Genomic DNA, 281,372 nt, shown 5'->3' with positions numbered 1-281,372 from the left:
TCCCACCTCCACTCCCCAAAATTGCCACTCTCTGAACTATTGAGAAATTCTACTTACTGGGCTTATTACTTGGCCTGACTTGGAGCTCAGTGAGGAAAGACTTAACATAAGAGCTTTTGTAAAAGAAAATTTATTGGCAATTGCTTGACAGAACAGATCTCTGAGGGGGAAAAAATTGGAGCAAGGAGATGCCTGACCAAAAAAGGAAACAAAAATGGGGCTGAGACTGTCCAGCGGGGGCACGTCTGAGACTCCACGGGCAGTGCTCCTTCAGCGCTCTCCAGCTGGCCATGGGGCTCCGCACAGGCAGGAAGGGAGAAACGTCAGTTACCAACTACAAAAATACTGAAGACGTGCCCGATCCGCAGAGAACCTCCGGCGAGGAGCGGAGACTGGACAGCGCGGAGCATTGCATCGTTTCTGTCTCCTCACTCCCTGGCCCCGAGGACGACTGAGAGTGGCCGCAGTGGCCGTACGCAACCCAAAACACTGACTGCAGAATTTTCTCTGGGCCACTGAAGAGAGAACAGGCTGGGCGGATGGAGGCAAGGTGAGCCGACCCTGACTGTGGCTGACCCCGTGTGATCCCTGACACCAGCTGGAGAAACACTCCTGAGCACTGTCAGGTGAGGTGCCAACCCACCAGGAAGAGAGAGACAAAGTGCATTGACCATGTGAAGAGGCGAAGGCTTTGGCGGCAAGATAAGGCCAGTCGCTGATGTGCAGGGTGACGTTTTTTTTTTTTTTGTTTTGTTTTTTTTTGCTTTTTGGGTCACACCTGGCTATGCACAGGGGTTACTCCTGGCTCTGCACTCAGGAATCACTCCTGGCGGTGCGCAGGGGACCATATGGGATGCTGGGATTTGAACCCGGGTCGGCCGTGTGCAAGGCAAATGCCCTACCCGCTGTGCTATCGCTCCAGCCCCAGGGTGACGTTTTAGTTTGCTTTTGGTTTTTTTTTTTCCTCCTTGGGTCACACCCAGCGATGCTCAGGGGTCACTCCTGGCTCTGCTCTCAGGAATTTTCCTGGCAGTGCTCAGGGGACCATATGGGATGCCGGGAATCAAACTCAGGTCGGTTGCATGCAAGGCAAACACCCTACCTGCTGTATTATCACTCCTGCCCCAACAACATTTTAGGTTTTTTTTTTTCTTTTTGGGTCACACCTGGCAATGCACAGGGGTTACTCCTGGCTCTGCACTCAGGAATTAAACCTGGAGGTGCTCAGGGGAGCATATGGGATGCTGGGAATCGAACCCGGGTCGGTCGCGTGCAAGGCAAACGCCCTACCCGCTGTGCTATCGCTCCAGCCCCAACATTTTAGTTTTTTAAAATGCCCAACTTTCAGTGAAACTGTATGAGACATGGAAAAAACAGGAATTAGGGTTCATGCAGAAGTGAGGGAAAAGCAAACAGCAGGAACTTCTTGAGGAACTATGGATTTTGAACATGTCAAAGAGATTAATCAGCTGTTATAAAAGAACTAAAGGAAACCGTGTCTTAAAGAAATAAAGGATGAAGGCATAATCTCATCAAATAGTGAATAAAAAAGTAAAACTGAATGCCAAGAGATAAAACATCTTTCAATAAAAGAGAGATTAGGTGTTGAAAATTACAGTAACTAAAATGAAAAATTCATATAAGACCTCATAGTAGGAGGAGGAATCCATGGAATTTAATTTAAGTCCATTGATACAATCCTCCCTGAGGAACAAAGGAAAATGAATGAGGAAAAAAGGAGGAGTTGCAGTGATTTATGGCTCATCATGACAAATCCAACAAATATATGTGGGATATCTCTGAAGGAGAATAAAGAAGAAATGGGCAAAAAGAGCATTGGAATAAACCATATAGCAGAAAGCACCCACTCATAATTTGGTTTTTAAATTATTCTTCACATTTCTTATTTTATTATTCTTGACAGTTGCTCAATAAATTCTATAAGCAGATTCACAACTATACCATTATAGTCAATCTTTATGTAGAAAACTCGGGGCTGATATGATTGTACAGCAGGTAGGGTGTTGGTCTTGAACACAGCTGACCTGGGTTCAATCCCCAGCACTACACAAGGCCACCCAAACCCTGTCAGGAGCCCTGAGCACCACTGGGTGTGGCCCAAGAATGAAAAAAAGAAAAAGAAAATGCAAAAGAATCATCATCAACAACAAAAACCTTCTGGAACCTAATAAGTATAGTTATCAGGGATGCAATTACTATAAGCTATACAATTACTATATGAAAGTCAATTCCTTTCTTGTATGCCAGCAATTAATAAGTAGATTAGAATTAAAAACACAATGCTGTTACAATTAGCACACCTTTCCCAAATAAAGCAAGGAAAAAATAGTTGGAATAAAATGAGTGCAAAATGTGTGAGGAAAACTATAAAGCTCTGGTGAACAAAACCAGCGAAATCACAGCATTCCACTTCGGGGCCGGAGCGATAGCACAGCGGGGAGGGTGTTTGCCTTGCACGTGGCCCACCAGGGTTTGATCCCCGGCATCCCATATGGTCCCCCAAGCACTGCCAGGAGTAATTTCTGAGTGCAAAGCCAGGAGTAACCCCTGAGCATTGCTGGGTGTGACCCAAAAAGCAAAAAAAAAAAAAACAGCATTCCACTTCATAATAGTCAAATTGCTACTTCTCCCCAAGTGTATAGAATCAATGAAACCCTAATCAACTCAACAGTAATGTGGCAATCTGATTTAAAATTGGGAAATAGATCTGAATCGAACTTTCTCCAAAGAATTGAAACAAATGATCCATAAGTATATGAAAAAGTGTCAATGTCATGAATCCTCAATAAAATGCAAGAAAAGGAAATAAAAATCATGTACTATTGGGGCTGGAGCGATAGCACAGTGGGTAGGGCATTTGCCTTGCATGCGGCCAACCCGGGTTCGATTCCCAGCATCCCATATGGTCCCCTGAGCACTGCCAGGAGTTATTCCTGAGTGCAGAGCCAGGAGTAACCCCTGTGCATCGCCGGGTATGACCCAAAAAGCAAAAAAAAAAGTCATGTACTACTTTATTCCCATTAGGACAATTAACTTTTTGTTTCGTTTTGTTTGGGGATCACACATGGCTGTACTCAGGGCTTACTCCTGTCTCCGTGTTCAGAGATCACTCTTGGTCATGCTCAGGGGACCTTGTGGGTGTTGTGGGTCAAACAGGGTTGGCCACGAACAGAGCAAGCATCCTGTCCCCTGTACTATCTCTCAGGTTCCAGCCTTTTTTTCTTCCTTTTGGGTTACACCCAGCGATGTTCAGGAGTTAATCCTGGCTCTGCACTCAGAAATAACTCCTGGCGGCACTAGGGGGACCATATGGGATGCCGGGGTTTGAACCTGGGTCAGCCATGTGCCAGGCAAACGCCCTACCCGCTGTGCTATTGCTCCAGCCTCCAGCCTCTTTTGATATGGGAAGCAATACCAAGAATTTGTGAGGATGTAAATGAATTAGGAAACTCATCCATTGCTGATTGGGAGTGTAAAGTGGAAGTCACTTTAAATAACTACTTACAGTTTCTTGAAATTTTATAGCTACATGTGATTTAGTAATTTCACTCAGGGAGGAAGGAAAGTATGCTCCCACAAAAACTTGGACATGAATATCATAGCAACATTATCCATTAAAGCCCCCCCAGTGGTCACTGTCAGGCCATTGTCAGACATGCAAGGACACACTGTCATTTTGAATTACATTTTTCTGATAATACATGGTAGCACTGTAGCACTGTCGTAGCACTGTCATCCCATTGCTCATCTATTTGCTCGAGCGAGCGGGCACCAGTAATGTCTCTAATATAAGCCTTGTTGTTACTGTTTTTGGCATATCGAATATGCCACAGGTAGCTTGCCAGGCTCTGCTATGTGGGCGGGATACTCTCGGTAGCTTGCTGGACTCTCCGAGAGGGGCGGAGGACTGATAACTGTGTCCAAACCATGTAGTACTAAAAAAAGAATAAAATACCATATGCTGTAACATGAAAGAAACTTAAATCATACAGCAACAAAGAAGGCAGACAAGAAACTCACATCCTGTATCATCCTACCTGGGTTCAGAAATCCCAAAGGTAAAAAAACCTGAAAGCACAAAATTCTCATTGTTGAAATCCCCCAAATTAATATCTAACGGGAAAGGGGAGAGACAAAGTGGAACAGAGTCCACTCAATCTGAGGTGGATGCTCTGGGCATGCCGGGAACCATGTCTGAGACATTGTCTGGGAGAGGCCAAGGGGATTTTGGTGGGCCAGGTGAAAGGACACTGAGAGTCCCACTGCATCTTGACCCTGACCATCACTTCTGTGCGTTCCCCACTGGCCGTGGACAAACACTCATCGTCTACGAGATCCCCACACCGGCCCTCTTCAAATTCCAATACACAGGGTCAGGGATAAGAGAATCTGGAGGTGTTCTTTCAAACTTCCAGGAGCTTGAGTTTTGGGGTTCTGGTGTGTGGGACTGTGTCTTTGGGGAGTATGGTCCTTGCTGTTTGGTTAAGATAAAAGGGACGGACTCAGTGAATTCCTCTGAAGATCAAATTAGCAGTTCTAGCGATTGTAGAGAGGGTAGTGGGGAATGTCCAGAAATGGGCCCGGAACTCATTTCCAAATAATGGAAATTATTCACCAAATGGTACACTTTAAAAGGTAGGTCTTACTGTCTGTAAATTATGTCTCTATAAAACTGTCGTTAAAAGTCAATGCTTTTCAGATGACCCAAGTTGTGGGGACGTTAGTGAAATGAGATCCACTTAAGAGTACCTGATGTGGGGCCAGAGCGACAGTGTGCAGAGTACAGCGACAGTGCCTTGCACACAGCTAGCCTGCGTTAGATCCCCAGCACCCCACGGGGTCCCCCGAGCCTGCCAGGAGTGATGCCTGAGTGCCGAGCCAGGTGTAAGCCTTGTGCACAGCTGCGTGTGGCCCAAAACCAAACCGAACAAGAATATGTGATGCTTTGCAGGGAAAGAAATGAAATCAGCCACAAGGCATGGCCTCCATGGGAGCTCCTTCCTGTCTTCCCTGGAGACATGAGGTGATGCTCTGGTGATTGCCTCTGATCTGTGGTCCGGTTAGCAGTTAACGGTAACCTCGAGTTCGCTCTCTCCCGGAGAAAGGGCACGGCATTCTCTGTCTCATTGTTGCTCTGAAAACTTTCCTAACTCAGGTTGAAGAGTGACACAAAATGATTTGGAAAGATTTCCACCACCTAATAAGTCACTAATAATTAACAATCTCTCTCTCTAACAACAGCAAGATGATCATAAGAAAATGGAATAGTAAAATACTCAGGCTTTTTGTCACTGAGTCGAAGCAACATGTCCTCGATAGTGGTGATGTTTATGTCGTTGAAGTACAACCACTGAATCCCCCTGCTGAAGCTCTGACAACCCCTCCCCTGTGCTGTCGCCTGGAGCCCCTCTTCGCTCTCCTAACACCCTCTCCCGAGTTCTGTACTCCAACACCACGAGCTCGCCCTGTTCTGTCTACACCAGAGACGTGAGAACATCCCGCGTTTGTCCTTCTCCCGCTGAGTCATTTTAACCTGAGCCTCTCTGGTTCCGCCCAAGTTGCAGTGACCTGTGGGATTTCATCTCTTCTTGACTGGGTTCTCGGGTCTGTCCGATCCTGGCTGAAGTACTGAACACCGCTCTGAGTCTTCTCTGCCTCGCAGTGCCTGACTTAATCTTGATCTTTCACAAAATACTTAAGTGCATGAATAGCCTCTAACTCAAAGAACCATTCGGGTTTTCAGTGCCCAGAGTGACCAAGACACAGCAGCTTCTCAATGGCGCCTTCCTCACGCGTGTGCTGGACACGGCACCTCCTCTACAACACCTTCTTCACGCGTGTGTGGTTTCCAGCCCGCTTCCGTGACCTCGTTCCCTGTGAGCTCTCCAGCAGAACTTCCTGTTGAGAATGTGATGCTGTCATAATTCTGCGAGCCACCACAGGGAGTGATGGCGGACAGGACACAGCACATTTAACATCTGGGGTTAAATGTCGCCCAGTGGAGCGCCTGGCCTCGGAGGAGGCGCTGACTGATCAGAAACTCTTTGATCTCTCTCTGATCAGAAACTCATGGTCGTTCGAGCAGTGAGGAAGTGGGGGTGGGGAGGGAAGCCGGGCAGGAAGGGGTTCGCCACACTCAGCAGCACGTGTGCAACTGGGCTCTGAGATTAGTTAGCAACTCAAGCACAGACAAGACCTCGGCCCACTGAGACAAAAACAACCACCACTGTGAGAGAAAAGGATCAAATGTCTCCCACAGTTTCTTGGCTGGAGTGATAGCCTTTGCCTTGCAAGCAGTCGACCCAGGTTTGATTCCTCCGCCCCTCTCGGAGAGCCTGGCAAGATACCGAGAGTATCTCGCCCACAGAGCAGAGCCTGGCAAGCTACCTGTGGTGTATTCTATATGCCAAGAACAGTAATAACAAGTCTCAAAATGAAGACATTACTAAAAAAAATCAAAATGAAGACATTACTGGTGCCCACTCGAGCAAACGGATGAGCAGTGGGATGACAGTGACAGTGACAGTCTTCCAGTTTCCATTCCTAACCACGGGGAAGCAATCAAAGGTGCCTGTCATGGAAAGAACTAGAAAAACAGAGCTCTGAAGAAAGAGCTGGAGGGGGCCTGAACCATCTACAGCGGGTAAAGTGTTTGTACTGCACACAGATGAACCGGGTTCGATCCCCGGCATCCCATATGGTTCTCCAAGCACTACCAGGATTGACTCTTGAGCTCAGAGCCAGGAGCAACCCCTGAGCATCACTGTGATGACTCCAGAACCAAAACAAAGCCAAAAACAGAGGGAAAGGCTATTAATCAAAAGGCAGGGGGCAAAGTGAGTAAACTTGAAGTTGTGTAAAGTATTTTTAGGCTTCTTTGGGACTTGTATATATGAATACATATGTATACATATATATATAGGATGCTAATTTAATTTTCATTTGCATGTACAATATGTCCTAATGTAGATGGAATGAATTATACTTCTAAGCTAGGATTTTTAGGATATCAATATTTACACATCAAAAGAAATGGTTTTTTTGAGGGGGGGCTGGAGCAATAGCACAGCAGGTATGGCATTTGCCTTGCACGCGGCAGACCCAGATTCGATTCCCAGAATCTCATATGGTCCCCTGAGCACCGCCAGGAGTAATTCCTGAGTGCAGAGCCAGGAGTAACCCCTGTGCATCGCTGGGTGTGACCCAAAAAGAAAGAAAAAAAAGGTTTTTTTAGATTGTTTTTCAGTTGCTTAGACTTTAAAATTCCTAAATGAGATAAAAATGTACTTCTAAGGAGTAAAAATAAAGTAGAATAAAATAAACAGAAATCCTAGGAGAGAAATAGAAATGAGCGGAGAAAGAACCAAACACAAGTCTAGGCTGTAAAAGACAGTATCCGGAGGTTTGGGGAGAGACTCGGGAGAGCAGTGGAGGCGGCAGCGGAGAGGAAGGGGCTGTGGAACAGTGCCCAGGCATCACGCAGCGTGACACAGGAGGAGTGGGAAACCCAAGGTGTCCCTGGACACAAAGCAGAAAAACAGGGCACATCCTCACACTATGACCCATGGGAGCGAGATTGCTGAGAGCCAAGTAAAAAGGTAGATCTAGAAAGCACTAGGCCCATAAAGCTAAATAAATAAATAAATAAATAAATGGATAAATAAATAAGGGGCTGGAGCAATAGCACGACGGGTAGGGCATTTGCCTTGCACGCAGCCAACCCAGGTTTGATTCCCAGCATCCCATATGGTCCCCTGAGCACCATCAGAAGTAATTCCTGAGTGCATGATCCAGGAGTAACCCCTGTGCATCGCCAGGTGTGACCCATAAAGCAAAAAATATTAAAAATAAAAATAGAAAGAACTAGAGGGAAGGGAACACCTTCCACCTGGGAGGCACCAGTTGCATCAGCAAATGAATTCAGACCAGACATTTCCAGACCAAAGACTCAGATGACCAGGGAACAGTCACCCAGAACCTCCAGAGGAACCCAGGCCGGGGTTCCTAGGCAACAGGATATGAGAAAGAGAAAGTTCGCCTCAGAAAATAAAACATGAGGGGCCAGAGCGATAGGACAGCAGGGAGGGCATTTGCCTTGCACGTGGCTGACCTGGGTTCGATCCCCGACATCCCATATAGTCCCCCGAGCACCACCAGGAGTAACTCCTGAGTGCAGAGCCAGGAGTAAGCCCTGAACACAGCACTGCAGGGCGTGACCCACCCCCCCCCAAAAAAAACCAAAAATGTAAAATTAAGAGGATGAGAACGGATAAAAGACAAACATTTGGAGAATGTCAAAGATTCCGCTCTGCCCTTTCAAAATGATTTGAAATTCCTTGCGACTCATGGAGTTGTTTAAGGTAAACATCATAAAAAACATATCCCTTGATAATCGAAATTTAAATATTTGCCCAGCAAGCCTGTAAAGACAATTGCCCCCACTCCCTCCCCTCCACCCACAGTTTCACTTGTCGTGGTTTCAGGTTGGCGGGGGAACCTCCAGCCAGGCTGGAAACTTCCCTGCACCACCAGGTGTCCAGGGAGATCCAGACCCCTTCTCGCCTCTTGTGTCCCAGTATATCGTCACCCTTGTTCTATTTCGGTGTTGGTTCTTCCTCTGCTTACTGCGGAAACGAAGCTTTGCTGGAGTCTGGAGATGGTAAAAGAGCAAAGCCCCGGTCTTGCCCACCGAAGGCTGTGGGTTCGACCCCAGCCACATGCGTCAAGGCAGCCGCACAACCCCAACAAAGTAGGACTGTGCTCCTGCCCAGGATGTTTGTCACATCATACACCACCATCCTTCCTCTTCTTGCACCTGGGGCACAGTTACCCGCCCTCAGCCCCAGAGGCCATCCCTGTTGAACACGGGGCTTGGACATCCTTGACCAGCCAACAGGAAGTCCGAGGGGCTGGACCACCATGCCCAGGAAGCGACCCCTAAGGTGGATCTTGGGTCTTCAGCCAAGCATCACAGTTGTCAGCTAAGTTACCCCCTTGCGAGAGTAAAGATATTGGTAGGGTTTCCTGAGTCGTTCCCCCACCCCCCGAATGTTCTGGAACCTACAGGCAGGTTGCTTCCTCACACTGGGGTCAGATAATGGAGTCTGGACCATGCCAGGAAGCATCACTGGTACCAGCGGGCACGGCAATTCCCTGCCAATAGGGTGGGGGGTAGGGGGTCTGGCCCCCACTGACTTTTTGCGGGTCCCCTGCCGCCAGCCTGTGCTCTGGGCTGGGGTCCGAGCTCAGTGCCCGCTGGAGCCACCGGAGCTGGACGTGCTTCGTTTCTGCCCTGCAGGCACCGGCACTAGCTCAGGGCAGGGACAAACAGGGCAGGGCCCGCCCGCAACACTGCCTCCGTTGGGCTTAAACTTTAACCAAGCGATTGCATCATGCTGGTTTCAGTGAATTGTTCCCTGCGTTTCTCTAAATCCTTGATTGAAGGGACCAGCCTGTCACTCTCCTCCAGGAAGTGTCACAGGTTCAGTGGCTACCCCGGCACTTGTCGCTTTGTTTGCCGTTTGGTCTCTGTGCTCAGAGGACGTGTGACCCCCGAGAGTGTGGGTCCCTCCCTGTGTTTGCAGTGCTTGTCTCTGACAACGATGCCCGATGCTCTTACGGCCGTCTGAACAAGTGCCCTGCCACAGTCCTTTCATCCGGGACGGCCTTGGCCGATTCTCATCAGAATCACATGTGGGTGCCTGCCAGGCCACCCTAGGTAGGAACTGGCGTCTGGCGCGTCTGCTCTGCTCCGCACAGTGAAACAGGCTCAGTCTCTGCTCCAAGGCCCACGGGGGAGCAGGCCACCTGCCTGGGACATGAGCCCCCCAGCCCTGGCATCAGCCTTGCACAGGGGCACTTGTTGGGAGTTCTGGGGTGCGTTGTGTGGAGCCTGGGCAGGAAGGAGGCTTGCAGCAGGGTCTGAGCTGCCTTCCCTGGAGCTTTCGTTGCCACTGAAAAGGCTCACTGCAAGGGCTGGAGGGATAGCACAGCGGGGAGGGCGTTTGCCTTGCATGCGGCCGACCCGGGTTCGATTCCCAGCATCCCATATGGTCCCCTGAGCACCACCAGGGGTGATTCCTGAGTGCAGAGCCAGGAGTAACCTCTGTGCATTGCCGGGTGTGACCCAAAAAGAAAAAAAAAGGCTCCCTGCAGACCTGAATCCCCCCGGGAACAGCAGGGACCTGCTTCCAACAGGGGCACACACGCTAGCCTGGGCGAGGCCCGGGATCCCCACACCACCGGGTACGGCACCCATAAAAGAAAACCAGCCGAGAGTGGACCAGGAGCAATTGAGTTTGACCAAGACCCTGTGTCACGGCTGCCCGAGCAGGAGCGAGCTGACTTCGTCACTCGGGCCCAGGCCGTGTGGGCAAGTGGCTTACCACCAACGGCCTCAAGTGGCACCCGGAACTCAGGCGCCTCTAGGGCGAGCCGTGTAGTGCCAGCAGCATGGCTGAGCCTTGAGCCGGGACGCGCTCGCCCAGCCTTGCCGCTGCCTCCCGGGGCGCACTGAAGACAGCCCCAGCTCTGCAGCTGCAGGAGAAGCGGCTGACTGCAGGGCGTCCGCCCTCACAGGCCAGAGAAGAGAGCACAGGGCTGGGAGACTGCGGCTGGGAAGGCTGGGAGGGCACTGGCCTTGCACATAGCCAGCTCAGTCCCACGCACCCCAAAAATCCCTGGCACCCCGCGATTCAGCAGGAGTCATCCCTGAGCACAGAGATAGGAGTAATCCCCAAACACTGCCAGTAGTGTCCTGAAACTAAAATACATAACAAGAAAAGGGCGCTCTAGCACATTCTCTCTCTGCCTCTACTCCAGCCCGCAGGGGGCTGTGTTTTTAAGAGCAGAAGCTTCTAGAAGGACAGGAATCTGGGGTTTTGAGGACAGTTCCGCCCGAGTTGTAGACCGGATGTTTGAAGAGCTCAGAGAGGGCAGATAAGTGAGACTCTGCCCAAGATTCTAGCCCAGACACAGGAATCCGGGTGGAGAAACCAGTGCTGGGGAAGAGAAAGGAAGTTCTGAAGTGCCCCTTCCCAAATCCAGCCGCTCAGGAATCCGTCGCGCTGTGCGGAAGTCAACGGAGCTCCCGAAATGCAGCAAATGTTTCCGGCTCAGTCCCTGGCACCCAGAACAGCTGCTTTTGTTCCCCATCAACGGTTCATCTTTCTCAGACTGCAACAGCAAGAAACGGACACACCGGGGCCGGAGTGATAGTACAGCGGGGAGGGCATTTGCCTTGCATGCGGCCAACCCTGGTTCGATCCCCAGCATCCGGTATGGCCCCCCAGACCGCCAGGAGTCATTCCTGAGTGCAGAGCCAGGAGTAACCCCTGAGCATTGCTGGGTGTGACCCAAAATAGAAAAAAAGAAATGGACTCACGCTTGAGAATGTGGCATTTCTAAACAGACACGACACCAGGCTCCTGTGGGTGCTGAAAAGTTCCTCTCACGTGGCCCTGCATCTCAGGCCCCCACATCACAGTCCCCGGCATCAGAGAGGACGGAGGCCAGAGCCCGCCCCTCCAGTCCTCACTGCGCCAAGTACCGGGAGCCTGAGAGAAGCAAAGACGCTGGGGTGCTCGCACAGGCTGAGCGACTCGACTTTCACATCCAGATGACAAACCTGATGATCTTGTCTGTGAAACAAACAGGGCCGGAGCTGCAGCACAACGGGCAAGGTGCTTGCCTTGCACGCCACCGACCCCGCTCAGTCCCAGCACTGCAGAGCCCGTCACGTGGCCGGGACTAAGTCCTGAGCACTGCTGGCAGTGGCCCAGAATGAAAGAAACTGAAGCCTCCCGGAGAACGGGGCCAGGATCTGCAGACACGCGTGAAGAGCGGTTTCAAAGCTCTGCCTCTCGCTGGCCCCTGCACAGCTCAGTCTCGGAGTCAGGCGTGGACGTCGGGCTTCGGGGATGCAGTGGGACACCGCGGGTGCGAGCCTGTGCTCAGGGTCCTCTCACTTCGCCCGCGTGGGCCTGGCAGCTGGCAGTTGGGGGAGACCCAACGCCTCTGACAAGTGTTCATTTCCCTTAGGAAAGTACCACGGAACCAGAACGTGGTTCACCCCGACAATGGATCCATCTTTCTCCTTCTTTGGCGAGGAGACAGTCCCACCTGTGGTGCTCCGGGACTGCTCCTCGCTCAGTGCTCAGTGGCTGCTTCTGGGAGTGGTGCTGGGGAAGGAAACGGGTTGTGTTCAGCTGAGTCCCTCCACCCACCAGGGGATGGGGTGGTCTTGAGGGTGTGCGGGGGGCAGGTGCAGAGAGGCCCCTGAACTGTGAGTGTGAGTCTCTGGTCCCAGAATTGCACAGAGGAGGCTCCAATCCTGTGCGAGGACAGAAGGCAGAGCAGGGAACTAGATTACTCCTCAGAAAGCTCTGCAGGAGACGGGAGAGGTCGTGCAGAGGGCAGGGCTCTGCCCTACATACAGCCACCCCTGCTTCAGGCCCAGCCAGGAGTGATCCCTGAGCACAGAGCCAGGGTACAAAACAACAACAATGTACAAATTTAGAAAGCTCCTAAACTCTAAGAATGTACTCATGGGTTTTATTTCCAGGAACAATAGCACAGCGGGTAGGGTATTTGCCTTGCACATGGCCAACCCAGGTTCGATTCCTCCATCCCTCTCAGAGAGCCCGGCAAGCTACCAAGAGTATCCTGCCCGCACAGCAGAGCCTGGCAAGCTCCCCGTGGCATATTCGATATGCCAAAAACAGTAACAACAAGTCTCACAGTGGAGACGTCACTCGTTCCTGCTCAAGCAAATCGATGAGCAACGGGCTGACAGTGCTACAGTGCTAATAAAATGGCCTAGGAAGCCAGCCAGAACAAACGCTATAAGGTTGAATGAGTATCAAGTTCTAGAAATCTGACGTGTTTTCATTTCCAGTTTAAAAAGAGCTGTTTCGAGGGCCAGAGCAATAGCACAGCGCGTAGGGCATTTGCCTTGCACGCGGCTGACCCGGTTCAATCCCCGGCATCCCATATGGTCCCCCAGGCACTGCCAGGAGTAATTCCTGAGTGTAAAGCCAGGCATAACCCCTGAGCATCGCCGGGTGTGACACAAAAAACAAAAAAATAAAATAAAATAAAAAGAGTTAGCTGTTTCAAAGGGCCCATTTCCCAGCCTGATGTGTGTAACAATGATGGTTTATCCTGTAACTTGCTTTGGTTGAAAATGTGATCTTAGGGACAGAATCAATAGTATGGTGGGTACGATGCTGCCTTCATGTGGCTAACCCTGATTCCATCCCCAGAATACCACTGGGGTCCCGTGTCATGAGGCTCTAGGGTGCCCAAGACTGAACAGGTCCCCACAGTTCCAGTGCTGAACGCTGGCTCTGAAAGCCACACCTTGGACTTCAGCTTATTTCCCTGCAGAAGACCCCCACCCCCACCACCCAGCATGCCAGGGGGTGGGACAACACCCACAGCAAGGCAGGTGGGGGGCGCACCCAGGTCAAGCATCAACAACTCTTTAACTGACCCTGGGACAGACTTTTCTCTTTTCTCTTCGGGTCTTGTTGGGGCCACTCTCAGTGGTGCTCAGGCCTTACTTCCAGTTCAGCTCTCAGGGATCACTCCTGGGGGGGGGCATATGGGATGCCAGGGAGTGAACCTGAGTTGGTCACATGCAAGGCCAGCACCCTACCAACTATACAATCACTCTGGCCTGGGTCAGATTTTTTTTTTGCGGGGGTGGGGAGGGAGGAGTCATCTTGTAATATGTCTGTCTGCAGTCCTAAAGCAGGAAAGACTTTGGTGAAATTCAGCGTATGCTATTGAACTATCTGACACCAGCACTTACAAATTAATCAGAAGGAAGGTAGGTTCCTTGAAACGTGGTATCTTTGCGTGTAAGGCGGGCGGGAGTATGTTCTTTCCATGCGGATCACGTTACCACCAACCTGTTTTCGGGAAGCCGGTGGGAGGAGGTGGCGGAGCCGCACTCTGACACGCTCCACTGGCTTTGAAAACTCCGTGTTGAAACCCTGTAAACCGCCTGCCAGGCAGAGGTGCCCGAACCTATCTAACTGACTGCCCTCTTTCAAAAGAAAACAAAACGCGTGGAACCCCCCTGGAAGTCTACCTTCTCGGGGCAATCAAATAGAAAGTAACCCCCCAGTTACACCCACAGCTGCTACCTGGCCCCGGTCACTCCAGCGGCCCCTGGCATGCGGGGGTTGAGGAGGGGTAACTGGGGGTGCTGGGGGAGGCGTCTCCCAGTCTGGGAAGCTCCATGCGCCAGTGTTCCGATGCTTAGACGGTTTCTGCGCCCCGCACCTTGAGTCTGATCATTCTCACTTTCGGATGGAAGGAGCTGCGGCATCTCCACGCTATGGTCCAGTCCTGAAAGAAGGGAAATGAAGGGCCACCACGGCCCCGTTCAGAGGGGTCTGGGAGACAGACTGGGGCCAACCCCCCTCTGAATGCAGGCTCCTGTGCAGGGCCAGGCTGGTTCCTGCCTCGTCACGGGTCATAGTCAAGAGCCCGGGTCTCCGAGCACTGAGGCGTAGGGCTGCAGACGCTCTCAAATCCTGCAACCGTTTCTTTGGGGGCAGGGAGAGACCAGAACCTGTGGAATGATGCCCTCACACTCCATAAATACTCCAGTCTCTATGAATTTTGAAAAAAATACAGCCAAGTTTACTGATTTACCAACATAGCAGTTAGAATTTGATTTCTCAGCAACTTTATAAATGTACCCTTTAAAAGTTTGAAAGTTTGAGTTCTTATTGTTTGGGGAAAAAAGCAAGTCAATAGATTTGGTTCTTCTGAAAAAAAAAAGTTGTCTTCCTAGTGTTCTTAACAATCACTGTCACTGTCACTGTCATCCCGTTGCTCACCAATTTGTTCAAGCAGGCACCAGTAACGTCTCTCATTGTGAGACTTAATTTGTTACTGTTTTGGGCACATCCAATACGCCACGGGTAGCTTGCCAGGCTCTGCCGTGTGGTCATGATACTTTCCGTACCTTGCCAGCCTCTCCGAGAGGGCCAGAGGAATTGAACATGGGCCGGCCACGTGAAAGGCGAATGCCGAGACACCAAGAAAAAATTGGGAAAGGACAAATTAGGTTTTGAGTTGGTGTTTGAGACTTGAGGTTCGAGCCCTCCCAGCCCTTTGTCCTTCTGCACTCATCAGTGGGATCTACATTCCTGCAGAGTTAGGTAAAGGGAGGGGGGAGAGAGAGCGTTTAACGCACTCAGTGGAAACTCTCATTTTGTCATCCTGAGTTGCTCATGCAAAATATTATTGACTGTAATCAGCTCTACCCGCTAAAAGAAAATTTAATAGGACACTATTTGACCAGATACGATGGCAAAGTAGTTGAAATGCAGATCTTCCTGGAAAACCCAACAGCGAGCAGCAGTAGGTACACAAATTAAACTTTTATACATTTCACATGTCACGTGAGAGACACCATACGATGAAAGAGCACACCAAAATATTTTGAGTACTTTTTTTCTGGGCTTAGAGTTAATGCCCTGCTTCTCAAGTTTTAGCAGAAGGAAACATTCTTATGTGATAACAACGTCACGGTGGATTTTTCTGGCCCCAAGAAAAGTCAAAACACTTGTGAAATGAAATCTCAATCGCAGCCCGAGCTTCTGATTTATCTGCATTTGGCAGCTCAGGGCTAGCAATGAAATGAGTTAGCTATTTCTGAAAAGATTCCACTGCCCTTTAAGTTTCAGAAACTCAATTTCCTTCTGTTTGTGGGCGTGTGGGAGTACGCCTATGTGTGTGTGGGTGTGCACACGCAGACGTGTGCTCCCGTGTTCATTGTGCTCGTACACACTATTACTTTCCAAGCTGCTTTTGTTCCAGGACTGACCTTGGGTTTCCCACACAGCTCCGCTTACGCTGCTTGACACATTAGAGAAAGGCACTAGTCATTTTCAAGTGGCTGTAAAGGTTCCACGTGATCTGGGTGCAACTGTCCTACCCAGACAGTTGGAAAATTCAGACAAACTATAACAAGTGTGTTTCTAAGTGAGTTTAAAGGCACGGGGAATGTTTCAAGGTGTTGTCCTCTGAGCTCAGATAGGGGAGAAGAGGGGGAAAACTGCAAACTCCAACATCCGGGACACTTTGTGTCCAAAACTGTCTGCGCTGAATGAAAGCAGACGAGGGAGGAAGCAGAGCACAGCTCCTGGTTACGTCTAGGACAAAAATAAAACTTGGTCTTCTGGCCTCTCCAGGAGGAAGGGCCCCGGAAAGAATCAAGAAAGAGCAGAGCCCGGGCTGGAGAGATAGCGCAGCGGGTAGGGCGTTTGCCTTGCACTCGGCCAACCCGGGTTCGAATCCCAGCATCCCATATGGTCCCCTGAGCACCGCCAGGAGTAATTCCTGAGTGCAGAGCCAGGAGTAACCCCTGTGCATTGCTGGGTGTGACCCAAAAAGCAAAAAAAAAAAAAAAAGAACAGAGCCTAAAAAGGAAAAAAAAAGGGGGGGCGGGCTGGAGTGATAGCACAGCAGGTAGGGCGTTTGCCTTGCATGAGGCCAACCCGGGTTCGATTCCCAGCATCCTATATGGTCCCCTGAGCACTGTCAGGAGTAATTCCTGAGTGCAGAGCCAGGAGTAACCCCTGTGCATCGCCGGGTGTGAACCAAAAAGCAAATAAAACAAAAGAACAGAAAGAACAAAGGTTTGGGGGTTTGCTTCCCTCTTCCCCTCCCCCCACCACACTGGTTGTTTTATTTTGTTGTTGTTGTTTTTAATTTTTGGTGATTGAATCCCTCAGCCAGGCAAGGAGTCTGCCAACAGCCACCTCCCCGGCCAACTTCTTGGTTCTTCTTCTCAGTGCTAAGCCCTTAGAAAAGGTTAGCCAAGACACCAGCTCTGAAGCTGGTCGTCCATCTGTACGTGATGTCCGTTGCTGAAATCAGGAGTTCTGTTCATAGCTCAGAGGAAGAGTCCGTGTAGCCTAGAGGAAGGGACCATCGTGCAGCGCCTCGGGTGGTCACTAAAAAGGGGACCTGCAGCAGCCACAACGACCCGGGCACAGGCCAGAACTGCCAATGCTCCTCTTCACTCACATGACCAGAACCAGAGCCGACCTCCCAGTTCCCCTAATGGAACTCTCAGATCACCGTGCCTCCTGACCGGAGAACTAGGGACCGTCAATTTCACATTATTTCTTTCAAATAAACATAATCTGACGCTAATCAAACATACCCAGTGGAGGAATCTTCTCAGTTTTGAGAGGACAGTTTGATTTGTAAGTTCTTGGGCTTTCAGTGTGAGCCTTTTGTTTTTGTTTTTGGTTTGTTTTTTGTTTTTTTTTGCTTTTTGGGTCACACCCGGCAATGCTCAGGGCTGACTCCTGGCTCTGCACTCAGGAATCACTCCTGGCGGTGCTCAGGGGACCCTATGGGATGCTGGGGATTGAACCCGGGTCAGCCGCATGCAAGGCAAATGCCATGCCCGCTGTGCTATCACTCCAGCCCCCAGTGTGAGCCTTTTAAAACTCTGCCTGGGGGCTCAGGAGGTGGCCCAGTGGGCAGGGTCTTGCGCTTTACTCCACATGCCTCATCCCCGGCACCGCCAGGTGAGGCTCTGGGGGCCACAGCGGCCCAGGGCCCTCGCAGCACTATTCTGTCAGCCCCAGAACCCGGCTGGAGGTTGGATGATTCTCGTCAGGGGTGGACTCCGGCCAGCCCAAATGCACAGTGAATGTGGGAGCTGCCCCTAGGCCCCACCCCCGCCCCAGTGTTACACTCAATGATATATTTAGCATATTTTGTATTAATCTACAAAATAAGAAACAAAAGAAGTAAAACATAAAAAACTGACCTGTAATGTAGTTGGAGCAATAGTCCAGCGGGTAGGGCATTTGCCTTGCACGCTGCTGACCCAGTTCAATCCCCGGCATCCCATGTGTTCCCCCAAGCACCGCCAGGAGTAATTCCTGAGTGCAGAGCCAGGAGGAACCCCTGAGCATCACCGGGTGTGAGCCAAAAAGCAGAAACAACAACAACAACAAAACTGAAGTCACCTGTAATATAGCTGGAGAGATAGTCCAGTGGTAGGGTGTTTGCCTTGCAAGCTGCCAACCCGGGTTCGATCCTCAACACCCCCCATATGTCCCCCAGCATCACCAGGAGTAATTCCTTAGTGCAGAGCCAGGAGTAAGACCGAGCATCGCCAAACAAACAAGTAAACGTACCTGTAGTCATCAAAACTATCAGTGCTTTTAAAACAAAGGGCAAGAGAACATGCCAAAGAAACGGAAAGGATCTGACTGTTAAGTAGGGTCCCAAATAATGGAAAATCATTAACATTTACATAATGCACTGTAGCACTGTAGCACTGTCATCCCGTTGTTCATCGATTTGCTTGAGCAGGCACCAGTAACGTCTCCATTGTGAGACTTATTGTTACTGTTTTTGGCATATCAAATATGCCACGGGGAGCTTGCCAGGCTCTGCTGTGTGGGCGGGATAGTCTCAGTAGCTTGCTGGGCTCTCTGAGAGCAATGGAGGAATCAAACCCGGGTCAGATGCATGCAAGGCAAACACCCTACCCACTGTACTATCACTCTAGTTCATTTACATAAAGGTGAGACTAAAATTTAGATTGCATTTTGGATGAACATATCGTAGTAGCGTCAACTTTCTTGGATTTGATAATGGTGTTCAGAGAATGTCTTTGTTCCTGACGCATATATGTTAAAGTGTTTAGGATGAAAGGTCATAATGTCAGCAGCCTGTTCTTTGAGATCCTAGTAATGGGCCAAGGGAGGTAGCCCAGGCTCTGAGGCTGTGGCAGGAGTCAGGATGAACCCTGGCGTCCCATGGGCCCCCAAGAGTGTCTGAGTGTGGGCCGGGGGCTCCCAGGTCCCCTAGAATGGCCCAGACTGTCCTGTCCGCAGACCCTGAGCTGTGCCTTCCTCTTGAGCCCTTGATGGGATCTATCTGGGGGGGGGGGCTGGGTCTACTGGGAGTGGCCCCCTGCACCCTGCCCCCAGAAGTAAAGCCGAAGCGAGGCTGACAGGCTGTGGAAAAGGAGAAAGAGAAGGAGTGAAAGAAATGGCTTTCCACTGCTGTGGCCACACTGGCTGGCCTTGGAGCTCCATGTGGTGCTAGGGACTGACCCCGGGGCTCCCACATGCCACGTTGCTTCCAGCACTTTGGGTTCAACAAATGGTTTTTAAATGCTAATAACAAAATGCAGTATTCCAGTAATAACAACACAGGCCTTATTCCCTGTGTTGTTCTTGCAACTTTGAAACTTTCTCAACATAAAAGTTTGAATATGGGCCAAAACGATAGTATAGCGGGTAGGGCGTTTGCCTTGTATACGGCCGATTCCCAGCATCCCATACGGTCCCCCAAGCACCATCAGGAGTGATTCCTGAGTGCAGAGCCAGGGGAAACCCCTGAGCATCGCCAGGTGTGACCCAAAAAGACAAAAAAGGAAAAAAATAGAAGTTTTAATGCGTGTAAAGAATTGAATCAACAATGCAGATGAAAGATTTTTCAATAACATGCCTAAGAACCGAGGAGACAGTGCAGGTGAGGGCCTTCCTCTGCGCACTCTAACCCTGGTTTGACCTCTGGCACCTTGTGTACCAGTTTCCTGAGTACTGCTAGGAATGACCCCGAGCACAGAGTTGTGAAAAAGCTCTGAATATAGTGGGGTGTGGCCTCCAAATCTCCAACCCCCCAAAATAATGTGTGCATACAAAAAAAAATATCAAGGAAACTCAGAAATTCTTGAACTGAATTAAATTTTAAAAGTAAAATAAAAATGTGTACTCTCAACCTACAGTTTATAGGAACGTTTATAGCTGATGTTTAAAACAGAAAAGTTACTGCACCAGTAACATCTCCATTCGTCCTAGCTCTGAGATTTTAGCAGCCTCTCTTTACTCGTTTCTCCCAGCAGTGCCACATTGGAGGCTCTTTCAGGGTAAGGGGAATGAGACTCATCATTGTTACTGTATTTGGCATATTGAATACGCCACGAAGAGCTTGCCCACTCTGCCTGCTGTCTGCCGTCTACATTTGAGACCTGGGTGATAGTACAAGGAGGTAAGGTGCTTGCCTTACACACGGCCGACCCGGGTTCTATCCCCAATACCACAATAGAATTCCCCAATCCCCTCCAGGAGTGATCCCTGAGCACCACCAGGTGTGACCCTCCCCCCACACACATACACAAAGAAAAGTTTGAAATTAAGTTATCTAAGAGTCTAACCTTGAAAAAAAAGAGAGAAACAAACTAAAGTCAAAATTAAACACAAACAAAAAATGATTAGAGTCAAAATTAAAACAGAAAATAGAAGCAAGGTAGGAGGTAAATCAATAAGACCAGAAGTTGGCTCTATAAAAAGAGAAATAAGATGTCTGGCCCTTCAGCTAGGCCACCCAAGAAACAAAGCAAATACAACACCAACAGAAAGAGTTACTGCAAAGAATCAGCAAGTGGTATTTTCAAAAACAATCTAAAGGTATAAGGGACTCTTAGAGCAAGCGTATGCCAACATATTCAGCAACTTAGGTGAAATAAATGGGTTCCTGGAAATATGCGACGGACAGAAGTTCAAGAGATAATTAAAAACAAGAAACAGGCCAATTTCAAACCACTCTGTGGGCATTTAAAGAAGAGCCAGGTCAACGAGACTGAAGTGGAGCTTGGAAAGGAGTCGAAGAGGGAGGAGGTGAGAGCAAGCAGAAACTCAGCCAAATCATGTTCAGTCCTGAGCGGCGACTGAACGTTTCCACTGGCTTCATCGGGTGAAATGTGGTTCTTACGAGATCTGGAGCAGAGAGACAACCCAATGGCAGTTTATTCCGGAGTGTGCAGAATCACCTCCTCCTCTCAGGAGCAGAAGCAGAGGAGAGGTGAAGTGGTCCAAGTGCAAAGCTGCCTCAGTGGTCTCTCTGCCGGCCAATGAGCAGGAGCAGAGAGAGCCCCCTCAAGCATACGGAGAGACCCTGGGACGCTGTGTGTCCTCTCCGCTCCATACTAACTGGGTTTCAAATGAGCACTGTTTACATGAAACCTTCTCTTGCACGGGAAGCCGGGATTCTCAGAGACTCCCAGAAATAAGACAGACCAGGGGTGATTCCTGGGTTCATCTAGTCCCTCACGCCATTTCGTCAGTAAAGACGCGTACAGCACCCGGTCCAGACAAGGTCAGACCCGAACACCTGAAGAATCTGTCGCCAGTACTCGTCAATACACTGGCTCGGCTCTTCACACGCTACCTGCCTATATGTAAGGTTCTGTCCCAGTGGAAAACCAGCAGGATCGTTCTGTTGTACAAGAAGGGAGACATCCACGACATCGGCAACTATCACCCACCCTGCCTGCTGTTTGCCGTCTACAAGTTGTTCATTTGTGTCATCCTGAATAGAATAGGCAGAACACTAGATGAAGGACGACCATGCAAGCAAGCCGGGTTCCAAAGAGGATTCAGCACCATCGACCATATCCACATGGTGACCAAGTTCATTGAAGTTTCGTGAGAGTTCAAGTTCTGTCTAACATTCATTGACTTAAAGAAGGCCTTTGATTCTGTTGAGACTGAAGCAGTCATCAAAGTCCTAGCCAAACAGGGTGTTCAAACTCAGTACAACAAGATCCTCCACTAACTGTATTATGGATTCACCACCAGGATCTCACCAGTCTACAAGTGATCATTGACATAAAGAGAGGGGTTGGGCAGGGTGACACCACTTCACCGAAACTCTGATTCAGTGCCACCCTCGAGAATGTCATGCGACGACTGGAATGGGAAGGAATGGGAGTGAAGATAGACGGTCGGCAACTACACCACCTCTGCTTTGCTGATGACATCATTTTAATAACACCAAACATTAGCCAAGCGGCACAAATGCTGGCCGACTTCGATCATGAGTGTGGAAAGGTAGGACTGCAGCTGAATCTAACCAAAACAATGTTCATAAAAAACGAACTAGTCCCTGACATTCCATTTGCTCTCAATGGAAAGAACATCTCTGAATGCAGCAGCTATGTGTACCTGGATCGAGAACTCAATATGAGGAATGACTTGGCGCCAGAACTGTGCAGGAGGAAGAGAGCAGCGTGGAAAGCCTTCAAGAGCGTCAAAGAAGTGGTTAAGAGGACAAAGAACTTCCAGCTCCGGGCACATCTTTTCAACTCCACCATTCTTCCTGCACTAACTTACGCCTCAGAGACCTGGGCCCTACACAAACGGGATGAGAACACTATTCGGGTTTCCCAAAGAGGAATCGAAAGAGCTATGCTGGGAGTATCACGTCTCACTCAAGTGAGAGAAGGAATCCAGAGTTCCGACTTCCATCGACGGTCAAGAATCAGGGACGCTGTCTCGTTTGCCAAAGTGTCAAAAATCAGAAAGGCTGGATATGTAATGCGATTCAGAGATGACCACTGAACTAGAGCTGCTACCAGCTGGATTCCACGGGACGTCAAAAGACCGTGTGGCCGCCCACCAACAAGATGGTCAGACTTCTTCGTCAAAATCCTGAATGAATGGTTGAGGCTCTTCCTGTTCCTGGAGCGAGCAGATACCCCTGGGCTATACAAGCTCATGACAGGGACAAGTGGAGATGTTACTGGTGCCCACTCAAGCAAATCGAAGATCAATGGGATGACAAGTGATATAAGTGATCTAGTCCCTTGTCAGGACCCTGCTTTGGGGGTGATAGGAAGTAAGGACAACTGAGACTTAAGTCTAGAAAACAGATGCCGGGGAGTGAATATGAGTTGGAGCCAGTTAACTCCCTAGTTACAAAAGCATAGCATTAACGGTCTTCCTGTGTCTATACAAAAAGAACATTGCTCTGAAGTGACTATGCAAGGGACTTAAAGAGAAGAGAAAAGCAATATTTACAAGTTAACAGAGTCTGATTAGGAGATGAAGGTGATTGACCAGTTGGGGAAGCACAAAGGAAGAGGTTACAAATAAACACAGAGGAATGGGAGCACTGCAATGGGAGTAACCCAATAAACCTAAGCTCCCTGTGGCGAGGCAGAAAGGACAAACCAATGTTATGCTACAAGGGCCTTGCTACGGGGAAGATTCTGGTGGCTCGGGTCTGTAGGGCTCTGTCATGCCTTTCTCCCCCTACTGCCTCCGTCCTAATGCCCTGACCTCTCCTGGCCTCCTTCCAACTCCCTCGTCTTCCAAATAATGACAGAGTTTGGAGTTTCTGACACTCCAAACCCAGACAGCCTTGGCACTGGCAAACAGGTGACTTCAAAGCTGAAAAGGCACGGAAAGCCGTGAATGCAGACGTTACAGGGGGTGAGTGACGCCTTGGTGGATTGTCGTATCGTTTAAACAGTCATTTAATAATCTGGCCTCCGCCTCCGCCCTTCTCCAACAGAAATATGCAACTAATCCCCATTTGGAGGATTAGCTTAGAGGCATCCACCCCAGCCCGTGCCCCCACCCCGTGCCCGCCACCACCACGGGTCCTAGTTCCATTGTTCCGTGGAACACACCTCCAATGCTCTGAAGGGAATGTTTCCTAGTAATGAGGGTCTGTGGTTTCACGTGACTAGCAGGAAGACAGAGCCTTTGTTATGTTGGCGCTCTCCCTGCTTCTGACAAAAGTTCACTGTATTCACAGTATCACAGTCATCCCACTGCTCATCGATTTGCTCCAGCGGGCACCAGGAACGTCTCCATTGTGAGACTTGTTACTGTTTTTGGCATATTGAATATGCCACGGGGAGCTTGCCAGGCTCTGCCGTGCAGGCAGGATACTCTCGGTAGCTTGCTGAGGGATGGAGGAATTGAACCCGTGTCAGCCGTGTGCAAGGCAAACGCCCTACCCGCTGTGCTATCGCTCCAGCCCCTGACAAAAGTTAGGCACATAAAATGTTTGGCTCTGCTTCCTGGTGGTGGAGACATGAACAGCACATTCTACCCCGCATGCATAGCAGCTTGGGCTCTCAGAAACGATGGCCAAATGATCGCTTTATGGATTCTCACCTGCTAAGTAAAATTTGAGTCAGACCATTCTTTCTGCCTCACTCAGAGACTAGAATCTTTAAAAGTAATAATAATACGGGCCAGGGTGATAGTAGGGTGGGGAGGACGTTTGCCTTGCACACAGCTGACCTGGGTTCTATCCCCGGCATCCCATCGGGTCCCCCCAGCACTAGTGGGAGTGATTTCTGAGTGCAGAACCGGGAGTAACCCCTGAACATCACAAGGTGTGTCCCAAAAAGGCCAAATAACAACAACAACAACAACAAAAATGATCACTGTATCACTGTCATCACTGTCATCGATTTGCTCAGGCGGGCACCAGTAACATCTCCATTCGTCCTAGCTCTGAGATTTTAGTAGCCTGTCGGAGAGCCCGGCAAGCTACGGAGAGTATCCCGCCTGCACGGCAGAGCCTGGCAAGCTCCCCGTGGCATATTTGATATGCCAAAAACAGTAACAACAAGTCTCACAATGGAGACGTTACTGGTGCCCGCTCGATGAACAACAGGACGACAGTGCTACGGTGCTACATTAATAGTAATTAATTTATTACATGCACCTCCCCGTGATGCAGTATTTTTGCTTTAACCAGAGCAGACAGGTCTATAAGCTGGACTCATTTGTGTGCGTGCAGCTTAATGGGGACGTTGCCGTGCCATTTGGTTAGATGCTGCCTGTGGCCACAATGGCTGTCTTGTCCTGTGTACCCCAAGCCCAGATATTTACCCCAAACCCAAACCCAAATATTTACCATCTCAGGAAGCATGAGGGGAGCACTGCTTTCAACCAGGAGTTGCTTCTCAATGACTAAGGGAAAAAGCAACAAATATTTCATACCAACTCAAGTAATGACTTTCGACTATTTCTAGAGTTTTCTGCTCCTTCCTATAGATCAGAAATTCCTTCTGCCATCTTTCCCTCAAGAACATGTTTTGGCATTTCTCATAGCACAGATCCTCTAGGGGAAATTTCTCTCTTCTGTGATATCTCTAAAGATGGTTTTCTCCACTTTCACTTTGTTGGGGCCGGGAGAGAAGGTTGGGGGCCACACCCAGCCATGCTCAGGGGTTACTCCTGCCTCTGCACTCAGGAATTACTCCTGGGGGTTCTTGGGGGACCATATGGATTTGGGGCCACACCTGGCAGTACTCAGGGATTACTCGTGGCTCTGCACTCAGGGATCACTCCCAGCGGTCTCAGGGGACCATATGGGATGCTTGGGATCAAACAAGGCAAATGCCCTACCCGCTGCATATCACTCCAGCCCCTCCACATTGGCTTTTGAAGAGTGTTTGATCTGGAAGTGGGGTTCTTGGTTAACGGATCCCCCCTTCTCACTGCAGTCCACTACCTTTGGGCTGTATTCATTCTCCGAAGGAGTCACCTTCACTCGCATGTTATCTCCCCAGATATTATCCTGGATGTAATCATGTATTTTTCCTGCTCCACCCCAGCTACTTTTAATTTTTCGTCATCCTCTCTGATTCTCAATTTGATAAGACCAAATAAAGTTCTCTCACTCTCTCTTTACATCCTGTTTGGTGTAACCCACGCTTCCTGAATCTCAGGAAGATGAATATTTATCATTAAGTTTAGATAATTAAGTTTAAATAATGGTGGTCATTATTTCTTTGAATGTTTTTTCTGCCATTTCTGATCTCCTTTTCTCTTTATAGAGCATTCTAATTACTTCCACTTTAGACTCCCCAAAATTACTACATTAATCACTAAGGCTAGGGCCAGAGAGATAGTACGAGGGGGCAAGGCGCTTGCACAGTTGACTCTAGTTTATTCCCCTGCACTTCCTATGGTCCCCCAATCCTCACCAGGAGTGATCACAGAGCAAGTAATAATCCCTGAGCACTTCTGAGTGAACACCCTCCCCCACAAATTAAAATCACTGTATCACTGTCTCACTGTCATCCTCGACTTGCTCGAGCAGGTGCCAGTAACGTCTCCATTCGTGCCTGTCATGTTCAGGGTCAGGGGAATGAGGCCCATTATTGTTACTGTTTTTGGCATATTGAATATACCATGGGTAGCTTGCCAGGCTCTGCCGTTTGAGATTCTTCATCGTTTTCTTCCAGGAGCTTTGTTTTATAGTCTCTGGATCTTGGCCGTTGATCAGATTACATGGCGCCAGGGGCAGTTTGTGGGTGTGACTGCCAAGCTACTGGAAAATGGGGGACCTGGGTGGAGGAAGCCCAGTCCCAATTTGAACAGACTTGGAGATCTCAGCCATGGGTCCCGCATACCTGGGTTCCTCTGTCAGTTCCTTCATTGGTGACGCTCGTCGAGTGTGTGGAGAGTGGCCATGGGCATGGCTATGGCTGGGTTCTGAATAAATAAATAAATAATAAAGAACAAATTGCTAAATCTCTGTTATTTTTGTTTTTTTTTAATATTTCCCCCATTCTTCAGATTTGGTCATTTTTAAAATTATTTTTAATTTTTAACCTTGGGTCACATTTGACAATATTCAGGGGCTACTCCTGGCTCTAGATTCAGGAATTACTCCTGGCAGTGCTCAGGGGACCATATGGAGTACTGGGGATTGAACCAGGGTCAGCTGCATGCAAGGTCAGTGCCCTACCTGCTGTGCTGTCTCTCTGGCCCTGATTTGATCATTTCTGTTAGCCTATTTTCAGAGTCTCTTTCTTTGCAGTCTTCTGCAAAGTAGCAAAATTTTCATTTAGTGTATTACAACTTTCAGTTCAAATATTTCCATTTGGTTCTCTCTTAAAAGTCCCTCTTTTCTGCTAAGAACATTTTTAATGTTTTCTCATTACCATCATCTTTTTAAGCATTTTACATTAGCTGCTCAGAATCCTTACTTGCAATGTCTGTCAATATGCTACATCAATATCTCTATCACTTTGAAGTCTGTTTTCACTGACTTTTTTTCTTAGTCACATTTTTCTGTGATGTCTACTTATTGTGTGCTGAACGTTATCATTGCTGTGTTTTAAAGATTTTGAATTCTGGGCTAGAGCGACAGTACAGCGAGAAGGGCTATGTCTGTAAGGCCCTAGAGAGCCTTTCTTGTTTCTTTCCTAATTCTTTTTTTTTATTTAGTCTTGTTTTGGAGCCCCGCGTAGGGTTCCCAGGGACTGACTGCTTCTGGATCCATACATGGGAGTCATTTCTGATGGTGCTAAGGGGACCATGAAGAGCAGGGCACAGAGCCAAGGCTGCCCCTGAGTGCCCACTGAGCTACCTCTTCAGTCTCAAAAAGCATTACTTGAGGCCAGAGTAATAGATTATCAGGGAGAGCATTTGCCTTGCGTGTAACTGCCCCGCACCCCATAGGGTCCTCCGAGCCCAGCAGGAGTAATCCCTGAGAGAAAATCCAGAAATAAGCCCTGAACACCTACCCTGTGGCCCCAAAATAAGTAAAAATATATTTCTCGTCATCTAATCTTGAGTTTAGATTTTTTTTAATTGAATCACCGTGAGATGCTTACAAAGCTTTCATGTTTGAGATTCAGTCATACAATGATCGAACACCCATCCCTCCACCAGTGCATATTTCCCACCACCAGTGTCCCCAGTATCCCCCCAGCCCCTCATCCCAGTCCTCACCCTGCTTCTATGGCAGACAATTTCCCCAATACTCTCTACTTTGGGGCATTACATTTGGCTCGAATTGTCCCACCACCATTCAAACCTGCCTGCCAGGGGCAGACACTACATAATTTATTTTCCATTGCTCTTTCTGAATATCACGAGAGGTCGCAGGGCCACTTTAACGACCATGTGCTTCTGGAATTCTAAGACTGTAAGTGGTTGGGCTCCAGAGACATCTCTGTAGGGCACTAACCCACTTTGGGGTTCAACTGGAGGTCTCTGGACCAGGGCTGTTGGGCGCTACGATGGTGCCCAGAGGCGCATTGTGGGCCTGTCAGTCAGGGTGCTGGGTGGGCGGGGATCGGGGGAGGGACAGCCCGACTCCTCTGCCACCACGCGTCCTGGAGACTTAGTCCTGGAACTGCACGGGTTTGTTTGGGGGGAGGTGTTAAACCCCAATGGTGCTCAGGGCTTACTCCTATCTCTGTGCTCAGGAGACTCTATGGGGGCAAGGAATAACCCAGGGCAGCTGCTCTCGAGGTAGGCGCCCTACACACTGGACTATCTCTATGGCCAGTAATAAGACTTGAAAGTCAGCCCATTTCTCCGCGCCCACACCCCCAGAATGACTGACGAAGAGGAGGGAGCTGCTTGGGACACCAGCAGCCCACCAGCAACCTGCAGTATGTGACTTGAGAGTTTCCGCCAGGTCCCCCTTGCGGGGGCCCGGCGTTTCTCTTTTTTTTTTTCTTCAATCTCTCTCTCTCTCCCCCAACTTCTCCTGGGCACAGCACAGCATCTACCCCACTTCTCTGAGCACAAAATGGAGAGACGCACCCAAATGCGCGGCGCGGCTGGCGGGGGGATCGAGGGCGGGGAAGTACCGGTCTCCGCCCACATCGGACACTTAAAGAGAGTGCAGCCACGTGGGCTTTCCCATTTCTCCGCGCCCGCACCCCCAGAATGACTGACAAAGAGGAGGGAGCTGCTTGGGACACCAGCAGCCCACCAGCAACCTGCAGTATGTGACTTGAGAGTTTCCGCCAGGTCCCCCGTGCGGAAATCTCTGTCTCTCTCCTTCAACTTTTTCCCTGGACTTTAGACAGAAACCCAAAACCGCGCGGCCGCGGCTGTAATGGTCCCTTCTTAATGGGTCGGACTTTTGTGGGTGATCCTAACAAGAATAGTAAGTATTTTGTTGAAATATTGAAGGCAATCAAAATGGTAGCCATCTCTCTAGACTGAACTAAGCTATATCCCCACGCCGGCTGAGAAGAAATATCCTTCTTTCTCGGGAAGAAATGTGGTGTGGTGTCAAACATAGTGTGATGTCCATTAAGCAAACAGACCTGGTGGCGTGGGAATGGGAAATAAGGGGAAAAATTAGGTACATGGACCAGCGGGACGCTGGTGGTATCTCAAGCCGGAGCCGATATCAGCGCAAGACCTTTGGTTCCAGAAACTGCTTGCAGACACTCTACTAGACTATCAACTAAGCCAGAGCCCCACGCCGGCTGATGACGGGAAATAACCATCCTCTTCGGTTTTTTTCCCTTTGTCAGACAGCGTGGCGATTACTAAACAGGCATGAACTCGGTGGCGCGGGGCAAGGGGGAAAAAGAAAAGTTATGTAACAAACAGCGGGACTTAATATCTCTATATTCTTAGCAATGGAGAACTATCAAATGCCTCCTTGGCAATAGGACTGTCTTTTTCTTTTTGGGGGGAAACCCCAGCAACGGTAGTGAGTTGTGTGTTGAAACATGGAATGTAATCGAGATAAACGTAAATGAAGTGAAACTTATCACGTACAAGGTGGGGACTGGGGAGGTGGGAGGGGGCGGCAGGTATACTGGGGGGGTTGGTGATGGAAGATGGGCACTGGTGAAGGGAAGGGTGTTTGAATATTGTATAACTGACATAATCCTGAGAACTTTGTAACCCTCCACTTGGTGATTCAATAAAAAAAAAAAAAAAGACTTGAAAGCCAAAACGATTCCTTAGTCTCCGGGCAGCAGAGTGGATGTCATGTTAGCAAGCATGAAAACAGCATTCATCTTCCGGTATGTCTCCATAGTATTTTGAAAGGCATTTTATTTATTTATTTTTTAGTAGTGGGACCCACCGATGGGTTTAAAATGTTTAGTTAGGGAGCTGGTACAGAGATAGTACAGTAGATAGGGCTGTGGAAGACCCAGATTTGATCCATATATGGTCCCCCGAGCCCCACCAGAGTGATCCCTAGGCACCGAGGCAGGAGTCAATCCCCAACACTGCTGGGTGTGGCCCCAAAATAAACAAACAAAAATAGTAATTGCGTGTTGAAAACAGGCCTTGCATTCCCATTTATATAGCACAGGCAGAGTACAACTGACACCATTCTTTAAAGCCCTCAGATTTTCAGAAGGGTAAATAAGGTTTTTTTTTAATTTTTTATTTTTTAATTAGTGAATCACCGTGAGGGTACAGTTAGAGATTTATACATTTTTGTGCTCATGTTTCCCTCATACAAAGTTTGAGAGCCCATCCCTTCACCAGTGCCCATTCTCCACCACCAACAAACCCAGCATCCCTCCCACCACCCAATCCCATCTCCCCCCACCCCACCCTGCCTCCGTGGCAGGGCACTCACTTTTGTTCTCTCTCTCCAATTGGGTGTTGTGGTTTGCAATAGGGGTGTTGAGTGGCCATTGTGTTCAGTCTCTAGTCTACTTTCAGCACACATCTCCCTTCCCCCGCGTGGCCTCCAACCACATTTTACTTGGTGTTTCCTTCTCTGTCTGAGCTGCCCTCTCCCAGAAGGGTAAATAAGTTTTAACTTCAAGTCACAACCTGCATTAATTCTAGCAAGTGAGTCCGCCTGTCCCTTGACACTTTGAAGTCAGTTGGGGGCCCCTTCTCTTGAGCTGAGGTCCGAGATGTCCCCTTCCCCTGGGAGGCTGTTTAGTCTGTGCAGGAGTCTCTGGCTCACCCCCTCCCCTTCGCCCGTTCTCTGTGCTGAGTCTTTTGGGGAACCTGCAACTTCTCCAGCAGCCCCTTTGGGTTCTGAGCGTCGCTTCTCTCCTTCGCCCCTCTGAGCCATACTCTGCTCTTCAAACATCCCTTCCACAGCGCCTGCCTCTCTCAGCCTTGAAGGACTCAGTCAGAATTTTTGCTCTGGATTATCCTATCTCTTAAGGAATGTGGGGGCTGCTCTGAGCGTCTTTCCAGACCACCCAAATTTCTCCATAGCAGCAATAAGGCCATTTCTCTTTCTTAACATTCGTGGCATTCCTCGCTTCCTTCTGGTTCCTGCTTTCTCGGGGCTTTGGGGCAGACTTCCTCACTGAACAGAGTCATTTCTGGCTTTCACAGTGGAATGTGCGACTCTCCTTTTCCCCGAGCACTCCAAGTCCAGGCAGAATTATTCATCAGCCTAATTTCAGTATAACTCAATATCCCAAAGAAGAGGAGGACCTGTGGAAGGGGAAATCCGAGAACAGAGATTAAAAATCGGAGCAATGGGGCCAGAGTGATAGCACAGCGAGTAGGGCGTTTGCCTTGCACGTGGCCGACCCAGGTTCAATTCCCAGCATCCCATAGGGTCCCCTGAGCACAGCCAGGGGTAATTCCTGAGTGCAGAGCTAGGAGTGACCGCTGTGCATCACCGGGTGTGACCCAAAAAGAAAAAAATGGAGCAATCCATAGACACACATTATTGATTTAGCTTGTCATCGTACATGGGTGCAGTTTCTGCCCCGCCCCACCGCCCAAAGCAATGGCAGTGTTGACTTCAAAAATCATGGATCACAGACCACTGTAAGATCAGCTAGCAAATAAATACCTGGAATATTGTGAGAATCCCCAAAACTCAGTCACAGAAACACCGAGTGGGCACACACTGTCTAAAAAGATGGTGCTGCCACACTCGCCTGCCATAACCCTTCAGCTGGAGTGACAGAGAGGTATCTCTGAGGCACGGGAAAGCACAGGACAAATGCCAAGACCACCTGGACGGGGTTTGAATGCGCCTCGCGCTCGTCTCTATCCAGCGGCCAGAGGGAGAGGCTGGGTGGTTGCAGTGCCAACGATGGCGTTAAGGCGTGTCTCTCACCCACGGCTGCCCGCTCGCCGCCCTGCAATGGAGTCCCTCCGTGCCATGCCCAGGGTAAGCCTCCCACGCCTTCCCATGCCACAATGCAGCTACTCTGAGTGTCGCTGCCGAGGGTACGGGCTTCTTGTCGTTCCCTCAGTTCCTTTGACTCCCTCAACCCTCCACCCAAAGAGACTATTTTGTTTGGGGCCTTTCGTTGTTTTGTGCAACAAAAGTGCCCAGTGCCTGTTTCTGACCTGGTGCTCAGGAGAGACCCCCCAGAGGTGTTGGGAGTGGGAACAGGGTCTGCAGCATGCCAGCAAGCGCCCTGCCCCCCGCACCATCTCTCAGGCCCTGAAGGGGATTTTGATCACTTCTTTTATGGCGCAAGGACAACTAGAGTCCAGTCCTGAAGAAAAAGCTTGTTCAGCCACTCCTGGGACCTGTGTTTGCTGGTCCGCGTTCACTTAATTAATCATTGACAGTCATTATGAGCTGCTGTCTCTGAAGGTCATTTCTAAAGCTATACCATAACCACACATTTGAACACACATTGAAACGGGCCAGGCAGATAGGACAGGGGACAGGGCATTTGCCTTGCAATTGGCCAACCTCGGCTGGATTCCCAGCACCCCAAACGTCCCCCTCCTCCACCCGAGTCTGCCAGTAGTGATCCCTGAGTGCAGAACCAGGAGTAAGCCCTGAGCACAACTTGGTGTGGCCCAAAAGCAGAAAGGAAAACAGAACAACAACAACAATAAAAGTGACACGGGCGAAGAAGGTAGTATCATGGTGGCATATGTGCCCTGGGTTCAATCCCCTGCACTGAAAATAATGTGATTGTTGACCGCCTTGGAGTTCCTTCAGACCTGAGCCTAATAGTGCCAAGACAACACATTAAACGTGACCATAGAAGACCATGTGTATCTTTTTTTGAAAACCTGGATTCAAGCCGTAAGCCTTGCCAGTCCCCTGGATCCAGATGAGAGGTGATGGGAGGAAGCAAGAAGCAGAGGGCCGGGGGAGAAACTTCTAGAGAAAGGGAGCACCTGCTGAAATCGAGGTGATCGATCACACTTTATCTTAAAAATCGAGGTGATCGCACTTTTTATCTTGCTAGGAGTAGCCTTTGTAAAGTCATGTTCTGTTTTATGAAGGGCACAAAAATGGTTTTCCTCTTTAAGAATATTAATATTATAAGCAGTTCAATATGATACCAATAAAATGTTAGAAAGTAATGTGATTTTAAATGTTTCTATTTTTTAAAAAAAGAAGATCAGTTTCAGGCTGCTGGTAGAGAAATATGAAGGTCTGGTTTCAAGTTTCTCTTATTTCATTGCTTGATTGGATGAGCACTTTAGCTGAAAAGGGCATCTCGCAGAGACGGCTAAACCCAGCTGAAAGAAAGATATCATTAGCGCTGCTTATGAAATTACATATTCATTTGTGAGTCTCATTCAGCAATTACACGTAAGTTTTTTGCTGAAATTCAGCTGGCAAATTTTAATGCATTCTAACAGCCATTAGTTGTTGCAGACTGATCAAAGGATATTCAACTTTTTATGGGTTTAATAAATGGCCTGGAAGCCTGAAAATTTAATTTGGAACATTTTAAGCCAATTAGAAATCTCTGTTTCCTTTTCTAGTGGCAAAATAAGAAGAAAGTTTAAAGTAACACACATCAATTATAGGCTTTTTTTTTAAGCACAGTAGAAATAGTTCCTAATATCTGATTGTAAAAGTCTATCTAAAGTTACTTTTTTCCCCTTTTGCTTCTTGGGTCACACCTGGAAATGCACAGGGGTTACTCCTGGCTCATGCACTCAGGAATTACCCCTGGCGGTGCTCAGGGGACCATATGGGATGCTGGGAACCGAACCCGGGTCAGCTGAGTGCAAGGCAAATGCCCTACCCGCTGTGCTATTGCTCCAGCCCTAAAGTTACTTTTCTATTTGCTTGTTTAGTTTTGGTTTTTTGGTGGGGGAGCCACCCCAGCAGTGCTCAGGGGTTACTCTTGGCTTTGCACTCAGAATTCACTCCTGGCAATGTTCAGGGAACTCTCTGGGATGCCGGGGATCTAATCCCAGTTGGCTGCATGCAAGGCAAGCACCTTGCCCACTGTACTATCTCTCCAGACCCCTAAAGTTACTTTTCTAAAAGCACATATTAACATATTTAAAGTTAGAATATCTGTTACATGTGAAACATCAAACAATTAATTTTTTGTTTGAAATTTTTTAAGATAGTTATTTTTTTAAGATAGTTATCTCTGAAAACCTGTCAAGTCATAAAACTTACAGTTAATTTGAAATTCTGTCTTTTTATGTAAGAAAGCTATATAAATCAGAGCTGACGTGAGCATATTACTTGTCTTGCACACAGCCAACCTGGGTTCAATCTCTGGCATCCATGTGCTGGTCCCCTGAGCATGGCCAGCAGCGATTCCCGAGTGCAGAGCTGGGAGTAAGCCCTTCTAACCTCTGGGTGGGGCACAAAACCAAAAATAAAAATGATCCAGAAACTATGGTACATCTACACAATGGAATTCACAGCTGTTAGGAAAAATTAGGTCACAAAATTTGCCTATAAATGGATGGGCTTGGAGAGTATTATATTGAGTCAGAAGAAGATGGATATAGAATGACTGCGTTTATTTGTGGGATATAAAACAGTATAAAACTAATATCTAAGAGCAGGGAAAATGGGTCAGAAGAACTGCTCAATGATTGGGGGGTGGAGGGTAGTTAAGAGAGAGAAGTGTCCGTTGTGACATTAGTTGGAAATGATCACTCTAGACAAGAACTGAGAATTGAAGGTAGGTAAAGGGATATACATGATAACCTTTCAGTATCTGTACTACAAACCATAATGCCTAAAATAAGAGAGAGAGAGAGAGAGAGAAAGAGGAGTGGTGCCTGCCATAGAGGCAGGCTGGGGTATGGGGTGTCTGGGGGGTGGGAGGGAAAGTGGGGACACTGGTGCTGGGAAATGACACTGGTGGAAGGATGGGTGTTGGAACGTTGTATGGCTGAAATTCGATCATGATCAGCTTTGTAACGCTCTCTCTCATGGTGATTCAATAAAATAAAAAGTCAATGTTAAGAAAATGAAAGAAAACTATTTAAATATAACACTGGCTGAAAGAAAACTATTTAAATATAACACTGGTTGAGAGATAAGTCAGGAATTACAGTACTTCCCTTCCCTGTGGCCCAGTTTCATCTCTAGTTCTACATACACTCCCCCTAGCACCCGCAGGAGTGAGCACAGAGCCAGGAGTAAGTCCTGGAATCAGAACTGTGCGACCCAACCTCCCTCCCACCCCAAAAGAAAATGATGCTGGGGCCAGAGCTAGAGTGCAGTGGGAGGGGCATCTGCCTTGCACGCAGCTGACCCGGGTTCGATCCCCAACATCCCCTATGGTCCCCCGAGCACCGCTAGGAGAAATTCCTGAGTGCGGGGCCAGGAGTAACCCCTGAGCATCTCCAAGTGTGACCCGAAAAGAAAAGAAAATGATATCACTCATCTGAAAGCTCAGGAACTCAGTTTGAAGACTTTCCAATGGGAGCAAGTGCACATATATATGGTTCGAAAGATTTTTATAATCGTGCTTCATTATATTAAACCTTATTGCATGGAGAGATAGCTTGGTGGTTGGGAGCCTGCTTTACATACAAGAGGCTCAACCCTAGCATTTCACAGCCCTCCAGACATGCACTGCCGGGAGGGAAACCCCCCCTCCAGCATAGAGCTGAAAGCAGTCCCCAAGCACTGCCAGGACAGGTCCCAAAGCAAATAAAAAGTAATTGAAGATTATCCCCGTTTAAATGTGTCCTGCACTGCACCTTTGCTGCAATGCAACGGATATTCAGCAAATAGCACACATTTATGACAGGCCAGCCCACAGGGCAGATGTTAAGTGTGGCATAATATTCTTTCAGACACGCCCCAAGAGCCAGAATGCGGCCTCATCAGGCATGAAGCATGACGGGTATTCTCTGGGAAGGTGCGACCTTTCTCTGTGGGTGACTCACCTTGGGCTCCATCCTCTCTGCCCCTTGGTGGAGCTGAGCTGTGAATTCCGCTAAAACGCGAGTCCTTGCTTTACGACGTTCTTATCAAGAACTGCCTGGCAAAGTTCACCCGGGAATGCCCGTACTTGGTCCTGCAGGATCTCTCCCGCAGTAGCCCCAGGCCCTGCGGAATGAACCCAGGGTCAGTTCATAATTCAACTGACTCATTTGGTTCCGCTGCAGCGGGCTGGCGGGTCACCGAGTGCAGGGGCACACAGCTCCGTGGCTATTTCTAGCGCGGATCCTTACCCTGGCCCCCGCGGCCGACCTTGGCCCCGGGCCTCTCGGGGGAACACGGCATCAGAACCTGCCGGGTTTCTGCTTTCTGCTCTCCAGCCGGAGAGGCAGTCCCTGCCCTGGTGATCCAGGCCTCCTGGGGCGGGGAGGGGCCAGGAAGACAGGGAGAAGAGGGGCTTCGAAGGAAAACCAGGCCCAGGGGCTCCCCGAGACAGTGCCCGTGGGACAGCAGTGCCAGGGGGCAGAGCTGGATGCCCACATGCAATGCATGTGCCCTGGCCTGGGGCCAGGACCACTCCCCACAGAGCCCTCTGCCCTGTCTCTTTATTTGAACCCTTGAACCCAGGATTCAAGGAAAGAATCCTGAGGGCCAACAGAACTCCTGCTTTGGTGCTCTGGAGCGTCTGATGCCTGGCCTCTCTCCAGTGATGGGGTGGGGGTGGGGTGGCTGGCACAGAGCACCCATCTGCATCTTTGACTGGGACAGGGTATATATGTGTGTGTGTGTGAGAGAGAGAGAGAGAGAGAGAGAGAGAGAGAGAGAGAGAGAGAGAGAGAGAGAGAGAGAGAGAGAGAGTTGTCTCTGATTCTCCACCTGACACCACGCTCAGGTTTCCATGAGTCAGTGGGGTGGGGTGGAGAATGGGGAGCTGAACCCTCTGCCCCCGCCCCACCCCCTCCCTGCTGTATCGCTGTACGATCCATCCGTAGGACGGGACCTGAAGAGGCAGAAACCCTTTGGCAAGGACGCTCTCTGCAGAGGCGTGTATCCCGGTGCACTCAGCTCTGATCCGGAGGCCACACGTGAAGCCCCACCTCACCCTCTCTCCCTGTGTCCCGCACGGCCCTCCCTTGCCTCCTGGAACCTGAGAAAGGACGTTCCAGGAGGTTCCTCTCGAAGATGAAGGGGGTCCCAGCAGGGGGCATGGCTGACCACACCGGGCCTGTGACACTCGGAGCTGGAGGAACTCGGGGAGACAGTGTGGGCAGAGAACTGGAACCAAACAAACACTCCCAGTGCATGGGGCTGTCTGGGTCCTGACGCTCTCCTCGCAGCTAGTCTGAGCAGACACTCCAGTCCCCTAAGTCACGCTCCAGGGCCCATGTCTTTGGGGACCGACTCCCTGCTCCGTGTAGCTGAACACACATTGCCCACATGTCTGTTATGAACCAAATATGTGTCAAGTGTTCAGAACAGTGCCTGGCACATCAGAGGTATGTTACTTATTCCATTTGCAGAGGTGCTGGTGGTGGTGGGCCCGCCTGACAGTGCTCGGGGCCGACCCCTGGCTCTCTGCTGAGGAGTGACCCCTGCTGGTGCTCAGGGGATCAGATGTGGTGCCGAGGATTCATAGGGTCGTGGCCCCCACCCTACACCTCCATGCAAGGCCAGTGCCTTTCCTCCTGGACTCTCTCTCTGCACCACCCCTTTTTTGTGTCTATTCCTTGAATAAGGGAGTAACTCCAGAATGAGGTGTGTGTGTGGAGGTGCAGCTCAGTCCTACCAGATTTGTGGACTGGTAGAGGGACCATTCCTGGTGGGCACCTTTGAAAACAGATCATTCTTTCTCTCCAAGAACACAGAGAATTTTCTAAAATAAACATGGTGAATTAGTACAGCTAAAGAAAATGACTTATGAGGGTCTGGAGCAATAGTACAGCAGGTAGGGCCTTGCATGCCGCAGACCCAGGTTCGATTCCCAGCATCCCATATGATCCCCTGAGCACCGCCAGGAGTAATTCCTGAGTGCTGAGCCAGGAGTAACCCCTGTACATCGCTCGGTGTGACCCAAAGAGCAAAAAACAAAACAAAACAAAACAAAATGACTTATGAGAAACACACAAACAAATTTTGGAACCAAGCAGCTCACCGCAGAGATCTCTCCAGACTGTGATTATTAAAACTTTAGAATTTCAGAAGCACGGCCTCAGCACTCTCCGTAGCAAGCAACACAAAACAAATTCTCTAGCATTGTCTTTTCAGCAGGTCTGAGTGGTGGTGGGAAAATTCTAAGTAATAATGGTGGGACTGGTGTTGAAATATTGAATGTAATCAAAGTAGGGAGAGAATATTGTGGAAATTGCCTGCCACACAGGCAAGGGAAGGGTTGGGATTGGGCAGGGGGGATACTGGGGATTTTGGTGGTGAAAAATGTGCACTGGTGAAGGGATGGATGCTTGACCAGTGCATGACCAAAACTCAAACATGAAACCTTTGTAACTATATCTCACAGTGATTCAATTTAAAAAAATGGACATATAAGACCTAAAAACCTTATAAACATCTAGACACTGACCCACCCCCCCACACTGCTACCATGTAAGCTCATCAGAGTCCGGCTTTACACATTCATGACTAAATCTCAAGAGATCAGCTTGCCTTAAAAATTCATGGATATAGGGGCTAGAGTGATAGCACAGCGGGTAGGGCATTTCCCTTGCATGCGGCCAACCCAGGTTCAATTCCCAGCATCCCATATGGTCCACCGAGCACCACCAGGAGTGGTTCCTGAATGCAGAGCCAGGAGTAACTCCTAAGCATCGCCGGGTGTGAACCAAAAAGCAAAAAAATAATAATAATAATTCATGGATATACTGATTTATGGGCTGAAGCAGTTGCGCAGCAGGTAGGGCGTTTGCCTTGCATGAAGCCAACCCAAGTTCAGTTCCTCCGCCCCTCTCAGAGAGCCCGGCAAGCTACCGAGAGTATCCCGCCCGCATGGCAGAGCCTGGCAAGCTACCCGTGGCGTATTCGATATGCCAAAAACAGTAACAACACATCTCACGATGGAGACGTTACTGGTGCCCGGTTGAGCAAATGGATGAGCAATGGGACGACAGTGATAGAGTGATACTGGTTTCGGCTGAGAACTCTGGGGCCCCTCAGGATGGGGTGGGCCAAGTCCCTGCTCTGTGGAGCCCCCACAGCCACACTCAAACCCCCACAGCTGCCGTCATGCCAAGGGCCAGCCTCCACTGGCTCATGACTGAGCTTCACTGAGATGCCAAATGGCAAAAATGTCAGGTTTGTTCGTTTATTTTGGCTGAGAACTCCAGGGTCTTCTCAGGGCAGGGGTAGACAGCCTCCCCAACCCCCCCAAACTTCCAGAAGCCCCGGAAGCCCCATCCACATCCCACAACTGCCACCATGTAAGCTCACTGACCAGTTAAATATTCTGAAAGTTTTGGAGCGCGTGGCTGCATTCATGGCCTGGTGACGTCTCCAAACCCCCAGCTCTAGTGTCCCAGTGAGAGCATACCAAGTTCGATGGGGAAGTACCCTAGTACCAAACTAAGCTCAGCTAACAAAGACATGAACACAGGAGGCTCAACTAGCAACAACAGCGAAGTAGCTTTTGACAATTCCATTAGCCATGTAGAGGAAACAAGCTCTATTAGATAAACTCTATTGAGCCTCTTACGGGGACCGGCTGGAGAGCTGGTTAGGAAGGTGACAATGGTGGTGGGATTGGTGTTGGAATATTGAATGCCTGCAACAAATCCTCACGAACAAGCTTGTAAACCATTGTATCTAAATAAAGTGATTTTAAAATAGGGGAAAATGTATTAAAGCTATATAAAAAAGATTCTCACCCAGCATAAAACCAGACATTGTTTAAGCAACTTTTTAATTTAAATACATTTTTAGGTTCTGGAGAGATAGCGGGGTTCGGGGGCTTGCTCTCCATGCAGCAAGCCCCGTTCAATCCAGCACCATATGGGGCACCCTGAGCACTGCAAGGAGTCACCCTTAAGCAGAGAGTCTAGAATAAGCTCTGAGCACCAAGTGTGACTCCAAAGCATAATTAAGTAAATAAATAGACTCATTGCATAATAATATAGACCTGTATTTATTAAAAAGGAAACATGTGGGGGCTGGAGTGATAGCACAGTGGGTAGGGCATTTGCCTTGCACACGGCCAACCCGGGTTTGATTCCCAACATACCATATGGTCCCCTGAGCACCGCCAGGAGTGGTTCCTGAGTGCAGAGCCAGGAGTAACCCCTGAGCATCGCCAGGTGTGACCCAAAAAATTTTAAAAAATAAAAAATAAATAAATAAAACATGTAGGCAACAGGCAATTTTAAGTAGAGGAAATACATGTATCAAGTTAAACAATTTTTAAATTATATATATATATATAAACATGTATGTGACCTCATATATAAGTAGAAAGGTGTGCACTGCTTTTTTTGCTTTAGTGGTATACTGACTTCATGAATTAAAGATTTTTTTGCAATGAATATATATGCTTTTGAAGAAAAACCTTATTTAAACACACACATACAATTTTCAAAGAGAGTCAGAGAGATAGTACAGTGGGTAGAGCACTTGCTTTGCATGTGGCTGGCCCAGGTTCAATTCCCGGCATCCCATATAGTCCCCCGAGCCCTCCAGGATTAAACCCTGAGCTCAGAACCCGGAGTAACCCCTGAGCACCTCCAAGTGTGGCAAATAAATAAATAAATAAAAATTCCAAAGAGAAAAAGTGAGGCAAAGGGATCGATTTCTGGATTTCTGGCAGAGGAATTTTGAAGTGGAATCACTTCACTTTAGGAAAGACAGGGGTTTTTCCTTCTGTCCCCCCATCCATCGTGCCACGCCTCCCCCCACCCACACCATCAGAGCTCCAGGTGTCACCTTGGGGACACACGTCACAGCGGTGACCTCAGACCCACCCCCACCACACCCTCCAGTTCAGCTGGGACATTATTCCATCACTTCTGCATTCAGCACCCAGCCTGAGGCTGGGCTTGTGAGAGTAACACCCTATGAAAAGAAAGAAAGGGAAAAAGACACATGCAAGAGAAAAAAGCCATTCACTCGGCTGAGAACACTACAGGCACGAAGAAAGAGAGCGGCTGGCTCCCACCGGCAAGCGGGCACCGCCGGAGAGGCGGCCACGCCCAGTCACAGCCTCCACGGGCAGCCCTGCTGGCCGAGCCAACCCTGATTAATAGCTAACTGTTCCATATTGGAGGCGCCTTTCCCGCCGAGTTCCACCAGGGTGGAATTTTCCATCAGACTTGCTACAACGTTTCACGTCAAGTCAGTTCTCCGCTGAGCTGAGAGGTCCTGCTGGGCTCAGCGTATGAAGGGGGGACCGTGCTGGGAAACGCAGACCCCCTTCCCGACCAAGGGGCCATCCCAGTTTAATCAGTCACTAAGACACAGGGTCAGGGCACTGATGTGATCTCTGACACCCAGAACCCAAGGTAAGCAGGGCAGGGGGCTAGGAGAAGGCTCTTGGCTAAAGCGCCGCCCTTGCCAGCATGAGGTCCTGGGGTCACTCCTCAGGGCAGCCACATATGCCAGGCACCGTTGCAGCAGCTTTGCAGTGGAGATCCCTGTGCCCCCCACACCCCCAAGACACACCAGCCCGCTGCGTGCAAGTGCCCCACCCACGTGAGCACCCAGCTGGCACACCACCATCAGCTGAGTCCCCAGGGGAGCGTGGACTGTGGGCACCACCCCTTGGTCCCATGACTCTGTGACCAAATGTGTGAGCACCACATCCGGGCGACTGTGAGGGTCGCTGCAGGAACAGAAGCAGCAGGGAGGGGGAAGGAGGGAGCAAAAGAAGAGGATTCTTGGCCCTGGCCCAGTTATTTCAAACCCATCCGCAGAGAGAGCTCACCCTCAAGCCCCTCCCCGGGAACCTTCCCAGGAGCGAGAGTTACCCTTCTAGACCCTTCCACTCAACTGTGGTGATGATATCGGCAGCATCTTCCGCCTGTAGTGTCACACCAGTGGGGCTCAGGGCGCAGGGCTCAGGGCCGCGTTTACGCCGTGTAAGTCACCGTGTTCTGCCTAAGTGCATTGGACTTGACTCCCGCCACTGTCACTATCACTGTCACTATCACCGCGTTGCTCATCTGTTTGCTCGAGCGGGCAACAGTAACGTCTCCATTGTGAGACTTGTTGTTACTGTTTTTGGCACATCGGATACACCACAGGTAGCTTGCCAGGCTCTGCCGTGCAGGCGGGATATTCTCGGTAGCTTGCCGGGCTCTCCGAGAGGGGCGGAGGAATTGAACCCGGGTCGGCTGCGTGCAAGGCAAATGCCCTACCCGCTGTGCTATTGCTCCAGCCCTCCCGCCGCCACGGGTCCGGTAAATTCAAGATTTGTTTTCCTCGTGAAGGTTCCGAGTATGCCAAGGAGTTTGGTTTTTCGTTTTGGTTTTGCTTTGTTCTCAGGGGGAGGGCCACATGTAGGTGCTCAGGGCTTACTCCTGGCTCTCACTCCTGGCAGGTCTTGGGGATCAAACCCACATCAGCCGTGTGCAAAGCAAATCTCCTGCAGCTGTACAATTACTCCGGCCCCTGTGCCATGAGATTTGAGGGGAATAAAATCTTAGCTTCCTAAGCTTGAAGTTGAAAAGTTAAAACAGAGAGACAGAGGCAAAACTCACCCAATTCCATTTTAAACTGCTGACATCCTCAAGAAAAAACTCAAACCAGGGTAGAGGGAAAATTAAAATATGAGCTAGAGAGATCAGAGCTGGAAGAACAAGCAAACAAGCTGTCAGTGGGCAAGTCGGCCACGGGCAGGGGTGTGGACTGAGACCCCCAAACTTACAGCAACTACACTTGGTTGAGGGAAGACAATCCTCACAAAGTAAAATCCAAAGCATGGCATCTCTAGAACTCAGCTTCCAAACTCAGACCCCCCACCAGGGGACAGCCCCCACCAGGAGACAGGGACCCACCAGGAGACAGGGACCCACCAGGAGACAGGGACCCACCAGGAGACAGCCCCCACCAGGAGACAGCCCCCCACCAGGAGATAGGGACCCACCAGGAGACAGGGACCCACAAGGAGACAGCCCCCCACCAGGAGACAGGGACCCACAAGGAGACAGGGACCCACAAGGAGACAGGGACCCACCAGGGGACAGCCCCCACCAGGAAACAGGGACCCACCAGGAGACAGGGACCCACCAGGAGACAGCCCCCCACCAGGAGACAGGGACCCACCAGGAGACAGGGACCCACCAGGAGACAGCCCCCACCAGGAGACAGCCCCCCACCAGGAGACAGGGACCCACCAGGAGACAGCCCCCACCAGGAGACAGGGACCCACCAGGAGGCAGGGACCCACCAGGAGACAGGGACCCACAAGGAGACAGGGACCCACCAGGAGACAGGGACCCACAAGGAGACAGGGACCCACCAGGAGACAGGGACCCACCAGGAGACAGGGACCCACAAGGAGACAGGGACCCACCAGGAGACAGGGACCCACCAGGAGGCAAGGACCCACCAGGAGACAGCAAGTCCCCCCTGGAGCAGGCGAGCACGCCCAGGCCGTGTCCTCTGACTCTCCAGGCAAGTGGAGGGCCGTGACCCCTCTGGCCAGGTCCCGCTGTGACCTTCTTGCCTCCCAAAGGTGGGTTGAGACTCTGAGACCAGCTGAGCCAACACTCAGCCAACATGCTCTTCTGGCGGCACCCCAAGCCAGGGCACCCCATCGAAGCCCCTGAGTGCGTGCGGGACTCCCTTTCCCCGCCATCCCCATGGGCACCCCAGAAACCAGCCTCCCCCTTAAGTGCTCTGCTCCTGCTGGTCGGGGACTGAGGCTCACAGCAACAGCCGCATCCCACCTGCAACTTGACAAATGAGTTTATCCAGCGTTTAGGACGTTTGCTTTACACGTGGCCAGCCGGGTTCGATTCCTGGCACCCATATGGTCCCCCCAGCCTGCCAGGAGGGATTCCTGAATGCAGAGCCAGGAGGAACCCCTGACCACTGCCGGGTCTAACATTTTAGTTTCTCCCGGAAAGCCAGGCGGGCGCTGACAACTGCCAGCTGCTCTCTGCTCTGTCCCACTGCCACCGGGGCACTCGGCAGCGTCATGGACTTCTAGTACCCTCTTGGAGGAACTGAGTGTGGCAACTGGCCTCGGGACAGAAACTCTTGGCAGCCTTCCTGGGCCTCTGGGAAGGAACAATGGCCTCTGCAGGCCAGCCCAGCTTCCCAGGAAGACAAAAGGCAGGTTTCAAAGGCGCCGGCCACCTCCCTACGACTACACTACAGCGTCAGCTGCTCTGAGCCCTGCTGAGGTCCCCAGCGCGGCTTGGTGGGAAGCAGCTCATTAGTCTGTATGTTAGAGAAAAGCACAATCGACCGATATGTGTCTGATGGGCAAGGCAGATGCCCTTGGGGACTGTCCCTCGGGTGTAGAGGACACTGCAGCGGAGCTCAGCGGGAAGGGCGGGCGATTGGGTCCCACTTTAAGTTGACAAGGGAAAGTGGGAATTTTCGGCCACACTGCAGGGTAACAGACACTGGGTGGGGAGGAAAGTATGAGAGGTGGCAGGTGCTGATTGAGGGCTGACCTCAACTGTCCTAACAGGATCCTTCAGAAAGAATCTCCCCCCCCCCACCCATTGGGGTTGGGGGTGGAGGGTGGGGGTGAGGGTGTGGTTTGGGCTACATCTCCTGGTCCTCTGAGCACCACCAGGGGTCACTCCTGAGCTCGGAGCCAGGAAGAAGCCTGCAGGTGTGCCTCCCAACCCCCCAGAAAAACACTAGCAGAATTCTTAGCCGCCCCACCCCTTGTGCCTCTCCCACTAGACAGATTAGATATTTTCTGCTAAATTCTCACTAAAATACCCTCTGGTCTTCAAAAGCTAAAAGCAAGACCAAAAACAGGACCAGAGAGAGCCCGGACTGAGGCACTTGCCTTGCATGCAGCCAGCCTGGGTTCAATCCCCAACACTGCCATATGGACCCCCCAACCCCACCAGAGTCATCCCTGAGCACAGAGCCAGGAGCAAGTCCTGGGAACTGCTGGGTGTGGCCTCTAAATCAAAGAACAAACAACGAGACAGGATAAATTCTGGCATGCCCAAGAACCACTTTCAACCTTACCTGGAGCCTTCACATAGGCTCTGGGAGAAACGGGGGAAATGCCTGTCTCAGCTCTCCACTGGACGTGCAATGAGGAAGAATATACTTGTAAAATAATTATAAAATGTATTAATCAGCTTTCTGATCCAGATCCAGACAATTCACTATTGTTCATTTTACTTCCTCCATAATTAAGGGTTTTTATTTATTTTTTTATTAGTGAATCACCATGAGGTACAGTTACAGACTTACAAACTTTCATGCTTGTGTTTCAGTCATACAATGGTCGAGTATCCATCCCTCCACCCAGTGCCCGTTCTCCACCGCCAATGGTCCCAGTGTGCTTCCTTCCACCCCCCACCCCCCACCCCCCCCACCCCACACCACTTCTGTGGCAGGCCGTACCCTTTTGCTTTCTCTCTCATTTTGGGTGTTGTGGTTTGCAATAGAGTATTGAATGGCCATCCTGTTCTGTCTATAGCCTACTTTCAGCTCGAACCTCCCATCCCGAGCGGGCCCTCCAAACACCCTTTACTTGGTGGTCCCTTCTCTATCTGAATGGCCTTTTCCCCAGAGTGTGAGGCCAGCTTCCAAGCTGTGGAGCAATCCTCCTGGTACTTATCTCTACTACTCTTGGGTGTTAGTCTCCCTTTCTGTTACTTTATCATAATTTAGGTTTTAAGGTTTAAGAATTCTAACATATAGTTAAGATTAATGGCAACAATAAGAAAAATTTATCTGTATGTTAAAAAAAAACAAAAGTAAGATACTTTTCTTTAACACATTTTATCTTTTGTTTATATTTTTGTTTTGGGCCACACCCAGCAGTACTTGGCGCTCACTCCTGGCTCCGGGCTCAGGAATCACTCCTGGTGGGCTCAGGGGCCCTTATGGGGTGTCAGAAATAAAACCAAGTTGGCTTCTTGCAAAGCAAGAGCCCTGCCTGCTCTAAAATCTCTCTGAGCCTGCTTAACTTGTGTGTGTGTGCAGATACATTCTCCCAAGGAAAGGAAATTCATTCTGACCAAGAAAAAAGAAAGCAATTTGAGACTGCAGAGAATACAGTGAGTAAGGTGCTTGTCTTAGTTGCAGCTGACTCAGGTTTGATCCCCAGCACTCTCTTTGGTCCCCAAGACCACCAGGAGTAACCCCTGAGCCTGGAGCCAGGAATAAGACCTGAACACCCTGAGGGTGGGTCCTAAAAGGAATTTCATTCTAAAGACATAGGACAAAATCTGAATGCAAAAAATGGAAGACATAGATGGTTTGTGGAAGTGGAATCTCAGAAAAGAAATTCTGCGTATGATCAAGTTGATTAAAATGTAAATTACTGGTTGCAATGATAGTACAGAGGGGAGGGCACTCACCTAGCATGAGGCAGGTTCAATTCCTGGCATCCCCCGTGGTAAGCACCGCCGGGAGTGATTCCTGAGTACAGGGCCAGGAGAAACCCCTGAGCATTGCTGGGTGTGTCCAAAAACCAAAAACAAATAAAAAAAATAATAAGCTGTCAATTAATTTTTATATCAAAAGTGAGAGATGAGAGCACAACAGGCTAAGCACATGCCTTACATGTAGGAGGCCCTGCGAACCCCTTCGCAACACAGTTCCTGAGCATTGCCAGGAGCAACCCCATGTACCACACTGACACACAATGACAACAGCGAACAAGCAACAACAATAAAGGTGCAAAATTAGAATTGCCTTTTTCCCTACTCAAAAGACAAAGGGTTTTTTTTGGGGGGGGCGGGGCAGCTTTTGATCTGTTCTTGCTATCAGATTGCAAAAGCTTTTTACTTTTTCTCCTTTTCTCTTTTACTTAATTTTTAAACAGGCTTCCTGGAAAGCAAGGGCATTTTGCTTCAGGTTATCTTCCTCATCAGATCATTGATGAATGAAGCGAACTTTGTCTTCTCACTATGAAGAACCAAGTTTTGCTCAGATTTAGGTAAAGCTTCTATACGTGCCTTTGAAATATCTGTCTCTTCAGGTCAAAGGATAAGTTGGGACTGCTTTAGGGGAGGAGGTGAGAGCTGGCAAGGCTTTAGACAAACTTTCCTAAACAAATTCTAAATGAAGTCTTTTCCAATTTGAACAATCTTGAGATATACCAGAAAGTCCACCTGTATCTCAAGGGACCTGTTACCCCAGCTTGGGAGGGGGGGAAGAGAGAGAGAGAGAGAGAGAGAATACTAGAACACTAACAGGAGCACCCAGAGGTGAACCTGCAGATGTAAGAGAGTTAAATTATCACCAAGCGGGCAGGGGGCAGGGGGTGGAGCAAGGACAGCAATGCTGAGAACTGCAGTACAGGTCAAACTCACACACACCGTCCAGAAAGATTCATTCACGAGGGAGGAGATGGATGAAAGACCTTCGTATCAGACCTGGATCTATTTTCCTTCAGAAGAGGCTTCAAAGAAGATGACCTCACTGGTGAAGAATACAGAGGCAGAAATAAGTAGAAACAAACAAAGGCAGGGGGTGAGGGGGGGGGCACGCTACATCAAACCGAAAAGCTTTGTACTTCGAAGAAATGAAAGTCTAAAATCAAGACACCCTACTGAATGGGAGAAGCATTTTCACATCATCACAGGAACAAAGGGCTAATTTCTGAGACCTAGAAAGTGTTTCCAAAGTTCAATAATAATGAACAACAACATCAAAGAATGGTGAGAGGAGGCGGAAGATATGTCATCACAGAAGACATACGGGTGATCAACTGGCACATGGAGAAGCGATGAACACCACTGATTATCAGAGAAATGAAACGCAGGGGCCAGAGCAAGAGTACAGCACGGAGCCTTACATGCTAGTTGAGCCAGGTTTCATCCCCGGCATCCCATATGGTTCCCAGAGCACCGCCAGAAGTAATTCCTGAACAGATCCTGAAGTAACCCCTGAGCATTGTTAGATGTAACCCCCCCAAAAAAGCAACTTAAAAGTATAAAGAGGGGCTGGAGCGATAGCACAACGGGTAGGGCGTTTGCCTTGCAAGCGGCCGATCTGGGTTCAAATCCCAGCATCCCATATGGTCCCCTGAGCACCGCCAGGAGTAATTCCTGAGTGTAAAACCAGGAATAACCCCTGTGCATCGCCAGGTGTGACCCAAAAAGAAAAAAAAAAAGTATAAAGATACAGGGCTGGAGCAATAGCACAGTCGATAAGGCTTTGCCTTGCATGTGGCTGACCCTGGTTCGATTCCCAGCATCCCATATGGTCCCCTGTGCACCAGCAGGGGTGATTCCTGAGTGCAGAGCCAGGAGTAACCCCTGTGCATCGCTGGGTGTGACAAAAAAGCAAAATAAAATAAAATAAAATAAAAGCTAAAAGTATAAAGGTATAACACATCGGTATGTTGGTCTCTATCAAAAAGTTCGAAACATAATGGTGGTAGGAAGGTGTATGGTGGTGGGATTGGTGTTGAAATATTGAATGTATTCAATTATTGTGAAAAAAATCAATTATTGTGAACAACTTTATTAAAATAAAATTTAAAAATTAAAAAAATGTCTGCAACAGCCAGTGTTGGCAGAAATGTGGGTGGCTGTAGGATAACATTGGGTTTGTCCTCTCAGCCTTGCCACAGGGAACTTAGTTTACCTTAAAGCAAGGGCTTTCTATATGGACACAGGAAGACAGTTAATATTATGCTTTGTAACTTGGGAGTTGATTGACTCCAATAAAATTTACTCCTGGGCATCTGCTTTCTCGACTCAGTTGCCCTTAGTTCCTAGTACCCCAAAAGCAGGGTCCCAACAAGGGACGGAATGGACCCAGGGCAAGCTGTGAGCTGCCCTGGCATCGAAATGGACCAGGCCAAAGCACCACAATACTCAACTATAAGTTGAGAGCATGGTCATAGACAAACGCTGTCATGATCCAAAAGTAACGACGAGACTAGGACCCTGCTGGGGTTAGGAAGACTAACCTGGCCTGAGGACTGTGGTCTGGAATATATATTAAGATGCCCTCAGGAAGAACCAAACTTTAAGTCTGATATATCTCTTATGTGCTCATACAGAATGACATTGCTAGAAATATCAGAAGTAAGTTTACTACAACTAATTAAGTGGATTACTAGCTGAGGAAAGAAGAAAGCGACACACCCTGGATGAGATCCCACCCTTAAGAGGACCTCCTAGTAATCTGGAGTAATCTCCTTAGATGAGATCTTGTTAATCTCCTGGAGGAGTGGTCTTACCCCTCTTTGTTGATTTGTTAATGTTCAACCCACCTTTGTGTCACAACCCTATGTGATTGCTATATAAACTAAGACTATAAGAGAAGCAGGAGAGAAGGCACAGAAGCAGAGCACAAAGCAAAAGAGAATCAGGGAGTCATCGGAGCCAGAAGCAGGGGAAAGAAAGGGCACAAAGCGAGTGAGAGTCAGAAGCAAGAGTCAGTCAGAAAGAAGTGAGAGCGAGTAGGGCTCCAGAGATTGAAGCAGAAGGGCTCCGGAGGGAGAGATCCAGAAGAGAGATCGGTAGAGAGATCCGGAAGACTAGAGGAAAGATGACAGAGACAGAGAGAGGTCAGAAAGACCAGAGGAGAGACTACAGAGACAGAGACAGAGATAGACAGACAGAAGAGAGCACAGCGGCACACACAGAAGCAGAGCACAAGGAAGAGCCATCCCGATCTGGTCCATACACAGCGGCTCGAGAGCACTGAACTCGAGCAGAGAGAGAGAGAGAGAGAGAGAACAGAGACAGAGAGAGAGAGAAAGAGAGAGCGCCGCCCCGAGAGCCCACGAACACATCACATCACCCCTTCTGCATGCATGTGCTTATATTCTTTACAGGTGACCAGAGCCTCATTCACTTTCGGAGGTTCAACTTTTGTGGAAAACAGTGTGGAAACTTCTCAAAAACAACTTGCTTGGGGCTGGAGCGATAGCACAGCGGGTAGGGCGTTTGCCTTGCACGCGGCCGACCAGGGTTCAAATCCCAGCATCCCATATGGTCCCCTGAGCACTGCCAGGAGTGATTCCTGGGTGCAGAGCCAGGAGTAACCCCTGTGCATCGCCAGGTGTGACCCAAAAACAAAACAAACAAAAAAAAAACTTGCTTTGTGTGCGGCTGATTCGGGTTCAATCCCTTGCCCCCTATAGGGTCTCTAGGGCTCTGCCAGGAGTGATTCCTGAGCACAGAGCCAGTAGTAAGCCCTGAGTACAGGTGGATGTGGCCACCAAAATAAAGCAAAAGGCCTGAAGAGGTAGCACAGAGGTGAAGGTGCTTGTATGCAGTGGACCTTGGCCAGGAAACCCCTTGGTTTCTTGAGCACTGCAAGGAGAGATCCCCAAGCACAGAGCTGGGAGTTCCCATGCCCTATCCACCAACCCAACGGGCCCAGTGCTGCCACAAGGCCCCCAGATAATCTTTTACTAAAAGTAAACTTTAAAAAATTGAAAGATGGAACTTACATGTGAAACAGTGATCTCATTCCTGAGACTATCCCAAGAGCACAAGGATATTTGTTCATAAGGACATATGCACACTTATGTGTCATGCTGCACTATTTACAATACCCACGACCTGGAAAGAACCTAGGTGCCCAACAATAAATGATGGATACAGAAACTGTGGCCTATACACACAATGGAATATTAGCTAGAAAAAAGAAGATAAAATCTTGGGCTGGAGCAATAGCACAGTGGGTAGGGCGTTTGCCTTGCACGCAACCAACCCGGGTTCGATTCCCAGCATCCCATATGGTCCCCTGAGCACCGCCGGGGGTGATTCCTGAAGGCAGAGACAGAAGTAACCCCTGTGCATCGCCAGCTGTGACCCAAAAAAGCAAAAAAAGATAAAAAAAAAAAAAGGATAAAATCTTGCAACTAACTTCAACTTGAATGGAAATGAAATGAGTCAGAAGGAGAAAGAAAGTACTGCAAATACTGAATGATCTCACCTGTGGAGTATAAAGAAAGCTGAGCAGGCAGATCAATAGTTCAGCAGGTAGGATGTTCGCCTTCCTGGGCTTGATTCCCAGCATCTCATATGGCCCCCAAGCCCACCAGGCTCCTGAGTGTAGAGCTAGGAGTAAGCCCTGAGCATCACCCCCGCCCCCAAACCCCCACCCCCACCTCCCGAAAGAAAAAAAGTTGGTCTGGGGTAGAGAACTAGTCCAGTGGGTAAGGTGCTTGCCTTGTACATAGCCAACAAGGTTGGATGCCAGCTGGTCAAACTGAGTCCTGCCAGGAGTGACCCCTGAACACTGGAGGGTGAGGCCCAAAACCAAAACAAACAAACAAAATCTATTTATTTTGACGTTGGGTCCGAGTGCACGGCAAGCTCCCTACCCAGTGAACTAGGGTGCTGGCCCCCAAATCTATTTATTTTGGTTCTGGGAGCCACAACCCACAGTGCTCAGGGATGACTCTTAGCCTTGTCTGTGCTCGGGGGACTATGGGCGTAGGTGATGACTGGAGTCAGCCCCAAGGAAGTCCAGTGCCTTCACTCCGTCACCTGCTCCCGCCCATGACACCTCAGCTTTAAACCCCGAGCCCTGGGGACTCTCCTGCTCATGGCAAGCAGAATGGCCCTGGTGCATTGTATTCTCTTAAGAGATTTTAATTTTCTTTCTTTCTTTCTTTCTTTCTTTCTTTCTTTCTTTCTTTCTTTCTTTCTTTCTTTCTTTCTTTCTTTCTTTCTTTCTTTCTTTTTTGCTTTTTGGGTCACACTCAGCGATGCACAGGGTGTCACTCCTGGCTCTGCACTCAGGAATTACCCCTGGTGATGCTCAGGGGATCATATGGGATGCTGGGAATTGAACCTGGGTCGGCTGCGTGCAAGGCAAATGCCCTACCCGCTGTGCTATCTCTCCAGCCCAGAGATTTTAATTTTCTTGCCATCAGTATCGTGAAGCTACGGATCTCAGACTGGAAAGCCAGAAAGAAAATAACAGCACTGTGAAACACAGCCTGGGCACCGGGAGATAGGACAACAGGGAGCGCGTTTTTCTTGCACGTGGCCAACCCAGGTTGGTTCCCCAGCATCCCATATGGTCCCCCAAGCACTGCCAGGAGTAATTCCTGAGTGCAGAGCCAGGAGTGACCCCCTGTGCATTGCTGGGTGTGACCCAAAAAGCAGAAAACAAAAACACAGCCTGGAAGATTGGGGACTCGAAGCCAGAACCTGTGAGTGTCCCAAGAGGCTGAACGAGAGCTGTCAGGGACAGCAGCGGAAACAGCACCCGCAGACCCCCATGGCGGGGCCCACCCCTCCTCTTTGTGTCACGCCCCTCCTTTGAACTCAAGGCCAGATGGGAAGGGGAGCAGGTTTCTAGAAGGGAAGGAGCAGTCCCCAGTAGAGGAGCTCGTGCCCTGCCCACCCGAGCCTCCTACCCAGCCCCGCTGTGGCTTCAGCGTTACTGATGAGTGTGCCATTTTCTGCTCCCCTAAAGAAGCCGTCATTTCTGCCCTGCAAGGGACACTGAGCAGATCCACCACCAGACCACCGCCATTCCCGGAGGCAGGCTGCCTGAGTGGGTCGGGACCCCCTCTGCTCTCTCTTCGCCCTCCCTCTGCCTCCCGGAACCTGCCCTTTGCGCGGTCTGAGGGGCCGCCTTTCTGCCTGGTAGCTAGGACACCGCCCAACTCATGACTGAAGGAAGCCGGCGAGTTCTAGCACATTCAGTCATGGACTCTCAGTGTCGCCAGCACCCCAGGGGCTGGGCTTCCCCTAGGCTGAAGGTCGAGGAAGACTTGGAACAGAACAGACCCCCCCTTCCTGGCTCCCGGGACAGCAGAGGCACCCCCGAGAGGCTGCACACCCCGGTGACCTCATCCCCGAAGTCATCTGTCCCGCCATACCGGTGTGATTCCCTTTATCGAACAAGGGAACTCATTGATTAGGCTGGTTCTGGAACATTCCTGGCCCTGCGCCCTCTGCGGGAGCCAGGGCTGGGCCAGGGCAAAGTGTCGGCAGCTGGGAAGGCTCGGCTGTAGCGGGGACTATGGGTGAGTGCTCCACTGAGCACTGACCGTGCAGAGTACTCTGCAGGCGCCATAGGAACACTGTCCCCTTTCATCTTGCCCCAGAGGATATCGGCATCGTCCCGTGTCTTGGAAGGAACCTGAGCTTTCACCCAGCAGGACTGGGCCAGAGGGCAGTGGCACTACAAGGAGAGCTGGAACCCAAACCCGAGTCTTATAACGACAGAAGCAAGGAGAAGGGAAGGAGACACGAGATGCCCAAGAGAGAGAAAGGAATGCCAGGCCGAGGGAGATGGCACAGGGGAAGGTGCTGGCCCTCACGGGGCCAAGGCATCGGGTTCAATCCTCGTTACCCATGTGATTCCCCAAGCATGGACTGGAGTGATCCCTGAGCACCATCTGGTGAAAAAAGATAGAGAGGAAAGAAAGAAGGGAAAGAAAGAGAGGAAGGAAGGAAGGAAGGAAGGAAGGAAGGAAGGAAGGAAGGAAGGAAGGAAGGAAGGAAGGAAGGAAGGAAGGAAGAAGGAAGGAGGAAGGAAGGAAGGAAGGAAGGAAGAAGGAAGGAGGAAGGAAGGAAGGAAGGAAGGAAGGAAGAAGGAAGGAGGAAGGAAGGAAGGAAGGAAGGAAGGAAGGAAGGAAGGAAGGAAGGAAGGAAGGAAGGAAGGAAGGAAGGAAGGAAGGGAAGGGAGTAGGGAAGGGAGTAGGGAAGGAGGGAAGGAGGGAGGGAAGAAGGAAGGAAGGAAGGAAGGAAGGAAGGAAGGAAGGAAGGAAGGAAGGAAGGAAGGAAGGAAGGAAGGAAGGAGGGAGGGAGGGAGGGAGGGAGAGAGGAGGGAGGGAGGGAGGGAGGGAGGAAGGAAGGAATGAAGGGAGGAAGGAAGGAAGGAAGGAAGGAAGGAAGGAAGGAAGGAAGGAAGGAAGGAAGGAAGGAAGGAAGGAAGGAAGGGAGGGAGGGAGGGAGGGAGGGAGGGAGGAAGGGAGGGAGGGAGGAAGGGAGGAAGGGAAGGGAGGGAGGCAAGGAGGGAGGGAGGAAGAGAAGGCAGGGAGGGAGGGGGAAGACAGGGAGGGAGGGGGAAGGCAGGGAAGGCAGGCTTCAGGGAAAGTGTTTCCCTGGGAACTGCATTTGAGGACAAGAACTGGTGAAGGGACTGTGGGCGGGAGGCGTTTAGCGCAGCTCTGAGAGAGGGAAGTGGCCCAGACGGGTGAAAGGAAGGTGGAAACACAAGCACAGGCACGGCAGAAGCTTCCCAAGACGCAGGTGAGCGATCATCACCCTGCTGATCCTTCAGGGCTGGAGCAAACACATGTGTGCGGGAGTCGCCACATTCAGTCCCAAGTTCCGCACGGTCCTCTGAGCCCTGCAATGAGCAGCCCCAAGGGACCCCTGGATGTGATCCCAAAGCCAAAAGAGCAAAAGCAGAAAAGCCACCAGGAGCCGTTAGGGGTCACCAGGCTCCCAAGGCACGACGGGCCATGCCTAACCCACCTGCAAGGGCCAAGTGCATTGCTAGAACAAACTGCTACCTCCTCGCTGAGTGCTGCAGGGGAGGGCGCGACTGCCCTGGGCGGCAGGTGAGACCCAAACACACAAGGTCAGTGCCCAAGGCCTCTAGTGGGGCCACCCCACCGCGTAGCTGCTGACATGCTCGCCTTGGGGACCTCTTCCATCGTTACGAATCCCACATCAGCCCCTGACCTGAGTACGTGTTTGTCCTTAGAAATCGGCCCTTCCTTACCCAGGCAGGCTGGGCGGGGAGGGGAGGGGAGGGCGTGAGGAGGAGAGGGTCACACCAAGCGAGGCTGAAGGGCGGCTCCTGGGTCTGCACTCAGGGATCACTCCTGGCGTTTTGGTGGGGGGGGGAGGGGGGGCAGTGTCTGCCGCCCAGGGCTCTCCCATCCCTCCCTGGAGTGCTCCCTCCAGCTCTCCTAAGGCTGCAATTGGCTTCAGTATTAGAGGCCAGTGAGATAAGGCAAAGTCAGGGCCAGGAGAAAAAGGCTGAGCGCCCCCCCCTCGACCCCCCCGCAGGCAGGCTGGGGAGTTCAGGGCGGACACTGCCTTGTACTTCATCTGAGGGGGTAAATTCGCAAGAAGCGCATTGGCTAGGCGTCACGATCACAGTTTGTGACTGGAAAACAGATTTCTTTTTCTTTCTTCCAGGTCCACTTCCTCCTCTGCCATGCTGGGAAGATGTAGGAGTCGCAGAGGTCAAGAAAAATCTAGGACAAAAACAAACAAGCAAAAGCGGCGTTCTTGAAGCTAAACGAAGCCCTGATTAACCAAGGACTCGGGGAACTGGCCAGCTGATCTTTTCACTACAAATAAAGCGTCTCCAGCCTGGCCTTGCATGGAGCCCTGGGGAACTGCAACGCACAATGTCAAATCAAAAATCTTTACACCTCACTGGAAGCCATCACAAATTTTAGAGAAGTGAAAGTAACCAAAATTGTCTTCCTCTTCTTTTTCTGCCATGAAGCCAAACAAACAAACAAACAAAAATGTCCACCGTTTGTACTGTGTAGAGCTGAGCCAGAGAGAGGATTAAACTCTAATAAGCTGCCTTGAGAACAGCAGGAGGGGGCAGGGAAGGCCGAGATGGAAGTGGAGTCCTTTTGGGGTACGAGTTCCCCCCCTCATCTGGGTGCCTCACCACTATTTTTCTACCTGTGAATCCCCTTCCCCATCAAAGTACCCAGACAGGGGTCCAGGAGGTCAGGGAGGTTGCCCCCACCCCTACCCCCAGCCCTTCCTGCCCCAACCTCCCTGGATTCAGTTGCCGCTAAGTCTTTTTAGATGCTAATTTTATGATTCACTGAAACGTTTTCCAAAGAAAGGGGCTTTAAAAAAGAATGCTGTGAGTTTTTAAGCCCTGGCAAGCTGACTCGGGTCTCAGGAGGTACAAAAGCATGCTGCAGAACTGGTTTGGCGTGGAACTGAAACCTCCAGGAGAAAGTGTTCGCAATAAAGGAAGGTGTTTCTTGCAGAGAAGAACTTCCCCGGGGCCCATTTCCCACCAGGCTCAGGAAGATTTCTGCCCCCCTCTCCCCCGCCCACGAAGTCAGACCCCGGGCAGCAGGAAAGACTCAGCCACAAACCCCCTCGTGTTTAAACCTTCCAGTTCCAATCAAAGCGACCGCATGATATGGCTACGGTGAGATTAGTATATTCACGTTGGTCTCGGAAGTGCTGTCTGCAGCCTTGTCGGAGATTCAGAATGTCTTATGTCGTTCAGACTTTCCCGTCGGATTTGCTTTCCTTTGCGAGAGGTACATATTTTCTAAGTAGTTGCTGGCGAAGCACACTGAAGCCCTTTTGAAGCCGCCGGAAGTCTGTACGTGGAGTATAGTGGACGGGCAGTGCAGGAGGGAAGCCCTTTTCAGAGCCAAGGCGAGGGCTGGGATGTATGCCGCCAAAGCCCCACTGCCCACGGCAAGTGAGAGTCAACTGGCTCCATCTCACACATCCTGAAATACTAAATTATTTCAGATGTAGCACTGTCGACCCTTCCTTTGATTTGCTCGAGCGGGCACCAGTAACGTCTCCATTGTGAGACTTGTTACTGTTTTTAGTATATCGAATATGGGTAGCTTGCCAGGCTCTGCTGTGCGGGCGGGATGGGATACTCTCGGTAGCTTGCCGGGCTCTCCGAGAGGGACTGAGGAATCGAACCTGGGCCAGCCACGTGCAAGGCCTACCCGCTTTGCAATATACCATGTGTTCACCACTTCCCAATTTATTAAAGAAAACAATGACAGCCCTCACCCAAATTTTATTTACTCCTGCCCTGCCAGAAGCAACACCTATAATCTAAAAGGTGCCTGGGTTTCTGGGGACATCTTTGATGATCCCTGAATAAGGGTCTCACATCCCTAGTGGCTTGAGCCACAGCACAGACCTGAGCTTGTCGGCCCGCCCTTAGAGGAAACCCCTGTGAGGGAATCCTAGTGTCCAGCCTGGCCTCCCGCTGGCTTCCTGGAGCTGACCTTCCGGGAGCAGAAGCCCTAGAGCCAAGCCTTATAAGGCAATCCCCAACCTCCTAGCCAATCTCGGTCCATATCGCTTCTGACTTTGTGTAAACTTGCCCTTCTCCCCAAACCCTGTTCACACCGCTGGGAAGTAAGCTGTGCCCTCTTTCACACCCACGGATTGTTAAATGAATCAAGACCTTAGTTGTTTTTGTTTGTTTGTTTGTTTGTATCTATGCAATTATTATTATTATTATACACAACTTGGGCATCATTTGGTACATTCTAAAGCTTTATATGCATGTGACAATGCAGAGCTATCAAAGAGCGCGGGCTCCTGGACAATTGTTAACAGGCAAGGGAAACGGGGAAGCTCCTAAGAGTGCTGAGTTACCCCAAACAGTGCATTAGTATTGTGCAGGCAGATCCAGCTTGCTGAAGACATCAAAGAAAAAGAACAACAGGCTGCAGGGTAAATCTGCGTACAGTCCAGTAGGGACCTGGATTTGGCTCTTGAAGGCACAGAGCCAAGTGCCTGGGACATCTGGTCAACCCTATGAGTAGCACAGGGAGTGAGAGGGAGGGGCGGGAACAGGCAGCTCCTTTAGAGCTTAGAACACTCTGCCCAAAGAACAGTCAGCCCCGCTAGTCCCAGGCACTAGGGAACAGGTAGACAATTCCAGGCTTGCTCCCAAGCCCTGGAACCCCCGAGGTGTGGAATATCAGGGGAAGGCCCCCCCTTGCCCAGTCTCACGCGGTGACTGACTGTATATATCTGAAATTCACGTTTCCACCCAACAGTGTGAGTGCATCTATGTTGACACCCTGATTCTAGCTCCTTCTGCCAACACTACTTAGATCTCTATCTGGGGCCAGAGCACTAGAACAGCAGGTAGCACTTTTGCCTTGCACATGACTGACCCAGGTTCAGTCCCCAGCATCCCATACGGTCTCCCCCCAAGCACCAGCAGGAGTAGTTCCTGAGTGCAGAGACAAGAGTCACCCCTGAGCATTGCAAGCCACAGAATTCTCTAATGAATATAATTTATTTCGTCTAATGTACACTTCACTGGTTGCCATAAAAGCACAGTTTCTTGGCTGGAGAGATAGTATAGGAATAAGTAAGCACTTGCCTTGTGAGTGACAGACCTGTGTTGGATCCCCAGAATTACATATGGTCCCAAGAGCCTGCCAGAAGTGATCTGTGAGCACAGAGCCCAGAGTAAGCCCTGAGCACGCTGGTGTCTCCCCAAACCTGAGAAAAAGTGTTTGTTAGATCCTTCTCATCATCGACAAGGGTATGTCTTGGGCACATACCTGGAAAAGGAATACTGGATATCATTATAAATAACTTTTCAACTTTGGTATTTTGAGATTGTTCTGCCCAGTGATTACTTATTATCTCATTGACATAAACTGCCTCATTATCTCTCCAGTAGTTGGTTATCATCAGATTTTGAATTTCTACCAATTTGAAGGGAGTGAAATCTATTTCAATGTGGTGTTACTGTTCATTTTCCTAGTAAATTTTTCTATGCTAATAGAAAAATAAATTTTTCATTTTGTTTTCTCCTTCGGTCAATTGTCTTTTCTACTTAAATTAATTCTTCATGTATTTGGAAACTAACCTTGATATATCAGCTATAATACTTTGGGTAAAATATGTTGCACATACCTTCTCAATTAATGGCTTATCTTTTCATTCTTTAGATTTGCCTGTTTGGGACATTTCCTAAATTTACTATCAGTGAAATTATCAATCTTATTTTTGCTATTTATACTTCATTGTGGCTTATAAGAAATTGTTCTCTAATCTGAGGTTATAGGCATTTTTTTCCCTAAAATCTGGAAGTTGCTGTCTTTCTATTAGAATTTCAGTTCACTGTGGAATTGATTTCTATTTATAACACAAACATTCATCCTTTTTTTTTTTGTAGGAATACCCCAATGTCTAGACACCAGCTTTTCCACTGGTCTTCCATGCTCTTGTGGTAGTGATCAACTTGCAAGGTATATTTTTATGCTCTCTACCCTAAATAAGATATCTATTTTTCTCTATTTTTATCAATACCACTTTGAATATTAAAGAGGTTATAATAAATGTACCCAGGAGAGTAATCTTATAAGTTATGACTCTTTAGTTATTTGTTTGTTTGGGGGCTACACCTGTTGGTGCTTAGGGATTACTCTTGACTCTGGGCTCAGGGGACTATATGGGGTGCCAGGAATAGAACCCGGGTTGGTTGTGTGCAAGGCAAGCATCCCACCCTCTGTAAATGTCTCCTGCCCAAAATTTATGATTCTTTTATCCTAGGTATTCTGGATCTTTTGCTTTTTTACAGACATTTTTAAAAATCAGCTTATCAAGATCTAAGAAAACTTAAAAAATTTGATTAGAATTGAATAGAATATATAGATTACATTTGGAGAGAATGAATGTCTTTCTGAAATTGCGTCTTTCTCAGTATTTGCCTGGTATACATATTTGCATGCTTTTACTCTCAACTTTTCATTTTCTAATGGTAGATTTGTCGATAATCAATCTGAAGATTTATTATTATTATTATTACCAAATTTGAGTTATTTTTTAACTAAGATATACTGTTTTAGGAAACATTTACTTTAAATATCTAACTTCTAATCACAAAAATTATAATTCAATATGACATTTTATTGAATTGCAATCTTTTGCTAAACAGCATTGTAAAAAGCTAAGGCACGCCCAGGGCGTGAGCAATCACAGGCTCTCCGGGCAGCTGTCTCATGGCCCGCGTTCGGTGCTCTGGAACCGCTGTGTGTGGACTGGATCGGGACAGCCGTTGGCCAAGGACAGGCGAAGGAAGAAGGAGGACCAAGCTGGTTGCCGATCAGTTACCGTTTATTCAATCTTCCATCTTTCTCATCTCCTGCACTCCCAGCTCCATCCTCTCTGGATCTACCACAGCTCTGGATTCTCCCTCTTCACTAGTCTTTCCCCCTACTTGTCTCTCTTCACCTTGCCCTCTAGGCTACACACAGCCAGATAGCAAAATCAACATAAGAAAGCCCTTCCTGAGGGCTGCCAGGTTCAAAGGGCAATACTACCTAAGGGCATTCCAAAGCCCTTGATGACTCTTAAGGTGTTTTTCTCCTTTCCTTAGTCCAAACGCTTATCTACATCTTAATACTAGTTATGTTTTTATGGACATAGCAAGAGATACATTGAGGCTTGCAAGGCAGCTCTCCTGGCAACATCTTGCCACAGACTCAGACTACAGCACTCAGGCCAGATTAATCATTCCTAACCCTAGCAGGGTCCAAATCTAGTTATCACTGTTTGGATCGTGACAACATTTGTCCATGATCAAGCTCTTAACTTATAGTTAAGCGTTAGGCACTTTGGCCAGGCCCATCTCGATGCCAGGGTAGCACACAACTCACCGCTTGCCCTGGGTCCATCCCGTCCCTCGTCGGGACCCTGCTTTTGGGGGTGCTAGGAAGTAAGGGCAGCTGAGGGTTAGGTCAAGAGAACAGATGCCCAGGAGGAAAATATGGTGTAGAATCAAATGACTCCCAGGTTACAAAAGCATAGCATTTGCTAAGTCTTCCTGTGTCCATACAAAAAGGACATTGCTCTGAATAAACTATGCAAAGGACTCAAGGAGAAGAGAAAAACAATATTTACAAGTCAACAGAACACTAAGAAAGAAGCTACAAATAAACAAAGAGCAATGGGAGCACTGTAATGGGAGTGGCCCAATAAACCTAAACTACCTGAGGCTATGTTATCCTACACAGCATGACTTTTTGTTGCATAATATGTGTTTTGGTAAAAATTTAATACATTTTATGCGCATATAAGTTAATTTTATACACACTTTGGTGCTTTAAATATACATTATATATTCTTTAAAAAAATGTTTACAGTCACTGTTCAGTCACTTAGAATGATGCATAATGTATCTCCAACTATGATTGTGGGTTTATCCAATTCTTTAATTTTAATTTTTTTTAATTGAATCACTGTGAGATACACAGTTGCAAAGCTGTTCATGATTGAGTTTCAGGCATACAATGTTCCAACACACATTCCTTCACCACTGAAAATATTTTTCAAGAGGCAAGTTTGCCCTATCAGCATTCATTATTATTGTTGATGTATTTTGAATTATTTTCAATTTTCTGTTCCTTCTTTTACCTTTCCTATCTATGCTTTTACTTTTTCTCCTTCTTTGCTTTCTTTAGGATTGATTGAAAGTGCTAAAAAAAAAATAAAGAAGAAAGTGCTGATTTGCTCGACCTCGCTGAGGATCCACGGGATTCTAATGTGTACATTTCATTCAGAGCTCCTCAAATATTGGTGGCATCGGAATCATTTGGAACCTATTAAGGCAGATTAATTGGTCTTCAAGGCAGGATTTTTTTGTTTGTTTGTTTAGATGCGTGATAAAGAGTCCAAGAACTTGCATTACTAAACAAGTTTTAGGAGTTGATGATAGTACAACTGGAACCATACCATGAGATAGAGTACTCTGACATTATTGCCTTCATGTTTGATTCCTCACATTTCATAATCAAGTATCATGTATCACTGTCATCATTGTCATCCCATTGCTCATCGATTTGCTCCAGCGGGCACCAGTAAGGTCTCCATTGTGAGACTTGTTACTGTTTCTGGCATATAGAATTAAGAAATGTGTTTTCTATTTTTTCTAGTATAAGTTTCTTAAAGTGTTTTAACTTTAAATGGTGGCGAAACTGGTGTTGAAATATTTAATGCCTCAAACAACTGTGTTATGAACAACTTCGGGTAAATCACAGAATTCAAATTTAAAAAAAAATTTTAAATAGGGGCTGGAGCAATAGCACAGCGCATAGGGCATTTGCCTTGTACTCGGCCAACCCAGGTTCAATTCCCAGCATCCCATATGGGCCCTCGAGCACCGCCAGGAGTAATTCCTGAGTGCAAAACCAGGGTAACTCCTGTGCATTACCGGGTAGACCCCAAAATGAATATGTACATAAATAAGTAATTTTAAGTTAAAAATAAAATGTTTTAACTTTAATTTTCCCTCTCCCATTTTTAATTTGACCTTGTTACTTAGCCCTCAAGTCAGACACTATTGTTTCTAGATGGAGACCTGTGACTGTGTTTACATGGGTTACTAATTTCTGCTCTCATTTGTCCTTCCTGCATCTGTGAGTTTTCTTCTGGATCATTTTCCTTCTATATGAATTTTACCCGATAGTTCCTTTAGTGAAGTGAAGTTGGTCACAGATGCTCAAGATTTTTGTTTTGTTTTAAGTTTTCTATTTGTTCGTTTTTGTTTGTGATTTTGGAGGGAGGTCTGAAAAGAATAATTCTTTTTCTTTTAATTTTTGGGTCTCACCCAGTGGTGTGTGGGGGCTACTCCTGGCTCTGTGCTTGCTTGGGAGTCACTCCCGGTGGTGCTCAGGGTTCCATGACGTGCTGGAGATAAAACCTGGGCCTCCCACATGCAAAACATGTGTCAGTCCATTGAGTCCTGTCCAGGCACTGAAACTGTCTTTCATCCACGTTCTTGCACAATGATTTAGGTAGAAGAAAAGTTCCCCAAAATACGTAGCTTCTGACCCTTTTCAGAGGAACAGGCTCTCTCGGCAGCCCTCCCTGGAAATTTTCCTTCTTTAAGGAGACCAATAGAAAGTGGCCCGCATTGGACTCAAGGCGTCCAGTGCTCCCTGGAACACCCCTACTTCACCAAGGGTCACTACTGAAGGGTCTGACACTGTTTCTCCATCCTTCAACTTTCCCCTGAAGCTGAATAAAGTTCTTTTTTTCCCCCTTTCAGTGATCTCTGGGTCACTGGGAGTGAACATATTTGATTTGTTCAGCATAGGGTCATTGGTATTTTGAAACGAGAGATTCAGAACTTTTAGAAACCGTCTCGTGTTTAGACAACCTGACAGAGAATGGCCTGGCCCTGTCGTCTTCATTCTCTCCTTCCAGAAGCCGGAGGAGAAGCGTGTTTGGTAGAAAGCGTCTGTGTTTCTCCTCCCCACGCTTCCTCCGTGTTCTCCTTTTGTCTGTGTTGTGTTCTGGGAAATTTCTTTTAATTCCATATTTAGTTCTTAGATATGTCAAATCCTCTGTTTCATTTATCACTTATTATTTAATAATTATTAATATTATTTATAATATTGATCATACGTTTAACTTTTTTTTTTTTTTTTTGCTTTTTGGGTCACACCTGGCAATGCACAGGGGTTACTCCTGGCTCTGCACTCAGGAATCACTCCTGGCGGTGCTCAGGGGACCATATGGGATGCTGGGAATCGAACCCAGGTCGGCTGTGTGCAAGGCAAACGCCCTACCCGCTGTGCTATCGCTCCAGCCCCCATACTTTTAACTTTTTACAATTTTATTTAGTACTCTTAAAAGTTTGTCTAGGGGGGCCGGAGCAATAGCATAGCGGGTAGGGCGTTTGCCTTGCACGCGGCTGACCCGGGTTCGATCCCCGGCATCCCATATGGTCCCCCAAGCACTGCCAGGAGTAATTCCTGAGTGCAAAGCCAGGAGTAACCCCTGAGCATCGCTGGGTGTGACCCAAAAAGCAAAAAAAAAAAAAATAAAATAAAAAGTTTGTCTAGGGGCTGGAGAGATAGTACAGTGGGTCATGCATTGGCCTTGCACATAACTGACCCAGGTTCCATCCCTGGCATACAGCATGGTCCCCTGAGCCTGCCCGGAGTGATCCTTTTTGTTGTTGTTGGTGGTGGTGGTGTGGGGAGGGCGGGACACTGCTCCTGGCTCTGCACACAGGAATTACTACTGCAGGTGGTGCTCAGGGGATTGAACCCCGGGTGGGCCTCCTGCAAGGCAAACACCCTACCCACTGTGCTGTCATTCCAGCCCCAGGAGTGATCCTTGAGCACAGAGCCAGGAGTAAACCCTGAGCACTACTGGCTATGACCCCCTCTTCCCACTGCCCTCCCCACTCCCCCCCCCACACACATGATTCTGTCAAGCAGGCCAGAGTGATAGTACAGCAGGTAGGGTGCTTGCCTTGCAGGATGTGTCCATCCCCAGCCTCCGTACGGTGCCCTCGAACCCCATCAGGAGTGATCCCTAAGCACGGAGCCAGGAGTGAGCCCTGAACTATGCTGGCAGTGACTCAAACCCCCATCCCCAGAATAAAAAAATATATATAAGGAATTAAATAAAATGAAGTTCTAAAAAAACGGCAGAGAGTCTCTTGCCCGCACGCCTGGCTGTCTTCCCCGGGGCCCCTCGGAGGGGATGGGCTCCAGCTTCCCTCCCAACCCCAAGCAGAGCTCCCGGCGGCCGAAGACCACCGGAACCTAGCTACAGCCATGCTCGAGGCCCCTCTCCACACGTTCAGACAGGCCTCACGCATGAAGGTACCAGCAGAGGAACCCAGGTGTGTGTAGTTCCATCATCAGCCAACATCCAGAGACTTAAAAGCAAGTTCCCAGAAGAGAGCAATGCAGAGAGTCTCTTGCCCGCACGCCTAGCTCTCTTCCCTGGGGCCCCTCAGAGGGGATGGGCTCCAGCTTCCTTCCCCACCCCAAGCAGAGCTCCCGGCGGCCAAAGACCACTGGAACCTAGCTACAGCCATGCTGGAGGCTCCTCTCTACACGTTCGGACAGGCCTCATGCATGAAGGTACCGGCAGAGGAACCCAGGTGTGTGTAATCCCAACAACGGCCAACATCCAGAGACTTAAAAGCAAGCCCTCAGAAGCGATATCTTTAGCCTGGGATAAACTGGCAGTCTTCTGAGAGTTTCCCGCCCACATGGGACAGCCTTGCAAGCTTCCCATGGTGTATTCATATGCAAAATCCAGTAACAAGCTGGATCTCATTCCCCTGACCCTGAAGAGCCCCCAGTGCAACATCCTTGGGAGGGTCGAGTCTAGATAGACAGAATTCTAAGATCTCAGGGAAAGGACGAAATGAGATGTTACTGGGCCTGCCTGAGAAATCGGTGTTTAACGGGCTATCGTGATTGTGATCGTGAAAAAAACACTGGAGAGAGCCAGAGCCATAGTACGGTGGGTAAGGCACTAGCTTTGCACAAAGCCAAGCTGGACTCGATCCCCAGCATCCCTTGTGGTCCCTGAGCCTGCCAGGAGGGATTCTTGAGTGCAGAGCCAGGAGTAGCCCTGAGCACCACTGACGGTGGCTCCAAAAACAAGCAAACAACAACAACAACATTTTTTTAAATACTGGCTAAATAGTATAAGAATTAAGGCGCTTGTCTTACATGTGGCCAGTCCTGGCCGAAATCCCCAGCACCACACAAGGTCCATCTGGGCACCTCCAGGAGTGGTCCCCAAGCTCAGAGCTAATAGGAAGCCCTGAGCACTGCTGGGTTTGGCCCCAACACAAACAAGTCTAAGACTATTCTTTGCTCCCAGTTAGCAGAGATTTAGGAGAAATAAGGGCAAGGACCAGGGTTTTGTGTATTGGGGATTTTTTTTTTCTCAATATGCTGTGTTTAAACTCCATTGAACCACACTTAACAATTTCTGTACTTATTGTACGAATGCCATTGTCTTTCTTGTTCCTTTGTCTGTTTGGGGGGCCACACCCAGCAATATTCAGGTATTACTCCTGGCTCTGCACTCAGGAATTCTTCCTGGGGACCATATGGGATGCCAGGGATAGAACCCAGGTCAGCTGCATGTAAGGCAAGCACCCTCCCCATAGTACTAGTTCTCCAGCCCCTCTTGTTCCCTTCTTGTGAACATTTAAAAACTTTGGCTGGAGTGATAGCACGGCAGGTAGGGCATTTGCCTTGCATGCGGCTAACCCAGGTTCGACTCCCAGCATCCCATATGGTCCCCTGAGTGCAGAGCCAGGAGTAACCCCTGTGGTCACACATTGCCAGGTGTGACCCAAAAAACAAAAACAAAAAAAAAATTTAATGATTAAATTTAACAGAGCATTTGTTTGGACATAATTTGTTTTATAGTCAACATTTAATAAATCCACTGTTTTAAGTTCTTAGGAGTTTTGCTGACTAGCTCATGGCAATTTTCTATTTTAACTTTGGAGCTTATGTTTGGCTAGAGTTTATCTATAGGAACCCTGTAAGTTTAGACTTGGATAAAATCTATTCAGAAACGTTGGCATTACTTCTGTCAATTGTTACCAGTTAAGGATCATAAAATTAATTCTCAAATTATCCATTGTAGATGCAAACTCAAATTCCAATCAAGCAGAGATCTAAAGATAAAAATCCCTAGAGGGGCCAGAGCAGGAAGGGCGTTTGCCCTGCACGTGGCCACCCTGGGTTCAACCCCAACATCCCATCTGGTCCCTTGACATCACTGAGTGATTTCTGAGTGCAGAGCCAGGAGTGACCTTGAGCAAACATCTGACCACTAAGGCAAGCAACCTAGGCCTGAAAGAACCACCGCAATTCCATTTCGGAAAGCCGGTCTCCATTTTGTGCCTCAAGGTCATGAGTTTACAACCAAGACAAACATGCCGGGCTCCAACGGCCTGGACTTAGACGCCCAGACACCTGACCACAGATGACAAGGATGATTCAAGTCAATGGAACAAGGTAGGTTAACGTCTGTTTCAGCTTCTGCCCTTCCGCTTGCTTGCTCAAGGTTGTGAGAACGCACCTGGCAGGGGCGCCCAGGCACGTAGGCAGGAGGGCTCAGGGCTTAAAGACCTCTCCTAGGCTCTCAGGCTTGAGAACTCTCAGCGCTGAGTCTCTGGTGCTCAGGTCCCGAGCCTGGGGAGTGGTCCCAGCTTGCAAACCCCCAGCCCTGGGTCCCTTACATGAAGATATTCTGGTGTGTGGATTAAACCTTGAAGTATCTGTCCTGTCTCTGTCTCGAATTGTGGCCACTTAACATTTGGAGGTCCCACCGAGATCTCTGGCCCCCTAACATTTAGGGCTTCCATCAAGATCTCTGCCCCCCCCTAACATTTGGGGGTTCCATGGAGATTCTTGGTCCTTGTCACTCCTGGACTGATTCTTCTTGGTGCCTCTGTAACTTGGTCTCTGTTACTCACTTCAGGTCTCTGAACTCTTTGTCTGTCTCTGAGTTCTGACTTGTGTCACCTGGTTTGAGAGAGGGCACGAGGGCCAGAGAGTGTGGGGGTCCCATGGCTCCAGCTCCGGGATCTGAGTGGGCTCTCACCCACTCTTCCCTGGGCCCCATAAAGGCACATGGAGATCTGCCCCTGTGGACTCCGGAAACGCCTTACTCCAATGTCAAGGTGACCTTAAGATCCCGAGAGGAGTCCGGCCCGCGAGCATCTGAGTCTGCCCATCCATATTTTTGTCCTCCACTGTCTGTCACTTCTGTTTTCCACACCTTAGTGAGCACACCCAATTGATTGGTGTTTGTGGCTCGGTCTGAAACAGGGCCGAGCCCAGGTTAACAGGTTAATCGGCCTGAAACAGGGCCGAGCCCCGGTTAGTAGGTTAATCGGCCTGAAACAGGGCCGAGCCTCGTCGGTGATGCCTGACGCAGCTGTGATTACTGAAAGGCAGGTTGCCAGGAGACACCCTTCGCAGCCATCGGATGTCCAGGCTTTCGGCGGTCGGAAGCAAACTTCTTGTGTTTTCTCTCTGTTTGGCTACCTTTCACTCTTCTCGGTGCTCTTTTCATGTTTCTTCAAGAAACTGGTCAGTTGTTCCCTTCCAGAGCTATGGGCGATTCATCTGCCCAGGAACCCACTGTTTGGGAAGAAATGATGCGCCATTGATCAGTGTGGGATCAATGCCACCCACACTGGCGTGCCACCGTTGACCGTTGCACTCTGCATGTGAGTTCGAGTGGTTCATTTTTTTGGTGTGGATTGGCCGAGCCAGGGAAGTGTGGATCTAATTTGTGTTATCACTGAATCAGAGAGAGAGAACAAAAGGGAATACCCTGCCATAGAGGCAGTGTGGGGTGGGGGGAAAAGGGCTGGGGAGGGTGGGAGGGACGCTGGGTTTACTGGTGGTGGAGAATGGGCACTGGTGAAGGGATGGGTTCTCGAACTTTGTATGGGGGAAACATGAGCACAAAAATGTATAAATCTGTCATTGTACCCTCACGGTGATTCACTAATTAAAAATAAATAAATTAAAAAAAATAATTTGTGTTATCAAGTGAGACAGGTGGTTTTTGGTGAATGGCGGGGCAAGGCCAGGCACCCCGATCAGATCCCTTATACTGTCATCTGGATTGATAGTGTTGAGTCACGGCCCTCCAGGTTGAAGCCTTTCTACCCCACGGGGTCACCTCAGCAGCCACCAGTGCTGTTAGGATCCCTGTCATTACCTGCATCAGGGATCTTGCAGCACAAGAGTCAGCTGCCCTTCCTAGCCGAGGCCAGTGAGGGCTGAGACGGATCACAGCCCTAAGCTGGTTACAGTTCTGAAGTTAGGAACTTGATGTCTAAAGGGTTAAAAGTTCTGGATGCATTTTGAATAAAGAATATCCAGAAAGCAAAATATGTATTTGTGGTAAAAAGGAATTTAAGGTTTAAAACATTCTGGGAGAAGAATTTTGTCTCAAGGGAAAATTGGTCTTTAATGAAAGAAAAAAGGAGATAAAACAGAAAACCAGAAGGAACATTTGACCTTCAAACTAAGGTAAACATAGATAATCTAAAACTTTGTTTCCTTTCTCTATGTTATGTTATAGAGATTGTTTACATATATAAGATTGTTTAAAGATATAAGCTTAAACTGCTTATGTGACTATTTGAGCTGTGTACCGAAGATAGAAAACATTGAGATTAAAGTCATTTTAAAAATGCAAAATGCAGTCCATTGGAAGTGATAGAGTGGGCAAAGATCGAAGAAAAATTTAGGTAAATTAAATGTATGAATCTTTGTACTTTAACCCTCCTATATCTGTGTTTTCCTAGAATTCAGAATTCTAAAGACAAAACTTTCACTTTTTTGGGGGGGGTTACATCCAGTGATGCACAAGGGTCACTCCTGGCTCTGCACTCAGGAATTACCCCTGACGGTGCTCAGGGGACCATATGGGATGCTGGGAATCAAACCCGGATCGACTGCATACAAGGCAAACGCCCTGCCTGCTGTGCTATCACTCCAGCCCGTTTTCTGATTAGTTTCTAATTGAAGTGAACTTTTGCCAAGAGTAATATGTTATAGGATCTTTAATCGTGAGCATTGTAAACCTTTTGAATATCTATGGAACTGATGTAACACTTTCGAAAGAGTGCTTCAGAGTATAGCTTTGTCCTGCCACATGAGCTAATGATTAGCAACTTGTTTCCAAATTTCTTGGGAGATCAATCTCTTGGGTTTTTTGTTTGTTTTGTTTTGCTTTGCTTTTTGGGTCACACCCGGAGATGCTCAGGGGTTACTCCTGGCTCTGCACTCAGGCATTACTCTTGGTGGTGCTCAGGGGACCATATGGGATGTTGGGGATCAAATGTGGGTCGGCCAGGTGCAAGGCAAAAGCCTTACCTACTGTACTCTCTCTCCAGCCCAGATCAATCTGTATTAAGTCCAGCAAAATAAGGAGTTTAAGCCTGTGAGAAGTGACTATCAGGGAGGACTATCACTGTCACTGTCACTGTCATTCTGTTGCTCATGGATTTGCTTCAGGAAGGACTATCACTGTCACTGTCACTGTCATCCAGTTGCTCATGGATTTGCTCCAGCGGGCACCAGTAATGTCTCCACTGTGAGACTTATTACTGTCTTTGACATATTCAATACGCCACAGGTAGCTTGCCAGGCTCTGCCGTGCGGGCGAGATACTCTAGGTAGCTTGCCGGGCTCTCCAAGAGGGATGGAGGAATTGAACCCAGGCCGGCCGCATGCAAGGCAAATGCCCTGCCCTGCTGTGCTATGGTTCCAGCCCTAAGAAAGGACTATAGAAGTATTTAAGTAAGAAAGATAATGGATAGAGATATCATCAGTGGGAAAAGGAAGGGAGTCCTGTTAAAATGAAGTTGGTTTTGAAATGAAATAAAGGAAAGTTATAAGACAGAATAAATGTAAAGAAATATGGAGAAAGTTTGAGAATGTGTAGAAGGTTTGAGGTTGTGTTTTAAGGAATCAAACTGCATTGTTATAAGAAACTCTTTAAATTATATCTGCAGAATTGTTCTACTACTTTTTTTTTCTTTTTGGATCACACCCGGCAATGCACAGGGGTTACTCCTGGCTCTGCACACAGGAATCACCCCTGGCAGTGCTTGGGGGACCATATGGGATGCTGGGAATCGAACCCGGGTCGGTCGCGTGCAAGGCAAACACCCTACCCTCTGTGCTATTGCTCCAGCCCCAATTGTACTAGTACCTTTATGGCAAGATCTATGGAAAAGATATTAGAGGGATGGCCTGGACTCCTCTTACAATGCTCTTAGATCATTAGAAATCAAGGTTTTCAACGTGGAACTAAATGAATTAGACATGATGTTGTTAAACTGTATAGTCTATCACTGTAGACTTTAATGCTTCTTTTGACTGGGACCCACAACAAATGGGTATATAGCATCTCATTGTGAGCAAAGTGAAATATTTGCTTTTGCTCTTCTTTGTGCCTTCAGTACATTTTCGATGCTTCATGACACTGTGTTGCTTAAATCTGCATAAATCCAGGTGGAAAATCTTTCCTCTCTGTCATAGGATCTACCCATCATGCAGGTAGGAAATTCAGCCATGGGACCCCAACGCCTTCTCCCAGGGAAACAGAGTCACGGGGTTGGTCTAAATGACAGCAGCAGGTGTTTAACAGGTGCTACTGCCAGTGCCCTGCCAACCTCAGGGGGACCCTTGAGGCAGGCCGGCTCAAGGAAGGACCAGAGATCGTCCCTGCGATGGAAAGCGAAGATCTGCAGATCTGCAGTGACTGACCCAGGGTGGGCCGTTCTCAGACCAGCCACCGTGCAGCAGGGAGGCAGCTGAGCGGGTGTGGTCCCCAAACGAAACCAAACCAACAAATTCTTGGAAACTACTCCTCGTCCCCACCCTCCCAGATCAGGACACGGATAAAGACAAATGTCCTTGTTCCTCACGTGGCTGAGTGCAGCTTTCTCTCTCTTTCATCCAATCTTTTTTTTTTTTTTTTTTGGTTTTTGGGTCACACCCGGCAATACACAGGGGTTACTCCTGGCTCTGCACTCAGGAGTTACCCCTGGCGGTGCTCAAGGGACCATATGGGATGCTGGGAATCGAACCTGGGTCAGCCGCGTGCAAGGCAAACGCCCTACCCGCTGTGCTATTGCTCCAGCCCCCTCTTTCGTCCAATCTTTTTCAAAGAACTTAATCCGTCCAGTCTTGGGACTATGTGGGATTCCCGCTTGAATCTCATGGATTTCCTAGCCCTTCTCCCCACATCAAGGCATTACCCGCCGTGTCCCGGTGCTGTGAGAGCACCAGGTTCCCAGACTCACCTCACCTTCCTTCAGTTTTCCCCTTGACTCAGTTCCCAGCTCCCTTTCCATGGGGGAGCCCCACTAATACCTCTGGCCCCAATCTTCTCACCACAGATAAGCATGGCACAAATGTTTGTCACGGTCAACTGAACGTTTCCCTTTTTTCAGTGATGAAGTGTCCGTTAATCAAACAAGTGTTTTCACACTGTGGCTTGATCGGTCTCGTGGCAGGAGCTGAGACTCAGGCCGGGAGCAGGCGGAGGTTCTCACACCAGTTGGAGCACTGAGCATGGCGCCAGGGTCGACAGCAGGAGAGTCCCAGCATCTTGCAGGAAGGCACTTGGGACCATCAGGGCCACTTGCCCTGGCGCCAGAACCCACATGAAGTCCTCAGAATCATTCTGGAAGTTCAGCACTAGGCTAATTCCTGCAGCCTTTGGAAGAAGCCAAAGCTGGTCTTTTTTGCGGGGGAAGGAGTTGCGATGCTCAGGGGCTGCCCCTGGCTCTGCACTTAGGAATCAGGGCTTGGAGGACCACATGGGATGCGGGGGTTGAATGCAGATTGGCCGCACGCAGGGCAAGCACCTTAACGGCTGCCCTCTCTCTCCAGCCCCATGTCAAAGCTCTTCTTAAAACAGAAAGAATGTGGGACTAGGGAGATAGTACATTGGGTTAGAGTCTGATTCCAGACACCCCATGTGGTCTCCTGAGCCTGCCAGGAGTGATCCCTGAGCACAGAGCCAGGAGCAAGCCCAAACTACCCTCCCCCTAAAAAAATGATGCATTTTACCTCTTAGAAGGACAAACATTCAAAATACAGTGAAGATCATAATGAAGATTTGAGGAAATAAAAATGCTTTTATTGCTTCTCTAATATAAAAGTAGTAAATTCTTCCTAGATAACAAGACTTTAAGAATGTGTGTGACCTTTGAGTTAATGATTCTACTTCTGGAAGTGTATTCTAAAAGAATAGGATGTGCATAAATATGTAATTGCAAAAATATTCAGTGAATGATCTGTAATTTTTTTTTTGATGGGGGGTCGTGGCATACCTAGAAGTGCCCAGGGCTTACTCCTGGCTCTGCTCGCAGATCTGCCCTAGAGAGCTCAGGGGAGGATACAGGGCTCCAAGCATCCAACTCAGGTCGGCTGCCTGCAAGGCAAGTGCCCTACCTGCTGTATTATTGCTCCAGCCCACTGCAATTTGGGGTTTTGGTGGGGACCACACCCCATGATGCTCAGGGGTTATTCCTTGCTCTGCAACCAGGAATTACATCCCCCAGCAGTACTTGGGAGATGTCGGAGGTTGAATCCAGGTTGGCCCCGTGCAAAGCCAGCAGCAAAGATTATGGAATGACATTGGGTCATCCCTGCTCCTCCCGCAGGGAGCTTGGGTTTATTAAGTTACTCCCACAACAGTGCCCCTGAGGCACACCCAATTCCATCAGGCACTAATAATCCTATATTGCTTTTTCTCTTTCCTTTATGTCATCTGCATGATTTAGCAATGTCCTTTCTATTTATATACAGGAAGACAGTTGATGCTACGCTTTGTAACGTGGGAGTTAATTGACTCCAAAATAATATTTACTCCTGGGCATCCATATTTACTTGACTTAAGCCTCAGTTACCCTTAGTTCCTAGCAGTCCAGAAGCAGGGTCCACTGAACACTTCCAGGAGCGGTCCCTGAGCACTACCCTGCCCGCTGTACTTTTGCTCCAGCCCCACCTGTAATTTTTTTTTTCTTTAAAGGAAATGATCTCATGTTGAACAATTGAGGACTGGTCAAATAAATTGATATATACAATACAAAACATTTCCAGACTTAGACATCTATTGTAAAGACTGCTAATGAGGAAGGAAGTTATTGCCAACATAATTCAGTGAAAGGCACCGTCATGGACAATGCACACAGGTTCTGTTCTTTGTAAAGTGATTTCACGAAGTAATAGTTCCCAAATATTACCAAACAGGGGCTGGAGCCTTAGGACACTGCGCCAACCCCGGTTGGATTCCCAGCACCACAGACGGTCCGTTGAACACTGCCGGGAGTGATCCCCGAGTGCAGAGCCAGGAGTAAGATCAGAGCACTGAGGGACACCCCCCAAGAAACAACGGCAAAAATATTATCAAACAACATTGATGAATCCCACAGGCATTATTCTGAGCTAGAGAAGGCAGCTGTGAGAGAGTGTTGAAAGAAGTCAAGAGGTGTTGAACTTGACACAGAAGGAGGAGGTAGGGTGGGGCAATGGTTATCAGCAGGGAAGGAACAGAAGAGAAATGTCGAAGGTGCTGGGAAGGTGTGCTGCACTGAGTCGGGATGTAGTCACGCAGCTACCCACGAACGGAAATGCTTATTGAACTGCGCACTTAAGATGGGGGTCCTTTCTGCAATTTATTGTCTGAATACTAAACCTTGGTAACAGAACCTACTGGTTTTGATCTTGGGTTGACCCGATCTGCCCACCTTAAAGTAACTCAGGTCAACCCGCCCTGGTTTATGATCATTTTAGGTGATTTATCACCTTTAGGATTGCGCAAGAAACATGGTTTTGTTGGGAGGTTTTTCTCTTGATAATAAATTACTTAAGAGGTAGCCAGGAGCAAGAAGGTACCTGGCCTGGCGCACCGATGAGTAAAGCATGCTGGATTCACTCCAGCACCCCACCCAGGTGGGCCCCGGCACAGAGAAGGGGGTGACTCAGTCCTCCAGGGCCTCAGTTCTCCTCCCCTCCGCCCCCCACCTTCAGCACTTGTTTCCAGGAAAGACTTGGCTGATTCAACCCTATTGATTCTGAGAGCACTTACTGATCGGAGTCCCAAGGGGGGGCTGAAGCCAAGAGCAGAATCTCCTTGTAGATTGCTGTGGAGAGTGAATTGCTGCTAGTTTGTGGTTTTGTTTGTGTTTTTGTTTTCCCCTCCAGGGAATCCTTGGCCAACTAGACCTTCAGGTTCAAATCGAGGCCCCAGGGGTGTGGACCCTGCCCCCCACCCTCCCCTCCTCCCCCCGCCCCCGCCCTGCTCTCAGCGCTGCTCCTTACCTTGTTTCTGCACGAGATCCCAGCGGTTCTTGGCCCAACTTAAAATCAAGCCATCACTCTGCACTCAGTGTGGTTGCTAGCAGCAGTTGAACTGAGGACAAAGTTTGGGGTAGACTTGCATGACCTCAAGAGACTTCGGGAGGATGTGGGTCTACCACATCCTGGAAAAAGACAAGTAGTGGGATGGGGAGGGAGTTTTCATAAAGAAGGGGCAGGGGCAGAAGGGTGCAAGGAAAGTGGGGCTGGAGCCCAGGACTGTGAGTGAGGCACCTTCACCCCAGAGTTTGCTAGGGGAGAAGCTCCTGTTCTTGCTAGGAGAGAGCCCCGAGCACTGCCAGGAAGAGTCCCCAAACAAACCCAAGCCACAGCTTTGCAGGGGGGAGAAGCTCCCGCAGCAGGGGGAGATGGAAACAGGAGGTGTGGACCGGAGCTTTATCTTGTTCCTGAGCGGGAATTAAATCAATCTTTGGGAGCAGCCCAGTGATAAGCTGGGAGTGCGGTTTGGAAAGACGTCTCTGTGCAGCATGAATAAGGAAGGGAGTCTGTTGATAAGGAGTCTAGGTGGGTGGCTGCTTCCCGGGAGAGGAAAGACTTGTGGTGGGTGAGGGGGAAGCCACAAAATCAGACATGGAATATGAATCATCGGCTGTGCAAGATTTCAATGAAGAAGCAAAGATGGGGTGAACTATAAGCCCCAGGAGACGTGATTCACCCTCCTGTCCTCTCCCAGGCCCTCAATCCCCTAGACGTCAATCACACACTGGCTATGTGACAGACCCTGGGCAAAGGGCTGGCGATTACAAGGGTAGATAAGAAAGGATGTCAGCCCAGGGCGAGAGATGATCGAGGGATGGATGAAACAGAGGTGGACAAGCAGAGCTGGTGCTCAAACCCAGGATCCACCCAGAGGAGCCCGGAGGAGGATCTAGACTCCCTTCTGGCAGTCACCATTAACACGGATTCCTCTCCCAAACTGGCCTCACACGGCCATGCCCTCCAAGGCCCTCCAAGGCAAAAGAAAGTGGATTGTCTGCAGAGAGGAGATGGGAGGGGGCCCCAAGAAGATTGTCTCCATTTCCTGAGTCCAAGATGTGGGGACTAACTCCAACAGAGTCCAGCTCACCCACAGGTGGGGTAGATCCCTGCAGAACTTCTCACCTTCTTTCCCCCGACGCTCTGCAGCTCCTGTGACGAATCCTGATCGCTTTGCATATGCAACCTCATTTTGTCGATAAAGAGACCCTTTCGGCAGTGTTCCTTGTTCTTCATACCCATGCACTACTTCTCGTCAACAGAACTCAACTCTGCTGGGTCATTAGAAGGCTAAGTGAGAAATACACAGTAATGTGTTGTGAAGTGGCAGCGAGCAGCATTCAGACCCCGGTAATGACCTGGGATGTTTTCTTTCTAGGGTAATTTCCACTTTATAACTGGAGGCTCTCCAACACCGTTAACAGAAACCAGGTCAAGGAACGCATTTCCCCCAGGTGGAGCTTCTGAGATAAAGGCACCTGGGGAGGGAGCTGAGTTCTCAGATGCCACCTTCTGGCCTTGGTTGACCTTGGGTGAAAGTAGACAACTTGCATATTGCGATTTTCCCAGCTGAAGGATGTAAGAGTCCATCCGAGGAAGGGGCAGTGGGAGAGGATGATGAAAGCAAGAGAATACCAAAGACATGTGGGAGTTCAAGCACGGGTGCGTTTAGTGGTTGAGAACGCCGCCCAGGCCAGCTGACGGTGACAGACGAGGGAAGGAACAAGGCCGCAGGTTGGTTGATAATCAATAACCGTTTATTTCAGTCTCGCTGTGTTAGTATAAAGGAATCATGAAAGGCTGGGGGTAGCAATTACACATGGGTGCGGTTGAACACTATCATAAACAATGAACAGAAGTGAAGCCCTTCCTTTAGGGAAAGTTTTATAGAAGATTAACTCAAGGACAAAATCTCATCTGGGGGATCAGCAATCTAGATTACTAGAAGATCTGTTCAAGGATGGGATTCCATTTAAGGGCATATTGAGTTCTCCTTTCCTCAGCTAGTAATCCATTTAAACAATTATGTTAAATACTAATATTTCTAGTCATTTGTGCAGACAAAGTAAGAGATATATTAAGCTTAGAAGGTGGCTCTTCCTGGGGACATCTCACCATGTATCCCATATTACAGTCCTCAGGCCAGGTTAATCTTTCCTAACCCCAGCAGGGTCGTTATTCAGTTACTTCTTTTTGTGGCATGACAGAGTTTGTTCCATGACTGTGCTCTTTACTTTTTATGCTTCTATGATGCTTAGCCTGGTCCTTTTCGATGCCAGGGTAGCTTACAGCTTGCTCTGGGTCCATCCAAATTCCTCATCGAGACCCTCCTTTTGGGAGTGTTAGGAAGTAAGGCCAACTGAGACTTAAGTAAATATGATGGATGCCCAGGAGTAAGTATCATTCAGAGTCAATTAATTCCCAAGTTACAAAAGCATAGCATTAACTGTCTTCTTGTGTCTCTACAAAAAGGACATTGCTAAACCATGCAAAGACAAAGCACTGTAGCACTGTCATCCCGTTGTTCATTGATTTGCTCGAGCGGGCACCAGTAATGTCTCCATTGTGAGAGTTGTTACTGTTTTTGACATATCGAATACGCCACGGGGAGCTTGCCAGGCTTGGTCATGCAGATTATTTATTTATTTATAAATAGATTTAATTAATACATTGATATTTTAATATTGGGATACTAAAAATTATTCAGCGGTGGCTGAATGACCATTAGACTTTACACAGCACAGCGTCCTTAAGGAGATTTGTAGGCTGTGGTCTAAGAACTTTAAAATAAGTGAATGGATCAAGTGGAAATCAAAAGGACTAATGATTCCTAAGTAGCTTTTGCGGCACACAAAGACAAAAAAAAAAGAGAGAGAGAGAGAGAGAGCGAAAAGCAATATAGAATTGGGAGTGCCTGATGGAACTGGGGGTGCCTCTGGAGCACTGTGATGGGTGCAACTCAATAAACCTCAGCTCCCTGGGGGAGCAGCAAGGACAAACCAATGTTATCCAACAAAACGGCATCTGTGAGGAAGCTAGCCCCCGTTTCTCTTTTCTAATTGTGGGATATGAAACTGACTTCACAAGCAAACACCTAATCCATCAGGCCGGTTGCCAGAGGCGCCAGAAAACATTGAGATTCGGAGTCAGAAAACCTGGGGAGCCTCATAACATGAGCCTCTGCTCCAGATGCTAACGCTGATGTTCTCAGTCCAGTATAATGACATCGTAACAGATGTGTGTGCCTTAGCCTCGGGGGTCCTCTGCTCTGCCCTAACCCACCACATTCGTAGTGCCACTTGGGCCCCTTCACATTTTCAAGTAAGAACTGGGGCTTGTGGAGCCAGTGTATATTCTGATGCTATGGTCACCTGTGGCTGAGCAGGTCCTGTGCTATTGGCCCAGCAGCCTGTGTGAGTGCCAGAGTTCATGAAACATGGGGTACACCCCTGTGATTGTCCTAGCAGAGAATAAAGGGGCACTGAGACAGCACAGCAGTCTGAATGTGCATGCCCCTCCCAGTGGCACAGCGGGGATTCCATCTGGAAGCAGAACCACACAAAAAAGCCCATCACAGTTCCTGGTATCTGGAAGCTCACATCTGTCTGGCCTCCAGCAACAACAACTCAAGAAATATTAAAAGACCAAAAACAATTACACTCTGATGGGACAAAACGAGCACCAGAACCTGAGTCAGATGTAACCCAGTTTGGAATTATCAGGGAGAAAAAAACTTGAAATAACTGTGATTAGGGGCTGGATTAGTATGGCAGGTAAGGTGCTTGCCTTGTATGCAGCCAACATGGTTCAAGTCCCGGCACCCCACATGATCCCCCAAGCATTGCCAGAAATTATCTCTGAGCATAAGGCCAAGCATAAGCCGTGAGTACTGTCAGATCTGGTCCCAAGACCAAATAATTATAGTGATAATCACTTGTATCACTTGTCATCCCATTGATCTTTGATTTGCTCAAGCAGGCGCCAGTAACATCTCCATTTGTCCCTGTCGCGTGCTAGTGTAGCCCAATGATATCTGCTCACTCCAGGAACAGGAAGAGCCTCAAACCATTCAGGATTTTGACAAAGAAGTCTGACCATCTCATTGGTGGGTGGCCACTCGGTCCTTTGACGTCCCATGGAATCCAGTCGGTAACAGCTCTAGTCCAGCGGTCGTCTCTAAATCACATTATATGTCCGGCCCATCTGATTTTCGATGCCTTGGCAAACGAGACAGTGTCCCTGATTCTTGACCATCAACGGAGGTTGGAACTCCGGATTCCTTCTCTCACTTGAGTGAGATGTGATACTCCTAGCATAGCTCTTTCGGTTTCTTTTTGGGATACCCGAATAACGTTCTCATCCTGTTTGCATAGTGCCCAGGTCTCTGAGGCGTACGTTAGTGCAGGAAGAATGGTGGAATCGAAAAGATAGTGAAAATAAATTAATCAAATTTAAAAATTATTATGATAGGCTGGAAATGTGTGAGGTTCTAGGTCTGCTCCCTGTGTCACCCCAAAAACTGCTGGGAGTTTTCTTGTGGCTCTCAAGTAAGGCCCATGTCACCCCAAGTAACAACAATGAGCTATAACAATTGAAAAAATAAAATAAATAAAATAGTAACTCTGATCAATAAATCAAGATCTCTAAGGGCAAAGTTGATATCCAAGAACAGATGGGTAGTACGCAAAGGTAGAAACTCAAATAATGAATCAGAAGGCAATGCAAGAAATGAAAAACATGATAACAAATAAAAAATACCTTTCATGGGATCATCAGCAGACTGGACAGGACCCAGAAAAGAACCAGTGAGTTAGATCCACAAAGATGCAGATTCTTCTTTATGTCTTTTTTTTTTTTTTGAGGAAGGAAGGGGTACTACATTCAGCAGTGCTCAGGGATACTCTTTGTTCAGTGCTCAAGGATTACTCCTGGTCGTGCTCAGGCACCAAATGTGGTGAGTGGGCTAACTGGGGTCAGCCACATGCAAGCACCTTACTCCTACATTAACTTTGCAGAACTCTGCAGCCCTGAACTGTGGGTTTTGGTGCAAACCATCTGGGAAGACTCTCACGCCCCCAGGGTTGGACACTTGGAAACCACAAACATCAACATCAAGACCCAGGATGAGGTAGGCAATTCCTCAGGCCAGTGAAGATTGAGTTCTCCTGGTAAACAACATGAAGGCAGACATATTTTGTCTACAACATTCAAAGGGAGTTCACTCTTTACTGTCTTACCTCACTGACAAGAAAGATGAGCCAAAGATAAAGGTGAAACTCGCTGTCTGAAATACTTGAGGTGGATGCGAAAAGCAACATCCACCCCTCTGCCAGGAACGTCTTTGGTTTTACGACCAGCCACTTTAAAAAAAATTTTTTTATTTATTTAATTTTAAATGAATCACTGTGAGGTACAGTGACAGGCTTACAAACTTTTGTGCTTATGTTTTAGTAATACAATGACCGAGTACCCATCCCTCCACCAGTGCCATTCTCCACCACCAATGGTCCCAGTATCCCTCCCACCACCCCCACCCCCCACCTCTGTGGCACGCGCATTCCCTTTTACTCTCTCTCTCCCTTTGGGTGTTGTGGTTTGCAATGCAGGCACTAAGAGGCTATCATGTTCCGTCTATAGTCTACTTTCGGCATGCATCTCCCATCTTGAGCGGGCCCTCCAAGCATCTTTTACTTGGTGGTCCCTTCTCTATCCCAGCTGCCTTTTCCCCCAACATAGGACAGCCACTTTGGCAGGCATTATTGTGGCAAATGCTGTCTGACCTATTGTTTGAACAAGCTAGAAGAAAAGTAATTAACCATATGGGTTAATAAAGGGACCGAGGAAACAAACAAAAAGAACAGGCAAGGGGGGGCTGGAGTGATAGCACAGTGGGTAGGGGATTTGCCTTGCACACGACCAACCCAGGTTCGATTCCCAGCATCCCATATGGTCCCCTGGGTACCGCAAGGAGTAATTCCTGAGTGCAGAGCCAGGAGTAACTCCCGTGCATCACCGGGTGACCCCCCCCCCCAAAAAAAAAAAAAGACCAGACAAGGGGCCAGAGAGATAGTACGAGATAGTCCAGGGCTAAGTAAGATTCCTCCCTGGCCCTGCAGTCGCTTGAACACAGAGCAGGGGATGAGTCCTCACCCCTACATCCAAACAGCAGGCAAAATTAATGGACAAGGCGGAATTGTGGTTTACTCTAGAGTGTTAAGTATTACCTGGGAGGAGCGGGTGGAAACTGGAGAGACGGCAATGTTCGAGATTCTAATCAGAAGCAAATGGCATGTGTCTGCACGCGGGAAAGTTTACCTCACTGGCTTCTCAGGATCTTGCAGTGTGGAGGGTACCCTGTCAGGGGAAGGAAGTCACAGCCATCTCACTCATCCGTAGCATACAGAAATGTAACCAGAGAGCCCAGTACTCAGTCAGACCAACCCTGGGCCTTGGACTATAAAACGGAGATCACCAATAGGAGTACAAGTAGGGGAATGATGACATGAACTTGAGGTGACACGGGGACAGTGGGGGGGGGGGAGGACATGGCATTTGGGTGGCAGTTTGGGTGCAGCAGCTTTCCATCAAAACCATACCCAGTTACCAAAACTACAGCAATCTCAGTAAGTTCTATTATAAATGAATGTAATATTTAAAAAGGCCTTGGCATTTGTTACACCTCAGTAATAAAGATAAGGAAGAAAGGAGAAAAGAAAAGAATGAAGAAGAACATAAGGATGGGAAAGACAGGGATAAGAGAGAAGTGGGGAGAGACAATACAAAGATTAAGGTGCTTGTCCATTAAGGACATATGCGACAGCGCATATGGTCGTGGGCACCGCTAGATGTGGCCCCGAGCACAGAGACAGGACTGGCACCTCCGAAGTGAACGCCCCTCCCCAGAAAGGGGAGGAAGTGAACATTCTCACGGGGCGGGGGTCGTGGGTACCCTCAGAAGCACTGGCTGACAGGGGCCAAGCGACAGGACAGGGGGTGGGGCGCTTGCCTTGCAGACGGCCAACCAAGTTCACTCCCCAGCACCCCGTCATTCCTGACTGCAGAGCCAGGAGTAACGCGTAAGAATCTCCAGCGCAGCTCCCAAACAAACAAACAAACAAAAAATTGGAAGAAGCATGCGCGGGCGAGCCTGTTATCTGCTCCCTGGGCACACACTGGCAGGGCTGCTTCCATCTGCTGCACACGGGAAACTCAGCAGGGTGCGCCCCGAGCTGCCAGCCCCCAGGTGCGCAGGACGCCGACGCCTTTCGTCCCCTCCTCCGGGAGATGCCTCCCTGCGGACTCGGCCCTGGGTCCTGGAAAGGGTGCGGGCCTGGGCGGGCTGGACCCCAGGCCTCACGGAGGGCCCGCGGGCAGCGGGGAGGGACGCGGTCACTCATTTGACGGGTAAGGGCTCGGCGCCGCCTCTCTTCACTTTTGTCCCAGCGGGACCTAGCGTGCCCCCCGGGAAACTCGGGGTCCGCAGCGCTGGGGCCCGGCCGAGCCTCGCGCGCAGACTGGCAGGTGGGGCGCGCGCTCGGGCATCTCCGGGCGCCCCAGCCAAGCAGGTGCGTGGCCCCGCCCCGCCCCGCCCCGGACCCGCGCTGGCCCCGCCCTCGCCCCGCCCCACAGGTGGTGCCGGCCCCGCCCCCGCACCTGCGCGCGCAACCCCGCCCCGTGGCGCGGCTGGCGGCGGGCGCGCCGGCCGCCCGGCTTTTATATGGCGCTATTTTGGTCGCGCGTCCTGATTGGCCGGCCGCGGCTGACGACGCGCGCGCACGCCGCGAGGAGGCGGAGCCTCGGGAGAGGCGCTTCCGGCGGGGCCGCGCGCCCGGGGTGGGGTCCCGAGCAGGCGCAGCCGGGAGCCGCGGGGGTGCGGGGGCTGCTCCTGGGCCGGGCTGCTGGAGGGCCGCGCCGGCCGTGGGCGCCCTGCTCCGCTGTCGCCGGGCCTCCTTCCTCTCGCGGGCTGTCACCCCCCTGCTCTGAAGCCCGGGGAGAGAAACACTCCTTAGAGCCCCCCAGGGGTGCCCCATCGGCGGCCGGCCCCGGCGGTCGCATCCCGCAGCCTGGCCGCATTCCACCTGCCGAGCCTCTGGAGCATCTCCAGTCTCCAGGGTCTCCCGTTTCTTCGGGTGGCAGGCTGGTTTTGAGCTGCTTTGGTGAAAACTACCAATGAGGAGCAACTGTGATTGACCCCCCCCCAAAAAAAAAAAACTTATATGTAAAATTAGGTAAATAAATAGAATGGGAGTCAGGGGAGACAGTGAAGTGAGTAAGGCGCTTTCTTGCGTGAGGCCGACTGGCACCATGTATGGTTCACGAGCACCGCCAGGAATAGCCCCCGAGCATGGCAGGGTGTGGCCCAAAAAGCCAAAAATTAAAAATAGAGCTGGGTGTGGGTGGGGAGGGGGGTAGCTCAAAGGGCTGAGGGTGTGCCTTGCCCAGAACGATGCAGGCTTGGACCATAGCGCCAAGGCAGGAGTCAGTAAACCCTCAGCCCTATCAATAACCCGCCCCTCCCAAAAAAGATGAGCAAAACAGACTATGAATGCGCCATCACTCCCTGCAATAGGGGTTCTGTTGGTGAGTTTGCTGGCTCCTTTAAATCACAAGCATCTCCTCTGGTCACAAAGGCCATTGAGCTCTCAGGTTTCCTATAGCCTTGATGATCACTGGAGTTAGATATGGAAAGAGCATAACTCAGTAGTTATTGAACCATGAACAACATCAATAAAAGTTATCAGTCCCTAAGGACTTTCAATGGCATTATAAATGCTTGAGGGGTGTTTCATTTAATCTGTACAACATTCCTGTGACTCAGAGACCATTCACGTACCCATTCTACAGAAAAGGAAACTTACGGCCTAGAGAAAAGGAATAACAACTGAAAGTGCATGCTGATGTCTGTGCCCCAGACTTCTGCACATAGGGAGTCCACAGCGAGCGTTCATGAAAATATTCTGGACTCTGGTGTGGGACGGATGCTGACAGTGTCCTCACTAAGACCCACTGACTTGGTTAGAAACCAGGAAGCAGCCTGGGAGTCTGGGTGACTTCAGCATTTTCCTACATTTGCCCTCCCAGAGTGCCAGAGCTTCCTTTTACCCCTCACAGTCCACCACCACCCAGGGGACTGCTGCATTCCAAGCCCACCATTCCCCCTTCCTCACTGAGCTGGGGGTTTCCAAATTGCCCGGTGCCTTTTCCTTACCTGTCACCTGCCTTGCAGAAAGGAGTCAATGAAGGGCCAGAGCAATAGTGCCGAGGGTAGGGGACTTGCCATGCATGTAGCTATACAGCTGACCTAAGTTCAATCCCTGGCATTCCGTTTGGTATGGTTCCTGGAGCACTGCCAGGAGTGATCCCTGAGTGTAGAACCAGGAGTAAGCCCTAAGTAGGGCCAGGTGTGACCCAACAAAACAAAACCAAAAGAAGGGAAAGAAAGAGAAAAAGAAAGAAAGAAGGAGGGAAGGAAAGAGAGAAAGAGAAAAAGAAAGAGAAAGGGAAGGGCGGAGAAAGAAAGAAAGAAAGAAAGAAAGAAAGAAAGAAAGAAAGAAAGAAAGAAAGAAAGAAAGAAAGAAAGAAAGAAAGAAAGAAAGAAAGAAAGAAAGGGAGGAAGGAAGGAAGGGAGGAAGGAAGGAAGGAAAAAAGGAAAAAAGAAAAAGAAAAGGAAGGAAGAGAAAAAGAAAAGGAAGGAAGAGAGAGAAAGGGAAGAGGATGGAGAAAGATGAAGGAAAAAAGAAAAAAGGAAGGAAGAGAAAAAGAAAAGGAAGGAAGAGAGAGAAAGGGAAGAGGATGGAGAAAGATGAAGGAAGAAAGAAAAGAAAGAAAGGGAAGGATGGAGAAAGATAAAAGAGAAGGAAAGAAAGGAAGGAAGGGAGAAAGGAAGGAAGAAAGAGAAAGAAAGAAAGAAAGAAAGAAAGAAAGAAAGAAAGAAAGAAAGAAAGAAAGAAAGAAAGAAAGAAAGAAAGAAAGAAAGAAAGAAAGAGAAAAAGAGAGAGAGAGAGAGAGAGGAAGATGAATACTGACGAAGTGAAGCTCAGGTCTATGTTCCTTATGCATAGATATTCCAAAATGTTATTTCTCTTCTTTGTCCCCTCCCCTGAATAATAAAACCTCTCTGTGATGACTTGTTGTTCTTTTTGTAGCACTACATGGGTTAAACTAAATTTCATGACAAATTGAATCTTATTTCCACTGGCTTCTGTTCTCGGGTAGTAGTTTACACTGAGGCCATGTATTACCAGCCATAATTTTAGACATCCTCATTCAGACTTCAGCAGCATCATTTTCAAACACCATCTGGTTCTACTTGTGTCTGCCATTCATTTAACAGTCACTGAAAATCTATTCGGTATAGAACATGTTATTCTCTAATAGGGCTTTTTGTGTACATGGGCAAAAGAGCCTGGGTGAACATTAGGTATTATGGAAATAGAGCTCTTACGGTTTTAATAATCTATCTTCTTTTCTTATTGGTCCCAAGCTCCAACTCTCACCATTTTTCTTTGATGAAGAGAGAGATATCTATCTGTATAGATATCTGAGAGATATCTATACAGAGATAGATGGAAACGGAGACAGAGACTGAGGAGAAAGACAAAAAAAAACTAAGAAGAGAAACGGGCCACTAACAAAAGACAAAGACAAAAGTGTTTCTTTAAAAATATGATTCAGGGGACTAGAGAAGTAGTATAGTGGGTAGGGCACTTGCCTTGTATGCAGCTGACTCGGGTTTGGTCCCCTGCTCCCCATATGGTTCCTGAGCCCCACCAAGAGTGATCCCTTAGCACAGGGTCAGGAGTAATCCCTGAGCTGGGTTGTGACCCCAAAACCAATAAGTAAATATATACATATATAATTCAGAAGTTGCTTTCCTTTCTAAACTATTCATTTTGCTAATTAAATCTGCATAATCAAGATATTGTTTCCATCACTGCTGGTCAGAAGAACATTTTGTCATCTTACAATATAAAATGCTAAAATGTACTGTGCTTGTGTGTTGCTCTGAGGTGGTAGCAGATATTAATATAAAGACGCCAATTTTGCAAATCATTACATATCCCAATATGTTCTAAGTCAACTGAGTTTCTAGAAACTTACCATGAAATTTAAACGGTGCTACTATTTTCAGAATTCAAAACGTGACTTAGAGAATGCACGTGACACTGAAATGTGCTTGACACTGGAACGCCTCTTTGGGTTATTCAATAGAATAGAAATTCAATTCAATTTTTAATTCAATAAAAATTAGGCAAGCCAAACCTCATTGATCCTATATATTCAGACTTGGAAATCCTTAAAAGAACTTGTATCTTAGGGATGAGAAATTAATATGTGATTATATTTGTATGATGAGTGTACATAGAACATAGGACATACAAGACCAGTCCTTGCAAATAACTGACAAATGATTATTTGCAGGAATAGTCATCTGAGCCCTGTAATGTAATAAATGCCGGGTTCCAGGCTCAACCTAACTCCTCCTCTGAATTCCTTTCAAGGCTAGCAAGAGAGATTGAGGATGTGACTGGCTCAGATTACCTTGTTGCTCCTATAAAGGGCTGCTTTGCCTCTTGCCTACCTCTCTCCTGTTGCCCCAGAAAGACATCTTCTGTTGACAAAACTTGAGGACCCACAGTAGCAGGTAATAAAAGTGCACTCTACCATTGCTGAGTTTCCGGTTCTAGGAATAATCTAATTGCAAATGACTCTTTGAAGCATTCACCCATCCATCAATCCGTCCATCCATCCATCCATTCATCCACCCACCCACCCATCCATCCACCCATCCACCCACCCATCACCCACCCATCCATCCACCCACCCACTCATCTATCCATCCATCCATCCATCCATCCATCCATCCATCCATCCACCCACCCATCCACCCATCCATCCATCCATCCATCCACCCATCCATCCATCCATCCATCCATCCATCCATCCATCCATCCATCCACCCACCCATCCATCCACTCATCCATCCATTCATCCATCCATGCATCCCTTTCCAGCAATGCACTCCTGATCTCTACTTTTTGATTCCCCCCGCCCCCATCTCAGGAGCTCAGATCTAGGGTCCCCACTGTGACTGGCTTACAGCATGTGTTGGGGGCAATGTGGGATGAGTAAGCAAAGGACCAGCTGAGAGGGCATGACTACAATGGGGGAATCCAGAACATGCGCAAAGCTGAGAGCCAGAGAAGGAGGTGTAGGGGAACGGAAAAACCAAGCACAAAGGCCCTGGGATGGGAGCATGGGGGGCTGCAGCAATCAGAATGCAAAGGCTGCCCAGCCACACCTGCAGGTGGGCTGGAGCCTACGGGAAGCTGGAGAACATCTGGAGAGCAGCTTTCTGCAGCCTGGGCTCAGGGACATGGAGGAGACACAGTTGCTTCTGCCATGCAGTGGTGTTGCCCAGGTAAGGTGTTCCTGGTTCTGTTATGAGGTGGTGTTGCCCAGGTAAGTTGTTCCTGTTTCTGTTATGAGGTGGTGTTGCCCAGGTAAGGTGTTCCTGTTTCTGTTATGAGGTGGTGTTGCCCACGTAAGTTGTTTCTGTTTCTGTTATGAGGTGGTGCCCAGGTAAGCTGTTTCTGTTTCTGTTATGTGGTGCTGTTTCCCAGGAAAGGTTTTCTGCTTCTGCCCTGTGGTGATTTTGCCCAGGTAAGGTATTCTCGCTCTTCCTTACAATTCAAACATGCCGCACACTTCTGGGTTTTTAGGGAAATCATTTCAGCAGACATTATTATCCTCCGATAATAAGCAAACAGCTCCAGTGGCCCGGGCAATAGATATTTAATACATGCAGGAGCATTATGTTGCATTGAATTTTGCCTTTTGCTTAAAAAGCGCAGGTCTGAAATTTCCTTACTGCTTGGCTGCCTTGGTGAGACTCTCTATGAGCGGTGCTCACTTGGGAGCTTACAGGGCCACATCGATACCCACACCAGTGAGTGTCAGAAGATGCTCCTGTCCCTGAAGAGGGGAACAATCCAGCAGTCATCCCACCAGTCAGACCAAAGCCCGGCGTTCTTGCCAAAGAAACTGGCAGAGTGCCAGCAGAACTGATGCCTAGAGCTGGCTTCTGGGTGTAGCTGAGCCTGCAGGTGGACTGAGAGACGGTCTACAGAGTCTGAAATGATGGGTGACTGGACGGACAATAAATTGATAGTATATGAATTGATGGATGAATGGGTAGATGACAGGTAGGAGATAGGGTGAGGGGAGAGGCTGCTGATTCCATAAGAATGACAGTGTCGGGCTGGAGCAATTGACTGTACAGTGGCAGGGCGCTGGTCTTGCATGCAGCAGACCTAGGTTTGGTCCCCAAAACTCCATAGGATCCCCCCCAATCCCCTCCAGGAGTGATCCCTGTGCTCAGAACCAGAAGTAAGCCCTGAGCACTGCCCCGTGTGTCTCCAAAACAAAACAAAAAACAAAGAGAGTGACAATGTCCCACGGCCTCTGTGACTCACATCCATCTGAAGGAAATGCAGAAATATTCCAGCCATTCACTACACCACGCACAGGGGTGAGGTGGGGGGTGCTCTGGGTTATTCCCCTGGGTTAGGGCACGAGCCACCCAGGTGGACCTGGACAGGATGGTTTATGACAGTAGTTGTTACAACAGAAATCCGAAAAATGCCTGGAATTCTAGATAAGCCCTCGTCTGACTAAAGACAGGAACCACTAGAACATTCACACGTTTCTTGGCCATGAGCCCCTTCCCCATACTCGGGTGGTGGACGTTGATGGATGAAGCTGTGGGGTGACGGCTGCAGGACTCCCCGCTGAAGGACAGGACAGGCAGAGGGGAGGGAGGGAGAGGGAGGAGGGAGAGGGAGAGAGGGTTGACAGAGTCTGAAAGGATGGATGACTGGACAGGCCATAAATCAATAGCATATGAATTGATGGATGACTGGGTAGGTGAGAGGTAGGAGATAGTGTGAGGGAAGAGGGTGAGGATGGAATCGTATGGGATGGATGGAAACAGATACACGAGAGAAATAAAGGTAGACTGAGCAGGCCAGGCACAGGCGCTGATCATACTGCAAATGATGGATTGTGAAAATGGGCAGGCCTTGGAAAAGGCTGATGTCTGGCCATTGTAGGTGGGTCTGGGCATCCACCAGTGTGCAAAGTTCCCGTGGGGAGCCGGAGCATTTTTCTAGACCTGGTCACATATGATTCACTTTCCAGAAGTGCATCTTCCAGAGGAATTGCTGTATGAAATTACCTTTTTGTTTGTTTGTTTGATTGGTTGGTTGGTTGGTTGGGGGCCACACCCATAAGTTCTCAGGGCTTACTCCTGAGATCACTCCAGGATCACGCCTGACTGGAGCTCAAACCCAGGTCAGTCATGTCCAAGGCAAGTGTCCTGCATGCTGTACTATCGCTCCACCCCCTCTATGAAATTACTTTCTAATAAGGTGTTCAGGAAAAAAAAAATTCTGGTAATAAGGTACACAATCTAATTTGAAAACACTTGCACTATGAAACAACCCCAAATCACAGATTTCTCTTTAAATGTGTATCTAAACTTTCAAGTCTGATAGTAACGGGGTGGCTTAGGGTTTTAGCAAGAATGAAAGATATTTCTAAAGTTTGTCAGTGAGTTGAGCAAACTTTGGTACATCTATACAATGGAATACTATGCAGCTGTTAGAAAAAAGGAGGTCAAGAATTTTGTAGTCAAGTGGATGGGCATGAAAAGTTTCATGCTGAGTGAAATGAGTCAGAAAGAGAGAGACAGACATAGAAAGATTGCACTCATCTATGGTATATAGAATAACAGAGTGGGAGACTAACACTCAAGAACTGTAGAAATAAGTACCAGGAGGTTGACTCCATGGCTTCGAGGCTGGCCTCACGTTCCGGGGAAAGGTCAACTCAGAGAAGCGATCACCAACTACATTGTAGTCGAAGGCCATGTGGGGGAAGGGAGTTGCGGGCTGAATGAGGGCTAGAGACTGAGCACAGCGGCCACTCAACACCTTTATTGCAAACCACAACAGCTAATTAGAGAGAGAAAACAGAAGGGAATGCCTTGCCACAGTGGCAGGGTGGGGTGGGGGGGAGATGGGATTGGGGAGGGTGGGAGGGACACTGGGTTTACGGGTGGTGGAGAATGGGCACTGGTGAAGGGATGGGTTCCAAACTTTGTATGAGGGAAGTATAAGCACAAAAGTGTATAAATCTGTAACTGTACCCTCACGGTGATTCTCTAATTAAAAATAAATAAATTAAAAAAAAAAAATAAAGTTTGTCAGTGAAAGGTTTCAGAAAGATCTCTGTAGATAAAGTTTCTCGGTGAAAAATGAAAGTCAGAATTTCAGACATCTTTTAAAGTGGATCTATATTGCCTATACCTTTGCTCCACAAACCTAAATGATATAATTCATAATAATCACATTCTAAAAATCAAGCCAGGCCTTCCTTCTTTCTTCATTATGCTTTAAAACCTGTGGGTCATTGGCCCACACAGAGAACATGTAGTAGCCTGCAGGAGCCAGAGACTGGTTTCAGAGAGAGACAGTGAGCAAATTAGTAAGTGCTGTGAGGACGATGGGAGTCAGATGTCTCGCTGCTGGAAAGAGAAGTTACAAATATGAACAGGGAGACGCCAGAAAGAACATTGGAACTGATGGTCTCCAGTGTGTGTGTGTGTGTGTGTGTGTGTGTGTGTGTGTGTGTGTGTGTGTGTGTGTGTGTGCACTTAGCCACTCAGGGTGGAAAGCAGTGAGCCCCCTATAATAACCAGCACACTTAGCACCCAAATCTTGGCTGCAAATGCCCTTTCTTCATGGAAACAACTAGAACTTTAGCAAGGGGAGGAGGAGATGAACATAAGGAGCTCTAGGGTGCCAAGTCAAAGGATACCCCCTGCACATGGGCTCCCGCTAGCCGAACGTGGAGCTGTGCATGCATCAAAATACACAAGGGTGGGAAGATTATAGGTTCATTGAATGGAATAGGAATCACAAGTCCATCAGTGCTGGGGGGAGAGAGAGCGAAATCATCACAGTGTGTTGGTCAGTAAGTGTAGCTTCAATCACAGTGCTGGAAAAATTACCTTTTGGTCAGTGTCATGAAAAGAATTCATTTGAGCCAGGAGCGTTGAGCCACAGCTGCAGGAGGGGGTCCCGGTGCCGAGCATTCACGATGCATGACTTCCCCGAGAGCGAACTGCAGAGTTCAGAGAGTCCGCCCAGCTGTGTGACCGCACGGGGGACAGCGAGAACCCGCACCACCAGTGTGGGGCAGTGATGAGGGGCCCGGGGAACCCCGAGGGATGAGATGAATGTGACAGGGATGGACTTTGAGTACTTTCTGCCTGTGCTGCAGACGGTGACCAAGAACAAGGACCCGGACCATTCTGAAGGCCTGGCCTGAGGCCTGGTCTTTGCTGCTTTGGCAGGGGGGAGGGAAGGGGCACGCCCAGCGGTGCTCAGGGCTTTCTCCTGGCTCTGCACTCAGGAAAGACTCCTGTGGTGTTCAGGGGATTACACGGATGGCAGAGATCAAACCTGGGTTGACGGCGCACGAGGCAAGCGCCCTACCCACTGTGCTCCCTCTCCAGCCCCACCTTCTGGCATTTGACCTGGAAGGAAACAGCACTGTCGTGCTTCCTTCTGGTGTGCTCTTGGCACACTGGTGACTGAGGAAGATGACTGAGGAAGAAGCAGAGATGCTGTGGCCGGACAGGAGGGCAGTCGTGGTTGAAGCAACCGTGAGGGTCTGTCCGCATGCTGAGCGGCCGAGGACAGTCCCAGGACCCCAGACGCAGAGCCCCAAGGGCCCCTCGGCGCACCCCCAGATCCACCCCCAGCCTGCTTTTCCCTGGGGATGTCAACCTTCAGCACTCATCAGTAACCTTGCTTCCTTTGCTCCGGAATAAATACATAGGACGAGAAGTTTCGATGAAGAAGGACTGAGAAAATGTGTCCCAGAGTAGGTGGAAGACCCTGGCATATCCCCCCCCCCGCCATAGGACTCAACATAAGAGCTGTCAGCAGGGACACACAGACTGTGCAGAGGTCCAATGTCACCTCCTCTCTGGAGCCGGGTCTCACCCCACTTTGGGGTGTGTTCTGGCGCCACCACGATGGCCCGTGACCCATCCCTCTTCACCATCCGGTCAGGCTTAGAGATGGGACCCACTCAGGAACCCGAGAAGGCTGCTTCGGGGACGGGCACAGCCGGGAGCACTCCTCCCCCAGCCCGGAGAGAGGACCAGTGTCCCCAGTGTCATCCCATGGCCTGTGACCTGGAATGAGGAAGTCCCGGGGGAGGGGCTCTGCCTATAAACTTTGGTCAGCGGTCACTGTGGGAGCGTCCGGGTGCAGGGGTAACTCTCGGAGGTGGGGCTCCCCCGGAGGGCAGGGTGGGGCGAGGCAAGCAGGCCAGAGGTGACAGGGCTGTCACTGTTGGACCAACGGGACAGGGCGCCGGGGAGGAGAGTGGTCCTGGGTGCCCTGCCTCTGGGACAGGGAAGCATCTCTGCAAGCCGGCTCTGTCCTTCTGGGCAGAGAACAGGCTTGGCACGCAGAGCACTGTGGCTTCGCGCCCGGCCAGCTGAGAACAGACGGGGCACGTCCTGGGACCTCAGCCCATTGGTGGCCCTGAGGGAGAGACGGGGAAGAGAGGTGCCCAGGAAGAGATTCAGGGTGGCACACCCCACGCCCTGTCCCCAGCCTGCCTTGGCAGCTGGAGCCACCCTGCCCTGGCTGTCGGGCTGGGGGGGGGGGGGCTCCCGGAGAGGCTGATGCTCAGAGCCCAGGCCCGGCAGCCCCCTCGCGCTCTGCTGCCACCCGGGAGGCTATGAGGGGTCGCCCAGCGGTGACACTCCAGCAGCTGCTCAGAGTGCTCAGGAACTGGCGGGGCTCAGGAGGCAGCTTGTGGGCTGTTCACCCCGAACCCCCAACCTCGGATGGATGGCGGCGGGAGTGGGGGAACTCCTTCCCCACGGAGAGGGGCCCAGAGCTCAGCGGGCCCCGCCTGCTCCTTTGGCTTCGGCTAGTCACAGCAGCAGCCGGGGCCGTTGCTGGGCCCCGCGTGCCTGCAGGCCTGAGCTGAGAACTTTCTAGGGCCTCTCGTTTCACCCGCAGCCCTTCCACCAGGGCAGAAGCCAAGTCTGCCCCTCATCAAAGGCTCACAGCCCACCCCGTGCGCCTGAGCTCTCAGCCCCCGCGGGCACCGGGCTGCTTGTGCCTGTCCCTGATGGGGGAGGGCAGTATTCTGTAGGATCGGGGTCCCCTAGGTTGCCCACATAGTCGAGGCTGTTTCTGGGGTGTCCCCAGGCTCCTCCCATGCACGGTTAGACCCATCTCAACCCTCACACCCTGGGAAGCTGCCCTGACTATATTGGGGTCTGGGGCACCCCAATATTCACCCCCTCCTGGCACCCCACACTCAGAGCAGCAGCCTGAGAGAAACGGGGATTCTCAGACCCACTCCCAGTGCATGTTTGAGCAGGAGGCAGGTGGCTTCGGGTTCTGCTGGCTCTTCCGGTGCGACTGAGCCTTCTTATCAACGGTGTCCGGAAGGTTCGGGGTCCTGGCGGGGAGGACCCCTTTGTCTTTGACAGAGGTTAGGAGTGGAATGTTGATTCCCTGCATCCTGGAGATTATCTGAATCCTCCTAAAGGAAATGCCCTCCCGCCCTCCCCTCCCTCTGCCCCCTCTACCACCTCCCCCCCACCACCTCCCCCCAACCCCTCGTGTTGTCTCAAGAGCTCCAGGGACCACCTTCCCTGCCCTGGGTGCACTAGTCCAGGGACTGACCTTCAGACCCAGCGGTGGGGGCAGGGGCTGGGTAGGGGGTGCCTGGACTTAAGGGTGCTTGGGTTTTTCCCTGGAATTCCTCTGGAATTCTCCCCGAGGCTGCCCCTCTGACCCCAGTCTCAGGGTCCCAGCTGCACAGCCATGGAGCGCAGGCCCTGGGGGTCCAGAGAAGAGCCGGGAGGAACCCAGGGCTCGCTCTGCCCCCACCTCACCCCTCCAACACCTCCCGGCCTCCATGTTTACTCTGCGGCCTGCAGGAAGGGCGAGGCCCCAGCAGGCTGCTATGATTCAGCCTGCTGAAGTGAGGCCTCCAGCAGGTGGGCGGGGGGTTGTGGTCCCGGGAACCAGGTGCAGCTGCACCTCTGAAGTGTTTGCTGGTAGAAGAGAGTGGAGATGTCAAGCCGTGTGCATGTGCAGTCTGTCTGTCTGAGGGCCCGTCTGTCTGTGTGCATGCATGCATGCTTGTATATATGTCTGGCTGTGGGGATGTATGTGTGCCCATGTTCTCCATGTGCATATGTACGTTGTGTGTGCAGGGAGCCTGCTCCCCAGTCCCTAGAGCAGTGGTCGCACAAGAACCGCATGCCAGAACGTTCTGTCTGTAAACCTCAGAGGTAGCCCCACCCTGGCCCCCAGGAACCACACCCTCTAGCAGGACAACTGGTGCGGGAGCCCAACCTGGAACCCCCGAAGGTTGCCCCCACACTTTCAGGGTGCTCTGGTCTCCCACACATGCATGGGCCATGGCGGGGAGAGGATGGGGGTGGTGGGGAGGATCTGCCTCTGGTGGCGACGTCCTTCTGTCCCTACTGAGAAGTGACACGTTTGGTGTGTCGGACCAGAAGTCCCTGAGGTCCAGACTCAGTGGCACCTGTGAGGTGCGCCCAAAAGCAAGTGACAGCTTTTTGGTGCCTCTGCACCCAGCAGGGCACGGGCAGGAGCCGTGCCCACTCACGGGCCCGCTGGGAGTGAAGGGCCCATTCATGCCAACAGCCTGCAGCCGTGGCCGGAGCCTAGGAAGCTCGCAAGGACCACGGCCCATCATTCACAGGGAACCCAGACGGTCCCTGTGGGCCGCAGGGACCGGGAAGGGAGGACCCTGTAGCCCTCCAAGCCCCGAGGAGAGACAGAGGGTCACCTAGGAACTTCCCAAATGATCCAAAAGAAAGAGCAGCCCTCACCACTTCTTAGAAGCAAACATTCCTTTTGGGTACAAACCTGGAAATAATTCATCCTTTAATCATGATCTGCCTTCAGAATTAACTCCAGGGTCCCCTAAAATGCAGAGCGGCCACCTTCGAATCTCCCCTGGGAGCAGCCCACGGTTAATTCTGTGTAAAACAGTTTTGCCTGAAGAAAACCCAGCTCCCCGGTACCTTTAGCCCCAGTCACCATGAGTGGTTTCAGTGCCTGCCTAGAATCTATGCATATTTGTGTAATTTGAAAATTCAACTGGGTATTGATACTTCTACAGCCACTCATTTCGCTACTTGCATGTTTTTTGTTTGGGCTTGGGGGCTGAAGCACTCGGGGCTTGCTCCTGACTCTGTGCTCTGTGCTCACTGGTAGCTGGCCTCAGGGGACCGTATAAGGTGCCAGGGATTGAACCTAGGTCAGCCACATGCAAGGCAGGCATCTGCCTGCTGCACTATCTCTCCAGACCTCGACATGTACTGAATTAAGCTTCTACTATAGGCCACATTCTATATAGATGCCACGACAGCGAACGGTGTCCAACTTAGGGAAACTATGACCCGTCCCCAGAATGCATATATGGATTGGCTACGATTGAGAGAAGAAATAGAGCAGGTTCCATAACATGCTGTCATCAGGATTTGCTCACTAGTTTGTTTGTTTGTTTGTTTGTCTTGATTTTTGGGTCACACCTGGCGAGGCACAGGGGTTACTTCTGGCTTTGCACTCAGGAATTACTCCTGGTGGTGCTCAGGGGACCATATGGGATGCTGGGAATTGAACCCGGGTCGGCTGCATGCAAGGCAAACGCCCTACCCACTGTGCTATCACTCCAGCCCCTGCTCACTAGTTTGAAATACCAAATTGAATCCGACTGTTGACATGTTCCCTGCAGAGCCACCCAGAGTCATGGCTTCTCCCCACCCAGGGGTGCTGAGGCGCTGGAGAGCTTCGCCGTCACATAGACCACTGCCTGGCCAGTCAGCCGACGCTCATGAGCAGAAAGAAGGGAAGACCCGCGTCTCCCTCAGCAAATGAGCTCTCAGGGAGGCAAGGAAACGCCCACAGCAGATTTAAGACCAGATTTGAAAAGCGCTGTTGATTGCGGTATTGGGACTTAATATAAACTTTATGTGTACTTATTGTACCAAGAACATGCCCCAGTCAACAGTAAGGGCACCCTAGTCCTCCAGGACAGGGAACTGTTGTCACTGAAAGCTGGTTGCTTGGCGACCAAACAGCAACGCATCACACCTTGCTCCCAGCCACAGACACACACAGCCTCACCCTCCCCAGCTCCTCCCACCCGCTTACAAACACTGGGTCCTTTTAATAGGAACTGTGGTCGGGATAACTGAGTTGGACGGTTCTGGTTGAAAACCCCAATCAGTAGGAAGTCCTGCCCGTTGCTAAGGACTTAATCACACGCGGCTCTGAGAAAGCCACCACAGAAAACAAGAGGCCCATTGAGCGGGTTCCCGCTCCCGTTTCCCCTTTACAGGAAGTCTCTTGGAAGTATCTTTTCTTCTTTTTGCAACTTGCCCACGTGTCACTGGGTGAAGGGAAATCACCCTTCTTCCCCGGGATTGAACCAAGGCTAAGAGTGAAACCACGCCTCTGAGTCCTGGTCTCCAGACCCCAAGGCCACTGGTAAAAGGTAAAGTCCATTTGGATGATTTATCTCCCGGCCCAACGCTAAGTCCAAAAGAGCAATAATACACCGCTCCTTCCAGCTTTGCGCTCTGCGAAGCCATGGGCCCCAGTGTTTGGGCAGAAGTTGCTAACCAACATTCTATAGAACAGTGTATTCCCCGATGTGAGTCACAGATAAATGACCCGATCCCGTGGGCCTCCCACTGGGTGTGCCTTCGGAGTAGGCTGACTCAGCGCTTAACCCTTCCAGGTATGGGGAAATGCCACCTCCTTCTCCCTGCACAGGCTCCGGGCTCCTGGCGCTGGCCAGCGGCTCTGTAGGAAGCTCCCTTCCCTCCCGGCCGGGTTCCTGGGGCTTCAGCCTGCCGTAACACTCTCAGGAGGAGACCTGGTCATGGGGAAACGGAGATTTCAGTCTTGTGCCAAGAAGACGGAAAACCAGCATTAAGTCTTTCATGTGGGGCAGTTGGGGGCAGTTTTACATCCAGGAAAAGCAGAATATTCCATGAGCTGAAGTGCTATCTCGTCTGATTGTCTTTTGGTCACAGCCTGCTGGCATTGTTGCCCGGGGACAGGGCCATGTTGGGGACGAACCCAGAGCCCCAGGGCATGTGCTGTACCCGAAAAGGCATGTCCCAGGCTGTGAGACAGGCATGGGAAGTGTATTTTCTTGTCAGCAACCCAAATCTAAAACCTCTACCCCGAACTGAAGCCTGGGTAGGAGGGAGGGGTCTGTCCGTGTGTCTGTCCAGAAAGCTTCTCTGACAAGGAAGGCAGTGGCTACGTGACGGCGTGGCCAAATGACCTTGGCAAATCGCTTTCGTGGCACAGGACAAACTGCTCCCATCTCTGTTATTTGGTGGCTCTCACTTCTTCCCATCTTCTTCTCTCTGCTGGAGATCGGTTTCAATCAGAGCCTAGTGATTTATGATAAGAGCGGGCAGAATATCTAACCGGACTCTGACACGTCCCTCTTACTGCCAGGGAGCACTGAGGTCTATTTCTGCAAGAGTCAACAGAATTGGCTGGGCTGGAGACATCCCCCCACAGGTTAGGAACGTGCCTTGCACCTGGTTGATGCATACACGGTCCCCAAGCACAGCTAGGAGTGAGCCCCGAGCACCCAGCCGGAAGGAAGGAAGCCCTGCGCACCACTAAGTGTGGGTCCCCAGAGAAGTCAAAAATGAAAACTGAACCTAGGGGCCAGAGCCATCGGCCAGTGGGTAAGGCGCTTGCCTTGCACGCAGCCAACTCAGGTTCAATCCCCGGTATCCCATATGGTGCCCTGAGCACAGCCAAGGAGAAATGTTTGAGCAGAGCCAGGAGTAACTTCTAAGCACCACTGGGTGTTAACTTTTTTGGGTGTGGCCTAAAAAAACAAATAACAAGAAAAGAAAATTAAAAATAAATTTAAAATAATTGAAAAAAGAATAGAATCTGAAGCTACAGGTTGACCCCGAGATTGGGAAAGTCATTAGCTTTGGGTTTTTTAGACTCAGAAAAACTGAAGCAAAGCTCTGAGATACCCCATGGGCCCTCTGCCACTCATGCATGCAAAGTCTCCCCCGAGTTCTGAACCTCAGGACCGCAGAGGGACACCCACAGACAGACCACCACCACCCTCATTGCAGGGGCTTGGGAACCAACCAGCCTTTGAAAGTAAGAGGTTTGAAAATGAATGAAGGGTGAGTGAATATAGGCCAGGCTGCACAAAGCCATTATTTTTCAAAATAAACTTTTCACAATGTTGCCGATTGTTAAGAAGCTCTCCTTATCTCTGAAAATTCATTTCCTCCTTTTACCCTTTGACGATCCATTCTGAGTATCTAATCTTCTCTCCGCTGCATCTCACTTCTGGAGTCCTTTTAAGCAACTCTAATCTCTCTTTGGAACCATCGGACACCTGCTATAGTCACGGGTTGCTGGATTTTCCTGCTGAACTAAGGCTTTTCCAGGCCTGCTGAGTTTCGGCGGAGTTAATTGTATGTGGGGTGAATGTGAAGAATGTGGGGCAAAGGCGCGATTGCGCCTCACATGAGCGGCCGGGGTTTCTGGGCTTGTGCGGGTGCAAAGAGGATTAGGAGACGAGCTGGTCACCTCCCACGGGGCACATGCATAGGAACAAGCATCACAGGGCACAAGCCACCGGACGCATGGCGCTGAATGCTCAGGACGGCCCGGGGAAGGGGCTGAGCCGCCGACAAGGCCTCGCGGTTCTGTTTGCCTGCCCACGCAACCGTCACCTCGCTCTCGGCCCTCTTACCTGGGAGAAAAAGGAAGTGGCCGGGTTTCCTAACCGTCAGCATGTGAGAAAACCACTTCCTCTGGCAGCCCGTCTGGTAACCCTCCCTCCCATCTGCCAACCCGAGCCTCCGTCCCTCTGGGGGGAGTCAGCCTCACTCTGTGCTTGGTCTTTCGGCAGCAGTTCCCAAAGGGAGAGCTAACGTGCCTCCCAGTCCCCTGGCTCGTCCCTGTGAGCTCCTTGATCTCTGACTGTCGACGTACTAAAGTGCCTGTTTTCCACGTCGGTCTGGAAGTCCCTCAGTCGGAATCCTGAGACCAGGTCGAGTCTCTCTCCTGGGCGGGGGGAGTCCGGGAGGCGGCCCGCCCAGCAGCCTGGGGACAGGGAGGAGAAGGAGAAATGGGCCCTTCGAGGCCACTGTTCCTTCTGTTCCCAGCAGAACGGACAGGGGGCTGCTTCTCCTCAGGTGAGACACCGTGTCGGGGACCTCTGTCTTTCCGAACCTGCCAGGCCAACTTGGGAGAGCGTTAGCAGGTCGAGCTTCTTGCCAAGCGTCTGCTTTCGCCATCCTCAGGAAGTGGTGCTCTGCATTAGGTAATCGTGTAGCGGCAGCCGAGCAAGAGCTGGAGGGGGCTGACACCCTCCGCTCCCCTCGTGACTATTACCTCGGGCCCCAGCAAGGACACCTTGGTCCTAAGTGGTCAGTCCTGGCACCATTCACACGCTCCGTGGCTCTGTGTTGGGGCACCGTCCAGGAGCCGGCATTGGGGTGGCGCCCACTGCAGCCACAGCCCGCAGCCTCAGGAGCCGGACAGACCACGAGGACTCGGTCAGAGCATGTGTTCAGGGGCTGGAGCGAGAGCACAGTGGGTAGGGCGTTTGCCTTGCATGCGGCCGACCCGGATTTGATTCCCAGCATCCCATAGGGTCCCCTGAGCACTGCCAGGAGGAATTCCTGAGTGCAGAGCCAGGAGTAACCCCTGTGCATCGCCGGGTGTGACCCAAAAAGCTGAAAGAAAGAAAGAAAGAAAGAAAGAAAGAAAGAAAGAAAGAAAGAAAGAAAGAAAGAAAGAAAGAAAGAAAGAAAGAGAGAGAGAGAGAGAGAGAGAGAAGAAAGAAAGAAAGAAAGAAAGAAAGAAAGAAAGAAAGAAAGAAAGAAAGAAAGAAAGAAAGAAAGAAAGAAAGAAAGAAAGAAAGAAAGAAAGAAAGAAAGAAAGAAAGAAAGAAAGAAAGAAAGAAAGAAAGAAAGAAAGAAAAAGAGCGTGCGTTCAGCTCTCATGACACGGAGTCCGGAAGAAACAGAGGCAGAGGTGGGGAGTCGGTCCCAGGTGAGGGTTGAAGAGAGGAGCACCAGGGACTCTCATGGGAGCACCGTCTGCAGAGGGATGGGATGGGCTCCCCCAAAGGGATGCTCACAGGAATGTACCCCAAGTCCACCTGGCAGAAACTTGCTGCCAATCTACCCGGAGCAGCGCATCCAAAGGTCACACTCCTGGTCATCCACCTCAGATTCACATTGGAGTGCTCTTTGCTCTGTGCTCCGTGCTCCATGGGACTTGTTTCAAAAGTTCGAGATGGGGGCCAGAGCAATAGCACAGCAGGCAGCCACTTGCCTTGCACCTGGCCGACCTGAGTGCAATCCCCAGCACCCCCTATGTTCCCCGAGCCCTGCCAGGAGTGAGCCCTGAGCACTGGAAACACACGGAAATGATTTGCTCAAAGCGGCTGCCCTATCCACTCCCAGCCAGGAAGATAGCACAGGTGAAAAAGAACAGGCCAGCTTATCTAAGGTTTGATCTAAATTATTTGCACCTCAATGGCCCCTGATCCACCAACAGGGCCAGAACTCACCAGCCCCACCAGCCAAACCTCTTCTAGGAGCAGCCTGGGTGTAAAAATACGGGTGGGGAAGGTGACCTTTGAAAGGCATGTGCCTTTGGCCCTTTGCCCTTCCCTCCTCCTGCCCTAAGACCAGTGCTTGAGGCCGAGCAGGAGCCTGCACCCTGGAGCCCTGGGCCCCGGGCAGGCACAAGGTCAGAAGGCCCGAGGGTGGCATACCAGCCGGGGCCTTCCGTCCACAGATAATCTTGCCGTGTGAGCAAACGTGACCAGAAGAGGGGTGTCCCGTAGGGGTGCAGTTAGGCGAGACAGGCTGATAATGGACTCTACACGGGACAGATGTTTCCAGATTCAATGATTAATAGAATGTGCAGGACGACCACAGGACACTTGGAACACTTTGGAACCCAAGTCCATTTCGTGCACTTCACGGGAAAGATGATCGCTACTTTATGTATCGTCTGGGGATCGGGGAGGGAGTTGGTCCCACCCGGCTGTAGCTCAGGGTTGACTCCTGACTCTGAGCACAGGGTCCACTCCTGGGGCGGGGGTGGGGGGGGGTGGAAGAACCACATGCAGCGTTGAGGATCAAACTGGGGTCGGGGCCGTGCAAGGCAAGTGCCTTCTCCCCTGTACCATCTCTCTGGCCAGAGAGGGCCATGGAGAGAGAATGTGTTGTTACTCTGGGAACACCGGGTGCAGGGCGGGGCTATTCATGTTGGGAGAGGGATGCCCCGGTGAGTGACAGCATCCATGAGACCCTTGTCTTCAATGTACCCTCTGCAGATTGAAAATGACTCTGCCTCACACGACTATTACTTTCTGAGTCTAAATGCAGGTTCGTGGCTTACCACCTGGCTGAATGCCCACCACTCCCCGTACATGGCAGCTCACGTGTGAGGTCAGAAACTCAGGGCCGGAGCAGTAGTACAGCAGGTAGGGCGTTTGCCTTGCGTGCAGCTGACCCCAGTTCAATCCCCGCATCCCATATGGTTCCCAAGGCACCACCAGGAGTAATTCCTAAGTGCAGAGCTAGGAGTAACTCTTGAGCATTGCTGGGTGTGACTCAAAATAAAGCGAAAAGAAACTCATAACCTTTTAAAACTCAAACTCAAACATGGGAACAATTCCAGAAAATATTCTAGAAAAGGCTGGGAAATTCGAAGGACTGAAGAGACAGTACAGTGGGTAGGGCACTTGCCCACATGACACAGGTTCCATCCCGAGCCCCATGTGGTCCTCCAGCCTGCCAGGAGTGCTCCCTGAGAGCAGAGTGAGGAGTAAGCCCTGAGCACCACTGGGTGTGGCCCCAAAGTCCAAAAATAGGAGGGGGAAAGGGGGAAAAAAGGACAAAACTGGAAAATTCTGCACGTCATCAGCACTCAATGACTGGTCTTTTCAAAAAGTTTCTCCCACAACTCAGCCATGTTTGCTCAGAGAATTCAAAGAGATGAAACCTGAGCCCAGTTTACGTTAGGAAGCTTATATAAGAACAAAAGAAAAAATTGTGATGAAATTGTATCATGATTGTTTTGGGTTTGGGGGCTGTACCTGGTGGTGCTTAAAAGTGCCTCCTGGCTCAGTGCTCTGGGGGTCCTCCTAGGGAGTCTGGGGGACCATTCGGTGCCGGGGATTGGACTCAGGACTCCAGCACGTGAAGCCTGTGCTCCATGACACACATACACGGTCCATCATGGTAGAAAGCACCAGGCAAATTTAGGTTCATCCCAAGTGTAGGTTCAGGGGCAGGAGTGATAGCACAGTGGGTAGGGCGCTTGCCTTGCACGCAGCCAACCTGGGTTTGATCCCCAGCATCTCATATGGTCCCCCCAGCACTGCCAGGAGTAATTCCTGAGTACAGAGCCAGGAGTAACCCCTGAGCATCCGGGTGTGACCCAAAAAGCAAAAAAAAGAAAACAAAGTAACAAACAAAATGAAAACCTAAGTGTAGGTTCATTTTAACTGTTCATTCTGTTAGAATGTCCAACTCTTGGTGTTCTAATGTATGTGTGTGTGTGTGTGTGTGTGCATGTGGTGTGTATGTGTGCGCACGTACACGAAGGGCCACTGCTAAAGTCTGGAGTTGAGGGTTTGTGTTCACTCCCAAAACACCGCATGGATGAAGAATGGGGTGTGAGCATGTCCCAGGACAGCTGCTGGTTCTGTGGCTGGAAGGAAGGAGAATGAGAATAATTCAAACGATGAAATAGCTGAGAAGGCTCCAACGGCCCCTCGTGTACCCAACCCTCTCCTTTTACTATTTTGTAAAATTCCCTGTGGTGCTTCCTTGAAAGGAGAGAACACCTTTGACTCTGGCCATTTCTTCCCTTCGGATTCTCTGCTTTGGACAATGCCTCACGCTTAGCTGGCATTCCCAAAGGGGCTTCTGAATGCAGGCAGGGCGTGGATGTCTGCATCCATAAATAGTTGACGCCGGCAAGAACCGTCCAGGTTCGTGCTGCCAACACAGTGACCTGAGCTTTGTTGAGTGGGGTGCTTATTCTCAGGACCTACTATTTCCTGGTCCTCTTCAAGACAGAGCAAGTGTTTCAAGCCTGTTGGGAAATTATTTAACACTTGTAAGTCACCGGACTTCTTTCAGTTTATAGAATTAGCCATCCTACAGGCAGGAGAGAGTGAAGCTGACCCAGGCAGTTGGCTCAAAGGGCTGGAATTTTATGTGCCCAGACCCGGGGTTGGTCCCTGAGCACTGCCTGGAACCAGCTCCATGCACCAAGCTGGGAGTCAGCCCCCACACCACCAGGTATGGCCCCAAACCACCCAAATTTGTTAATGACAGAATGGGAACAGAAAAGGACAAGAATTACATACATTAGGACATAACTTTATAAATTTTTTTTTTAATTTTGCCGCTGGTAGTAAGGAATGTAAAGCTGAAATTTCTCCTCTTGGTTCTTCGAGAGGACTCGGAGTCAGACGTGGTAGTGGTGACTCCACATACTGCACAAAGATCTCTAGATAGGGGGCTGGAGTGATAGTACAGTGGGCAGGGCTTTTGCCTGGCACGCAGCCGATCAGGGTTCAAGCCCCTGCATCCCATATGGTTCCCCGAGCACCTCCAGGAGTGATGTCTGAATGCATAACCAGGAGTCAGTCCTGAGCATAGCTAGGTGCAACCCAAAACAGCAAAAGCAAATATATATATATATATATATATATATATATATATATATATATATATATCTTTCTGTCTTGCAAAAGTGAATTCAACATTGAATGATAGCTCCAACAGGAAAACAAGAAAACAAACCTTGGTTGTCGGGTCTCCTTGGGAGTGTTTTGCTTTGCACGGTGCCACCCAGCCCTCTGTAAAGGCTGAATGCTACACCCTCACAGGTTGGCACCAGGAGCCTTCACAAGTGGTTGTTTTATTATTTGGGGGGTTATTTTGTTTGGCTTTGTTTTTTATTTTTGTGGCCACATCCAGTGAAGCTCAGGGGTTGATCCTGGCCTTGCACTCAGGGATCAGAGGACTATAAGGTATGCTGGAGATCAAACCCAAACCCAGGTCAGCCCTAAGCACCCTCTCCACTGTACTGCATCTCTCTGGCCTGCGTCTTCATGCTTGGGAAGAACATGTGTTAGGCTTCTGCTCTGTTACCTGTCTTTAGGTTCAACTGATTTAGGAATGTTCAAGTCCTCTGTTTCCATATAATAGATTGGGACAAGAAGTGTAACTGCTAAATTAGGGTGTTTAGCTCTCTGGATACTATAGTCAGTATTGAAACTAGGGTGTTGAAATAGCCTCCTGTTATTGCTTATTTCTCCCTCTAATTCTCTGCTGCTGAGTGGGGCTGGAGAGAGCACAGGGGCGAAGGCATTCACCCTGTACGTGGGCAACCCACCTTTGATCCCTGGTACCCCATACAGTCCCCGATCCCTGCCAGGCGTGACCCCTGAGTGCAGAGCCAGAGATAAGCCCTGAGCACTGTCAGTCTGCCCCGCCCCTGCCCCACGCAAACAGAATCGTCTGCTTGGCTCCTGCATTTGGTCCTTCTGGTACCCGGTGCACCAACAGTGGTTATGTCTTCCTGGCTGTTTTCTCTGCGCATTCTGTTCACAGCATCTGTGACAATCAGTGTCTGAAAGTGCCTTTGGTCTGATCCAGATATAGCCATATCCCTCTCCCGTGGCAGTTTATGTGGCATTTCCTCCATATAAATGGAGGAAACGTTGGCTTCCCACCTATGCTTGTCTTTATAGCTTAAAGAGTAGCTTATAGATTGCATCAAGTGGGGGGTTGTTTTTTAAGACTCTCAGGCACACTCTATTCTTAGATTGGAAAGCTTCGTTCATCTCCGTTTAAAGGAATTCCTAATAGGAAAGGACCTTCCCTTGCCACTGTCCACTGCATCCTGGTCTGTCCTCCTTTCTCCCTCCTTTCCTCTCCCGACGCCTTCCTCTGTGTTGGTGCTCTGCATGGAGACAGCCTGGGTACCCTCTCTGGTGTTTTTGTGTGTTTCTTCTGCAGGTCACCATAGGAATTATACACAATGCCTTATTGTTACAGCGGGTGCTTAAACCGATGACACAACTTTGATCACATACAAAACCCGACTCTTTTGTATCTCTCACCCCAAATTCATTAGAAACTGAAAGTTATATGGTTTTATACTTTTATTCACTACGATAATCTTGCTGTTAGTTTCCTATGCCTTTGTCTTTCCATTCAATACCAAGATGTGGGGCTGGGGGCAATAGTACAGTCACTACGAAGCTTTCCTTGCAGCAGTCAACCCTGGTTCTACCCAGGGAACCATATATGGGCCCCCAAGCCTGCCGAGAGTGGATCCCTCAGCACGGCAGCATGCGGCCCCCAAACCAAAATAAATAAATAAATTCAATACCAGAATTAAGAGCGACTGGACACCACCATTATAGTATTACAGGATCTTCTATTTGTCTACATGCTTTCTTTTCCAGAGACGTTGACAATTTTTCATTTCCAGTTGTTTTGAAGATGTTGGTTTTAAGAGACAAGCATTCATCAGCACTATCAAAGACTTGATTATTTCAATAACCTCAGAGTGGTTTTCTTTTTGTTCTCTTATTGTTGTTGCCTTTTAAAAATAATTATGACCTTTTCTTTCATCTTGAGACATTTTCAAGGTGACTTCAGTCCCTTGCTAGAGTTTGCTCAGAACTTTGGGGTACTCAAATCTAGTCTCAGGACTATTGAAGATAAACCCCAATCTCTGTGTCTTTAGCAGACCTAGTAATTAAAGGTCTCAAATAAGTTCCATTCTCCTCAGCCCTGTGCTCTCAATGACACCCCAGAACCCACTTAATTAGAAAAATCTCCCACCACCCACTTCCCGTGTGCACTGGGGTGTGCAAATGCAAACACAGCGGAACATTATGTGTCAGAAAGCGAAGCCCTAGGCCCAGACATTCTTCGAAGAGGGCCAGGCCACACACCCCTCATCCACAGGCAATTTGTGGGACATCCAGGGAAATACAGCACTGCCCTAAAGTCCCAGGCTGTGTCATGAGATATATCAAGATCATTTGAACAGTTTGAGTAATTCTTAGGCTCTTTCAGATCACACAGTCATAACTAAATGAGACTGGAAACACACCGAAATGATTTGCTCAAAGCAGCTGCCGCGTCCACTCTCAGCCTGGCTGTGATGTCGGGAGCTGTCCTTGAGATTGGGAGCAGGGTCTCTGTGCCACCCCAGGCTCCAGTCCCAGGCTGCCACCTGCCACAGAGGCAGTCCTAGGAGAGTTGTTGCTATTTTAGGGCCATACCTGGTGATGCTCAGAGCTTATGCCTAGTTCTGTGCTCAGGGATCACCCCTGTCGGTTGACCATAGCGGGTGGCAGGGGTCACACTCAGGTTGGTCACATGCAAGTCGAGAGCTTTGCCCACTGCCCTAACTCTCTGGCCCTTCTGGTTTTCGCTGCACATGAAGTGCTCCTCGGGATCTCAACATTCACCTTGTGACTTACAAGTGAAACGGGGCAGGCTTTGCACACACTTAGGAGGTTTCTGAATTCGGGATTCTGTGCATTTACGGCAGTTGGTGCAGGTTGCCTGCCTGGGCTGGATAAGGGCTGGGTGGGCCGAGTGCCTCAAAGCTCTGGAAAGAAGACACCCGTCCTTTGTATGGGGAAGGCCCAGGCTTAACCCCTGGCACGGCATATGGTCCCCAGAGCACCATGAAAGCATTCCTTGAGCACAGTGCTGGGAGTAGTCGCTGACACCAGCAGGTATGGTCCTCAAATAAACAACAACAAAAGATAACCTAGTTCGCTAGCCAGGTAATTGCACGCCCTGCATTGTCCAGTGGCCTCCTGTGAGTGAATGCAAACACAGTAAACAGCCAGGGAGCCCCCGTGGAAGCTTGCTCTTCTACCTCAGGTCACCTGGCTGCCCTTCAGGCCAGCCTCCTCCATACTCTCCCTACTTTTGGGCATTATGGCTTGCAACACAGACACTGAGAGGTCATCATGTTTGGTCCATTCTCTACTTTCAGCACACATCTCCCATCCTGACTGATTCCTCCAGCCATCATTTTCTTAATGATCCCTTCTCTATTCCATCTGCCGCTCCCCTCCGCTCATGAAGAAGGCTTCCGGATATGGGGTAATCCTCCTGGCCCTTGTATCTACCGTCCTTGGGTGTCAGCCTCATGTGATGTTATTCTATACTCCACAAATGAGTGCAGTCCTTCTATGTCTGTCCTTCTCTTTCTGACTCATTTCACTTAGCATGATACTCTCCATGTCTATCCATTTGTAAGCAAATTTCATGACTTCAACTCTCCTAACAGCTGCATAGTATTCCATTGTGTAGATGTACCAAAGTTTCTTTAACCATTCATCTGTGCTAAGACACTTGGGTTGTTTCCAGATTTTGGCTATTGTGAACAGTGTTGCAATGAACGTATAAGTACAGATGTCATTTCTATTGTGCTTTTTTACATCCTTGGGGTATATTCCCAGAAGTGGTATTGCGGGGTCATATGGAAGCTTAATTTCTAGTTTTTGAAGGACTGTCCATATTGTTTTCCAGAAAGGCTGGACCAGTCAGCATCCCACCAACAGTGAAAGAGCATCCATTTTTCCCCACATCCACGTCAGCCCTGGTTGTTTTTGTTCTTTTGAATGTGTGCCAGTCTCTGTGGTGTGAGATGATATCTCATTGTTGTTTTGATTTGCATCTCCCTGATGACTAGTGATGTGGAGCATTTTTTCATGTGCCTTTTGGCCATTTGTATTTCTTTTTTGAGGAAACTTCTGTTCATTTCTTCTCCCCATTTTTTGATGGGGATGGAGGTTTTTTCTTATACAATTCTACTAGTGTCTTGTATATCCTGGATATTAATCCCTGACATTTTTCAAAATAGACAAAACACTCCTGAAATTCATGTGGAACAATAAACCACCACGAATAGTTAAAGCAATCCTTGGGGAAAAGAAGATGGGTGGCATCACCTTCCCCAACTTCAAACTCGACTACAAAGCAATAGTAATTAAAACAGCGTGGTATTGGGCTAGAAACAGACCTGCAGACCAATGGAACAGAGTTGAATATCCTGTCACTTGTATCACTTGTGTCACTTGTCTTCCCATTGATCTTCAATTTGCTCGAGCGGGTACCAGTAATGTCTCCATTTGTCCCTGTTGAGTGCTAGTGTAGCCCAATGATATCTGCTCGCTCCAGGAACAGGAAGAGCCTCAAACCGTTCATTCAGGTTTTGATGAAGAAGTCAGATCATCCTGTCACAGACCCCCAAATATATGGCCACTTAATCTTTGACAAAGGAGCAAGAAATGTGAAGTGGAACAAGGAAATCTTCTTCAGCAAGTGGTGCTGGGAAAACTGGATAGCTACCTGCAAAAAAATAAACTCTGACAACAAAAGTCAGATCAAAGTGGATTAAAGACCTCAATATCAGACATGAATCTATACGGTACATAGAGGAAAATGTAGGCAGAACTCTCCAAGACATTGAAGCTAAAAGCATCTTTAAGGATGAAACAGCACTGACCATACAAGTGGAAGCAAATATAAACAAACGGGAGTACATCAAACTAAGAAGCTTCTGCACTTCAAAAGAAACAGTGACCAAAATACAGAGAGATCCCACAGAATGGGAAAGAATATTTACCCAATACCCACATGATTAGGGATTAATATCCAGGATATATAAGACACTAGTAGAATTGTATAAGTTGTTTTTTTTAAAATCAATAAGCTTTTACCTGGAGGGGGTAAGTGGGTTGGGGTGGAGGGGTGGAATGCCAGATAATTAATTGGTCACTTTAAATCTCTCCAGCTAAGGCTCCAGAGACTTGCACGGGGCCAACCTGGGTTCAATCCCCCCCTGTATCCTGGGTGGTCCCCTGAGCACTGCAGAAGTGATCCCTGAGGGCAGAGCCAGGAGTGAGCCCTGGACATCACTGGGTGTGACTCAAAAAGCCAAAACAAACAAATTAATCTCTTTGGAAACATATTTAGTCAAAACAGGGGACAGGATGGTGAGGAGTGGTCGAGCAGGAGAGCAAGGAAGCCCCCAGCCAGGCACCGCCTCTTAGCCACTGCACCTGCCCAGACAGACGGCGGAAAGCACAGGCTGGCCATGGCCAGAGACAGGGAAAGCTGAGGGCACAGGGAGCAGCTGGGGGACAGGCCCCGAGACGTGCTATAGAGCAACAGCAAGGGGGCCCGGCTACAGACTTCACACCAGCAGCGTGGACACTGGGCAGAAAGGGCACAGGGACAGGACCAGGCATTGTGCACTGGACACGGACAGATGGCAGGACCAGGATGCTGTAATCTGGAGCAGGGACAAGTCGGGTGACTTTGTACACAGGTGAAAAGGAGAGGCCTGGACAGCGGGCAGGGCACAGCGGGCAGGGCCCCAGGCCCATCTACTTACCCTGTGCTGTCAGCTGCGCCCTCTCAAGCATCTGAGCGTCGCGGTCACATGCCACACTCAAGAAGCCATGAGAGGGGCTGGAGCGATAGCACAGCGGGGAGGGCGTTTGCCTTGCACACGGCCGACCCGGGTTCAATTCCCAGCATCCCATATGGTCCCCTGAGCACCGCCAGGAGTAATTTCTGAGTGCAGAGCCAGGAGTAACCCCTGAGCAAAGTCAGATGTGACCCAAAAAGAAAAAAAAAAAAAAACAGAACCCATGGGTGGGGCTAGAGCAATAGCACAGTGGGTAGGCGTTTGCCTTGCATGTGGCCGACCTGGGTTCGATCCCCAGCATCCCATATGGTCCCCTGAGCACCTCTAGGAGTAATTCTTGATGCAAAGCTGGGAGTAAACCCTGTGCATCACTGGGTGTGACACCCCCCCCCCAAAAAAACAGCAACAACAAAAACCCATGAGCTGAGAAATAGACAAGGAAAAAACATCGAACATTCTTCCCGCCGAGTGAAAGGACCTCTTTATTTTCTGTCCCCATCACACTGTGTCCTATCTGCACTGTGCTGTGCTTATCTGGGTTTATCTCAGCCCTCTCCGGCGAGGCAGAAAGATGCACATCTAATCACAAAACCCCGAGCTCCGGGGCGCAGGCATGTCTGCCTCTGAGACCTGGATTCAGGACAAAATCACGCCTCTTAGCTCTTTCCTGAAAACCTGTGCCCCACGCTGGCCTCTCCCGGAAACAGCTTCCCCATGACTCTCTGGCAGTGGTGATGTTTCTTTGGTGGGATTATTTGCCTAGTTTCAAGTCTCCGGAGGGCAAATGCCTGGGATTGATCTTTTTTTTTTTTTTTTTAAAGTCTTTTCTCCCCTTTTCTTTCTTTTAGGATGGCTCGAATGAAAAACAACACTTAGGGCCTCAAAGACAGGAAAGAGTTAAGGCTCTACGTGCCAGCATGTAGCTAACTGGGTCTGACCCTGGCACTGCGTATGGTCCCCCAACACGGAATCCCACTGGGACCGATCCCTGGACAGAGATAATAGTTAGCCCTCAGTACCACCGAGTGTGGCCCCAAACCACCCCAAATTTAAAAAGGAAGCCCCGAAGGGAAGCAGGATTGCGGGTGCTTGTGGAAAACACAGACAAGGGCCCTCACTCTCGTCCCAGGACAGAGGAACACATTCTCTGATTTCTCACGAAATGAATTGATTTTAAAATTTCTTTCTTCTTTCTTTTCTGTTTTGTTTGGTTTGGGGGCCACACCTGGCCGTGCTCAGTCCTCCACTCCTGGTGGTGTCTGGGGGACCATATGGGATGCCAGGGATCGAACCCGGGTTGGCCATGTGCAAGACAAGTGCCCTCCCTGCTGTACTATCTCTCTGGCCCCGGATTTTTTAATTTCTTTTTTACTAAAATCAAAACTAAACGAGCCTGTGAAGGCTCTGCCAGGCTTGAGGCCCCTGGAAACGAATCTTCAAGAGCCGGTGACAACAGGACATAAATATTGACAGTCGGCTCCTGGGTCCTGTTCAACAAGCCTGCTCGCCAAGGAGAAGGCACATCCCTGAGGTCACCCCCGCACCCCAGATACCTACCCCAGGCTCGGGACCTGCCCCGGGCGTGGGGACAGCCTCGCTGCCTGGCCGCCGCCCCTCGTTCCAGCCTGAATACACTGCTCTGGAGAGATGCTCAGCTCCTCCGTGCCCCGTCTTCCAGGCCCTCCCCCCAACATACATGCACACGTATGCACACACGCAGCCAAGAGAGAGAACACAGCTCAGGACAGGCAGAGGCCTGTGGCACCGCCGCCTGGACTGGGCCTTCCCGGAACACTGTCCCCTGGGCAATTCCCACGCTGGGACGGTCCCCAGGGCCTGCTGGCACAGCTCCTCCCGCCCCCTGGACAAGCTCACCCGTCCGTGTGGGGAACCCGCGGGGCCGCCAATTTCGTGAATATTTATTAGAGGAAGTGGCGAGGCACATTCACGCTCTGAGCAGCTGCTGCCACCACCAGAACAGCGAGGCCGTAATTACGGTGTCTGTGTGTGCGCGGGCTCCAATAAACGCCACGGGAACCCGGGCCAAGGGGGAGACACGGGGGAGAGAATGGATGGCTCCGGGCCTCGCGCAGCTGGACGGGCCGGGCCGGGTGAGCGGCAGCCCAGGCCTGGCCGGGAGCCCCGGGAAGGACGCTGGCCCGTGGCAACTGTGTCCCCCCCGTGAGAGGCTGAAGCCCTGGTCCCCGGCGCCCGAGCAGGCCCTTATTTGGCAGTGAGGTCATGGCAGAGACAATGCCCTGTGGCGAGCCGGGGTGAGTGTCCCGTGACTGGCTCCCCGGGGAGGAAGCGGCCCAGACGGAGCGGCTGCAGAGCGAGGCGCTGACAGGCCCGGCCGCCAGGATGGGGCCACCAGCCAAGGGCCGCCTGCGGCTGCAGGGGCAGGCGGCGCCCACTCGCCAGCCTCTGAGGGAGCTCCTGGGTGCAAGACGGGACGTGCGTGAGGGCAGCCCCTGGCACAGCAACCGGAGCAAGACTCAGAGCAGCAGGACGAGCAGAAGGGAAATAGAGGCAGCTGGCGGCCAAGGTGGCCCCAAGAAGGGGAGTTGAAGTGAAGAGGTGAGGGCGGGGCAGGAGGCAGAGAGCAGCCCCCAGAGTGGAGGGCAAACTGATGCAACAGCCAGAGTCAGACGGGTCCCAGGCAGGGGTGACTGCAAAGTAAGGAAGGGGCATCTGTGGGGACGGACAGGGGTGTCTGGGGGACGGGCAGGGGTGTCTGGGGGATGGGCAGGGGTGTCTGGGGGACGGGCAGGGGTGTCTGGGGGATGGCAGGGGTGTCAGTGGGGGACGGGCAGAGGTGCCTGTGGGGGATAGGCAGGGGTGTATGGGGGACGGGCAGGGGTGTCTGTGGGGATGGGCAGGGGTGTCCGTGGGACAAGTAGGGATGTCTGTGGGCCCCGAAGACTGCTTGGAAAGAATGAGCTGTCCTGGGCGCAGAGCAGACGGGGACACTGGGAAGGGGCTCCTGCAGCCGCTGTGTGGGGTGAGGAAAGGCCAAGGAGGCTGGGCTGGGCCTGGGCAGCCAGATGTGGGAGCCCCGAGAACCGGGGGGTGGCGGGGTGCTCCCGAGCAGAACCCGCCGCCCAGGCCCCAATGGCTCGCGGGCTCGGAGGGGGAGCCCAGGTGTGTGGCCGGAGGCGCGGGCAGAGGGGATGGTTCTGTCAGCCAGACATTGGCCGTGGCGGCCACGCAGCAGCAGACGCTTGAGTGGGCGCCCTCCTGAGAGCCGGCTGGGGCCAGAGGCTCAGGCGGAGGCAGGGATCCCGGGCCTGGGCACGGCCGTCCCCTCAGATCCCCCCCCCCCCCGTGGCAGGGCGGGTGGGCACTGGTCTTAGCGGCGAGGGCCCTCCCTGCCGCCCAGCCGGCCACGCCCGCTTTCTCACAGGCCTTTGCTGACGGCGTGCGGCAGCTGCCCCTGCGCACCGCCTCCGAGGGGCTGTCTCAGGGGCCGCCTCCCACGCCGCCAGCCAGGGCTGTGGGGCTCCGTCCAGGGCTGCTCTGCAGCGCAAGCCTCTGTCCCCTCGGCCTCTGCCGGGCTCCCTGGGCCCATCCACCTGACCCCTCTGTCCCGGGCCCCCAGCTCTGCTCTGGGTTCGCTTCGTCCCTTCCCCGGCTGGAGTTCCCCATCCCGAGTGAGCAAGAGTGTTCGGGTTCGGTCTCCTTCGCCTTGTCTCCCATAGTTCGGCTCGGCCCCGCCAGCCCCTCCAAGCCGTCACCAGGGGCAAGATGTCATCCTCCCTTCCCGCCAGCGTGCGCTCTGTGGGAAGTGCTCCCACGCCGCCCTGCTCCACGTGCCTGTCCTCGGACACTTGGATGATTTGCATATCTTGCCTCTGTCCATAGCGTCACAGAGAACATCAGCCCGCGTGGTTCCTTTTTTAAATTAGTGTTTGTATAGTCCGGGCCATATAGTCGATCCATCTTTCATGTTGTGTAGCTTTGTCTAGCCTTGGGGGTGCTCAGGGCTCACTGCTGGCCATTCAGGGCTCACTCCCAGGGGTGCCAGGGATCACACTCAGTGGCCACAGGCAGGACGAGCACCTCAGCCTCTGGACTCTCTCTCCGACCCCCTCCATCTTTGATACTGTGAGAAACCTTCTTGTTCTCTGGAGAGGCTGCACCACACACTCCCCGCGATCAGTGAGAAGCAGGGAGTGTGACGGGAAGAGATCAGATACCCAGGGGGAGCAGCCCCGTGGGCTCCTTCCAGAGAGAGCCAGAGAGACGCCTTCCGTTACTGGGGGATTTCATGGAGACCCGCGTGGGAACGGGAGGGAAAACGAAGCGTGCACCCGGCCACCACGGGACCGGCAGGCTAGTGGAGACAGAGAAGCAGCGAGACGCGAGGCGCGACCACCAACAGGGTAGAACAGAGAAGGGGCCACCAGACCACCCACAGGGAGCATCACATAGCAGCCGTGCGAGCCTCAGGTCAGTGGGAAGGGGTGGGTGGGGGCGAGAAGGAGCGAGGTTCCCTTTCACGGGGAAACCTTCTAAGAACTCGGTGCTGTGGGGAAAGTCACGGAGGGAACTTTCTGGAAGCCGAGAGCAGTCTCACGGGCACAATCAGCTTGTGCGCCATCCCGCTGGGAGTCAGACTCCGAGAGGGACTTCAGGGAGGAGAACAAAGGTCTTCAGGTGCCTCAGCCCAGTTTCTCCCTCCAGCTCCACACGCTTTCCTCAGAGGTACCCAGGTCACCCACCGGCAGGAGAGAGATGTGAACGGGCCAGTCTGAGCAATGGCGTGGCCACAGCCTGTGGGGCCTGTCCTGTCAGGGGACGGTGGCTCGAGAGGAGAGACGTGGTGGCTGAAGATGGGGCTCCCGGAGGGTAGAGTTAGGGCCTGGGGGCAGGGGGAGCTGACCCCCTCACCCTCTGGCCTGGGCAGAGAGAGAACAGGCCACCTCAGGTGTGGGCACCTCAACACTTGGTGGAGAGAAGCCTTCCTGGGGTTCTGGAAGCATCCGGGAACATGCCTGGGAGATGGATGGCTCGAAAGTGGGTGCAGACAGGCCAGGGAGGGACTCGAGGCCCTCAGACCAGTTCCCTCAGCTGCCAGCTCGGCTCCCAGGAGAGACAGGACTGAGCCCGTGTGAGCAGCTGCACCCGCAGGCCCAGCGGGTGTCCCATGAGAGGCCTCCATGTGGCCCCTGTCACCCACGGGGTGCCTGGCTCTCCTCCGCCACAGGCCTGCTCACCAGGGGCCAAAGGGTCCCCGAGGAGACGCCAGGTGAAAAGTCACAGAACAGGGCCCCAGCAGAAGACTGGGCGGGGGGGAAACCATCAGGATGGGCCCCAGGAGGAGACAAGGCAGAGGGGGCCACCTCGAAGGGCCTCGGACAGGCCTGCCGCAGAGTCCTGGGCTTACAGAGAGCCCAGAGCCCAGATTCAGGGTGTCCTCCATCCCCCGGCAAGCACAGCCCTACCTGGGCTGAGGCGACTCCAGCCACGTCGGTGAAAGCCGGTCTCGGGGAGTGAGCCCCACTCCCACGGCCAGGAACGGGGTTCTTCCAAGACTCCTGTTCAGGAAGGGGACGCCGCCTGCTTAGCTGTGACCGCAGGGGCCCAGGGGACACAGGGGTTTCCGGGTTATCTCTGTCCCTTGAGCACATGCCCCCAGGACAGGGAACAGCAGCCAGAAGTAGCCCCGACTCCGTGCAGAGGAGTCGGGGAGAGGAGGTGGGGGTCACCGGGCAGCCCTGGTCGTTCCCTGGTGCCACCAAAAGCAAAGGTGGCCTGAAGAGAAGATACAGCTGAGAGGGACAGAGCCAGCAGTGGGCATGTTTTGCCTGGCATGTAGAATGTTCTGGAAATATTTTTTAACTCCCTGCCAACATCCAGGGGCTGGGAAATTTCGTGTAAAAAAAAACCAAGGCTCTGAGCTTGTCTTGAAAGTGTGGGGCTCTGGCTGCCAGCTGGAGCCGGGGGCCTGGGGTCACTCGAGGCCCCCTGTGAGGAGGTGACAGGGAGATGCGGATTGGCCAAGAGATAGCGAGAGTCTTAGAAACGCACAGGCTGCCCAAGGCCAAGTTTTAACTAAGTGTGACCCTCAGGGGCTTCATCTGTCCTGACCAGGCGGGAGGGGCTCATAACTCTTTGCCCGAGGAAGTCTGTGACCCTCGGTCAGCTGAAAGCACTGGCCAAAACTTACAAAGGTGAGTTCACCCCGGGGGCCAAGAGATAGCTCAGTGGTTAGTGCAAGCTAGGCGGTCACCAGAGCTGGCTGTGTGACCCCCAAGCCCTGCAGGCTGTGGCCCGGGATGCCCCCAGTATTGGTGGGTGGGGTGTTCTTGGTTCCCCCACACCACAGGGCTAATCATCCTGCCCACCCCCCCCAACCATCAGCCTGATTGGCTGAGAATTGCCTGAGGGGCTCTCAGACCTCCCCAGCACCCCCTTTTATCCCCTTGGGAGGCTTCTCCTACCCCCACCCCCCAAACCAAGCAACCACAGGCCACTGTGGAATGTGTCCTGAGACTCAGTAAGGTCTACCAGGAGGCTCACGCATTCCTCACTTACTGCTGCCATCCGTTGCTTTTGCCTGTCATCCAAGAGCGTCCCTTTGTCTTTCTGCTTTTCTAAGGGGAAGGACCAGTTCTCCAGCATCCGGCCCGGTCTCCAGAATCCAGGTGCTTGGTGAGAGGTTGTTATCGTCCCAGAGAACCCCGGGCCCTGTGCTCCACGCCGCCCTGTGGGACAGGAACTGAGCTCCCACATCTGCGAGATTCCCTCCCAGGTGGTTCTCAGAGACCAGGCGCAGCTGTGGCCCCCGGGCTGCAGAGGAAGGTGAAGGCTGTTTCCGTGATGGAGCTGATGCTCATTGGGCCTTTATTTTTTCTTCAATTTTTTTGTGTTATTGGCTTTTTCTGTCTCTTTTTTTTACTTTTTAAAAAAAATTTATTCTAGGGGCTAGAGCAATAGTGCAGTGGGTAGGGAGTTTGCCTTGCATGAGCGAGGCCAACCCGGATTCGATTCCCAGCATCCCATATGGTTCCCCGAGCACCGCCAGGAGTAATTTGAGTGCAGAGCTAGGAGTGACCCCTGTGCGTTGCTGGGTGTGACCCTAAAAGCCCCCACCCCCACTCAAATTATTCTCTCCTCGGCTGCTTCTTTAAGTTAGATTTCTGGGACAGTTTGCCTTGCACGCAGCCGACCCTGGTTCGATTCCTCCGTCCTTCTCGGAGAGCCTGCTAACTACAGAGAGTATCCCGCCCGCACAGCAGAGCCTGGCAAGCTACCCGTGGCATATTCGATATGTCAAAAACAGTAACAAGTCTCACAATGGAGACGTTACTGGTGCCCGCTCGAGCAAATCGATGAACAACAGGACAACAGTGCAACAGAGCTACTTCTGGCACAGGACTTGGGGATCCCTCCAGGGGAGGCACTGGGTAGGACGCGGCACCAGCATGGGACCCTGCACACAAAGCGGGAGCTCCCATTCATTTTAAGATTTTGAAAGTGATGCGTGCCCAGGGCTGAGAGGAGTGGGCAGTTCGTGCATTTTGATTTTGTTTGTTTGTGCTTCGGCAGGGGAGAGGGAGCCGGAATCAGACCCAGAACTCCCCACAATCCTGAACTCCTTTCTCTTCCCGTCACCCGGGTTTCCATGAGGGGTTTGGACAGCTGGGGGTGCTGATGAAAAGACTTGCCAGGAAGAAGCGAAGCATTGCCCCGGTGAGCAGTGTAGCGGACAGGGAGAGAGGGAACACAAGGAACACGTGCAGACCCAGGTGCTAACTGGCAGAGCTCGTGCAGTCAGTCAGCAACCTTTATTGAGCACCTACTAGGCACCAGGCACTGTCTGAGCTGCTGAGGCCCTAGCGGGAGCCTCAGTTCTCACAGGGATGGTGGAAATGCCCAGTGCAAATGAGCGAGACGAGACTGAGCGCCAGATGCACAGAGGAACCGAGGGCAGTGCCTGTGGGCAGGCTGGGAAATGCTCTCCCTGGAGCAAACTGAAAGGTGTGCAAAGTCCAGGCCAGCCAAGTTGGCGCCTGAGTACTGCCCGAGGAGAGGAGGGCCAGAACGAGCCCCTCTAGGCTAGAAGGGGGCTGCTGGTTCTATATTCCCAGAACAAAAGCCCGGACTGCGCTGACCCAGGGGAAATGGGCGGGAACTGGAGCCAAAGAAGCAGTCAGAGCTCACCAGGGCTCAGGGTCTTATTCTGGGGTGCCAGGGGTTGGCTCCGCGGCAAAGCACCTGCCTCGCGTGCCTGAGGCTCTGAGTTCCATCCCCGGCTGCCTAGCTGCGGGCACTGTGGGCTCAGCCGCTGAGCTCTCTGGGCCCCCTCATGCCACAACCAAGGGGTGATCTCCGAGAATCCCCCACTGATAAAGCATGTGTGTGCGCCTGGTGCCCCTCCTGGCCTGCACGTGTGGGGACGCCACAGAGCACTCCAGCAAAACTCCAGCGAACAGCACGAGCACCATGACGAAAGAGCATAGGATGGGGTGTGGGGGGGGAGAGCGCGGCCCCCCAGTGAGCACGCATGCGTGCAAGCACCACGGCACGTGGCCCCCATAAACAGGAAACGTGTGTGTGCGCGCGTGCAACCCCCTCGGTCATTGCCACCACTGTAGTGAAGGGAAACAGTAAACCAAGGCATTTTGTTTTATTTTATTGGGTGAGGGGCTGGGACACCCCTTCCTCCCAGCTCTGAGCTCAGGGATCACATCTGGTGGACTCAGGGGACCGTAGCAGGTACCCGAGGTGGCACCCAGGTTGGCCGCGGGCCAGGGAAATGCCCTACTCTCTGCACTACCACTCTGGTCATTTGTTTCAGAGGCTGCTGAACTGAGTGTCACACTTGGACATATGCTGCAGCTGCTGGGGCCGCAGGACTACTCACAGGCTGAGATGGAGGCTCGGGGTGTGGAGGGAGAGACAGGAAGCAAGGCTGACTTCTCAGTTCCGGTGAAGGAGAAGCTGTTTGCCGAGGGGGTGCAGCCAACTGTTTGCTGGCAAGGATCTGGCGCTGCTCAGGCTGGGAGAGGCTGAGAAAGAGCATGTCCCATGTCCAGAGATAACAGCTCAGGAATGACCCCTGAGCTAAGCACCAGGGGGATGGAGCACGGAGCCGGGAGAGGAGCAAGCAGAAACCTGAAAACCAAAGTCCCCAGGCCACAGGCTGCTCAGAAAAGGGCTGGGGAGGCAGAAATGTCTGGCCCCTGGATATGGCTTGACAGACGTCAGTGGTGACGCTGGCCTAGAAGCTTGAGTGGAGGGGTGAGGGAGGGCAGTTTCAGCTCTGTGAAGGAGGCTAACAGGGTCAGCGCTGGCACTTTCCCCTTCCTCCAGCCTCTTCCAAGCCCAGACTTTGGAGCTGGGGTGCGGGTGGGTAAAGGTAGGGGTCTCGGAAAGACGCATAAAAGAGTCAGGGATAAGAAAAGTTATGATAAGAGAAGCTCTCCGAGCCGGAGTGATAGTACAGCAGGGAGGGCACTTGCCTTGCATGCAGCCGACCTGGGTTCAATACCCAGCATCCCCTGTGGGCCCCTGAGTCTGCAGGAGTGACCCCTGAGCATACAGTCAGGAGAAAGCCCCAAACAGAGCTGGGTGTGAGCCAAACATAATATAATAATAAATGATGATAATAGTAATAATGCTAAGAGTTCTGCCCTCTGGGAGTTCATTTGTCAACCAAGCTGTGCGGCCATTCTCCGTTCATAGTCTTCAACATGAAACCCTTGAAGCCCACACAGGCGAGTTTTATATCAGCCAAGGAAGCAATGAAAATAGTCCCTGGTGGCCAGGGGGCTGGGAGGAGCCAAGTGACAGAAGAGGCATGAGATAATGCCAAGTGGCTCTTTCCAGCTCCCCTCCTGATCATATCCTTACTGGTCATTTCTAGGTATGATACCAAGTGGCCACCTGTCTGGCTGTCCAAGCTCCTATGGCTGCAGAACCTGGGTCCTGCCTACTGCAAGGCAGGACACTCTCTCCCCAGGGTCAGAAAGAGCCACAGCAGCAGGAATCTGTATACTAGATTCACGGAATTCCACCAGATGGCACGAAACGCTTCAGTCTCCTGAACGATCATCCTGCCAATACACAGCCTCCCAAATATGCCACTTACCATTAGCCTACCAAAAGTAGGCCCTCGCAAGGTGCAAAGGGTGCTCGAAAGCCGGCTCAGCCGCCAGTCCTTGGGATAGAAAGGTTGGAAATCACCCTTCTGCCACAGTGTTGGAACTGCCCGTCACAGGGCTGGGACGCAGCCAGGTGCAATCTGCAGGGGTGAATGGGTAAAGAATGCGGCTCTAACGGCCATAAGTGGCTGCCATGAGTTCCCCAGGTCTCCAGAGTGCCCACTGCCCCGGTTATGGGTCTGGAGAATCACCCTCATCCCCGCTTTGCCAGGTGCTCCCTCTCGGCTCCCACTGGGTCCCTGTTCCCTGTCTTCTGCAGCTGGAGGTGGCCACGGTACTTGAGAACTTGTTTTAGGTGGAGATCAGCTGGCACGGGCCTGGAGGCAGGCTCCGCAGGTGATCTGATAGCGGCCTGTGTCAGGGAAGCGGATATTCCGGGCCACGGCTCAGTCCTGGGGCTGAGTGGAACGCACACACACATGTACGGGGAGAGGAGGAGAAAGCAGGGGAGAGGGTGACCTTCCCCCGGCGCGTCACCTTCCCTGCACAGCTCCACTCAGGAGACAGCCCGCCTGCCCTCCTCCGGCCGGCCGCAGCCCTGAGCCCGAGAGCCCTGTCAAGGTGAATGGTCAGATTAAGTGAGCGCAGGGGGCTCCAGACTCTGGAGAACGAGCCCGAAGGAAGGAAGGGTGAAGGCAGAGGGTAGGTCCTAGTGGCCCGGGTCCTGCCACACCTCAGCCCAGCTGATTTCAAGTTTTGCCGTAGGTCAGGCTCACGGAGGAAGACTCAGCCCAGAGATCATCGGAATCTGGTGGACCCAGGAGTTCCTGCTTCTCTGGGACTCACGGCTCCGTAGAGCTTAGTCCCCTGTGGGAGTTTGGGGAGCACAGCACGAGGTAGGGCTTGGGGGAGTCAAACTATATCCCCCCAGAAGACTCCTCTGGACAGACTCGGGAGAGGGCTGCAGAGATCGTGGAGGGGTTATGCCCGCGCCTGGCGCACAGCTGACTGGAGTTTGAGGCCTAAGAGCCAGAAGTAATCCCTGAACACAGCCAGGTGTGCCCCCAAAGCCTTCCCCCCACCCCTCAAAAAGACTAATGAGAAACATACAGTATGTTTTGGGGGCTGGGGGGCCCTGGATAGGAGTATACAAGCATACCAGGGGAGGCTGGCAAGCGCTGTAGACACACGGAATGCATCTCCGCTGACCTGATATTGATGACGGCAATAAAGTACAGCTCTGGGGCTGGAGCAATAGCACAGCGGGGAGGGCGTTTGCCTTGCATGCGGCCGACCCGGGTTCGATTCCCAGTATCCCATATGGTCCCCTGAGCAGCGCCAGGAGTAATTCCTGAGTGCAAAACCAGGAGTGACCCCTGTGCATCGCCGGGTGTGACCCAAAAAGGGGGGGAAAAAAAAGAAAGGAGAAAGTATGGCTCTAAGCAACCATACGTGGCTTCGTGACAGGAACATGCGGAATCCACCAGTCTCCATCCTGCAGACAAAAAGAGGGGGAGCACAATAGTTAAGACTCAGCCGCTACTTCGCGCTGGAACCAGAAACCGGGCTCAGCTCTGTCTGCCGCAGGAAACCTGTGGTCTCTTTCCATTTGACCACACGGCCACGGGAGTTCATCTCGGGGCAAAGTTCAGAAATGCTCCCAGAAATGCTCTCAGGCCACTGATATTTCAATCATCCAGTTTAGAAGCCGGTCCTTGCTGGGGTGAGATAAAAGGGGCAGATTAGAGGCACCTAGCAACAGAGCTGGGAACCAGAAATGGCTTGAGGGGCTGCAGGCAGCGATGGGGAGATAGGAGAGGCCTCCCGGGACAGTCACCAGGCAGCTGATGTCCCTGTCTCCCTTGGTTTCCTTCCTGCCGAGGTGCCTTCAGTAAGGAGGCAGGCAGCCCAGGGCTCGGGGACACTGGCAGAGGGACGCGGACGCTGGTGGTGGGGCCAGATTGAAACACTGTATGCCTAAAACTCAGCTATCCAGAACTTAGTAAACCATGGTGCTTGAATGGAAATATTTAAAAACTATAATAGCTTGAATAAAAATTCTAAGAATCAAGTCGGAGTGGCAGAAATCCCCCGGCAAATAGGCGTGCTCTGCATGCGGCCGGTGCTGGCTCTGGGCACACCCGGGAGTGACCCCGGAGCCACCGCTGCTGAGCCCCTCAAAGGAGATCAGGCGTTCACCAGCCGTAGAGCGGACCAAGTCACAGGGAAGTTTCCCTCCCGGCCGCACCTGGGAAAGGCGCCTGGCGGTGCAGACTGACAAAGCACCAGAAGGGGCCGGGTGGGGTGGCAGGGGGGTCCCCCAGGCGGCCCTGGCGCGCTCAGCACAGGACACACACTAGCAGGCAGAGGGAGCACCCTGCGACTCGAGTATCCACATGGCAAATGAAGAAACCGAGGCAGCACATTGGGTGCTTGGGCTGAAGACACCAGGCCTGGAGCTTCTTAGGCGCCGGGCCCTGCTGGAGGGAGCTCACGGCTGTTCGCCTCTAATGCGGCAGACCACCCTGGACACGGGCGCGAGCAGCCTCCATTTCCAGACTCCAGAGAAGCACAGAGGGAATAAAATCTCTGCTGGGTTCCGGGGCGTTCGGGCTAAGGCCCGAGAGAGGCGCTCCAAGCACACCCCATCGCCTTCCCAGCCCTCTCCCTCCTCTGCCCACTTCAGGGTCTGCATTTGGGGAGTTTCTGTTTCTCCACCGTTCCCAGCGGCTTCTCCACCGTTCCCAGCGGATGCTGAAGCGGCTCCTTCGAGAGACAACAGCTTGCGGGTGGGACGGGGGTCTCTGCTGGCCAGCTGCAAACGCTGGGGTTTTTGTTTGTTTTTAAATTCCTCTCGAGAGCCATTTACCCGGAGGAGGATGAAGACATCACCATTCTTCGCTTCTTTGTTTGTACTTTGAGACCACTCCGGGCTTTGCTCAGGAATCACTCCCGGGTGCGGGTCAAGCGCCCCGTCCCGGGTACCCCCTCCCCCACCCCAAGACAACATTTCTAGAACTTTGCCCTCTGGAGATGTTTGCTCTAGCCTGAAGCAAGTCAAGCCAAAGGCCTACGGACGTGTCCTCTAGTCCGGCCGCCGGGCGCTGGCCTGGCCTCCCACAGGTGTCCTTCCGTGCGCCGGAACGCTGTGGCCAGGTACGGCCTAGACGCGGCGCAAGGACAAGGGGAGTGACCTGACCCGGGGGCAGCGCGATGCCCCCGCGCGCCGTACCCCCCTGCCCACCGCCCCATCCAGGTGCAATGACAGTTCTTGCTTTCCTTCTGCCCTCGGCGGCCGGTCACCCTCCCCGCCACGTTGACCGCCCCCCTCCCCCACCCCACCCCCCGGCCTGCGCGGCGGAGCGCAAGCGGTCAAGCTCTTCTTCAAGGGCACCGGCGCGCAGGGGACAGTCTTTAAGAGGGCGGGGCCGCGGGGGGCGGAGGGCGCCCCCCGGGCGGGTGGAGGCGGGCGGCGGGGGCCCGCCGGGCGCGCTGCCTCCTCTAGCCGCGGGCGCACCCCACAGGTCCGCGGGGCGGGCGGGGCGCCGGGGACCCCGCCCCGCCCGGGAGTCTGGGCGCGCGGGCGGGCTGCGGGGTGGACACCGACGGGCGGGAGCGAGCGGTCCGCAGGCGCCACCAGGTGAGCCGAGCGCGGCCGGGGGGCGCTCCGCCGAGGGGGCCGGGGCGGCGGGGCGGGGGAGGCCCTCGGCCCTAAGCGCACCGTCCTCCCGAGCCGAGTTGCAGGTGACGCTCAACTAGCCTGCTGTCCTCCCTCCGTCCCCCCCACCCCGCCCGTGTCCCCGAGAGGCCAACGCCCGCCGGGCAGCTTTGAAACCCAGGATCTCAGAGGCCGGGCGGTTGCGGTCCCGGCCCTGGGGCAAACCGTTGCTCCCCCAAGTGAAACCGCCGCGGTTCCCTGGGAGCGCGGGGCCCCCGCCAGACCCCCGAGCCCGGGGGTTCCGCGCCCTGCTCCCGGGAGCGCCCCTTGCTCACGGGCACCTCTGCCGGTCACCCCTCCGCGCCCTCTTCGCGCGGAGCCCCCCCCCCACGCCCCCCTCCACCCTCCGTCGCGCCCTGGCCCCCGGGACCCCTCTCGGGGCGCTGGAGGCTGGAGTTCCGCTACCCGCGCGCGTCCCGGTTCCCGAGACCCCGCCCGTCGGGTGCTCGTCTCGGCTGCCTCCTCCGGGCCGGGCCCTCGGCCCCCCCCCCCCCCCCCGGCTCCCCAGGTTCCCGGGCCCCCACGCCCTCTCCGGTCGGACCCCAATCCAGGCCCTAGCTGCTGGGTCCCTCCCGCCCCTGCCCAGCCCCTCCGGGCGTTCCTCCTACCCCGCCCCTAGGGGCCGCCCCCGTACGCCGCCTCTGGGGGCCGCACCCCTACCCAGATCCTGGGACCCCCCATCCAGTCCCCTGCCCAGCTCCAGAGGGCCGTTCCCCTACCCAAACCCTTCGGCCACCTCTCTGCCCAGCCTCTGGGGGCCGCACCCCCGCCCAGTTCCTGGGGGCTCCCCCCTGCCCAGCCCCCGAGGGCCGCCCCCACCCCTGCCCAGCCTCCGCGGGTCGCCCCTCTACTCGGGTCCTGGGGACCAGCCCCTTGCCCAGCCCCGGGGGCCGCCCCCTGCCCAGCCCCTCGGGCCGCGGTCCCCCGCCCAGCCTCCCCTCCCCCCGGCCCGCCCGGCCCGCCGGAATCGCGGGTTGGGCGGTGACTCAGCCGGCGCCCGCCCGGCCGGTTCTTAAGCTGCGGCGCGCGGGGCGGGCTCGGAGTCTGGACGCGGCGGCGCGGGAGCGGGACCCAGAGCAGGAGCAGGAGCGGGAGCCCGAGCCGAGCCCACCGAGCCGAGCCCACCGAGCGGGAGCCCGAGCAGGAGCCCTCCGAGCCGAGCCCAGGCTGCGCGCTCAGGTCCGCTGTGCCCCCAGGTGCGAGCACTGCCCCGCGAGGAGACAGACGCGCGTCCGGGAAGGAGGAAGCCGCGCCGAGCCAAGATGCCGAAGCCGGTGAGTGGCGGCGGGTGCGGCCGGGGCGCGGCCTCGCCCGGGGGGCCCGCGAGAATCACGGCCGTGCCCCCCTTCCCTCCTCGGCACCCCCTTGGGAAGCGCCGCTTGCAAGTTTCCGTGAAAGTTGCCGGAGTCGCGGGCCGGCAGGTGGCTCCCACCCGCGCCCCACCCCGCGCCCGCGCTCCGCGGGACGCCCCGGCCCCGGCGGGCGTGTGCGGGGGCAGCCGGGCTGCGTGCTCCGGGGGGCCGGCGGGGAGCGGAGCTGCAGGTGGAGGCGCCCCCGACCCCGGGGGTCCGACTCCCCCCGCGGGGCTGCTGGGCCAGGCCCGGGTGTTGGCGCCCTGACCGACGTAGGGGAACAAAGCCGGTTCTTGGAAAGTCGGGTGGATGCGACCAGCTGGGGCACCCTGCGGGGCTGGGGGGGTGCCCCGAAATCTTTCTTGAGTTCTGAGTTGCGGCGGAGGGAAAAGAGAGCTGGAGGTATTGAGCCGTTGCCCCGGGAAGTTCCTAGTTTCCCAAGCCAGCCCTCAGCGCCCTCCCAGTGTTTTAGGTGCTTTTTCGATTCTGTCAAAGGAAGTTTTCACTAATAAAGTCCTATTGTTCCGTGGGCTTCAATTAAATGACTGGGTTAATATGCTAATAGATCCAGAAGCCATTATAGTTTTTGCCGGAGTTACATCACCGAGATGACTCATTCGTGATTCAGAAAAAATTCTTTCCTACACAAAATTCTTCTTTTTTATTTCAAACTTGCCAGTGACACATGCCATCCGGGCTTCACAATGCCTGCTGTACACACTGACCCACATACAGCCCAGTCCCGCCTGGGCCAGGCGTGGGCTAGGGGGGTGGGGGTGGGGGACGCGGGGACATGGGCGTGGCTTTGTTTCACTCATAGGGAAGTTTGGGGTTTAGACACTGTCACACCCATTTCCATTTTCCTTTCTCATTTCTCAAAAAAAGCTGTAATTTCTCGTATTTCATATCTAGTTTCTGTTTTTTTTCTTTTTGGGTCACACCTAGCGATGCACAGGGGTTACTCCTGGCTCTGCACTCAGGAATTACTCCTGGTGGTGCTCGGGGGACCATATGGGATGCTGGGAATCGAACCCGGGTTGGCCGTGTGTAAGGCAAACGCCATACCTACTGTACTATCGCTCCAGTCCCTCTGAGTGTGGTGAACTACACACCTCACATCCCACACGCCAGCCTGTTGACGCGCCCACCTCCTCAGGCCATCTCCCTATTCAATTCCAGAACATTCTTGTCTTCCCAGGCATGCCCCCTCGCACCCACTCTGTCTGTCTGTCCCCCGCCACTGTGTCCCCAGGGTCCACCCAGGAGCTGGTTTCTGGATCGAGTCACCTTCCCTTTCAAGACTGTCTGCCAGGAGATGCGTTGGCCTTCCTGGCTTCCGAGGCCTTTTATGGTGGGTCCGAAACAGCCCTGACCCAAACTGACGCCAGAAGGGCACCTCCTGCCCTGAGTCAGTTCCCGGGACAGCCTTCTGGCCTGCTGGCTGGCCTGATTTGACAGACCATCCAGAGGCTATAATTTTGGAGGGGTGTGAGGGCTCCTCATTAGAGGCCAGTCTGAAAGAAGGAAGTCCCTGCTGCCCCCGATGGGGGGTGCCCTCCGGGTTTTGTCCCCTGAACTCTGTAGCTGAGCCCCTCTTGCAGGGGCCCCTTTCAGTGGGGCACCTGGGGGCTGTGACACAGTGGCTGGCGTTGGTTTCTGTGGCGTTAGCTACAGTGTTGTTGCTGGCGGCCAGGCCGGGGCTGACACAGGCCGCCGGGCTCTCTGGGTTCTCGGCCCAGCCCGGGCTTTTGTTAGGTGGTTTCCCGGCGATCGGCTGTTGGTCGCCAGGGTTGAGCAGCAACGGGGCTTGGTGGGGCTCGGTGCGCCCGACTTCCGCCCACCAACTGCCTCTCATTGGTGGGTTCAAACGGGCTCAGGCAGTGACGTCTGGGCCTCCGAGGCGAAGTGCAGTTCATTTCTGCCAGCGCTTTCGGAGTCCCGATCGGGCGCTCGCTCTCTGCAGCCGGTGTCCGAGCAGACGGCTGTGCGGGCAGGGACAGCGCAGAGGGGCAGTGCACCTTGGCCCCTGGGAGTTGCGTGCGGGCCGCGCCCAGCTTGCTCGGGCCTCCCGGGGCGTGAGGTCTCGGACTGGAGCTGCCCACCCCCTGGGGGCCCGTGGGGCGCAGGCTTGCTTGAGGACCCTGATCGCCGCCTGGTGCCGTGCCTGGGATGAGAAGGACCCTCGGCCCGGGCCCGGAGCTGGCTGCTGTGCTGTTGTCGGCCTAGGCCGTCTCGCCGCTGCCCGGCCTGTGCTGGCGACCGGCCGACTCCCAAGGGAGGGGCTTGGGGGCCAGAAGGCACCAGCCCCTGTGCCCGCTGGCCGGCTGGTCCCAGAGGGCCCTCCCGAGGGTCTGGGCAGAGGGGTGATGAGGAGGCCGGTGCATCCCTCACTCTCGCGCTGGTTTCGGGAGACAGTAGCCGTGAGCTGCCTTGACGCCGCATCCCCGACGCACTCGTGGAACGTGACGTCAGTCACAGGAGAGTTGAGTTGCCCCCTTCGGGGGCCTCCGAAAGCTCCCTCACGCCGTGCCGGGGCCCGGACCCGATCCTGAGGGCACCTTGCCTCCGGAGCAAACTGGCTCTGTGCGGACTGTTTGAGCCTTGAGTGGGCATCTGTGTGGCCCCTGCCCCAGCCACCCAGCGCACACCGGCCCCTTCTGTAGCCACCCAGGTCCCTGTGGGCAGGTGGCGGGCGGGGAGCCGGGCTCCCGGGCGGCAGAGGGAGGTGCTGGCTGCACACGGCCGTTTGTCGGCTCGTGGCTGACCCGCTTGTTGGCCCACCCAGCCCTGCAGCGGCTTTGCCACCCAGCGAGGAGACAGACAGAACCGCTGGAGTATATATGATGGTGGGAGGGGGCCTGGGGGAGAATGTTAATCCAGGAGGCCAGCAGGGTGCCCAGGAGGTGGCGGCTGCATGGAGCACTGTGAGGGACTCGGTACTATGCTGGTGCGGGAGCAAGGGGGCGGTGTCGAGGGTGGAGTGGGGTGAGGGCCTGTGACAGGAGGGGAGCAGAGAACCCCGCTCCAGACCTCAGGCCCTGCTGGGCATGTTGTGTGTGACCGGGGGCTGGCGGGAAGGGGCCCCCAGCAGCTGCCCTGCACGAGGCAGCAGGAGGGCGGTGGTGGGTTGATTGGGCTCACCTGGTGACAGGTGCTGAGTTTGGACGAGATGGATGACGTACAGTGGACCCTTGAGCCACGTGGCCTTGGACCCCGGGGTCCACTGAAAGGTGGCTGGTTGTTGGTTCCACATTCGGGGATGCAGTCGTGACTCCCGGGCCGTGGCAGCTGCCACTTTGCTTGGGGCAGAGGTGGCGGCCGGGCCCGTGACCCCCAGCGTTGGTCAAGGTCCAGTGATATTCATGCACTGGCTGATGGGTGAGAGGTGCCGGGACAGAGGGCACTGTGGAAGGCTCACCGCCCACGTGGGCTTGCCCAGCTGCCTGGGCCTGGGGACCCGCCCCCGAGCTGGCAGCCTGCGAGCCTGCAGGTGTGGGTGGTTCACACACGTGGGGGTGGTTGCAAGGAGGCCGTGCTGCTTTCCTAAGTGCTGCCCTTCGCCCGTCTAACGCCAGACCACCAGAAACAGCAGGAATTTTCAACCCACGGAAGCTAATCTGAGTGCCTCCGTTTTCCCCACGTGAGCGGGGGTGAGGGCGCCGAGCCCCCGTTCTCCGACTCTGGCGTTTGGGAGTATCTGGGGAGTCGCCGGGCCTCCTGGCCCGTGTGCCTCGATGGGGCTCCCTTGCAGACCTCGGCTGGGCAGTGCCCAGAGGCCTCTCCAGTGCTGTCCGTCTTTAGTTTTCAGTGTGGGGCCACACCCAGTGCTCACTCCTGCGAGATGGGAGCCTGGCTCAGACTTCCTGCATGCAAAGCAGGTGCCAGCCGGGGCGGCGCCCCAGGCCCCTAGTCTTGAAGGAGACAAAAAAGGGTTAGATGGTTTCCTCCGTGGAGAGGCAGGGAAGGATCTCTTGATTTTTTTGTTTATTGGTGCTTCTTACTCCTCCCCCAGGACCCCAGTTCCTTTCTCGTCCTAAAAATAAAGAAATGGCTAACAGAATTTGAGTCATTTTGTTAATAATAGTTTGGGGAAGAAAACATTTTTCTTTTAATTTTTTTGGGGGGTGCTACACCCAGTGACGCTCAGGCTCTGTGTTCAGGGGTTACTCCTGGTGGTGCTCAGGGGACCATATGGGATGCTGGGGATGGAACCCAGGTCAGCCACATGCAAGGCAAATGCCCTACCCACTGTGCTATCTCTCTGGCCCCCAGGAAACATCTTCTAAATAACAGAATTTAGATACTATTTTTGATAATCTGGGCTTCTTGCTCACCCGCTTTCCTATAATAGTTCGGTGTTGAACAGCTGAGCGTGCATTTGCACTCAGTGAACGGATTTACACTTTACTCCAATTCACAATTAAACGCGGCTGATGTTTCACCGCTAATGAAATGTGGGGGGGTTTCTGAAGAACAGACGCTTGTATTTTCCATCTGACATCCTTACCTTCCATGTGTTTGCATAAAGAACTTCTTCCAGACTTCTGCAAGTGGTAGTTTTTTTTTGTTTTGTTTTGTTTTTGTTTTTGGGTCACACCCGGCAATCACAGGGGTTACTCCTGGCCCTGCACTCAGGAATTACCCTTGGCAGTGCTCAGGGGACCATATGGGATGCTGGGAATCGAACCCAGGTCGGCCACGTGCAAGGCAAAGGCCCTCCCTGCTGTGCTATTGCTCCAGCCTCGTTTTTCGTTTTGTTTTAAGGGGAAGTAGAACATTGTGCTGTATGTCATTTAGACACTTTTACTGGTAATAAAATGTCTTGTGTAGTCAATGTATCTACCTTTTCCAAATAAAGTTAAAATGCCTAAAAATCTTCAAATTACCAGTTTTATAATTAGCTCACTGCTCACCCAAGAACCTCAGTCTTGCTGTCTTTAAGATAGTTTTTTAAAATAAATCATTAAACGAAAAGAATGCCTCTTGAGTAAGCAGAGACAAAGTTTGTCAGTGAAATCCAAACAGGTTGTCTCCAGACGCTGTGAACTTTCTATATTTCTTGTGCCCTTTCCCCGGAAACATGCCTCATACTCTTTCCGCGCAGTTGTCACTGAGGCTGAGTTTTGGTTCCTGATTTGGTTTCCCAGGGGGGCTTCTTGGGGCTGCCTGGGAGAAGGGAGCACTGTCTCCCCCTGGGAAGGTGTGTCATGTGCCATGATGCGTCGTGATGTGGCACTGTGGGATGGGGGGTCTCCTGAGCAGGGCACTGAGGGATGAAGAGGATCCCGTATGTGATTGGGACCCGGAGGGCTTCTCACAGTCCTTATCAAAGTAGCATTAGTTCTCTTGTGAGGATCAGCAAGCAGTCACCCGAAAATTTTGAGGTTTTGCCTACCTTAAGTTTCAAATCACCTTCCACAGCCTGAGAAAAGATCAGAGTGTGTGTGTGTGTGTGTGTGTGTGTGTGTGTGTGTGTGTGTGTGTATTTGGGCGTGGGCAGGGCTCCCCCAGTGGTGCTCTGCTCTTGGGGTTTACTCCTGACGGTGCTCAGGTGACCGTGTCGTACCGTGGCTTCCCTGCTGTGCCACATGTATGTTCCTAAGTGTGTACTGAGATGTCAGTACTGTTCTTCCTTTGAGAGGGGGTGGGCGAAGGTTCCTCTGGCTGGCTTCTGCCTCCTGCCTTGCAGCCAACAGTGATTTTTGGATGACTTGAAAGGAGATACAAAGAATCTACAATGTTTCTCTCTGGCAAGTAGGAAACTTCCCAGCCCTGCCCGTCACTGCTGTCAGGCATTTGGTCTCAGCTGGGATGTCTTTTAGGCCTAAGTCGATAGTCTCTGGAAGCAACTCCACCCGCTGGTTCCGGTCTGAAGATGTTCTTCTGAACACCCAAGAAAGCGTTTTGCAGGCTGGTCTCGCCCCGTTGTGCGGGGTCCCCCGGCCGGGGAGCAGGCGAGGCCAGCGCGGAGGTCACGTTTTCTCCAAGGCTGCTGTTCTGTGGGCTTAGTTGGTCCCGAGAAAGGGGTGGGATCCTGTGTCCCGCTCCCTAAGCCATTGGCTAATGACAGCTTCCTGGCACGGGCTGAAAGAAAGCAATTTGTACCTGATACTTGAGTTGGTAAGAGAATGTTATATAAAGAAGCTGCTTTTCCTATTGTGAAAATTTAAACTTCGGGACCCAAGAACCCAGGAGGGATAAGGTGCTTGCAGCTGACCTGAGTTCAGTTCTTCCCACCACGTACGGTCCCTTGAGCACAATCAGAAAGGATCCTTAAGCACTGTCAGGAGTAAGCCCTGAGCACCACCAGGCCTGGGTCCAGAGACAACACCAGGAAAGAAAATTTAAACTTGAGCCTCGGATAGTTCACGAACTAGAATCCCATCTCCTTGGCTGTGTAACTTGATCCCTAACTTCTACCACTGTAAAATAGAGCCTGCCCCCCACCCCCCACACACACATAAACACACCCAGCCCTCTTCCTCATTGCACTTCGTGGCACTTATTGTTATTGTTGCTGTCTTCAGGCCATGCCCAGCGGCACTCAGGGATCACGCCTGGTGCGCCTTGGGGACCCTGTGGAGTATGTGGGAATCAAATCTGGGTCTGCCACGTACCACGGTAGATACCCTGCTGGCTTTTCGTGGCCACAGAGAGGCAGAGTGATATTTTGAAAAAGGAACTGTTATCTGCTTCTAGAACAAACTTTAAGTTCTTACTCTCTAGCAGATAAAGAGGGAGGAGTGATGCCCGGTCGGTAAACAGGCCTGCCCCTCGCTGGGCAGCCCAGAGACCGGGCACCTGCAAAGCTCGGGGACCCAAAGGAGGAGCCCAGGCCGTAGGGATAGCCCTGGCCCTGACCGGAAGCCCTGCACTGTCCACACACAGCTGAGTGTGCAGCTCAGAGCTGATTGGCCGAGGGCCCTCTCCGGATGGCCGCTTCCGCAGGGTCACCATGCCATAGCTGCCCCTGGTGCTGGCACTGCCAGCCCATGCCGGCCACTCACTAAGGAGGCTCCCACTCGAGTCGGCCTTTGCGCCCTGGGAACACAGCGGTGAGCATACACTTTCTAGAAGCTTCCCTCGTCATGAAGACAAGGGTCTAGCACGGTGTCTTGGTGCGGCAGCAACTGCTGAGCTCTCCTGCAGGCCCCGGAGAGAGGCCCGGCCGCCTCCCTGCCTCCTACCCACCTCCGCAGGGTGAGGGAAGCTGGGATGGGAGGGCGGGTTGGTTTCAGGGATTACCCTGCTGCTGTGAGATCCCATCAATCAAGTCCTCCTGCCTGGATCCCTTCACAGGTGCACGGAAGTGTGTCCTGTGATTACCTCCCTCGTGCACCCCTACGGGCAGACCCCGGCTCGCTCTGCCTGCACAGTTTCTAGAAAAACAAGTCACAGAAGCACATAGGCAACTGTGAGCCCCACGGAAACCCCGAGGGGACATAGAGTGAACATTCCATGGCGGCTGCCTCTCTCTGAAAATGCTTTTAGTTTGGTTGACCCTTGCAGGGCGCGTGTGTGCATGTGTGTGTGTACACGCATGCGCACACCACCGTACTCCCTCTCTGTTCCAGCCTCAAGGTCTCGGGCGCTTTATTGCTGTGGTTCCGAAGTCCCAGCCCTGCCCCCGGCTCCTGGGTCTGCTTACATCACCCACTGCTATGTGGGTGACATTCTTAAGTGGGGCTTAGACGGCAGCTCGGGTGGGGGAACCTGATCTTCATTAAGAAACTGGCCAGACAGGGCGGTTGGGAGGCTCAGGGTCCACGTGGGGCTGTTTGCGCGGATCAGAGGCCCGGAGCCGAGAGGCGTCGTCTTAGGCGATTTGGACACTGAACCCGTGAAAAGGGCCTTTGGAAGCCATGGGAAAAGACGGAATACTGGCTGCATTTTAACCAAGGAGGAATCTGATCGGCGCGTAGCGGCTGTGCGCACGCGCTAAGAAGGTCCGGCGACTCAGTGGACCCATTTACAGGGGGATGAAAGATCCCCCCAGCTCCAGAGCCAGGCCCACACCGCCAACGGCCATAAAGTTTAAGTGGGAGACGAGGCCTCCGAGTGTGGGGGGTGGGGGGCGGCGGTCCTGCTCACTGTCCCCCCTTCTCCGCTGTGCTGTTCCAGATTTCCAAGCTGCCAGGTAGAGTCCTGGAGCCAAGCTGGATTCCGGGGAGCGAGCGAGCTGCTTGCCGGTGTCCAGATCCCAGGGAGGGGAGGGAGCGGGCCCCGGGAGGCGTGTGGACGTGGACACCCGTGCAGGAAGGACCCCAGAGCCGAGGCTTTCTGCTGAGTGAATGACTCGCCCACGGGGCCCTTGCCCACCGCCTTCGTGCCCGCCGCCCCGAGGCAGAACTGCATTTCACTTGGAAGCACACAGAACTGTTTGTTCCCAGGCAGCTCGGCGGGGCCTCTGGATTCCCACGATTTGGGGGGTGGGGGGAGGGGAGCAGTGTGACCCAGCTGGAAATAGGTCACGGTCTCAATAGCCGCTTTCTCAAGACCCAAAATTCCAAGTAAGCATAATCAAGTGAAGTTTTCCGCAGCTGTTTTCGGAGCTGGGGGGTGGGGCTGGGGGTCTCCGGGGGCTCTGCAGGGAGAGGGGGCAGGAAGGTGGCGAGTTCACGGGCCATGGCAGCGGGGTCCCCTGGCCCTTACACCTATGGAACCGCCCTGATGGTGCTGGGTTTGCGAGCCATGTGGTCTCAGGAACACTGGTATAGAGAGAATCGGCAGCTTTATTTGCGTATCCAAACAAAATTTGGAAGGCTTCCTGACCTGAGTTGGACAACAAAAGCAGTGAGACCAGCAAACATCACCAAGAGCGTGATGGTAATCATGTTTCCACACGGTAATAAAGGTAAAAAGAAAGAGCAGAAAGACCAAGTAGAGTCTCAGTGTCCTTATTGTCAGCACCAGCAACGTTCTGGGCTGGATTCAGAGCCGGCGTGGTTGAGTCCCCGTAGAGGAAACGTCCTTTCGCCGGTTTGTGTTCTTACCCAGGGATGAAGAGGTCAAAGATGCTTGGAAATAGCCCAAGACCAGAGTCTGATTCGGGACTAACAGAGCCAGAGTGAAGTATGCAGCGGCAGAGTAGCGGAGGAATTCAGTTCTTTGTTCTTGGTGCTCCGTGGGACCCTCAGCTCCCAGCCCAGTGCTCAGGGCTGGCTCAGCCTCTCCCTCCCTGCGCACTAGACTAGAAGGCAGAGGCTCTTCATGGCCTTCGAAACTGCAAAGCCAGGGCTGCCTTCCGGGTAGGCAGTGAGTTTACGTTCCTGCCCTTGACTTTCCCATCTCCTGGGTTCAGAATCGAAGCCACTGTCACATGGGGCAGACACCTTGGCCCCTCTCTCGCCCTTTACGGGACCTGAAGTTTGTGGATATAATTAACCTCCGATTTTCAGTGAGCTAAATCTGAAGTAGGTGTGACACATCTGGTGGAGCGGAAATCACATGTCACTGGCAGGCCCTCACCCTCACCAGCTAGAGCGAACGTGACCTTGAGTGGCCATTCATTCCGCCGGCGGTGGGCGGGGAGAGGGAGCCAAGTGTTTCTGGAAAGACTCCTTCTTTAGATTTATTTTCATTTTGTTTTCTTGGGCCACACCGGCCATGTTCAAGGCTTACTCCCGATTCAGTGCTCAGGAATCACCCCTGGGGGTGCTTTAGAGGACCATATGGAGTGCTGGGGATCGAACCCAGTTGCCCACATTCAGGACAAACGCCCTACCTGCATCCAAACTCTCTGCAACCTCCCTTCCCCGGTTTTTCTTTAGCTGGGTGTGATACTTTCATTATTTCTTTCCCCTCTCCATTGTGAAGTAGTGTCTTAAGTGCTCTGCGTAATCCCCGGATGAGCAGACACACACTTGCCTTGCATGTGTGAGGCCCTGGGTTTGATTTGATTCCTTGCACCACAAAAAAACTCAAAAGAGAACAAATCAGTGACCACACCGTGAATACCGCTGTGGGAGCGTTGGGCCTCCTTCTAGAAGCACATCCGGAAGAGGAGCTTGCGAGCCAGAGAGGTAGCACCGGGGATAAGACACTCGCCTTGAATGTGAGTGATCCCTCTTTGATCCCTGGCACCCCACATGGTCCCCCAAGCACCTCCAGTGATCGCGGAGAACAGAGCCAGGAGGCAGCCTTAAGCATCACTGGTGTGGCCCCCAAACCAAAGCAACAGGTCATGACCAATGAACAGGTAGCAGGTCAGCCGTGTTCTTGGCACAGATGCACGCAGCATCCTCCCAGCGGCCATCCCTGCCTCAGTTTCCCCACGCAAGGCACTGCCTTGGCCAGCAGCTGAGGGGCCGGCTCAGCACAGCAGGGTGCCGGCCTCTCACCCACAGCCGCTGAGCCTGCTCTGGGCTTGGGCGTTCCCTGCTCCCTGCAGAAGGAGCAAAAACAGGACTGGTCAGGCGGCTCTCGCTGCCCCGCCTCCCTCCCACAGGAAGTGGGTCGGGGCAGGAAGTGGGCTGCCTTCAGCGGCAAAGGAGTCCTTTAGAAAGATTTCATGCCAGGTGACATTTTTGGGTTTTGGGGTTTGGGCCACACCCAGTGAGGCTCAGACGTTCCTCCCGGCTCCTGGCAGTGCTGGGACCACGTGTCTCCCGAGCGGGCCTGGGCTGCAGCCAGGGAGCCCTCCTTGTGCCCGGCCGCAGCGCTCTTGAGATTCGGGGGAGGATTTGTCTCCATCTGGGCTCTCCAAGTCTCTGTGTAAACTTACAGGTAATTTTCACGACGAGCTCAGAAATGTTGACTTTGTAATTCAGACCTTTAAGCTCCTGGGCTGCGAGTCCTGGATAGGCACCGCCTGGAAGAGCTCTGCAGGCTCGGGGTCTGAGGGGCAGGAAGGGGGGCTGCCGTGGGGGCCTTTCCTGGCCCCCCTTTCCCCAGCCCTGGAAAGAGGAAGCCTCGCCACAGTGGCCGTCCCCTCACCAAGCAGCCCCAGGACCCCAAGGTTACGCCAAGGTTATGCCAAGGTCACTGCCTTGTAGTTAGTCTCCTGCAGCTTCACTCTGGCGGCCTGGCCTCCCCCATGCGCCTCCTCCCGGCCTCATCCCTTCTTTTTCTCCACCCCACCCCCCAACCCACTTCCTGGTCTCCTCTGCTGTGGCCCCTGTGAGATATCCAGGTTTGTATGACATTTTGTGACACCACTAGCTCAGTGGAAGGGGGATGGAGTGGAAGGGGGATGGAGCGAGGCTGGGGGAAGGGGCAGAGGTCACTGTCTTCCTCTCTTCCTGCTGTCCGTGGAGCGACGCTGGCTTTCCCCCAGGGCCAGGAGGGGCATGCCACGGCCCTTCACGCCTCCCAGGACAGTTCCAGGGTGAAGAAGGCTGCGAGCAGGACTCTGACCTCAGTGGGGCCATCGGAGCGGTCACCCGTGGACTCTCGTCCACCTGGACCTCTGATGGCTTTATTGTTCCTCTTATGGGGCAATAAAAGATGACAAGGTTCCCCCTTGTGCCGCTGCCATGTATCTCTGCCGCCCACCTGGCCCCGCCGCCCCGTTGGCGCATGGAAATGGCGACCCAGCGGGTAACAGCCCTGTTATCATCCCCCACAGCCTGCGCCAGGGATGGGCGCCAGCGGGGCTTCGCTGTGGCTGTGGGAACACGGCCGAGCCCGACAGGCCAGCCTCCTAGCCCCCTCCGGGTCTTCTCCTTCATTTCTTTCTCTTTTTTTCCCTTTTTGGGTCCCACCCAGCGATGCTCAGGGGTTACCCTGGCTCTGTGCTCAGGAATCACTCCTGGCTGTGCTTGGAGGCCCCCATGGGATGCTGGGGATTAAACCCAGGTCGGCCGAGTGCCAGGCAGATGCCCTACCCACTGTGCTGTCACTCCGCCCCCCTTCTCCATCATTTGGAAAGCGCGACGTGATGGGCATCGCTGAAGCAGCGACGCTTGAGAGGAAGGGGGAGCAGGAACAGTGCCTTCGGCTGCAGATGGGCCCGGGGCTGCAGTATCAGCAGGATATGCTTATGCCAGTGGTTCTCCCTGCTGAAGGTCAGCAGACCCGCGAGCTCGAGCGTGTCTTCTGGACTTTCCTACTTGGAGCCCAGCCCTGCCCTGGGCACCGAGATGGCCCTGGGTGGAGGCAGAGTGACCGGGGCATTCGGAACCGCCCTTCCACTTGTCTCTCCTTCCACCCGCACCATCAGGTTTTGAGAACTGCATTCCTCCGGGAGCCCGGGTCTTGACTTCAGCCTCTGTTCTTAAGTGAGCGGCCGCAGGTGGTCGGGACGCTGCCTTAGGGGTCAGCGTGGCTAACTCTGCCTCCCGGGTTCTCGGCCACATTCACAGAACCTCCGAGTTCCGTGTGTGTAAACACGGTGGCCTGAGGAGCAGGCCCCATCAGCCAAGATCAACATTCCTTCTGTAGGACAGGTAGAAACAAAGTTACCTTTTAAGTAGCGCTTTAGAAGTCTGAAATGGAAGAATTCAATTAGAAACAGAACATTTCTTTGCCCATCCCCGCAGTCCCGCTATCCTGTGGCTACCCGGTGTAGCTTCACCTCCCGCGGGCTGTGTTGGGGCTCTAGGGTCAGCCCAGGTGAGCGCCGCAGGTTGCTTGTTCGCTGGCTCTCGTGGGAAATGGCCACGCGCGTCCACCTAGCTCGGTGCAGAGGGGTCGGACCCAGAGGGCTGAGTCAGGGCACCTTCCCCCAATGGCTTCAGCCGGCCAGCCCGTGCTGCGGGCAGTGTGGGTCGGTGGCCTCTCCCCGGGCTGGCCCAGCTGTGGTTTCAGCCTGCCTGTCTGGCCCGAGGCCTCGGCACTGCGAACAGGCTGTGTTGGTGATCCCGAGGCCCAGGGACTCAATCGCACAGACGCTGAGGCTCAGGTCCATGATGACTCCTAAAGTGGCCGTCACTGGAGGGGGGACCCTGTCCTGAGACGTGGCTGGGGCTGCCACGTGTCCCTGAGCCGCCTGCAGAACTCTGGGGAAGTGCCTGTTCGCCCAGGGAGCTCAGAGCGGAAGCTGGTGTGTCGGTTGTGGTCGCCGGGAGCTTACCGTGAGGGCGGGTCCTCGGTTGTGCCTCCGAGACAATGTGGGGAGGAGCGAACCAGCAGGGGCGCAGGGCTCTGCCCCGAGGCACCCACACGGGGCTGTGGGAGAGAGTCCAGGGGAGGAAGACGGGGTTCAAGTGTGCCCGTGTGGGCACCCTCTCCCCAGACCTCAGCAGGGTTTCAGTCCACGCAGGCAGCTCACTTCCGCACCCGGCATTCCATGACAGTCCCTCCTCTTCCATCTCTGTTTCCCTCATCAGTTTTGTTCAGTCAGTTTGCAGTGCCCATGTGACCACAGATGGCCGTGTCACACTGCCCTGCCTTCCAGCGGCTTCCTTATCGTGAGGGAGGCAGAGTGGGCAGCCAGTGTGAGTGGACAGACTCTCGGAAAGTCAAGATGACCGTGGGGTGGCCTGATCTGGCCACTGGGTCTGTCATCTGGCTTCTCAGGACGCCACGGTGATCCTGTTTCCAGGAAATGGCCAGAACAGGGACAGCGCTCGGGGACAGCGAGTGGCCCTGGTTGCCTGGGGGGTGGGGGGGGCGGGCGTGGAGGGGGGTGACGCCTAACGGCACAGGGGGACTGGGGGCGGGATGATGTCATGTTCTAAAATTAGATGCAAGAGGACATTTGTGCAACCCAAACCACGGAGCTGCACATGGCAAACGGGCGAGTCTTCATGGGGTGTCGATTGTGTTTCAGCAGAGCCGTCATTAACCCAGCACACAGGTGACTCACCCCGAAAAGCAAAATGCACCGTCTTCCCTACGGCTTTTCCATGAAGTGGACCAGAAATAGCTCGGGAAAAGGCTATTCTAACTCATTTATTGTCTCCCCGCCCTGCCCCACTTGTCGGGGAAAGTTGACTCTCGACTTCCTATCAGAGTGTTTCTAAGTATTCGGAAGGTCTTGTCCAAATATTTGAAAGCTGTTCGAAGTTGCTGAAGTGGCGCCTTCGGAGGAGGACTGGAATGTTGGAAAACAGCGCTGACATTTGGAATGATTAGGAAAGGTCAGGCTCGTGTCATCTTGGTGGGGCCGAGAGGCAGGTGGGCCCCGTGTGGCGCCGGCTGTCACCGCCGGCCCCTGCTGCCTGGGCGTCCGGGCTTCCACGGAATATTCCCGCCCCACGGGGGCCGCTCCGGGTTCTAGAGTACATGGGAAGGTGGCCGGGCACAGTGTGGGCCGCTGAGATAAGACGTGGCCGCTGGCGTCTCCCTCTGTCTCCGTTCAGTTTTATTAACTGAAAAGATGTGGTTGAGAGCTCCCGGGAGAGCCAGCATTTCAGGAGGGCAGAGCACTTTCCCCCAGAAAAGGCGCGTGGCGGTGGTTTTGTTTTTCACAAAGCCGGGGTAATAACTGGGACATCATCTGACCGTCAGCTCCAGTGCGCCTGTGGGTTAGACATAAAATAGAATATTTCCTTGTCAGACTATTGCAGTCTTGCCTCACATCTCTCAGACTTTGCTACAGGACACTTGGCTACAACTCTGCGCGAAGTAAATCGGGAAGGTCTGAAATCATGTTTCCCAAAGTGCATCCTGAAAAGGACTGTTCCTGGGGGATTAAAAACTCCCTGGGCAGAACAATTTGGAAATTGTAGGAAATGACACTATTCTGGGATTTCACAATTTGCAACATCATGGCAAAGACTTAAAAAAAAAAAAAAGGACTTTTTCTTAAAGAATGGGCTTGGGGTGGGGTGGTACACTCCTGAGAAGCTTAATTTACCTGACTGCAACCCCGGCTCCCATCACCTCTTGATCCCTCTCCCTTTCAAGGCCCGAGAATTCTGCAGGGCCCCCGGAGCCTCTGACTCAGAAGTGCCAGCACGCACTCGGTGGTTTCTAAATGATAGGATTTCGATCTGGAAGATGCCTAGATTGGTGCTAGCTCCTTCATTTTACAAACCACCCTGAAATGGGTTCTTGAGATGATGTGTGGGCTGAGGCAGGGGCGTGGCCAGGCCGCGGGGCGGTGAGGAGTGTCCTGTCCATGCCCTGGTCTCAGGCTGGCTGTGCCTGGTGCCCAGCCTGGAGGCTGGCACAGGCTGTCCAATGGTTTGTCGAGGGCTTAGCACCTTTGACTCGATAGGGACCTTGGCTGCATGGGCCGAGTTAAGCTGCCCTGCCTTTCCGGAGTGTGCATCCGGGAGCGAGCCTTCCCGCCAGAGATGATGGTGGCTGCCCTGCCCGCGCCCTTCCCCTCCCATCTGCATCTCCCCCGCTGGCTCAGCCCTTGCATGTCAGAGCTGGCAAGCATCTCCGGGCACTTGGTCCAGTGGGGCTCTGACCCAGTGGGAACACAGCCTTGTCTTGAGTGCAGGGTCCCCTGGCCCCCCAAGTGGAGCTGTCCTCAGAATTGCTCGAGTGGCCTTGAAAACTGCTGAGGGGCCGGAGAGATAGTACAGCGGTGGGTACTGCACTTGCTTCGCACGCGGCCGACCAGGGGCGATCCCCAAGCACAGAGCACAGAGCCAGACGTAAGCCCTGAGCACCACTGGGTGTGACCAAAAAAAACAAAAATAACAGTGCAGATTCCTGGGCTGGACCCAGACCCTTGGGAGTGTGACACTTTCTCTGGGAGACCGAGCATCGGTTCCTTTGCTGCACTCGAACTCACAGGCTGGCTTGTGTCTCAGCGCTCATGGAGCAGTATTTGGAGGGGACACATGAATTATTAAATCTTGACCCACTCTGTGTGTGCAGATGGAAGGGTACAGGAGACCAAAATTATTTCATCACCAGCCCATCCCCAACTAAGACTGCAAAGAAGATTCCAAGGGCCCCCGTGCTGCCCCGGGAGGGTTAGGCCCTTAGCAGCCCTTGCTTCCGTGCACGTGGTCCTGATAAGGGGTGTGTGATCAGGGCGAGCCGGGCCGCAGGGCCACCACACACCCTGGGTCCCACGGTTTGCGTTTGGAGGCACACTGATACCGGGGCCCGGCGCTCCCGAGGGACCACTCTGTGGTGCATTACAGACACTCCCACCTTACTTCTGGGCAAACAAGGTCTCTAGTGCACTAAGAACACTTGCTTCCTGTGGGCTCCTGCAACAAGGAAGAGGAAAGGCTTTAGATGCGCTTCAGTCAGTGGGAGCCGTCATCTCCCCACCCCCGGGAGCTGTGGGCCGGGACATGTGTGGGAAAAGTCCCTAGAAAAAGAGAACTAGAGGGGCTGGAGCAATAGCACAGCGGGGAGGGAGTTTGCCTTGCACTCGGCCGACCCAGGTTCGATTCCCAGCATCCCATCTGGTCCCCTGAGCACCGCCAGGGGTAAGTCCTGAGTGCAGAGCCAGGAGTAACCCCTGTGCATTGCCGGGTGTGACCAAAAAAGCATAAATAAATAAACTTTAAAAAAAAAAGAGAGAGAGAGAACTAGAGCGGAGAAGAATCCCGCAGGTCACTGATGGAGGCAGAAGCTGCCGTCGTCTTCTCTTTTTGAGTTTTGGGGAGTGTGTGTGTGTATGTGTCGCGTGTGCATGTAGACAAGCGAGCATGGGGACATGCTTTTCCATGGCCCAGGGACAGGGACACTGGATCTAGTGGGAGGCTCAGGAATGCCAAGCACTCACGTCCTTGAGGTGGCCTTGCAGAATGGAGGCTGCTGCTCGCCAGACCTGTGAGACACTGGGGCAAATCGGACACACACACACACACACACACACACACACACACACTCACTCACACTCTCTCTCTCTCTCTCTCTGCTTGGGGCAAATTGGACACACACACACACACACATAATATACCCTCTCTCTCTCTCTCTCTCTCTCTCTCTGCTTGGGGCAAATTGCAAATTGGACAGACACATGCACTCGCTCGAGCACACCCACACCCCCACACACACACACACATACCCCTCCCCCCCGTTTGGCCTTGGCATGGTGTTAGCACACCTGTCCTGCACCTCAAGCCTTCCTGCTCAGCCTGTGGCTGAAGACGGTCCGGCACGCACTGGTGGCAGTCTACACCCTTATGAAATGAGCTGGATTCTGTAATTTAGGGAGCTGTTAAAAGTAAGAAATTCTGGGGCAGTTTAGCCCGAGCCAGGGGCGTGAGCAGTGCAGGAAATACCCACTGCCAGTCTCGGTTTTATTGTCCTCATGGCCTCATCTTTGCCGGGCGGCACCCTGGCATCAAGATGGTCTTGGCCCGGGCACACCCAGCGAGAGTGCTGGGGGAGGGGGGCCAGACCCGAATGCTGGTCTGTGCTGGTGGGCGTCTGGGGCAGGCTTGGGGCCTCCAGCCCGGGCTACTGTGATGTGCTCGAGTTCCCATCCCGAAGGCCAAGACAGGACAGGAGAGCAGAGTCGGGCAGTGCTGGGTCCAGGAGACTGGAACGCATGACCCTCCCTGGTGTCCACGTGGCCGTCCGCAGGGTCCCCCTGAAGCCCCCTCTGAGCCTTTGCCACAGATGTGGGGTTCCCTCTGGGAGGAGGAGCTAACGCGTCGACTTTGCAAGCTCCTCATCCGATTCCTCTGACTTTCTCAGGAATTTGAAGTGGGTTTTCCCAGGCCCACAGAGACAAGGCCACCCAGGCCGGAGGTCCGTCTCAGCCCCTCGCGCCCTGGTCTGTGCTGTGTGCTTGTCTTACTCTGCACTTGGACGCCTCTGCCCGGGTCTCTGCTGTCTCACCCCCTCTGATGAGCACTCTCTGTGAGGTGTCGTCAGCCGTTTCTCCGGTTGAGCATCCTGGCAGTGGGACCCGCCTCCCCCCCCACTCACCACTGTGGTCTCAGGAGTCTCCTGCTCACTGGCCATCGGAAGGGTCCAAGCAGATGGTGTCTGGGAAAATCCAGAGTGACTCTTATGGGCAGAGAGTGGGGCTCACTGCGTGGTCGAGCGTGTGCTCCCATACCGAGTGCATATGAGTCTCGCCTGCTGGGTGTTTACACACGCAGGTGTACATGCATGCTGAGCCACACCATCCACGTGTGTGGCTGTGTGCCGAGCCTCTGGGCCGCATGCACGCTCTCACATGCATGTCTGTGCACATGGGGAGTGGCGTGGGCAGAGCTGTCCATGGAGAGCTCCGTCCTGCATTTCTGTGGAGACCTGCGAGCAACTCAACTCCTGTCTTGTTTTCCAGATCAATGTCCGGGTCACGTCCATGGACGCGGAGCTGGAGTTCGCCATCCAGCCCAACACCACCGGCAAACAGCTGTTCGACCAGGTCAGTTGCTGCCAGCCCCCTCTCCAGTGGCCACTTGCTCCCCGGTGGCAGTGGGTCCAGCTGCTGTGAGCAGGACCCGCCACCCTCAGCACTGAGCCCTCCCTACCCTGGGTCTCAGCCCCCCCCCCCCCCCACCCCGCTCACTCTGGTTGGCACCGGACACAGGGAAGGACAAGAGCCCGCATGCCGGAGGGGAGTCGGCAGCCCCGGACTGCCCAGGAGCTGCTGCGTGGGCCCCCCACCCAGGGCCCCCTGTGACACTTCAGCTTTGCCAGACCCTGGATGGCAGCTGTGCAGGGGTGCCCAGAGGCCGGGGTGCAGATGCTGCAGGTGACCCTGAAGCTGTCCCCATCCCTAGGTGCTGCTGGCGGCACCTGGAGGTGTCTCACACCCTGCACCTGAGATCCCATCTGCCTCCCCACTAAAGCGCACCTCACTCTGGGGACAGATTCCTAACGAGAAGGGGGTGGTTCCCAGGGGGACACTCGTGGGAGCGGGGACTGGGCCGGCCGGCCCCGAGCAGCCCAGGACTCGCTGCTCTGCCCGGCTGTGTGCAGACTCTCTGGGGTCCGCAGACTGAACACCGAGTCTGGGGTCTTTGGATTTTTTTTTGTTGTTGTTCTTGGTTTTTGGGTCATACCCGGCGATGCACAGGGGTCACTCCTGGCTCTGCACTCAGCAGTTACCCCTGGCAGAGTTCAGGGGATCATACGGGATGCTGGGAATCGAACCCGGGCTGGCCGCGTGCAAGGCAAACGCCTTACCCACTGTGCTATCGCTCCAGCCCCCCACGTGTGGGGTCTTGTTGGGTCTGTTGGGTCTGGGTGGCCTTCTGCTTCCCTCGCAGCTGTGGGCGTGACGGGACCCTCCTGAGGGGAGCAGAGTGAGGCGCAGCAGGGACCCCCATGGGCAGCTAGCTCCCAGCTCTGCGGGAGGGGGCGCCTGCGCTGGGTCCAGTGGGGCTTGAGAGCCCCCTGAAACGACCTGTATTTGGTATCCGTGTAGGTGGGCTGCTCAGGGCCGAGAGGCAGCCCCCGTGCCTGCCCACCTCCTCCCCTCACCCTCCCCTCCCCCAACCAGTGGGCAGGCAAAGCCGGCCCCCGGGAGCGGCCTTGGGGAGTGCGGGTGAGGGGTGCCAGGGCGTGCCTGCCCGCGTACCTCGGCCACGCCCCTCGGCCCTCTCCGTGCCATGGTGTGGAGGGCACCCCCTCCTTGCCTCGCCCACTAAGGATAAGGATTTACGGCTGGGTGGGGCTGGACTTGGGGCAGGAATCTAAAGGTTCCCCAGAGGTCAGCCTGCAGCGAGGGCAGAGCACGCGGGCAGGGGAGAGGCCCAGCGGGCAGCTCTTTGGGGTGCCCGAGGACCCCAGACTCTTTTTTGCTTTTTATCTGCCTGTTCTTTTTTTTGTTTTGACTTTTTTGGTCACACCCGGTGATGCACAGGGGTTACTCCTGGCTCTGCACTCAGGAATTATTCCTGGTGGTGCTCAGGGGACCATGTGGGATGCTGGGATTCGAACCCGGGTCGCCACGTGCAGGGCAAATGCCCTCCCGGCTGTGCTATTGCTCCAGCCCCCTGCCTGTTCATTTTTGGTTCAGCTTCACCCAGGAGTGACCCTGAGCACTGCACTGCCAGGGATGGGACGGGCGGCCTCGGGCGCCGCAGCCCTGTGCTGTTGGGTTAAATAACACGTGCACAGAGCCAGCGTCCAGCCTCCTGGGCGCCCCAGCACCGCCCCGACAGTGCCAGAGAGGCCCCCAGCCAGACCCCACTCACCCACAGCCCCAAGTTCTGCCTGTCCAGCCGCGGCCACCCCAGGGCGGTGAGGACACTCCTGCCCATTCCCAGTGGGCAGGGGCCAGCGGCAGACCCAGGCCCCAGAGCTGACCCAACTGCATCCCCCTGTCAGATCTGAGAGTGTCGGCGGCTGCGGGCCTGCACCGTCCCGCAGAGTGTGTGCGTGAGACCGGGCAGGAGCCTCCACTGCACGGACTGCCCCTCACTGTCACTCTCCTCCCACCACGCTGTCCCCACCCTGGCCTGCTGCCTTCATTCTCCCTGTCACGCTGTCCCCAGCCATCCCCCTCCTGTCACACCGTCCCCCATCCTGACTCGCCTCCCCCCACCCTGACACAGTGTCCCTCTGCATGTCCATGTCTTTGCTTGGCATAGAACTTTGCTCTTCTCTGTCAGAACCTTCTGGAAAGCTCCAGCTAGGTAAGCAGGCTTTAGCCTGGTCTCACGAGTAAGGCGAGATTCTCTCGTCTCCTTGTGAGCCACAGAAGCCTGGTGACAGCCGCCTCCCCCACCACCACTCCCAATAGGGGACGGGGAGGAGGAGCCCGCGTTAGGGGCGGGGTCTGGCCAGGCCTGGACTCTGGGCGCAGGAAACTGACTTCAGCCGCTTCGGATTGGTAGTGGAGCAAGTGTTCCAGACACCTGATTGGTCAGCTTGAGTGTGTCTGGACACCTGATTGGTCGGCTTGAGTGTATTCACCTGATTGGTTGGCTTGAGTGTGTCTGGGCACCTGATTGGTCGGCTCGAGTGTGTTTCGATACCTGATTGGTCAGCTTGTGTGTGTCCAAACCTTGGTCTTTTCACATTCGCTAGAAGTGTTTTGGGACAGTGGTCAACTACTTTCCACGTTTCATATGTCGTGGGATTTAAAATCCCACAGCAAAGCCCTCCAACCCCTGTTTGAGGGTGTTCAGGCTGCTTTTCTGCCTCCAACTTGGATTTTATTTTTAAATAACTTGCCCAGCAGTGCTCAGGGCTTACTCCCGGCTCTGTGCTCAGGAAATTACTCCAAGTGGTGCTCAGGGGAAGCCTGCCACTGGGGCCGAGGCCCTTTTTCAGATGAGAACTGCAGGTTTCTGCAGGCTGAGAGGCGGCTGGTCCCTCTGCCGACGGTGGGTAGTGCCCGCCCTCGTTGGCACCTTGGAACCCCTTCCATGGGCCCACCAGGCAGGCAGTGTGTGTGTGTGCTGGTGACACGCACGCGTGTGCGGCCACACACATAGCATGCACATCTCCCGCAGGTGGTGAAGACCATCGGCCTGCGTGAAGTGTGGTACTTCGGCCTCCACTATGTGGATAACAAAGGCTTCCCCACCTGGCTGAAGCTCGATAAAAAGGTACGTCGGGGTTAAGTGCGCTCGGGCTCTGGGACGGCAGACACTGCAACTGGAGCACCTCGCCTCCCTCCGTTTTGTTCCTTTTTATTTGTGTAAAAGTCTCTGCAGACTAAAAGGTCGCGGGTTTCCCGGCAGCGAGGGTGGTGGCTGGAAACTCGATCCTTGCCAAGCGGGGGGCTCCCGGGGCCCTGCTTTTCGAACTCTGGGCTTCCTCGCCCCGCCTGGGAGACTGCTAATCTTCTAACCCGTGAATCATGCACTGTTTTGTAAGCCTGTTGGGGCTTTGTGGGAGCCTGCGCTAGATTATCTCCCAATTTGAAAGCCAGGCTAATGCCACTAACAGTAACGAAGGGAAGCGGCCATCTGACTGTTTCCTCTCCCCCGCCCCCCCCAGCCCTGCTCTCGTCCGTGGGTCCCTGCCGGGGCAGGAGGGCAGCTGGTTGGGGTGGGGGGACGAATCGTGGGAAGCCGGTTCCATGGCACAAGGGCAGAAGGGCCGTGTGGGCAGATGCCAGGTGTGCCAGCCACAAGGGCAGGTTGTTCCCAAAGTCAAGTTCTCTGCCACTGAAAAAGGGGGTCGGGTCATCCCTAGAAAACCTGGGCCAGTAACCAGGGGCCGGTCACTGCCCGCTCAGAGCGTGGCTGTGGAACAGGCTGGCCGAGGCCTTTGCGTCCTCGGTGCCAGGAAGCCGGCCCCAGCGCAGAATCCTGGGCCCGGCCCGAGGAGTGCTCTGGCAGGCGGGGCCGGACCCGCCCGCGGTGCTGAGAGCCTGGCTCGTCCTCCCAGGTGTCCGCCCAGGAGATGAAGAAGGAGACCCCGCTCCAGTTCAAGTTCCGCGCCAAGTTCTACCCCGAGGACGTGGCGGAGGAGCTGATCCAGGACATCACACAGAAGCTCTTCTTCCTGCAAGTGAAGGAGGGCATCCTCAGTGACGAGATCTACTGCCCGCCCGAGACGGCCGTGCTGCTGGGCTCCTACGCCGTGCAGGCCAAGTTCGGGGACTACAGCAAGGACACACACAAGGCCGGCTACCTCAGCTCCGAGCGGCTCATCCCGCAGAGGTGGGTCGGGGGTGGCACACACACAGCCCATGCAGGCGTGCCCACCCTGTGGTCTGCCTGCCCGCCGGTGGTCTCAGCAGAGACTTTCCTGCGAGGGAGAAGCGAGCTCTTCCTCGGAGAGCCGCCCTTGTCTGTCTGGGTTCTGAGTCTGTCACCACTGGGTAGTGGGACCAAGGATCGTGTGATGTGACATGGTGGGACATGGTGGCACATCGCTGCCCCTGCTGTGGATTGACACCCCCCCCCCCCGCCTGTCTCTTGCAGAGTCATGGACCAGCACAAGCTCACCAGGGACCAGTGGGAGGACCGCATCCAGGTGTGGCACGCCGAGCACCGCGGGATGCTCAAGTGAGTGGGGATTCAGCTCCAGAAGTGCTCCCTCCGTCCTCCCTGTGGCCCGGAGGATGTGGCAGGCTTGCGTCAGAGCTTGCTCTCTGGGACCCCCTGAGCTTCACCAGGAGTGGCCCCAAAGCAAACGAACGTGATTGTGTTTCGGAGAGTGTGGGTGCTCCCCCGATTTATGCACAGGGGTTCCTGCCCCCCACCAGTGTGCCTCCCCGAGAGCAACAGCAGGAGTTCGTGCACTGGGTGTCGTGGCAGGGGTGGCCGGAGCGGGAGAGGGAGGGAACGGGTGCCCAGCACTGCGGGTGGACGGGATTCCGACCTGGGGCTCTCCTGGGTGGTCTCCACGGTCCTCACGCCGCTGCCCGCTCGCTGCCCTGCAGAGACAGCGCCATGCTGGAGTATCTGAAGATCGCCCAGGACCTGGAGATGTACGGGATCAACTACTTCGAGATCAAGAACAAGAAGGGCACAGACCTGTGGCTGGGCGTGGACGCCCTCGGGCTGAACATCTACGAGAAAGATGACAAGTGAGTCCCCTGCCCCCCCCCAGGTGGGGTGTGGGCTGGGGTCGCCGAGTGGCTCTGCACATGGGCAGCTCCCCACTCTGTCAGTGCCGCCTGCCCGCGGAGCTCTGTGGGCTCTTCCCTGGGGGTGTGGATGTCCTGCTTGAAGCCCCCCACCACAAACTGTAAGCCGCAGACGCCAGCTGCCCCCAGCGGCGGCGGCCCACCCTGTGTCTGCTTACCCACTCCAGGGTGCTCACAGTGCTCGCAGGGCCTGGAAGGTTCGCTTGGGCCTCCCTGGCTGTCTGTGCCAGGCAGAGCCGTGGACAGGAGCTGCCCTCCCCCATGCGCCCGCCCCCGCCCTGCTTCACAGCCATACCCCCAGCCCCCCACCAGAGCCCCCCATATTTGAGACGGTCACAGGAAGCGTCTCCTGGGACGACCAGAGTGGGGGGGTCCCCAGCTTTGGCCTGAGCAGCGGAGTCGTGCCGTGGGGGCCGCCATGCCCTTGGGCTTGCGCCCTGCATCCCTGGGGGTGGGCCCCTTGGCCCAGATGCGTCCCGGATGCGGGGGTGAATGCACAGGGCCCAGCGCCCGGCCCTGCCCAGCCCCCATTCAGTGGTGTGCGCACCCCTCTCTGGGGATTCGCCTTGTCTGTGTGCTGACCGCACACCCTGCGGCAGCACTCGCCACAGTCAGGCCTGCACGCCCTCACCCCTGCTCATGGCCCGTGCGCCCTCTCCCCTGCTCACGGCCGGGAGTGCTCACTCCTGTTGGCGACCTGTGAACTCATGTCTGGTTTCCTCCAGCCTGTGCCAGACCCCCGGGCCCCCAGAGCCCTGCTCAGGTCCCCCCAGTGCCCCTGCCCCCCAGGGCCGTGTGGCGGCTGCCAGGTGTGACCCCCAGGACTGGAGTGAGCAGTGGGCCTGGCCAGTGGCAAGCCCCGCTGAGCCCGAGGATGGGCTGCAGGTGCGGCCCCGTGGGAACCCGTGGACACCGCCTGAGCCTTTGAACTCGGTTCTGGAATGACCAGATCTTGTCGCCCCATTGGCCAGGGCTGTCCAGGCAGGTTTTTCAAGCTCCGGCAAGTAGCCAGAGGCGGGGCCTGGTGGGGGCAGCTCAGCGGGCGGCAGGCCCCTCCCCGCGTGCCGCCTCCTTCACCAGGACGCTCCAGGCTTTGTTCCCACCCCCTCCCCACCCCTCCCCACCCCCAAAGCTGGCAGTCCTGGGCCGCTGTCTCTGGGACTTGTCTCCAGACACTTCTCTGGGGTTGGGGGTTTGGGGCTCCACGGGGGTTGCCAGAGCTCACGCCTGTCTGCAGAGGGTCACTCTTGGGGGAGTGAACCCGGCTGGCGGCGTGCAAGGCAGCTCCCGCCTCTCCGTGTTAGCACTCCCCCACCCTAATTTATTTCTTATTTAATAAACTGTACTCGGGGCTTGCTCCGGGCTCCTCCCTGCGGGGATCGAGCCTGGGTGGGCTGCGTGCAAGGCCAGCGCCCACCCTCAGGTGCTGCCACTCCGGCCCGTCTTGGGCACCTTCAAGGCGGATCATTTTCCGGAGTGCGGCGCCCCGGGGCGTCAGCGCCGTGAGGCGTGTGGTGTGGACCCACACGGGCGTGCAGACCCTCTCTGTGGAGAGGCTGGGCAGTCCCCACAGTGCTCAGAGGCCTCAGCCCCCCCTCCCCCCCACATGTACCACTCAGCATCCTCGCTGCCAGCTGCTGGCCACCGGGGAGAGGGGCAGGAAACAGTGCCGTGGACCGCAGACCCCCCTAGTTCTTAGGGGGCCACGCTGGGCAGTGCTGGGAATGTTGAGTTTTCCACCCTGATTTCCTGGTCTCACTCCACGTCCCCACTCAGCGCCCTCCCTGCCACCCAGCCTGTCGCCCGTCGCACCACCCTGCTCAGCCCATTTTATGGGTGTCCCTGGGCACTGATTCCTGCTGTTTGTGGCCAGTCCTCGTGTCCTTTCAAGGGGCCCCGCGCTTCTGGGCCCTTTCTCCCCGCAGCCCCTCAGAATACTGCGTCCTTCCTGTTCCGGCCTGGTGCCTGCTCCCCCCCCAACACACACATACACACATACACACACACACACACACACACACACACACACATGCACACGCACGCACGCGGCCCTGTGGGTGGAGAGCCACACATAAAAGCATGACTGGGGGCTGAGCAGCATTGGAGGGTGCTATTTCGCACATGACCGACCCGGGTTCAATCCCCGGCATCCCTTGTGGTCCCCCAGCAGCTCCAAGAGTGATCCCTGAGTGCAGAGCCAGGAGGGACCCCTGAGCGGTGTCAGGTGTGGCTCAAAAGCCCTACCCACACCCCCCAAAAGGAGAAAGCTGTGTCCTGGGCCAGGAAGTGGTTCCGTCTCCAGACACATGCGGGGCCCTGAGTTCTGCCCCCAGCACCCCTGCCCCCACCCCTGCCCCACTCGCCTCTGTGCCACACGGCCAGGACGGTCCCTCCAGACGCCTCTGTTTGAAAACTCCTCAGAAGGGTTGGAAAGCACAGGACCCCCATCCCAAGCAAGAGGAAGGGCTGCCCCCTCTCCCTTCCTGCCCAGAGTGCGTCACTGCTTTCGGAGCTGAGTCATCACCTGGGGTGTGGCCTGAAGCATCCCGCTACTCGGGGCTTTCGGCTGGCAGAGGGCAGCGAGCAGAGGGCACGTGCCCGGGCTGCAGACCCCGCACCCACACCTGCTCTGCGGCTGGGCCCCGGGCCCCGTGGCTCCCGGCCTGGCCCCGCCTCGCGTGCCCGCAGCCCGGCCCGGAGCTCACCAGCCCCTTGGTTCCAGGCTGACCCCCAAGATCGGCTTCCCCTGGAGCGAGATCAGGAACATCTCCTTCAGCGACAAGAAGTTCGTCATCAAGCCTATCGACAAGAAGGCGCCGGTGAGTTGCCGGGCCGGGCCAGTGCGAGTGCGGAAGTGTGGTCCAGACCGCAGTTGGCTTTCTCTGCCCGTGACCGCGGGGCACGCTCAGCACCCCGGGCTGAGAGGGGCCACGGCCGCCCGGTGCTGTGGAAGGTGCCGGGGCCCCGGGTTCCTGCGTCACCTGTTTCCAAGTGTCCTTGTTCTTGCGAAGAGAAAAGAGTAACAGCCCCAAACTGTCCGCGTGCCACAGAAGGTGGCATTTTCTGAGCTCACGTGTGGCTGCGTTCATGTGACTGCTTTGGGCCCGTGTGCTAGGCCATGGATGGGCCCCAGGGCCGGCCCGCAACTCCCCCTGACCCCCTGCCTCTCCCCCCTCGGCCCTGCTTTTCTTTGCCGACATCACCTCCTTCCCACCCCAGCCCCCCAAGACTTGGCGCACCAGGCAGGGTGCCTGTGTGGGGAGCAGTCCTCGCAGAGACAGTGGGGTCGTCATCCCGGGGACCCCCTGGACGGGACTTGGACTGCCCAGAGCACAGGCTGCCATGGTGGATTGGCGGGTTCCGTGATCTGCTCTGCTGGCGCTGCCTGCCCCCGTCAGACATGCATGCAGCGGTGCAGCGGGCCGTGAGAGCCCCATTTTCTCAGTCTGACTTTCGAGGGGTGCGGGGAGCCCCCCGGTAGTGCTCTGAAGCTGCTCCCAGCTAAGTGCTCGGGAGGATGTGCAGGGCCCTCCACCAGCTGGAGGCCTGCTTTCTGGAGAAAATGGCTGCATGGGGTGCTGAGTGGCTGCTCCCCACGGGCCTGGGTCTGGTCTCCGAGTGTCCTGAATACCCCTGCAGAGGCCCCTGAGCAGGGCCAGGAGTGGGCCCTGAGCACCGGTGGGCGTGGCCTAAAGTAGCAGCTGACAGGAATCTGGGCCTTTGAGCCCTGCCGAGTTTTCCAAGCTTGGAGCCTGCAAGGGGCCCTGCGTCTCCTGGGACTCGGCTCTAGGCCCGACACTGGGAGCCTGCCGGCCCCGTCACCGCAGGGTCTCTCGTTCCCAGGGTCCCCTACCCACACCCGAGTCTCAGACGGTGAAAAGCCCCACGTGCCTGGCTCGCCCTGGTCCCTCACGGCCACTTCCCCAGACCCGGCCTTGGGCCCCGCAGAGCCGACCCACCTCCTCCGATGTGTCCTTGGGGCCGGGCGCCGCTCCCACCCCCTCGCCTACCTGAGGCTCCTGATTGCCCCTCGCCCCTTCTTGCCTGTCACTGTGTGTGTGTGTGTCTGTGTGTGTCTGTGTGTGTGTGTCTGTGTGTGTGTGTGTCTGTGTGTGTGTGTTTCTGTATGTTGCCAGGAAGCGGACCCAGTGAGTCTTGTCAGTCTCCAGCGATTGGGCCCATGCAGCCACCCAGAGCCGGGCCTGTCCCTTCCTTGTGTAAGGACAGAGAGGTGGGCAGAAGCAATGGGCAGACCAGCATTCCCAGCAGCGTCCCTGCCCCGGCCTGGCAGTGGCCGGCCCTCGCACCCTGAGCACTGCCCTTCTCCTTCCAAGGAGCCTGGGCAGAAGCTCACAAACCGCTGGCTCCTCCCCTGCCCTCTGGGGCCAGGTGGACACTGACACCCGCCCTGTGGCATGACCTGGTACGGGGATTGTGACATGTGTGACATACGTGGCCCGAGGTGGCATCTGAAGCGTGACCCCTGTGGAGAGGCACCCGTGGTGCTGTGTTCCCAGCATGCTGAGCACTGGCCAGGAGGAGCACATGGGGAGCAAGGCCGCAAGCACTTGGCTGAGAGAAAGCTTCCGGTGTGGGGAGGGAGAGGCAGGAATGAGGGCTGGGGGCGGCCGGCCAGCCCGCGGCCTTCCTGGGTGCTGGGCCACAGCGTTGGCACCTAGTCCTGGCACTGACGGGCCGGCCCTGCCAGTTCCCCAGGCTGGGTCAGCGCCCCAGAGGAGAGCAGGGGTCACAGGTCTCGGGGGAGGCCCGTGGCTGTCCACTGGGGGGCCTGACCCTCCCGCAGCTCAGGGGCCCTATGCACTCACCCAGGGGCCCGCAGGTGCCCCCCAGGGCCCCGACTGCTCTGGGACCCGCTGCCTCCGGCGTTGGGGGCCCTGTGCTGGATGAGCCCCCACCCCTGGCTCAGCGAGGCCCGCTCTGCCCGTAGGACTTTGTCTTCTACGCCCCCCGCCTGCGCATCAACAAGCGCATCCTGCAGCTGTGCATGGGCAACCACGAGCTGTACATGCGGCGCCGGAAGCCCGACACCATCGAGGTGCAGCAGATGAAGGCCCAGGCCCGCGAGGAGAAGCACCAGAAGCAGCTGGAGCGGTGAGCCTGGGGGGGGCCCGGGACCCGCCACCCACGGACAGGCCCCAGAGCCGCCCTGCCCGGGCAGAGATGGAGCCCCCGGGCACTGGCTGGTGCTGACAGACCCCTGGGCCAGGCCTCCCCGAGGCGAGGACACCAGGGAACCAGACGCAGCCCTCGTGATGCTTTCCTGGACGGTGTCGGGGTTCCCATGCTCTCCGAGCACGCTGGCCCTCCAGGGCCCCTGTCCTGGTGTGGAGCAGCCCGGATGGGAGTTCTGGGGTTCCTTTGGAGGGGGTGCTGCGTGGGGCGCTGCTCGGGAAACCGTGCTCCCGCTCAGACCCGGAACCCGGGAGAGGTCAATGGGCAGAGGAGTGTGTGGGCAGCGTGCAGCCGGGCTCCGCCCTCGCGGCTGGGCCTGGGCCTCGCAGAGGAGTCTGCGGGCCGGCAGGGGTCTGGGGGGCTCCGCTGCAGTGAGGACCCCACTGTGCCCACAGGCAGCAGCTGGAGACCGAGAAGAAGAGGCGCGAGATTGTGGAGAAGGAGAAGGAGCAGATGCTGCGGGAGAAGGAGGAGCTGATGCTGCGGCTCCAGGACTACGAGCAGAAAACCAAGAAGGCCGAGAAAGGTGGGCTCGGCGGCCGCGCCCCCCATAGCTGGGCCCGCTCCGCACGGGGCGCGAGGGGTCACGTCCCTAACTCTGGGCCCGCGCATGCGCACTGGGGAAGGGGCCCAAGACCCTGCGCGCTGGGCCCGCGCATGCGCCCACAGCCTAGAGCATGGCCCGGCACCCAGTGCGACAACGGGCAGGAGGGTGGCTCGGACCAGAGTACCCTTGGTGTCCTGAGTCCCGAGCTCAGCAGTGACACCACCCTGCCCCCCTCCCTGCAGCAGTGACACCACCCTGCCCCCCTCCCTGCGCTCCATGGGGGCGTACCCAGGCTCCCCCCAGCCCCTGGAGCGGCGCTATGCTGCGCAACCCTCCCGACCACGCCTTAGAAACTGGAATCGAGGGATGATGGGGTGACGACCCAGTAGAACCACCTTCAGTGGAATTTCTGGGGTCTGTGGAGCCCACCAGGCCGGGGAGGACAGCCGCCTCGGCTGGGCTCTCGACACTGTGTCCCTAGAGAGTGGCAGGAGGCGGGTGTCATGGGAACCACGCCCCCGCCTCAGGAGACCAGGGCATCCACAGGCCACTTCCCGGGTGAGCTCAGAATGTGGACGTAGTTCCTGCAGAATCAGAACCTCCCCGGTGCAGAGCTGGGAGGGGACTCGGTGCCCCAACGGCGCCCGCACCCGCTGGCACCTGGGGGGACCCCGGAGCTGTGGCTCATCCTGGTGTCCCCCCGCAGAGCTCTCGGACCAGATCGCGCGGGCGCTGCAGCTGGAGGAGGAGCGGCGGCGCGCCCAGGAGGAGGCCGAGCGCCTGGAGGCTGACCGCATGGCCGCGCTGCGCGCCAAGGAGGAGCTGGAGCGGCAGACGGTGGACCAGATCAAGAGCCAGGAGCAGCTGGTGGGAGCCTGCGGGGCATCTGTGGCCTGTGGGAGGGGCCGGGGTCCCAGAGGGGCTCCCCAGGCGGGCTGTGGGGGTCCTGGCAGTAAGGGGCTGGCTCTCCCGTGCACAGGCCGCCGAGCTAGCCGAGTACACAGCCAAGATCGCCCTCCTGGAGGAAGCACGGAGGCGCAAGGAGGACGAGGTGGAGGAGTGGCAGCACCGGGTAAGCAGCGGCTTCGGCCAGGGGCCTGGCGGTGGGGCACCCCGCTGGCCCTCGGCCCTTGCGCAATCCTGCCAAGGCCGGCTGTTCCCCCAGGCAGAAATCCCCGGAGGAATGGGCTTGCCCCAGGCTCAGTGAGCGCAGTCGGATTAGCAGGGGACAAAGAGCGTCCTGTTCCCGTCCGCCCACTCCGGGCGACCCCCTGGACTGTCCTTCCCCGCCAGCAGCCCCCGGCAGGAACCTTAACCCCGATTGTGTGCAGGCCCCCCAGGCAGCGTGTGGGCTGGCCCGGGGTGTCCAGGGAGGGGCCGTGGGGCCGGAGGGCAGGTCCACACTGTCTGGCCCCTGCACCGGGCAGCAGCTGTGCCATGTGACCGGGTGGGGCCCCGCTCCCTGGCCCAGCACCCACAGGCTGTGTCAGCAGTGGCCATTCCGGTGAGAGCTGCTCCCTGAGCACCTTCCCGGTCCCACATCCCCCGTCCCCTGCCTGACCCTCCCAGGGCCCCCGGGGCCTCTGCCCGCCCACCCCCAGGCGGCCTTTGGGAGCTTCCAGGCCTGGGTTTCGGCAGGGGGCACGGGTTCAGGCTAAGCCCAGCTCCAGTCCGGGTGGGCAGGTGGGGGGCAAGCAGAGCAGTTGCTGGGAGGATGGGGGGGCCAGGCCACATGTGGGTGCTGCGCTCCCAGGCCGCAGGGCCAGAGAGAGGACAGGGCAGGCACAGGGACAGCCTTGCCCGCTCTCCCCAGGGGCTGGGGGCCTTTCACAGACACACCCTGAGCAGACGCAGACGGCAGAGAGGATCAAAGCTCTCTAGGATATAGAGTGTGCACACACATGCACATACATACACATGAGCATACACGCATACACACACATGCATACGTGTGTGCACACATGCAAACATCTACGCATACACACACACACACACACACACACACACACACACACACCAGCTGCTATCATGTCGTGTGCAAAGCTGAAACAACTCCCAAGACTGCGCAGGGTCACTAGGGGCCAGCGTCGGGTCCCCGTGGCTGCTGAGCGAGGCCGGGAGAGTAGGCCGGTCTCGGGTCACGGGAAGCCATTCTCAGCCGCCCCCTGTGCTCCCGAAGGCCAAGGAGGCCCAGGATGACCTGGTGAAGACCAAGGAGGAGCTGCACCTGGTGATGACTGCACCGCCACCGCCGCCACCTGCCTCCTACGAGCCCGTCAACTTCCACGTGCAGGACAACCCGCAGGAGGACGACACGGAGTACACGGGCTACAGCGCCGAGCTGTCGAGCGAGGGCATCCTGGACCACCGCAACGAGGAGAAGCGGGTCACCGAGGCTGAGAAGAACGAGCGCGTGCAGCGGCAGCTGAAGGTCAGGCTCGGGCGCAGGGGTGTGTGCGCGCATGTGTGGGGTGCAAGGGGGTATGTGAGTGGGTACATGTGTGTGGGTTGTTGAGTGCGTTAGCGCATGCATATGAGTGGCATGAACGAGTGCATGTGTGTGGCATGTTGGATGAGTGGGTGCATATGTGTGGTATGTGTGTGCATGTGTGTACACATGTGTGCAGTGTGAGTGGGTGCGTGAGTGCATGCATGCGTGTGTGTGGTGCTTGGCATATGTGCAGCATGAGTATATGCATGTGGTTGAGTGCGTGCGTACATGTATGTGCCTTATGTGCATGTGTGTGCGCGCGCGTGTGTCCGACACTCTGCCCTCCTTCCTCACTGCTGTTGCTCCCTGTTGCAGACTCTGAGCAGCGAGCTGTCCCAGGCCAGAAACGAGAACATGAAGACCCACAACGACATCATCCACACCGAGAACATGCGGCAAGGCCGGGACAAGTACAAGACGCTGCGGCAGATCCGGCAGGGGAACACCAAGCAGCGCATCGACGAGTTCGAGGCCATGTGAGGCGGCGGGCGGCAGGCTGGAGCCCGGCTGCGTAGTTCCCCGACCTAGGCCCCCGTCACCTTCAGTTCCTTTAAGTAGTTATTTCAGGGGAAACATCCCGGGGCCGGGGGCCGAGAAGGCTCCCCAGTTTATCTTTCCCAATTGTATCGAGTGCCAAACAGGCCTGATCATTATTATTATTATTATTATTGTTATTGTTATTACTGAATCACTTCCTGTTTTGTGTTTGGAGCCCGACTGAACCCTGACTGACCCCGGGCAGAAAGAAGCTGCCGAGTTCGTGTCAGACTTGACGCTGGCACCGTGTGGTGGCTTCGGGTGATTAGAGAGCACCATATCGTGGCTTAGCCTCTGTGCCATACTTCGTTCGGTGTCTGCAGTGAGCTCAGATAAATTCATTTTGATTTCTAGGGAGGATCCACCTCTTTATATTTATGTTTGGGGGAGGGGTGAGACTTAGTTTGAAGATGGATGGAAGCACTCTTAGACCAGGTACGCACTGTTCCCAGACCCTTCCAGGGCCCGCACCGGCCTCACCTGCCCGCCCCCCCCACCGAGACCAGCTTGTTTTGCGCTTGGCGTCTCATTTCCGGGTGACGCCTAATCAGTGATCACCTGACCAGAAGAATATTTATACGGAGACATGAAATGTGTTTGTAACATTAGCTTAAAAAAGGGAAAATTTTGTTCTGTATATTTTGTTACCTTTTACAGAATAATAAAACTCGTGCGTATGGACACCCTGTCCGTGCAGTGACGCGCGCGTGCGGAGGGCACCCGGGTCCGTGCACGGAAAGGATCCGGGGCCCAGGGGAGCAGCAGCCACGGTCCCCTGGGGTCTCCCTTGCAGGCCCAGGGCTGCTGAACCTGTATGCGACCAGGCGAGCCGAGTCTCGGCCGCAGACGATCTGACCCGGCTTCACGTGGCACCGCGCCCTGTGGCCAGCCCGGCCCCTCGCCACGCGGCCGCGCTCCCACGAAAGCTTCTCTCCGGAGGCAGAGCGGGGAGCCCGAGCACAGGCAGGGCTGCCACGGGCGGGGGGGGGGGGGTCCCCGCATCCACCTGGCCTGGGTGTCTGGCCCGCGCCTCCGCTTCAGTGCAGGCTGAGGGTCATGTCAGTCCACAGGTTGGGGTTGGAAAGAACTTTGTGCCACTGAAGGTTGGGCTGGGAGCCGGCGTCCTCGCTGCCCGCGGCGTCCCCCTCTAGGATGGCAAGAGAGATCAGTCAGGTGGGGGGGCGCCCTTTGACCACCCCTTTTCTCCGCGTCTTAAAAAATGAAGATCAAGAAAAGTCTCAGACCCCCCCAGGACAGGCATGGGGTGAGGTGAGACCCCAGGATAGGTAACGGGGTGACCCCCAGGGGTGGGGAGAGACCCCACCAGGACAGGCACAGGGTTGGGAGAGACCCTCAGGACAGGTATTAGGTGAGTGAGGCCCCCAGGACAGGAATGGGGTGAGGTGAGAACTGTGGAACAGGCACGGGTGGGGAAAGACCCCCAGGACAGGTATGGGGTGGGGAGAGACCCCCTGAGAACAGGTACCAGTATCGCCCCCACCCCTGGAGTCCCCAGAGCTGCCTCTTCCTCCTAATTTCAGAACCAGGACGCAGCGTCTGGGCAGCCAATCCTTCCGGACACAGCGCGGACTGTCTCCGCTCAGCCCTGATTTCGGGGTGGGGGGGCCAGGCTGGGGGGGACCAGTGTGTCCGCAGGAGGGGGCTTCCGGAGAGGAGAGCACCCTGAAACCCAGCACCGAGGTGTCCTCTGCAGGCCTTCGGGGGGCTGCAGGTGTGGGGGAGGATAGGGGGGATTGCAGGGTTGGGGAAGCTCTGCAGGCGGGGCTGGGGCACGTTCTCCCCAGAGGCGACCCTGTCGCCAAGTGCAGCCTCTTCCTCGACTCTGAGGGAGAACCCGGGGCGCCGTGAGTGGGGGAAGTCGGCCTTTTCCTTTAAGGAGAGAATCCTGCAGGGAGTGAGGGCCCGGCGTGCCGATGTGTCCCAGCCCTCCCGCCCGCTGACTGCAGCTGGTTTCAAGTGTTGAACTGCTCAGGGGCGAGACTGGCCAGCTGCCGAGTTAGACCCACGGCACCCGGTTCCCCTGGGAGCGGAGGGTCCTATCCACGGGGCCCAGGGGGCCGCACAGCGCAGACTTACTGGAACCCAGCCTGGCGCGTCCCAGCAGGCGGTCACTCAGCCCGAAGGCCGCCTGGTCCCAGACGGTCAGCTCCAGGCTGGACTGCCGCAGCTGGGAGGGGGTCAGCCCGTTGAACACGAAGGAGTGCTTCCACTGGGGGCAGGCCTGCTTCCTCAGCACGGGGGACTTGAGCCTCAGACGCTGCTGGTCGGGCAGGGTGAGGCAGCTGCGGGCGGAAAGAGAGGCCCCTGACACGCGCCCGCGGCCCCCGCCCCGCTGGCAGCTGCGCCAAACTTCTCTTCGAGCTGGATTGCGTGTCCACCACTTAGACTCCCGGGATGCATGTCCCCTGCCAGGTCCCTCTGCTCTGCCCACCTGCCGCTGGAGCTCGGTGGGCCACTGAGCCAGCCCCGGTCTCACTCGTCCCGGCCGTTCGAGGCGCAGGGGTAGGGCGCCCGCTCAGCCCGGCTGCACTCCCCCCAAGGGTTCTAGCGGGGAGCCGGCACCTCAGGGTGGCACCAAATGTGTTTGCTGTCCTTTGCGAAGTGTGGACAGCCCAGGGAGGGAGCCGGGCCTGCAGCTGCCCGCCTCAGCTCCCGCGGGTGCAGGACCCAGAGATGCCGCCCTATGGACCCTTGCGGTTCACTCTGCCCCATGAAAACTGCCCGGGGGGGGGGGGGGCCCTAAGCATGATCTCCCGCACCCAGAGCACTGTGGAGTCTGAAGCCTGAGCAGTAGTGCAAGTGCGGAGCTAGTGACACTTCCCAGGGCCCTGCGGTCCGAGACTCCCGGCTTCCTCCAGCCTCTGCCCACCCTGGTCCCAGCGTTCTGTTGGGTTTTGTCTGAAACGCGGAAAGGAGCTCGAGACGGTTGGCGCCTCCCCTGCAGGGCCACACAAGGTCCCTGTCGGCAGCATGGACCTTAGCGGGCAGCAGCGGGCCGCGGGCCATACGTACCCCCTCACGAAGGAGTTTACGGTGCCGTCGGAGCGCAGGGGCAGGTTCCTGGCGCCGAGCACCACCAAGCAGAGCTGGCCGCTCCGGGCCGGGGCGTCGGGCTCTGCAAGGGAAACTGGACTGGCCCCTGTGCGCGCAGCAGCCCTCCCGGCCCCCCAGAGAGCATCCCGAGGGCACGGTCTTCCCCCGCCCCCGCCCCGCCACCCCCTGCAGGCCCAGCCAGCTTGGCGATGCTGGGGGACGGGGCTGCTAAGCACCACCGCAGGGCGGCACAGAGGTGCCCAGGGCCCAGGGTAGAGACGTGGCAGCCCAGTGGTAGCCAGTTTGGGGGGGGACTCAGGGCCCCAAACCCCATGCTGGGGGGCTCAGAGTCAGCCAAGGCCTCTGGGCAACCCCAAGCTAGGGCAGAACTTCCCCGTCCAGACCTGGAGGAGTAGCTCCTGTGGGCGGAGTCCTCCCCACGGTGCTCCCCACCCCAGCCTTTCCACGTGCCCCACATTATTTAGTGAGTTGAACCTGGGAAGCCCCCCAAGGACATGCCGGCCCCCCCGAGGCCAGCCCGGGGCGCCCATCCTTCAAGGCCGCTCCCCCGGGAGAGAAGGCCGGCCTTGGGGTCACTCCCTTCCCTTCTGAGAGGCCTGGGGGCGGGGGGGGGCTGCTTGGCCCCTGGTGAGAGCCACTCAGCACGTGGGGCCTGGGGAGGGAAGAGGCCAGAGACGTCCCCTCCTGGGCACCAGAGTCAGGAGGAGCGTCCCCCCACCACCCCCCTGCCCTGCCCGCCCGCCAGGGTTAGCCCCAAAGCAGAACCGAACCTGCCCCCCATCCCCGCCCCCACCGCTCCCAGCTCTGGGCCAGTGACGTGGTGACAAGAGTGCTCCTTCGGACTGAGCTCACCCACCTTCGTCAGCCCCGGGGGGTCTTCCAGGCCACGCCGGGAGGACCAGCTTGGCGCGGACAGTGAGTTCCCCATGGTTGGCAGGGCCAGGGCTGTCTCCACACGGCTCGGCCTAGATATGAGATGAGCACTGAGGCAGGAGCCACGGGCCCCAGCAGCCGCTGGGCTCTGCTCAGCCCTGTGGGCCTGGGGCAACTGGGGGGGACTCCTGGGCCCCACCACCCGGTGCCCACCCAGCAGAGGACGCAGGAAGCCGAGGGGCCCCCAGGCACCTTGCTGGGTGGCGTCAAGGAAGCCTGGACAGAGTCCGAGTGGGGAAGTCCCAGGACCCGGGCCCTCGCTGCCCACGCGCCCAGGCTCCAGCCTGACCTGCTCCTGTCCCCGGGACTGGGCACAGCCCTGCTCCCCGCGGCAGACACAGCCCGCCGCTGCCCCGCTGTCCTGTCGGAGTGAGGGTGAGTGTGAGGGCGAGGCTGAGGCCATGACGGGCTGCAGCCAACATTAAGTCTCAGCCGGGCCTCAGTTTCTCTTTCCCGGAGCAGGACTTGCCGTTTCTGGTAAACTCCCAGTTGAGTAATGTGCCAAGATAAGGAACTGGGCAGTTGGGTCCGGCCGGTCGTGAGGGGTCACTGCACCCTCCTGAGGCGCTGTTGCTAGCCACCGCCTAACTGCTGACCACTGCTGTAGTAGGGCCGATGCTAAAGACAGACCAGGGTATTAACTGCTTAACTCTGAGCCCTATAGAAACCACTTGTGACTTGGAGTCGGGGTCCTGGTCAAGACTCCAGTGCAGTGGATGAGACTCGGACCCTAGCTCGGGCTAGTACTAAAGCTCCTTTGCTTTTGCACTGTCGTGTGTGGACTGGCTCTCTCCACAGTTGGGGGTCCGAAACTCGGGCACAAGAGTGAGCAGCCAGGGCTGAGTGAGGCCTGAGCTCCAGCTGAGAGGATTCCAGAGTCACCCAGGGGGCCCCTCGGTGGGGGACACCGAGGTGGACACTCCGGCAGACCCCACCAGGAGAGCCCAGCTCTGAGCCTGCTCGGGGACGCCCTTTCCGGGGCCACCTGCAGGAGCACGACGGTTCCATCCAGCTCAACCCGCCCCGAGAGGCCCTGCCCGCCCCGTGTGGGGCCCACAGCACACGTCACCTTGGCCCTGAGCGGGTAGCAGCGGAAGGAGCAGGCGGCACTGTCCTCAAAGTCCCACGTGGCCAGGGGGAGGGTCACCTCTCCGAGGAACACCCTGCGGGCCAGCGAGCCCAGGTGCCACGCGGACACCTGCAGCTGCCTTGCGCTCAGCTGGGCCGGTGGCACCTGGTACTGCGGAGGGGGGGGGGAGGAGGCGTCAGCTGGGCCGGGCTGCAGGAGCTCACGGGGACCTGTCCCCCCTCGGACCTGGCTGTGGCCAGCACTGCGTCCGGCCACGCCTGGTCCAAGCTGCACACAAGAATTTGAGCTTCGATGGGGCTGGAGGAATAGCACAGCGGGTAGGGCGTTTGCCTTGCACGAGGCCGACCCAGGTTCAAATCCCAGCATCCCATATGGTCCCCTGAGCACCGCCAGGGGTGATTCCTGAGTGCGGAGCCAGGAGTGACCCCTGAGCATCGCCGGGTGTGACCCAAAAAAAAAAAAAGAATTTGAGCTTCGAAAGGTTCAAGATGCATAGTTTGGGGGTCCCCGTTTGCCGGGATCGGTAAGCAGGGGGTGGGCAAACAGCTCTCGAACCCCCACCCTTCCAAAGCCATGGGGGTCTCTGACCCCACCAGAGAGACGAGACCACTGTGTGCATGAGCCCCACCGGTCGGGCCGCTCTGAGGGACTTGGGGGTCCGGGACACAGCCGGGCCTCACAGAGCCTCTCGGCCGTGCTCACGGTGACCAGTTATGGACCCTTTTCCCCGCAGACGCTCCGCTCTTCAGCAGCCCCCTCAGGAGAGTGTGTGATCAGGTCTCACCGTGCCGGTGGGGAAACTGAGGCTGGACCAAGGTGGCTCTCAAGGCTGCCCCAGCCCTGCTTGCTCGGGTCCAAGGGAAGGCCGGGGGCTCCAAGCAGGCTGGGGGGCTCAGCGGGCTCCAAGCAGGCTGGGGGCTCAGCGGGCGGCCCTGGTGACATCCCCGAACACTGTCCCCAGGCACGCAGGGGCCCCGCGGCTCCCAGCGGGATGACACCTGCCACCGGGTCGCACGTTGTCGAGTGGCCTCAGCTGGTCCTTCGGGTGCTCGCACCTGAACCCACCCCATTTCCTCCCTCGTCTTTCGTTCTAAATCCATCTGTCTTGGCCACGTGCCCGGTCAGCTAAGCCCCCGTCAGCTGGTCCCTGGGGTGCCCCGGTACCCCCATGTCCAGGACCACTTTGCGACTTTCCTGGGGTCTGTCTGTGGGCGGGCAACTCTGCAAAGCCCGATGGGTCCTGCCCACTCAGGGCCAAGTCCTGGTGTCCACCACTCCAGGCCCTGCCTTGGGCTTCGGGGTTGGCACCGCCCGTGCGGAGCCCTCGGTGGACAGAGCCTCGCCCAGCCCACCCAGACCTCGCCTCCCACCCCCAGCACCGCCCCCCCCGATATTTTTCAAGTGGGGTGCAAGTATCCCAAGAGCGTGCTGCCCAGGAAATGTGAAGGGCTCTTTCTAGAACTTCAGCGTGGCCTTCTCTCAGAGCCGGCACAAGATGGTTCCGGAATCTCACCTGGTCCCTTCCCCAGGTGGACAGACTTCCCGTGCGCCTTCACACTCGAAATGGGGCCACGCCCAGCAGTGCTCAGGGGCTATTCTTGGCTCGGGAGTGACCCCTGACAGTGCTCTGGGAACTGAACGGGAGTTGGCCACGCGCAAGGAATCACCTGACCCACTGTCCTATCTCTAGCCCAGGGCTCAAACCTGGTCAGCTACAGGCCTACAAGCCCCTGACCTGGGTAAGATCACCCGTACCCCTTCCCACAGCCCAGAATTCTTTTTTTTTTTCTTTTTGAGTCACACCCAGCGATGCTCAGGGGTTGCTCCTGGCTCTGCACTCAGGAATCACTGCCGGCAGTGCTTGGGGGATCATATGGGATGCTGGGAACTGAACCTGGGTTGGCCATGTGCAAAGCAAACGCCCTCCTGCCCAGCCCAAAGTGCTCAATGATCCCTCTGGCTTCTCCATCTCCTCTCTCCGGCCTTCTGTGAGCGTCTGTGAAGGAGAAGGGATGGGCAGGGCTGGTGCCCCTCCCTTCAGTTCAGTCAACAATGTTGACCTCATGTAAGTCCCCTCAGCCCCCCCACAAAAACTCAAAATATGTCTGAGAAAAGCCACGGAGAAGAATCTCAGGTGATCCTTCCGAAATTCTGCGTGCGTTCTAAATGGGGCGGCTTATGCTTGAACATTCAAATGAAGAATTTCGCTCACATAGAGTCAGTTCTCATCTCTGTTGTATTCCATAAAACTTGAAATAAGTGCCTACCTCTGTTTAGGGGGAAAAATTTTTTTTTTCTTCGTTAAACTTCTGATAAGCTGCTTCAGAGGCCAGCTTGGTCTCTAAACTGTGTGTCTAAGGTTCCACAAGAGGAAAACGTGTGACTGTTCAGATAACAGACGTTAACGAGAGGGACCATTTCACAATATACACACTGCCCAGCCGGGTCCTGGGAGGAACACAGGGCTCTGTCAATGACACCGCCCCTGACAAAACGTGTCAGGCGTGTGGCTTCTCAAATTCTCTCGGCAAGCTGGAGCTGGAGCCACAGCGCAGTGGGGAGGGCCTTCACCTTGCAGTGGCCAACCCAGGTTTGATCCCCGGCCTCCCCTACGGCCCCCCACGCACCGCCAGAGGTAAGTTCTGATCCAGAGCCAGGAGTAAATCCTGAGCATCAGGTGTGCTCCCCACCCCCCAGATGATTCTTTTAGCAAAAACAGGCCAAAGCCTTCGAAGATCAGTGCCAGGGGCTTGTGCCTACAACGGCCCTGCCCTCGGCAGCCGAGCTGCTTCAGGAGACGGGCAGCCGCAGACTTTCAGGGCAGGACGGCCAAGTCCCGGACAGAGTTGTTTCCCGGTTGGAGAGACAGTGCAGCAGGTCACTTGGTACCGGGGCACCCCAGGGCCACTTGGTGTGCCACCGGCCCCATTCGCTCCCTGGCACCACGCGTGGAGTGCCCCACTCCCACCTGGAGTGGGCCCTGAGCAGAGTCGGGTGTAACCCCAGAACGGGACACTGCGTTTCTTCATCATATCCCAAAGGGGTAGGGGGGGGAGAGGGAAGGAGGGAGGGAGAGAGGGAGGGAGGGAGAGAGAGAGAGAGAAGGAAAGTGCCTGCCATAGAGGCAGGCTGGGGGTGGGGGGGCAGGAGGGACCTGGGGTCACTGGTGCGGGAACTGTGCACTGGAGGAGGGCTGGTGTTGGAACACTAGGACTGAACCCCGACCATGATCAGCTTTGTAACGCTGCATCTCATGGTCACTGTCATCCCGTTGCTCATCGATTTGTTCGAGCGGGCACCAGTCACGTCTCTCATTGAGAGACTTACTGTTACTGTTTTTGGCATGTCCAATATGCACGGGTAGCTTGCCAGGCTCTGCCGTGTGGGCTCCATACTCTCGGTAGCTTGCTGGGCTCTCCGAGAGGGAAGGAGGAATCGAACTCAGGTCAGCCGCGTGAAAGGCGAACGCCCAACCGCTGTGCTATCGCTCCAGCATCTCATGGTGATCAAAATAAATAAATAAAATTTAAAAAGAAATGAAAACCCTGCATTTCTTAGTCCTCTCGGAGTCTCAGTCTCCCAAAGGTGAGGAAGCACCCCCAGACCTCGCTCAGGGAGCAGGTAAAGCACCACGACAGGCGCAGAAACGACGCCTGCTGTGGGTTCCGAGCCAACAGGCTGGACCTCTCTGTGCATCTGCCCCGTGTGGCCTCCGCACCATGCTGACTTCTCCCTCCGGCACAGCCCCGGGCATCTGAGTACCTCTCCCTGGCCCGACACCCACCCGAATCCACCCATCCTGCTTCTTAGGGCCGAAGGGAGCAGAGGCCCAACAGCGTCCTCTAGAAAACACTTCTGTAAAGTGAACAACGCTTTTTCCTAAAATAACACGCTACCTGGCTTTGCCAGCTGCTGAGGCTGGGAGAACCGGGGGGGCTGGGGAGCGGGGGCGGGGGGCAGAGGCCGTTCTAGGCACAGCTCACTCGGCACCCCCACGCCAAGCCTGCGCTCAGCCCACCGAGGTCGGAGACAAGCTCCCGGGCGGCCCCGCGGGGGTCGGGAATCATTCACCCGGCTCTGCAAGGCCCCGGACTCTGCCCTCCCCCGGACACGCCCAGATGGACGGTCCACTCCCCGGGCACTCATTGGCCACACCGCGGGACTCGGGGGCACCTGTGCCTGATTCCACTGACTCAAGAGTCTGGGAGGAGCGGGCACTGGACTCTGGCCGGGGCCCGGTGGGGTGCCCGTACCTGCAGTGTCTCCTGGAAGGCGGGGTTCACCGTGTTCCTCTGGACCCGGGTCTTGCGCTTCCCCTGCGAGGACCTGTCAGGCAGCAAGTAGGTCTTCACGTACCTGGGGGGGAGGAGACAAGAGAGGGGGCGGGTGGCCGGAGGGGCCCGGACAGCACTTCCCGGGCTGGTGGGGACAGGGACGGCCTTGGCGGTCCTCTGGGATGCTCCTGGGGTGCCCGGCCCAGCTCTCCTGCCCCCCATCCTGGAAACTGCCTCCCAGGCCCCGCCCAGGCCACACGCTCAGATCTCCGTGGGCGGGTGGGGAGCCAGGGCCTGCGGGTGCTCCTCGCTGACCTTCAGTGCTCCCCAAGGCCCCCGGAGTGGGGAGCAGAGACCCTGCTCATAGCTGCTTCCCTGCCGGCGCCTCAAAGCCTTTCTCCGGAGCACTGAGGCCAGGGGTCACGGGCACTGGGCAGAAGCCCCCTCCACCACACCCCCTGCACCTCCTCCTGGTCTCGGCTGGCCCTCCACTAGGCCCCCCTTCCTCCCTCCCTCCTGGGTAGCTGTGACCCGCCGCCCAACAGCCACAGAGGAGCCCACGGTGTCCACGCGCCCAGGAGCCCTCGGCCTTGGGCTCTTTCTCCTTCCGGTCAAGCCTTCTGGAAACTGCTTGGCTCAGGGCCTCCAGTTCCTCACTGGTCACTGACCGCCCCAGGCCCCACAGCGACTGCATGGAATAAAGCAGGGACTCTGGGAGAAGCTTCCCGGAGCCCGAGCAGCGGGAGGCGCTTGCTTTGCACAGGGCCGACCTGGTCTGGTGGTCCTGGGCCCCCTCCAGGGTCCAGAGCTTCCGTGGCAGGACATGCCCTGTCATGCGGGCACTGGGCACCGAGCAGACCAGCATTCCCACTGTCCTTGCTGCTTCACCATTACGGGGGCGGGGAGGTACCAGAACCCCCCCAGGTGCTGCTGGGTAGGGTCTGCGGGGCCGGTGTGGGGCCTCATACAGGCCAGGCAGCTGCTCCATGTGTGTGTGTGTGTGTGTGTGTGTGTGTGTGTGTGTGTGTGTGTGTTTGGGGCACAGCTGGGACTGCTCAGGGGCTTGGGGCCTCATACAGGCCAGGCAGCTGCTCCATGTGTGTGTGTGTGTGTGTGTGTGTGTGTGTGTGTGTGTGTGTGTGTGTGTGTGTGTGTGTGTGTGTGTGTGTTTGGGGCACAGCTGGGACTGCTCAGGGGCTTGCTACTTTGGCTCTGCACTCAGGAATTAATCCCGGCAGACTCGGGGACCACATAGGAGTGAACCAGGTCGGCGGCATGCAAGGAAGCGCCCCGCCTCTATGTTACTGCTGTGCTCCCTGTTTTCTGTCTTTGCTCTTACTTGGGGCACACTGGAGTCTCTCCCAGCTGTGCTCAGGGGACCTAACCCAGGCCTGTGCTCCGGGCCCCGAGCTAGCCTCCAGCTCTGCATTTGGATCCTTTGGGGGATGTTCATCTCAGCTGTTCAGTGTCGGTTTCAAGTTTTCCGTACTGTCTTTCCTGTTCTTCAGGATCTACTTTCCCTAGAGAAATCTGTCTCTTCCTTCATTCCTGACCATTTATGCTCGCTCTCGCGCTCTCTTTCTCCCTTTATAGATCTCCATAATAGATCTTCATTTTCTCAATAGTTTCTTATATTATTGATTTCCGGTTTGGGGGGTGCTCCTAAGCAGTGCTCAGGAGGTCCAGGAGCCCTGCCAGCAGTTCTCAGACAGAGCACGGACTGGTGCTGCTCGGGCCCTGCAGTGCTGGAGGCCTCCGGGGCTGGTCCTGGCGATGCTCAGAGGAGCACGTGGTGCCAGGAATCGAACCTGGGCCAGGTGCGTGCTCAGCTCTGCACTGAGCCACTGTATGATCTCCTGGGCCCCAGACTCGTCACTTTCACTCTTTCCATTCTTAACTTGGGAGTAGACTGTGTTTCTGGACCACTCAGTAAGTGTGTGTGTAGGTCTGAGTCTGGGCTTTTGATTCCTCTCTGCAAAGCTGCTCGTGCAGCCTCACCCCTGCCTCACTGTTGCAGTCACCTCACCCCTGCCTTGCTGTTGGAATCACCTCACCCCTGCCTTGCTGTTGGAATCACCTCACCCCTGCCTTGCTGTTGGAATCGCCTCACCCCCTGCTCACGGTTGGAATCACTACTGCTTGGTCGTTCCTAAGACACTTTCAGTTCCTCATTGCTTACTGTGGCTTTGCTTACTCTTGGGCCTGCATTTCTCCACCGAGGTCTCAGAACCAATAGACCCATCATTGGTGTCAAAACTTAGAAACTTACGGATTGCACTTTTTCTTCTTCTCCTCCCCATAGGCAAGGTTCTTGCAGGCCTTGATGCAGACTTCCAAAGAATGAGTTTCAAAGCAGTAACGCAGGGCAAATTCAATCTCCCCAGTGACATTGGCGTTGTCAAAATTGCCCATCTCTGTACAGGTGCTGTTGATGCTGAGTAAACTCCCCTGAAGCCAAGAGCAAGACAGCAAAGTATTTCACAGGAAATTTAGCATGTTGGGTTTTGTTTTGCTTTGTTCTGGTGTGGCTTGTTGTGTTTGTGTGTTTGCAGTTCTGTTTTCAAGATGCCCAAGAAGCTCAAGTTCATGTCCTGCATGAAGCTCCCTCAGGCAGCACTGACGAAGGCTGCAGCTCTGCCAGCTCAGCTGCCACCTGCTCTGCCCGGAGGAAGCGGGGGCATCACCGAAGGTCCCGTGGACCTTGCAGTCAGGGTTCAGGGTGGCACTCTCCCCCGCCCACACCTGGGTGGCACTCTCTCCTGCCCACACCTGGGTGGCACTCTCCCCTGCCCACACCCGGGGGGCACTCTCCCCTGCCCACACCCGGGGGGCACTCTCCCCTGCCCACACCCGGGGTGGCACTCTCCCCCGCCCACACCCAGGTGGCACCCTCCCCCCGCCCACACCCAGGGTGGCACTCCCCCCCCGCCCACACCCGGGTGGCACTCTCCCCCGCCCACACCCGGGTGGCACTCCCCCCTGCCCACACCTGGGTGGCACTCCCCCCGTCCACACCCAGGGTGGCACCCTCCCCTGCCCACACCCGGGGTGGCACTCTCTCCTGCCCACACCCGGGGTGGCACTCTCCCCTGCCCACACCCGGGTGGCACTCCCCCCTGCCCACACCTGGGTGGCACTCCCCCCGTCCACACCCAGGGTGGCACCCTCCCCTGCCCACACCCGGGGTGGCACTCTCTCCTGCCCACACCCGGGGTGGCACTCTCCCCCGCCCACACCCGGGTGGCACTCCCCCCTGCTCACCCCGGGGTGGCACTCTCCCCCACCCACACACAGGGTGGCACTCCCCCCTGCCCACACTCGGGTGGCACTCTCCCCCACCCACACTCGGGTGGCACTCTCCCCTGCCCCACAGTGGCTTAGCGCCTGGGCCTGTATCGGAGAGACGTCTCCCGAAGGCAAGTAGCGTCCAGGCAGAAGGGTCAGGTGGGAATTGCTGCGGACTGGGCACCAGGACTGGGGCCCGAGGGTGGGTCTGGGAGGCTCGACACAGCGAATGATCAGCTGTCAGACTGAGATGGAGAAACGAACTCCCGGGTCCTGGGGTGGTGGTGAGAAAATGGACAAAGTCTCAGGGACTAACCCAGAAATGTGCAGGAAACACAATCTCGCCGGGAGCCAGAACCCGGAAGTGGGGAGAGGGCTGGGGGGCGCGAGCATCAGGCCTCAAAGACAGTGAACTATCCTGGGGGATCTGCCCAGAGCCGGTGGGAAAGGGGAAACCTGTGTCACGCAGAGACAGAGGCAGAGACAGAGACAGAGACAGAGACAGACAGGGAGGGAGACAGAGAGGACGGAGCGAGGGCGGGAGGGAGAGAGAGAAGAGAACAACCCCCACCGGCGGCCCAGGCTGAGTGAAGGTCATGGAGACCCACTTCAGCAGCCCCACAAGAACAGACACAGGCGCCCCCGCCCAGCGTGAGAGAGTCACCCCATTTTTCAACCCAAGGGTGTAAACACTCGAGAGACAGAGCAAGGAGAGAAGTTGAGTGCCGTAGGGGTGGGGGGTAGCGGGGGTGCTGATGCGCCTGCTAACTCCGGGCTGTTCCTCAGGGGGGCTGCACAAGGAGGGGGCCCGGCTCCCTTATGTCACACTTATTTCTCCGCAAGGGGGAAACTGAGGCTGACAATGGCCCAAGAGTGTCATGCCTGGTAGGGGCACCCGTGGCCGGAAGCGGGGTCCAGGAAGGAGAGGGGTGTCCTTCCGCACCCCTGCAGGGCTGAGAGGCCGAGGGCAGCGAGATAGGACGGCGGTGAGGAAGGGCCTGAGGGGGACATGGCCCTGTGCCCGCCTGTCCTCTGGGCGCCACTGCTGGGGGCCGGCAGTGCGGGGAGGCCGAGCAGCTGAGAAACACTTTCCGCAGAGGCGTCTCACGAGAGAAGAAACTGGCCTCCGAGAAGAGCCGGAACCTCGCATTGTGTGCCTTGGGGACGGGGCGCGCCTGAGGGGAAGTGAAGTCAGGGGGGAAACGCCTAACCCAGGTGACGTCATGCCCCGGTGGGCTCTGAAGAGACAGAGCACCAGACTGGAAAACACCCCAGTCAACACAAACCCTTAGACGGGACCCACGGACCTGAGGCCACCCGGTCTGGGGGTCGGGGAGGCGGGAAGGGGGGGGGGAGGGGCGCATGAGAAGGGCCCCCCCGGCACTGGGGCGGGGAGATACCGGGCAGGCGCTGGGTGTGGTACAGCCGTGTTGTGTGCCCAGAGCATAAACATTAACGCTAATGTAAACTGTGTCACCTCAATAATCCATTCATCAATGAGAAGCCTTCGCCCCGCCCGGCGTGACCGTGTGACGGAAGCAAGATACATTCTCCGAAGGAAGATGCGGCCCCGTCTCCCTCTCACCCGGACCCCTGTGCAGGTGGGGCCCCCCAGATTTCTGTGCCAGGCGTTGGCACATGGGGTGCAGTGGAACAGGCCAAGCCCCTCCCATGCTCCCCAGCGGCCACGGGTCCACTCTGTTAGGCCACGGTGGGAGCCGGTCCCGGGGACGTGGCAGCAGGCGTCCCGGAGCGTGTCTGGGCAGGGCGGCCCCAGCGTGGCCTGTGGTCACTCACGCCCCGCTCTGTAAGCAGACACGCAGAGGCCACGGCAGCCGGAGTCCACGCCGACATGGGGCCTTGAGTGGCCGCTGAGTCCTGCCGCTAGGACGTGGGCCCCCGGGAGAGGCGCCCCTTGGGGATAAGGCGGGAGCAGCCGCAGTCCTCCCAGGTGACCGGCTCCTCCCAGGGCACCTGCGTCGCGGCTGTTTCTACCCAGCGCGGGGCCGAGGAGAAAAGTCAGTCTCGGCCCACGCAAAGAGAGAGACTCCAGCGGGTGACGGCCCTGAGATCACTCAGGGGCCAACGGTGACTCACGACCTGGTATTCTGCGAGAGTGGCGAGCTGGGAGTCAGCCTCGATCCCAGCTCTACCACCCAAATCCTGCCCCTGGAAAGAGGGTGCCAGGGGGAGAGACGGGGGCCCGGGGAGAGAGGGGCCGCAGCGTCTCTGCCAGGCCAGAGCAGCCCCCTGGGCTCCAGCCTGCTGCCGCGTCGTCCCTAAGGCGGGTCTACTTTCACGGTCGCCGGAGGCAGAGGGGCCCCGGAACGTAAGAGTCGAGCCCCGAAGGAGCGTCCTCCGTACACAGCACACGGGGGACACAGCTCCTTCTGAGGCTGCCACGCAGTGTGGCTGCCCTGTCTAAAGGAAGGAACATTCTCTGTCTCTCTTCTCCTTGGTGCTGGGGCCACAGTCAGCAGAACCTAGGGGCTACTCAGACCCAGCACTGTGCTGAGGGAGTGCTCCCAGCAGTGCTCAGGAGATAGGTGGGGGCACTAAACACAGAGCCTGAGTGCCGGCCCTTTGAGCATGCGCACTCTCGCTCTCTCTATCTCTATCTCCCCCTCTCCCTCTCTCCCCTCTCTGTGCCTCTCTCTCTCTCTCTCTCTCTCTATCTATCTATCTATCTATCTATCTATCTATCTATCTATCTATCTCCCCCTCTCTCTCTCTTTCTCCCTCTCCTTCCTTCTCCCATTTTTCCTTTTCCTTTACATGCAAAGGGCCTTTTTCAGGTACATATTATGGTTCCCCTGAGCCCTGCCAGGAGTGACCCCTGAGCAGAGAGGAGAGTGCCCCGAGCACCACTAGATGTGGCCCAAAACTTAAACAAAATGACACATCACGGAGCGTTGCAGTGGAGTAACCCCGAGAGGTGGCAAGCCCCAGACCACCCCAGTTCAGTTTGAGTAAAATAGCCAGGATCCAAGGTGCTCCCCCGACCCCCTCTCACTCCCGGTCTCCCTGCCTAGTTACACCCGCATGGGTCTGGTGGCTTTATAATGTGTGTGTGCGCGCGTGTGTGTGTGCATGTGTTTATGTGTGTGTGCGCATGTGTGTATATGTATGTACATGTGTGTGCGCACATGCGTGTGCGTGTGTATATGTATGTACGTGTGTGTGTGCGCACATGCATTTATGTGTGTGTGCGTGTGCATGTGTGTGTGTGTGTGCGTGTGTGTGTGTGTGTCTCAGGCAATAGGTGAGTTCACTGGCCTGACTTGGAGAGTTGTGCTTCATGCATGTAGTCAGGACACTCACCTGCTTCGATAGCAACTTAAAAGAAAAGACTCCACCTGCTCGGGTAGGAGCAGTGTGAGTTCTCTCACTGCCCCCCAAATATCACTTGTCTCCCCCAACGTCATCCCACTGGGGGGACGTTTCTGGAACCCGATCGACCAGATGTGAGTGTGTTTTTGATGCAAACACATTCCCACGGGAAGACGGTCAGACCTGCCTTAGAAACACGCCAGGCCAGGAAAGCTCAGGAATATGCAGGAAACTGGGAGGTGGCGGGGGTGTTAGACGCCCCTGAGCGCGGTGTCCTGGCTGCAGCGGCTCCCAGCCTAGAAGGGGCCCAGGCCTCACCAAGGGCCCGTGTCCACCATGTGCTGCGTACTGGAAGCAGCCCGGCATGAGAGCTTGACTTCCGGGGTGATTCCCTACCCGCTCCCCAACCTCCTGCCTGTGTCTGTGTCGGTGCCAGGGCCTCCCCTCTGCCGGGCACACGCTCTATTGCTGAGTGCCACCCACCCCAGGCTGGGGTTCACGTGTGCCCCCAGCAGGGGAGATGTTTGCTCCAGGCAGATGCTGACATAAATGTATTCCTTTGGGGAATTTTTTTGGGGGGTGGGTTTGGGCCACACCCAGCGATGCTCAGGGGTCACTCCTGGCTCTGCACTAAGGAATCACTCCTGGCAGTGCTCAGGAGGTCATACAAGATGCCAGATATTCAACCCAGGTTGGCAGCATGCAAAGAAAGTGCCCTAACCACTACACTACCTCTCTGGCCCCTCCTTTGGGGATCTAATTTTTTAAAAACAGAAACACAGCAGAAGGGAGAGTAGGAAGTGTTAGTAGGAGTTTCAGCTTTGGTTTGGGGGCCGTACCCAGTGGTGCTCAGGGCTTACTCCTGGAGCTGAGGTAACCGGCACTCGGGGACCGTGCTCCTTGGGAAAGATAGTTTCAAGGCTGGGCTTGTTGCCTGCAAGGGAAACACCTCCAGAGGCCACTCTTTGCCGTGTGGCCAAGGGCCCGGCCCCTCCTCCCGTCAGTGCCAGCCGCACCCGTCAGTGCTGAGCTGGACGGTTGTTTCCATCGGGCCCCACCTCACAGTGCTCAGGGGCTGGCAGAGCCCAGCAGAGCCCAGCCTGGCATAGGCCCGTGTGCTTGGTCCCGCATCCTACAGGGCCAGGGCGCCCCCTGGACCCCCCACCATTGGAGATATCTCTGAGCTGTATCCGTGGGCTTTTTTAAAATCTTAAATTAGGGGTGGAGGGGTTGGGCCTCCCCCAGCTGTGCTCGGGGCTTGCTCCTGGCTCTGTGCTCAGGGATCACTCCTGGCACTCAGGGAAAAATACTGGGGATCGAACCGGGGTCTGCTACCGCAAGGCAAACACCCTGTCTGCTGTACTGGCACTCTGGCCCATTTATTGGTGTTTTTAGTGAAATTGTGATTATTAAAATATAGCACTGTCGCACTATCATCCCGTTGTTCATCGATTTGCTTGAGCAGGCACCAGTAACGTCTCCATTGTGAGACTTGTGACTGTTTTTTGGCATATTGAATACGCCACAGGGAGCTTGCCAGGCTCTGCCGTGCGGGCAGGATACTCTCGGTAGCTTGCTGGGCTCCCTGAGAGGGACGGAGAAGTTAAACCCCGGTTAGCTATGTGCAAGGTAAACTCCTATCACTCCAGCTATATTTATAAATATTTATGCAATTGGATAGTTCGACAGAAGCACTTACACAGACTTAGAAAAAAAGTAAGAACTCACTGGCGAGCAAGAGAATTTCCTGGTGATACTTAACACATTCGTAAGAGAGAGCACGCGGCAGGGAGTTTGCCGGGTGCTCAGGGGACCCCAGCCTGTCCCTCAGCACCACATGGTTCCCTGAGCAGCAGCAGGAGCGACCCCCAATTGCAGAGCTGGGAAAACCTAGACGTGGGCTAGCAGGAGACCGGGAGGGGTCCCCTGGGAGGTGCCTCCCACGGGCCAGCCCTTGGTCGGAATGTTCCGGAGCAGCCCTGGAGATGTGTTCTGCAGAGCTCTCGCCCTGCCAAGCTTCCAGAACATAAACCGCCCGACAGCCTGCCTATAAACCGTGCCTCCCCTGCCAGCGAGCCCCCATCTCCCACCCTCACAACAGCGTTCCCCAAACGCAAGAGAAGAGGATGGGGGCGGGGAAAGAAGGGGCGTCCTAGGAGAGGGGGCGGAGGGGGGATGACCCAAGCCCCCTGGTGATGGGGAGGCGGAGTTAGCAGTCCTTCCTGCTACCCCCCCCCCGTTGGTGCCTTCAGCCGCTCCCCAAGCCGAAGGTGTCTGGAAGGAGCAGCAACGTCGTCAGTTCACTGGAGGACTCTGAGGCCCAGGCTCTGGTGACCGTCTCAGTCACTTAATGACCTCAAAGCTCCGCCTGGGGCTGAGCTGCCCACAGAGCTCCTTTATCCAAGATGCCACCATCCTAGGTGCTCAAGTTCACGCTCAGTGAGGTGTTTCCGAAGAAACAGATGAAGGCACACACTGACCTCACCACAGTCATGCTCCGGAAGCATCACAGAGCATTGGCAGAGGCCAGACCCTTGACACGAGACATCCCACCAGGTCCATCAGCACGGTCTGTCTGAGGGTAAATGGATCAAAGAACCCAAAGGATACCCCCAGGTATGGGCACTAGGTTTTCGAGAAAGACACGAAACTCCACGTGGGAGCTGGAGAGACGGTACCGGGAGTCCGGTGCTTGCCTTGCGCGTGGCTGACCTGTGTTCAACCCCGACACCCAGTTGGTCCCCAAGTCCCACCAACGGGGGAAGTGAGAGTCCTTCTGTTACTGCTTTGGACGCCACGTCTGACTGTGCTCAGGGCTTATTGCTGGCTCTGTGCTTCGGAGTCACCCCTCATGGGGCCAAGAATCCAACCAGGGCCTGTGGTGAGCAGGTGAGCACCTCAACCCCTATACTATGTCTCTGGACCAATTTGAATTTCTGTTTGGGGGCCACACCCAGCAATGCTCAGGGGTTACTCCTCGGTCCTGCATTCAGGAATTATTCCTGACGGGCTCAGGGGACCATATGGAATGCCGGGATTGAACCCAGTTGGCCGCGTAGAAGGCAAACGCCCTACCTGCTGCACTATCACTTCAGTTCCCACATTTTAAATTTTTTAATGATGCTGGAATAACTGAATATCCATAGCACTGTAGCACTGTCATCCCATTGTTCATCGATTTGCTTGAGTGGGCACCAGTAACGTCTCCATTGTGAGACTTGTTGTTACTGCTTTTGGCATATCGAATATGCCATGGATAGCTTGCCAGGCTCTGCCATGCGGGCGAGATACTCTCAGTAGCTTGCTGGGCTCTCCGAGAGGGGCAGAGGAATTTGAACCCGGGTCAGCTGCGTACAAGGCAAATGTCCTACCCACTGTGCTATCACTCCAGTCCAGTCCATATCCATAGGCAAAAAAAAAAAAAAAATTAAATCTCAACCTCTACCTTGCCCCATTCTGAACAAACTATCGAGCTGGAGCTTAGTCTCATACATTGACACTAAACTTGCAAAACATCCGAGCAGCAAACATGGGGTGACTTGGGGGGAGCCAGGACACAGAAATAACTCGTAGGGAAAATTCTCTGACACTTCAGCGTGGGAAAATGCTCCTCCTAAGACATGGGTCTTCCGTGAGCGGTTACTCCGTACACACCTGACTTTGTTTAAAGGCATGTCCCGGGAGAAAGAAAAATCAATCCCAGGGGACGGAACATTTCCTGTGGCCCCGTCCTCAGCACCAGCAGGTGCTGAGGGACCAGCAGGGACCAGAGGGACCAGCAGACCCCGGCCGCCTCCCACCCTTGCCCCCCCACCCCCTGTCCACGCCCACAGACCCCACGGATCTGCGTCCCACGCCACTCACGTGTCTTGAGCCTCCTGAGAGCGAAGTGTCGGGCTCCGGGCTGCGGGGGAGATCGTCCAGCTGCAGAACAGGGCTGCTGAGGCGCCTGGGACCCTCAGGGTCGGGGGGCTTCAGGAGATCCGGTGCGCTGCCCTTCTGAGGAAGGAGCCACAGGGTTAGTTAGTAGCAGCGATGGCGGGGCACGTGGAGGGACAGCAGCGCCCAACACCTGACAGAGGCGCATGCCGACTTCTGGGTGCTCAGAGGGACAGTTGGTCCATGTGACTGTACCCGCACACCCCCGGGCCCCAGGCAGCCACAGTCAGGGCCGAGGCATCGCTGAACGGGGATATCTGGGTCACTCATAGGTGAGTAAAGGCCTTAGAGGAATTGGAGATCGCATGCAGGCGTTCCTCAGAACCCTGGCGCCTGGTCAAAAGAAATAGAACGCACACTCCAGGGAGAGATTTGGCTGTGGTGTGGACACGAGAAGAAAAAGCAGGGCCGGAGCCATGGACAGCAGGCAGGGCGCTCGCCTTGCACGAGGCCAGCCCGGGGTTAGTCCCTGGCACCTCACAGGGCCCTGAAGCACCTCCTGGAGAGAGCAATGAGCACAGAGCCGGGAGCGAGCCCTGAGCACAGAGCCGGGAGTGAGCCCTGAGCACAGAGATCAGAGTAAGCCCTGAGCACAGAGATCAGAGTGAGCCCTGAGCACAGAGCCGGGAGAGAGCCCTGAGCAGAGCCGGGAGAGAGCCCTGAGCACAGAGCCGGGAGTGAGCCCTGAGCACAGAGCCGGGAGAGAGCCCTGAGCACAGAGATCAGAGTGAGCCCTGAGCACAGAGATCAGAGTGAGCCCTGAGCACAGAGCCGGGAGAGAGCCCTGGGCACAGAGCCGGGAGTGAGCCCTGAGCACAGAGCTGGGAGCGAGCTCTGAGCACAGAGCCAGGAGCGAGCCCTGAGCACTGCAGGGTGTGGTCCAGAAAAGGGAGACCCCCCATTCTCCGTGACTCCCCCTTGCTCCTGTGGCTGGACCCTGCCCTGTGAGGGCAGCAGGGGCGCACGTGGCTGCAGGTACAAACAGATCAAATCCATTTCGAGTGCCAGCTGCTACGTGGCAGGGAGTCACGGGCCCTTGCGGGGGCGAGAGAGGACGGCGGGGGTCTCTGCAGCCCTGGGCCCAGAGCCACTGCACACCCCACGGGCAGCAGCAGGCAAGCCCAGTCTCCCAGGGACCTTGTGGAAAGAAGGAAGGATTCCTCCAGGTCGTCCCTGCCCGCCCCCTCCTCCCCATCCCTTCCTCCCCTCCCCGCCCTGCCCCTCCCCTTCCCTTTCTTCCCTCCCCTCCCCTTACTCCCTCCCCTCCCCTCCCCTTTCTTCCTTCCCCCTCCTCCCTTCTCTCCTCCTCCTTCCTCTTTCTCCCTTCCTCCTTCCCTCTTCCTCCTTCCTCCTCCTCTCTCCCTCCTCCCTGTCCCTCCTCTTCTCCCTCCTCCTGACTCTCCATTCCGGAGCACTCAGTAGCAGAGCCGCCACACACTCCTGACCACAGGACCGAGGGCTGCTGCTGCAGAGAGTGACAGGGACAGGGGAGGGGAGCCAAGAGGGCAGCCCCCAGCCCGAGGAGTTTCCAGGGCTCCAAGACAGGTGGGCCGGCGGGCGGGGTTGCAGACACAAGGGCTGAGAGGGCCAGAAAGGGACAGCAGGGCAGGTGGGGCTTTCAGGGCCCTCCCTGGCAGTGCTCAGGGGGCCAGGGGGTATGAGAGACTAAATCAAGGCCCGCCCACACACCGGGAGCCCAAGGCCTGGCCCACAGCAGGACCAGCTGCGCTTCCCCAGGGACTGAGGGTCTGACCCCGCGGCTCCCTCCTGCTCCTCCTCTGCTCTGCTCAGAGGTGACATGGGCAGGGAGCAGGTGCGAGCAGGCCCTGTGCGGCCAGGGGCGGGGAGGGGCCAAGCTGCCCGTCCCGCTGGGGTCTGAGCCAGGGGCCCCTCCCCACAGCACCCGCCCCATCCTTCCTGATTAGCCACCGCATCTTCGAGGGCCCTTGTCATCTACAGGAAGCTAATGACAGGTGCCACCAGAGCCGGGGGAGGCCCAGAAAGTCCCAGGGGGCCACAAGCGTCACCGGATGCAGTGGGGGGGGGGTGTCTCTCTGTGAGCCATTTCAGCATCCAGCTCTGGGGAAGCTCCCAGAGACCCGGCGACAGAGGGGCCCCAGCTCGGGGCCATCTTCGGCCTTAAGAGCTCCACCCACGTGTCTGGGCCTTTGCAGCCCCCTGCAAGGAGGATGTCCCCCCCCACGGAACCCCTGTAGGCCCGGCGCCCCTCCAGAGCCCCAGGGCAGGCATGCATGTTATCTCTGGCCTGACCTGCGAGGGCGTGGGTGCCCATGGCCAGGCAAGTGTCCTACTTCAAGGCTCTCTCCGCCCGCCCCATCATTATGTGGCATTATGGATCCTGCCAGGCTGGCCCGTGTCCCAGGACCAGGGGCGAAGCTGGTCCCTGGGGTAGCCACGCCTGGCGGTGGGCTGCCGTCACCCACACTCGTGCCCCAGACTTCAACACTGTCACAACCATGTCACCTAGTAGTGTTTTAAAGAAGAAGAAGAAGAAGAACCACCACATCTCAAGGTGGCTCGTCAGGAGCATGGCGGTGCCCAGACCGTGGCACGCCTGGGCACGAGATCTTAGCCACGGCCCTGGGAATCCCGGTGTCTAGGGTGGGGCCTCACCCCCGGCCCAGGCAGCAGGGTAGGGACAGTGCCACGACTCTACCACAGGTAGCAAAGGCCACAGGCCCACAGACGCCACCAGGGCCACGTGGCCTCAGCTTCCGGTGGCAGCAGCTACACCTCCCAGTGCCAAGGACACGCAGGGCTGCACCCTCCTCCCCGCCTCCCCTCCAGGGCCCGGGACGCTCTGTCTGGCCCGGCCACCCTGGGCCACGGCACATGGGGGCCTCTCTGCCCGTGCCGTCCTACCTGGGGACAGCCTTGGCACAGCCTCCACTGGGCTGCTGGGGTTCTCAGACCCTCCAGTGCTCAGAGGCTGTGTCTGGCTCTGTGGTCAGGAGTGATCCCTGGCGGTACTGGGGGGCCATCTGTGGTTCGGGCGCTTGGACCCGGGCTGGTGGCAAGCAGGGCAAGGGCCGCCCGCGACAGCGTCTGCCTGGCCCCTCCTGGGGCTCTCTGAAAGGCGGGAGCACCCACGACCTTCGAGCACTGAGCCCGGGAAGGGCTCGTGCGTGGGCCCCAGGGGTGACGAGATGCGTGTCTGTGCTGGGGCGCCCTCCTCTTCCCTCGCCCTCACTGGCCAGCGCGGGGGTGCCCAGTGCAGGGGGCCTAGGTGGTGCTCGGACACCTGGGGCTGTCTCGGCCCTCTGGGAGAGGTCAAGGGGACGGAGTGTTTCCAAAGTGGGGCCCCTGCCCACCCAGCACTAGGGCTGGGGGGTACAGGCGGGGCCACGTGGCCCTGGGGAGACAGCGGGGGCTCCCTTGGGCGTTCCCAGGCTCCCATCTGTGTTCCCCGTGCACGGGGGGCCGTGGGGCCCCTGCAGCCCTGCCCTCCAGTGAACCTCCCAGATGCTCATGCCCGGGACCCAGCTTGCAGCTACACACACGAGTGACTCGCAGACACACACAGACACGGCCATGGCCTGCAGCCCCCAGACCAGGCCTGTCCACGGCCACTCTCTGGTTCCACTCCAGGGCAGGCCCTTCTGGTGCCTCCACAGGTGACCCGGAACCAAATGTCGACCCACCTCCCTGGGCGGTGTGAGGCTAGACTATCCACTACCAAGCCAGCCCAGTGTGAACGCTGGCCATCCGGAAACAATCCTGGTGTTGGGCTGGAGCGATAGCACAGTGGGTAGGGCCTTTGCCTTGCACACGGCAGACCCAGGTTCAATCCCTGGCATCCCATACGGTCCCCCACGTACGCAAGCACGGCCAGGAGTAATTCCTGAGTGCAGAGCCAGGAGTAACCCCTGAGCATCGTTCAATGTGACCCAAAAAGCAAGAAAAAAACCAAAAAAACAGAAACAATTCTGAAGTGACTGCATGGCCATTTGGAGGCCTTGGGGTTTCGGGCAGGCCTTAGGGGGTTGCAGAAGAGCCGAGGGCCCCCAGATTGGTGGCCTCTGCCTTCCTGGCCCAGCGGAAGGGTTGCCTGAGGCAGTGGGCAGCAGGGGATGCTAGGAACGACGGCCTGAGTACGTGCGCCCAGTTCCAGCAGGGCGGCCTGCCCAGAGAGGACCGTCCACGGCCAAGTCTCAGGTAAGGGGACCAGCACCCGGGTTTCTGGGTCAAACTCAGCTGCTTCCTGCCGGCCTGCGGGGCCCCTCACACACACACCCCGTCTTCTTCCCACTCTGCCCACAGGCCCCTTACCCGCAGGCTGGCCCACCCGAGCCAACCATGCGATTCCTAGCATCTGTCTCGATCAGATTCCAGCAGGGGGCACAACACGCCCGCCCCCCCAGGCCCCCGGGGTTAATGGGCCCTGTGTCTGTTCCAAGAGCTTAGGGCCGAACCCAGCGGGCAGGGCCCCAGGGCCGAGACCATGCCAGCCTTGGCCTTAAGCAGGGCGAGCGCCTCGCCCGCTGCACTGTCCCGCCTGAGGCAGAGACGGGGTCCATGTAGGGGCGGCGGCATCAGGCAGACCTGGGTGTGCTCAGGGCTCCCTCCCCCGTGCTGAGGTGCTCAGAGGACAGTGCTCAGAGAGCAACGATCACGCAGGCCAGCTCTGTGCGCTGGTACCCTCTTCCCCTGGGCTGTGGGCCCCTGGCCTGGCCGGGGTCCCTGTTGGGAGCCCCCTGGGGCCGCCGCTAGAGCTCAGCGGCTGGGGACGGCCTTCCCGCCCGGCCTCCCTCCTAGCGCTGCCTCGACCTTCCCGAGGCCACGTGCCCCCGCGGGCTTTGGCCTGAGTCTGCAGCGACAGAGGGACGGGCGGGAGGGCGGGCGGCTGTGGTACCCTGGCGGCGGCGGCGATGGCTGTGTCCGACTGACTCCTGCGCTCCGACGGGCCCCACCCCTGCCCGGGGCCGGCGGCTCCAAGGTGCTTCTCAGAGGTCATGTCATTCTGGGACTTGGAGAGTTCTAGAAAGCAAACAGACACAGGGGTGACGCGGGCACGGCTTGCAGGCAGGCGCCTGCTGGGGGGCGGGGCCTCCCCAGGCCCAGGGGGGCTGGCACAGCAAGCCCAGGCAGAGAGGGGTGCACAAGGAGAGCCCCCGCAGCAGGCAGCAGGACGGGCAGCTCCGGGCGGGGTGCTCTGTGTCTAGTGCTCCGAGTTCTGGGCGTGCAGCAGCCCGAAGACCCCCACCCAAGTTCTTCGATTCCCGCCCACCATTTCTCTGGAGCCCTCGGAGGGAGGCGACCGCGGGTTTGGGGACCCCTCGGCTATGAGCTTCAGATCCTGCAGAGCCGGTCGCTCGTCTCAGGGCTTGGAGCCGAGGCGGGACAGTCAGGGGGGACGGGAGAAGGACGGACCCACCCCGCACAGACAGGACCCCTGCAGAGCTGGCCACCTTGGACCTGCTCCCTACTCTGGGGGTCTCCCTGCTGCCCCTGACCTCTCGTGGGCCAGCATGGCCCGAGAATGCCAACGGGTGGCCACAGACATCAGGGCAACCCTCCTAGGAGCCGTGTTTAGAAAAGGGAACAAGAAACAGGCAAAATCAAAGTTTGTCTGGGGGCTGTACACAGCCGCACACAGGGCTGACTCCTGGCTCTGTGCTCAGGGAGTCCTAGCAGGGCTCCAGGACCCTACGTGGCCCCAGGTCAACCACATCAAGGCAAGTGCCCTAACCCCTGAGCCACCTCTCTAGCCCCCCGTCTTCTCCCCCAGCTCTGCCTGAGCTGCTCCCTCACGGGCCCCGGGCCAAGCTCCAGCTCGGCTCCTCCCGGCTCCGCCTCTGAACTGCTGTGGGCTTCACCCCCCCTGGGAAGCAACCACCCCAGCTCCCTGTGTATGTGGCCCCTCCAGGTACCCCGTGTCTTCCGGCCTGCCCTGGAGATGCCCTCAGGGTACCCAGCTCTCCCGAGTGTGCTGCTCGGGGAGTCTCTGGGCTCACCTGTCTCCCGAGACCGTGACCGGGCGTTTGACGTGCCCCCGCCCCGGGCAGTGTTGAACCGACCCCTCTCTGGCCGGGCCTCAACTCTGTTCTCAAGTTCCCTGGCCAGACTGTGGGGCACCCCCACCCCAGCGCGGGGAAGCCTCTGGCACAGGGCAGGCAAGCCCCGGGGTGCACTGTCCCCTTCGGGGTCCCACTCTCACCCCCCACCAGCACCAGCCCCTGCTTGCATTCTTAAAGGGGCATGAAAAGCCCCCGGGGCTGGGCTCAGTGGCCTGATCTGAAATCTTGTGGTGCGGCCCAAGGAAGGGGCGAGAAGGACCCCCTGGGGCCCGGGGCCCTGCAGCCAGTGGTCAGTGTCCCGCCCTCCAGCTGCTCCCCACCCTCCCCGGTGATGCTTCTCTAGGGACCAGGTGGCAACAGTCACCGAGAGAAACAGGTGCCCGAGGAGCCCTGAGCCGGCCCGAGGGCCCATAGATCCCCCCCCAGACATCGTCTCAGTGGCCACAGGCTGCCCCAGGGAATCGCAGGCCACAGCCACCAAAGGGCTCTGGCGGGCTGTCCCTCCCTCCCAAAGGGCTCTGGCGGGCTGTCTCTCCCTTCCGTCCCTGCCAAGGCCTCACGTCAGGGGGCGGGTGCAGCCTGGGGGTCCGTCATGAGACTGGGCAGAGAAGGGGCTGTGCTCTCCGGGTCGCCCTGCCATCCTCCCACTGTCCCCCACGGTGTGTGTGTCGTGTATGTGTATATGATGTATTTGTATGTATGTGCCGTGTGTGTCATGTGTATGCATGTGTATCATGTGTGTCATGTGTGTTGTGTGTACGTGTGTGTACCCTACATGTATTGTGTGTGTCATGTGTGCATATGTGTCTGTGCCATGTTTGTGTGTGTGATGTATATGTGTCATGTGTGCGTGTATGTCTGTGCCATGTTTGTGTGTGATGTATATGTGTGTGTCGTGTATGTACATACGTCTGCTGTGTTTGTGTGTGATGTGTATGTGTGTGTCGTGTGTATGTATTGTGTGTGTCGTGTGTGCATGTGTGTGTTTGTGTCATTTGTGTGTGTGATGTATATCATGTATTTGTTGTGTATGTAATATGTCTGTGTCATGTTTGTGTGTGATATCTATATGTGATTTGTGTGTTGTGTATCTGTGTCATGTGTGTATATGTGTATGTGTTGTGTGTTTCGTGTGTTTGAGTGCGTGTATTATGTGTGTGTCACGTGTGTGCTGTGTCTGTTATGTGTGTGTTGTGTGTGTCATATTTGTGTGTGATGTGTATGTGGGTGTTACGTGTGTCGTGTGTGTAATATGTCTGTGTCATGCTTGTGTATGATGTGTATGTGTGTGTGTGATGTGTGTTGTATGTATATGTATCGTGTGTGTATGTCGTGTGTGTGCATGTACAGATGAGGCTTGCAGGGCTCCATGTACCCACACATGTGCAGGAGGGCAGGTGTCGTGTAAGCAAGACAAGTGTCCCACGGTTCCAGGGGTCAGGGATGGCGGGGCAGCACCGAGTGGGGTCAGGGCAGAGGTCCTGTCCTGAGGGGCCGAGAGGAAGAGCGAGCAGGAGGGAACTGGGCCCTGGGCTCCATGAGGGGCGCCCCTTCCCCACCCCACCCCCCGCGCACATGCCAGCCGCTCTCTCCCTCCTCTGGAGTCCTGAGAGCTCGGATTGCCCAACTCTGTCCAGGCAGGCTCGGCAGAACCCAAGCTGCACCCCAACTCTGAGGCCCCCCAGCCCAGGACATCCTCGAGCGGGAGGAACTGCCGGGCGGACGCAGAGCAGAATCCCCTTCCCGAGGGGTCAGTCAGCTCCGGGCAGTGGACAGGCAGCAGAGTTCAAGCAGGGCCAGCTCTGGATCAGTCTGTCCCCTGGACACAAGACGACTGCTGGCAGGAGAAAATGATCTTCCTGGCAAGGAAGAGCAGGCGAGGGGCTCCACGCCATGTCAGCACACGGCTGGCCCAGGTGTCTGGGGTTAGAGTCCTTGGCACCCAATCACTGTCCCAGGGGCGGGGCTGGGCGGGGCTGGGCGGGGCCGGGCAGGACTGGGCTGGGCCCAGCAGCGGGAGCTGGCGGTGCAGGGAAGAAGCCAGAGGTACTTACTTCGCATGTGAGTGGTAACGGACAGAAACAGGTTTTCCACCGACTTGTTGAATCCTTTAAACTGACCAAGCTCCCGTAACTAAAGCAGACAGGGAGAGAGAGAGTTATGTGGGACACCGTGCCCGTCGCAGTGCCTTCTGGGGCCTGGGGGGCGTGGGGGGCACTGTCTGGCCAAGGGGAAGTGGACCTCTTTACTTCGCTGTTCTCCTTTGGTTTCTGGCAGCACATAAAGGAGGGGCCTGGGGCACGGCCCCGGCCTGTCGACCAGATAACAACCACCTCTTAGAAATAATGACCGACACGTCGTTGGCTCGAAGATTGGACTCAAGTAAATTATTGCTTCTCTGACCTCCTTTCTCTCATGCCCTGCTGGTCCCCACAGTGAAAGGCTTCCCTCGGGTCAGACTGCCTAAGGCACAGGGGCTGTGGGCTTACCAGACACAAGGACCCCGGGGAGCTAAGTAGAAGAGAGAAGAGAAAGAGAAGCAGAAACAATGGAGAGAAAAACTCTTTTCTCTGCAAGTCTCGTCTATACATCCACCCAGTCAGCCTCCACATTCCCATCCATCCTTCCAAGTCGACCCTCCATACACCCATTTATCAGGGCCAGAGCCTAGTACAGTGAGAGTGCTCTTGCCTGTACACAATCCCCACCAGATGTTGCTCCCAAAGCCTTGCCAGAAGCGACCCTGGAGTGCAGGACCCACCCAACCAAGATCCAGTCAGCCCTGAGTACTGCTGGGTGTGGCCCCAGAATGAAAAAATAAAACCTGTTCATCCCTACAACCAATTATCCATCCATAGAGTCATCCATCTGTCATCTATAACCCATCCATCCATCATCCACCATCCATCACCCATCCACCCACCCATCCATCCATCATTCATCAGACCCATCCATCCATTAATCATCCATCATCCATCACCCATCCACCCATCCATCCATCATCCATCATTCATCAAACCCATCCGTCCATCCATCATCCATCACCCATCCACCCATCCACCCATCCATCCATCCATCCATCCATCCATCCATCCATCCATCATCCATCACCCACCTGTCCATCCATCATCCATCACCCATCCATTTATCCATCCACCCAACCATCATCCAGTCAGCTGTCAGCCCAACAATGCATCTATTTACCCATACATCCAACCATCATCCATCCACTCAAACATCCACCCTACCATTCATCCAGTTATTAACCCATCCATCTAACCATCCATCCATCACCCACAAACCATTCGTAGTCTTGACTATACACCTGAAACTCAATCATGAATAACTTTGGAATGCACAGCTACCCAATAAGAATTTTTTTTTCTTTTTGGGTCACACCCATCGATGCTCAGGGGTTACTACTAGCTCTGCACTCAGGAATTACTCCTGGTGGTGCTCGGGGGACCATATGGGATGCTGGGAATGGAACCCAGGTCAGCTGCGTGCAAGGCAAATGCACTCCCCACTGTGCTATCGCTCCAGCTCCGAACATTTTTAAAAATAAGTATGGTTTGAGTACTTTGGTGCTGGAATAACAGTGGAGAGTGTAAATCTCTGGAAGTAGAGCAAGCTTCTGAAGGTCATTCTGGGGCTTCCCTTTGAGATTGGCAAAAGAATGCATATATTTTCTCTCTTAGCAGCAGCTCTGAATACCCACCTATAGACAAACATAATTGCTCCCCATAACTCGCAGAACAGCAGGAACAGAAATAATCAAGACCACATATTTCCCTGGCTCCTTAGAGTTTCCAAGCACCAGCCAGACATTTCATTAACGTCTTACCACAGCCGTGGGAGGCCGCCCTGGTGATTCCCACAGTCACTCCCGCTCCCGGGGGAGCCCGGAATTCCCCAAGATTGCCTGGCTAACTCCTCGGGTCAGCAGTGCTCCCAGCTTGCGTCACATTAGCGCCCACACACACACACACACACACACACACACACACTTGCACACCTATGGTTCACAGAACTGAAAGTCAACCTGTTTCCCGTAAGTTAGCGTACTGCAGCCTGTTAGCCTGTTCAGATACACACATACTCTCGCACACACACACACACACACACACACACATACACACACACACTGAATCAGACCAACCCCCCTCACACACACGGGCCCTTCAGTGTACTCAGACCCCAACTCAATCACACACTCACATATACACACAGACAACCTACCCATACCCCACATACCACACACGTACACAGACTCACACCCACACGGCTTTGTAGACTCACACAGACTAGCTGGGACCCCTCTCCACATACCAGTCTATCCAAACCTTCACGCACAGCCTACCCAGACCCTCGACACACCCTTGCTCACACCCTTACACACATTCACACACTTGTTCTACACAGACACACTCACATTCACATAGAGCCTATCTAGGCTCTCACTCACATACAATCACATGTACATAGCCTATCTAGACAAAAACACACTCACATACACTCACACACATTGCCTATCCAGACCCTCCCTCATACACACACTCAGATATACACATGTACTATCCACACACCCACACACTCACATGCATGGCCTACCCAGACCCTCCCTCACACACACATAACTCGTACATACTCATACTCACACATTCACACACACTCACACTTATAACCTACCCATAGACCCACACACACACACTCTTGCACATACTCATACACACACACTGTCATACACACACTGTTATATACACACACTGTCATACACACACACACTAACACACACTCACACACACACTCGCACACACTCACATACACACACTTCCACACATACTAACACATACTCTCATGCACGCAAACACACACAGACTAACACACACTCTCATAGACACTCACATACACACTCACACACATACACTCATACACACTCTCACATGCATGGTGCCTATCAGGGAAACAGCCCGCAAGTGAAGGAGTGAAAATGGGGGTGTGGGCCAGTGAGGGGGTACTGTCCTTGGCCCCAAAGACCCTCAGACCTCAGACCCTCAGGCCTCCCCACCCCCTCCAGGCCTCCCTGGGGGTCGGGATACACATACCTGGCCAGGGCCGCTGCACTGGCTCTCACTGAGCGGGGGCGGCGTCGGGGGCACCACGGAGATGCTGCTGCTGAGAAGAGGCCCGGGGGCTGTGAGGGGGCTGTGAGGGGGGCTGTGAAGGGGCTGTGAGGGGGCTGTGGGGGGGCTGTGAAGGGGCTGTGAGGGGGGCTATGAGGGGGGCTGTGAAGGGGGCTGTGAGGGGGGCTGTGAGGGGGCTGTGGGGGGGCTGTGAGGGGGTCTGTGAAGGGGCTGTGAGGGGGCTGTGAGGGGGGCTGTGAGAGGGGCTGTGAGGGGGTCTGTGAGGGGGCTGTAAGGGGGGCTGTGAGGGGGGCTGTGAGGGGGCTGTGAGAGGGTCTGTGAGGGGGGCTGTGAGGGGTCTGTGAGAGGGTCTGTGAGGGGGGCTGTGAGGGGGGCTGTGAGAGGGTCTGTGAGGGGGTCTGTGAGGGGGGCTATGAGGGGGGCTATGAGGGGGGCTGTGAGGGGGCTGTGAGGGGGGCTGTGAGGGGGGCTGTGAGGGGTCTGTGAGGGGGCTGTGAGGGGGGCTGTGAGAGGGCTGTGAGGGGGGCTGTGAGGGGGGCTGTGAGGGGGCTGTGAGTGGGGCTGTGAGGGGGGCTGTGAGGGGGCTGTGAGGGGGGCTGGGGGACTGTGAGGGGGGCTGCCCTCTGCCTCCTGCTGCGAGGGCTGGGGCCCCAACATGCTTAGGGTTCGTGGATCTCCAGGCATCTCAGCCGATGCTGAGTCCATGGGGGTGTGAGTGAGGGTGTGCGGGGGGCATGTGCCAGGGAACAAACCCTGATTCCCCGCAGGCATGTGCCAACCTACGCCAGCTTCCGCCCTCTCCAACACCCTCGCTGTAGGGGGTCTCGGCTCAGGGGACCGCCGGCTCTCGCCTCACACCCTGATCAGTTCCTGCCTCACGCCTGTGGCCAGCTCCCACTTACACCGATAGCCGCTCCCGCCTCAGGCCCACGCCAGCTCCCGCCTCAAGCCCTGCCCCCAGCATGTTCTAGAAGAGCCGGGCCAGTGCTGAGCCTGATTTGAGGGGCTCACGCTCCACATGCGGGCACCCGTGCCGCTGTGGGCACACCCCTCTACCTCAGGGGGCCGGGGGGCTTGGTGGAAAGGCGGGACCAGTGACAAGGGAGACTGGGAAAGTCTCCCGGGCTTGAGAGACTTGGGCACCCGAAGGGGCTGGCAGAAATGATCTCGCGACCCCCTTGGCCGCTTCCCACGCAGCTGCCCTGGTTTCCAGGGGCCTGAGTGGATTCGGTCCCCCGGGCAGTGGTGGCTGTGGTTCTGGCCTTGTTTGGAACCGTGGGGAAGAGATGGGCCTCTCGAGGGCCATAACCCACGTGAAGTGCCTCCCGGGAGACCCCCGACCCAGGCCTGGGCCTGCCCCCAGGTGCTGCAGCCGCAGAGGATTCGTCGGAGAAACTGGTCACTGTGGAGACACTGAGCGTGGCCACAGGGACTGCGCTGGCCCCTCAAGGCTGCATCTCTGCGAGCACTGTATCATGAGGGAGAGAGATAGCGAGAGACAGAGAGAGAACAGACAAAGAGACAGAAACAGTGAGAGACAGAGAGATGCAGAGAGAGACAGAGAAATGAAGAGAGATGGAGAAATGAAGAGAGACGGTCTGAGAACCAGAGAAGGACAGAGACAGAGAGACAGAGGGGGACGAAGAGACTGCACAGAGCGAGGCTCAGAGAGGTCGGTCAGGGCGGCCGCAGCGCCTGCATTCCGAAGCTCTGACAGGGCCGTGGAGAGGTTTCAGGGCGCCCTTTGAGCCGCTCGGGGCAGGGCCGGGACTCGCCGTCCTCCCAGCCTCACCTCAGCCTCTGATAAGATTGCAGGAGCTTTGCGCCCGCGGTGTCGTGTCTGCCTGGAAGAAACCCGCAAAGGGCATCGATTAATCAGACTCCACCAAGGGCGCTGCCCGTGCGGGAAGCCACAGTGGAAATGAAGACTGGCGGGGCCCAGGGCCAGGGCAGGGGTCAAGCGCTTGCCTTGCCCGCAGCCCACCGGGGGGGGGGGGATCCCTGGCCCTGTAGAGGGTCCCCTGAGCACCGCCAGGAGTGAGCCCTGAGCACCGCCACTTCCGGTCCAAATAGCAGCGATGACAGTGACGGAATGAAGGCTCTCCTAGTGCCATTTCTCAGGGCTAACTGCACGCCGGCTGGCTGCCACAGACTGGCACGAAGCGTGTCAGCTGCTCTGAACAGCCCGAAGACCGTGGCCCTCTGGCTCAGGAGCCTGGAATCCGTTTCACATGGCTGTGGTCAGGCGCCAGACTCGCCTACACCGCCGGAGGCCGACACGCAGGACGGGGCAGCTGTGTGGTGGGGGGAATCCGGCGGCAGCCTCAGGCTTCCCGGCACCCCCTGATCAAAATGACTGTTTCCTTGTTGGGGAGATTAAGTTAATCTCCCCGAGAAACTGCAGCCCGCTGATCCCGTTCCCAGGGGGCACCAGCTTCCTGAGGGAGACCGTGTTTGCCCCACAGGATCTTTGCTTCAAGGCAGGGGATTGTTTGGAGCTTCAGGACCCAAAGGCACCCACTAGCCCCAGGCAGAGTGTTCCTGCAGGGGGATTCCTGAGCTGGGCTGTCAGCCCCCCCACCCCACAGCTGACTCCCCTGTCCCCAGGCCCTTCCAGAGACTTTCCAGCAGCATCTGGGAAGGGCAGGAGGGCACAAGGGTGAGGGAGAGCATGCGGTGGTGTCTGAGATCCAGGCACAAACCCTCCGACAGAGCACGCAGCCCTCAGGGGTCCTGAGCCCGGCCTGACCTGAGTGCCTAGGAGTCCCTGGAATTATCCTGCCCCATCCCGGGCATTTCTGGGGCTCTTAATGGTGTGCACCAGATTCTCCAAGGCGCCCAAAGTACCTGCCCCTGCGAGAAAATCCTTCCGTGAGGCGAGCAAACCCTTCTGTGAGGAGAGCTGAGCCCACTGTGAGGTGAACAAACTCTGATGTGAGGCGAGTTGACCCCACTGTGAGGTAAGCTGACTCCAACCGTGAGGCAAGTAGACCCTCCTATGAGGCCAAGCAGAACTTCCTCAGAGGTGAGCTGACCCCACTGTGAGGTAGCTGACCCCACTGTGAGGTAGCTGACCCCACTGTGAGGTAACTGACTCCACTCAGGTTGATGACCCCACTGTGAGGTGAAAAGACCTCAATGTGAGGTGAGCTGACTCCAACTGTGAGGTGCGTAGACCCTCCTGTGAGGCCAGTAGACAGTCCTTCTGAGGCAAGCAGACCCCACTGTGAGGTAGCTGACCCCACTGTGAGGTAGCTGACCCCCACTGTGAGGCAAGCAGACCCCACTGTGAGGTAGCTGACCCCACTGTGAGGTGGCAGACCCCACTGTGAGGTGGCAGACCCCACTGTGAGGTGGCACAGCCCCCTGTGAGGTAGCTGATCCCACTGTGAGGTGGCTGACCCCACTGTGAGGTGAGCTGACTCCAACTGCGAGGCGGTCACACCCTCCTGTGAGGCCTGCAGGGAGGCTGGAGGGAGCCAGCGGGCCGCTCCTGTCTGCCACTGTGATCTTCCAAGGGAGAGAAAACAGCGACTGGGAGCGACAGTTCGTCCAGACATTTCGCCCAGGGACAGTGACCTCTGAGCCCTCTCGTGGGTGGGTTCCGGTTTCCCAGGCAGGCCTCCCCCAAGGCCCCAGGATTGCTTCACAGCAGGGGGCGCCCCCAGAGGAGGCAACGAGGCTATCTCAGCGCCCAAAGTCCAGGCCCCATGTGGTCTCCCTCCCTCCAGGGGGCACCCCCACCCCCACTCTGCTTCTCACTGCGGGAGGGTCCCCGCCCTATCATCCCCTTCCCCCCCACATCCCCTCCCCCCAATTGCCTGAGTTTCCACCTCACACCTCAGTCCTAGTGACTCCCTGTACTTTTCTAAGTGCTCCCTGGAGTCCCCAGGAAGGAGGGGGCCGGCGAATGGCGCTCTGCTGCCCCCTGCTGGCCGGTGTGGGGCCTCTGGGGCAGTGCCCACCGCATCACTGAGCCCGTGTGTGCCCTCGGAACGCCAGGGAAGGGTGAGAACGACCGGGCTTTGGCAGGCATGGGGACAAGAACCAAGTGCTCAATTTGTTTATTTGTTTTTACTGTGTGTGGGGGTGTTTGTGGTGCTCAGGGGCTCCTCCTGGCCCTGTGCCCAAGGGTCGGCCCTGGTGGTGCTCAGGGGCCCGTGGGTAGTGCCAGGGGCTGGAATCAGCCTCAGCCACACGCAAGGCAAGCGCCTTAGCTCCTCTGTCCTCCTTCCGACCCGACGGCCACGTTTCACCAACCTCTGATACACACAAAACTGAAAACCACTCCAGACATTTGACCTCAAGCGTGCATCGACCTCTCTGATCCCCGTTCCTGGCCGGCTCCGAGCTGGGCCTCCGGGCACTCCTCAGCCCTGAGACCACAGGACCTGGGCGCTAAACATGGGGCTGAGAGACTGAGCGACAGCCGCGGCTCAGCAGCCGCCAGCACCCGGAGAGCGGGCACGGAAGCCAGCGTCAGTCCTGCTGGCGGGACGGGGGGCTCAGCCGGTGCTTCTTTTTTCTTTCTTTTTGGGTCACACCCAGCGATGCACAGGGGTTAATCCTGGCTCTGCACTCAGGAATTACTCCTGGCGGTTCTCAGGGACCATATGGGATGCTAGGAATCGAACCCGGGTCGGCCGCGTGCAAGGCAAACACCCTCCCCGCTGTGCTATCGCTCCGGCCCCTCGGCCGGTGCTTCTTGCCACCAGCATCTCTCTCCCGCTTCGCTGCCATGGAGAGGGGTGACTTTTCTCCCTAACTCAGCTGCTCACCGCCCTCCCTCAGGAACTCAGAGGCCTCCGTGCGAACAGGGCCACCCGGGGCTGGGCTGCGGCTCACAGCTTCCCTGGGGCTGGCCAGTGGGCAGCCCCGGCCTGTGTCCACCTGCAGGTTTGGGACGTGGGCAGCCCTGGCCCGTGTCCATGAGAAAATGTGGGCCTTTCCGGGGCCACCAGCCTAAAGACTCTGGAAACTCGTCCCCGATCAAATGAATTGCTGAGAGAAGTTTGTCTGTCACTTTGAGTCACCGTTTCCTCGCCCTGGCACTGCCCTGGGTGTCCGTCTGTCCTCTGGCCAGTCTCTCACTCCCTGGCCTCCCCTGCCACAGGTGGACAATCACTGTCATGGCCAGTGCCAGCTGCCCGCCGGTTTTCTTCTAAGCGCATTACTGTTTAGGTCTTATTTTTAGGTCTATTTCTGCTTGCTTTGGAGCCGGCCCCAGTAGTGCCCTGGGCTTACTCCTGGTTCTGTGCTCAGGGACACTCCTGGTGGGGCCTGGAGGTGCCCCATGTGGTGCCAGAGATCCAGCTGGGGTCAGCCACGTCCAAGGCAAGTGTCTCTCCCTTGGGCTGTCTGTTGACCCTGGAGGGCCCGGAGTCACCTGGTTTACATTTTCGCTCACGGACTGAGACCCTGAATTCAAACTTCTCCATGAGCACTTGGACTGAGTCTCTCAGCACCGTTAGGAAAACATCAGCTCTCCCCCGTGGACGCTGCCGGCCCCTCACCGACACGTGTCTGACCACTGCAGAGGTTCCTTTCTGGGCGGTGTCCCCTCTCCTTGGTCTGCGTGTCTGTCACCCGCCCCCAGCTTCTCCCCCACCCCGTTGCCGACAGCTGAGGCTGCTGCAATGGTGCCCTGAGTGCGAGATCAGAGATGTAGGCGCCTCAAAGCAGCCGAAGAGCCACCTGCACGCCCAGGGGCATCGCAGCGCTGCTCACAATCGCCAGAGCCTGGAGACCGCGCAGGCTCCCAAGCACAGACAAACGACAGAGAAGCTACGGTGCAGCCACACAGTGGAACACGCACAGCCACCGGGGGAAAGAAGCCATGAAATTCGCCAATAAATGGATGGACAGGGAGAGTCTCTGCTGAGTGACACGACGGAGGGGGTGCAGACACAGGAGGACGGCACCATTGGCAGGATGCAGACAACCAAAGCCACGCAGTATGTGAATGATCTCCGCAGGCAGCAGCCCCGAGGGCGGGAGACTGGTCCTCATCGGAATCTCACCGCCAGGGGGGAGGAGCGGTTAGGACAGAGAAGGGACCACTGCGACAGTGACGGCTGGAAATGAGCACTGGACAAGAACCGAGTGCTGGAGGAAGGGAAAGATATGCATGGTACCCCTTCAGTAACAGTACTGCAAACCAGAGAGAGAAAAAGAGAGAGAGGAAGAGGAGAGAGGGGGAGAAAGAGGGGGAGAGAGAGGAAAGAAAGAAAGAGAGAGAGGGAGGGAGAGGGAGGGAGAGAGAAGGAAAGAGAGGAGAGGGGGGAGAGAGAGGGAGAGAGAAAGGGAGAGAGAGGAAAGAGGGAGAGGAGAGAGAAGGAGAGAGAGGAAGAGAGAGGGAGTGAGAGAGGGAGAGAGAGGGAGGGGGAGAGAGGAAAGAAGGTGAGGGAGAGGGGGAGAGAGGAAAGAGAGGGAGGGAGAGGAGAGAGAGGGAAAGAGGGAGAGAGGAGAGATAAAAGGAAGGAGAGAGGGAGAGAGGGAGAGGGGGAGAGAGCGAGAGAGAGGGAGAGTAAGAGAGGGACAGAGAGGAGAGAGAGGAGAGGGAGATAGAGGAAGAGATGGAGGGAGAGAGGAAGAGAGAAGAGAGGGAGAGAGGGGGAGAGAGGGAGAGAGGGGGAGAGGGGGAGAGAGGGGGAGAGGGGGAGAGAGAGGGAGAGAGAGAGAGGGACAGAGAGGAGAGAGAGGAGAGGAGAGGGAGATAGAGGAAGAGAGGGAGGGAGGGGGGAGAGAGGAAGAGAGAAGAGAGAGAGAGGAGAGATAGAGGGAGAGAGGGGGAGAGAGAGAGGGAGGGAGAGGGAGAGAGAAAGGGAGGGAGGGAGAGAAAGGAGAGAGAGGGACAGAGGAGAGAAAGGAGAGGAGAGAGAGAGGGAGAGAGGAAGAGAGAAGAGAGAAGGAGAGAGAGGAGAGATGGAGAGAGAGAGGGAGAGAGGGGGAGAAAGAAAGAGGGAGGTAGAGGGAGAGAGAAGGGGGAGAGAGAAAGGGAGGGAGGGAGGGGGGAGAGACAGAGAGAAGAAAAGTGCCAGCCATAGAGGCAGGCTGCAGGGGCAGGACGGGAGGGAAACAGGGGACACCAGCAGGAAATGTGTCCTGGTGGAGAGACCGGTGTTGGAGCACTGTATAACTGAGTCGGAACACTGCATGACTGAGACGCAATCATAAACTTCGTAACAGTGTAGCTCCCAGTGATTCCACTCTTTAATTCTTCACTATTTCTTTAAAGACGTGTGGGGGCTCCAGATTTCTCCTTCTTTTCTGAGAAATAGCCCAATGCCCCCCCCCCCACGAGGGACGTGCAAAGGGTCAGCAGCGCGTGGAGAAACGGCCGGGCTGTGTCGTGCCGGAAGCGTGGTGCGGGCGAGTGTCGCGGCAGACCCACCCAGCCTGGCAGACAGACGCCCCGTGGGCACACGGGCCTGCAGGGGCCTCAAGCACAGGGCCAGGAGAAGCCTCTGGGCACTGCCCGGTGTGGCCAAATGCCTCCCCTGCCCCCACTAGGCTCCCCTGCCCCAGAGCCCCCTTCTGGCTGTCTATGCACAGAAGCCCAAATCCGCAGCTCCGGGGGGACTCTGGAGACCCCCACTAGCCAGGACATGGGAACAGCCCACATGTCCAGCCAGGAGCAGCGGGCCCGCGCGAGGGTCAGTGCCTGCGGTGGAGGATTCTCGTCCAAGCGGGGTCCTGTGGACCCCAGGACCTTAGGACAAGTGAAATCAGGCCGGAAAGGACAAATAGAAGAGTCCACTCATTAAGGGGCCAGGGAGTGTGGGTGCTGGGGGCCCGGAACGGGGGCGGGCAGGACCTGTGTTTGACGGACACTGGGCTTGGGCTCCGCCAGGCTCTGGAGGTGGGGCAGCGGGCGCGGACGGCGGGCATGCTTGGTCACTTTTTGTTGTTTCGGGGCGGCACCTGCTGTGCTCAAGGCTTACTCCAGGCTCTGTGCTCGGGAACGACTCCCCGCAGCCTGAGAGGGTTGAAGCCAGGTCGGCCATGTGCCAGGCAGCCCCACTGTCCCGTCTCTCCTACCCCGTGACTGGCATCAGACCATACACCGCCGCAGAGTCAAGAAACCAATACGGAGTTCCCATCAGAGGACGTCCCCTTTCGTGGAAACGGGTCGGGTTCTTTAAACGTTACTCCCTGAAAGATGGGCCCCTGGAAGCTGCTCTGAGCAGGAGCTGGGCCACAGCAGCTGAACTCCCCGTCTGACTCGGAAACTCTGCTACGCTCCTCTCTCCCCTGGGGTCCTGTCGGTCCACTGAAAGAGGAAGATAATGCTGGCCTTTATTGGGTGGGATTTTTTGGTTTGTTTGTTTGTTTGTTTGTTTGTTTGTTTGTTTGTTTGTTTTGGGGACACACCCAGCAATGCTCAGCGGTCTCCCTGCTCTGCACTCAGGAATTACTACTGGCAGTGCTCAGGGAACCCTATGGGATGCCAGGGATTGAACCCAGGTCAGCCACATGCAAGGCAAACGCCCTTTCCAAAGTGCTATGGCTCAGGAGCAGAGGACAGAAACTTTCTGTCACAAAGGACCAGGTGGAAAGGTTTAGGGACCACAAGTCTCAGACGGATGTTGCAACTGCTCAGCCACTATGTTGCAGAGGTAGAAAGGAGTGAGTTGCAATAGAAAGGAAGGAAGGGAGGAAGGAAGGGAAAGGAAGGGAGGAAGGAAGGGAAAGGAAGAGAGGGAGGAAGGGAGGGAGGAAGAAAGGAAGGGAGGGAGGGAGGGAGGGAGGGAGGGAGGGAGGGAGGGAGGGAGGGAGGGAGGGAGAAAGGGAAAGGAAGGGAGGAAGAAAGGAAGGAAGGGAGGAAGAAAGGAAGGAAGGAGAGAGGGAGGGAGGGAGGGAGGGAGGGAGGGAGGGATGAAGGAAGGAAGGAAGGAAGGAAGGAAGGAAGGAAGGAAGGAAGGAAGGAAGGAAGGAAGGAAGGAAGGAAGGAAGGAAGGGAGGGAGGGAGGGAGGGAGGGAGGGAGGGAGGGAGGGAGGGAGGGATGAAGGAAGGAAGGAAGGAAGGAAGGAAGGAAGGAAGGAAGGAAGGAAGGAAGGAAGGAAGGGAGGGAGGGAGGGAGGGAGGGAGGGAGGGAGGGAGGGAGAGAGGGAGAAGAGAGGGGAGGAGGGAGGGAGGGAGGGATGGGGAGGGAGGGAGGGAGGGAGGGAGGGAGGGAGGGAGGGAGGGAGGGAGAAGAGAGGGGAGGAGGGAGGGAGGGAGGAATGGGGAGGGAGGGAGGGAGGAGGGAGGGAGGGAGGGATGGGGAGGGAGGGAAGGAGAAGAGAGGGGAGGAGGGAGGGAGGGAGCCAGCAGTGGCCCGGGGGCGAGCCCTCTGTGTAAGCAGGAGGCCCCGTGTATCCCTGGTGCTGCTCTCCTGGACATGGTCCCCGCATTGTGCTGTCTGGGATGTTCTGGGAGTGGCCTCCAGGGCACCAGGCGTGTCGGGCGCATCTCGGGAAGAGGCCCCCACCATCCCGGGAGCCACCGTGGACGAAAAGACCAGCCACCAAGAAGGCGCGAGCAGGCCAGCTCCCTTGTGGGAGCCACCGTGCACAGTGGCTGCACGCACAGGAGCGTCGGCATAAGGCCCCTCTGTGATGCTCAGCGGGACCGGACGGGGAGGGGGGACTGGCGGCTCCCCCCCCTCCGTGTTCATACCCTGAGTGTGTTAACCCCACACCCACGACACTCTGCCTGCTCCCAGGAGCACACGGACCCACCCAAACTGCCTGCAGAAGAGCAAACTCCAGCGACCCTCGGCAGCAAAGCCACAGAGGCTTGAGAGCAGGAACAAACCAGCACGGCAAAGCAGGAAGTGTGCGCGCACAGCGGGGAGCCGGGGGTCCCGTGGGCGGGCGCTTCTGCTCCAATCCCCAAGCAGAGTCGCAGAAACACGCAGAGATGCTGCATTTGCCATTCGCTCTAGAAAGCTGTAATAGGGCCCGCATGGACCTCACGGGGCTGGGGGCTGTCGCTGCTTTGAATCCTGTGAGATACAGTCGCACGGTTGTTCACAATTAGGTCTCGGTCAGGGAGTGTCCCAACACCCTTCCCTTCACCAGGGCACATTCCCCACCACCAGGTCCCCAGTTTCCCTCCCAACACCCTCCCCGCTGGCCCCTGCCCCGCCAGCCTGCCTTTGTGCCTGGTTCTGCCTCTGTCTCTGTCTCTGTCTCTGTCCCCCCCTTCCCCTCCCCCTTCCCTTCTGGCTACTGTGGTTTGCATACAGGTCCGGGAAGGTTACCAGGCATGTTCCTTCACCTCCGTCCAGCACTCCTTGTCCAGAGTGATCGCTCCCAACCATCATTGTCATACTGGTCCCTTCTCTGTCCCAGCTGCCCTGCCCACCCCCCACCCCACCCCCGCATGGCAGGCTTCCAGCCCTGGACTGTCCCCCTGGGCCTGTTTCTACTGTACTTGGTGGGCCCTGGACCTCTGCTCGGTATTGGTCTCCTATAACTTTTTTTTTCAATCCCACAGATGAGTGCAGTCATTCTGCCTCTGTTCCTCTCCTTTAGACTCATCCTTCTCACTCCTTGCCTGTCCCCTCCTTATCACTCAGCCCGGTACTCTCCAGGTCTAGCCACGTATAAGCAAATTTCATGATTTAATTTTTCCTGGTGGCTGCGGCCCTGTGCACTTACAGCCAGTGACCAGGAGAGGGCACTAGCTATCCGCTCAGCTGCCCACCAACGGCCAAGGCCCCTTTTCACACCCTGTTGCTTATTTGAAATCTAGAAAATTCCTGGTATAATTGTCTGCCATGGAGCCAGGGTGACGACTGGGGGAGGCGGGTGTGGTGGGGGGGATTCTGTGGACATTGGTGGCAGAAAATATGCACTGCTGGAGGCATGGGTGTTCAATCATTATATGGCTGAACCTCAGACATGAAACTATCTCACGGTGATTCAATAAAATAAAATTAAAAAAAAATTTTTTAAAAAGAAAATTCGCAGTTTAATTGCTACAAACTTTACTACTTGGCCATAACTCTCAGGATCAAAGTGATTGGAAGGTGCCACCTGGGACATGTCCCGCAGACACGGGGCCAGAGCTGGAGTGAGTCGGTCTCACTCGCAGAGGCACAACAGGGCCCTGGGGTGCAGCCAAGCCCCCAGCAGGGAGGGGCCCACAGGCTCTGCCAGGACCCATGATGACGACTTTGCCGAGGCGCCCCAGATGAAGTGTAGCGGTGACATAAGGAAGGGTCGGGACGAGAAGATGAAGTGTTAGACTACAAAACCGTCAGAGCGAAAAATCAGTTTATAGTCATTAAAATCATTTAAAGTCATCACTTTTCGATCGTTCAAATTGTTTTAAAAATTGGAGAAAGAAAAAAATAGAACTGGCTCTTGTACCATCTCTCTGCAAAATCAGGAAGATGGTTCAAAGGTCCAGGGTTCGTACTTGACATGCGGGGCCCTGGGTTCTAGCCCCAATGCCATAGGGTCCCCGAGAAGCGTGACTGTGGCCCCCAAACAGAAGGAACCTGGGTTCCCTTCCTCCTGTTCCTCAATCTTGTGGCCGCATCTGTGGGTAAGTGAGTCACGGTGGCCTAAAGGGCCAATACTAGGGATGTTCATGGGACATTAGGGTGACAGTGGGGGCTGGGGGGCCACTGGGGATGGGACACAAGTAAGGCAGGTGCTCAGTCACCGAGGACTTTCTTTGATTCAATGTTTTTCCTAAAAACATCAACTCCTTACGCTGAACCCACACACTTTCTAAACTTGTCTGTGGAGGGGTCACACCGGGCAGCGGTCAGGGGCGACTCCCGCCTCTGCACTCAGGAGTCACCCCTGGTGGGGCTCAGGGACCACATGGGGTGCCAGGGATCAACCCAGGTTGGCTGTGTGCAAGGTCCCTGCCCACCGTGCCCTCTCTCCAGCCTCCAACATGCTTAATTTGCACGCCTGTGTGTGTGTGAATGTGGACGTGCAAACGTGTATTTGGGCACGAGTATATGGAAACTCTCATGATGCACATATTCAGAGAGCAGAAATGATTCACACCCAAATGTCAGTGACGGATCTCAGGCATCATTCTGGTGGCATTCTGGGCACGCCTGTGGGGCGGGGGCTGTGGACATCAGGCCCCGTGTGCCCAAGGCAGGTCACGTCCCCCCACCCCACCCGCCTTCTCCCCCGAGCCGAGGCAGCACTTTCATCTTCCCTTGTCAGCTTTGTGTGGTTCTGAAACCCCGTTTCTCCTACATTCCGAACCCGCTGCCAATGACGGTGGCACCCACATTCCAGGCGCAGGGCGGGGAGCGGCGGCAGGCAGCCCCCTGCCCCGAGACGGGCAGACACGCACTTCCCGGAGGGAACCGGCCCGCCGCTGCAGAGCACGTGACGGCTGAGAACCGACCGGGCCTTCTCTGAGCCCACAAAGGAACTAGGCGGGACCCCGGACCTCCCCCCGCCAAGCCGGAACCCCCAGCCCACCCAGGGGCTGCCACGCTGCGGGCCTGGACGGGGCTGCCCTGCGCTTCCCGTTGCCCCGCCATGGACTTGGTGCACGTCCTCGCTGGGCCAGAGTTGGGTCCTCACCACCTCAGCCGGCGGCTCGCGCCCTCCCCAGAGAGCTCCGAGAAGAGGGTCTCCCACACCCCCAGGCCTCCACTCTCTGCCTCCCTTTCCTTCCCTCCTCCCCCATCCCCTTCCCCTGGGCCCCCAGGGCCTGTCCCCACTCCCGGTGGCTGGAGTGTGACCCAGAGGAGCAGGGCCCCGCCCTGAGGAGCCGGGAGGGAAGCCGGCACCGCCCAGAGCACCAGGCCTGCCCAGCCCACTTCACCCTCCCGGCATCCCCACGGCCCAGCAAAGTCACCGGAAGAGAAGGAAGCCCAGGAGGTGAGCGTCACTCTGCCTCTCCTGCCAGGCGGGTCTCCATGACAACCGACTTCCCCGCCTGGGAGAGCGCACGCTGGCCACCCAGGAGACGAGCAAGAACACGGCGCGGACACTGGGACACATGCACGGCCAGGCACACAGCGGGAGAGGACACGCAGGCACGCAGGCAATCCCCATGCACGCAACACACACAGACATGCAGGAGCACACCCAGTGTGTGTGCAGTGCACGGCACCCCAAGGGCACGCGTGCATGTGTGCCGCGTCACATGGCACATGGATGCACACACAGGCACCAATGCAAGTGCATTGCAGGGATGCACACATCATGCTGCATGGCACACAGGTACACAGAGGCACGAATGCACACAACCACGCATGGCACCCACGTGCAGAACATGCACACATCATGCTGCCATGATGCATGGCACACGTGACACATGAATGAATGCACACAACTATGCATGGCACACACATACACACCACATGCAAAGCATATATGCACAGTAATGCTTACAGGCATGGGGTTGACATGTAGGAGCACAGCCAGGCTTGCACACGTGCTCTCACTCAAAGACACAAGCTCAGCAGCTGGCTCCCGTGCAGACACACAGCCAGCGTGAGGGAAAGTGTCCAGCAGACACGGACATGGTGACCCAGAGCTTCCCCCGCAGGGAAGGGAGCTGCCAGGAGGTTCTGGCCACAGCCGGGGCTGAGAAGGAGAAACGTCACCCCTGCAGCCTCACTGAACCCTGAGGAAGCTAGCTCCCGCCTGAGGAAGACCCCAGCCCCCCAAAACTAACTTTGTTTGGTTCAGTGTGGGGCGGGGTCCTGGCGCCCCTGCTCAGCATTTTGCTGTGGAGGTGCCACTCCCATCCGGTCGGTCGCAGAGCCCCTCGCGGCCAGGGACAAGCCCGGGAGGCCGCAGGAGCCGCCGCAGCAGCCCTTTCGCTCAGTCCTCAGGCAAGTGCTCGAGAGGAAAGGGCCACACCGCGAAGGGATGGGCCGCTTGGCGCCAAGCCACCTCTGGACTCGCTCCAGCGGGCAGAACTTGGTCCCTGGAGGGGAGCAGGGAGCACCTAGGGAGGGAGGGAGGGAGCAGGAGGGAGGTGCTCGCATCAGTACCGCGCTCCCTGCAATGGCTGGAAAGGCAGCAGAAGGCGCTCACTGCCCCCGGGCAGCCACAGCCTGGCTAAGCGGGTCTTGCCAGCCTCCTTCTGGCATGTGACACTGCCCTGGGGACAGGGAGCTGCCAGCGGTGCCCTTGGGGATCCCTCAAGCACCCAGCTCCCTCTTGGCCAGCCTTGGCTCCTGCCTCAGCCTGCTGCACCAGACGGACTAAGGGGTTCCCAAAGCAAGCAGGCACCCCTTCTCAGTGCCTTTACCCAGTAGGTGGCCCCCCTTGTCAGTGCCTTTACCCAGTAGGTGGCCCCCCTTGTCAGTGCCTTTACCCAGTAGGTGGCACCCCTTGTCAGTGCCTTTACCCAGTAGGTGCACCCCTTGTCAGTGCCTTTACCCAGTAGGTGGCACCCCTTGTCAGTGCCTTTACCCAGTAGGTGGCACCCCTTGTCAGTGCCTTTACCCAGAGGTGGCACCCCTTCTCAGTGCCTTTACCCAGTAGGTGGCACCCCTTCTCAGTGCCTTTACCCAGTAGGTAGCACTCCTTGTCAGTGTCTTTACCCAGTAGGTAGCATCCCTTGTCAGTGCCTTTGCCTGGCAAGTTCTCCCCGTTTGTCCTCTGGGCAGAACTTCTGAGATCAGAAGCAGAGGGACCCCCGCTGGCCCTCAGGCCCAGCTCTGAGTCCTGCACCCCCAGGCCAGGCGGCACCCGCGTGCCAAAGCATGTGCTCACGGAGACGCCGTCACATGGGCCAGGTCCTTCCCTATCTCCAGGGGACTCCCACATGCGAGGCCGAGGCCGAGCCCTGTGCTAGGTATGACCCGCCCCTTCCGCCCACTCATCAGCTGGGGCAAGGCAGGGTGGGGGTGCCCTGGGGCTAGGGCACAGCAGGGGGGCGAGTGCCTGTGATTAAATGCAAGGGAAGAGACGGACAGGCCAGAGGTGCTGGTGGGCCCACAAACGGGGCCCCACGGGCGCCCCCAGAGCAGTGTCGGGACACTTCCTGCTGTGCAGGGCGGGTTGCTGGGGGTCCACATGAGGGTCGCAGGGACTGAGGGGCGAGCAGGAGTGGTGGACGCCCCAGTCCAGGCGTGGGAGGAAAGCACAGACCGAGCAGGGGGAGGCTGGGTTGCGGCCGGCCCTGGGACAGGCGGACGGGCTTCCTGTTCTTTGTTTTGTTTTGTTGCTGCTCAGGGCTCACACCTGGCTGTGCTCAGGGCTTCCTCCTGGCTCAGTGCTCAGGGTCACTCCTGGGGGGGCCGGGGGGACCCCATGCAATGTCGGGGACCAAACCAGCGTCGGCACCGTGCGAGGCAGACTAACCCCGCACCGTCTCTGGCGTCTGCCCTCCCTGCGGCCCACGCCCAGCCTTTCTCCACCCGGAATGAGACGTCACCCCAGGGGGAGGCTCGAAGCACCTACCTTCCGCTGGGAACTTCTTGGCTCGTTCCTCGAAGAACCATTCCCCTGTCTTTATTTTCACGTTCCTGAAAAACAAGCAGAAGGAACCCTCAGAGATGTGCCTGGTGCTCTGTGAGGCTCGGGAGAGGGAGGGGGAAGTACCCAAATATCAGCCTCCCAAGGGGCCCAGGGGTTCGCCTTTCTGGTCCAAACCCTGATGTGACAGACTGACCAGAAAGATTCAACAAATGGGCAGATGGGCCAGGGCCAGGGCAGTGCCATTGGAGCATACTCTGCCCTATAAGAGGCGTGGCCATAGACTCACAGAGTGCATGCGTGTGTGTGTGTGTGTGTGTGTGTGTGTGTGTACGCGCACGTGCGTTCATCTGTGTGTACATATATGTGCCTGCATGCATGTGTGCCCAATACAGAGTGAGGCACTTGCTGTTCCTAGAATAAATATACAAACAAATACAGAATCACTGTGAAAATGAGTCTCATGTTTGCAGTAGGAGTCAAAGCTGAAAGATACTTAGAAATGGGTGTGTCGGGCCAGAGAGAAAGAGAGCGGGCCTGAGGTGCTCCCTTGCACACGGCTGACCCCAGTTCAGTCCCCAGAGCTGCTATGGCCCCTGGAACACCACCAGGGGTGAACCCTTCAGAGCCGGGAGTGGGTCCTGAGGACTGCTGGGCATGGCCCTAAAACAAACCAACAAATCCTGTCTCTCCTGACAACTGCCGGCAGGGCCCCATCTAGGCAGAAACTCTGGCACCTGGTTAACGACGCTTCCCCAGGCCGCCACTGGACCAGGCCACCCTGGGTGACACTGGCGCCAAGCTGGAAAAGGAATTCAGGTCACTCCCCCTGCCCCAGAGCCCCCAACAAAGGTCGCTCCCCCACAACCCAGAGCCCCCGACAGAGGTCACTCCCCCTGTCCCAGAGCCCCCGACAGAGGTCACTCCCCTGACCCAGTGCCCCCAACAAAGGTCACTCCCCTGACCCAGTGCCCCCAACAGAGGTCATTCCCCTGACCCAGTGCCCTCAACAGAGGTCACTCCCCCTGTCCCAGAGCCCCCGACAGAGGTCACTTCCCCTGTCCCAGAACCCCCGACAGAGGTCACTCCCCTGACCCAGTGCCCCCAACAGAGGTCACTCCCCTGACCCAGTGCCCCTAACAGAGGTCACTCCCTCTGTCCCAGTGCCCCCGACAGAGGTCACTCCCCCTGTCCCAGAGCCCCCGACAGAGGTCACTCCCCTGTCCCAGTGCCCCCTAACAGCACCCAGCCATGATTGTCTGAGGAGAAGTGCCCTGGGCCAGGGAGGCTGAAGGCTGAGGCCTCACTGGGCCTGCGGGAATCCAGATCCGTCCACAGTCCCCAGGAATGGTCAAGAGCAACCCCATGCACTGAGCTGGGAGATGCCCCCAAGTAGTGCCGGGTGAGGTCCAACACAGAGACAGACAGACAGACAGACAGACAGACAGACAGACAGACAGACAGAGGGCACCTGTGACCATACAGGCAGAAACTCAAATATCTCCTCCCTTACATTAACATGGAGAACCTTCCGGAGAACTCAGCATCCTCACGGAAGCACCCGAGACCATCCTGGCACTGGCCAAGTCTGGACACTGTCCAGGCCGTGCTGCCCCCTGGGGTAGGCCATCCACATGCCCCGGGGCAGCTGCCAGCATCCTCACTCGAAGGACAAGCTGCAGCAGGAGCCAGGTCAGAGGGAACACAGTCAGATGGGGGAAGCGGCGCCTCCATCTGATTGGACCCCTCACTGTTTCCCCCATCCTTCACTCAGTCATCTGCTCTCACTCTTCTGTTCTGTTTAGGGGCCACACCCAGGCACTCAGCAGCTGCTCCTGAAGCAGTGCTCAGAGCCCCCGAGGTGGGGTGGGGATCTGGGGATTTAAACCTGGCCCTGGGCCTCTGAAGGCAGGTGCCTTTACCACGCGCTCTGCCCTGGGACTGGCCTTTGTCGTCATTGTTAGTGATTCGAGACAGTTTGTCTGACCGCCGTGCTTAGGGGCTACTCTGGAGTTGCCCCTGGGGGTGATGATGCAGGGGGTGGGGGAGACCATACAGGGAACTCTGCCCACTAAGGCACGTGTTGCCTGGGCGTCTCATGACTCTGGACAGAAGGACAGAAGGACAGAAGGCCCTATGTCTCCGCCTCTGAGAACTCCATCTGAGCCCAGGCCTGTCGCCAGAACGGAAAGGAGTGTTCGTGGGACCACAGGTGAGGGCGCTTCCCTGGCACCTGGCACCTGGACAACCCAGATTCAATCCCCGACACCACATCTGGCCCCCCTGAAACATCACCAGCAACGACCCCTGAGCACAGAGCCAGGAGCGAGCCCTGGGCACCGCCAGGTGTGGCCCCCAGGAGGACTGTGTGTTGCTCTCATCGAGTGAGACAGGGGAGATCCATCCTTAGAGCCTCATTGACCCCCCCACCCCCACCCCCATGTCCTTGTCTTCTTGAGGGCCAAGGGAGGGGACGCTTCTGTCCCAGATGACTCAGAATCGGGTGTGGATGTTGCCGGGCGTATCTGAACTCCAGCCTCATGTCCAGATAGAACAGATAAACTTGCCGGGCCAGTGATTATAGTGGTCATGCACACGGCCTTGCATGCAGCTGACCTGGGCTTGGTGCCCCGCACCCCATATGGTCCCCCAAGTCCACCAGGAATTATTCTGAATGCAGAGCCAGAAGCAACCCTGAGCACTGCCAGAATCAGTGACTTTTTAAAACCCAAGTCTGGGTTTTAAAAATCGCAAGGCCGGAGCGACAGTACGGTGGGCCAGAAGCTTGCCTCACAGGTGGCCGATCCAGATCCCTGGCTCCCCACAGGGTCCCCCAAACTACCAGGAGTGATCCCTGAGCACAGAGTCAAGAGTAAGCTCTGAGCACAGCCAGGTGTGTTTCCGAACCCTGAAATAACAATAAAAATAAAATAAGACACTTCCATCCATAAAGAAGTCAGGGTGATGGCAAGTCGGGCGTCTGAGGGGCACCCCGAGCTCTCCACGAGCCCTCGCTGGGGTCTTGTGTTATAAACACAGCACCGGGGTGCTGGGCGGGCTCTGGGCCACATCCTTTCTCAGAGCCCGGAGCACTCAGCATTTCTTAGCCACAAGAAAGAACAGGTGGCAGGCACGCGGCAGGCGCTGGCGACCACACACGTAACAATGCCGTTAGTGGACCGGACAGCGGGCTGGCCCTCACTCCCTTCACGAGCAGTGCCGCCTCTTCGGAGCTGTGCTTGGCTGGTTGGCTGGGTGGTTTTGGTGTGGGGCTCACACCTACAGTGCTCAGGGCTTAGTCCTGGCTCTGCTCTCAGGGTCGCTCCTGGTGGTGATCTGGGGACCATAGAGGGTGCCAGGGTCAAGCTTGGGTTGACCATGTGCCAGGCCAGTACTCTCCCCGCCGTCCTACTTCCAGGTTCTTAGACCCTATTTTTATTTTGTATACAAAGGACTGGCCCCGGCTGGAGGGTAAACTGTCACCTCCTCCGGAGTTTAGCCACAGGAAACGCCCATTCGGTTCCTCCAGGTGTTTAGTAGGATTCCACAGACGGGGGTGGTCTGGAATTTCACATGTTCGGGAGTGCTGGAAAGTGACCAGCACACACCCCTGCAGAGGTGCCCTGCACTGGAATTCTGGCTCCAGAACCCTGACTCCAGACCCCTGACTCAGGAACCTTGGCTCTAGAACCCTAGCTCCAGAACCTTGATTCCAGACCCCTGACTCAGGAACCCTGGCTCCATAACCCTGACTCCAGACCCTGATTGTAGCCCCTGATTTCAGAACCCTGACTCCAGAATGCTGACTCGGGAACCCTAGCTCCAGAACCTTGGTTCTAGAACCCTGACTCAGGAACTCTGGCTCCAGAACCCTGATGCCAGACCCTGGCTCAGGAACCCTGATTCAGGAACCCTGACTCCAGACCCTGACTCAGGAACCCTGGCTCCAGAACCCTCGCTCTGGGCCAGCATGCCTGAGATGGCCTGATGGCTCCCAACCCAGCCAGCTGCAGAACAAAGAGCCGAGCTTGGAAGACTGAAACCCGCCCAACTCCGAGCAGCTTTGTCCAGTGCTGGGCATTTCCCCATGGCCTGTCGCGCAGGAGAACTGGTTTACTTCAAAGCGTTGTGTATCTATAAAGGGGGTTTAGTTACAAAGCCAAAATAACGGGGTTCTTTCACCCCTATCGGCTTGGTTGATCTGATTTCAACGACTTACAGGAAAGAAGATCGATGGTGGTGATTAGAGCCTGAGGGAGGATAAGCAGCGGCCTCTCGCCTGCTGCTAAATCAGGAGCCTGTATGGCCCCCGAGAAAGGGCGGGGTCCGAGCTGGGTTCACAGTCACCGCAGCAGAGACAGGGCGGAGGGCAGGGGTGAAATGTCCTACGCAGCCAGGACCACCCTGAGAAGTAGCAGGAGACTGGGGGGTGGCGTGGCTGAGACCTAGTGTGGGGGCCACATGGGGGCAGCTGGGGGGGTATCTAGAGGCACGGACTGACCGGCATGAGGACTGGGTTTGGCGGGGGGTGGTGCCCGCAACAGCTGCAGCGCATGCGTTGGATGCATCCCCCCCCGATCCCATCCCCCTCACCGCAGAGGGGACCCCCGGGAGTAACCCCGACACCAAGCCACGAGTGACCCCCACCCCACACACTGAGCCAGGAGGCCCTTCAGGAACCAAGCACGGGGCGGGCCGAGCGCCGCCAGGGGTGGTCCCAAAGCAAAAGCAACAAAGACGATCAATACCAGGCCTTGCTCACGCCACACTCCCGGGGCCTCTGAGCACTGCTGGGCTCAGCCTTGGAGCACTGGCTGGTCACATGACATCATACGAGTCCACGAGGGTAAGGAAAGTCCAGCTGCGCTCAGACAGGCTCTTGGGATCCCTCAGAGCCTTTGTGCCCCCGGGTCTGAGAAGGCCGCTCCGCCAGTCAAGGGAAAAGGAGAAGGCGAAGGGCAGGAGAGAGGGGTCCAGACACCTGAGCGGCACCGCTATGTGGCGCTGATGGGGGGTGGGGGGAGGGGGAGCTCCAGAAGCAGAGAAAACTCCATGGCATCCCGGGCAGGCAGAGCCAGAGCCCCTGGCACGGGGGCAGGAGGGCAGAGCAGGAATCAGGCCGATGACCCTCAGGCGTGAGTCCCGGGAGGCCAGCGCCAGCAGTCACTCAGGTCAAAGGCAAGTCATGGCCAACAGAGAAGGGCAGAATCAGAATCCAGAGTGTCCATCTGCAGTGCTTGCAGTGCTGACCTCACAGACGCTTCCCAGAATCAGAATCCGGAGTGTCCATCTGCAGTGCTGACCCCAGAAACACTTCCTGGAATCAGAATCCAGAGTGTCCATCTGCAGTGCTGACCCCAGAAACACTTCCCGGAATCAAAATCTGGAGTGTCCCTCTGCAGTGCTGACCCCAGAGACGCTCCCTGGAGTGGCGGGAGCAGAGAGGGGCACAGAATGGCCACAGGAGCGTGATGGCTGTCGAGAAGGGCCAAGCAGGTGGACAGCGGTCCAGGTTATTCCCAAGAAGCCACCAGGCACTGGCTAGTGAGAGCCACCCCACTTCACAGCACCAGGAAGGCCACCACCAAGACCCCAGGAGGGAAAGCACTGTCCTGGCTGTGGACACAGCCCCGCGCGTGCGGGCTGGGACGCTGATGGGGTCTCACCTGGCACGGAAGGACTCTCTGCCCGCCACAGCACAGAGGAGCCTGGAGGAGGAGCAGGGTGAGGGGCCACAGAGAGACCACATGCGGCCACACCGTCAGGAGGTGCCGGGAGAGGCAAAGCCGCAGAGACAAAAGGGGCACCCGGTACCGGTGAGGGGACGGGGCAGGGAGCTACTTGGAGTAGACAGAGTTTTGGTTCTGCCAGCTGAGAATGTTCTAGACACATGGGACAGTGGTCACACGCAGTGCCAGGGTGTTCCAGCCCCAGTGGCCTGAGCTAAAGGACTGAAGGCCAGAGGGTGTGCAGGGTTAGGGTGCGTGTCCTGTGACCAATCCCGGAACCGCATGGGGTCCCCTGAGCGATCCCGGATGCGATCCCAGAGCACAGAGCCAGGAGTCGGCTCCGAGCACTGCAAGTGTGTGGCCCAAAAACTAAAGGAAGAAAGGAAAGAGAGGAAGAAAGCGAGAAAGCTGTGAACACTGATTTCCCTCTCCCCCCCCCCAACTTCCGGTCCCAGTTCATTCTTAGCCGTGCAATTATCTCGGGTTTTGAAAAACACCCTTATTTCAGAATCAGGAAGCTGGGCTTGGGAAATCCCACTTTGTGTGCTTGGGGGCTCCAGTTACCGGGCGCAGGGCCGCCTGCCTGCGGGTGGACATTTCGTCAGGCGGGCTTCCTGGAGATTACCTCGGGCCCTGGCCATCCTGTTCTGATTTCCAGCTGGTCGTGAACTCTGCAGGATGGAGCCGGGCGAGGGTCTAGCTCCTTCCCGGCTCAGCTGCTCCGTCGGCCTGACCCTGACGACAGTTGCGGGGGTTGGGGGTGGAGGGAGGGTGGGAGGCTCCTTCTCCGTGACTCCCTGCAGGAAGGGCGGGGGGGGGGCAGCCGGGGGGCTCAGGATAAGAGCTTCTTTGTCTCTCGCCCTCGAGCGGAGGACACTTGACACTCGGTGGGCAGGGCAGGGGGGTCCTGCGCTGAGCCCCCTGTGGGAAGGCGGGTGGCAGGTGGTTCTCAGAGCGGAAGGGCTAGGAAACCTGCTTGAACAATTGGGCCTTTCTTTGCACAGGTGGGTAAAATGCCTTTGTGGAGGGACTGGAAGTTCCAGGAGGTTCCTGACAGCTGCCTGCGAGCCCAGCCCTGGAGAGGCTGGGGGGAGAGCAGCCCAAGCCACCCGCTGTGCCCGGCCCACTGTGCCCGCCCGCTGTGCCCGGCTCGGCTTGGGCAGCCGTTTGCAAATCTCCAAGACACAAGCTACTTATTTTCAATTTAATTTTGTTATGAGTGTTTCCTAAACACTTTTCAAGTTTTTAATTGTAGTTTAAGGGGGGAAGCGATAGCACAGCAGGTAGGGCATATGCCTTGCATGCAGCCGACCCGGGTTCGATTCCTCCATCCCTCTCGGAGAGCCCAGCAAGCTACCGAGAGTATCCCGCCCGCACAGCAGAGCCTGGCAAGCTCCCCGTGGCATATTCAACATGCCAAAAACAGTCACAACAAGTCTCACAATGGAGACATTACTGGTGCCCGCTCAAGCAAATCGATGAACAATGGGACAACAGTGCTGCAGTTTAAGGGGGTTGAAGAGATTGCACAGTGAGTAGGGAGCTAGCCTTGGACGTGGCCGACCTGAGTTTGCTTCCTGGCATCCCGTATGCCCCCCAAGCCCACCAAGAGTGAGTCCTGAGTGCAGAACCAGGGGCAGCCCCTGAGTACAGCCCTGGGTGTTCCCCTCCCCAAAACACAACAGAACATAAACCAACTAGAGTTTCCGTGATAGTTACATTAGTGGTCACATTGATGGTATTGATGTAAGGAGTTACCGCACACCACCCCTACGACCCTGCGCTTCTGTCACTATGTCACCTCTGGTCCCACCTTCTCCCCTCCCCAGCCATGACTTGGTGCTCGCTGTTTTGGCCTGACTGGGACACTGTCCCGTGTCCCCACGACACCACCAGGGACCTGTTCTCATTTATGCTTTAACATGGAGGAAACAGTTCCATGTAGGAAACGGAGAGAGAGTCCCATCAGTAAGCGATGACACGTGAGGCGGCGACTCATGGCCACAAGCCCTTCCCGTAGGGTCCACTCAGTGCCCTGCGGGGCCTCCCAGGGGACACTTTGCTTGGCGTGGGGTGGGGGCTGGCTTCACTCCCCTGAGCACCGCCAGGAATGACCTCAAAATCAAATCCAAAACCAAACACAGACCAGGTTGTTCAAAACCACCCATCTCCACATTAGAAAGATTTTAAACCTCACTGCACCAAAGTGTTCGAATAAACGCTGAGCAGCCAGAGAGCTGGTATGGAGAGCCGGAGTGTGACTCTGTATGCAGGAGCCCCGGGGCCCACGCCTGGAACCGCAGATGGTCCCAGAGCCCACCAGGAGCGACCTCTGAGCACGGCCAGGGGTGGCCCCAACGCCAAAGCACATCGGTGAAACACGTAGATTCAGCCTGTCACTAGCAGGAAAGAGTCCCGTCTTCACTCAAGCACCAAACACAGGCAGACAAGGAGTTCACCTCAAGTGAAGAGCTCACAGAACACGGCAACAGAAAGCAAATACCCACCCCACCCCCAACATGCAGAAGGGCTGAGAAGACGCAGCCCCAGAGGAGACACAGGCCGCCAGACGCAGGGTGAGGCAGGTCGGCGCCCATCGTGGCTGTCCATGAGACAAGGGTGCACACACACACACACACACACACACACACACACACAGCCACGTGGGTGGAGAAAGGCCCCCTGTTCCCTGTCGGGGGGACTCAGAGGGGCTTGGCCTCTCTGAGTCACAGGATGGGAGGGTCCAAAAAATGTTTTAAAAAATAGGCTTATCGGGCTGGAGCGATAGCACAGCAGGTAGGGCGTTTGCCTTGCACACAGCCTGACCCGGGTTCGATTCCCAGCATCCCATAGGGTCCCCAGAGCACTGCCAGGAGTAATTCCTGAGTACAGAGCTAGGAGTGACCCCCATGCATTACCGGGTGTGATACAAAAAGAAAAAAATAAATAAATAATAGGCTTATCCTAGAATCCAGCATCTCTGCTCCTAAGGATCTCGTTGAGGAATCTGGAAACGCGGATGGGAGAAGATGCACATGAGGCCCCTCTGCGGCGCAGTGGGCAAGCAGGGGCCGGTCACGAGGCGAGGCCCACATCAGAGAGATGAGGACGTGGGTGACGGGGGTGTGCATGCCTGGCATCTGACAAGTCCCGAGATGGACCCCTGGCACTGCACAGTGCACCCGGCACCACGGGGACCCCCTGGTGGCCCCAGCACCGTGCACCAGCCCCCACCCACGGCACCGTATCACTGGCTCCCAGCTCTGAGGCACCAGGCCTACACAGCCGGGCAGGCGTGGCCTCTGCCCCCCAGAACTGCCTGAGCGGGCAGTCCCCCACAGTGGGTCCTGGAGACACAGTGGACACCACTCAGCCACTCAGATGGGGGACAGAACACCCTCTGGAGCAACGTGAATGAAATGGGGGGGGGCTCACACGAAGAAAAGTGTGTCAGAAAGAGAAACTAGGTCACTAGGCATATCATTTAATACGTGTAACTGGCATCCGTGTAAGCCACAGTTTAGTAATGTTTGTATGCTGCGTTACCAAGTATGGTACTATTTCGTGATTTTGGCAGTAGAAGTGCTTGTGTGTAGAATATCCAGACACAGGGGGCCAGAGAGATAGCACAGCGGGTAGGGCATTCGCCTTGCATGCAACCGACCCGGGTTCGATCCCCGGCATCCCATATGGTCCCCCAAGCACCACCAGGAGTAATTCCTGAGTGCAAAGCCAGGGGTAACCCCTGAGCATCGCTGGGTGTGACCCAAAAAAGAAAAAAAAAAAAAGAATATCCAGACACAGTACACAGGGCCTGAGAGAGGAGCTGGGTGCGCCCGTGGCTTCTGACTGGAGCTGAGGCCCCCAGGGACCCGCTCTGAGCACACCTGGGCCCTTGAGCACAGAGCCGGGAGTAAGCCCTTGGCACGACGGCGTGTGGCCCCAAGGAGCAGATCAAAAACCAAGGCAAGCACAAGAGGGATGAAAGGGTGGGGGGTCCAGGACTCAAGTGCACGGGATGAAGGTGCCCGCCTTGTATGCAGCTGACCCCGTGTCACACGGCCCCGAGCACAAGCTTGGCACAATCTCCACTGCCAGGGCCACAGAGGGGCTGACCCTGGAAACCCAAGGCAAGGAAGCGGCCGGCGGTGGGGGGAGGGGCGCTGGCTGCCGGGCCGTGGGTATGGAGCGATGACAAACACCTGACAAGTGTCACCCCCGACTGGGCCTCATCCAGCGCTCCCTCTGTCACACACGCCTCAGCCTGCCTCCTTCACAAAGATGACATCCAGCACCCCTGGGGACTCTCAAACCTCCCTCTCAGCTCTCCTCGTCTGTGCTCTCCTGAGGCACAGACATCAAGCCCTAAGCAAACTAAGGCACCTGGCCAAAGCTCCTAAGGAGGAAGCGTGGGACAGCTCCGTGGACACAAGTGCCTGCCTTACAAAGCGTGAGGTCATGAGTTTGAGCCCCGGTGCCACCACGTGCCACCTCCCCACAGTTGTACTGCCTGAGCCCCGGCAGGGCCAGCATGAGTGATCGCAGGCACGCAGCCCGGTGTGGAAACGGACGGGGAGGGAAATGCAGATGAATCTGACCTCCTGGGTTAGCCCACTCTCAGCCGTGACAAATACTTGTAAATGTTTCCGGGGGTGTGTGTTGGGGTGGGGGGCTGTGTGTGCACAGGGCTCTGGAGTCCTCGGTGCCAGGGACCAACATGAAATCAGGTGTGGGCAAGGCATGAGCCCTAGCACTCTGGAGCGTCTCCTGGGCCCCAACTTTTGTGAATCTAGAAGAGGAAGTGGGGCCCGGGCGTCGTGGCCGGCAGCAGATCACCCGCCCACCCCCCGCCTTTCCGTAGAACAAGACCCATTTCTCGGCGCGACAGTGAGGCGCCACATGGCCCGCAGGACTCACCTGTCCTCGAAGCACACGGTGCACTTCCAGACGCGGCTGGCCCCCACGGGCACTCGGCAGCCGTGGCACACGCGGTGGCTGCAGCCCTGGCACACGGCTCCGCGGTTGAGCACTCGGCCGAGCGCCTGCTGGCAGCGGGCACACGTCTGCTCCCGCCGCGCCTCGCCCGGGCCCTTCGCCCCCTTCCAGCGCAGGTGCTGCAGCTGCGTCCTCAGCTTCCTGCGGCCCAGAGCCCGGCGGTCAGTGCTCGCGGGGGCACAGACCTCACAGCAAGAGGGACGACAGGGGGAGGGGCCAAGCACCAGACTGTCCGCGCCGGGCGCCCAGGAGCCGGCCGCTGAGTTGGGTCGGGAATCCCTTTGTGCCCAGCGTGGCCTGGGTCAGCAAGCAAGGGCCGTGCCGGGAGACCCGCCGAGAAGTACTCGTGTGACCCCCGGGGCCATGGCACAGGCAGACACGCCTGCTGGGAGCCCTCGAGGCTGCCCAGTATTTAATTGGGGGCTTGTTATTGGTGGGGGGGTGGTGGCTCCCAGTGGCTCTCAGCAACTGTTTACTCAGTCAGCGAGGCTGGCGGTTCAGTGCAAGGGCCCATGGGTGCTGCAGGGCTGGGGGCTGCCTGGGACCCTCCAGGCCTGCACAGGTGACCTTTGGGAGGCCAGGGGCTGGGAACTGAACCCAAGCACGGCGTATGCGCGTGCCCTCAGCCCTGTACCATCTTCCCATCCGTGCATGGTTCCTGATGAGAGGGCTGGGGGGGAAGGGTCCTTCCAGCCCCTGGCCCCCTCCCGCAGTAGCCCGTGTGCAAAGGGGGATCCCGTGGCCCCCTGCAGAGGCGCCCTAACCAGGAACTCTTTTATGAAATGTCTCTTTTCTTGTTCTTAGAAGGGAAAAGCCCTCCCGGAAGCCAGCCTGGGAGATTCGCCCCTGGGGCAGCCAGCGTTGGGCCCCTTTGTCCTTGCCAGCGGGGAAAGGTCTGCAGGATTCCGCAGTGCAAGACCCCTGAGCTTTGAGAGGGCGAGGGAGGAGAGAACAAGTACGTTTCCCCCTTCCTGGAGTGCTGGGTGGTCTCAAGGGGCATTTCCCTGGGAGATTCCCAAGGGCTGGGCACTGTAAAGCAAGTGAAACAGTAGCAGCCGCTCCCGCTACAAGAGACAAAGCTCCTCTCAGGGCAGGTCTGACCCTGGCCAGGGAGCAGCTTGGAGCAGCCCAGTGAGTGCTGTGGGGAGGGTGTGGGGCAGCAACCAGGAGGGCCAGGTTCGCCTCTCAGACCCCAGCAGGCCCAGCAGCCTGACCCAAAGCCAGCTGGGAGCAGAGAGCAACAGGGGGATCAAGCCCCTGTCCAGGTGCATCTGCTCTTCCCACGTGACTTGCTTTTAAGTGTTTTCTTTATTGAGGGTGGCCTTGGGCCATATCCAGGGGGGCTGCTCCTAGCTCTGTGCTCCGGGGTTGCCCCTGGGGATGGGGTGGGGTGGGGGTGTAAACCTTCTGGAGAAGGGCATCTGGGACCCTGAAAGCGGCTCTTGATTTCATCCTGCAGTGCAGGCAAGGGGGGGGGGGACGGCAGGGGGGGCGGGAGGCGGGGGTGGGGAGAGAAGGGCGGGGGGGGGGGGGGCAGCAAAACTGACACCATGCCAAGCGGGGCTCATTTTTCCTGGTGTGAAATGCAGTTAGACAGCAAGGGGAGACCCCACTCTCGCCCGACAGGAGGCTGAGGGCATAAAAGCGCGCGCGCACACAACACACACACACACACACACACACGCACATGCACACACACACGCACACGCACACACACGCACATGCACACACGCACGCACACGCACACACACACGCACACACGCACACACACAGACGCACACATGCACACGCACCCAGACCCCGCAGGCCGACCCACCGGATCCTGGCCTCCTCTCGGCTCTGCACCGCCTGGTCCCGGAACAGGACCTGCAGGATGGCGTCCCGCTCACCCGCCTGCAGCAGGCCCAGACTGACTTCCTGCGTCATGTCCACGCGCCGTCCGGGCCCACGGTGAAGCCTCACTTGGCGAGCGGCAGGGCCGATGCCAGCAGGGCCCTCCGCTCACTCCACAGGGCCTGGCACCCGCTGCTGGGCACCCGCGTGGCTGGGGACGCTGCCTTGGCTCCTTTGCAGGCTGCCCCTGGCTCCCCGGGGTCTGCAGAGAGGCTGGGGGGCGGGACGGAGGCTCTGCCAAGATCTCTCGAAACTCCGCAGGACGCCAGGCAGATAATTTCTGCAAAGCAGAAGTAATCCCCGATTGGAGGGACGTGTGCGGCAGGAAGCGGCTGCGGGCGCGGGCAGCTAAGCCTCTGGCCAGCCCCCAGACAGGCCCCGTCCGTCCCCCGCAGAGGAAGGTGACAGGGGCCTCACCTGCGATGGGCAGCAGAGCCCGGCACTTGGGCCCCGCTGAGGACGTTGTTGGGTTCTAGGTTTTATCCAGCTGGGCTTCTCATATTTCTAAACCCTCCAATTTCCCAGCGTGATTGTTTTTTTTTCTCCCTCTAAATATCGGCTCTGTATGAAATACATCATCCTAATTGAAAACACATTAGGCGCTCGCGGCTTTCCGCGGCTAGTTATTACTTTCACAATTAACTTCCCGACTCAGAAGTGCTGGATCAATTAGTGGCGGTTGAACAGGGAGTACCAGGAGCCCAGCCTATCAGTAATGGACGCTCCCTAATGGAGCCCTGGGCAGTCGGGGGGGGGGGGCGGGAGGTGGGGGTAGGGGCGGACCAGGCTTGCTTTTCTGTTGCTGGAAGGTTCTGCACATATTCTCCTGCCTGCCTTGTTCATGCCTGTGTGGGGCCCACAGGCGTCTATGCCACCGCCAACCCTGGAGGTGGGGTAAGTGGCGACAGGCTGGTATGATGTGCATAGTGCAATAGAGGAACTGCAGAACTTGAATCAGTGTGTCAAGCCAACAGGAGCTGGCAACAGTAACGATTCTTTCCAAGTCTCGGGGCTAAAGCTGCTTCGCTGGCCTCCACAGAGAGCCTCGGGGTTCTAGTTCTCACCAATCGGTGAGGAGGAAGTGGAGACCAGAGGGGTCTATTTAAGCAGAGGCCCGTGTTTCCCCTTTTGGACTTTGGGTCACCGCTGCTGACGGTTCCCCCTGAGCTCCCTCCCGGCCGTGGTGCAGGGGAGCTCCTTGGACGCCCGTGAGCAGAGCCTCAACCTCCTCCCTCTCTCCCTCATCTCTGCAGTATGCTGAAGCCTCTGTGTTTAAATGCATAAAGTGGGGGCTGGAAAGACAGTACCGTGATAGAGCACTTGTCTCCCACACGGCTGACACGGGTTCAATCTCCAGCCCCCTCCACGGAGTCCCTGAGCCCTGCCAGGAGTGATCCCTGAGCACAGAGCCGGGAGTCAGCCCTGAGCACCGCCAGGTGTGGCCCAACCACCACCAAACAGAGGCATAAAACAAAGCACATTGAGTCCCAGAGGAAACCATTCCTACTGAGGCCTGCCTGCATGTCCGCGTACTAAACACACTCACTGGCGCGTGCGGTGAAGTGCTGAGGAGCGGGACACATCGGCGAGGTCTCTGGGGTGCGCCCTGACAATGTCGCGCTCTCCCTGCCGACGGCTAACCCCACTATGCTCCGATGCTCCTATGCATCAGGGAAGAAAAACGCCACATTTCAGTCACAGGTGGCTGAAAAGAAAACTGTCGCCTCTGAAGCCCGTCCTCACGGCATTCCGGCCTCAGGATCCCTGGCCCAGGGGATTCGATTGTCAGTTTCATGGTAAGATCAACTGAAATTGGGGCCAGAGAAATACTGGAGTGGGGAGTGTGTTTGCCTTGCATGCAGCCGAGCCAGGCTCAATCTCCAGCATCCCGTATGGTGCCCCGAGCACTGCCAGGAGTCACCCCTGAGCATCGCTAGATGTGGCCTCCCCCCAAAAAAAGATAAATTGAAATCTACAGCTTCACCCAAACTGCAGGGCCTTCCTCACGAGGTGGCGTCCCGGTCTCCTGGGAGGAGGGTCCCTAACCCAAGCAGAGAGGATGCTCCTGCCCCAGGCCTCAGCCCACCTCTCACCAGTGCTCGCCTCAAAGGGCTTCCTCTCTAGATTGCAGGGAAATGAGAAGATACGTGCTTTGGACCTGGCCCTGCCCACCGGTCACTCACCTGCCACCAGGAGCAAAGCCTTGACCTCCAAGTCGGTCCTCAGTTTCCAGATGCAAGGATTAAACTTGTGGGTCTCAGTGCCTGGAAAAGAGAAAAGCAGTATGGAACAGCATGGCTAAGTGGTGAGGTGGGAATTGGGCATCGTTTCCAATCTCCCCAAGACGATTTATCTCTCCTCCTAAACCCACTCCACTCTTGCTTTCTCCTGATTTCTAACCTAGCAACCGTAGTGCTGGGCCAGCAGCTATACGGTTTATCCGACTCTTAAATCAGACAGTTTTGCTAGGCTCCGAACACCTATTTTTTTGTTGTGTTGTTTTTGGGTCACACCTAGAGATGCTCAGGGGAGACTCCTGGCTCTGCACTCAGGAATCACTCCTGGCGGTGCTCAGGGGACCATACGGGATGATGGGAATCGAACCTGGGCCAGCCGCATGCAAGGCAAAGGCCCAACTTGTACTATCACTCCAGCCCCAAACACCTAAATTTTTATTCTATTTGGTTTTGGAGCCACACCTGGCTGTGCTCAGGGATCACTCTGGCAGGCTCAGGGGACCACTTGCAGTGCCAGGGATTGAACCCAGGTTGGACACGTGCAAGGCAGGCACCTGACCCTCTATGCTGTTGCTCTGGCCCCACAAACGCTTGGCCTTTGTGCTGAACTGATTTCTGTGGGGCTGTGTGGACGCTGCCATCTGGCCTGGTCCTCGTGCCCAGGCTGTGTGTGACGGTGGCCATTTACAAACCAGACGGCACAGGGGAAGGGGCAGGCAAGCCCAGCTCAACAGTTCACACGCTTCTTTCATGATCTTCCTTTCTTCAACTCCAAAATGCTGAAGAAATGAAAACTGAGAGAAATGTCTGTTTCATCTGCCTTTTCAAACACATGAAAAGAAATGGCGGTGGTTTCCGTTTCCGGCCTGCCGCAGCTGATCGGGAGCGAACTCTGTGATGTGTGCTTTGTTATCTGGGGGTGGCGAGTTGTCTCCGATGCTGCGTTGCGGCCAGGGCTGCCGCTAACAACACTGAACATCCGAGAGAGCTCCAAGAGCAAGAGAACTAACTTTTTTTTTTTTTATGAGTAATTTGCCATCATGGGACCACCTGCTCCTCGATAATGAGGCTCTGAGCTAAGGAAGTTTTCAGCAAATTGGAGACAGTGGTGCAGGGAAGTATAACGGTGAGCGGGATTGGTGTTGGAATACTGAACGCTGTAACACATCATCATGAAACCACAGTGTTTATTAATGTAGGGGGAAATTTACGTATTTGGGCTTTACCTATTCTACAAAAACTCCAAAATATATGAATACAGAATTGCTATAAAAAAGTTATTAATGACAGGTGAGACATGATTGTCACCATAATGAGATACAAGTAGCACTGTAGCACTGTTGTCCCATTGCTCATTGATTTGCTCGAGCGGGCACCAGTAATGTCTCCATGTGAGACTTGTTGTGACTGTTTTTGGCATATCAAATACGCCACAGGTAGCTTGCCAGGCTCTGCTGTGTGAGTGGGATATTCTCAGTAGCTTGCCGGGCTCTCTGAGAGGGATGGAAGAATCGAACCTGGGTTGGCCGTGTGCAAGGCAAATGCCCTGCCTACTGTGCTATCGCTCCAGCCCAATGAGATCCAAGTATAAAATTTAATTTAATGTAATATACTCTAGATTCCAGAGTTAAAAGACATATATGTAAATGAGAATAGGCATTTTATTATATTGTATTAAATGTTTTTAATTTTTTTATTTGCATAGTCAAAATCATAAAATAATCATAAATTGGCTCTTATTGACTTACTTCCTCATCATTCTATTTGCCCTTCCTTAAAGTTTTGCTGGAATAAGCAATATAAAGCAAATTTGTTATGTGCCCAAGGGGGCAGGTTGGGTTTGGGAGGGAAACTGGGGACACTGGCAGAGGGGAGGTCACACTGGTGGCGTTGGAACACAAAATGCCTGAAACAACTGTATAATAAACAATTTTGGAAATCATGGTGTTTTTAGTAAAAAGAAATTAAGAAAAAGATAAAGGAAGTTTTCAGCAGGTCATTGTGGGGAAATTCCGGAGTCACGTCTCCACCCTGCGCCTGGAGAGACGGGCTGTGAGGGCTGGGCATGCGCAGTGGACCCAGCAGGGCCGGGGACGCATCCCTGCGCATCATCCCGCACACCCCGCAGAGCCCTCTGCCCGGCCACCCAGAGCCCCTCCTCCCGCTGCTGCCCATTCTCCCCCACCAGCAGGGCTGCTGCGGTGCAGGTGTGCGGGGGGCACCTTCCAGGCCAGGCACTGTCCCCTACTTAGGGCAAAAAGCACTGGAATGGGCACTTGGCACGCTGATCACCCTGACGAGGGTAAGATGCGGCTGACAGACAAGCACACACAGAAGAAAATGAAATAAGGAGCTCCCACCAGGGTCATGCACGGCTGGCCTGGCATGGGGCAACACCCCCCCACCACCATCCATGGCATTGCCAGGAGGGAGCCCTGAGCACAGAACCAGGAGCAACCTCTGAGCATCCCCCGGGCGGCGGGAGGGCAAACCCAAATAAAGAAAAGAGAAGAATCTCAGGCGCTGCCCGGGACACGGGCAGTCAGAGCCGGGGACACGGCGGCTGCCCTGACAGATGGGGTGGGGGCGGCTTCTCTCCTCCCCAGGGCCAAGCAGAAGCCAAGCGTTGGTCAAGACGGCGACAGGCGGGAAGGGAGAAGGAGCGGGTGGGCGCAGGCACCCACCGGAGTGCTGGGCTGCGGGGGAGGCAGGAGAGGGAAGGCACCGCACAGCCACCGCGCACGGTAACCAAATATTGTGACCACACGCCGCGACCGCGTGCCGTGACCGCACATTGTGACCGCGCACGGTGACCACGCACGGTGACCAAACATTGTGACCGCACTCCGTGACCGTGCCGTGACCGCGTGCCATGACTGCACATTATGACTGCGCATCGTGACCGCGCACCGTGACCGCGCACCATGACCGCGCACTGTGACTGCGCACCGTGACCACGCACAATGACCGTGCATCGTGACCGTGCACTGTGACCGCGCACTGTGACTGCGCACCGTGACTGCGCACCATGACCGCGCACGGCGAACGCGTGCCTTGGCCGTGCATTGTGACGGCACATTGTGACTGAGCACCGTGTCTGTGACTACGCGCCGTGACCGCGCACCGTAACCCCCTCCCCCACAAATCCCTCTGGTCAGGGTCCGACACAGCCCCCGGGAAGGCCTCTCCACCGTTCCACCATGGGCCTGACTGGTGTGTTTCACTGACCCCTGGCTGCTGGCTCTCAGCAGCCCACGTTCAGGATTTTTAGCGCTGGGAAGACTCACTTGTCTCTCCCAGGAGGGGAGGGTGGCCACGTACAGTGCCGTGGAACTGTCACAAGGAACTGGACGTTCACTGTCCTGCCGGGTCATTTAATTAGGGAGCAAATATGAGCATCTGGCAGAATTTAACTCTAAACTAAGCACAAAACATTGCAGGGCTGAGAGGACCACTGTTGTATGAATCAATGCAGACTGTATTTCTTCTTTTTGGGGGGCGGTGACACCCAGTGATGTTCAGGGGTTACTCCTGGTTCTGCACTCAGGAATTACTCCTGGCGGCGCTCGGGGGACTATACACACTGTGGATGGAACCCAGGTTGGTCGAGGCAAATGCCCTGCCTGCCGTACAATCGCCCCGGTCCTGTATTTGTTTTATTTAGAGTTTCAGCAAGAATGACATTTCAAAAAGTGGCATCCATGCAAATTGCCGGCACTCATGAACAGCTGGTCTTTCTTTGTCGCCACTCACCCTGATTCTAGCTCCGCGGACGCCTGACTTTGCCGTGTCTCCTAAAGTGCTCTGCCAACTATAGTGATACAGAATTGGGACTGACTGTCCTGCTACTTCTCCCTTTCCCATGCTCACGGCAGTGCACTGTCATCCCCACTTACCACTGCTAGTCACACCTGAATCCTTTTCCAGAGAGTCACAGGCGAGATACAAAATATTTTCTCTAAAGAGTCGGCAGAGGAGGGCGAGAGAGAGTACAGGCATTCAGGGGCTTACTCTGCATGCAGTTGGCCAGGGTTCAAATCCCTGACACTACAAATGGTCCCCTGAGCACCACGGGGAATTACTCCTGAGCACAGCGCCAGGAATAGCTCTTGAACAGGGCAGCTCTGGGGGAGGAGGGGGACAGGGTTAGAGGCCGGGCCAGGAGGGCTCAATGCTTGGATCCCTGTAAGTACTTCGAGGGCCGCTGTGAGTTCTCTGGCCGAGAGTCTGCGGCTAGCCCCCCACGTTCCTAGCATCAGTCGTACGAGTCAGTGGATTCACAATTACGGTTCATCTCTCAAGGTGCAGATGAATCACTCCTTAATTTAGCAACTTTCTCGTATTATTATTATTTTGGTTTTTGGGCCACATCCAGCAGCGCTCAGGGCTTACTCCTGGCTCTGGAATTACTCCCTCAGGAATTACTCCTGGCAGTGCTCATCATCGGACCATATGGGATGCCAAGGCTTAAACCCGGGGTTGACCCCGTGCAAGACAAACGCCCTCCCTGCTGTCCTATCGCTCCAGTCCCAACTTTCTCCTGACTCACTATCCACGCCCACTGCCCTGTCACCCGGACCCCTTCTGCTTGGCAGATGCCTCCAGCTCCACCCGCCTCCATTCTCGAGCGTAGGAGGGAAGGATCATCCTCAGGGCCGCCCCTTCTCATGGTCCCTCGGCCCAGGTCCTCAGGGCTGGGTTCGGTTGAGAAAGCCAGTGGAGGTTGCCACATGGTGCTGGCTTGCCAAAGCAGGAAGCTGTGTTTGAGCCGAGCGGGAAGTCAAGAGAGTCGACGGAGTCTGCAGCCGAAGAATCAGGGTCACTTGGACCCAGAGAAGCATGCACAAAGGACGCACACACCTCCCACAGAACCGCCCCGTCTCCCTGCTGGAGTCACCAGCTCTCCCAGATCCATACCCCCCCATGACGGGCTGAGGGGTCCACAGGCAGCCCCCTAACCCCCTTCCCACTGGCCCACTCTGTGGCTGGTGATGAGACCCTCTGCATTCAAGATGCTCCCTTTCCTGGGGCCGAGAGACGGTACAGCACTGAGGGCACACGCTACTACCCAGTTTCACTGCCAGTACCACGTGGTTCCTTGAGCACTGCTGGGTGAAGCCCTGGAGGTTCCCCCCCCTGCACCATCGGGGGGAACCAGGAATCCCCCGAAGTGCAGGGTCCACACACTCTCAGGTTCTTGCACTGAACTACTGACCTTACTGGCTGAGAATCACAGGTGGACCTGGCGGCTCTGAGCACTGCTTTGGGAGTCCCCCTAAAAGAAGTTTCCATACCAGGCAGAAGTGAACAGAGCTCAAAGACAGCAGGACGAGCAGGACCACAGAAACCACAGAGAGGAGGAACTGCAGGTGGCTGGTGGGGTTAGCGGAGTCCCCACAGCAGAAGAGAATGGACGGCCACCGATGGGCGGGGGCTCCTTTTGATTCATTTCTGGGCCACACTCAGCCAGGCTCAGCGCTACTCCTGGGTCTGTGCTCAGGGATTCCAGCTGGGGGAGCACGTGTGTTGCTGGGCTTAAGCCCCGGTAAGCCCTGTGCAAGGCGAGCGCCCTGTCTGCCGCACTGTCTCTCGGCCACTGGGGGCTCCTTCTGGGGGTGTGGGAGGTGGGGGCTGTAGCCCGAGATGTCCGGGGGCTGCACCCAGCTCCGTGTGCTGGGGGTTGCTCTGGAGGTGCTCCAGGGAGCATGCGAGGGGGGCAGGAATTGGACCCAGGCCTCCAGCCTGCAGGAAACACTCGCAGTCCTCAGAGCCTGGGAGACTTACTGTGCCGCCCAGTGTCCACGGGTGCTGAGCCGTGTGTCCGAGGCGTGGAGGGGCGCTGAGCCGTGTGCCCCGGGCATGGAGGGGCGCTGAGCCGCGTGCCCCGGGCGTGGAGGGGTGCTGAGCTGAGTGACGCCGCTGCCTGTGACTTTCAAGGAAACCAGCCTGAGCGCCTTCGGGGCGGCCACCACAGCGGCTGTTTCCTTCCTTCAAGGCGCTCGCAGTTTCCGAGGCGGCTCTCCGGGGCCCTGCGGGCAGGCCAGCAGCCCCAAGTGGGTTCCTAGGCAGGCGAGAGCCACACCTCGGGCTCGAGTGGGCGCTTTCTGGAAGCCTCTGCGAGGCCCTGGAGCACCACCAGGGAGGACGGGGAGCAGAGAGCAGCTCCGTCCTCCAGCACCTGAAACCCACACGCCCACAGGCCCCCGTGAGCCAACCCATCCCACGTCTGAGGGGGCGCCCCTGGCTCTGTGCCTGGGGGTAGCTTCGTGGGGACCAGGTGACGCCAAGGACAGAGCCTGCCTGCCCCAGCCCTGGTGCATCTTTCCTCCCCAGCTACTCATTTTCTTGTCATGCCACAGCACAGTGCTCCGTGTACAGAGAAGTTAGAGTCAGGATGTCCTGCTCTCTTGGCTACACGATCTTTTCCTCTTCCACACTCTTTCAATAGGGGCCATACCGGACCCTGGGGGGCGCAATTGCCACTGGGACTGAACTCAGGGCATTAAACATGCAGGAGTCAGCTCCACCGCTGGGAGAGTTCGCCGGCCCCAACCCAAATGATCGGTATAGCAGGGAGGGCATTAGCTTACATGAAGCCAACCCGGGTTTGATCCCTGCATCCCTTATGGTCCCCCAAGCCTGCCAGGAGAGATTTCTGAGTGCAAAGCCAGGAGTAAGCCCTGAGCTCCACTGCATGTGGCCCAAATGACAACAGAAAGAAAGAAAGAAAGAAAGAAAGAAAGAAAGAAAGAAAGAAAGAAAGAAAGAAAGAAAGAAAGAAAGAAAGAAAGAAAGAAAGAAAGAAAGGAAGGGAGAAAGGAAGGGAGAAAGAGAAGAAAGAAAGAAAGAAAGAAAGAAAGAAAGAAAGAAAGAAAGAAAGAAAGAAAGAAAGAAAGAAAGAAAGAAAGAAAGAAAGAAAGAAAGAAAGAGAGAGAGAAAGAAAGGGAGAAAGGGAAGGAAAGAAAGAGAGAGAAAGAAGGAAAGAAAGAAAGAGATTGAAAGAAAGAGAGAAAGAAAGAGAGAAAGAGAGAAAGAGATTGAAAGAAAGAAAGAAAGAAAGAAAGAAAGAAAGAAAGAAAGAAAGAAAGAAAGAAAGAAAGAAAGGAAGGAAGGAAGGAAGGAAGGAAGGAAGGAAGGAAGGAAGGAAGGAAGGAAGAAAGAAAGAAAGGGAGAAAGAAAGAAAGGAAGAAAGGAAGGAAGGAAGAAAGAAAGAAAGAAAGAAAGAAAGAAAGAAAGAAAGAAAGAAAGAAAGAAAGAAAGAAAGAAAGAAAGAAAGAAAGAAAGAAAGAAAGAAAGAAAGAAAGAAAGAAAGAAAAACCCAACTCTAGTTATTTTAAATTTGTTTCTTTAACATTATTTTAATTGAGAGCCTGTGGCTTACAATTCTGTCAATGATGGTTTCTCAGGCACATAATCCCAACACCTCATGCGTCACTTTAGCACCCACATCCTTCCCCCAAGAGCCCCGGCACCCCTCCCTCTCAAGCCCCCAACTCAATTGTGTGGATCAATTTTCCCACCATGTTGCCTTCCAGTTCTCACATCTTCAATTCTTAATATCAGGATCCAGTTTCCATAATCTCTCCTCTCTCCGGTCATTTGGGAGGAGAGGGGTTTTGTTGTTGCTGTTGTTTAAAGTTACATTTAGGTGCTTGACTTGTGGGCTGACCCTGATGCTACCCCCAGCATCACACATTCCCCCGAGCACCACTTGGAGTGAGCCAGGAGTAAACTCTGAGCACAGCCAGATGTGTTCCCAAGACCTCCCCCCAAAATGGAAGAATAGTAAAATCACATTTATGGTCCCCCTTCAAACTTTTAGACAGTATAGTGAGCGAGGTTCTTGCCTTGTACACAGCTGACCTGCAATTTAATTTCTAGAACCCCGTCTGATCTCCCGAGCACCACTAGGAGTGATTCCTGAGTGCAGAGCCAGGAATAAGGCCTGAGCACCACTGGGTATGGCCAAAAAAATAAATAAAATATAACCTAGAGATTACAATTGGTCAAAGCAGATTCAGAACAAAATAGCAAAAATTCAATTAACATTTTATACTGTCTTTTAATCCATATAATTTAATTTTGGGGTATTGGGTTTTGGGGGGTTTTGGTTTTGGAACTAACTCAGCACTTCTTCTGTTTCACCGACATCACTCTCGTGTGCTGTTCGGTGCAATGACACGGTCATCACTGATCTGACTTAGCAGAGTTTTGTTTCCCACCTGGAGAGTCATGGGGACATCAATCTCAGACAAACTCCAGCGGCTGTAACCTCGGCCACCCCACCGCAACCCTCCCCAGGGATCAGACTGGTTCCCGCTTACCTGAGCAGCTGCTTCAGGAGACGCCCGGGGGAGCTGCTCTGGAGAGAAGGAAGTGGATCTTTCTGCGTTTGAATCACTGACGTACTTCCCCTTCCTTCCTTCCGGTGGTGCTCGGGGCCGAAGGCTGAGGCTGTGAGTGAGCCTTTGGGTCCAGCCCTAAGCTTCTCCGTGGCCCCCTTGGTCTCGGGAGCCTGGGGAGCAAAGTCACTCTAAAACCACACATAGCAACCGTTGGGCATCCTGAGCTGGAGGAGAGTCTGAGCCGAGGCCACGGAAATGTTTTACGAAGGAAACCGCCACGGAGATGAAAGATGACTCAGAGATTCAGAGTCAACTGTTCTTGCTGGGTTTCACACCGACCTCAGCATAACTGACTCGCTCTGCCCAAAACACGGCTGCTAAATCAGATCAAGCGCACTCACTACACGGCTGGCGTGGACACTGCACGTGGGAACAGGGCACACGCCCCAGCAAGAATCAAAACTGGAACAGCACCTGAAACGCCCCTTTGGTCGACCTTTGCTAACCACCATCCCTGCAAAGAAGTTTCCCTCAACTACTGCGATAGCACAGCGTGTAGGGAGTTTGCCTCGCTTGCGGCTGACCTGGGTTCGATTCCTCCATCCCTCTCGGAGAGCCCAGCAAGCTACTGAGAGTGTCCCGCCCGCATGGCAGAGCCTGGCAAGCTACCCATGGCGTATTCAATATGCCAAAAACAGTAACAAGTCTCACAATGGAGACGTTACTGGTGCCCGCTCGAGCAAATGGATGAACAACGAGACGACAGTGCTACGACATGCTACAGTGCTATTGTCCTAGCACACGTGTTATTCTAACTCTGTCCACGGGCTTGTTGTTCTGGCTTTGTGCTTTCTGTCCGTGGAGCCGAGTAGCAGTCACCCTTCTGGCTCCTTCAGCTGCACCCGTGTGTAGTTAGACTGCGTTCTCACTGTGGTTTTATGTTTAATTACGTGAACATATCAGAATGTATTCACCTGTTGGACTGCTGGTGGGCATCTGTGTCAGTTACAATCCGGATTATTATGAACCACATTCTTATGGACATTCTTAGAGTCACTAAAATTTTTGCACATGATTTTGTTGTTTATGTGCAGGATTGCTGCCTCAGAGACTAACTATTCAGCATGAATAAAATTCTACAAATTTTCCCCTGGCGGTTCTATTGACTTAGACCCCTAGCACGTTCCAGTAGCTGGTACCTCTCCCGGCCTCCAAATGATCTGCCTTTCAGCTTTTATCTATCCTTGTGGGTGTGCGGTGGCTTCCTTTCCTTAATCTTTTTTGCTTACTGCGGAAAACGTTTTCCAGTTTTCGGTCATTAACCGTTGTATATCTCTAATTGGTAGAGAACGTGCTCGAGTGTTCTGTCTGCTTTGCCATTTGCTGTCTGTCTTTCTGTAACTGATTTCTAGACTCTTTCTAGCTTCAGGATATGAGTCCTGGCCAGATGTTTCTCTGACACACGCCTGTGGGTTATCCTTTCCCTTTCCTGGACGGGCCCTTTTCAGGGCCTCGGACGGGCTCTCGAGGGTGGGTTTGTTTGAGCTCGGGTGGGGAGGAAGTAACTCAGCTGGCCGAGAGGACGGGGCCTGTTGGTGAGGTCTCCACGATTCTCCCGGGCTGCAGGTGCCTCGTGTGTGAATGCAGCTGTTCTGCTAATCCCGCTGGCCCTTCAGTTCAAAAATCTCATTCTCGGTTTTTCTGCTAGGAAATGGTGGCGGCAGTGGCATCATCCACGTGGCAAGAGCCACCCCCTAAGACTTTCACCCAGAGGTAGGAACTTTGCAATGCTGTGGCTCATAGGCCATCATAGGATGATGGCGATACCGGCACGCCCTCGGCCCAGATAAGATCCAGAGCTGCTGCTCTCGAAACAGACCCTCTGCTCGTACAGACCATGATCCAAGAGGTCTTCTAACCCATTTTGGCACCCAGAGCGGCTTCTTATAGACATGCATCTAGACTGTGATCTGAACTAAAATATCAGAATCTTCATTCTCAGCAATGAAAAGAAATTATTAAATGATGCCTTTTCAGCAGGCCTGATTGTTGGGGAAAATTCCAAACAATAATAGTGAGTTCGCTATTGAAATATTGAATGTATTCAAAGTATAGAGAGAATAAAGTGAAGATCATTAGCTACTTAGGTGGGGGCTGGGTGGGAGGGGGGTATATTGGGGTTCTTGGTGGTAGAACATGTGCACTGATGAAGGGATGGGGGTTCAATCATTGTATGACTGAGACTTAAACCTGAAAGCTTTGTATTTTTTTTCTTTTTCTCACGGTGATTCAATATAATAAAATAAAAAATATAAAAAAGAAAAAAAAATCTCCTTCTCCTGAGGCCTGGGGCTGGTGCCCTTCTGCTGAGGCCCGCTGAGGAGGACGAGGGCTGGGGAGAGCTGGTGGGAGTTAGGACAAACTTGGGGTAACCCAGGCCGGAAAAGCCTTGGGCCACCCGCTTGGCTCCTGGGGCCAGTTTCCCCTTGAAGGGGTCAGGATTCCGGTTCCCGCGGTCACTCACTCCTGTCCTTCTGAGTGTCCGCTACGCCCAGCTCTGCTGCCACAGTGGCGGTGGCGGGCCCCTGGCCTACGAGGTCCTCCCTAAGGGTGACCTGTCGCTGTAGACCTCAGAGTCTTGGAATGTCGCGGCAGAGGAAACTGACTCCGCTCCGGATGGTGTGGAAGAAAGCGTTTCCGGAATGAGGGTGACCTGGAAGAGTTATTCACGGAGCAGATACGAAGTGCAATCAGGTTGCGGTGGCAACTGCCGCAGACTGGCCCACAGGCAGATTTCTTCCCTCTCCTAAGGTCTAAAGTTCTGATGCAGGGGCTGGAGCAATAGCACAGCAGGTAGGGCATTTGCCTTGCACGCAGCTGACCCAGGTTCGAATCCCAGCATCCCATATGGTCCCCTAGCACCGCCAGGGGTAATTCTTGAGTGCAAAGCCAGGAGTAACCCCTGTGCATCGCCAGGCGTGACCCAAAAAGCAAAAAAATAAAATAAAATAAAATAAATAAACAAAGTTCTGGTGCAAGGTGTAGGCGGGTGGGTTTGCCCTAGAGGCCTCTCTTCTCGGCCTGCGGGCGGTCACCTTTTCTGGGCCTGCACGGATTCTTTCTATCCCCTCTCAATAGCCCCTTTTTGCTGCTCCTGTGCTCAGGGGTCACTCCTGGCAGTGCCGGTGACCACTGAGTACTGCGGATCAAACTGGGCTCCGTCCCATACCAGGCAAGCGCCTTCACCCTCGGACTGTCCCTCCAGCCCCAGAGTTGAAGCTTTATGTTGAATAAATGATCGTAGGGTGGACTCTAGCGGAGTTGAACGGAGCAGAGGCTTTTCTGGAGATTTAGTCTGCGGTGGACGGGGGGCATGTGGCCACCACACAGCGTGGCCAGTGCAGCTGGGCACCTGGACAAGCCCCAGCGGAGATCGGAGTGAGGGGCACAAGCGGGCCGGGGGCGCGGGGGCAGGCAAAGGGAGGTGGCTGACAAATGCCCCCTGCGCCCTAAGAATGCTGGGGGCATGGCAGACCCTGGTAAATGCCCTCAGACCCCCTGAGAGTGCCGGGTGTGTGGCAGACCCTGGCAAATGCCCTCAGACCCCCTGAGAATGCCGGGGGCATGGCAGACCCTGAAGCAGAGGGCAGGGGGGAGGGACTGGTGATATCTCGGGAAGCAGAAGACCAACGTGTAGTTGAAAGAAATCACGCTGTCACGACCTAAAGGCGCCCGCAGCGCATGAGGGCCAGACCCCCAGCACCGCCCAGAGCCGGCGGAGCCCTCGGAAAAGGAGACGCTCCCGTAGGAACAGAGGCTTCGAGAAGAACAGGAAGGCAGGCGGCCCGGAGTTCCCTGCTCCTGGGGCCCGAGACATGGTCCAGGGGTAAGGCTGACACCGGTGTGGCCCCTTGGCACCCCACCTGGCTTCCCAAGTAGTGCCAGCAGTGGCCCCTTGCGCACAGAGCCAGGAGAAAGCCCTGAGCACCCTTGGGTGTGGTGCCGCAAAAAAAAAAAAAGTTCATAATTCTTCCCCTTGCTGATGCCCTCGCAAAAGACCACATAGAAAACCCCGAGCTTTGGCAGAAACCTAGACAGCCAATGCTGCAGAGACAGGCCACACTTACCTGTCCTGAGGTCACCTGCTCGCAAGCAGCGGTGTGCCCGGTGTGCCCGTGCTTTCTCCCACTCTAGAGAGAGAACTTGACCCTCCAGTCTCTCCCCTGTGGGGAAGCCGCATTCTCTCGCAGACACACATTATCCCCACCCCACCCCTTGCCTTCCCCCTCCCCCCCACCCCATAATGTGATCTCAGCTGCTGCCAAGACTCGCTCTGGATGGTGAAATGCGAAGGTCACAAGCAGCCCCAGCCCGGCCCGCACCCGGGCCCCCAGCCCCTCTCCCTGCTCCTCATGTGGGGGCAGCGCCACACCGGGCCCTTGGTGGTTACAGGGTAAGAATGACAGCTGTCCCTCTTTGTGGTCACCAGCCACAGTCTGGCCCTTTGCTTCGGCAGCTAATCGAGCCACAGCGGGCCCCGGAAGCCGACGTCCTGCTCATCTGAGCAGAGCTGATAAGCGACTAAGCAGCTTCTCAAGACGGAAACTGAGCAGCCGAGCCAGCAGGGGCTCCAGGCAGGCCACGAGTTGCCCTTTGGGTGCCGGTGCTTGGGGACGGGGCCACAGGGAAGGGGCAGGGAACCAGCGCTGAGGCCCAGAGCAAAAGTTATCTGCAGGGGGCTGGAGCAATAGCACAGCGAGTAGGGCATTTGCCTTGCACGCGGCCGACCTGGGTTCGATTCCCAGCATCCCATATGGTCCCCTGAGCACTGCCAGGAGTAATTCCTGAGTGCAAAGCCTGGAGTAACCCCTGTGCATCGCCAGGTGTGACCCAAAAAGCAAAAAAAAAAAAAAAGAAGTTATCCGCAATCGGCGCCAAGCTATCTCGGCCCGGTGCCTGCAAGCATCCCCAAGCACCCTTGGACCCAGTTCAGGCATTTGTCAGCTGATCTCACAGCAGGTGAGTCCCAGTCCAGGGCCCTCACCTCGAGGCGCTGCTGCTCACACGTGTATTTTCACTTCCACTGGGAGCGTCAGATTCCTCCGACAGACGCCTGGGCACTGCCCTCTTTGTCTCCCTCACGCGCTGTCATCACTGCTCCTGTTCGATCGTCCTGTTATCGGGCTGGCTGTCCGACCATGTCAGGTCACACTGTCAAGGGCAGGATGGGAAGGAAAACTCGAACATCCACAGAATTGGCTTTGAGGGGGGTAGGGGAGCAAAAAATTTGCTCCCCCCAATATGTCTTTGGCAAAGGGTGAGCTGACGTCTGGCGGCTGCCTTTGCAAAGGGCCCAGGGGCGAGTCCCATGGTTGATTGAGCAAATGACCAGGCAAGCCCCAGAATGTAAACGTAATCCCGGGCCTAGAGGGTGATCACCTTCTGGGAAAGGAGAAATAGAAAGAAGTAGAAAAAAGGAGGGAGGAGGCCAGAGCGATAGTACAGTGGGGAGGGCGTTTGCCTTGCACGCAGTCAACCCAGGTTCAATCCCCAACATCCCATATGGTCCGCCAACAATGCCAGGAGTAACCCTTGAGCATCGCCGTGTGAGCCAAAAAGGGAAAAAAAAGAGAGAAAGAAAGAAAAAAAAAGAGGTGGGAGAACTAGTGGCAAGTAAATGTAAGGGCACTGTACTTCTGAGGGGGAAGACCAAACCTCCTGATCCTTTTCCTTGGCGAAATCTGAACTTCAGTCTGTATGCCTTCTTTTTGCTGCGCCTTTCCGGGTCACCCTGCCATTCTCTTTCTCTACAGCCTTCCAGTGTCCTCAGTCTTAGCCGCACTTCCTACCTGAAAGGTTTCTGAAGCCATACGGGTGCGCTAGTGAATCTTCCTAGATCACCCAGGACGCATCTATGTTATCATGAAACTTCCTTTGGAAAGTTGTTCTCATCAGTCTGTCTGGCACTTGAGTTCTGGTCGAGCCTCTAGAAACACGGCTGAGACCCAACTGTGGCTGTTGATGAGCTGAGGTGACATCACTACAATGATTGGGCCTGCACAGAGGTGCTGGCAACACTGATCCTGATGCTTAACATGTCTGTGTTTGAGAGACAGGACTGGACTGAAGAAAACATAAATCTGTCAGTTTACGGCTCACCCCGCCCCGCCCCCAAAGGAAGAACAAACCCAGGGTTCACTCACTGACTGGCTTGCCCAGAAACAAAACGTAATTCTATAACATAGCTGGATGCCAATGATTTACGCACAGCTAACTGCCATGTCTTGCCCTGCGCCTGGCTGTTTTCACTGGGGTCCCTCGGAGGGGGCAGGTTGAGTTTCCCTCCCTGCCCCGAGCAGAGCACCAGCAGTTGAAGACCTCTGGAACCCAGCCACAGCCATGCTCAAGGCCACTCTCCACATGTTCGGATGAGCCTCATACATGAAGGAACTGGCAGAGGGACCCAGGTATGCGGGACCTGGGGTGGAGATTTCCAAGGCTGCTTGGATCAGGACTGGGCCTCTACCACCCAGATTCCCCAATTTTCCAGTAGCTAGGCAGTCACACCTAGAAACTGCCCCCAACGCTGTGTAACCCCATCAACAGCCAACATCCAGAGACTATAAAACTAAGCTCCAGGACATCTGATAGCCTAGTTCGCCCTCTTGGAGAACCTGGCAAGCTACTGAGAGTTTCCTGCCTGGCAAGCTCCCCGTGGCGTATTCATATGCCAACTACAGTAACAATGATGGGTCTCATTCCCCTGACCCTGAAGAGCCGCTAATGCAGCACCATTGGGAAGGACAAGTAAAGAGAAGCTGCTAAAATCTCAGGGCTAGGATGAATGGAGACGTTACTGGACCTGCTCGAGCAAATCAATGATCAATGGGATGACAGTGATACAGTGACAGAACTGTCATGTATTTCTACCTCAGTGTCTCTTATGGATCCTGGAAATGAAGTTTATTTTCAACATTTTCCATTGAGGTCATCCTACCTCAGTCAACCTCGTCACCTCAAAGCCAGTTTAGAAACTGACAGCAGGCAAGGGCTCTGAGGCGAATATTGAGTAAGGGAAGATGATTCTGCTGAGGAACAGACTGATAACCCCTTGGCTTGTTTAATGAATGTTCTTGTTTAATGAACGTTCTTCCCGAGGGCTTCTGACCGTGGTACTCATGGCATAGAAGTGTGGGTCCTGCTGAAGCTCCAAGAATTCACGTCTTCGTGTTTTCTTTCTATTTTTTTTACTTTTTATTTTATTCTATTTATTCATTTTTTTTTAATTAGTGAGTCACAGTGAGGGTACAGTTACAGATTCGTGCTTTCTACTGATTTGCCAAAGTGCTGTTTAGCTACTATGTTTTGGATCTCAAAAATGCTAACTCCCTCCTGGGGGTTGACTTAGGACACAAGCCGATCCCCTACAGCCCGAGCACGACCTGTGACTGGAATCCAGTCATCATCCACTGTGCTGTGTGCGTGCAGTACTCAACACACACAGCACAGTGGGCAGTAGAAGGAAGGTGGGGGCCAGCCGCTGAGACAGGCTGGTGGCACGCGGTCGCTGTTGGGGACTATGCCCAGCAGTGCCACAGGGCAGTGTCACAGGACAGGAAGACCCACTGTCAGAGGGAAGGTTTCCAGGAGCAGTCTTCACCTGCAGAAGCCTTCTGGACCAAGCGGCTGCATCCAGCACTTTCTGCATCTCAACCGGCTTCTTGCGGCTCCTCTGCTGATTGCCAAGGTGCCGTATCTGGACTCCTGTGCCTCTGAATGGAGTCGAGGCTGCGGGGGAGCAGCCAGCTGTCACCTGTTCTTGCCTTCTGCCTGTGTATCAGTTTCTTTGTGAACAGAGTGGTTGGTTTGCAGCTGAGAGCCTTGTGCACCAGCTCCCTCACCACTGTCTTATCCATCATGGATACATTGACTCATTGACCCACACAGCACGTGCCCAGGGAGGCTCCTTACAGTGTGTGCACTGAGAGGGGCAGCCTCAGCCCGGCTCACGCGGGGACCCCGCAACCATTCTGCACACTGGGTTCAGTTCCAAAGGGTTTAGCTTTGGTTTTGGTTTTGGTTTTTGGTGTGGGGGGCACACTCAGCAATGCTCAAGGATTGCCCCTGGCTCTGCACTCATGAATTACTCCTGACGGTGCTTGGGGGACCATATGGGATGCTGGGGATCAAAGCTAGTGGACCACAAGTAAGGAAAATGCCCTATCCACTGTACTATCTCTCCAGCCTCTGGAGAATTTTTAAAATTTAATTTTTATAGGGATGTTCACAATGATTTATTATATTTAATATTTCAACATCAATCCCACCCACCATTGTACCTTCCCACCACCCTTATTTTGAATTTTCCCAGCCACCAACCAAGCCTGCCCCAATAGCAGGCCCTAAATAATTTAGTTTGCGTTGCTTGTTATGAACAATTCTCTAAAAATGACCAAAAAAGCTTTCCTTAGAAGAAAGTGTGTGAAGATCGTTGTATTTCACCCTGTTGTCATTGAGCCCTTGTATAAGAAATTACTAACGTGTTGTTATAGGTTGAGCTCTTGTGCTAATATATTTTTTTTTAATTGAGATTGGTTGCCTTCTACCTTACATCCTATCCAATGTGTGCTATGCCTGGTATGTCAGTGGTATAGAGTATAAAATATCGCACTCCAAGAATTCTAAAATTTTAAATAAGGTGATACAGTTGGAGTTAAATTTATAACTGAATGGGGACTTTGGGGTCTGAGGCATCTCTGCTTGTTGATCTCTTTGAGATTTCTGAGCCTCTCTTGTTGATCTCTTCAAGATTTCTGAGCCTCTGGATCATGGCCAGTTAATGAGCTTATATGGTGCCAGAGGCAGTTCCTGGGCATGACTGCCAGGCTCCCGGAAGAACAGGGGGATGGGGGGAGGTCGCCCATCCCCAACTCCATGAGAGCCTGGAGATTTCTGTCACAAGACCCACATACCTGAGTTTTCCCAACAGGTAAATTCACGGGTGAGGCTAGTCTGCCCCTGTGGAGATCGGCCCTAAGCATGGTGACAACTGGATTCTGGAGGTTTTTCAATTGTCAGGGCTCTGTTGGGACAGGTGGTAGCACTCACCCGCCCTGCTTTGGGTGGCTCCGGATAGGAGGTTCAGCCTGGCGCGGGGTATGGAGGCATCTTTGCAGCTTGTTGATCTCTTCAGAGATTTATTTGTGAGTCTCTGGATTTCAACTGTTTAATGAAACTTAAATGGCACCAGAAGCAGTTGTGGGCATGACTGCCAGGTCCAGGAAGAACAGGGAGATGGAGGAGGTCACTCATCACCGACTTCTGGAGCAGCTTTAAGAGGAGTCCCCAACTTCATGCTTCTCAGCTGGAGATGTTCATGCAGAAGCTCTTCACTCCTACTGGACCCATCGTGTTCACACACTTATCCCACAGGCTTCTGGGTGCACACAGGGGAAGAAGGAAATTAGGAGAGATGGACGGCAGGGAGGGCGTTTGCCTTGCACACAGCCGACCTAGGTTCAATCCCCAGAATCCCCGAGCACCGCCAGAAGCAATTCCTGAGTACAGAGCCAGGTATGACCCCAAAAGCCAAATAATAATAATGCACTGCACTGTAGCACTGCCGTCCCGTTGTTCATCAATTTGCTCGAGTGGCACCAGTAACGTCTCCATTATGAGACTTGTTGTTACTGTTTTTTGCATATTGAATATGCCATGGATAGCTTTCCAGGCTCTGCCGTGCGGACAGGATATTCTCTGTAGTTTGCCGGGCTCTCAGAGAGGGATGGAGGAATTGAACCTGGGTCGACCACATGTAAGGCCACATGCAATGCCCTACCCACTGTGCTATCACTCCAGTCCAAATAATAATAATAATAATTAATAATGTAGTAATAATAATGAGAGATTGCAAAGCATGGTAGTGCCAAGGGCCAGGAAAAGGGGCCATGGGAGGTGGCCTCGCAGGCATAACTGGGGCGGTAGGATTAGACTATCAGCGGGGCTGCAGCCCACGATGGAGGCGTGCACCGGCACGCTGAAGCCAGCAGCGGGTCAGGAGATAAACTTAAAAAGGCAGAGTGGAGAATTCGAGCAGAGAGCAGCTCCTGGCGCGAGTTAGGGGCAGAGAACCCTCCTCCCACCAGCCCGCCCTTTCTCACATGGGTCCTCCCCACTGGGAAATGAGGCAGAACGCCAGTGGGAAGCCATCCCACGCCATAGCTGTCCATAATGCATCCCGTATGTGCTGGGCCCCGCACAAGGGGCAGGGACGCGTTTGTGAGTAGTGGGGATTTTGCCTGCCCGGAGCGTGCCTTCTCCAGGATGGAAACGACCAGGGTGGAGTGGACTGGATTGTGGGAGTGGCAGCTCATCTCACAGAATCTCTGGGGTCTTATACTCAGCTCCTTTTTGGCAAAGGGAAGTGACTGAAGTAAGAAGGGATACTTAATTTCAAGAGCAAGGATAAGAAAAATAATAGACTTTAAAGACAAAGGCCTATGGCAGAGCCTGGAAAGCTACCCGTGGTGTATTCGATATGCCAAAAACAGTAACAAGTCTCACAATGGAGACATTACTGGTGCCCCCTTGAGCAAATTGATGATCAACGGGATGACAGTGACAGTGACAGTGACAAAGACAAAGGCCAGAGAGAGTCCAGCCGTTAGGGTGCTTGCCTTGCTGACCAGGGTTCGATTCCCAGCACTCCATATGCTCTCCTGAGCCTGCCAGGAGTGACCCCTGAGCACAAAGCCAGGAGTAAGCCCTGAACACAGCGGGTATGGCCCATCTCCACCCCCTACCCTGCCTCTCCAAAGACAAAGGTTTGGGGGCTAGTGTCATGCCAGAGGCCTGGGGTTCGATCCTTGACAGTGCATGTCCCCTGAGCATCCCCAGGTGTCCTTCCCACCCTCCACCCCAAGAAAAGGAGTACGATCTTCACTCAGAGTGAGTACATGCAGGCAGGTGCCCTTTAGGAAAGCTCCGTCCCAGAGTTGGTCCTTTTTCAGACACTCAAGTGCACGTCTTGGTCATTCCGATGAAGCAGGTAGGTGCAGCATTGCATTTTACAAATATTTCCACCCAGTACGTTTTCAACAGCGCTCACAGGTCTGTGTGTGGGGAGGGGGAGGGGGAGAGGCTCGTTAATATGGGAAATATACCTTCCCCATCTCACCCCGCCCCGGCCCAGGTTTCCACTCAACAGTCTGTCCCCGCCCGCCGCGTCCCGATGCCCCGTAACTATTTGTTTCTGGGTGCGAGAGCGCCTTTGCAGGTTGCAATTAACCCGCAAACAAGCTGGAGCGCAGGGCCAGGACGACGCCCCCTCCCTCTGGGACTGGCTTTTGTCCTTCTGTTTTGTTTCCTCCTGTGCTGCTAGGCGACCCTAACTCACGGTCTCGGGGGGGACCCGCCACCTCCAGGCCAGACAGAGGCGGTGCCCGGGCTGGGTGGGGCCTGGGGGGCGGGGCCCGCGGGGCGCGAGAGGCCGGAGGAGCCCGAGGGGGCGTGTCCGGGGGCGTCGGGGGCGGGGCCCGCGGAGCCTGAGCGGCCGCGCGAGCCAAGGAGGCGGGGCGGGGGCGTGGTGAGGGGGCGTGGCCTGTGCGCGCCTGCGCGCTGCGCGGTGCGGGAGGCGGAGGCTGGCGCCGGGAAGATGGAAGACTACCAGGCTACCGAGGAGGTAACCGCCGGCCCGGCCTGCGGGGAGGCCGGCGCCCGGGGGCGGGCGGGCAGCGCGGCCCGGGGCGTGGAGGCCCCCCTGGAGCTGGCGGGCGGGCCGCCCCGCGTCTCGTCCTGGCGCGCCGACCCCACCCCCCGCCCGGCCAGGCTGGGACCCCACGGCCGCGCCGCGCTCCTGGCCCCGTTGCCCCCGCCCGCGTGACGTCACCGCCCCGGCTCGCGCGCTGCGGACCCTGCCCGGGTGGGGGGCGGCGCCCAGCACCAGCCTTTGTCCGCCCGACCGAGCTCCGGGTGGCCGAGGGCGTCGCCCGGTGCCCCGGCGGCCGGCCTGGCTGCCCGCCGCAGCGTCCCCTGCATCCCCTGCGTCCCCCGCAGCATCCCCGCAGCATCCCCGCGGCACAGCCCAGGCCTGCCCCGGGCGCGGGTGCCCGGCTGAGCCTGCCCCTCTGCAGGATGCGGGCAGGGCAGCCTGAGCTGACGTGGCGGGAGGACTGGTTTCTCGGATTGTGCAAACGTAGACAGGAAGGTTTGGAGGGAACAGAAACCCCCGTCGGGCTGAGGCCCGGCCTTTCGGTTCCCGTGGACCCGGCCCCCGTCGCAGTGCCGGGAGAGCCGGTGGGAACTCCAGGGGTGCAGTGGGAGTAGCCGGGAAAGAGAGGAAGAAGAAGTAATGGTGATGAAAGGGACACCTGGCAGTCCGCAGGGTCACTCCTGGCGGTGCTCGGGGCCCCACACTGCGCGGGCAGGCCAGTGCCCAGCCTGCTACGTTCCCGCCCGGGTGGAGGGGACCGGGCAGAGCCTGGGATCTGGGCGCCCTGGGAAGGAGCCTTTAAGCTCCCAGGAATGTGTCTCCAAGGCACCTTGGCATGGCCTCACGGGGCTGCGTCCTCTGGGCTCCAGGAGTGACTTTCCAGTACAGCGCCAGGCAGGCAGCTCGAGATCCTTCTGGAAAGGAAAGGGATTTACTGGGGTGCAGCCGCAGGGGTCAGCGGCCAGCAGGGAGGAAACCCACTGCCCAGAGTGAGCAGCACCCCAGCCCCTGCCCAGGCGGAGGGGACAGGTAGCCGCAGGACACAGTCCTCAGGTAAGACCCCCCACGTCTGCTGAGGGCCCCGATGCCCCAGCAGTGAGAAAGACGCGCCCTCGGCCGCCTGCTGAGTCACCTGAGACAGACAGAGGCGCAGCCACTCATGGGTGAGGCAGAGACAGTTGTGAACAGACCACCTCACCCGCGGCCACCCTGAGCCCCAGCCTGTTTGTGGCGGTTTTCTCAGTAAGCAAAGGTCTGCTTAGATCTGCTTTGGTTTGGCGTTTGGGTGTGGGGGGGTCACACCTGGCGATGCTCAGGGCTTGCTCCTGGCTCTGTGCTCAGGAGTCACTCCTGGCGGGGCACAGGGGCCATACGGGGGATTCGACCCCGACTGCAAGGAGCATGCCCGACCCGCTGCAGTTTTCTGGCCCCTTAGATATTTTTAAACGTCTCGTCCCCACCTGAGCCTGCCGTGAGGCGCCTCTAACCCGCCCGTCTCCTTCCTTCCAGACTTCCTTTGTCGTTGACGAAGTGAGCAACATCGTGAAAGAGGTGAGAGGGGAAACGCTTATTTTTTTTTTTAACTATCTGATTAGTGGCTTATGTGAAAATAATGTGTTTTAATTACCACCTTGGAATTGGTTCCGCTGAGCCTATGTGTTTTGGCATTTCAAATAACAGTTTTTACTCTCATGAGTATCTAGACAAGAATTACTCCCATATTATGTAAATTGTATCTTTTTAGACAGGGAGTTTTACATACCAGCGGCAGCATTACTGAAGGCCACTGAGGCTCAGACCCTCTCGGCCCGCGAGTGTTTCCTGAACCGGCGGGCATGAAACGGGCTGTGGGGCAGGAGAGAAGTGGCTCCTTTCAGCGCGGCTGGGTTCGGGGCCACACCCTGCAGTGCGCACAGGCTGGACCCTGTGGGGTGCCGGGAGCCCCTCCCCTGCCCCCCCAACTGCCCCCGGCCTGGGAGGTCTCTTTGATGTCACTGTGCTGCTGTCCTTGCTCGCCTGGTCACCAGGCAGCAGGTCTGGCCACCCTGTGGTCTCCTGGGCCCGCCCTGGCAACACGTTTACTCCCACGTGAGGGGTTGAGAGAAAATCCAAAGAGGGTCTTGGGTCCCCTGAAGCCTGGCTGGGGGAGAGCTCCCTGGGAGCTTCGCTTAGACAGACCCGCCGGCCGCTCTGAGCCCGGGCTCTCGCTCTGCACTGGGGAGGAGCAGGACCCTGTGGCCGCGGCTCCCTGCTCGGTGCTCTCTGCTCTCCCGAGACCTCCAGCCCCTGGGCCAGCGGCTGTTTGCTTGGGCGGGGGGTGTAGGCTGGGTCAGCGGGGCTGGCGCGGCTCTCAGCCTGTGTGCAGCCCGAGCCGAGGGTAGGACTGACCCCCGCGCGGTGTCAGGGTGTGGCTCCTAAAAGCCGGTTCCCTGGTTTCAGCACTGACGGAGAAAGGGGCGGCAGAGACAGCGTCCTGGGGGTCAGCATATCGGCAGCAGCGGGAAGGCCTGAGAAACCAGAAAACGGGAGCTTCGGACTGTGGGGTGGGCGGGGGTGGGCGGGGCAACACGCACACCCCTCCCGGCCTCTCCAGAACAGCGCGGGCGGGGCCAGGGGCGGATCTTTACCCCCTTCTTGAGGTGCGCACCCAAGTTTGCGCCTAGCCCAGGGGTGCTCGCATTTGCTTCCGGCTGTGCTGCAGGTGGCGTGTGGGCGACTGTGGTGCCTGAGTGGAGCACGTCCCGCACCGTCGCACCCCTGCTTGCCGCGTCCGCTGAGGTGCACGGTGCAGCTGTGCTGTGGGGGCTCACGGTGGCACTCAGTGCTCACCAGAGGTCACAGCTGGGGTGCAGCCAGAATCAGAGTCGCTTGTGGCACCAGCGCTCCCTGATGGCAGAGCTGTCGGGCTCACCTGGGGAGCCGCCTGGCCTCTTGACCGTACACTTGCAAGGCAGGTGGTCATGATGCTGTTCCTTGGGACCCATTAGGGATTTTTTTTTTTTTTTGCGTGGGTGGGGCACGGTGCTCAGGCATGACTCCTGGCTCCTGTGCTCAGGGGTCACTCCCGGCAGCCTCAGGGCACCATATGTGGTGTTAGCGACTGAACACAGGCTGCCACATGCAAGGCAAGTGCCCTTGCCGCTGTACTCTTGCTCCGGCTCCTAAGAATTGGGTTGGTTGTTTGATTGCTGTTCGGGGGCCACACCCCGCCGTGCTGGGGGTTCCTCCTGACCCTGCTCTCAGGAACTACTCATGGTGCTGCTCGGTGGGACTGTACAGGGTGCGTGGGGTCGAACTGGGGTCAGCCGTGCGCAAGGCAAGGCCCTCCGCGCTGTGCTGTCACTCCTGCCCGAAGTGTGTTTTAACGCCTCCCTGGACGTACGCTTCAGTGCTGCCAACTGTGTAAGCGGAGGATAGCAGCTTTTTATTGAAGGAATGGGCAAAAGAAGTTTCTAGTCTGGGGGGCAGGGGGAGTATTGCTTACTTCCTGGTGTTTATCACATTTACGTTACATCAGTCAGATGTTTTTCAGATACGACAAGTGATGTAATCACAGCTTTTAACAATGCCTGTAAAACGTACTTCACTGGAACTAGCCTGGCTGGAGGCCTGTGGGCGGGGTTTCCCTTCTCGGGGTGCCCAAGGGGTGCCCGCTGGCTGCTGAGGGCCCTCCTGCCGTTTCTAGGCCATCGAGAGCGCCATCGGCGGCAATGCCTACCAACACAGCAAGGTCAACCAGTGGACCACGAACGTGGTGGAGCAGACACTGAGCCAGCTCACCAAGCTGGGGAAGCCGTTCAAGTACATCGGTAATGGCTGTCTGTCCCTCGGGCGCGGGGCGGCCCTCGGCCATGGCCCAGAGGTCAGGTCCCAGCACCTGGTGCGCCGCCAGCCACCATGGGCTGCTGGGGCAGCGGCAGGGCGTGAGCATGCCAGGCACTCGGGGCGAGGAAGTGCCCCCCATGCCGCTGTCCCTGTGCAGAGGGCGAGCAGGCAGAGCGGGGCGGGCCGTCGGCTGACGCGTCTGTTCATGTTGCAGTGACCTGCGTCATCATGCAGAAGAACGGGGCCGGGCTGCACACGGCCAGCTCCTGCTTCTGGGACAGCACGACTGACGGTAGGCGGCGCTGGGTGGCCTCCACTCCTCCGGTCCCTCGGTGGGCGGCTGGTGTGGCCGCGTCTCCCTCCCCCGCCCTCACGCCCCGCTTCCCTGCAGGGAGCTGCACCGTGCGATGGGAGAACAAGACCATGTACTGCATCGTCAGCGCCTTCGGGCTGTCCATCTGAGGCGCCCGCGCGGCCACCCGCCCCACCCATCTCCGACTCCTCCTGCGGGTGCTTCCTGAGGCACGCTCGCCTCGGAAACACCACGTCACACCAGAGAATCATCACCAGAGGCTGCCCTGCCGCCTGTCTTAACTCGGAACATTTCTTTTCAAAGGTGCTCAAAACCGACATCTGCTCGTGTGAAACTCAACTCTGCAATGACTCACAGACACTAGTTTTCCATACTTTGTACTTTTGTTAGAATAAATTATTCCAGCTTAACGCTGTTGCGCTTCTCATGGTCTCAGTGGTGGCTCGAGTCAGGGGTTCCCCGTGCATACGGCCCTGTGGGCCTCGGGCCTCTGCATCGGAAACAAGCGGGAGTCGGTTCATTTCCTTGCCTGGGCAGGACGGGGTGGGCACGCCGGGTTCCCGTGGGGTCTTGGGCAGGACAGGGGGTGGGCACGCTGGGTTCCCGAGGGGTCTCGGACAGGACAGGGGGTGGGCACGCTGGGTTCCCGAGGGGTCTCGGGCAGGACAGGGGGTGGGCACGCTGGGTTCCCGAGGGGTCTCGGGCAGGACAGGGGGTGGGCACGCTGGGTTCCCGAGGGGTCTCGGGCAGGACAGGGGGTGGGCACGCTGGGTTCCCGTGGGGTCTCAGGCAGGACAGGGGGTGGGCACACCGGGTTCCCGTGGGGTCTCGGGCAGGACAGGAGGTGGACACGCCGGGTTCCCACGGGGTCTCAGGCAGGATGGGGTGGGCACGCTGGGTTAGCCGGAGCCCCCACCTGGGCCCCTCTGCTGTTCTGCGGTGGCTCTGGGACATGAGCCTGGGATGCAGCCACAGTCCCAGGCCCACGGGCGAGACGTTCCTGAGTCAGGAGCCTCGTCTGTGTGTGCAGGCGCATGGCTGGGTGGTCCTGCGCTCACCCCGCAGCCCTTTCCTCACAGAGCTCATGCCGAAGCAACTCCATGTGCAAAGCGCCAACAAAGCAAGGTGCATACATCAGGATCGGTGATTAAAAATTTATTGACATGTACAGCAAGGCAGTCTCGGGAGCAAGCCCGTCCCGAGCCCGGGCCTGTGCACTGCGCCCAGACGCCAAGCCCCGACAGGCAGCTCTCCTGGGACCTAGCCGAGAGATTCACTTTACAATTTATTTGCAGTATTTCTGTAAAAAGGCAGTTTTTAGTAGCAGAAAATCCTGTGTTTCAGAGTGTGGTCAAATAGTTACCAGCATACTTAAAACTTCAAACAGTAACAGGATGTCCTAGGATAATGCGATCCCCTTCGGCTGGGAAGACTTTTTAACCCCCAAAGTCTGACCTCTAAGGCAACTGGTTTCTGACACCCTCACAGTATCGACATTTTCTTTAGCATTTCAAGCCTCGTGCCAGAGCTGTCGCTCAGACCCACCTCAGACACTGGCCCCTCAAGGACGCGCTCATGCACTCCGCGAGCCCAGGGGCCTGGGTAATAGAAACTTTATTGCAATCTAGAATTCTGTAAGGAACCTTCAAACCATGAATACAGCTTCTTTGTCCCCTGCCCGAGCCTTTCAGATCGGGCCCGAGAGGAGACGGCACCACTTCCCCTCGGAAATGATTTAATAATAAATCAAGCAGCCTGTTAGCCCTAGGGGCTGATAAAGCACCTGGTCATCTTCCAGTATGAAAACATTATCCCAAAGACGTTATTCAGGCCGGACCCATGAAAGAACTCAAGTCAGCCTTTTGTCTAAGTCTGCAAAACTCTTGAGAATCAACAAAGGGGGTGTGGGTTCAAGGGAGAACAAAAGCAACTGGATTGCTCCTATCTAAACTTTCCGGCAGTCTTCCGTGTTTTAACCTAATACCCATAGCACACGTGACATGCAAATATTACCCACTTCCCAGTTTTACAGGAGGCATACGACATTGTGCCACACGAGGCCAGGAAAGGGAAACGGCAGATGTGTGATTTAGTGAAGACCCGCTCAGCTTCTGGTAAGGACTTCTTTTTATAATCTTGTTTCCAACAGTTAAAAAGAAAACTAAATAAATACTACCATGGTTTTCATCTCAGCAACCTGATTCTCTGAAGACTCAGAGAATGTGATTATCGGTCATAGTTTATAATTACACTGTAAAACAAAGACATTTTTTAAAAATTCTAATGCATTTGGCTAAATGCTTCAAATATTTTACATTTTCTGATAACAGCATTCCAATCATGGACAATTATATAATAATGATTAGATCTTCTAAACTCTAGTGCATATAAGAATACATTAATCAGCACAAGTATTCGTTAATTTACATAAAGTTATTTATAGCTACTCTTAATAGAAGTTGTAAAACTCGGTAAGGAAGATTTTTAAATAACTTTGAGTACACAGAATTAACGAAAGAGTAATTTTTACCATTGCAAATGTAAAGTCCATGTAAACGTGACTTACTCTTTCAATAATACACTTGTTTCCATTCATTCGTATTTACAAGGCTTTGAAAACAAACAGAGACGGAATCTACATTAAAGATTCCTTCTGGAGAGTTTAAAGTAAGACGACGGGAACCCAGATTGCATCATCTCCGGAGGCTCTGCTCCGGGGTCGAGCTAGGGTCAGCAGCGGGCAAGGCCAGCGCCCCCCGGAAGCTCGCTAAGGTCCAGAACTGCCTACGGGGAACAGCCGGGTGGCGCGTGGAAGCCAGAGCTGGTGCATCGGACAGGCAGGGCCCTGCGGCATAGCAAAGCTGTCCACGCCCCATCTGGGCACGGCCGAAGGTGGGGGCGGGGCATCCGTGAATGGGGACAGGAGTCAAAGCTCTGTGGCCACCACCAGAGCCGGCACTCCCGGCCGGACCGCTGGCCAGTCTCGCAGGACCGTTCCCACGGGGGGCTCTGGCAGTCCTCTGGTTAGTGTCCATTAGAAAAGAAAGTTGTCCCAGGGTGGGGGGGTTTGTTTGCTGGACTGTAGTGGAGACCCCCTCCCCGTCGAGGCAGCAGCCGGGACCCCGCAGGGCTTCCACGAGCTGGCGTCCCCCCAGGCTCGGGAAGGCCCAGTTGTGCGGTGGCCTCCCAGGCTGGCTCCGGAGAGGACTGGGCTGACCCGGGGCCGGGGGACAGCGGGCGGGGGCGCGGGCCGGCACAGCTGCCAGGCGGGGCCTCCTGAAGGCGGGCGCGCCGCCGTGGAATCAGTCCGTTCATGAAAGGGAGGGTGTGCGAGTTCTCTGTGCCGAGACCCGACGCTGGCAACCGCAACGTCTCCGCGCGGGCTGGCGCCGCTCCTCCCACTCCCACTCCAGAAAGAAGCCGGGCCCTGCGTCCCTGCGGTGGCAGCTGCTTTCCCCTTCACGGCGGGGCGAACAGGCAAGCGTCCGGCCGCGGGCGCGGGCTCAGTCGCTGTCCGACTCCTCCCGGTACTGCGCCCGGATGGCCTGGCCGTTCTGCAGCGGCATCTCCTCGTAGTCGCTCCTGGGAGCAAGGGGCAGCGGATGCTGTAGCCGGCGCCTCTCGGGCGCCCCGCTCCCGCCCTCCCTGCAGCCCCTGCCGAGGGAGGCTGGCGACACGGGCACGCTGGACTCACCCGTAGATGACGTCGTCGTCCGAGTCGTTGAGCATGGAGAAGGCGGGGTTGTCCTTCAGCTGCGACTCTGTGGCCAACGAGAGCCCCATCGGGGCGGGCAGTGGGCATGAACCCCGGCCCCCCACCCCCGGCCGCCTCAGAGTCGCGGAGTCCACGCCTCGTCTGCTAGGCGGAGCAGCGGGGTCTTCCTCAGACGTGCCCACGACTCAGAGAGCAAAGCCCGGGGCCCCACGGGGGAGCTTCCAGAGCCCTCAGCGCTAAGGCTGCTACGGAGCGGCTCTGCCTCTGCTCTAACAGCAGCTTCCAACCAGGACTCAGGGCCCTCCAGGGAAATGCCACCCTCCCCCCCACAGCCCCCTCTGCTGGTCGCACGAGGACACGGGCGAGCCGGGACACCCAGGCCGCTCTCCAGAGCCGCTTACCGTACAGGGCATTCCTGGACGGCGAGTACACGAAGGCCAGAGTGTAGAGGTAAAAGTTCAACAGGCCATAGAAGGACAAGAACTCAGCGGGTGACAGCTGTCAAGGAAACGAGCGTCTGCTCCGCGAGTGGCTGCCCCTCCAAGCCCGGGGAGCCCTTCCTCTGCCAGGGGCTGCCCAGCCCGCAGTCCCCTGTCCTGGGACGGCCGAAGGTGTGACCGTGTCGTGACCAAGGCCCATGGAGAGGCCCAGAAGGCCCCGTGCAGACAGCAGGGGGGAAGCCAGCCTCAGGCGAGCCGCCGGCCGCTCTTCCTGCCCTGGGCTAGGCTCTGGGGTCCCTCACGCCGCACTGAGGTGAAGATGGACAAGGCCGGGGAAAGCCATGGGTCAGCCCCGTGCCCACTCCTTGGAGCTACGCAAGGAGAATCAGGTTGGGGCATCGGTCAGAATGAGAGTCCCCAGGTTACCCCGAAGGAAGGAAATAGGGGGGCAGAGTCACGGCAGCCACTGTAGATGCTGGGGCTCTGGGCTGGTTTCTGGTTTGGGGCCACACCCAGTGGTGCTCAGGACGTCCTCCTGGCGGGGCTCGGGGGACATCCTGAGCCAGCTGTGTGCAAGGCAGCGCCAGCTCACTGTCCTCCGGCGCCAGCCCCGATGCTGGGTTCTGGGGCTTGAACCTGGGTGTCGCCACCCAGTAGCTGAGTTGGGGAGCTTCACCCAGTGCAAGCTATCGCCCTACAGGGGCATGTGCCACCCCCCAGCCAGAGAGCAGAGACCCCCCAGAGTGTGAGCCGGCCATGGCTCGCACCTACTGCCCGTGATTCCACCGAGGGCACCACGGCGCCGGCACTGCCAGCCTAAAGGATATAATTCTGGTAGTTTGTCGACAGCTCAGCTACAAAATTGTCCTGTAGCACTTGTGCTCCGAACCGCAAATACAGGATGACGATGCTGGGAAGGAACACAATAAACAGATGGAAATGGGCTGGTTCAGGACAGCGGGCGCTTGGCCCAAGAACCCTCATGCCCACTCACCCCTGCATAGCTGGCCCCACACCCGCCTGACTGGGGGGAGGCCTCTGAGTGAGTCCACTAGCCCTGACCACCACCTAATGACTGGAACTGGGGCTTCAGCCGGTCCCGTCCCTTTTCTCTCTCCTGTCACCCAGGCAAACCCACTTCTACTGGAGCCTGAGGAAAGAGCTTCTCTCACATCCAACGGTGCTCTTGGGCTCAGAGCCCAGTGATAAAGCACCGGCCGGTGTGGACACTGGAAATGGAGGGCTCAGGGCCATGCTGCTCGTCCCTGACCCAAACACCGGCCAGGCCAGCACCTACACAGTGTTCCCCATCACTGTCCCAGGGAGAGTGAGAAAAAACACAATAGACCCTTCACCTCCCAGCACAGAGCCACCGAAGGCTTCTCTTCCTGACAACAAAACCCGACGTGTCCCTCAGACCCAAGTATGTCCCTCAGACCCATATCCTCAGTGCCAAGGGTATGATTCTCAGGTGTCCAAGGGTGAGTCTCTCAGGTGCCAAGTGTGAGTCTCTCAGGAGTCTGAGTGTGAGTCTCTCTCAGGTGTTGAGTGTAAGTCTCTCTCAGGAGTCCAAGTGTGAGTCTCTCTCAGGTGTCCGAGTGTGAGTCTCTCTCAGGTGTCCGAGTGTGAGTCTCTCTCAGGTGTTGAGTGTAAGTCTCTCTCAGGAGTCCGAGTGTGAGTCTCTCTCAGGTGTCAAGTGCGAGTCTCTCTCAGGTGTCAAGTGCGAGTCTCTCTCAGGTGTCCGAGTGTGAGTCTCTCTCAGGTGTCGAGTGCGAGTCTCTCTCAGGAGTCCGAGTGTCTTTCTCAGGTGTCGAGTGCGAGTCTCTCTCAGGTATCGAGTGCGAGTCTCTTTCAGGTGTCAAGTGTGAGTCTCTCTCAGGTGTCAAGTGTGAGTCTCTCTCAGGTGTCAAGTGTGAGTCTCTCTCAGGTGTCGAGTGTGAATCTCTCTCAGGTGTCGAGTGTGAGTCTCTCTCAGGTGTCGAGTGTGAGTCTCTCTCAGGAGTCTGAGAGTGAGTCTCTCAAGTGTTGAGTGTGAGTCTCTCTCAGGAGTCTGAGAGTGAGTCTCTCTCAGGTGTCGAGTGTGAGTCTCTCTCAGGAGTCCGAGTGTGAGTCTCTCTCAGGTGTCAAGTGCGAGTCTCTCTCAGGTGTCCGAGTGTGAGTCTCTCTCAGGTGTCGTGTGAATCTCTCTCAGGAGTCTGAGAGTGAGTCTCTCAGGTGTCAAGTGCAAGTCTCTCTCAGGTGTCAAGTGTGAGTCTCTCTCAGGTGTCAAGTGTGAATCTCTCTCAGGTGTCAAGTGCGAGTCTCTCTCAGGTGTTAAGTGTAAGTCTCTCTCAGGTGTCGAGTGTGAGTCTCTCTCAGGAATCTGAGAGTGAGTCTCTCAGGTGTCGAGTGCGAGTCTCTCTCAGGTGTAGAGTGTGAATCTCTTTTAGGAGTCTGAGTGTGAGTCTCTCTCAGGTGTCTGATTGTGAGTCTCTCAGGTGTCGAGTGTGAGTCTCTCTCAGGAGTCTGAGAGTGAGTCTCTCAGGTGTCGAGTGTGAGTCTCTCTCAGGTGTCTGCTGGCCCTGCACAGGGCACTCCTGCCTGCCTCACCTCCTCCTTTGCCACAGGTCTTTGTATGTGCCACTCCAACTGAGTCCAAACAGAACAGCTGTCACTGTCTTGGGCTCTGGGATCCCTGGGATCCCAGATCTCATTTGGATCTCATTTGTCCCATCCTCGGCAGTGGCCACTGTGTCTGGTGTCTGGGCCACTATGTGGCGAGGGCATTAAGAAGCTCTGGTGAGCGCGCACACCTGCCTCCCCTCAGGACGCTACGGGAGTCCTGGCCCACACTCCGGAATATGACTGCTGAGCACCCTAGAATGAACCTGGCCGGGAGAGAACGGCAGCGCCGCTCCTGTAGAGAAACAGAGTTCTCTCACCTAATGACGAGCACCACGAAAGTCAGCGCAGTCAAAAATTTTAACCTGAGATCTGGAAAGGAAATAGATAAACTGTATTAAAGTCTCCTTGGAAAGCTCATCAGAGAGATCTTTAAAAACCAGACCCCAAAAGCCTGGTCCTCTCTGAGCTCGGAGCCTCTGATTTTGTTCGGGGGCCACACCTGGCGCCACCTGGGGCTACACTCAGGAATCTTCCTGCCGCTGCTCACGGGCCATACGGGGGACTGGGACTGAGCCTGGGCTGTGTACAGGAAGCACCTTCCTGGCTGTACCGTCTCTCCCACCCAAACCTCTCTCTGCCTGACCCAGAGGTGCTGTCCCAGGGCTCAGGAAGGTCCCCAGCTGGCCCCTCCACCACTCAGACTCAGCGGTGGTTCTGGAAGGATCCACACAGCTCTGACAGTCATACTGGCCTGTCCAGCCCCCCCACCCCGCCTGCCGCAGGCCACCCGTAGCGCTGGCCCAGCTGAGGCTAGTGACAGGGACGAACCGGCCCCCATCCAGTGGAGCCCAGCCTCTTGCCCCCACCCCAGTGGGGTCGCTGCAGAGGGCATCGGGGGCGCTCACCGACGTAAGGCATGTGACGCAGCTCGGAACAGGCACGGACGATCAGGAACAGGAGGTACAGCACGTACACTGCCGCCACCACCATGAAGAAGATCTTCATCCCCTAAGAGGAGGTGGGCGTATGGGTCAGCAGGGCAGCTGCGTCCCCCATGCCAGCTGCAGGGCCCGAGACCCCCAGGGCACAGCCCAGAGAAGCAGCACAGTGCTCCCGCTGAGGCAGAGAGTGCTCCCCAGGAGCGTTTCTCAGAGGGGCTGGACCCCAGTGGGGCCCCCGGCCCGTGCTGCGCCTCGGGTGCCGGCCACTGCCCGCCTGCTTTGGAAGGTGGTGGGACAGATCAAAGAAGAAGGTTCTAGAACCTCAATTCCCGGGCCTCGGTCCCCAGCTGTGAGCTGGAGAACTGGACGTCACCTAGTGACCGTGAGTTCCGAGTTGGCCCATGTGGCCACACTCGTTCTTGTTTGCCGTGGGGCACGCCCGAGAACTCGGGGGACCGTGTGGTGCCGAGGGTCCACCCGGGGTCCGGCACGCAGAGCTGCTGTCTGGCCCCATCGGTCACGCTCCTGCTCGGGGACACGGCGACAGACAAGAGCACCCGGGGGCAGGAGCCATGGCCCAGTCTGGCACCAGCCTCTGCAGGAAGCCCCTGGGCGGGTGACTGAGCCCCCCCAGCCCTGCTGGCAGGGTCCCACACGGGGCACAGCCCAGAGCCTGGTGGCCAAGGGGCCCCGCGCCGTAGGGGTGCCCGCCTCCTCCACAGCTGGTCTCTGCCTGGTGCAGACTGACCCCCCCACCCACAGATACACAAGCGCTACAGATGGAAGGAAGGATAGAGATGCACCGGGGCCCTGCTTCCCGCCAGGTCAGAGGGCAGAGGTCATGGTCCCAAGCAGGAGCGGGGAGTCTCTACACAGGCGGGGGTATAGCAGCATGCACCTCTCCCAGGGGAAGAGTCTGCCCCTGCCCCCTTACCAGGCAGCTCTGCAGACGCCCAAGGGAGGCGGCGGCACCCGGGGCCAGGCGAGCGCGCCCTGCTTGGGGACCCCCAGGGGCCGAGCTCCCAGCACAGATAATACTGGCCTGTCCCAGCCCGTGGCAGGACGGCTGGGACTCCAGCCTGGGCCCGGCCTGAGCTCTGGCCGCCCAGCAAACGGGCTGGGAGTGGGGCACAGCGCCACGTTTCCAAGTGGCTCTGCCTCAGGACACGTGTCCATTCCCACGACCCTCGACGGTCCTTCTTTGTCTGGGTTCCCTGGGGTCGGCCACCCAGAGATGCTCAGGGCTCACTCCTGGCTCTGCCCTCAGGGACCTTACGGGGCTCCCAGAACCCGGTCAGCCGCGTGCAGGCAAGGGCCCTGTCCCGCTGCTCCAGCCCCACAAAACACTTTTTAAAACAGCCTCGGGGGGCTGGAGCGACAGCACAGTGGGTAGGGCGTTTGCCTTGCACACAGCTGACCCGGGTTCAATTCCCAGCATCCCATATGGTCCCCTGAGCACCGCCAGGGGTAATTCCTGAGTGCAGAGCCAGGAGTGACCCCTGTGCATCGCAGGGTGTGACCCAAAAAGCAAAACAATAAAACATCCTCGGGCTTCGTCATCTCGTGGCTTTTGTCTGGTGGCTCAGTTCAAGGGCCACTCCTGGCGCAGTGCTCGGGGCTCCTGGGCAGTGCTGCGGACCGCCAGGGAGGGTGGAACAGGCCCTCCCCGCCCCCAAGGCGGTGAGTGGATGCTGGTTCTCTCCAGCCTGGCCCTGCCATACCTGAAAGTTTCCCGTGTCGACTCGGTACTGGTACATCGGGTCATGCAGCTCATTGACTCTAGGACAGAACACAACCCAAGGGCGAGTAAGTGCTGACTTTCCAAAACATCCCCACCTCTGCTTATCTTAAAACCTACCACGGCGGGCTGGGGAGACAGAACAGCGGGCGGGGCACTTGCCTTGCACGCAGGCAGGCGACCCGGGTTTGATCCCCAGCACCCCATATTGTACCCAGCTGCGGCTTCTGAGTGCAGAACCAGGGTTAACTTCTGAGCACTGCCGGATGTGGCCCCCAACAAAGCCAAACCCTCACTAAGGCAAGCCGTCTGCTGACCCCCCACAGCGTGATGGCAAAGACACCGTGTTTGCTGGGGAGAGGCCACGGGTGCTGGCTGCTCCTGACCCCTCACAGCACCCAGAGCTGCAGGGCGAACACGGCTTCTGTGCGCACCCAGAGGCCTCCTGCACACGCCTATAGCTCTGAGACAGGGAGAGGAGCACATGCAGCCACACACGTGGGCACCGGCTGTACCAGGAGACCCTCAGGGAGCCGTGGACAGAAGGACAGCGTCAACAGAGACCCTGGGAAGTGTGTGGAAGGCCACGGGGACAGTGAAGGGGGGACGGGAGGGAGGGAAGGAGAAGGGAGGAAATACAAGAAGGGAGGAATGAAGGGAAGGAGGTTGGAGGGAGGGAAGGAGGGAGGGAGGAGTGAGGAAGAGAGGACGGAAAGAATGGGAGAAGGGAAAGAGGGAGGGAGGGAGGGAGGAGTGAGGAAGAGAGGACGGAAAGAATGGGAGAAGGGAAAGAGGGAGGGAGGGAGGGAGGGAGGGAGGGAAGGAAGGGGAGAAGGGAAGAGGAAGGAGGGAGGAGGGAAGGAAGGGGAGGAGGGAGCAGGGGGAGGAGGGAGGGGAGGGGAGGGGAGGGGGAGCAGGAGCTTGCCCAGCCAGTGTGGCTCAGAGGGGAGGGACAGGGCGCCATTGCTTCCCTCGGGACTGGACTGGGCCTCACATGGCCCGGACATTCCCGCCCCTGACCACCCTGACCATTACCGGGCTGACCTGTGCCCTGCCCCGCCCGTCCCCGTCCTGTCCAGGCTGCAGCTGCCCCCGCCCCAGCCCGGGCGTGGCCCCAGCGCGACAGGAAAAGGAGAAAGTGCTCACGTCTGCCAGATGCCCAGCGTGACCGAGGCCAGCCACAGCAGCCCCACAATGAAGAACTTGGGCAAGTAGAAAGTCAGACACTTCCTCTCCCCCTAGGGCCAAGAGAACGAACAGCTGAGGGCGGCTCTGGTCCCGGGGGAGGGGCGCAGGGCTGGGGGAGGCAGGGCTGGGGGGGTGGACTCTGGGCCCTAGGGGGGCAGGGCTCTGGGCCCCTCTGCAGGGCTGTGTGGGGATGCGGGACTCTGGGCCCCTTTGCGGGGGTGGGGGAGGTGGAGGCAGGGGAGCTGGCCAGGCAGGGCGGGTGCGGGCTGGGTGCTGGGCAGGGATGCAGCGGGCAGGCATTGGCCCTCTGCGGGCAGGGCGGGAGTGGGGCAGGCAGATGCTGGCCCTCTGGAGGCAGGGTGGGGGTGGGCGGGCACTGGGCAGGGCAGGGGCAGGCGGGCACTGGCCCTCTGCAGGCAGGGTGGGCGCTGGGCAGGGCAGGATGGGGGCGGGCCAGGCTCTGGCCCTCTGTGGGCAGGGCAGGGGTGGGGCAGGGCGGGTGGGTGCTGGCCTTCTGCGGGCAGGGGCAGGGCGGGGTGGGGCGGGGCGGGTGCTGGCCCTCTGCGGGCAGGGGCAGGGTAGGGGCCAGGGGCTGAGCAGGGCTGGCGGGCAGGTACTGGCCCTCTGCGGACAAGGGCAGGACAGGGGCGGGGCAGGGTGGGTGGGTGCTGGCCCTCTGAGGGCAGGGCAGGGCGGGGCAGGGCAGGAGGGCACTGGCCCTCTGCGGGCAGGGTGGGGTGGGGTGGGCGGGCGGGCGCTGGCCCTCTGCGGGCAGGGGCGGGGCAGGGCCTGGCAGGGCAGGGGCGGGGCGGGTGGGCGGGCAGGTGGGGTGGCCTCCACTCACCTGCACCCGGATCCCGTGGTACACGCACAGCCAGAAGAGCAGCAGCGCGCAGAGGAAGACAGACTGGAACAGGTCGTCCAGCATCCCTGGGAACCAGCTGTTGACCAGGAAGGAGAGCGGGAAGAAGGGGTCTGCGGGGCGGGGGCGAGTGAGGCGGGCGCCCGTCCCCCAGGCCTGCACCCACCCCCCGACGGGCCGCCTGGCCGGGCGGAGGGGACACAGCACAGCCCCAGACAGCTGCACACGCGTGTGGGGGCTCCCACCCCCGGGACACGGTCACACGCGGGGACACAGTCACACTTAAGGACACGGTCACACGCAGGGACACAGTCACACATGGGGACATGGTCACACACGGGGACATGGTCACACGCGGGCACACGGTCACACGCGGGGACACAGTCACACTTAAGGACACGGTCACACGCAGGGACACAGTCACACATGGGGACATGGTCACACACGGGGACACGGTCACACATGGGGACATGGTCACACACGGGGACATGGTCACACACGGGCACACGGTCACATGCGGGGACACAGTCACACACGGGGACATGGTCACACACGGGGACACAGTCACACACGGAGACATGGTCACACACGGGGTCATGGGACAGGCCCTCACGGAGGGGACGGGGCCCACAGCTGCGCGGCACGTACCGTTGTAGAGCAGCAGCAGGGGCAGCAGGATGGCCGTCCACTTCTGCTCGATGCCCCAGTCCCGCATGGAGAACTTGCGCAGAGAGTGCGCGAACAGGCACTGAGGGGGCGGCCGGGGGTCAGGGCGCGGCAGGGTCACCTCCGGGGGCTGCCGTCCCTCTCCCGGGGCTGCCGTTCCCTCTCCCGGGGCTGCGGTTCCCTCTCCTGGGGCTGCCGTTCCCTCTCCCGGGGCTGCCGTTCCCTCTCCCGGGGCTGCCGTTCCCTCTCCCGGGGCTGCCGTTCCCTCTCCCCGGGCTGCCGTCCCTCTCCCAGGGCTGCTGTTCCCTCTCCCAGGGCTGCCGTCCCTCTCCCGGGGCTGCCGTTCCCTCTCCCGGGGCTGCTGTTCCCTCTCCCAGGGCTGCTGTTCCCTGGGCTGCTGTTCCCTCTCCCAGGGCTGCCGTCCCTCTCCCGGGGCTGCCGTTCCCTCTCCTGGGGCTGCCATCCCTCTCCCAGGGCTGCTGTTCCCTCTCCCAGGGCTGCCGTCCCTCTCCCGGGGCTGCCGTTCCCTCTCCCGGGGCTGCTGTTCCCTCTCCCAGGGCTGCTGTTCCCTGGGCTGCTGTTCCCTCTCCCGGGGCTGCCGTCCCTCTCCCGGGGCTGCCGTTCTCTCTCCCGGGGCTGCTGTTCCCTCTCCGGGGGCTGCTGGCCCTGGCCCCACGGACGCTCTCCGTGGCTCCCTCCCAGGCCGTGGCCAGGCTGAGTCAGGCCCCCGGGAGCGGCCAGCACAGGGCGGAGAGTGACTCACAGTGACCGTGAAGGTGAGCACCACGAAGACGAAGCGGAACCAGATCTCCAGCTGCGAGAAGGCCGGGTCGTAGGTCTTCCACTGGGGGGAGAGCAGGAGAGGTGAGGGGGGAGAGGCGAGAGGGGAGAGGTGATGAAGGGGAGAGGTGAGGAGGGAGAGGTGAGGGGAAAGAAAGGTGAGGAGGGGAGAGGGAATGGGGGAGAGGCAAGAGGTGGAAGAGGTGAGGAGGGTAGAGATGAAGGAGGAGGAGAGGTGAAGTGGGAGAAGTGATGAGAGGGGGAGAAGTGAGGGGGAGAGGTGAGGGGGAAAGGTGAGGAGAAGAGATGAGGAAGAGAGAGAGGTGAGGAGGAGGAGAGGTGAGGGGGAGAGGTGATAAGAAGGGGGAGGGAGAGATGAAGAGAGGAGAGGAGGAGGGAGAGGTGAGGGGGGAGAGGTGAGGAGGAGGAGAGGTGAAGGAGGAAGGTGATGAGGGGGGAGAGGTGAGGGGGAGAGGTGAGGGGGAAGAGGTGAGGAGGAGGAGAGGTGAAGGAGGAAGGTGATGAGGGGGGAGAGGTGAGGGAGGAGAGGTGAGGAGGAGGAGAGGTGAAGGAGGAAGGTGATGGGGGAGAGGTGAGGGGGAAAGGTGATGAGGCGTGGGCAGAGGTGAGGGGGGAGGGGAGAGGCAGTCAGGGCCCCCTCAGCTGACTTCCCCACACGTTCCGAGCAGGCTTCCCTTTGCAAGGCGGGCAGGAAGGTGAGTCTGAGGAATCGGGCCGGGACGGAACAGGCATGTGACTTTCCCATCTCAGAGCCAGCCGAGACCCGACAGGCCCTGCAGGGCGGGCCACCCTCCCGCCGACGGCCAGGGCCCCCTGCCCTTCCCGCTGAGGCCAGCGGCTCCACCCTGACCGCCCGATCGCCCGCATCTCAGACCCTCTGCCACTTGCTCAGCCTCAGGGCAGCGCCCACGCCTGGGGCCGTGACCGCCTGCTGCTGGCCGTGCCCGGCTCACTGGACTGTCCTGTCACTGGGAGAAGACCGCAGGCGTCTGAGGGAGCTGCTCAGGGGCCAGCAGGTGCCCCTGGGCAGGCGGACACCGGAGAAGCGCGGTGCGGCCAGCCCCGCACCTCCCGAGGGCTCTGAGAGGGCGCGGCGAGGGCGTCAGGAGCTCAAGAAACACTGGCCGAGACAACGACCCCAGAAGCGCAGGGCTGGTGGCGGAGGGGGAAAGAGAGCACTCAGCTGAAGGCCTAGGCAGCCAGGCGGCCCGAGAGGTCGGGGGGCACCAGGGTGAGGCTAGGAGGCGACAGAAGGTGGGGGAGTCTGAGGGAAATGAACAGCAGACCAGAGAGCTTCGGGGGGCCCAGAGGGGTCCTGGGGCCCCTGAGGGGCAGGAAGGCGACTTCTGTGAGCGGCAAGTCAAAGAATCAGAGGCTGGAACTAAGCACAAGTGTGTGTGGGGCTGAGGGCAGGTGAGAGAGAGAAGAGGCGGGTAGGACAGTAACAGCTGGGAATGAGCACGCTGGACAGGATCTGAGGGCCGAAAATAGGTAACGGGATATTCTTGATAACCTTTCAGTATCAACACTGCAAACCACAATGCTCAAAAGGAGAGACAGACAGACAGGGAGAGAAGAAATTGGCTGCACAGAGGCAGACAGTGGGTGGGGGTCGGGGGTGATGGGAACCTGGCGACTCTAGTGCTGGGAAATACACCGGGAGAGGATGGGTGTTGCAACACTGTAAGACTGAAATCCAATCATGAACAGCTCTGTAAGGACCTAGCTCAGTGATTCAATAAATTTTTTTTTTTTAAAAAATCACCCAGTGCTGAGGAGTGCGGGGTCCAGGCAGGAGAGCAGAGGGAAGCCCCAGAGAAAACAGCCTGAAGAGAAAGACTCCAGGACACACATGCTCAGAGTGACAGGAGACAGAATACAAGAGCGGCAACCCCACATATGGGGCTGACACTCGGAGGAAACCTTATAAAATTCACAGCAGATCTGACAAACGGGACGGAAAAGAACGGTGGAGTGTCAGACACAAACAGAACAACTCGCTGAGGCTCTCCCACCCTGGAGAAGCCGGTGTTCTCTCTCAGACACACACACCTTCCTCTCTGTCCTGCTCACATTTCGCTAATTTCTTTAAATAAAACCTATTTGTTTCATGGGAGCCAGAGCCATACGGCACAGCGGGACGGGTTCAATTCTCGGCATCCATATGGTCCCTGAGCACCGCCAGGAGGAATTCCCGAGCAGAAAGCCAGGAGGAACCCCTGAGCATCGCCAGGTGTGGCCCAAACACAAGAAAAATAAATAAAACAAGTTGCATCAGGGCCAGAGCGATAGTCCAGCAAGCAAGGCTACTGTACCACAGGCAGGTGCAAATGTATTAGCACAGAATCATTTACCTATTAATCTTTTAGTTTATATACCTGCAAAAGAAAGACATGGTTTAAAACTTTTGTGTTATCAACTTAATGATGGACAAGCTGTGGAAATGCCTAAGTTTAACCTTATTCATCTCTGTGCACGGGCGTCACCACCTCCTGAACTGTCCTGCACCGAATACAAAGACACACAGAAAGGGAATGACAAGTGGCCCAAGGCAGCAGAACAGGGGGTTCAAACTTAACTTAAATTGTGGGGGAAAGAGGGGGCCCTTGAGACGCTGGCGGAGAGAAGGGGCTCCCTGGGTAAGGCTTGCACGGGAAGTGTGATAACAGACCCGCAGGTCACAGAGGTGCAATGAAACAGTAATTAAGAAAAGCAGAAATTCAAAGTGTCCAAAAGCCTCGAGTCCCTAGGAATCAATGAAGGGGTGAAAGACTCCCCCCTCAGATAGAAGAGAAGAACAGAGAGAGGCAAAACATTCCCTGCAACAGGCTGGAAGCACTAACACTGTCAAAACGACCATCCAACCCAGAGCACTGCACAGACCCAATGCACTCTCGCCAAAATGCCAATGGAATTCTTAAAAGTCTCAGACCAGACACTACTGAACTCTCTGTCAGTCATTAAACTCCCCGAACAGCCAACGCGATCCCGAGAGAAGAAAGATGGGAAGTTCCCTGAACAGCCAAAGTGATTCCGAGAGAAGACGGGAAGTGTGGCATTCCCGACTCACACCCGGAGTGAGGACAGTTGGCGCGGCAGCGGAATGAGGACAGATGCAGACCAACGGACGAGGACTGAGGGCGCAGAGACAAGGCTCCAACTCGGACAGAGCTGGGCACACGAAACGGAGCAAACCAAGTCGCTTCAACCAACGGAGCTCAGGACATGGGACAGCCCCGAGTGGCAGCGTGAAGCTGGGGCCAAACCTCTCACCATGCCCAGGCGTTCACGCAAAGCGGAGTCGAGCCTCGAGCCCAATCCACACCACAAACAGAGGAAAACGCAGGAAGAACTCTGGGAGAAGCACCTCAGAGGCGTCGTCGACTGACTCCTCTGGCAAAGGGGACAGGAGCTGAGAGAAGCCAGTGGACTACAGCTCGTGACCGCAAGCCTTTCTGCAGAGAGCGTTTCCCAGACGCTGGCCGGGAGGGCAGCCGCGAGGAAGGTACTTAGGAAGCTGTGTCAAAAGCTCTGAGCATGCCACTCTCCCATGGGGCACGGAGTGGCGGGAGTCTCCTGGGCGTGGGGAGTGGGCAGGGAACACTGCTCCTGCGACTCTCTGGGCTGTCCCGCCCGCCCGCTGAGGCCCAGGAGCTGAGAACGCTGGCCACTGCACGGGGCCCGGCCCAGGGTGGCGTGGTTCGGCTGGTGAGGGCGCCCCTGGCACCCTCTCTTGGTAGCTTTAGGAGGCAGCTATTCCATACACAGGAGACCTGAGGGGCCACAGCGCCCAGCTGCAACTCAACACCAGGATGCGAGACCCTCACGAGATGAGACGGGAGACCTCGGGGTTCTCTCTGCACGCAGCCTGGGCAGCGGCTGCCCCCCACCCTGCCCTGGGAGCCCTGACAGGGTCTCTGCTCTGTCCACTGCGGCGTGGCTCGAAGCCTGTCCAGCATCCCTGGACCTAACCAAACGCGATTTTCTGATCGCTTCCACACCGCCAGTCTTGCGCAGACGGCAGCACCCGACGTCCATGCCTTGTCTCACTCCAGCGGGGACGGGCAGAGCCCCCTCCCCACGGCGGCACGGGGCCACTCACCGTGAAGTTCATCTCCTTGATGGGGAGCTTCAGGTGCTCGAAGCCCACGACCACTGTGTACTGGGTGTAGTTCAGGTAGCCCAGGTGGGCCACGATGATCTCCGCGCACTTCTGCCAACACACAGGAGACAGGGTGTGCCACGGCAGCCGGGGGGCCCAGGAACGAACCCCGTGCACAGGACGCTCCCGTTTCAAAGGCAGAGTACCCCCCTCCCCGACACCCCCTCCAGTCATCGAGAAGGACTGTAGCCAGAGCAAGTGTCCACCGCCTGTGTCCACCAGCCCCCTGGAGGGTGGGAGGCAGCAATGCCAGGCACACAGGTGGCCCCTGCCATGGGCAACAGCATGAGTGCACTAACAAATGTGCGGTCCCAGCGCACTGCACCAACAATAAACAGACCTGTGTGCGTGCATGTGTGCGTGCATGTGTGTGCATGTTTGCAAGTGTTCGTGCATGTGTATGCATATGTGTGTATGTGTGTGCGTGTATGTGTGTGCATATGTATGTGTGCATGCATGTATGTGCATGTGTGCACACATGCATGTGCATGTATCCATGCATGTGTGCGTGCATGTATGTGCATCGTGTATGTGTGCGCATGTGTGTATACATGTGTGCATGCGTGTATGTGCATGAGTGTGTGCATGTGTCCATGCATGTGTGCGTGCATGTGTTCATGTGTGCATGTGTGTGCATAGTGTATGTGTGTGCATATGTGCACGTGTGTGTATACATGTGTGCATGTGTGTGCTTGTGTGCATGTGTGTGCGTGTGTGTACATGTGTGCATGCAGGTGTGTGAGTGGAGTCTTTCTCGGGGACCTGGGCACAGCATCTAGTGAGTTTTTTTATCCCGTCTCTGCATGACTCTGCTTTTTTCCTACCCAAAGACCTGGCACCGGACTGTGCGCAGCCCAGGGGGAGCACAGGCCTCCCGGCAGGGCCCCCAGCCCCGCCCTCACCTCCGCACAGGTGAGGGTCCTCGTTCGATTGTGGACTTTGTTGTGGATGAACATGATGGTCCCATCCTTGGCGACCCCGTCCACCTTCACGGTCATGGGGAAGCTGGTCTGAATGGACGTCTCTGTGGCAGGGCGAGAGGGTCAGCGCTGCCCTGTGCCCCCGCCCTGCTGGACCCCCCTCACCTCCCGGGGTCTCTGCTCGAGCGAAGCCCGGGCCCCCCTCACCTCCCAGGGTCTCTGCTCGAGTGAAGCCCGGGACCCCCCTCACCTCCCGGGGTCTCTGTTCACATGAGGCCTGGGACCCCCCTCACCTCCCGGGGTCTCTGCTCGAGTGAAGCCCGGGGCCCCCCTCGCCTCCCGGGGTCTCTGTTCGCGTGAGGCCCGGGACCCCCCTCACCTCCCGGGGTCTCTGCTCGAGTGAAGCCCGGGGCCCCCCTCGCTTCCCGGGGTCTCTGTTCGCGTGAGGCCCAGGACCCCCCTCACCTCCCGGGGTCTCTGCTCGAGTGAAGCCCGGGGCCCCCCTCGCCTCCCGGGGTCTCTGTTCGCGTGAGGCCCGGGACCCCCCTCACCTCCCGGGGTCTCTGTCCACAAAGGGCCAGAGCTGGCGCCTGATTTCTCAATCCCCCGGATAAAACATTACTTTAACTTTATGCCGAGATCAGAACAGCTTTCTCCTGACTCTGGACTCTGCTATTTTTCTGATCATTCTTTGAAAATATGCCAGAGACTGAACAGCATAAAGAGGACATTCAACCCCACCCCCTCCCGAAAGGATGCTCAAACCTCGTACCCACGCCAGGCTGCTCTCGACACTCGGAAGCACAGAGGCCCGATTTACCTCGGCTCTGCAAGGCCCCACCCAGGGGGCCCCTCTCGGGCACCGCCGGCCCCTCCCAGAGCTCAGGCGGCAGAGGACGGCCTGCACGGTCCAGGCCCCCGGCACCCGGGCGGCTGCCCCATCCCTGGGCCTGGCCATCTGCATCCGCGTCACTCAGCCAGGGACAGTCCTGGCACCTGGGAGACTCAGCAGCATCCCAGCCTCCAGCCCCGCTGCCCCCAGCTGTGACAGCCAAAATGCCCCCAAGTCCCCAGACACTCCGAGTGTCCTGGGCAGCAGAGCCCTTGTCCCAGCTCCCGCCAGTGCCAAGGGCCCAGCGGGAGAGTCCGGACTCCGCGGGCTGTGCAGGGCCCCAGGACACGTCAGGGACCCATGTGCCCATGGAGAATGACTCCCTTCCGCCCAGCGGCCTGCGAGACCCTCGGGGGGGGGAGCGGGCGCCCACCTTTCGACTGAGCCAGCTGCACCGTGCACGTGAGCCACAGCTGCTGGTTGTACGTGGACAGAGGGTTCGACAGGATCCGGATCGGCTTCAGCTGCTGCAGAAACGTGCCGCGTTAGAGAGACCCCCTGACCTCCTGCCCAGCCCACACGCCGCTGAGGGTCAACCCGGCCAGGCCGCAGACAAGGCCAGCGCCCACCTCACTGTGCCAGGGCTCGGGCCTCCTCCTGCCTTGTGCAAACTGCAGCGGCAGACACCGGCCCCCACGCCCCGCCCGGCAGCCACCCTCGGCCCAGGCTCACCTTCTTGCTGTAGTTTAGCGAGAAGTTGGCTGCGGACGTCTGGATCACTTTGGGCCCTGCAGCAGGAGAGAGGACAGGGAGACGGGGTCACCAGGTGCTGGGAGGGCGGAGCTGTCTGCCCTACACGCCCGCAACACACAGGGCACCCCACAGGGCGCCAGCCCCAGCCGGGGATTCACACAGGGCACCCCACAGGGCACCACCTAGGGATCCACAGGGGGCACTGCATGGTCGCTGCCCAAGGAGTCTACACGGGAAATGGGCACAGAGGTACCTCGTGCAGGTGAGGCAGATGAAGGTTGGGCGCCAGCACCAGGCCCCCTGCAGCAGCCCCAGGTCAACCTGCCCGGCCCCCAGCGCTGCCAAGAGCAACCCCAACACTGGCACTGGAGCAGCACTGTGGGGTGGCCCCAAAACACACACACAGACACAGACAACGCACACACTCACTCAAGACAACGCACACACACACACACTCAAGACAACACACACACACGCACTCACAGACAACGTACACTCAATGCACATGCACACTCACAGATGCACACACACGTACTTGCACATGTGAACATCCACACTTGCAGACAACGCACACACACTTGCAGACAACGCACACACAAGACAATGCACACATACTCAAGACAATGCACACTCGCACACATGCACACACACTCCCAGGTGCAGAAACACACTCAGACAACTCACACATACCCGCAGACAACGTACAGGCACACTCAGACAATGCACGCATGCACAGACAACATGCAGACACACACACAGTCACAGATAATGCACATACACACAGACAATGCACACACATTCGCAACATGCACGCACACTCGCACATGCACACACACACGCAGACGTGCACACACTTGCAGATGCGCACACACTCACAGACATACACACTCAGAGGCGTGCAGATGCACACTTCGCATGAGGCCTCCACACCCAACTTCCTGGGCCCCAGAGGCCTGCCCCAAGGGGAGTCTGGCTCGGGAGTCCCGCTCAGGACCCCCCAGGCAGGATTTCCCCACTGAGAGGGGCCCGGCCTGCGGCACGGGACAGACCAGGTGGGCGTCTGAGGGGTGAGCGGAAATGCGGAGGGTGGGGGCTGGTGTCCCGCAGAGCTGGCTCCTGAACTCGCCATGCAGGGGGGCCATGGGGGCAGGGCAGGGCGAAGGCGGCTGGTGCCACATCCTCCTCCCCCGCCGCGTGAGGACCAGCCCTGCCTCCTGAGGCCTGCGACCTCTGACACCAGTCCCCGGCCTCACCCTAGGGTCTCCCCATGCGTCTCTGCCCGGCTTGCCTGCCGGGGTGTCAGGTTAAATGCAATTTCCAAGAGTTCTGGAAGGTTCCCTGTGGACTCAGCAGGCTGCCGGCCCCGACAGGCCCTGACAGGCAAGCCAGGCGAGGCCGAGGGCCAGGACACGGGCCACACTCAGACTCAGGCGGGCGCCGGCCGCACCGCTGGAGCCAGCCCTGACCAGATGTCCTGCGGCTCGTTGCTATGAGGTGCCGGACACTGTCCCCTCCGGCTCGGCCCGCGCAGGGACAGGGTGCCGCATGCCCAGGGCCCAGCGAGCCAGCCCAGCCCGTCCACCCCCAGGACGGTCTCTCCCACTGTGCCGGCCCCGAGGTGGCCACCGCCGGGCCTGTGGGGGGAGCAGCCAGGGCCCTGAGCATTGAGACGGGGTGTCCGGGGCGCCGGCGTGTGGACAGAACCCCAGCCCCATCTTCACCCTGAGGGGCTGGGATGAGCTGGCTGTGGCCGGGGAGGGGGGCGTGTGTGGACCAAGGGGCCCCACGGGCAGCTCCATGTGTGTCGGCGTCTATGGCGCGTGTCCCTCCCAGGGGGTCTCATAGACACACTGGGCCATCCGGACCACGAGGCACTCACCTCCGGTCCCTCAGGCTCCTCACATGGCCACCTCAAAAGCCATGCCCCACCCGGGAACCCCGGGGGCCTTGCCCCACTCTCAGGAGAAGAGGCCCCGGGGCGTGGCCGGCTCAGGACCGGAAATGACCCATGGCCCCTCCCCCACTGCGCCCCACTCACCTCTGATGCCCACGAAGACCGTCAGGCCGAAGCAGACGAAGAAGACGACGAAGACCAGCACGAAGTGGCGCTTGGACAGTGAGTAGAGGCGCATGGGCGCCAGCCTGCGGGGACAGGGGTCAGGCCTGCAGGCCGGGCGGGGCAGCAAACGGCCCATGCGGCGGGCGGCGGCGGTGGGGGGGGGGGCGGGGGGAGGGGGAGGGGCAGCACGAAACACGGGGACACGGAGGACCCTCGGAGAAACCGGAGGACCGAGTGGCCCAGTGTGAGGACCACACCCCCAAATGTCGGGGGGAGGGGGGAGAGGCGGGGGAAGGGGAGGTGGGAGAGGCGGGGAGAGGGCAGAGGGGCTGGCACTGCACTGGGTGTCTTGGGCGCACCCTCCCACCGTGGGCAAAGGTGAGGCTCTGGCCTGGACCTGCTGATAGGGGCCGCGCCAACAGGGCTGCGACCTTGGGACCAGAGTCTTGGGGCCCGAGTCGCCCATGTCACCGTGGGTCACTGCTCCAGATGGACATGGAACACAGAGTGACAGACGCGACAGGGCGGAGGACGGGGCCCTGATCCCACCCGGGTCTTGAGCCCTGAGGGGCAGAGGCTGGCCAGGCGGATCTCGGGGGCACGGGGGGGGGGGGGGGCACAGAGCCCTCGGCCTTGCCCAGCTCCCGACAAAGGTGTCACATGGTTGAAAAGGGTCAGCGCCAGGTGTGGGCTCACCACATGCCCATGGGGGCCACACCACGCTCCGGTCAAGCCAGCGCCCACCGCCCCCAGAGGGGCTGCTTCCCCCCACCCCAGAGACAGACGGAGCCCAGGAGCCTCCGGGGGCACTTGCCAACTGAAGATGGACACAGGGGACCCCCCCGGCAGAACCCCCGCCCGTGCCACATGGAGCCAATCCTCGGCAGAAACCTGAAGGCCAGGGCAAGACACAGGCAGAACAGAAGCCACCAAGGTGCGAGTGGCCCCCAGCAAGGCCACCTGGGCGGAGGGGAAGCGGCTACCAACCTGGCCTTGACCTCTGCAAGGGGCCATTGTAACTAGGAACAAACCAGCAGGCAGAGGAAGAGAAACTTTCACTGGGAAAAGCCCCCACACGGGTTGGGAGAACCGGAAGGCCCAGCCGTAGACACAGTGAACCCCATTCCAGGCCCCCTCCACCCCCCCACCAACAAGCATCAGCCCTGCGGGGAACAGAGCCAGGGGCAGCCCTGAGCACAATTGGTGGTGGCCCCAAAACAAAAATAAAAAGTCAATCAATCCACAAGGAAGTTAGTGACCAGCCACATACAAAGCCTGAGGCTTAAAACAAATGTAACAATAGTATCTCAGATGTAACAACAGTACCTAAAGAATTCGGAAAGTCTACAATGTTTTTCCCATAAGGCCAGAGGGGGGATGGGAAATCAAAAAAGAAAAAAAAAAGATACCAAATTTGGTGGGGAAGAGAAAATGCAGAGTTTAGTGGCTGGAAAGATAGCCTAGTGGGCGGGGCGCCTGCTGTGGATGCAGTTGACCTGGGTTTGATATGGTCCCCATATGGTCCCCTGTACCCCGCTAGGTCCCTGGGTGCAGAGGAAGGAATAAGCCCTGAGCACTGCTGGGTGTGGCCCCAAAACCAATAATAAAAACAACAATAGAGTCTTAAAATGAGTTCTAAATCAAGTTGCTATCAACGTAGAATCAATTATGCTACACACAGGGCGTCACACGTGAGCTCCTGGCAAACATAAAGCCAAAAACAGAGTAGAGACAGATACAAACCCAAGTGCACAGAGAACTGAAGGCGAGGACACAGGACAGGGGGCAGAGACACGCGGGGACCAGAACTTGATCCACAACCGGACTCAGGGACCTGCTCCAAAAGCACGCAGGGGCGAAAGGGAAGGGAAACCAGGGCTGAGCCCAGAGCGAAGACCTCCCGGGGGCTGAGGCCCAGGTTGGACCCCCTGCACCACATGGCCCACCAGGACACGGCCCGGAGCACAAAGCTGGGAGTAGCCACCAGGACCAGGGGGAGGCCCACTCAAAAAAAAAACAGGCCCATGATGAGGCTGCCAAAGAAATCCAGGGCCACAACCGTGGCTGAGAAGAGGCAGGTGAGCCCCGGCCTCAGACTGGGGGACACTGTCACAGCGGGCAAGATGCTCTGGGGGCAAAAGACACAGAGGGCCTGGAAAGGGAAAGTGGCAGGAGGGTGAGCAGCCCCCAAGAGTGAGCCCGGAGCACCGCCGGGTGTGGCCCCAACCCAATTAATCCGAGGCATGTTGCGTAAGGACAAAGGGCCAACCCGTGAGAGCCTGTCACAGCTGTGGAGGCAAAAGGAACCCTGCAGCGGCGCTGAGCCCCACAAAGCAAATATTAGCTGGCCCAAAGGTCTGGAGCGACAGCCGCAGGCGGACCCTGGACACCCAACCCAGCCCTGGACTGACCACGGCGGGGGCGTGGAGAGGAACGTGGCTGCAGAGGACACGGAGCAGACGGCCCCAGAGAGACTCGAACCAGTTGGAGGAAATAAATCACATCGATTTATTTTCTCCCAGCCCACAGTGGTCTGAAACCGAATCACTTACAGAAAGTCAACTAGAAAAATCGCACGCGCATGCACACACACCCAGAAATTAAACAACGCTCTAGGAACAACCACCAGCCAATGAAGATGTCAACAAAGAAATGAAAAGAAAAATACCCTGGGATAAATTGACATTTGACAGAACTAAATCTACAGGAAGCAGCGAAAGCAGAGTGCAGAGGGAATTCCACGTGACCAGGGCCGCTCAAGAAACACGAACACAGATAAGCAAGCAGGCAGAGCTGGGCGAGACCCGACTCCCTCCAGGAAGTGCCAGGCCAAGCCAGATGGCATCCTGAGACCGGGACGCCACAGAGAATGGAGTCAGCCTGCAACTCTCCCGAGACCCATCAGAGCAGGGATCCAACGGTTACCCACTGGGTATCCCCAAACTCAGCTCAAGAGTTCCGCATCCCCCAGACAGGAACACGCTACAGAAAGTCAAAGTAATAAACAGTCCAAAAGCCCGGGTGAAGGAAAGCAAAAGTCCTCGGCCAAATAACAGCAACAGGACTGAACCAGGCATTCAAAGGAGGGACATCAGGAGCAACTGGGGTTCACTCCGGGACACAAGGAGGATGCGAGGCTTGCAACACCGTGGACGTGATAAACCACGTCCATGGAAGAAAGGGTTAAGCTACCACCCAAGCTTCTCAAGGGACGCACAGAAAAAACTTTAACGTCCACTCATGGGGTGAAAAACCTCAAAGAAATTTCAACAAAATGGGTTCAGAGGAAGAAACCATCTATGAGAGGTCACAGCTAAGACCATTCCCGAGGGTGAAACGCCAAGAGCGGAGGACTCTTTTGAGATGGCCCAGGGACCCGGGCGTACGTGGCCAGCAAATCTACGAGAAAACTGGCCACACACCAACAAGCCCAGCACGGTCTCCTCAGAAAGTTCCTGGAAAGCCTGGACACCCACGTGCAAAAGAACTAGCCCACCTCACACAGATCACAGAAGCTGGACCCACAGGGCAGAGGGCCAACACGGACAGCGCCTCCATTAGTGGCTGGCCAGGTAGAACCCCGCCGCGGTCAAACACCTCACACAGACGGGGCAGATGCTGCAGCAGCGGCTGAACCCAGTCCCCCGCGAGGCTGACAGGTCACAGGTGCCCCGGGGAGCTGGCGGGGTCTCAGGTGCCCCGGAGAGATGGATCTCAGGTGCCTGGGGCACGGATGGGGGTCTCAGGTGCCCGGGGCGCAGATGGGGTCTCAGGTGCCCCAGGGAGCTGGCGGGGTCTCAGGTGCCCCGGGCGCGGATGGGGTCTCAGGTGCCCCGGGGAGATGGGTCTCAGGTGCCCGGGGAGATGGATCTCAGGTGCCCCGGAGAGATGGGTCACAGGTGCCCTGGGGCACAGGCCAGCCCAGGGCCAAGAGCCGGAGGGGCGCAGGGCGCTGGGCGCCTGCTGGGCGCGAGGAACGCAGTTTCCACCAACGGGGCTGGGCAGCTGTCCGCACCGAACTGTCCTTCCGGGAATGCTGCCGCCCGGGCTGCTGGGCTGCTGGACACTGCTACACGGCAGCGCTCGGCCCCACGCTCGGCCCGGGGGCTCCCCGCACCCCTCCCCTGCAGGACGCACTGCTCCCTCGCACTGCTCCCTCGCCGGGGCTCCCCCACACCTTCCAAAGGCCCCACCGGAGGGACCTTCCAGGGTGGCCGGGTCCTCTGCGGGGCTCGAGTGACCGGCCCGGGGCCGGAAACTCCAGCTGCGCGGGCGGAACCGCGCGGGCACCATCCCGGCCTCCCGGGCGCGCCGGCCAGCGCTCCCCGCCCCCCATGCCCCTTCCCTGCGCCCCCGCTCCCTTCCCGCGTCAAAGCTCCGAGGACTCGCGCGGGCGTCGCCGGGCACCCACCAGGCCCCCTCCGGCACCTCCTCCGGGCCCGGCCACGGCCCGGCAGCCCGAACTCGCCAAGTGCGCGGAGCCGCCGACGTGTCCACGCGGGGGGCGCCGGGCCACTCCCCCAGTTGGGCCTCCCGGGACCCCCGGACACCCCCGCAGGCCCCCGCCCGGCCGCCGCCGCCGCCGCCCCCCGGACCCCCGCCGGCCGCACTCACGGTTCCATGGCGGCGCCCCGAGTCCGCCGGGCCCCGCACCCGCCCGGCTGCCACCGCCGCAGCCCGACCGCGGCCCGAGCGCGGCCGCCACACGCGTCAGCGCGACGCCGCTGTCACGTGCGCGGAAGCGGCGCGGCCGGGTGGGGCCGGGAGCGGGGCGCGAGGGCCGGGGGGAGAGGAGGGAGCAGGGGGCGGACGGGAGGGGAGGTGCAGGGGTGCAGGGGGCGGGCGGGAGGGGAGGGCGCAGGGAGGAGAGAGGGGAGGTGCTGGGGTGGGGCCGGAGCCGAGGGTGCGAGGGGCAGGCAGAAGGGGAGGGCTCAGGGGGCCCGGGAGGGGAGGGCACAGGGGGGGACAGGGGGCGGGTGGAAGGGGAGGGCGCAGAGGGTGGGCGGGAGGGGAGAGTGTGGCGGGTAGTGCAAAAACGGAGGGGGAGGGCCGGAGGGGAGGGCGCAGGGGCGGGCCAGAGCCGCGGGTGCAGCGGGGCGTGCAGGAGGGAAGGAGGGACTCGGGGTCTGTGGGAGGGGAGCCGGGGCGGGCAGGAGGGGCGGGTGCATACAGGGGAGGGGCGGGGGGCGGGCAGGAGGGGGTTGGGGCTGGCGGCCCGCGGGGTGGGAGCAGTGGAGATGGGCGGAGAGAAGGGACGCGGCGGGCTGGGCCAGGCGGGCCGGGGCGGGGCGTGCGGGGGTCGCTGGGGCCGAGCGGACCCGGCCGGTGGGCACGGGGCAGCCGGGGCGGGAAGGGGGAAGGATTACGGATAAAAACGGGGTGCTGACGCGGGTGGAGGTCTTCCACGCGCCCCCCTCGCCCAGAGCCCGGGACTCATTCCAGGCTCTCGGAGAATGAACGAATGAATGAGTGAATGAATGAATGAATGAATGAATGGCTCTTGCTCCTCGGTTCTTCACTGCCAGCTTTCAGCGTGTGGGAACCCGCACGTCGGGGCCTCAGAAGGCGCGCGGGGCCCTGGGACGGCGCCCTGCGGCGCTCGGCGCACCGGCGACCCGAGTCCCATGGAACAGGAGGAGCCGCGGGGCGAGCTGCCTCGGGGCGCTGCCCCCCGGTAAAGTCCCGCAGACCCGGGTCCCGCCTCGCGCTCACCCCGACGCGCTCGCCCCGCGCAACTTCTCGAGAGCGGACCCGCCACACTCTTCGGAACGTGGGTTCAAATGTCCAGTGCCCGCGTGGCACGGGGTTTGGAGTCCGCAGTGGAGACCCGGGACTGGACATTCCTGCTCACGTGTCCCCGTCCCCTCTGACCCCGGGATGCCCGCGCGGGGCGGGGGAGGGTGTCCTTTCGACGCTTGAAGCTTTCTCGTCGCCCCCGCGCACGGCAAGAAGGAAGGGCAGGAGAGGGAGCACGGTTTGGGGCTTGAGTTGGAGAGGAACAAGGCGGAGGGAGGGGGACAGCGGGCAATGCGCCCCCAGACCCCAGTTATCACAGCAGGCGGCCTCTCAGGCCGGATTCATCTGGTACAACCCGTGAAAGATTATTAGTCAGCAGCAAGGGAACAGATTCGAGCCCAGGTGGATTCGGAGCACCCCCCAAGGTCACTCTCCTGAGCAGAGCAGGAATAGCCCCAGAGCGCCCCTAAATCGGACCAAGCAGCCCTCCCCCTGGGCACGCCAGAGTGTTTCTCAGGCTGAGGGGCTGGAGCACATCCCTGGCGCACGCAATGCCCAGGGTTCAAGCCCCAGCCTCCCGCCTGCTGCCAGCACGGTTCTGGTTCACACCTTGCCGCAAAATAGGGACTTTTGTGGACACTGAGGGGAAGGAGCCCTAAGCACCAGGCCTTTGGGGCTGGGCCTGGCGGGGACAGAGCACTGGGGCCTGCTCTAAAGGTGACTGCAGGGCTGCCATTCCCCATTGGGCAGGGCAGCGGGCGCCTGTGCTGACCCCTGGGCCGGCGCACAGGCAGCTCAGCCCCCGCAGGAGGGGCCTTTCGCCAGACAAAGCGCAGGGCTGGGGGACTGCCAGCCCCTCCTGACACAGCAGAGGGGCCTTCCATAGCACTGCAGCACTGTTGCCCTACGGTTCATCGATTTGCTCGAGTGGGCACCAGTAACATCTCCATCGTGAGACTTATTGTTACTGTTTTTGGCATATCAAATACGCCACGGGGAGCTTGTCAGGCTCTGCCATGTGGGCGGGATACTCTCGGTAGCTTGCTAGGCTCTCCGAGAGGGACGAAGGAATTGAACCTGGGTCGGCCGTGTGCAAGGCAAACACCCTACCTGCTGTGCTATTGCTCCAGTCCCCACAGAAACACGGGTTTTCACAGAAACTCATTTTTTCGTAGGTTAGGGGTAGGGCACAGCTGGAAATGCACATGGCTCACTCCTGGCTCTGTGCTCAGGGATCATCCTGGTGTGAGGGCCATACACGGTGCCACTGCAAGGCGAGCTCCTTCCCGCTGTAGTCTCTCTGCCCCGCTCCCTCTCCCTCCCTCCCTCTCTTTCTCTCTCCCTCCCTCCCTCTCTCTCTCTCTCTCTCTCTCTCTCTCTCTCTCTCTCTCTCTCTCTCTCTCTCTCTCTCTCTCTCTCTCTCTCTCTCTCATACTATCTATTTCTCCTGCCCCGGTACTATCTTTTTGGCCTTGGATTTCTTTTTTTTTTTTTCTGCTTTTTTGGCCTCTGGCAGGGGTACTCAGGGGTTTGGTCCTTCTCTGCACTCAAGGATCAGTCCGGGCAGGCTGGGGTGTGGTGCCTGGGATTGAGTCTGGGTCTGTTGCATGCCAGCCAAGTGCCCCATCTGCTGTCCCAGGCTCCAGCCGTCTTAGACCCCTTTTTTAAAAGCCTCTTGGGGGCCTAGATCGCCTTCCAGTAACTTCCGCCAGCCGCCCCTCCGCAGAAGCGCCTGGACTGAGCTTTTTCCTCCCCTCTTTGTTCCCGAATCAACTGGGCATCATCGGTGTTGGACACTCGGCTCAGAAACAGCCTGGACACATGGACAAGCCACCCAGGTCAGCCAGCAAGCACAGTGACCAAAGGTGCCCTGCCATATCTGTGACAGGGCATGATGCGGCGGGGCTGGGGGGGATGGGCGGGATGGGGGAGGGACTGGGCTGGCTGGGGTGGGGCTGGCAGGGCCAGGCGCAGCTGAGCCACAGTCGCTACAGAGGCCCGAAGCCCCGGAGGGAACTTCGCTCTGAACTGTTTGGTCAGGAAGTGGGGCTGCACTCAGGGCCTCAACCTGCTCCAGAAGGGACCAAGAGGGCAAGTTAGATCCATCTCTCTGACAGCCACACTCAGCCCCGATGTTCAGTTCATTTTCTAAGGCCTCCGGCAAGAGTCAGCTCCTTCTAGAAAAGCACCAGGGTCAAGTTCAGCCGCCTGTGGACCCAGAAAGTGAGCGTCTGCTCCACTCGGAAAGCCGCCACCCACGGGCCACCTGCAGGGCTCCCGGTGCCCTAGGAACCCACGTCCTACTTGAACAAGTGCCATTTGTCTAACACTTTGTAGCAACGCTCTGGGCGCTGCCGTCTTGGTAATAATGAATAATGGCTGGCACCGGGACGGGTAATCCAGCTGGAGTTTAGCAGGGCCGGAACAGGAACAGCTGCGTTCACTCTCCCCGACCCACGGCTTAAAAAAAAAAATAAAATAAAACACAAACCGGGGGCTGGTGCAATAGCACAGAGGGGAGGGCGTTTGCCTTGCATGCGGTCGACCCGGGTTCGATTCCCAGCATTCCATATGGTCCCCTGAGCACCGCCAGGAGTAATTCCTAAGTGCAGAACCAGGAGTGACCCCTGAGCATCGCCGGGTGTGACCCAAAAAGCACAAAACGAAACAAACAAACAAACAAAAAAACCCACCACAGTTGGGACCAGACAGATGGCATGGCAGGCAGGGTGTTTGCCTTGCATGCAGCTCACCTGGGCTCAATCCCAGCACCACGTAAGGCCACCTGAGCCCTGCCAGGAGTGATTCCTGAGCACAGACCCAGGAGTAAGCCCTGCACACCACTGGGTCTGGCCCTAAAACAGAAAAAAAGCCATAGTCTGAGGTGGGATGCTGGGCGGGGGCTCTACCCTGGCACCACATGGTCCCCGAGAAGCCCAAGCAGCTTTGGGAGGCAGCAGGAGAACGACCCCAGGCCCCACGAGGGACATGAGCCCTTGGTGAGTGTCCAGCTCCGGGCCAAGTCCTTCAGATCAAGGGCCCGAAAGGGGCCACCGGAGTGACTGACAGACTCCCCGGGGCCAAGAGCCTCTGTGGGGCACGTGTGCGAGGAAGGCCTTGCCAGCAGGGGGCACTGTCGCACAGTCACAGCCACAGTCACAGCTCTGGGCAGCGCGGGGCCAGGTTGTGCACTCCAGGGAGGTCCCTCACCGGCCAGGAGGGGACGTCGCAAAGGAGTCTTACTGTGCAGGAGGCACCCTTGGGTCAGGTGGCAGCCAGGAAGAGTCCCCCAGGGCAGCTGAGCAGGGGCACGAGAACCCCAGGTAGGGCTGGGGGCTGGTGTGGTTCCAAGGACCCTAAAGAGTCTGGGGGCTATGCTTAGCGGCATCGAGACCAACACAGGCAGTTTCGAGTTTACCTTCCGGAGATGCTGTTTCCTCCCCAAATAAGAGACCAAGAGGCGAAGGTGCTAGTACTCAGTGGTTGTTTTCAGTAAAAATGGGGGAGGGGGAGTGCCCTGCACGTGGCCGACCCAGGTTCAATTCCCAGCATGCCATATGGTCCCCCGAGCACCGCCAGGAGTAATTCCTGAGTTAGGAGCCAGGAGTAACCCCTGTGCATTGCTGGGTGTGACCAAAAAAGCAAAAAAAAAAAAAAAAAAAAGAGGGGGGGTACAGAGAGATAGTACAGTTGCCTTGCACAGGGCAGACGTGGGTTCAATCCCTGGTATCCCATGTCCCCCTTATGAACCCTGCAAACAGTTATCTTTAAGCACAGAGCCAGGAGTAAGCCCTTCGCACCAGGGGTGCTGCTTCCCCCACCCCCCCAAAAAAAAGTACAGGAAGAAAAGTGAGCTCTGAAATGGCGGGACTGAAATCACGACGGGCTGGGTCAGCAGAGAGAGCAGCTTGGCCTAAAATAGGAAATTCCCCTCCGGCCTGGCAGCCGGCGTGGGTACAGCTAGTTGAGTCAGGGGTGCGGGGCTTGGGGTGGGGACGGGAGAAGAGGGCCTCTGAGCTGTGTCAGACCGAGGGACCCCCGGGTAGACCCCCCAACTCTGCCCTGTTGGCGAGTGTGTCCCCTGGAAGAGATGGAGACACACAGACACCATCCTCGGCACAGTGCTCTGGAACATTCCTCGCCCGACACCCAGCCCTGGGGGCAGATCAGAATCTGTGGGCAAACCTGGGTCTCCACTTGCCAGAGCCCCCCCTGACGGTTTCTCCCACTGGCATCTCCGGCTCCGGCCCCTTGGGCACTAGCCCCAAGCATGGGCAAGGCAACGCGTCCCTGTCGAGTGCTCGACACAGCACAGCGGGAAGGATCCTTGCCACCCCAGATGGTCCCCCCGAGCCCTGCCAGGAGTGACTCCTGAATGTAGAGCCGGAAGCAAGCCCTGAGCACTGCTGGGTGTGGCCCCCAAGCCAAAGCAAAACAAAACACAAGTTCTGCCCAGGACACAGACCCAGCTGAGTTCACAGAAGTCACAGGATGCAGCCTCTGGAAACCGGGCAATTGCTCCTGGCCACCCCCCGAGCCACCTGCCTACCTGCCCACCACCAACGTCCAGAGAGGTGCCTGACAGCAGCCAGTGTGGATGGCCCAGCACAGTCCAGACAGTGCTAGGGCCAGGCCCCAGGGCCTCGCTGCCCAGCAGCATGAATAAAGGGAAGCGGAATGACAAATAAAAGAAATAGAAATAAATTCAAAATCAAGAAGATCAAGGCCCGGTACCTTGGGGTGGGTGGGGCGCTTGCCTGTCCCCGCAAAGCCCCGTGAGCTGCAGTCCCGCCCCAAAACCGTCCCCACAGCCCAGCCCGGCCCCGCAGCCCAGGACAGAGCCCCTCGGCTGCTGACCAGTTCTGGTAAATGTTTTGTTGTTGTTGTTTGGGTGTTTTTTGGTGTTTGGGTTTTTTTGGCTGAAAACTCCAGGCCTTCTCAGAGTCGGGCTGAGTGACCTCCCCCCACCACCCTGTACCTCCCCAAAGACATGCTGGCCACGCCCACGTCTGGTCACTGCCATCATGGAAGCTTTTCTACCTGCTCTGTTCCAGAGACTCAGAAACGCATCTTGAAAAGTGACCAACTAGCAGCGAGCACTTCTCAGACACGCGGTCTTGGCTGAGACCCGGCCAGCTCCCGCCCCTGCAGCCACACTCGCTCCCCAGAGCTCTGGCCAGACGGCCCAGTTCAATATTCTGGGTTTTCTGGACTGCGTAACTGCATTCACGGCCGTGTGATGTCTCCAAACTCTGTAACACTCACATCCCAGTAGGATACAGCAGATTGGATGGAAATGTAACAGAGACGCCACCTAAGCTCAACCAACAAAACACAACACAGGAGACTCCACTGCAACAGCAGCTCTGTAAACCTGCAGACAGGGACTTAATGTCCCCACAATGAGACACAACAATTTTCACAAATTCTCTTCTACAGATTTTTGTTTAACTCATTGTGGTAGCCATTTAATGGTAACAAGCAATGTGAAAGAGACTATTGTGAGCCTGCTACGGGGGCAGGCTGGAGGGGTGGTTGGGAACATGGGGACAGGGGTGGGGGAAGGTGACAGTGGTGGTGGGATTGGGGCTGGATATTGAATGCCTGTGACAAATCATCAGGAACAATTTTGTAAATAATAGTGTGTAAGGGACTGGAGCGATAGCACAGCGGGGAGGGCGTTTGCCTTGCACATGGCCACCATGGGTTCAATTCCCAGCATCCCATATGGTCCCCTGAGCATCGCCAGGAGTAATTCCTGAATGCAGAGCCAGGAGTAACCCCTGAGCATCGCCAGGTGTGACCCAAAAAGCAAAATAAATAAATAAATAAATAAATAATAGTGTGTAAAATAAAGTGGGGTGGGGAAGAACTCTGTGACATCAGGAAACCATAGGAGCATCAGATAGTACAGCCAGGGCCTGAGTGTCCACTTCTGGCCAGGGTTACCATCGCCCGTGGGGGCACCGGGGGACACAGCGGGTTTCCCTTCTCCCAAAGGTGCCCACACGCCCACAGCACTGTGGCTCTCACTTTTCCTCTGTGGGAGCTACTGACCCCAGAGGAGTCGGAGGGAGCAGAGGGTGGGGCCTTTCGTCCCCACCGCACCATTGGTGGTGCCTCCTGGCTGTTCCCTGTTCAGAGGAAACTGACAACCATGCGAGAGTGCCCAGTCCTTTGCGGGCAGTGCCGCATATCGAAACGGAGATGGAGAGAAGACCAAGAGCAGGAATCAGAGCAGCGACTTCGTCTTCCAGCCGGAGAGGCGGCAGCTGTAAGTTTCCACTCTGCAGCTCCCCCTAGTCTGGGCTCCAACGTCTGCAAGAACCCCTGGGTGGGCAGGAGGGTCGCTAGGGCCCCACCGCCCCACACTGCAGCCTCTGTCCATGCAGGGGGGCTTAAGACAAACTCTGTTCTCAGAGCAGGGGGCCAAGTTCATCCCCTGCCAGGGATGGGCCTTGGGATGGATGGGGTCAGCGACTCCCTTCTGAGCACAGGTGCGGGGGCTGGGGCCAGGAGCAGTGTCTGACCCAGATGCGGGCGTGTCACCGCCCGCTCAGCTGCCTGCAGCAACCCCCAGGGCTGGAGGTGCTCATCCTGGGAGACCCCCTTTCTCAGTCCCGCCTTCCAGGCCCCACACGGCCCCGTCTTGAGCATCTGCTCATCTTCATTGGTTCTGGAACATGCCACGTTCCCAGGGCCTTGGGGATTCTGTGCTTGTTCTTCCTTTCCCGGAACTTCCCCGTGTGACATGGGCTTCTCACGCTGTGCTCTTGTGGCCGCTTTCCACTGGGAAACCCACTCAGTCTCCTGGGGTTCACAGCGTGGTTGAGTTTGAGTTTGGTTTCGGTTGCGCGTTCAGAAACTGCTGTGGCCCGTGTGGGAGCGACTCCCACACTCAGTGATGAACCCCACAGGAGGTCTCGACTCACAGTTATTCATTTATTTAGGGTTTGGGGTCACACCTGGAGATGCTCAAGGTTTACTCCTGGCTCTGCACTCAGGAATTTCTCCTGGCAGCGCTCAAGGAAATGTATGGATGCCAGGGATGGAACCTGGGTTGGCCGTGTGCAAGGCAAGGGTCCTCCCTGCTGCACGACCACTCCAGCCCCTACACCCACAATTTAAGAAGAGTCCAACCTGGCCAATCATGGTATTATAATGAAAAAAAATTTTTAAGAAGAGAGGGCCCAGGGGCTAGAGCAATAGCGCAGTGGGTAGGGCGTTTGCCTTGCATGCGGCCAACCCGGGTTCGATTCCCAGTATCCCATATGGTCCCCTGAGCACCGCCAGGGGTGATTCCTGAGTGCAGAGCCAGGAGTAGCCCCTGTGTATCGCTGGGTGTGACCCAAAAAGCAAAAAAAAAAAAAAAAGAAGAAGAAGAGAGGGCCCAATGGACAACTAGGTTTTCTATCATCTCCACCGGAGTGGCATGCCACTCACATTTATACGTGCAGGTTGTCATTGCACTCATCCTGGGACACACAGCCCTGTAAGACCCATGGAAGCAGGGACCCCGACTGCCTCGCTCCCACTCCCCACTCCCCACCATCTGGACTGGAGGCAGGAGAGAACAGCTTGCGAACTGTTTACTGGCGGAATGAATGGAAGGTGAGCCCCCTGTGGATTCATTAGTGACGGGCAGGTTGTCTTGTCCCTACAACCTGTCCATTAGCTTCTCTGCCAGAGAAGGGTTGTCATGGGCCCAGAGGAACAGCTCGGGGGCTTAGGGCACCCGGCTGCAAGCGCATGGTCACGAGTTCAAATCCCCAGTGGCCCACGCAGACCGGGACCAGCCCTGGTAGCCCTGGTGCCTGTGATCTCCTCCACCGCGAGTGACTCCCAGCCATGACAGCAGGGCGTGTGCGGGCACCACAGGTGCAGTGCCCAGCCCTAGGGGGCAGCACAACTGAGAGGACAACAGTGCCTAGGCGAGCTGGTGAGCGAGCACTGCAGCGGCCCCGGCGAGCTCTACACCCTGGGCCTGAGCCGCAGTGGGTGGGTGCGTGTGCAAGCGCCTCAGGGAGCACGTGGCTGAGCGTGGGAGCACCACAGTCTGACACATGCCGCCCCCACCGACTCACCACCCAAGAAAATGTGAGCAGCTAATTGTGGGAGCCCCAGAGCACCACAGCCCGTCATCTCAACAACGCCAGCATCAGCAAGGGAAAGGGGGAGGGGAGGGGACAAAACGTGCTCCCGAGAAAAGAAGACACAGGGGCAGCCAGAGAGCACAGTGGGTAGGGCGCGCGCCATGCATGCCGCCAACTTAGGTTTGATCTCTGTCACCCCACAGGGTCCCCAGGCCTCTCCAGGAGTGATCCATGAGCCCAGAGCCAGGAATAAGGCCTGAGAACCACTGGGGTGGCCCAAAGTCTAGAGAAGAAAAATACAGTCGGGAGGAAAAAATCCAGAAAACAAAACTGAGGAGAGAAATTAGTGGGAAGGAAATTCAAATTTTGTATACACACACACATACACATATATATATTTGAACCCAGGTAATGCAAAACTTTAGTGATCTTGGACTCTGGGCTCAACAGGACCCGGGAGCAGAGATCCTCTGCCTGCTTTCCCCAGTCTCGGCCACCCAGGGGTCACACCCATAAACCACCTCCTGCTGGCGCCAGATAATCTCCTAATTGGCCACCATCCAGAGCTCACGGCTGCTTCTCCCGGAAGAGAGCATAAAATGAGGCTCCCATAACCATGCCACCGGACTCCAAGCCAGAGCCTGTTCCACTCAGGGTGCCCCAGAGCGGGGTGGGTAAGAGCCCTCCCCACCCCAACGGACCCAGCCCCAGCAGCTGCCCTCCACTACCCAATTGCCACCACGCTCCAGGCTGCTTTCCACACGCTCGGGCCGAGCCTCACGCATGAGTGAACATATTCCTGGACTGCGCGGCTGCAAAGCAACCACGCGACACATCATAAGACACTCCCTACCCATTTTTCCATAAAATCATATATATATATGTATACATATATATATCAGAGAGTCAGGCAAGCTACCAAGAGAATCCCGCCCTCATGGCAGAGCCTGGCAAGCTCCCTGTGGTGTACTCGATATACCAAATACAGTAACAATAACAGGCCTCATTCCCCTGACCCTGAAAGAGCCTCCAACCATTGGGAAAGACAAGTAAGGAGAGGCTGCTAGAATCTCAGGGCTGGGATGAATGGCGACGTTACTGGCACCTGCTCTAGTAAATTGATGAACAACGGGATGACAGTGATACAGTGGTATATATTTGAGGGGTGGGGAGGTAGCTCAACAGTTCCTGAAACGGCAAAGCCTCTGAGCCCCAGCTGAGGCCCTGGAGACCCCCAGCACCCCTAACCCTCAGGCTCACCCTGCTGTTTCAGTATCTCTAGGAGCGCCCCCACCCCATTTCTGAAACTGTCGGCAGGTTGGTCGTTTCAACTCTTACCATCAGGGCTTCTGGGCTGATTGGATTGCGAGACGCATTCAAAGCCACATTCTATGATCTTGGGATTGTGCACGTATTTTTAAAACGGGCTTTTCTATTCCATAACGGTGAGCAATCTTCCCCTGGGGAGGCTCGGGGCTTTGGGCAGGATTGGCTGATCAGCGTGATTCATTTCTGCGCCTGCACACAGGGCTCTGGGCTGGGGTGGGTGGTACCGACGCCCACCCCGCCGCAGAGCTCGCCATGCTGAGGCGGGTAGCAGGCAGGCCTCCCTCGGGCGCAGGTCGCTGTCGCGGCCTTCGGACTGTGAGCAGAGGACCCGGTAGCAGGGGCAGTTACCGTGGTAACAGAAGCGCAAGGCACAGGAGGGAAAGCGGGGGGCGGGGGCGCCCCTGGGAATCGCGGGTCCCCAGAGCTGCCCTCGCGCCCACAGAGAGGCACTGGGACAAGAGGGTGCCGAGACACGGACCTCAAGACCCTTGGGATTCCCACGAGGCCCAAAGCCTGAGTGTCTGGAGAGGCCAAGCCCCTCCCCGCTGGGCTCGGGGTGCAGGGGGGAGTGACCGCGCGCCCTAAACCCGCACGCGGCCGGGGGTGGGGGTTGGGGGGCGCAGAAGGACCAGCCAGCGCGGGCGACTGCGGCCGGGGGTGGGGGTGGCGCGGGGAGGGTGGGATCCCGGGACGGGCCCCTAACCCCGAACCAGAACGCGGCCCTCCCCCAGCCCCTGGTCCGCCCGCCCGCCCCACGCGGGCCCTACCTGTAGAAACGCTCATCTCGGAAGGGCGTGAGGTCCTCGCGCAGCTCGCGGTAGGCCTCCTGCAGCCGCTTGCACAGGCGCTTGAGCTCGCTGCAGAGCGGGGGCTCCCAGGCCGGGTACTCGGCGTCCATGCCCGCGCCCCGCCGCCCGCCTGTGCGCGCCCGCGCCGGGGATGCGGGAGCAGGTGGGGTGCGCGCAGGGAGGGGGCTCGGGGCGCCGCCGCGGCGACGTGGCACCACCCGGGCGGCGAGGGGGCCGCGCCCACCGCCGCTGCGCAGGGACGGAGGGAGCCGGGCGGCGGGGGTGGAACCCCATGCAAGGTCACCTGCCGCTCAGACTGGAACGTCAAGGCCGCCCCGGCGGCCCCCGGCGCTGACCCGACCAGAAACGGGGGCCCAGGGCAGAAAAGCGCGAGCGGCGAGCCCGGCTCGGCTTCAGCACCGCGGACAGCTCCGCGGCCGCGCCCCACCCAGCGCGCTCGCCCGAGTGGAACGCTGCGCTCCCGCCGGCAGCTGTTTGGGGGTTTTGTGGTTTTGGTTTTTTTTTTTTTTTTTTTGCCTTTTTGGACCACACCCTGCGATGCTCAGGCGTTACTCCTGGCTCTGCACTCAGAAATTACTCCTGGCTGTGCTCGGAGGGACCACACTAGATGCCGAGGATCGAACCCCGGTCAGCCATGTGCAAGGAAACACCGCCTCCCCGCTTTATAGCCCACACCCAGCGGTGCTCAAGGATTACTCCTGGCTCTGTGCTCAGGGGTCACTCCTGGCGGGACTTAGGACCCTATAGGGTACTGGGGATCGAACTGGGCGGGGAGGGGGGGGTTCTGCACATGCAAGGCAAGATCTTTAATCCCTGTATTGTCTTCTGCATGAATAAAGCATTTCAAGCCATTCCCACTACCATAACATTATCTATCATCTATTCATCTATATCATCTATTCATCTGCTATCTATCTCTGCCATCTATTACCTGTCTATCCTTAGAGGCCACACCCTGAGCGACTGGCTTGCTGCTTGGAGGTGGCCCTTAGCTGTGCACAGGGGACCACATGGCACCAGGACCAACCGGGGTTCACTGAATGCAAAGCATGTGCTCTAGCCGATCAGCTTTCTCTCCACCTTCAATACTATGCATTGTAACAAAGAAGAACGGCACCTGCAAGGGTGTTTCCATCCTCTATGTAACGCCTCACCAGCCAGAGAAACACAGTTCACACATCAAAACGCACCCCTCCAAGACAACACTTGTCTGAAGAGGACATGGTCTCCTCATGCGGGGAGACACCTGCTCTGTGTGCCCACCTACAGCCTGGACAGGCTGCCAGGAGATCAATACGTTCTGTCTGGTGCCTGTGTACATCGCTGCATCTCCCAGGCAGGGGCAGACTCTGTTTTAGCGCCCCTGGAACTGGCTGGCTTTGTCCTAGGCTTGAGAGGAGTTGTTCTTCACCTTTGGTTCTTCACCTCTATGTAAGGAAATCTGGGCTTTCTTGTAGTGAGATGGCATGGAGCGAGCCCCAGAGGGTGAGAGGCTGATGGTTGGCTGTGACAGCAGCCCACCCCAGCTTCCGGGTACGAGCCAGGCCACGCGGAGACGCCAAATGACCCAGCTCTCAGCTGAAGAGAGACTGTGACACTAGGAACAACTTCTGGAGCTGAGAAATGCCTGCCTCCGCCTGGCACTGCCACAGAATTCTGAGTGTAGATGCTTAAAGCAAATATATTTTGACACAGTTTGTTTTGCCCCAGTGAAAGAAAGAGACACAACTAGTTCCATTCTATTGAGCAGAGTTCATTCATTTCTCACTGGAAGGTCAAGACTCAGCATTCTGGGAGCAGAAAAGGAGAGAGGAATCACAGGACTTCTGCGTTTTATAGTCATATTTCAGCCAGCTCGTTTAGGCTGCCTAGTTCTGTGTGATCAAATGGAGCCATTTAAAATCACACTCAAGGGGCTGGAGTGATAGCGCAGCGGGTAGGGCGTTTGCCTTGCACGCGGCCGACCCGGGTTCGATTCCCAGCATCCCATGTGGTCCCCTGAGCATGGCCAGGGGTAATTCCTGAGTGCAGAGCTAGGAGTGACCTCTGGGCATCGCTGGGTGTGACCCAAAAAGCAAAAAAAAAAAAATCACACTCAATTTGGGCCTGAGCAATAGTACATTTGC

At 56.0% G+C, this 281,372-nt stretch overlaps 4 protein-coding genes across 8 annotated transcripts; 2 read left to right on the top strand and 2 right to left on the bottom strand.

Annotated features, from left to right (window-relative positions):
* Positions 1–123,625: 123,625 nt before the first annotated feature.
* Positions 123,626–156,716, top strand: EZR (ezrin). Its single transcript, XM_004600773.2, has 13 exons — positions 123,626–123,875; positions 142,054–142,137; positions 145,178–145,273; positions 146,061–146,335; positions 146,600–146,683; positions 147,061–147,207; positions 149,990–150,086; positions 152,216–152,379; positions 152,856–152,986; positions 153,714–153,874; positions 153,987–154,079; positions 155,187–155,438; positions 155,814–156,716. The coding sequence occupies exons 1-13, from the start codon at positions 123,864–123,866 to the stop codon at positions 155,976–155,978; spliced, it is 1,761 nt and encodes a 586-aa protein (XP_004600830.2). The 5' UTR covers positions 123,626–123,863; the 3' UTR covers positions 155,979–156,716.
* Positions 156,717–156,860: 144 nt separating this feature from the next.
* SYTL3 (synaptotagmin like 3) lies at positions 156,861–215,269 on the bottom strand. Of its 2 annotated transcripts, none has more exons than XM_055136591.1 (15): positions 215,092–215,269; positions 213,198–213,416; positions 202,537–202,601; positions 188,936–188,987; positions 187,105–187,174; positions 184,054–184,132; positions 180,835–180,959; positions 175,887–176,021; positions 167,677–167,855; positions 165,387–165,489; positions 161,113–161,283; positions 159,967–160,075; positions 159,069–159,171; positions 158,133–158,338; positions 156,861–157,182 (listed from the first exon to the last, which is right to left on the bottom strand). In XM_055136591.1, the coding sequence occupies exons 1-15, from the start codon at positions 215,199–215,201 to the stop codon at positions 157,073–157,075; spliced, it is 1,836 nt and encodes a 611-aa protein (XP_054992566.1). In that variant the 5' UTR covers positions 215,202–215,269; the 3' UTR covers positions 156,861–157,072. The 2 variants fall into 2 exon arrangements, with proteins under 2 accessions (XP_054992566.1, XP_004600831.2); XM_004600774.2 differs by having other exon boundaries at positions 187,105–187,171.
* A 22,080-nt stretch (positions 215,270–237,349) lies between these two features.
* Positions 237,350–242,008, top strand: DYNLT1 (dynein light chain Tctex-type 1). The gene is made up of 5 exons (XM_055135640.1): positions 237,350–237,430; positions 238,970–239,011; positions 241,146–241,269; positions 241,500–241,577; positions 241,677–242,008. Exons 1-5 carry the CDS (start codon positions 237,404–237,406, stop codon positions 241,745–241,747), a joined length of 342 nt encoding a protein of 113 aa, XP_054991615.1. The 5' UTR covers positions 237,350–237,403; the 3' UTR covers positions 241,748–242,008.
* Positions 242,009–242,738: 730 nt separating this feature from the next.
* On the bottom strand, positions 242,739–279,657 carry TMEM181 (transmembrane protein 181). 4 transcript variants are annotated; one of them, XM_055135563.1, is made up of 17 exons: positions 279,205–279,657; positions 263,259–263,362; positions 261,200–261,255; positions 260,901–260,994; positions 259,618–259,739; positions 258,656–258,766; positions 254,516–254,596; positions 253,735–253,834; positions 253,069–253,199; positions 252,183–252,274; positions 251,020–251,077; positions 249,263–249,365; positions 248,675–248,726; positions 246,581–246,663; positions 245,715–245,804; positions 245,293–245,359; positions 242,739–245,180 (listed from the first exon to the last, which is right to left on the bottom strand). In XM_055135563.1, the coding sequence occupies exons 1-17, from the start codon at positions 279,333–279,335 to the stop codon at positions 245,102–245,104; spliced, it is 1,554 nt and encodes a 517-aa protein (XP_054991538.1). In that variant the 5' UTR covers positions 279,336–279,657; the 3' UTR covers positions 242,739–245,101. The 4 variants fall into 4 exon arrangements, with proteins under 4 accessions (XP_054991538.1, XP_004600833.1, XP_054991539.1 ...); XM_004600776.2 differs by having other exon boundaries at positions 260,901–260,991; XM_055135564.1 differs by lacking the exon at positions 279,205–279,657 and adding an exon at positions 267,894–268,028.
* Between the last annotated feature and the right edge of the window lie 1,715 nt (positions 279,658–281,372).

This window comes from Sorex araneus, chromosome 4 (genome assembly GCF_027595985.1).
Source record: "Sorex araneus isolate mSorAra2 chromosome 4, mSorAra2.pri, whole genome shotgun sequence".
Taxonomy (NCBI): Eukaryota; Metazoa; Chordata; class Mammalia; order Eulipotyphla; family Soricidae; genus Sorex; species Sorex araneus.
Note: the sequence above shows the minus strand (reverse complement) of the source record. Positions and strands in the feature narration are given on the sequence as shown.

What these genes read in the sequence shown, in the direction of transcription:
- DYNLT1 (XM_055135640.1), top strand. Translation starts at nt 237,404, where the DNA reads ATGGAAGACTACCAGGCTACCGAGGAG. An exon ending in ACTACCAGGCTACCGAGGAG is followed by an intron (nt 237,431 to 238,969) that starts GTAACCGCCGGC and finishes CCTTCCTTCCAG; the next exon opens with ACTTCCTTTGTCGTTGACGA. An exon ending in CTGGGACAGCACGACTGACG is followed by an intron (nt 241,578 to 241,676) that starts GTAGGCGGCGCT and finishes GCTTCCCTGCAG; the next exon opens with GGAGCTGCACCGTGCGATGG.
- EZR (XM_004600773.2), top strand. An exon ending in GCAAACAGCTGTTCGACCAG is followed by an intron (nt 142,138 to 145,177) that starts GTCAGTTGCTGC and finishes CATCTCCCGCAG; the next exon opens with GTGGTGAAGACCATCGGCCT. An exon ending in CACCAGAAGCAGCTGGAGCG is followed by an intron (nt 152,380 to 152,855) that starts GTGAGCCTGGGG and finishes CTGTGCCCACAG; the next exon opens with GCAGCAGCTGGAGACCGAGA.
- TMEM181 (XM_055135563.1), bottom strand. Translation starts at nt 279,335, where the DNA reads ATGGACGCCGAGTACCCGGCCTGGGAGCCCCCGCTCTGCAGCGAGCTC. An exon ending in CGAGATGAGCGTTTCTACAG is followed by an intron (nt 263,363 to 279,204) that starts GTAGGGCCCGCG and finishes CTGTCCCCGCAG; the next exon opens with GCTGGCGCCCATGCGCCTCT. An exon ending in GACGACGACGTCATCTACGG is followed by an intron (nt 245,181 to 245,292) that starts GTGAGTCCAGCG and finishes CCTTGCTCCCAG; the next exon opens with GAGCGACTACGAGGAGATGC.
- SYTL3 (XM_055136591.1), bottom strand. Translation starts at nt 215,201, where the DNA reads ATGACGCAGGAAGTCAGTCTGGGCCTGCTGCAGGCGGGTGAGCGGGAC. An exon ending in AAGAAGAAAAAGTGCAATCC is followed by an intron (nt 165,490 to 167,676) that starts GTAAGTTTCTAA and finishes CCTCCCCCCCAG; the next exon opens with GTACGTGAAGACCTACTTGC. An exon ending in ACGCGCCAGGCTGGGTTCCA is followed by an intron (nt 157,183 to 158,132) that starts GTAAGTCTGCGC and finishes TTGCCATCCTAG; the next exon opens with AGGGGGACGCCGCGGGCAGC.